The 245,060-nt window shown below is 38.8% G+C and overlaps 1 protein-coding gene across 4 annotated transcripts; it reads left to right on the top strand.

Moving 5' to 3' along the window:
* The first annotated feature begins 6,658 nt into the window (after positions 1 to 6,658).
* Positions 6,659 to 139,014, top strand: CEP128 (centrosomal protein 128). Of its 4 annotated transcripts, none has more exons than XM_075426673.1 (24): positions 6,659 to 6,746; positions 11,721 to 11,881; positions 13,290 to 13,376; positions 16,627 to 16,753; positions 17,713 to 17,834; positions 20,228 to 20,319; positions 21,057 to 21,129; positions 30,311 to 30,427; positions 40,391 to 40,477; positions 41,935 to 42,009; positions 43,231 to 43,360; positions 45,051 to 45,208; positions 51,990 to 52,340; positions 57,637 to 58,287; positions 62,395 to 62,559; positions 65,042 to 65,218; positions 68,394 to 68,453; positions 70,018 to 70,210; positions 98,467 to 98,516; positions 104,294 to 104,317; positions 127,421 to 127,498; positions 129,492 to 129,605; positions 133,227 to 133,335; positions 138,185 to 139,014. In XM_075426673.1, the coding sequence occupies exons 2-24, from the start codon at positions 11,735 to 11,737 to the stop codon at positions 138,289 to 138,291; spliced, it is 3,294 nt and encodes a 1,097-aa protein (XP_075282788.1). In that variant the 5' UTR covers positions 6,659 to 6,746; positions 11,721 to 11,734; the 3' UTR covers positions 138,292 to 139,014. The 4 variants fall into 4 exon arrangements, with proteins under 4 accessions (XP_075282788.1, XP_075282787.1, XP_075282789.1 ...); XM_075426672.1 differs by lacking the exon at positions 6,659 to 6,746 and adding an exon at positions 7,012 to 7,063; XM_075426674.1 differs by lacking the exons at positions 6,659 to 6,746; positions 104,294 to 104,317 and adding an exon at positions 7,012 to 7,063.
* Positions 139,015 to 245,060: the final 106,046 nt, after the last annotated feature.

Raw genomic sequence — 245,060 nt, 5'->3', positions numbered from 1 at the left:
TGGCCCAGCAGGTCGGAACAGGCTGCCAGGGCCTGCCAGCTGTCCTGGTTGGGATCCCAGGGGGCTCCTGGGGCCTGGCCCCGAGGGAGCCGCCAGCCTTGTGGTGCTACGCTCCGGTTTCTCCCAGACACCTTCTGCGCATTCTGCTCGGCATTTTCCTGAGCAGGCAGATGGTGGAATGAAAAGTATGCTTGCAAAACTACAGATAACCGCAGGCTAGGGAGGTCTGTGAACTCTAGATCAGAATTTAAATTCAGAAGAGAAAACCACAAGTAGCCACATGCAATAAGATACACCCTGAACGGCAGAAAAATGGGAATATTGTGCAATTATTCCGCTTTGCATTTATAGAGTTGTCTGGAATACTTCATATGTCAAGAAAGAAGTAGACAAACTGAGGATTATTCACAGGATAGTAAGGAAAACAGGAGGTTTAGAAAGATGACCCGTACCAAAGGAACAATGGAACACAGTTGCTTAGCTTAGTCAAGACTGCAAGTATTTTAGGCTGTAAAAAGAACAATAATCACTAGTTCTGACCACATCAGTTCTGAAAAGTGATGGCATCTATCAGTTTAGAGTGAGTGGCAACGTGCCATCCCACGTAGAATATTAATCAATGTTCCTTTTTTATATACTAAAAAATATTAATGTATTAAAAGTATCACCCACATGTGTACATCCACAATTATAAGCATAATCCTAAGAACACACATTCAAACTCCTGTATTCCCTGAGGACAGAGAAATGAAGAAGTTTTAATCAATGAATATGGCTTATGCTCTGATCCCAATAAGCAAATAGGAAAGAAAAATAACTTGTAAATCTGCAGTATATTGCAGATATTTTTTTTCCTGGTGCTTTTTCAAGGACCTCTGCAGGTTCCTATTATTTTAAACATGCCAAAAATTGACAAGTGTATTTTTCCACTGTTACAGACACTCCCTCTAGTGACAGCCATGGTCACTCATTTAGTACCTATCATCTCAAACACTGCAAGTCTTAGAATTCCATTGGTTTTGGGGTGATTTTAAAAAAAGTAACATTATTCTCATCTGCCAGATTTTATACCGTATCTTGGGTACCTTTGAACTGCTTATATGGTTTACACACAGATCAGATAAACCACAACAGGTTCTAACAAAGAAGCAATTAGCTCTAATTGGTGTTCCACATAAACTCTTCAAGGGATTACTAGATAACAACAGTTAAATCTTGTAATATCTGTATGAGGAAGTATTCAAACAGGGAAAATAATTCAGTAAAGAGCAGAATGAAGACTTGGGCTTTTTACCTGATTAATCAACATATTTAGCCATTCTAGGTGCTTGGTAAGATATGCCAGTTACTACCTGTTTCTATTTCAGTATCTGAAATAATTTCTTGTCTGTCAGAAAAAATGACATTAGACACGCCACTTTGACACAGTACCACTCATCAGACCAAGTGTTTGAACAGCTACATGAAAGAGTGTTATTCTAGGTTCTTGAAGATTCACATCTATATAAGCAATTTGTCTTCAACCTCAAGAACAGGTGCTTATGGAGTTTCATGGTTATGGGATCTTAAGCAACTCTTGTGCTTCTCTTTTTGGTCCCCGCTATGCAAAAAAGATGTGGACAGGCTGAAGAGAGTCCAGAGAAGGGCCACAAGGATGATCAAAGGACTGGGAAGCCTGCCACATGAGGAAAAGCTGAGAGAACTGTTTGTTCAGCCTTGAGCAAGAAGGCTTAGGGGAGACCTTATCACCATGTTGCAGTATTTAAAGGGTGGTTAGAGAAAAGATGGAGACTCCCTTTGTACAAGGAGTCCCATGGAGAAGGTGAGGGGTAATGGGTACAACTTACTCCTGTGGAGATTCCAATTGGACACAAAAGGAAAATTTTTCACAATGAGAATAATCAGCCATTGGAATAATCTCCCCAGGGAAGTGGTGGGTTCCCCAACATTGGACACTTTTAAGATTCAGCTGGACAGGGTGCTGAGCCATCTTGTCAGACTGTGCTTTTGCCAAGAAAGGTTGGCCCAGATGATCCCTGAGGTCCCTTCCAACCTGGTATTCTATGATTCTTTTGCTTTATTTCATGAAAAAGCCATGAAAAAGCTGTGAAAATTGAAATGCTCTGTTGGCTGCAGACTAAATAGGAGGTACTGCTATGCTAAGTCTTGTAAAAGCCAAGGTTGTAAATTCTAAGAGTGCTCAGAGAGAACAGTAAGATGAAACTATCCCTTGGACTTCAGCAATTAGTTACAAACTATGAAAGCTGTTTTCAGGCAGGTATATTTGTATCCAGAAAGGATTACAGAATCACAGAATCACTGAGATTGGAAGGGACTCCTGGAGGTCATCTGGCCCAACCTGCTGATCAAGCAGGGTCACCTACAGCCAGTTGCCCAGGACTGTGTCCAGATGGCTTTTGACCGTTTCCAAGGCTGGAGACTCCACAACCTCTTTGTGCAACCTGTGCCAGTGCTTGGTCACCCTCACAATTAAGAAGTGTTTCCTTATGTTCAGACAGAAGTTCCTATTCAGTTTGTGCCCACTGCCTATTGTCCTGTCACTGGACACCATCTTCTTTACACCCACCCTTTAGGTATTTATACACTTTGATGAGACCCCGCAAGCATTCTCTTCTCCAGGCTAGACAGCCCCAGCTGTCTCAGCTTTTCCTCATGGGAGACATGCACCGGTCCCTTAAGCATCTTAGTGGCCCTCAGCATGTTAGCAGCAACCTCAGCATGCATGGGTGCGTTGTACTTGGGCCTGTGGACTTAGGTACTTTCAGTTTATTTAAGTATTCTCTAAACTGTTCCTCTTCCACCAAGGATAAGTCTTCCTTTCTTCAGACTTTCACCTGAGGTTTTCTTGCTCCAGACTCTCCCCCTCGTCTCTGAGGCCTTGAATTGCTAAAGGCCACTCTTGCAAGCAAAGACTGAGGCAAAGGTGGCATTCAGTACTTCAACCTTTTGCATGTCCTCTGTCACCAGAGCCCCTGCTCCCATTTAGCAGTGGGCCCACATTTCCCCCAGTCTTCCTTTTGCTACTTATTTACTTACAGAAGCCCTTCTTACTGCCATTGATGCCCCTTGCCAGATTGCAGTACAGGATACAAAATAGCGTCTTTATTTACAATTACAAGACCTTTTGTTCCTGTCTGCCTTTATCCTAAAAAAGTTCTGTTTATTTGGGTTTTTTTTTTCCTCAGGCTTATATTGCATGTTGCTTCTTCATCTAAAGTCAGCTTTCTAGTCATCTTTGTCTGATTTGATTCTGCTCTGCCTGCATCTTGTAGATGCACAAGCATCTACACTCAGACATAACATCCAGCAAAAACTTTTCTTCCCTCATAATTCAGACTTCAGACAGATCTTGTACTTTTCTTTGATTTGGGGCATGGTGAATACCTGCTTTGATATGGAGACCAGCACGTTTAATAGAGGAGCTTCACTGTTTATTACAACAACCATAAATCAAAACAGGCTTTTCAGCTCACTGACTTAGGTGACAATTCACCTAGCCCATAGCGCTTCTTTGATCTAACCTACAGCGCTTCTCCCTCCTATGTGTCTACCTGTTCATAAAATAACTAGCTTTCTGAGCCCAGTAAAGGATGAATCTTTAAGCCAGTTACTTAGGGTTGTCTTATCTTTTCTTTTTCATAGCCTTCTGAAAGAAATATCTAAACAATCTCCTGAAAGCCACAAGAATAATGACTTGTCATGGATGACAAGTAGTGTCACATGAAAAGATACCACTTTTTTAAATTATTAAAAAAATACTGTAGTCCATCTGGATTTTCCACCCTTAAGGTCTGTGTCCTCAGGCTTCCTATACATATATTTTTATATATAGTAATGTAGCGGCTGGAGGAAACAACAGAGAGGGTTAGATCACAGAAAGCAGCCAGGTTTGTGTGCTCTCTGAATAGCATCTCCTGCTGTCACTGTTGAATACAGTATACTGGGCCAAATGGACCAGCAGGGCATTTTTTATGTTCCTATCTGGACACAGTGATAAACACATGCAAATCTTAGCCCTCTCCCTAAAGAAAGGTGCAGCAAAAAACCCCTAATGCATCCATCTAGTGTGGAACAGACACTACTGAGCTGACAGTGCATCACGCTGATAAATTAGCAGCCCCTATCAACAACCATATGGCACTTACCTGCTCCCTTTTTCATTCCTTGAATTCTGCAGGGAACAGAGGACACCAGAAGTTTGCACTAAATATGTTGTGCAAAAACCAAAGTGAGCTTCAAGCAGTTTGTGACCTTACACTGGTGCTCACTGCATCAATGGAGTCTAAAAACAGCATTGGCCTGCTGCTTTCTCCTCTGTTAGGAGTGGTGGAATCTTGATGGTTTGGATCTTTTTCAGCAAAGATATACACAGTCCAGGAGTGTTTGGCATACAGGCCTGCTTACATGTTTTCTGCAACAGTCTTTAGTATTTCACTTTTTGCACCAAGGAAGCCTCAGCTTGATGAGAATGGGAAGACTATGTCAGTGACAAAAGCCTTATTTCATAGGCATATGTGAAAGAGTTACAATGTTTCTGGTAATGCTGCAGCTGACAATGTAGCTGTGCGCAAAAGAATAGCTGCCTGAAGCACATGGAACATCTACTTCCTTCTGTTACAATATTAGACTAATACATACATAGACGGCAAGTGCTGTTTGCCGACTAGCTACTTTCACAATTTATACGTGCCTGGTTAGCATGGTCTTTAGGACCAGTGGTTGTGCCCGGTTTGGCTGTCTCAGGTATTGGCATCAGCTTCCACTGGAACATTGTGTTGACAGCAAGCCAGATGTGCCCACAATCAGCATATATGCAAATAGACTTCTCATACATGCACCAGCCACATCCAGGACACAATCCTTACCCCATAATCTTCTCTTATCATAGAATCATAGGTTGGAAAAGACCTCTAAGATCATCAGTTCCAACCATCCACCCAACACCACCATGCCTACTAAACCATATGCCAAAGGGCCACATCTACATGGTTTTTGAACACCTCCAGGGACGGGGACTCAACCACCTCCCTGGGCAGCCTGTTCCAATGCCTGACCACTGTTGCAGTAAAGAAATTTTTCCTAATATCTAAACTAACCCTCCCCTGATGCAACTTGAGGCCATTGCCTCTCGTCCTATTGCTAGTTACCTGGGAGTAGAGACCAACACCTGCCTCATTACAACCTCCTTTCAGGTAGTTGTAGAGAGCAATAAGGTCCCCCCTCAGCCTTCTCTTCTCTGTGATGGCCTGAGAGAAGCTACTAGAGCAGGAAAAGGAATCTGCTCATTGATGAGTTCTGGGAGTCTACAGAGGAGCAAGCACACTGCCAGCTGCAAAACTGGGAGAAGAGGAAACCCCTCAGAGGCTTAGGAAGATTCAGGACCTGTCTCTCAGAGACCACGATAAGCAGTCTCATAAGATGAGACTGAGCAGAAGCTCTGGCTCTCACCTTGCATTTAGATGTGCTGGCACAACCTGACCATGCTGCAGTTTGCAGAGGAAAGGCCAGGGCAATGGTCATGCATTGGAAGCCAGGGAAGACTTCTTTCTTCACTAATTATTCACTAATGCTCCAGCTCACAGGGAGGTAAATTACATCATTATATTCCTGTTCTGTGTCTCACCTGTGTTCAGCTCAGATGAGGATAATGCCTCCTAAGCACGACCACAAATCAAAGACCCAGCAGCAGGGGCCAGCAGCCGTTGCCTGGGCTTGCTGCCAGTGTGGGCAGCCTGGCTGGCTCCTGAAGTGTGTTGTAATCACAGGGCACGCGGGCGTGCCTGCTGCACTAAAGAGTTGTGGGTGAGTAAATAAAACAGTTATGGGGAACAGGAACGAAGGTAGGCAGTATGGATTGTCAGCCACACTTTATTACTGTGCTCAAAGGCCAATGGTCGCTCCCTGGAGCGGATCCCAGAGGCAATACAGACATGTCTGTAGTAAAAAAAAAACAACCCACTGCATTTACTTTGGGCTTGAGTGCTCACCTGCCAGTGATCTGCAGCCAAATATTGCAGCAATTTCAAGACTACTACGAGCTCTGCCCAAGCTTCAGAGGCCCCAGCGATGTCTCCTGTGATCACTCACGGCTCGCTTTACCCTTTCTCCCTCCTCCAGGCCAGCCAGCGCGGCAGTCTGCAGCGTTTGGTCGCTTTCACTGCACACACGGGTAACAGGCAACGCATTTGTGAACAAGGGAGATGCCTGGCTTCAGGAAACAACAAAAGGCCGAGCGACGGGGGCGGAGAGCTCCCCTTCCTCAGCAGCCGACGCGCTCCTGCTCCCGCCGGGTCAGCCCGGAGGCGCCCGCTCCCTTCGCGAGCGTTGCCAGGGCAGCAGCTTTTGTTTCTGCTCTCCGCGTTTATTGAGCTGCAGCGTTTGTAGGCGCAGGTGTGTATTTGGAAAGGTTCACCTTCGAAAAACTCTGACAAACGCCAGCGCTCGTCACCGACTTCCCGCCGCCGCCCACGACCGCGTTCCCCGCGCGACCAACGGCTTCCCCGAGGGGCGGGGCCCGGCCTTCCGTTACCGCTGCCGCCGGCTCGCCCGGCCTCGCCGCCGCAAAGTCTCCTGGGAGTTGAAGTCCCCCGCCCTCTCTTGCCCACGGCGGGCCGGCGGCTCGTGGACTACCCGTCCCGCAGGGCCGTGCGGGGGGGCCCGGCGCCCGGAAGGCGGCTCTGCCCGCTGGTGGCAGGGCGGCTAGTTCAAGTTGCCATAGCGGCGAGGTGGGGAGTTGTGTGGGGCTCCGGGGCGTGCCCGGGGCGGGGGTCGCCGTCGCCTTTGCCCCGGGGAGGTGGAGCGTCGCGTCCTCCCGCAGCCGCTGCGCCATGAGGGCGGGGGGCGCGGGGCGTGCGGCGTGCGGGAAGGGGCGGCGCTGAGGGGAGCGGCGGCGGGAGGTGGCGGCCGCGGGTTTATGCAGGAGCCGCGGCGGAGGCCTGGCCGTCGGCGTGCCCGGCGCTGCTGGGGGGTTGTTCCGCTGCCCACGGGGCTCTCGGGGGCCTGGCCTGGGCAGGAGGTAGGCCCGGAGGCCCTCAGAGATGAGGTAAGGCGTCGGTGAAGCTGGATGCGTGCCCGGCGGGAGGAGGCGTTGGCAGAGGGTGTTAACTGAGCCGACTTCTTGCGAGCGGTGTGAAGGAACCGTTTTCTGTGTCGTGGTGCTGAAAGGTGCTGGGAGTGTGGTGTCACAGGTGGACGGTAAAATGTAGTACGGGTACCTGAAAGCGTGGCGGTGAAGTGTCACCGCCTTGGATCACCTTCCCGGCTTTTTGAAAACTTCTCCTGGCTCCGTTAGAAGCACCGAAGGAAAGGGCCTTTCAGGTGTCATGTTGTCCTCTTTTGCAATGGCTATCAAATTTTTTTTGTCGTGCTCAGCCTTCACTATAAGGCTTCAAACATGACTTCAGCATTGTCCATTACCTAGTGATAGGTTAGTCTGCATGGAGCTAAACAAACAAAAACACTTGAGAAGCAATCAGGTTGCATATACTGAGTTCATCTCTTGCTCTCTTGAGCTGGAGAACTTGCTGTTGAGACATCAGCTGTCCTTCATGTTTGCTTTACCCTGCAGATCTCTTAACAAGAGAGTCCTTGATGGAACTGAAATGCCCTGTTTCCTGCAGGGGAGGAAAATATTGAGTACTGATGTTCTTCCTCAGTGCAAGAAAGGTTATCATCTGTTTGAGTAGACTAAAAGTACAAGAAAAATGATCCTTGTTGTCAAGTGTAGGTTGTATTATCATGTGCCGAAATCACCTTAGGTGTTTGGAAAAAGGGATAACAGGCTTTTTTTGGTTTAAATTTATAGGCAAATGTGCCTACAGAATATTTGTATAAATTTCTACTTCTTTGTGATCTTTTTAATCTAAAATGAAGCTTCTGTAATTCTTTAAAAATGAGGATGTTGCTTTGTGTGAAACAAAACTTCAGCTTAAAAATACTTACAGTTCCTCTTAGGTTGCTCATGAGGACAAAGAGGAATGCTACTGAACCATAAATAGAAAGTTTTATTCAGAAAAAACATCCTCCTGTACCTAGCATTTTCTTTTATGTTTACCTTGTTTTCTACCCTTTCTTCAGTGCTCTGGCCAGTAAGTATCTTAATGATTCTATTTTTGGACAGCTGAAAACAAACCCATTAGTCTTTTCTGCTGTAAATCTTCACTTCCCTTTTGTTTTCTTCAGTGTCATAGCTTTTTAGTAGTTGGGGCTCTTACGGTTGATACACTTCAGAATGATATTTTCAGCAGATAAGTCAACTGCTGTTTTTCGTTAATTTTTGTCAGTGCCTATCTCTTCTCTGACAAGTTGCCATACTTGTCTAACTGGAGGTACATATGTGGCCATGTTGTGAGGCCCGCTCTCAAAAGACTTTGAGAAATTTTTACGAATTTAGTTCCTATCAGCTGGGAACAGTAGTAATAGCTAACAACATCAGCAACAACTAACCTTTGGTATTCTGCTGGCTTATGCCGTTTCACGTGGAAATGAATTAAAATGCATTGTATCATTTGAATGTTCTTACATGTCTCATTGTTCGTGATTTCTCTGTTTACTCAGATATCCTTAAAAAGCCCTATTTCACTGATGTGAAACTGATAACGTCTTAAGTGATGTTATTTTTGGGTGCTCAGCGCCTAGAAAGAAATGTGACATGGTGGAATTAAGAGATAAGCCTAATCTTTCACTTAGCTTGTCTGTGAGTCAAAAGGCTCTATGTGAATTGCATAATGTGAGGTTAGTTTTCTGGCTCTCAGAGAATACTTCTCTGCAGTATTCTATATGCAGAGTAAATCCAACGTGTGCTTTCCTGCCCAGTTCGGGAGGAAAAGGTAATTTCCTTCCTGTGAAACTGTGAATGGAGTTCTGAAGAACCTAAGTTGCCGAAACAACATTTGCTATGACTTCTTAGTTGATGGTCTGTATCTGCCATATATTGACCACTTGCTATGATGATTAAAATTAAATGTGTTGTGATTGTAAGAATGGTGACAGTCTGGCAAAATATGCTGGTACATAGGTCCGTGACTAGATGAATATGAGGTTCCTGTGGATTAATGTCTTGGGGTTGAGTTTCTGATTCCTAATAAGGCTGATCTTGTGCTTAATTCTTCATGTGGCCATTAATAGGGTCTCCCCTTTACTTGGTGACTTAAAGATATTTTCAAAAAATGATTTGAAACTGAAAATCTTTGTTAAGCTTGGAGGAAATCGATCACTGAATCAGTTGCTTGTTGGGGTTTGAGTGATTGTACTGCTTGTTGTGCTTGGTAAGATCAGAAGGAGAGGTTTTAGCCCAGAGATCTGACACTGTGGAATTCAAATTACGGAAGGAATTCAAAAGTACTCTAGAACAGGTGATGCCAAACTTGTCTGAGAGCAGTCTCATGTCATTCTTATTGGTGATACCTGTGGTCTGTGTGCTGCAGTACAGATCTTGCTGATGTCCATATAAGGTTCTAGTAAATATCAAGGGAGAAATACAGCTTGGTGTAGTAAAGTGCAGGACAGTACATTGTTTGGGGTTTTTTGTACTGAATTACAGTAAAAATTCATATCATTCCATGTTGTTGTTTCTACCAGTGTTTTATTTCCCTTATTTTTATCTGTCTTTGAAAATATCCTGTATTTCCTGTTTCCCAGTGCTCAGCGTTTTGCTTTCTCAGCCTCATTTGGACTTTGTTTCAGCTGACTAGAGTGAGAGGCACTGGAGTAGTGAATTCTGATACTGGCAGTGAAAATGTGCTTTCATAGGTAGGCGGAGGGAAGATGAGATGCATTCATCACTTCAGAAAATGTAAGGAATAATGATGCACTTGGGCACAGACAGAGTGTGTTGATTTACTCTCCGTTCATGTTCGAAAAGTTTCTACCCAAGTCTGGGAGATACAAATTTACAACCTTTTAAAAATTACATATAAGGGTCTGGAAAAACATCAGGTCACCTCTATATAAAACATAGTATAAGAATTGAATCTCATTCATGGTTTCTTTGAGAAACTTCAGCTCTAATGGCTAGAAGAACGACACCTGTACTGTGGCTTTTTTTGTGTTGACTACAGGACCAAAGGAAGTTCAAGAGTTTGCCAGTCTATTTCCTCTTTTCCAAAGTAGGCTCAGACTCTCTCCCAACAGATGCTGTTAACACAGATCTTATGATGGTGAATCGGTGACCTTTAGGGAAACTGCTGCAGTGTGTAAGAGTTTAAGAAAAAAATTCTTCTCTAACCTACCTTTTGGGGGTTGTAATTTTAATCAGTTACTATGTGACTTTACTATACGAGTCATTGCTGTCTGTGGCAGCATGATTGTCCATGTCTGATGATTGATTGATGATCCTATTTTCCTTCCTCTATCTTGCTATTTGTAAGACTCAGCAATCCCCATTCTTTCTTTACAAGCTGTATTTCTGCTGCCTTAAGTAATTTTTGATTTCTAGTCATGTGAATTGCCCCAGCATCAGCGTAGTAATCTGGGTTATATCAAATTAACATTGGGTAAAAGAAATAATATTTTACAATTTACAAAATTTCCCTTGTTTTTACATCTTGTATGGTGTTAGCTTTTTCCTTCTAGAACGTGACATAGTTGATGCGTATTCGACTTGAGATACTAAAGCTCTTGAATAGCCTTTTTTTCCTGTTTCTTTTACCAACTTCTGTTTTCCTTGCTGTATTTTTTCAGTTAGACAAATAGCGTCAGCTGTAAACTTAATAAACGTATTGTATTACATTATCAGGTCATTTAATGAGAATGTGTAGTGGATTCACTCTAGGTTCTCACTTGATACCTCTCTCCAGTCTGACACAATTTCTGTTAACTGCTCTATGAGTTCTGATACTCACCCAGTTTTGCTTCCATTTTAGGAAAGCTTACTTTAGTTCCTGTTTCTTTAGTATACTTTTGTGAACGTTGTATCTGTCCAAGGTTTAAAAAAAACAAGTGACCTCTACTGCTTCTTCCTTGTTTAACAAATTTAGTGTCTCGTTACAAGATTAATTGACTTAATATCAATGGATACATTGCCTTTTTTTTGAGAACAGAACTTTTGCTGGAAACTTAATTTAAATATGTGGAAAAAAATTAAAATAGACTATTTAAAGGTGATTAGTCTGTAACTTCTTGGCCAGAGTTTTCTTTCCATTCCCTTCTTTTTAGGACACTGCATTTGCCTTGTTTTGTAATATCTCCACTCCCACTTGAGTCGCGAAGATACTGGTTCTTACACTTGCTTTGGACAGTTATTTACTTGGGGATATTTGTCTTAGTTGGCCCCAACCAATCTGAATATAGCTTAGCAAATAGTGTTAGGCAAAGGGGAAGGGTTCTGCAGAGCATAACAACAGTTGATAAAGCCCCTGTATCCCCATTGTGTGTTTTGGGGGCACAATTTGCTTTGAGCTATGGTGTTATCCTGGATACTGAACACTTAGAAGTAGTGAGAGTGCACCTTTTGATTTAGTTCTCTCCTAATGGGCTTTGCCTCTTGCATCCTGGCATTGCTTAATGTGTGAACAAATATAATAACTGTGGAGCAGTTGGAAGATCTGCTTCAGAGGTACATCCTGCTGACCTGAACCAGAAAGGGTGATGTAAATGTAGTCTGAGTCTATGAAGTTGCTTTGGGAATTTTGTGCAAGTCAGAGACTGTTCAGTTACCATCAGGATTTAACATTAATTCCTTTTTCTGGTCTTCTGCCTAGGTTTCAAGATACTGATGGCAGATTCCTCCAGTGATTCAGACAACTTTCTTAAGGGTCGAGTAGGAAGGCGGCCACCTTTGAGAGCATCCCACAACAGAGCTCAGAATTATGGCGCTGAAGAAGTTACAGAGAAGATCCATACTTTAGCAAGCACTTTACAGGTTGTTTGCAAAATATGCTTTTAAAGTCTTTATAGAGTCTGCATTTCTGTAACATAGGGTCAAGTTTTCATTTCTGAAGTTGCGGGAAATACTGTATGGAGAGGAAACATTGCTTTCTGTGAAAACCAAAAAGATTTTGGGAAATTGATCATATTGCCTTTGAGCTGAAAGTGTGTGGCTTGTTACACTGTTATACAGTCCTTGTCTCAGACTGTAACAGACTGTTGTTAGAAACAGTGATGTGTTTGGGAATACTGAAGTGAGCAAACTGAATAATGCCAAGTAAACTTTGTCTGATTCTCACAAGAGGCATTAAATTTTGTAGCAAAAGGTTCCAGCCCCATCTTTGTTGTCTTGTACTGTGCAAAATTTCCCAATTCTTAATAAAGTAAATATGTAGGCAATCAATTCCCTCATGATAGAGCTTACAATTCAAACATTTTCTAGATGTCAAACAGCACAGTAAGAAGCAATATTTATAAACTTACAAGAGATCCATACCTGAGCAGGAAAAAGTGTTCATCTAATTCCTACTTCTTCGGTGGAGGCAGTGGAGGAGATCTCTGAATCCATTTCGCAAGTGGGAGGAGACATTTAGCTACCTTGACACCATTTATTGCTTGAGAAGTCATTCCCGTTCTTCTCTAGCTGACAGCTCTGAATACCTAGAGTGGGTGGGCTTATGTATTATCACTTGCGTTAGAGTATTGTTTGGCTGGCAATTTTTTTTTTTTTAAATATGCAAGAAGAGAAAAATCCATATAGACTGCTGAATTTAAGCTTCAAAACTTCTTAGCTGGAAAATAAGGATCAAGCTAGAAAAGAGATGAGTTAATAAGAATGTAATCTGACTATTTTTTAAAAGGGACTCTTTGATATTGCACTGTTCCTGTCTAACTACTTTCTAGCTGCTCTTCTGGAATTCTGATTTTAAGCTAATTGCTTTTTTTGGACTGCTTTTCAGCAGATTTGCCATCTGATCCAGCTTTTCATCTGGTGAGAGAATGCTCATGCAGAGACCTTGCCTAATGTGTTGATCTTCAAAAATTTGTTATTTCTCAGTTAACTTAATTCTGTTTTACAGACAGGTGACATTAAGATCTTTGGATTAAAAAGATTTTTCTGTAGAGTGGCTGAAACTTACAAAACTTACTGTTTGAAGCTGAGGCCTTACTGTTGTACTGTAAATGATGACTTGTTTTTTGTGTGTTTTTTTTTTTTTCCCCTTCCCTTTAGCCGTGCTGTACATCTTCAGATTCTTGTTATGTGAATAGGATTTTGAATGCTTAGACCCTTTAAAAAACACTTGTGTTGTCAATTTACTCTTATAAAGCAACAATAATAGAGACAACAGTAATGTTTGATTAGAGGAGGTTTCTGTTTTGACTTCCCCAAATTTTTTTTTAAGGATACCAACAGAAATCTAAGACATGTTGACCGTTTGCTAGGACAATACAGAGAATACAACAAGGAACAAACCGAAGCAATAGCAACTGTAAGCACCTTTCAGTTTATCTTAACTTCTTAAATCTTTTCTGCTAATAGCATTCATAGCTGAAAACTTGGTAGTAATGGACAGAATATGTCAAGAGTAAAGTGGGTGTAAACAGAAACTTTTAGTGTTTATTTGAGCAATCTAAATCAAACTACAATAATATGTTATATAATGAAACTCTGACAGGTTTTGTAGTTTTATAACTTATTTGATGCTTATAAACCAGAAAAGTAGTTATGTTAAGATGCTGTACCAAGTACAAGGTGCGTAGCTGCAAGACATTATTAGGGAACATGTTTCTTTTGCATGAGTAAGTGATAAGATAAAAGCTGAATTACAGCAGGGAATGAGATTGTGATCATACTGATACAGTTTTTTTCCTGTCATTCTACAACAACTGCGGAATCTGTTGACCAGCTTTCTCTAAATTGCAGAAGGGGTGAAATTCTTGTAAATATCAAGCTTCTACAAATTTGAAAACAAGTGTCTAGACAGAGAAAGTAAAACAAATTAATGCTGGTAGGGCAAGAGAGGTTTATGACTTGGTTACAAACAAACTGCAGCAGGTCCTGCCTTGAAACAGGTGAGATGTAGGAATATTTTACATGTGCAGTTAGAGAGAAAGAGAGAAAAAGCAAATATGTAGAAAAGAAGGCTTGTTCTCTTCAGACAGCTTCCTTTCTAAATCAGTATGCACAAGCTCCTCATGGAAGTATTTGGGAGTATTATATGCCTCTCAGTTTTTCTTCTGTTTGAATGCTGTGCGTGTCTTTGTAAGCTCCACTAAAGTATTGAATTGGTGGAATTTCTGGTGGACATTGGAACCATTTAAAGTTGTCTGTTTTTAACAAATGCTGATACTACATGTAGTTCAACATTGTTATTCTGGAAAGATTTTCTGTTAGAAACATCAAGGTGAGACATCACTCAGATTTAGTTTTACTTAACGGCCGTTCTTCTTAGTCATGTTAGGTGGCTTTTGATTATGGCTGAAGTTGAGGAGACATCTAGAGACTCTAACCATCTCCTGCTTAAGTTTTAAATAATGGAGTAAAATCAGTCTTATTGGTAAAGACAGCATGTTTCTCTGAGTTCCTGTTCCCTTTCTGAAGCAGAACTTTCTACTTGCCTAGAACAGGTGTTCTGTGTGTGGTATGTGGGAGGAAGCACCTGGGATCAGGGAGTAGTGAATCTGTTTTCCTTCTACAATAAATATTTAAGAAAAACTTCAGTAAGTTTCTCATTTGGATGGTGATGTGTTGGGGTTTTTAATGCAGTGATAGTTTGTCAAGTGTTTCTACCATGTTAGACGAGATTGTTTATCTAGGAATATGTCGCTCCAAATGGAATATGCGTTGAAGTGCTGTCAGTTATGCTGAAGATTGTAATATCCGACTCTTGAATTCTTTGTGATCTTTTCCTTAAAGACCTTGTTCAGACTATTCTATAGCATATTTGCATTTATGAATTAGTGACTGTTGGGGAGATATTTTCCATTCTAATTTATAAATTGGTCTCACTACACCACTTTGAGTTCCCCGGTGTCTGTGGTGAATCAATACAAAACTTGCTACATAACTTACCGAGTCAGGAAGTTTTGCTGCTCAGAGCTTTATTTCAGTGTTGCAATTGTTGATTCTGTAGTAGTGGGAACATTGTACTCTCCATATGTGCTCTGTTCCAGAGCAGTGATATTCTGCTGCTTACTTCACTGTTGGTCTGTGATTTTGTTATGTCCCTGGAGGACAAGAGTAGGGGAGAAAAGGTTCTGGTCTGCTCTTTGGGGTGGGGAGGAAAGAATGTTTTGGGGTGTGGTGTTTTTTTTTTTTTTTTATGTGAGCTTTGGAGAGGTTTAAAAGTAATTAGGCTTTAAGAGAGATCTGTTGGTTGTTTTTTTTAAATTTTTTTTTTTTTCTGATGGCACTGGTGTTTATCTCTTAAAACAAATGAGAGAAAAAAAACCCCAAATTGTAGGATAAGGTTGTTAATTCTGGACACTGTCATGGTTCTTTGTTTAGAAAAGTAAAAATAATTAAAAATTCAGCTGTCTAGTTTCATGTAGAGAGGATGAAAATGAGTCCTGTAAAGCTAAAGCATGCAAACTGAGCACCTGTAGCTTAATTTAGAGTTTTTATTGAACTATTAAAGATGCAAGGTAAGTCTTTGACAGAGTCAAGTTAGATTTGAAAACTGAGTTATTGCCGTTCTTTCTTGTATCCTCTGGCATTTTCATGATTTTATTTTTAAAGTTTTATCCTTTTGAATACAAAGTGATCTTTTGTTACATTACATGCATTGTTGTATCTTTTTCCCTCAAGTAGCCCCTGTCTTTTTGAGAAAGCATTAGAAAATCCTTAAGGTTTTTTCAGAGTTTCTTAGTGATAATGAAGTTGTTTTAATAATACCGTCTAAAGAAAATGTAATGCTTTAAAAAGAATTTGAACAACCATTGAAAGATTTAGAGAAGATTTAAAGTAGTGTTTTATGCTTTGGGAAAAAAATGCCACCCAGATAGAGATCCAACACAATGTGTATAATTCTGCAAGAATAAAGCAACGATGTAACCATTGTGTACAAGCTTGTGTTAGGGAGAGGAAAGGTGAGCCTTTAGAAATTGGTGTTTTGTGGCTTGTCAAATAAAGGTTTGAGAAAAGCAAGTGGCTAAGAACCAAAGTTAGCAAATGTGGTCTTAGAAAATAACATGCAAGTTTGAAAAATGAGGAACTTATTTAGGAATGTAGTTAGTTCTGAATTCTTAAGTTGGGAATGGCTGCCTTTTTCCTGGAAGTGTAACTGCTAAAAGAAGGTCTTGATGTAAAGCTGCTTAGTGAAATTTGATAGCTGTATGTCAAACTGATTCCAGGTAGGGCTGGTAGAAAAATTTCAACTAACGGAAGTTTCTTTGAAGTTGTTTTTGAGATTTTGTAGGGCTGTTATTGAGCATTGCTGGCAAATAGGTCTTGTTTGGATTGTAGGAGTCATACTGCTCTTTGGAGTTTTCCTGATGTGATGCACCATTTTTTTGTAGAAACTTAGTATATGAAGCTGCCAATGTTGGAATCATGTTTTGCTATAGTTATGGGAATGCGGCATACGAGATATGGAAGAAAAGCTGTTATTAATTCATAGCTATATTTGGCTTAAAATAGTTTTGATCTTCTTAATGACTTTTTAGAAAAATAGTGTTCTACATGCATTTTTTTTTAATCAGTGTGTGTTTATATTTCAGTAAATTGTAATTTCTCTGCAGTTAAAAGAAACATTGGAACAGTCTATAGGTCAATTAAGGAGCCAACGATTAACCCCAAACTCTGGAATGAGAAGTGCTTCTCTTTCAAGCTTATACCCTAGTGACCTGAATGGAGAAGGAATGTCAGGTAAAATACTTAAGGTGCTTGAGCGTACTTAAATTATGTCATATTGCAGTTGTATGGAAAGACGAAATCAAGAAGAAAAATGTGTAAAAATAGTGTCATGAGTAGTCATCATTGATTACTTCAAAGAAATTCAGTTTAGAAATTTGGACGACCTGCATTAAGGTATGCAGTTGCTTATCTGGTAAATTCCTATAACTTTCTGTTACATAATCTTTTCTGCTGATATCCCGAGAGATCTAAATGAAACATTGATTCTTTCAGTACAGAAAATTCCTTGTCCACTGCCTGAGTTATAGGTACATACAAGTTAAAGCTAAATCCAAAAGATATTGCAGATTCTGAAGCTTGCTTCACAGCAAAAAGGGAAGTTAAATTTTAAATGCATCGGATTATGGATATGTGGATGAAATTATGTAAGGCTGAGTGGAAAAGCAAAAATAGAATCAATGTATAACCTACAGAAAAATAGTTTTTCCTTGTATGTCTCTCTGAAAACTCATTATATTGTAGGAAAAGGTGTGTTTGGGAGGAGTATTCCTTCCAGAGGTAGCATTTAATGTATTTTAGTAGAAAGCTCTAAAACTTTCATTTTTCTAATGTAAAAACTGGGAAGTACTGTAGTTTGAAGCTATAATAGATCCGTGTGGAGGAAAAGCTGTTGCTTGGGCAAATAAAATTTGAGGAAAAAAATATCTGTTCCTTGGAGGAACAAAGGAAGTCTCTTTCTTACCCACCACATACAGGTATTTCAGAAATATATAAAATGAAGAAGAATCCTGGGAAGAGCTAAACAAGAAGTATGCCTGTGCGTTTTATATAACTTTAGCAGTTGTTTTGTCTGTACTGTGATCTATAAGGATACTGACAAGATGAAACACGTGGGTTTCGTGAAGCAAAAGGAAAAATTTCCCATACAAAATTTTATCTTCCTTCTTATTTTTTTATCTCTTATCTCAAAGGGAACCGCCACTTCCTGCCTACTTCTCCTCTCAGGGATTATGGAGACTCGCAGGGCAATAAACATCGAAGGTCTAGATCTGCAAGTGTTCGATTTGTCAATGACGCAGATAATTTGGACCAGGTACAGAGCACTAATGGGAATTGCTTCCCCAAATAGGCAATGTGTGATCACCAGGCTCTTTGCTTTTACATCAAATGAAGTTATGCTGATGATTCAGCTAAGAATGTTTAGACTGTGAAGTGTGCTTTTAATGTTATGTGCCATTCTTCACTAGGCGGTCAGCTCTTGTATCTGTGAGTGTCATGAAGTTTTATGCAAATCTATCATTATAGAAAAAAAGATGCAGATGTTAGTGATATGAAAAGGAGTATATGAAAACTATCTCCGTACTATTTAGGCCACGTGTGAGAGAAAAATAATCTCTGAATATGTAATTAACATTCACCTACGTGCTGAAATCCAGTGTGGCTATAAAGGGGATTGTTCTGCTTTAGTTAATGGCACAGGATCGTAGTGCTTTTGCCGTTTACTTCAGTGTAGCCTGGGCTGATTTTTGAGCCAACTAGTTCTCCATTTTAGTTCTAAGTCTAACCTGTGAGTAGGATAATTTGACCCTGTACTTCAGGCAGATGATGTGAGAAGGATAGGAAGTGGATGACACTGGTGATTTTCATACCCTACAACTTGTGTCTACTTGCAGACTCTTCAGAAAAAATGAATTAATTCCTTTAATGGATAAGATTATAGGTTTTCTATATCTGGATAAGATTATAGGTTTTCTGTATCTGATGCGCAGAGAGGAGATTTCAGTACCTCTTTTTGCTCTGTCAGACAGAGTGGCTAGACCTGCTTGAGTCAATCCCTCTGTGTGGACTGATTTGTCCAGGAGAAATGTGTTACGACTAATATTAAAACAGCTGGTTGTAAGGTGTTCAAGTTGAGTTTATTAAATAACTCTCAACTTACAAATAATTAATTTTAAACTTAACTACAATGCATTGTCTGAGTTGACTTTTTAGGAAGTCTCAGTGCTACAGAAATTCCTAGACCCCTATTCCTTCCTCCCCAAGTGTCAGCATGGAACATAATCCTTGGAAGGAAATAATGTTATATGGAAATCTTTCCTCCTAAGCTTCCAGAAAGCTTAGAATATTCAGAAGTAGTCTAAAATATTTCTATAAATATCTTTAAAATTTTATGTGAGAGTTCCTGCAATGCATAAAAAATTCCTAGTTTATATTATGTAACAATGTAAGCAAATAGATTATTTTCTGTTTTGATGCTAACTGCTGCTTTATTCATTATTCTTGCTTTTCAGTGAGTCATTAACTTTTGTAAGTGCTTTGAGAAATGGTGAGCTAGAAGTAATGATTTATCATGACCATAGGTAGAAATTGGGGCAGAGAGAAAGCAGTACTGCTTAACTAAAGCTTGTGCTTTTTCTTCTTTCTGTAACCACAGTCCCTTTATTCCCCTTGTGACTGCTCTTAGCTGAGATGGTTTTCCAGCTGAATGGGTTTTTAACGCGTTTGAGTCTCTCTCCTTCTTATGCTCATGCATTCTGAAAATATGCTGTGTTTTTCAAAGTCTCTTGGATCAGGTTGAAATTCCTGGTTAGTCGTGCAGGGAATATGGTAGTGCCTGTGTTTGCATGTTGAGGGCAGTCAACTGAGCTGTGGAAGATCTAGATTTAAGTCTTGGGTGTAAACCGGGATTTTTCATAATGACGGTCCTGGCCACTGAGCTGTTGACAGCAGTAGGACGGATTAACCATCACTTTTTATCCCACGAAGGATGGATGACCTATTGCTTTTTATATTTGCTCCCTTGAAAACTTTGACTATAAGTTGGGGGCCTGCTGAGTAGGGGAAATGGGAGGTTTGACAGAGGGAAATAGATGTGGGTTTTTGTTTGGTGGTTTTTGTGTTGTTTTTTTTGTGTTTTAAGTTCTGAAAAAAGTATTCTAGTGGAGTATGTAGTCTTGGGCAAGGTAAAATACCTTTCCTCAGTGCTTTGCTAGTTCCTGAATACATCATAGTGTTCTACTTGTTCAATTCCAATTTCATATGCCATCTTTTTATAGTAATATATGTAGCTGGGCAGAACTTCGTTCCAATTAGGCTAACATTTATTAGCAGCAAATGTGTCTCTCCTGACTTAACAGCTTCAGATCTTTCAACTTGCTTTGCATTAGGTTAAAAAGATGGTGCAGTGTCAGGTAACTGCAATGACCAAGCTCCGAATCATCTTAAAAAAACCCGCATAATTGGGAAATCTGGTTTAGCAAATAATGTACTGAAAATTAAACTTCAGTGAGCAAGTGTTATGAAGGGTTGATTGAAACAGAAACATGCAAGCTTCATCCACTCATCCAGGCTCATCTGCAGTTCATAGAATTTTGTTATTTTTATCTGCTTTATTTTAAAAAGTGTGTGTGTATATATGTATTTTTGGAATATCACAGAAAAAAGTGTTCTGAAGCCATGGCTTAATTTTTGTACTTTAATTTACAGCTGCATTCTTTCCACCAGTCTCTTCGAGATCTCAATAGTGAACATGTTCGCCTAGGAGATGACATCAGTCGGGAGCTTTCAAGAAGAAATCGGTATAAACAGAATATAACTTCATGTGAAGAATAGTGTTGAAAAGAATGGTTATAATTTTAAATAATTCTTGAACTCCTTTGTTCTTTTGTATTTAAAAAAAATAATTTTGGGGAGAGTGGGGAACTGCACAACATGTAAATGAAAGCAGTATTATGAACTGATGCTTGTTCCATGTCATCTTGTGCAGTATTTATAAATGTAAAGAACATCCATCAATTCTGATTTGTATAGTATATGTGGCTTTTCCCCCTTTTTTTAATATATGGACAAAATGACAAGGACTTAGGAATTTCTCCTATTACAACTTTGCTCTTTTTTTTTTTTTTCTTGGTACTGGAGTCTCTTAGGGAAAGCTTTTACGCAGGCCATAATGTTTTTTTAAAGTATATACTGTCTGAACATATGGTGCTTTGTCTAATAGCAATAACAGGAATTAGTAGTAGGAACTAGTACTATTCAAAAGGACTTGTAGATGTGCTCATAATTTTGTACTTGTTGGCCTGATACCTAGACTTTCAAACTAGATGCTCCGTTATCTTCACTTGAGAAATGGAAATACTTTTTATCATTAATTTTCCATTTGAGTCTGGTCTCTAATTGTGTTAGGAATTTAGAGGCTGTAGAATGAGTTGAATTAGCATAAAAATCCAGGAGACTGTTGCTGCTTAAAATTGTCACAGTTGATATTTAGTTTTTGCATGGTCGAATATTGTCTTACCTATATTTTTCTGTGAAGGACTGATGCTGAATTAAGAAAGACTCTAGAAGAATTGTCTGAAAAGCTCACTGAGTCCCAAAGACAAGAAACGGTGAGTGTGACTAATATGAAAAGGTAGTTTATATTTAGTATTCTAAGCAGAATGTGGACTTCTAGTTTAATGTCTGTGTTGGTAATCAGAACCACGTGTTAGTACATATATCTGAACATGATCTTACCTAGGCTACTATAGGTTGTTATAATGTTACCCTTCTATAATGAAATCAGTAAGAGAAGTTTTGTGTTTTAGGTGCTTCTTTAAAGTAAAAGTGAGTGTTTTACAAGTGTATATGTAGTGAATTTTTCTGTTTCAAGATCCACGGTCTTGGTGAAAGCTGCTTTTTAACTTTGAACATTGGTTTGAACATTATAATACTTGTTGAAGATACCTTTTGAAAGATACAAGCTTTCCCATGTTACGATGGTGAATAATGTTGTTTCCTCTTCATCCCTCCCTCCTTGTCTTTTTCAATCCTTATCATCTGTGCAGCGTAATGGGAGGAGTCTCTTTGGGTTGCATTCTTCTCTGAAGGCTTTGTGACAAGTGTAACAAAGGCAGGGCAGCCATGATAGTGTCGTTTTTTGACTCCTGTATCTGCTGGAAGCAGACTAACTGCAGTCTGTATTACTTAAATATGAAAGAGATCTTTTCAGTGATGTCTAGCCAAGGACAAGGGACAACGGGCACAGACTGAAGCATGAGAAGTTCCATCTCCATAGCAGATCTCAGAATTACAGATGGAAGTCAAACAGCATATTGCTGTGGGAACAAGAGAGGTTGAGAATCTCCCCAGTAGTTAGGAGGTGAGAATCCTGTAGGTAGTTCTCAACTCATAAAACTTGAGTGTATGCTTTGTGTGAGTATTAATATGGTATCAGTAACAATGCTGACTTTTCAGAGCATGTGTTGTGTCCTTATGAAAATAAGTGATTCATCTTGCCCTAAAATTGCATGAATTGGTCCTAAATACTCTGTCAAGGGCTTTAGTGATGTGTTTGTCACTGATAACAATACTGTTTGCACAGACCACTTGTTGGCACCGGCAGACTTAATTGCACTTGTGTAAGTTCCTGACGCTGGGTGAAGTTGATCAGAGATTCAAGAGACTATAATCTATCAGTACCAGTTATATTCTTGTTATGATAGAATCCATCAATAGAGGAACACTTGCCTTGTCAACCTTCCTAGAAAAAGATCACAGGCTGTATTTGTTAGAATGTTAGCTCTGCTTTCTCCTAATAGCCTTGCAGGATAAAATAAATTTATCTGATAAAGAATTCTTGATACTTACAAATCTTGAGTTTTTCTTGTTGTGGCCTACTTCTTAGTATACTAATTTTTTTCTTTCATGTACCAGGAAATTAGCAAACTTGGTAAATTTTAATTGAAATTGTTCTCAAGAAAATAGCTGCTGCAGCTGGCTTCAAGTACAATTGTTCAATGCCTTTGAATGAGAGAAATAAACATTCCTCCTCAATCTGCTGGAGTGCTGGCAGCCACTGTCTTTTCATTAATGAAAGAAATAATTAGCTCTTTGTGATCTCCTGTAGCAGAATTTCAAGATTTGAAATTGAATGTTATGACTTTTGACCTGAGAAGCAAAAAATGAGAGATGTGAAGTGTAACAAGGAAGCATTCTGGAGTTTGTTAATGATAAGGGAAATACCAGAAGTCGTCGTCTCTTAGTTGGGAGAGAACATTGTCATCCAATAAAGCTGTAAAGCTGAAGTGTTTAATGACATTCTTCTAGTGAAGACACAAATGCTGCAGTAAGCTTCAGTGACGTGATTTTCATGTGTGGGACTAGTAAGACTTTAGCTTGGATATTCTGCTTGTTGCTGCTTATTACCTTCAGAAAGACCATTGGCCAAATGGAGAGAAGACCAGAAAGAGGACAGAGGAAGAAATAAAAAAGGCCACTGATTCAAACACTTCCTTGAAAGGTTAAAACAATTGCAGGGGTTCAATTCGCAGAAAAAAATATGTGGTTAGGAAAGATCTGGCTATGTATGATGAATGGTCAAAAAGTGGATGTTTAGTGAACAATGTTAGAATAAAAAGGCATCTCATGATAATTCTGCACAATACTAGTGTAATCACTTGTGGCTTGTGAGTTTCTTGGTCTGGAATTGATCTCTGTACTTTCTGTTACTTAGTAATCCCTCTGTGGATTTCTTTTCTGGAACTTGTTCCATCTTTGTTAGAACTTGCATATCTTCATCTTTTTAGTCCTATAGCAAGGAGTTCTCCAGATAGATTGCATATTGTGAGAGGAGCTGCCACTGCTGTGGTGGTTGGGTTTTTTCAGTTGTGTTGTGTGTGTGTGTTTGGTATGTTCCGATTGGTATCTTTGGTTTGTTTTTTTTTGTTGTTGGCTTTTTTGTTGTTGTAGGTTGGGTTTTTCTTTTAGTACAACTGTTTTTTCATCCCTAATTTTCATTGGAGGAGATTGTTCAGTTTCAGAGGCTTTTCAGAGGATTCTCTTTCTCTTCAGGCTGAAGAATTCTGACATGCTTAATCGCTTATTATACCAAGGCAATTCCATACCACTGAAAAAGCCTAGCAGTAGCAACGTTCTGCACTGCTGCTTTTCCTGGGCTCTCTGATACTAGCTCTGGATCCTTTGCCCTTATTCAAAGCCTAATGATCTACTGTATGGACGTTAAGAATAAACCCAACTCTAATGGTGAGTATAGCAAAGCACGAGATTAGGGTGTGTGTAGAAGCTGTGGTCTGTTATTGTAGATTTTTGAGATTTTTTTAGTACCTATGTTTAGGAATTCTTCTAATGATATTATTTAATTCAGAATTGATTTCTCTTTGGTGAAAGTGAGTTGGGTAGGGGAAAATACTTTTTTCCTTACAACTTCCTTATGCAAAGTTGTGCAGGATTTTGGATCCTTAGTGCCTTTATCACTTAGCTTTGGAGTGTTTTTTTATCACCTCCAACATTGCCATCCTTGTATTTGTATTCTGTTGTATGATTCTGGGCGATAAATTCTCAACTTGAAACCTTAATAATTTGACAGTATGAGTTCATGGTAGAAGAAATCTTTTCAGTTCAGTGTCCTTAAGTCTTCATTTCTGTAGGGACATACATCCAAATTCTTACAGCTGTTCTGTTCAGTATACTCAGTGCTCTTTGAAAATTACTTGTATATAGATGTGCAGTGATAAAAGTCTAGTCACCGCAGTTGTTCAGGGTCACTAGTTCAGAGTTTATTTTTGTTAGAGGCTACAATTGTTAGAGCCTTTTTGATGCTGAATCTGAATATTTTGAGCCAGAAGACACAATCAATGCCCATTAATTTTACCTTTATAGGGAGCATTTTCTACCCCAGTATAAAAAGCAGAGGACATCTGAGGTCGTGACACAGGCATGAATAGATGCCTGTTTCAAATCAAGCACTCTCCATGGCCTTGTACTTGAGAATCTATGTGCGGTTTTGGTATAAAGACTGCAGGTTCTACGACTCTCTCTCTGTATCAGAATCTCTTACTTTATCTAGACATTTTGCAAGATGCCTTTTTTCTTGAAAGAGTTTGGATGTTTGCTATAGCAATGTCCATATAGACCTATAAACAATTGAAAGACTGTTTACTTACTTTATGGTTATATAAGATAGGACTCTTGGATATTTTGTTGCAATCTCCTGGTATAGAAGCACGTCACAAATAGCACAAGAAGCTGATCTTTATGCATAAAAAGCAACTGCACTGAAATACAGATTTGTTCAAATGAAGTAGATGCTTAATTGAGATGGTGCTGTTGGAAGGTTAGTGTAGGCTGTGTCTGTGGGGAAAATGACAGCAATGTCAAGTGAAATGCGTTTCGTGGAGTTAATGCAGTTACGGTATCTGAGAGCCAGGATTACTGTCAGATAAGAAACTGTCCTTGAGAAGATCTGATATAGGGATTTTTGACATTGCACAGGTGACTTGTAAAACGCATGTCATACATTATCATTTGCCATGAGGGAAAAGTTTAATAATATTTAAAGTGACATCTGTGAAAGAATTTTGCTATTTTTGTCATTTTAATACTTCTGTTTAAAATCTGCATTGATGATAAAATAGATCATAACAAGAAAGACAACAAAAATCTGTTGAAATAGATTTCAGTCAGCAGGACGTGCACTAGAAATAACAATGGAAAGCTGAAAAGTGGGAGAGAAATTCAGGAAGTAGGATGTTGTCCAGCATCTTCCACAATATTGTATTACTGCATGACTTAAATGTCACCCTGGTTTTAAACAGTACATTCTATTCTTTGTTTAATTGGTGGTGGGGGAAATTTTTGATAGCCTAATGCATTTTCATAGATGTTGCTGCTACCTGAAAACTTTACACAGAGACACGGCTCTTAATGTCATGATTATCATTCAAGTAGTCTGTTGCTAAAAGTACATCCTTGAAATCACATTCTAATGTGTTGTGAATGCGATAATTTAGTGTAGAACCTTCATATTCCTTGTACTGAATCGCTTCTACTAAGGCTTTCGATAAGATCCAGAGGACAAGATGTGTACTTTTATATAGAAGTGCTGTCTCAAGTCAGGGTCATTTGGGATAAAGAAAGAGAAGTGAGTATTAGAGTTTCTTCTGCATGTACTAATTAACTTAACTACTTCTGTTTTTTCTTTTTTTTTATCCTTATTGTTGTGTGTCACAGGCTCAGTGACAAAAAGGAAGGTGAGAGAGGCTACAAAAGCATGGAACAATTCTTGTGGGAGCTGAGGTCTATGCTAGCGTAGACTGGGTAGATGTTATGTTGGGAGAACTACACACATTTTTAAGTGGTGCATTAACTACTTTGTGGAGCAAATAAAGAAATGTTCCAGAAGAAAAAAAAAAAAAACAACAAAAAACCCAACACTTGTTTGTTATAAACAGGAGTCCCATGCACGGCTTTTAATCTGTGAAATATTCACCTTGTAGCAGTGACTAAAACAAATTTACTTTCGGCATCACTACTGGAGCAAAAAAGTTAAACCTTTTATGCTTTCTCACCATGATACACCTCCAAAGTCCCGTGATGATTTCTTTGCATTATTCTGACTTCACTGCTAACTTTATTTTCTTATGATTCCAACCCAATAATTTTTTTTAGAATGCTAAATAGGCTAATACTTAATTTCAGACTAAATGCATGTAGTTTGCTGACAGCCAAAATACAGGAATAAAGGCTGAGTTGTCCTTGTTTCCCTAAATGCGGTATTTATGAGATCACCTCTGTCTAGGGTCTTATTTTCTCGAAACCCCTCACAAAGTCTAAAAATAATTGACATCTCTGTACCACTGAATGTTTGAATCTATTGGCCATTTTCAGCTAAGTTGTGGGGAGGCTAGGGAATGAGGAGCACAGATGAAAGACCATAATCTCCAAAGTACTGTTTTTTATAAAGTAGGCTAAAAGTAGTGTTTATGAGGCTGCCTTTGTTTAATCCTCTTTTTCAGGATTAACGTTAATTTGATGTTTCATAGTAAAGCATTTTGTGTACCAGAAAATACTTTTCCTTTTGAAGAAATGTTAACCAAAGTGGTACCTATTCCTTTATCCTAAAACAACTTTCTTTAACTAATTGTCAGCCATTCTGTATGCCAAGCTCTATCTTACAAAAAATTTGAGGGAAAAAAATGATTGCTTTAAGGGATCAATTTGCTCATAGTCTAAAGTTTCTTCTTTGTTTACTGTGTCTTTTGTTAGTTCATACGTATTTGGAATAGTTTGAGGTGGCAAATTTTTTATTTATGAAATGACTGATTACTTGCAGAAAAAAACTCAGTATTTGGAGGAAATGAGAGTTAAGCAAGTATTCAAACATATTCTATGCAAAGATTCTTAAAGTAACAGTTGATGACAAAGTGTAGGAAGTACAGCAATATATCTGTTTGGCTGAATTAGACGCTCCGAATTTACTTCAGACACAGAGAAAGAACTCAAAGTGGAAACTAAATTATATTAATAAGAACAGTCATAAAAAGTAGTGTGGATATATCAGAGTAGAAAATCCATGGTGTTTGCACCAACAAAGAGACATGAAGAGCAATGATGATTCACCTGTAAATACATCACCACTTCTCAGGGAGACCAAAGCAGTTGGCGTGTTCTTGCAGAACAGGGGAAACTACTGACACACTCTGCCAAGAAAGTCGATTCCTGTTTAACACCCTTTTAACATTGTTACCAACAAGTTAAGCTGCAAGTTAATGACCAGCAATGAGATTGTAAAACCCTAGCTTAAAATACTGGTGGAGGAAGGAAGGCATGTAAAATATATTGAAGTAACTTGGTGCAGATTAGCTAAGAAACTTAAATAACTGACTGAAGTGATCTCAAAACCGCCAGCTGCTGTGTTGGAGTATTCCTGGGCAACTGTGGGGTGAGTTAGGAAAAAAATGTTTTTGGAACATTGAAAAAGGGCAAATCTTGAAAAAGGAGAAAATAGACTGATTAGTTTTCCAGAACTTGATTTGTAAACATCCAAAAGCAAACAAGAAACCTAAGTAGCAGACAGCACAGATTTGTCAAGAAAAATTGCGCTCATATCGTCGAAGGAATTTACAAGGATGAAGCAGTAGTTTTCTATATCTTGATGAAAGCTTTTTTTGGGTTTTTAGACAGAATTTCATGTACTGTTCTAATAAGATTTTCAGTAAAATATGGTAAAATTGAATATAGTATAGAATAAACACACAGCTGTCCAGACACATGTGTAGCTAGTAAAGTGTTTGCTATTAAAATTAGAGGAGTTAGTGAAGTCGATTTTATATGTTGGTGTTATCGATCTGATGATCTCTGAAGTTTTTATTGATAGTCTAGATGATGCTGTATAGAGATGCCTGTTATGTTTCCAGGTGGACTTCACATATTTTGGAAAACAGAACTGAAATCCAGCATCCAGTCTTAGATGTGGCTTAGAGGATATGAGAAGGTTAATAGGTGTAACATTCAATGAGGAAGACTAAAATTGTACTTTAAGAAAACTAGGTAATTTTAGAGGCAATGGAATGAATTGTCTAGAGAGGCTGTGAAAGTTTTCTGTGAATGTTTTTGAGCAGGTTGGATAGACTTGTAGAAAAATGGTATTGATATAAAAGGTCATGTGTTTAGCCAGGCAGTAATTTTGCTAGCCTTTGAAGTCCCTTCCAGTCTCCTCTTTCTGTGCTCTGTGCAGAGAGAATACGAGCTAGCGATATACTATGTATACTAGCTATAGTTTCTGGATGGCAGGTTCATTTCCAGTAAGTTATAAGTAGGATGGAAATGTTTGGTGGCTTGTTTTGGTGGTTGTTTTTTGGTTTTGTTTTTTTAAAAGAGGATCTTTTGAAAAGGTCTGTAACTCTGAAATTTCCGTGCACCTGACAAATATAATGAATGCATCTTTTTCAATACCTTGTTAGAAATAAGGTAACAGTTGTATTCTGGAGGGAGTTGAAAGAAGTCAGAAGTAAGGCAACTCACTTGATGTCTTGCAGTTAGTACAAAGTTACTTTCTTACTCATTCTGCCTTAGTGACAATTTGCAATGAAATCTGAAGTTTGCAGGAAGCTGAAGCCTGCCTAGGTGCTGCCTCATGTCATGTCATCTGCTGTACATTCAGTGAACTAGACCCATGTCAGTGAGGAAGTCACTGACCTTTCCTTTTGAATGTTGTCTCTGGGGGTGATGTTACTTTTGGATCTTTTGTCAAGTCTGAATTATAATTTTCTTTCTTAATAACTTTTGTGTTCTCGTGCTTAATGTCACTTGATAAAGATGCATCAGAGAGCTCAGAAAGCTTGTGCCTTTAGAAACACATAGCCAAGATTTTTTAAAAATGTAAAAACATGACTTTGTTTCATTTGTGCACTTTAGCTGGAGAAAATTATGATGGGTATTTCCCTGTTTTCACCAAAGATATAACAAGTTTAATGACATTCCTGCTACGTAACATTGTTTCTGTTAGCTGGAGTATTTTGTGAATTACTGAAAGTAACGCTGAGTAGTAGCTGTCAAAACGAATACAAATATGTGATGCATGTGATGTGGTCCTTATTTTTTTATTCATTAGTTCTTAGTAAGCAATCATTCTGGATTATGACTGTAGAACTTTCATAATTTTCATGTAAGAGGGTGGCTTGACGCAGTACACTTTTTGAGCATCTCCTGGTGGTTTTAAAGGAAAATACAAAATTCAAAATTGTAAGCTGACTGTTCATCTGGCTGCGCAAACAAGAAGTGTTTTCAAACTGATATATTCTATTATAAAGAAAAAGACTGTTTCATTCTTTAAACCTGATGTACTCTTGAAGCCCAGAATAGAAATGTAACCCTAATTATGTTTCTGTTGCTACACAACTCTGGTGCTCATGTTAAAATTTTCTGTCCACGCCTAGTGCTAGTAGAAGTGTGTTTAGCGGTGACAGTATAAATGAGAACTTGTTCTCTTCCACATACATCAGAAACTAGTAGTTGAATAATGTATCAAGTCTTTCTCTTTTTATCTAAATACCATTTCGTAATAGATGTATTGCTTTCTAGTAACAGTTTAAAATAATTAATTTTAAGGTAGGAAGGAAACAATACATAAATATTTCAACAATATAAATTTAACATGCTGCCCACGAGAGGGTGCTGTCTGCTAGCAGCTTGAAATGCAAAAATAAAATTGTAGTTTAAGGTTGAATTATTGTGTTTATAATCCAAATTCCTTCAACAAGTAACTAGTGTTATTTGTATTAGTTCGTACATGGATTCACAAAATATTGGGAAAAAGTCTTAAAGTGATATAATTATTTTGTGCTACTACAGTCATTCTCATGTACTTAGCTCTTGTTTACTACTTTTCACTCACAGATTTCAGAGTATGAAAGAGGCAAACACTGGTCTGTTTTACAGAGTGGAGATGTGAAAGAAATGACTCTCCGGAAGCTAATCAGGCCTGTGGCAGAGAAGCTAAGATTTTTGTATTGCAGTTTCAGGTTAGGCTGCACCACACTTGATACTGAGATATTTAGCACTTAAGTAGAAACACTACTATAGAGAAAAATATGCATATGCATAAAGGAGGATACTGCTAGCAAGATAGTAAGTCAGTTCCCTGGTCAAGTACTACGGGAGTACTCACCACTATAACTGTAGGTGTTTTCTATACCATTCTATACCGTTACATTTTTTGCCATTGTTATCTCGATATGTGATGAAAGACGCACTAATTTCCTGCGGGGTGGTTTTTTTTTCCTTTTGAAGGTATCGGAACGGGTAGAGAGAAGACTTCAGGAGATAGAACAAGAAATGCGTGCTGAAAGACAGCTTGTAGAAAGGCGCCAGGACCAGCTGGGACGTATGTCTCTTCAATTACAAGAGGTATGCAAATGAAAACTTCCTGTGTATTCATGATGAAGTTAGGAAAGTGCTGCATTTGTGAGCCTGTACCTGTCAAACTGGTAAAAGTGCTCCTGTCTTTGACATATTCTGTTAACTGTATCAGTCCAGCTCTACTTGTTTTGGTGACCAGATGATTACAAACAAAGTCTCTGTTCTTCATGATGCTCTCTTGTCTATGTTTAGGCCTTTTTGGTAACTGGCACAAACATTCTTTAAAAGACCCCACCCCCTATGCCCTCCCTCAAACCCCGAACAAACAAAAGCAAATAATTAGCTGGGTTATCTCAATTGAAACATTTTGTTTTCTAAAATGTAAACTTTCCTTGCAGTGAGCAGTTTATTTTTAATTTATAGAGGCAAGATAACTTTTCATTGCTTTTCAAACAGTTTAATTCAACAGTACCTGATGAAGTATAAAATATTGTTTAGAAGACAAATACAAGAGTTTATAGTATGAATTAAAATTGGAGAGAGCTTTTTTCTGCTTGTTTTAGGAAATCTATGAAAAATACCTCTCTCTGATTTTACTGCCATTTGGAAAATCTGTCTTAATATAGTGTAAATTTTTGTTTCACTCCTCTTCAGATATGATTTGCAATGTTATCTCTAACTATGCAATAGAATACTATAGTTGAGAAGAAATGTGCAGTTCCTTGTTTTTCACTTGTAATATTCGTGACAGTATACATCCTTTTTGGAAGGCAGTTGTTTTATACTGTGAAGTGATATTGAGGAACCTTAATTTAGACTGACACTTTGTATTTCATGTAAGGCTAGAGACTTTAAAGAGGTCATATTTAAGAAGATAAGATGCTCTTTTGATATAGATAAACAGTAATGTTTAACAAAATGCTTGTAGTGCTTCTGCTAGTATTTCAGAAAAGAGTTACTGTTTCATTTTTCCTTCTGTTGATGTCCTAGTGGGTGAAAAGAACTAGAGTGCTTGATTAGTTTTCATTGCTCTTTAATATGACTACGTTCATTTTTAGATTCTTCAGTTGTGCCTTCAGTCAGGTAGAGGGATGCTTAGTGAAATGAGTTGGTGTAATTTGATAGTGTTATATGCAGATTGGAACAATCCTTTTTTAAATTTTTTTAAAGGGATAATGACTTGTATGTGTAAAGATACATTGACGCTGCCATGGTTTCCTTAGAATGAAAACTTAAATGCGAGTGAATGAATTCAAATGTATTTCAAAGACTTTTATATGATTGGCTGTATGATCATGAGCATTCAAGCTGGATACCTTTTTTCCCAGTAGATCATCTTTTGAATTTCATGAAAAAAATGAATGAAATTCTAAGTACATCCCCAACCTTCTATTCCCCGAAGCTACCCAGCTGTAGATGATGTTTTAATCCTTTTTCCTGCAAATTCTATTTTGTTCCGTGCATATTTTTGTAAATTACTTTTCCCGAGGAATCCCTTTCTATTTAAAAGATTAATTTGTTTTGACATCAATGTTCAAAACTTCGATATATAGTCCTCATTCTCAGTTTGCAGGAAAGCACAACACCTATTAGTCTGCTTGGTAAACTTTTACTATTAGGAAATTGCCCAAGCCAAGATTCAGAGCCAATCCTGACTGCAAAACGCTTATTCCACACACCATGCATTCATGGCTGCTGCTACTTGGAGGACAATCGCATTCCTGGTGTTCGTCTCCACTCTCTCAAGCAGGGGCTTATATGACTTGTGTGATCATGCCCCTGTACTTGGCACTGGTGAGGCCGCACTTTGAATACTGTGTTCAGTTTTAGGCCCCTCAGTACAAGAAGGACACTGAGGTGCTTGAGCGTGTCTAGAGAAGAGCAACGAAGCTGGTGAGGGGTCTAGAGAAGAAGTCTTATGAGGAGTGGCTGAGGGAACTGTGGCTGTTTAACCTGGAGAAGAGGAGGCTGAGGGGAGACCTTCTCGCTCTCTACAACTACCTGAAAGGAGGTTGTAGTAAGGCAGGTGTCGGTCCCTTCTCCCAAGTGGCAAGTGATAGGACGAGAGGCAATGGCCTCAAGTTGCATCAGGGCAGGTTCAGATTGGACATCAGAAAATTTCTGTAAAGGTTATCAAGCATTGGAACAGGCTGCCTGGGAAAGTGGTTGAGTCCCCATCCCTGGAGGTGTTCAAAAAACAAGTAGATGTGGCCCTTTGGGATATGGTTTAGTAGGCATGGTGGTGTTGGGTTGATGGTTGGACTTGATGATCTTAGAGGTCTGTTCCAACCTTAATGACTCCATGTTTCTTTGATTTCTACGATTTAAAATAAATAAAATAAAATTCCTAATAAGAATAATTGGATTTTGTGTAAAGTATCTGATGTCATTTGACTTTTGACTTTTTTCTTGCTGATCACCCATCACTTCGTGGTAGCCTTTGCCAGAAAGATTGCTTGATAGATGAGAGAATTTTCAAGAACTGAGATTCGCAGAGATTTCAGTGTGGAAGGTTGCTTATTTCTTGACTGCCTTACAATTGAAGCATGACTACATTGTACAGCAAGAACAGCAACTTAACACATATGACATTACTGGCTTTATTCCTTATTATGAAATATGTTCTTTCATGCTGCTTTGATACTCAGCTATTGCAGATGCTATTCTCAAGTCTGCAAGAGTCTCATCAGTGCATAACTTTGATCTTTCCTGGGATATTGTCACGTTAAAAGGGGTAAAAGAGTCTGATAAGTGTCAAAAGGAAAGCCCTTCTCTTGAGTCAGGAGGTTCAGAGCAGACCCACATTCTAAACTGTCTCTGAGAGGAGTCTAGGTGTGGCTGGGTCTGCTCCTAGTTCTGGACTTGGTCAACAGTTTATGTCTAAAGGGTTAAGTGTATAGCCACTTATCAGATTCAGCTTGCCTGTCAGAGCCCTTCCAAAGACTTTCACTGAAACAGTTTCGCAAAGTTAAACAATAGGTAATTTATTCAAGCGACAGGTATCATACACAGATTCGGGATTGCCATTGATAAATGCACTGTCTACAGAAGTTGAGCTCAAGGTAATGCGCTTTAGTTAACAGTGTGTTCCCGGGGATACGTCTGATAGTCAGAGGTGCGACTCTGACCAAGAAGGCATCCCTTCTTGGGGGGAGGAGGAGAGGTTCAGGCCCGTTGACCCGTCTGTCAGGTAAGGTTCTCACTTGGCTCCTCCTCCCAATAAAAAGCTTTTCAAGTGCCGATTTTAATGTTTGAAAGTCTTTTGGTGAGGTGGGACTAAGTCAATTACTATGTGTTGACTGGCTCTTGGCGTGGAATGTCATGTCATCAGAAGCGGGACTCAGCAGTTTGACACACCAATGGAGCGGGCATCTTGGTGTGTGCTTCTGGGGGCCATCTGTTCTTTATCTGAAGCAACCTCTGGCTATGTGGCCTTCGCAGCACCCCACAGATCACTCGGTTTACAGTGATGGGCTATCCCCTCTTACTTCTGTCTTATGAGATAAGCGCAAGTGAGTTGCTCCATTTGTTAACTCTTTGACTCTTGACACCTGAGTCCAAGCATGTCTTTCGTCTTGCATTGACAAGTCCAGCAACGCCATTGAGCCACAGATATGATGCTGAGGACCAGCTATTAAAAAAGTTGGATCTCTTCATTCAGTACTTCCATACGAATGTGTACTCACTCAAAGATTCTTAGGGGAATGTAGATGAAAATACTCTTAATGAACACAGTCAACACAGGGAGAGACTGGTTGCCTTTTTCTGCAGCTTGGCCTTTTAATCAGCTGTTCTCTGTGGTGGCTTATATTTGGCCTGAAGTATCAGGATTATCAGAAGCAGCAGCCAGGCTGCTTTCCAGTAAAGGAGATGTCCTCCGCTGGTGAAGCATGAATACATTTAGGGGTAATCCCGAGCCAGTGAACTCTAATGAATATCTGTGCTGGTTCTCTGCAAGAAGGCTTGGAGACGATGGTAGCAATTTAGGCTCCATTTTTCTAACTTTTTTTAAAGACACTTGTCTGCAATAATAATACTAATGTGGGTAGTGATGGTCTTGGACTTTTTTGATCCCTACTCTATTTTGAGTGGGGTACTTGGATTCACCACTGTTAAGTATGCGTATGAGCAGTCCCTTAAGAACAGAATGTTGCTGATCACTAACCTGAATTTCTTTGAGGAGTTATAGCCATGTGCCCAGTTGCCCCTTGTCTTCCATTACCCATCATCTTCTGTTGCCCCTTTCTTTTAATAACTCTGGAATCGAGGACTGTGAGGACATGGTCCTCCATTTATACAAATACAACATGTTGGAGGAGGAGCTTTGAGGGGTAGACATGCCTCCTGCAGACACTGATCAGGAGAGAAAGCTTTACATCTGAGAGACTTGAAGTGTGTATGGACAGTATGTACCGAGGAATGTATCAGGAAGTAGTCTTTATAACTAATAAATGTTCCTAGGACATGGTGTGCATCTGTAGCTGAAGTTGCTGTGTGTTAGAATATACTTGAATTGCTTTTTGTACTTTTGCATACTCCAGTGAGAATAAATAATTAAATATTTTGCTGCAATTGCTATTTGGATGAAACATGTTTCTACATAATCTTCAAGAAGAGCTTTTTACTGTGTTATTCTGTTTCTTGTCCTTTGTAATTTAAATTATGAGTTAGATGGACTCTTAGCTCTGTCAGTGGCCTCAGTCTTGTGGTGATCATTGTGTGGATGTAATGTTCTATTAAAGTCTTTTTCTGTCCTCTTTTATTTCTCCCAAGATGCTTCCCAAGTAACATTACTGGAAGGAGGGTAGGGTTTGGACTGAGTTCTGAAATCCTGCCGTTTAATATGGCCTGAATGATCTACAAAGAAATGCTATTTAAAGCATTTATGGCTATTTAATGAGCCAATTTTTTCGTTAGTTTGTCTGCTATACATTTCAAACCAAACAAAATCAAATTTGACTTTTTGATTCGATCAGTAGTTGGTTTAATTAAGAAATCTTGTAAGGTTTAAGTGTTAAAAGAGTTACCATTTTTAAGGAAAAGTGCAGTGCCCATAACTGACCACTACTTGTCAGTATTCTACCGTCTTAACAGAATCATCTTCCTAAATCTCAATTATTAGATTATATTTTTTCAAGGTCTAACTGAACATGACGATACATTTGTTTTGGTCTTTCTCTTGTCTGTCTTGTCTTTCATTCTGTCTTTTGTATGACCTGCAAACTTCTTATTTGTACTGCACTGTTACTGTAATCATAGGCTGATTAATAACCAAGATGATGTTTAGTTGTATACTGACCATAAAGGAGGCTTGACATAAAATTTTGCATATTTAAATTATTTTCTCTACGTTTTTATATATCTTTTAACTTAGTGCCTGTTGGGTTAAACAGCAATACTGCAAATTAGAAAACTGCAATTAGCAAACAAAAATTAATGCAAACTATGTGTCTTCCCTTTCTTCTTTATTCTAGTTACAAACGTGTTTCTGATTAGAAAGGGGAACAAATATGTTAATCTTGCCAGTGTTACTGGCACATATCTATGGGTTGCTTTAATCAAATACATTTGTTGCGTAGACTAAAAGTATTTTGGGATTCTTCAGTGCATTTTTTTGAACATGAAGACACCATCACCTTGTACTGTTCGTTTGCATTTATACACCCATTTTCTAAAACAAGGTCAAGTATCATTCTTTTAAATGGGCTTTAAACAGCTTTTGTTGGATGTCCTGGGTGACTTTACTAATTCCTGTGCTTGGCTTCCTATATTTTGGTGAAATGAGTCTGTGTGTTCATGCTTTACATGCTTCAGGTGAACAGAATCATCTTTACAGAACACTTTGAGCGCACTGATTGTGTTGAGGCAATGACTGTAGTTATGTCTTAAGCTACTAACTTGGATAGTCAAGGAAACGTTTTTTTTCCTTCATGCAACTGGATACTTGGATTCTGTTTGCCTCCCACTGCACATACTGTGCGAGAGGCTGGTGGACTTTCAACAGAGAGTGGGGTAGACTGATAGTCAAAAGCGTTATTGAAAATTCCGGTTTTGCCTGTCTTTATCTCTGATCTTTTTAGAGAAACATAAACTTGATCTGTGCTTTGAGCCATCTCGATGTTTAATGCATCATTGATACTTGCCTCTTGGCTCTGTGCTATGCCACCTGTGGCTAATGGTTTCTGTTTTGATTGTAGCTTGTATCTGATTCTGTCTCACAACATAAGCAAGTCTCATACATATCAGTCACTGAAATATCTAGGCAGTCTGTCTTTAAATGCCTGGCTGGTATGGCTAGGTAGCAGACTCAGACCCATGCTAGCTGTTAATGTAGCAAGATAGGGAAAAAAAATTTCATTCAGATTAGGATGTGGTACTCTTTTTGCCTTGTTTCAAAATTTAGCATGAGGCTGGCCTGCATGTGTATTTCTGCTAGTATGAATATAATTCACTGATCACTCTCACTTTGAAAGAGCAAATTTTAGCTTGTGGTCTGTACTTTACTTTCAAACAACTTGGTTTTATTTAAAAAAATAAACCCAAACTCAAAGAAAAGTTAGTGGGTTTAAATTGCAGTAAAAGTTATGAATTGGAAGATTTTCGTAAGTTGGAAAGATTGACAACTGTTGTTACAGATGCCCCCACATAGTCTTCCCCATATAGAAGAAAAAATATCTGTCTAGCATGGAGTAAATTATTTTATCTATTTGAAATTTTGGGGTTTAATATACTCTGTATGGATGAGGTACGCTGAGCTGGGGTATACCAGGTATGTTAGTATGCTTAACACTGTCTTATGCTAGTGAACTCTTTAAAAAAGATGTGTAAGAGTTGCTCTACTGGGTCAAATCAAAGTTTATCTAGCCTGTCAGGGCTAAGACCCTGTTTCTGACCACCTAGGCAGTCAGTGTCGCATCTAGCTGGTCCATCCAGAAATGATGCTGTGAGGACCTCTTTATATGGAAGTTCTCTGTTTCCTTGTGGCCTCCTCCGTGCCTGCCCTCTCCAAGGTGTCATCAGCCTTCTTGTCGGCCTCCACTTGGCCAGCCTGGATGTTAATGCTTTCAAGAGGAGGATCTTGGTGCGGCAATCCTAACGACTGTAGGCCTGTTGTCATTCCTTGGTGCTTCAGCATTGCCAGGCAGAGCTCTTCTAGGCAGCATCTGCCTGCTGCTTGGGAGCCATCAAGGAGTGTGTGTTGGAACCGCTGTCCTCATCATCCCCTTCCTAGTTCCTGTTTTTGACTGTTTGACTCCCCCAACCCCTTAGTTGGAGACAATAAAAGAATCAGCTGGATCTTTACAGGATATTATTTTTTCTTTTTCTTTACCCTTTCCTTTGCCAAGAGAAACTTTACATAGAGAAACCTCTTGGTGGAGAAAAAACAAGAGTGGCACAAACCAGTGAGAATTATTTAAAAAGTAGTACAAGAAGGAGGGAAAACACAGAATTAACTTTTTCCTGTGTAGTTTCTGAATCGTCAGTAAGGGCTGATGCTTGTCTGTCTGTGAGTGACCAGATGTTTCAATTTCTTAATGACATTTTAGTTGGTTAACTGATTGCCTACCTAGCACCTACTAGAAGAATGCATGTTTCACAGTTAAAGCAGTGCACACGTGGTATGTCTAATTTAATGTAACATCACACTTTTTGTAGTATTTTGACTCTGTTATATATCAATATGAACTGCTTTTTTCTTAAAAATGAAATAGTTGTGGGCTATTTTTATGATATACAGAAAAAGAAACTGAACATCGTATTTGTAGTATTGGCAATAGGAAAGACTGCCTTTTTATTTGAAGTTATTGCTCTTTATAGCCGAAATATCATTCAGTGATCCTGATAAGTTGAAATGGCATATTAATTTCTGTGGTTTCTTCTGGGAATTAGGATGTGCTACTGATGCAGAGACACACTTTTTGCCGTCAGTAGAGAAATCTTTGAAAATTTTCCTAGTATTTCCAATTCCAGCCCAGCTTTGACATTTTCCTTATGACCCTGAGATCTCTAGCAAAATCTGCACATGAAAACATGCATTTTTGGTCCTATATTAATGAAGCATTTAGTGGCAGAAACAAGGTTGGCTGTGTATAACACAGCTTCTAATTTTGCTAGTGAAAATGAAGCTCAACTGCAGTTAGTACACATCATATTTCCCTTGTAGACTGTTCTGAATGGATACTTCTGGCCATTAAAAAAAAAACCACCCTCATGCAGTAATGGCATTAGCTGAAGTCATGATCTTCTTTGATTTTTTTGTTCATGTAGCTTTTCAGAGTTTCTCCCTAGATTCTTTTTGGGTAAAATGGGAGTGTGTCAGGTCTGTGTGCGGTGTTGAGTTTTGTAGTTGAGTGGAATGATAGATTTGAATCTGTACTGAATACTTTGAGAAAAATCTTAAATATGTTAGTCTTACAGTATCTGTTTGTGAATCGGTAAGATTAAAAGCATAATTCTTTATATAGCATAATGTTTTCAGTGGCATAGTTATGATAAATATCTTTCACAATCTCAGTTCTTAGTCTAAGCTGTTCAAGCAGGGGAGTAGTCCAAACTATACTGAAACCCTGATGTTTCCTGAGGTAACGATACAAGACTGAGATAAGTATATAAATCCATTTATTTTCTCCACAAAGCTACTTTTGAAAGCAAAACTTCTCAAGCTGAATGCCTGGCTTCGCTGAGGTTGATTAGTATCTTGCCTTCTGTTTTCATAGAGTGAAATTGTTCCCCAGTATACAGTGAAGACTTTCAAAAACTGAATGAAATTGCACTAATTACAGGGATAAATTTCAGGGATATTTGTTTAAGGAGATATTCCTTTAAAATGTGAAATAAAAATGTTGCTGAGGAAGAACAGAATGGGAAAAACATTTCTTTCTGGACAGGCTATGTGCTTCTGCTGTTGTTCTGTTGTAGTTTTAGAAAGTAATGGTGGAAGGAATAGATGTATTTCATGTTATTGGATGGAAGTAAAAGGTGTATGCTATCGTCTTGTGATAATTAATTTGTGGCTAGTGTGAAAACCACTTGGTCGTGTTGCACAGCAAAGTAACGAGCTATTAACAGAGTTACTCAAATTCACAGCAAATTCTATCAGGATGGCTAGTGATCTCTCTCAGCTGGTGTTTTTAAGTGATATTTAAGATGAGGCAGTGACATTGTTGTGGCTTGAAATATCCAAACTTGGGTTGTGTAAGTTGCAAATTGTATGTGTCATTAATGTCTGTGATGTCTAATGCATTCATTCACCAGTGACTGGCTGTGTTCTGCAACTAGTGTTGTTTTGCAGAGGGAAAAAATTTTGAAATTGATATTCAAGGCAATTTTATTTTTGTAAGATGCTTTAGAAAATGCATGCAAGTATTTTCAGATACTTCAGTTTGAGTGAGGGACAGGAAAAGTCCCCTTGGATTTGTTTATTTCTTTATTTATTTTTCAAAGTAGGGCATGTCAATGTCAGTGACTTTTGGGCAGGAAAGATTCAGTTGATTCTGTCTTAACACTGTGATTCTAAGTGTCTGTCCAGATTCAGATAAAAATAACTTTTTCCTTTTTTTGACTTCCAATACAACCTTATGGTAATGTTTTCCTTACTACGGTGCATTGCATTTCATGTCATGCATATTTTATGTAAAAGAATATTTTCTTTTCATCTGATATGTTCACAGCTTATCTGTAGGGAGTCTCCTGAGCCTCTTCGACCTGCATCTCAAAGTGTTTGGGGTTAGCCTTGAGTGTCTGGAGCTCTAGACTTTGGAAGGATGTTAGTGCTAGTTTTGACTTTGTATTTGGCGCAGTTCTGTGCATGGGTGTGTTTATGTATGCACAGACTTATAGTTATTTTTTCACAACGATATACATTGGCTCCACATGGAAATATTAGATGTAGAAAGCATTTGTCTAGATCTTCTTTCTTAAATCAGCAGATTCTTTCATTTTAACAGACTTACAAAGAAGACTTCTGTAACTTTTATAATGAAGTTCACAATATACTTTTCCCCTTTAAAGGCTTTGAGGAAGCAAGATGCTAAAGTAGATGAAACAGAAGAACTCATGAAAAACAAACTTGTGAAATATGAGAGCGAAAAGAACCAAGTAAGACTTAATTTTCTTCTTTCTTGTTTGGTTTTGAATAAGTGTATAGTGTCGTAAGTTATGGTATATGTTTCCTTTTTCAGAAAAAAACAGCAGGATAAAGCTATCTTTGATTTTTAAGACAACAAGCGTTTGTTTGTTTTGTTTTCTTTTTTCATCACAGACATTGTGAATATAGCTATGCTGAACTTCTGTCTTTCCTTCAAAATTGTTTAGTTCTAGTGTGTTACTTCTAACAGCTCTCCTGTCCTGCCAGGTGGACAAATTTATAACTTTGTGTTTACCCTTGATTTCTTTCTCTGATTTGTCTCTGAATTTACATATAGTCTGCTGTTGCTTGCGGCAGCTCAAAGATGCAGCTTTCTTTCATCTCTGCAATTAATGGATGCTAGTTATTTTGCACCATGGTTATTAATTAATTACTCTTACTGAACTATCTGTTGCCATATTGCTCTCTTTCTGTTCATAGAAAACCAAGATTTCTTATATTTCTGTTCTGGCAGAGTGCTAGGGCCATATTACACTTTTTCTAGCTTTATACCTCTTATATTGAGTTTAGCCTGTTTGTCAATACTTTTAAAGTTATACCCCTTTATGCTAAACTGTCTATGTAGTGTTTTACGTTATGTTACTCTCTCCATTCCATTAGTGCTGGTCCTGTTTACCCATTCGCCAGCCTCTCAACATCCTCTTTGAGATTGCTATCTCTGCAATAACAATTTACGCTGTCAAAAACTATATTTCCATGTGGATCTTGGTGACCTTTGAACTATTTATGGTAGAAGTCAGAAAATATCTTGTAGCTTCTGTTTTCTGTTTTTCTAAATGGTCATCAGTTTGCTGATTATTTCTGATTAAATATTTTTGAATTCCTTTAATATTATTTTTTTAGGAAAAATCTCATTTCCAGAATAATTCAAATACATCTTCTTGCACAATACAGAAAAAGCACAGTATTTACCAATTACCAGTTCTACCAGTGCATGTCATCTTTAACACTTTTGTGACTAAACTATGTAACAAAGGTGACTTCAAATGTTAAGTCATTATAAATTTTAGTTTGAGTTTGAAAGTGTGTCTCAAATTCAGGGACGATGTTTTTGAAACTCTTAAAAAGTTTGTCTTCCTTTCTTTTACTTTGAACCTAGTAAAAATTTGCTTTTGGGTTTTTTTGTGTTTTGTTTTTGTTTTGTATTATAGATACGACTTTGTATCTTTATGTGATATAGAATATTGTACAAAAATTATAGACTGTAAGTTAAATTGTTTATGTAGTTTAAATAAATATTACAAATGAAATTTTGCTTTGAAATTTTTGACAGAGTATTGTATATATTATACCTAATTTTAAATACTTGCTTATATTGATTAATTTGTGCCAGAATGAAATAGTTAAAATACACTTCTGTTCTATGATGCCTACATTGCTTTTCTTTCTTCATATTCTGTAATGAAAGCTTGAGCTGGAATTGGAGCAGTCACGGAAAAAGTTGAATGAATCGGAAGGCAGTAGAGAAGCACTCTTGCATCAGGTAACTGATGTGGTGCGGTGAAGATCCCAAAGTTCTCCTAATAGGCTATGTCTGAGTCTTTCTGCTTAACCTTCCTATCTCATACTCCGATAACATTGTTTTGGGAAAGGAAGAAGGAGATAAAGAAAGACAAGTTTAAAAGTCTAAAGCATGTGGACTGAGCTCTCATTATACTTTTTCTGCTTTCTAAACTACTTACATGTGTTTGTGTATAATAATTGTAATAGTAGTTATGGTACATAAACACATTGTTTGTAACTGCCCTTCATAGTATGCTTTAGAACAATTTCTATATTAGTAATTATTGTTATGCGAAGCGCATGCTATAATTGGTGAATTCAGATAAACCAGTGACCTACAAGTGTTTGCTGTATTGTATATTAGCATGTGATAAAAGCACATAAAAATAAACGCATCTAAAGCGTGCTGTAAACAATACCTGTTGATGCACGTATGATTAAATCTAGAAGTTGCAGGAACTTGGATTATAGCTTTAGAAAAGTTCCTTTCTCCTAAACATTTCTAATAATTCCTTCTTTCAGAGGAGCTAGGGAAAAAGACTGAAATAAATAGAGAGGGGACAGTTAACATATTTACCTGTTAGCATTAGTTGTTTGACTTGTATCTAGCAGAAGTTTGAGTTGGCTTTGTTGCTGTTTTGAATTTAACTCACTATGCATGGATTATAGTGCTATATTACATATGGATAATATGACTTAGAGCTATTTTCCTTAAGTTCAATTTTACTATGTCATATTTCCTTTATTTTCACATGCACAAGGTCATCTTTGTAAGTGCTAGACTATATATGATAGAAATGAAAAATGTGAAAAGTCCCTCTGTTTCTGTAGTAGTACATCATATTTTTAATGAGCAGAATTTACATAAAATACATTGCTTATTAAATTTGTATGATATTTTCACTAGCAATGTGAAAAGACAATTGCAACATATAAAATGGTAGCATTTTGTTTGGTCAAGAGAAATTAATGCTCACCCACGGTCAATGTAAATTAAAATGTTTAATTTTGAATAATCACTTTCTGGCCTATAATTAGGAAGTGATTTATCTTTTTGTTTACCATCTGCAGTACTCTTGACATTTATTTTTATAAATATTACTTGCGTACAGTGGGGTTTTTTATAGTGTTTAGTATAAGTATGCTATTTACTTTCATTCTGTTTTGCACGAAACATTTGATATTTGTACATGCATTTTAGATTGAGGATCTTCGTTCCCAACTTTTGAGAGCAGAAGACCGTCTAGAGTTGCAGCATCAAATTTCACAAGTTGCCATGCACCGCCAGAGCTACCAGGATGTACAAGATGATGACAGGAGAATTAGAACAGGTACAACTCTCAAATTTTGCACTAGAGGCCTGCAGATTAGTTAGTTAGCCAGGACATTAATTATATCTTTGTATTTCAGTCTAATTCTTCTACTGTTCCAACAAAAGCAGCTGTTTAACTCCTCAGCTTTAAGTTAATAAGTACTGCCACCTGAATATTAACAAATAAATAGCAATGAGAGTTAAAATTTAGGACAAAATACCATGATTTGCATGGTTAAAACAAATGAAGATTATTAGAGATAACTTCAGCGAAATGGATTGTGTTCTTACAGAAGAAAAACATTTGAAATATTTTAAATAATAATTTTTCTGAAATTTTACTTTTCAGTCCATTTGCAGTTTAAATTCTGCCATCTTGAAAATCATAGCAAAAATCATTTACATAGCTGGTTAATAAGACTGATAAATTTCTGGTGGAATTTCTAAGTGGTAACAACATTTTCCAGAGAGGTTAAGAAATTTTCCAGTGTGATGCGATCAGGACTTCTGTTTGCAGGATGTTACAATTTTGGAGATGGAATCATGGTGTTTGGAAGAAAAATATTTTAAACAATTTCAAGGTGTAATTGTGTGTTAAATTACTGCTTTAGCAATGTCTTCACTACATTTGGTTATCTATCTGTATTTAAACTTTTCAAACCTAATCAAAAAGGCATTAGATGAGGTCTTTATCTTTCTCCTTATTAACACAGAAATGTATTACTCGTGATAGTAGAGGAATAGTGACTCCAAGTCCAGTATCTCTGTGAATGTTTAATTGGTTTGGTTAATGACTTCTTTTTATATTTCCATTCTTCAGCTACTGAATTATGTTGGTTATTAAAATAGGGCTCTGACTCTGTTTTACAAATCTCATACAGAGCACTGGAAATTAGCTAAATTTTGTACATGTCTTAGCTTCAGAAACATAACGCAAAATAGTAATTTTAATAGTTTTTCTCTAGTCCCATTAACGTATCTGCTTAAAAGTGAATTTAATTGAACTAGTATGCCTTTCATGTTAATGAAAGGGTATTTTAATTTTTCTGTTTGTTTTATAATAAAAAAACTGTTGTAAAAATATAAAGAAAACAAAAAAAAGTGTACTGGAGCTATTAAGATATACACATGTATTTATATGATTTGTGTAGCTGTGTTTCTCCTTACTGTGTTATTTCTGCATGGGAAGAATAGAAACGGAGATTTTTATTTGCCTCTAGTAGTTTATGACTAAAGATCTTTTAGTTTCTGGTTGAGGAAATTTACAGCTTGCTTTCATCAGGAATTTCTGTTGTAGGATTCAGATGTAAAATTCACAAATAGTGTGACTTCCAAATCAGGAGGTATTACTCTGTTGGTATAAAATTTTGGCCTTCAAGATTGTGACCAAGTTTCATTTACACCAGAATTTCCCCATTGTTTCTTCTGCCCTATTTTATTATTTATTGTTGTGGGTTGTTTTTTTTTTTAATAGAGGGGAAACTCCCCCTAAAATGACTAGATAAACAGACAAATACTGTCTCATTCAGTGAAAGGTTATGATATAGGTATAGCCATTTTTCACAGATACTTTGATCAAAATCAATAGCTGTAGAATAGTGTCAAGTAAACAAGAAAATTGCCAAAAGAGAAATGAGAAAAAATAATTATATTCCAGAAGTTGGTGTTTCTGCTGGGCCTAGTGTTCTGTTCTCACCACTTTTTTGTAGCTGAAAGATATGAGAGAGAGAAGCAAGAACTGGAGAAACAGGTTTTGGAGCTTAAAGCGAAGCTGAGTCAGAATACTGTAATGTCAGAAGTAGAAGAACTAAAGAGATGCATAGAGCGTAAGGACAAAGAGAAAGCACAGCTTGTAATGCACATACAGGTAAGTTGTTTTTTGTTGTTGTTTGTTTGTTTTAGTAATTTCCTATATATTTAAGGTAGATGACATGCCAGATTAGGGAGTAACTTTTAAAATTAAGAGTAACTGTCATGCTCTTCTTGGTTTCTTCTATAAATAACTTTGAAAGGTGACCTGAGTTTGCAGAGGTTTTTCTCTCCTATCTTGTTGATAAACCAAAAACAGTACTTGCTATTGCCCATGAACTCATGGTTTGGATTGCTTCTCTTTCCCATATGCAAAGAAGAGATTTTATTAGCAATTACTGTTAATAATGGTTTCTGGAATTAATTTTATAAGTTAGTATTTACTTCCTTATTCCCAATTCCATCAGTCTTCAGAACTAAAGTTTAATTTCAAACAAATTAGGATACTTTTTCTATGAGCTAATGCAGTAGAGTAACAAAAATAGATCATAACTGCTCTTTTTTAAGGTATTAGATGCAATATAATATAATAGCTGTATTAATAAATATAAACATTCTTATTTATGGTAAAGACATACTATTTAAAGTGATTCTCTGTGACAAGAATAACAGCAGTCTCTGACACTGGCATTAGTTAGAAGACTTCTACCTTGAACACAAAATAACACATAAGGAGGCAGTCACCTTTTCATTTATGACAGGAGGTTTCTGTATTTTTGGATCTTGTCTAGAATTGTCATTGGTAGTAAGATGCCTGAACAGTAACGTTTTTCTACTGTGTTTCAGGCCTGTCACAAGTGAGGATATTTTCAAAACTGTATGTGAGATTTCAATAGTCAAGTACTTAATATTTGTTGTACTTGCATTGGGGCATTCAGTAAGCTAGGGGGTTTGTATTTTGTGTTGATTTGTCTAATGAAGTTATTTTATTTGAAATGGTGTTGTATCACTTTGAAAATTCAAAAGTAGGAACATTTTTTTTGTCTCTGCATGGATTTACAGGACTATACTATTCAGTTTACTTCTGTTGCTGTTTTCCCTTGTCAACTTATGTGCTGATTTAAGTCAAACTAATACATCAAGTTACATTTAGAAAAAATTGAAGTCTCAAAAGGAGTTCCTACATGCTTATGAAAAATGGTTGTTGAACAGGTTTAGAAAGACCTACAGTGCTCCTATTAAGGATAAGGCAAGCACAACTCATTTCCTGATGCCCAGCAGCATTTGTGTTCTAGCTGGCCAATACTACTCCACACTAACCCAAAACATGCTGTTTTTTTGTTTTGTGCGGAATTACTTTGGTGGCAGGAGTTAATGGGATAAAAGCCCATAGAAAACCATTTTTTTAAAAGTTCTGCTTGTAGAACATGCATTCTTGAGGGTCAGAATGATGTTCTAATGCTAATTTCCTGCTCTGTGAAAATATTGATGGAAGAGCGCTCAGCCGAGGTCATTTTCATTGCTCTAAGTTAGTAATCTTTGACTTCCCAGATTATCTTGACAGAAAATACTTTGTACTTCTTATCTGCTTCCCGCTGCCAGTAACAGGAAAATAGCTACTGTGCTTTTATTTTGATGAGACATCAAGGAATGCAAGGATGTGAATTTCTAAATTTACGTACTAACAGAACATTGTCAAGCCTGTTCTAGCAGCTGCTCCTGTCAGATAGTCTGATTCTCAGCTGGAAGTGACCAGTCATGTTTGACTTGGGTGTATTTATCTTTGGTTAGTGGGGAAGAGGTAACTGCACTTACCTCTGGTGTACATGTAATAATAGAAATTTCTTTTGATTTATTTAAATGTCATTGTTTTCAAGAACTTGAGTTTTGTGTGTTGTACATTTAGTCTCTGTCAGTTGCCATAAAATCACAGTATGATGTAAAAGGGAGAGGATGAAAAAGATTATAAACATATTCCTAAATTCATGATTGGAAGTCTTCTTAATTTTAAATGGAGTTTTAAATGTAATAGAGAAAATTTTGATTTCAGTTGCTGTAGTTTAACTGAGGATGCTTCTGTAAGATCTTGCAAATGTATGCAACTATCTTAAATATATTTTTCTGTATGGAACTGTATAGATACGGAGGTATTATGGCTATTATGACCTGACTATTATGGCTAAGAAATAAATTATGAAGATGCAGTACCCTAGTTTCTCCTAAGCTTGTTTAGACTTCTATGCTTGTGAAATTGTTTGATTTACTAATTAGTTCTCATTCTAATTAGGTAAAAATAGTCTTACAGTATTGTCCAGTAGATCATAACAGCATAACAGCTTGTTACAATATTTCAAAATTTTTGAGGGAAATTTATTGATTTGTTTATTTATGATTAGAATTGTTCAGTAATGCAATTGTTCCAGTCATATGAATATTGATGAAGATCTTATCTTCATTTAAATTCATTTTATGGCTTTTTCGTTGCCAAATATTTGTATTATATGAGCCAATTAAGATAGCTGAAAATTAGTAAGTAACACTTTTCTAAGTTTGAAGAGATACTCTTATAAAAAAAAAAAGAAATCAATACCTTTGCAGACCATCCTGTTTCACCATGTCAGTGGTGTTCAAATGCTGAAATAATGCCATAGATAGATGTAAAATGTACAGATGATACTCACTTTGATAAAGTTTGTATCTAAAATCGTATCAGCCTGAAAAAAAACAAAGTGGTTTAGCTGTATCATATTTACATAAACCATTACCTGTCAGAACAAGTAGCAGTTCATGCTTTGGGAAAATATGGAGAAGGCATGACATGAAGAAATTGATTTTGTACAATATACCTTTTACTGAACAAATATACTTCTTGACTGATTAAATGTATGCATCTTTGATTATTCAATTCATGGAATTTATGCTTGCATGAAAAATCTAAACCTTCTGAATTAATAGTTCTTGATGGCTGGATACAGTATGAATAGCAAGAGATGCAGGTCAGATTATGATGAATAAATTATTATTTGAGCTCTGAATTCAGGAAAAAATAGTAAGAAATAATTAGGTGCATGATTTGGAGAGCATTGTTGAAAACAGTATCGATGACAAGCAGTATGATTACATAGCATTAGAATTTGGTGACTGCACTGCCGAGATACAGGGCAGAAAAGAGAGAGGAGGGGGAAAAAAGTACATATAGATCTACTTTAGGTGACTAATGTAATTAACGTGGTGGGGTGAAATGTGGCTTTCTGTATTATTATCAGTGTAGAATGTTTGCACATAACTGTGATATAAGGCATTAGTTCTGTAAATTGCAGCAAATGAGTCATCCTCACTTGCATTTTAATGTTCATTAAAGTTTTAAGGGACCTTGTGCTGAATACGTTGCGTGTTGTGTTTTCTATACCTAGAATTAACTTTGTTTTGCAATTTGTGGTGATTTTATTTTTAAATTAGGTGTTGAAAATGCAGGTCAAAAGTAGGATATGTGTGGTCAAGCTAGGCACTAGAAGTCCAAAGTACATGAGTTACCAGAATGGTGGCAGTTGTGTGTTAGTGCCTGTGGAGGTTAGTTTACACTTCAGATAAATAATTGGGCTCTAATTGAAAGATGTTGGCCTTTTTCTCTGTCTCCAGTTTCTTGTGAAAGTTGAAAGCTAGATTACATATTGGGATGTTGGCTATGTAGAAAACTAGATGCATGACACTTTTATTTAAGGCAATGCATTTCTGAGTTTGTTAATCACCTCTGTTCTGCGTCATCTCTAGCCAGAGCCTGTCAATTGAAATGTCTGTGATGGTGTTGCAGTCTGAGGGCTGATGCAAACTTTAATCAGTTTTGAAAATACTACTTGCATTCAGACCTCTAGACTTTTCATATTCTGTACCACAGGATTTAGTAACTAATCTGAATGGCATTTTTTAAATGTTCCACAAACATGATTCTTTTCTATAAAAATCTTCAAATACTCTTCTTCTGTCTATAATATCTGATGTTGTGTCGGTGGCGAATGAATTGACAGGAGTATTCTAATACCTTCCCCTTGGTTCTGTTAACAGTGAAACTATGAAAATGCAGCAACAAAATTAATCAGGTTAGAAAAATTGGGACACAGAATTGTCTTGTGTAAAGGCTGAGAAGAGACAACATGCTACAATCGGGATACTCTATAGTAACTGCAATTTAAAACATGCTAACAATTGCTGTGCATATATGTACAATACATTTTAACAAAAAACTGTTCTGAATATCCTGGGTTGCTTCTGCCAGGAGAACCTCCATACTGTTGAAAGGTATGTCACAGGATATTGTCATGCCTCTGTTGCATCCAGAGCAGCTCATTGGGTTCTCTGGGTGACTGACCTTCAGCCACCAAGGACACTAGATGCTCCTTGGGATCTGGAGCGTTAATCTGTAAAAGCAACATTCCTCATCTGCGCAGAATTTTTTCTGGAGTCACAGGTTTAGTAATTTGTTACTTGAAAGAGAAACTCAGATGTTCAAGGAATGTGTTCTTTTGTTCCTTGTTTTTTCTAGTACATGCAACCTCGTGACATTGCTTGGCCATTCTCTTAGATTATCTCATTCTTGTTTGCTACAGTCACAATTGAGAAGGAGAAAATTGGATTAATATTAAAAAAAACACCTCTATATTTCTGTCTTGTAGAAATCCGTAAAATATTTACATTCTAAATTTCCTAGAAGGGTAAGGTCCAAGACAGAAATGTGAAAATTAGGGTATAGTCTGTGGGAACTGTAGTTGTGTTAATGAAATGTGTTCTCTGGGAGAATTATTATACGTAAACAACTATCTTTTTAATGATGCAGAATTGAATAGTATGTCAATTTAGGCTCACATCCTCTATGGTGTCTCCAGGAAGACATGAAATTGGAAGCAATAATAACATGTTTAATCACATGACTGAAGAAATCTTGACCCATTTTAGAATAACTGTGAAGGGTAAACGTAATGTCTGGCTGTATTTTATCAGCTATTTTTAACTTCTGCTACATTCAGAATTTAAATCCTTACCTTTAAAGAGGTATTGTTATCTCTGTTTTCATTTAAAATTAAGCTCGTTTTGATAAAATTTTGCTAGTTGTAGCTTGTGAGGTTTTTTTGTTGGTGGTTGTGTTGTGTGAATCAAGACTTTTTACAAAGTTAGACCTGGTTGTTTTGCCTGGCAACCTTGAAAGTGCATGTTTAAATAATAGTGTAGCACAATGTATATTTTTTTTTTCTAATGTATAGAACTGTACATCTAGAAATACTTAGTCATGTTTCCATTTTGCCATCTGTGTAAGATTTACTCCCGACTATTCAGTAATGTGTTTACTTATTGTTTTATTATCTATATCTCAGTTGTGTCTAGAACAGAAATATTCATCCTACAGGTGAGCAAATGATTGTCCAGGTGATAATTCTACCTCTGTTTTGCATCATGGGTAAGAGTAGCAAGCTGGAATGATTATTGTTGTTGTCTGTACCATCAGTCCATTCCCATCTGCTGTATTTTCTGGCACTACCACAGTCTGTCACATGCAAAAGTGCACATGCAGTTGTCTTCCCAGGACAGCAAATGCTGTCCTGAAAAGACTGGTACAATTTATTGCTTCCCAGGAGGTAATGGCCTGGTTTGGAGGGGGGAGAAAAAACCTCTGAAAAGCCCAACCACCAAACCTAAGCCATGCCATGTGCAGCCCACAACCCCCACTGTGTGACAGGACCTTTTTCTAAATAGTCATTATATATGTGCAACTGTAAAATTACTTATTCTTTCCTAGACAAAGTATTTTTACCTTGTCCCTTCTGAACTGCACCCTGTATATTTCAGACTACATCTCCAATTGGTTTCAGTTGTTCTGAAAATTAATCCTTTCCTCTAAAGTATTTACATTCCTTGAAGCTTGGTAATATGTTTGACTGACTGCAGAGCAGGCCTATTAAATTCATCTAAGTCATTAAAAGTACTGAATAGTGTGAAAGCAGTCTAAATAGGCCTGAACTACGGAATACTAATGTGAAATTCTACATCATGATCTTAATAAGATTCAGTTTTGGTAGTGAAGCTTCAATAACTGGTTTCTGAATATGCCCTTGCAGAAAGTTTATGGAGAACATTTTTCCTGACTTGCTTATGAGACTGTCCTGAGACATATCATCAGATTTGAGATAGGCAGTGCTTTTTATTTTTGAAATGTGTGGTTTCGCTCTCTCCTTTTTCATTCTATGCCTATCATATTTCATTCAGTATTGAAAGATCAACTAATGTTGGCTCTAATATGCTTGCTACATTTTCAGACTTCTTTGCACTTTGTTCTAGAAACATCTATGAAGCTGCTCTGTTCTCTTTGTATTCATCAGTGCTTTCCAAAATACCCTTATTAAGCATGTTGCTTGCATAAAAGCAACCAGCGTACAACTGCGTAACAACTAGGTTATATACTATCAGTTACTTTTGTTATGATGAATGCTATTCTTTCCTTGCCAATTTCCTTCTTCCTCTCATCTGTATATATTCCTCTCATTACATCTTACTATATGCTTTGTTCTGTGTTTCTTCAGTGTGTAACACCTGAGGCTCCTGGTCAATGATTCCTTCTTAAACTTAAAATATAAATAATAACAAGAGCAACCAGAAGAGGAAGAAATACAGAAAGAAAATTATGGGATAGAATAACCATGTATTTTATATCTTGTGTTGAAATTCTTTACCATTGCAGAGGGGGAGATTCTGTGGGCTAACAGGGCTTCCCTTGTGGTCAAGGAGATCTTTTATGCTGTTGGTATTTTAGATAGAAATGTGACATGACATCACTGTATGTTATTTGATAAAATTTCATATTGTATATCTTTAAGAGTTGGAGTTTTCATGTTTTGCTATGATGATTCTAGGTGTTAACATCTGACCTGGAAAACAGGGAGAAGCAGCAGGAAAAAATGCTGGACCAGCTAAAGGAGATACAGAGTTGCTACAAGGCTTGTGAGAATGTACGTAGACAAACTGAAATCCACTCTGCTGAGTTAGCTCAACAGGTTGAAGAGAGTACCAAAGAAGCAGAACGGTACCTCACTGAATTCAAGCATTCAGAGGCACTCAGGCTGGAAACTGAGAAAAAAAGGGAAGATTTGAAGGTGAGAGCACAGGAAACCATCCGCCAGTGGAAGCTGAAATGTAAGAAACTGGATCGTGAAGTAGAAAAACAAAATGAAACTATCAACCAGCTGATGGACAAGAACAGTCAGGTAAGATGGACTTGGGGTTTTTTGTACTCTTTCCATTTATTTTAGAAATGAAGATGAGGAGTTTGTTTATGCAAACTGTGGCTTAAATCACCTACCGCTGTAAGTACTGGCCCAAATTTGCTCGTGAACTACAAAACAGCTAACAGGTTGCAGTATTTTTTGGCTGTTATGAAGTTCCACATTCTCTTCTTTAGCCAGTATTTATTCCAGTCTCTTCACTTAAAGTAAAAGCAACATTCATAGTGAACCTTTCTTCTTTACAAGAAAAAAGCTTTGATTATCTCTTCAGTTAACAGTTAGCTTATTTTTAGTTAATTTTTAAGGAAATAATATGATGTTTTTTTGTTTTTTTTAATTTTAATCACATTAAGTAATAACCCATGTTCAAGCTGGGCAATGTCTTATGTAGTGGACAGTGGTCACGGCTTTGAAAGTAGGTGTTTACTTTCACCATGTATGTCAAATTGCTTTCAGATTGTAATGCTATTTGGATTTTGGCACAACTGGCCTATTTTTAGTTCCATTCTGTGTTTAAGCTTTTCCCAGAGTCAAGGCTTAGTAATGACATCTTTTATGCAACTTTTTATGTATGATTGTATGTTCTGAAATATTGTAAAGGACTCCAGCTCAGTTTGGATTTGATGTTTGGAAGCAGAAATGTAGATACTTTTTGTTTAAGAATGTGCAGACATTTTAGAAAAATCTGGAGATTTTAGCAAAAAAGGCACTCTTAACTGCATTTAGGATGAACAGGCTGTGAACATCTATGGTACAGTTCCTAGGTTTTTCCATTCATCTGAATAGAGAGTCTGTTCCTTATATTTTTGTAACTTCTCTTTTTAGTACTTTCATGTATGTTTTGTTTCAGCTTCTTCTTCCTCGTATTTTTTTCAGAATTTTTAATTTGAAATAATCAATTTGAAATTTCATCATGCAACACCTCTGGGCTTTTCATTTGACTTTGTTCAGTTTGTCAAACCACTTATTCCTCTCCTCCTCCTGTAAAGTTTCTCAGGGAAAATCATTGGGTGTCTTTTTTTTTTTTCTTTTTTTTTTTCTTTTGATTCCCACTAGTCCTGACACTGCTTTAAAGACAAGTACTCACATCAGTGCTAATGCTGATCATCCTGTCTTGGAACAGTAGCAGAATCCACCTTTCTTCTGTTTGTAACGAGTCTGTGGGTCTTTGTATTTTCCAGTGGCTGGGTCAAAAGGTGCCTGCTCCTGTAGTGGCTGGTATAGTGCTAAGCTTCATGCTGTGATCATTTATCTTGATTTATATGCTCTGTAGGTCCGGTCTATCACGTTGTGTGATCTACTTTTGTTTTTTTTATAGAGCTTTCCTCGCCTCTTTTCACTTACTTACTAGTGATGTGTATCCAGTTTAGGCTACTATATCTGGTGGGCTTGGAATATCTCCGTGCCATCATCTGCTTTGTGCTGCTCAAAGATTGTTGTTTTCGACGGGTGTATGGTGTAGAGTATGGGAAGTCTGTGTTGATCCTGTGTTGTTCCTGATCCAGTAACCTGTTCCGAGACTGGTACATGAATGTATGAGCATGGTCAAATATAGGAGAAGCCACAATGGGGGCTAATACTGGGTTGAAATTAATAAACTCTAGCAGATCTAAGTTGTGTTTCCTGGGGTTTCTCTCCTGAACTACCTAGCATATTCCTTATTTTTTACTAGTACTTGCTCTGCCATGCTCTATCCATGCTCCCACAATTCATTCTGTAGTAATCTTGTTGTATTGGTTAGCCCTGGCAGTTGTCTGAGGAAGTAAAGTTTGCAAATATTTAAGTTGGTCATCTCTTGCCTAGGTGAATGGAGGTGTTAAGGAAAGGAAGAAAACCTGAATCATTTAGAAGTCGTATCTGTCTCTCATAAATAGACAAATGAGAAGCAAGAAGTAGAGGAGAGAGTTATGAATAATAAGCAGGAGGAGGCCCAAAATTCTCTGAAATCACTGTTCATGTAAAAAATGCATGGACAGGTCTTTGTAATGGCAATTGATAGTGCTGTCCACATTGGAATTCTCTTTGTTACATAAGTCTCCTTGACATGGATTTTATCTCTTTTTATATGAAAAATGCATAAAAATTATAAATCACAGAATCACAGAATAGTAGGGGTTGGAAGGGACCTCTGTGGGTCGTCTAGTCCAACCCTCCTGCTGAAGCAGGGTCACCTACAGCAAGCTGCACAGGACCTTGTCCAGGCGGGTCTTGAATATCTCCAGAGAAGGAGACTCCACAACCTCCCTGGGCAGCCTGTTCCAGTGCTCTGTCACCCTCAGAGGGAAGAAGTTCTTCCTCATGTTCAGATGGAACTTCCTGTGCCTCAGTTTGTGCCCGTTGCCCCTTGTCCTGTCACTGGGCACCACTGAAAAGAGCTTGGCCCCATCCTCCTGACCCCCACCCTTCAGATATTTGTAAGCATTTATAAGGTCCCCTCGCAGCCTTCTCTTCTTCAGGCTGAACAAGCCCAGTTCCCTCAACCTCTCCTCATAGGGGAGATGTTCCAGTCCCCTCACCATCCTTGTAGCCCTCCGCTGGACTCTCTCCAGTAGCTCTTCATCTTTCTTGAACTGGGGAGCCCAGAACTGGACAGAGTACTCCAGATGAGGCCTCACTAGGGCAGTGTAGAGGGGAAGGAGAACCTCCCTCGTCCTGCTGGCCACACTCTTCTTGATGCACCCCAGGATCCCATTGGCTTTCTTGGCAGCCAGGGCACACTGCTGGCTCATGGTTAACCTGTCGTCCACTAGCACTCCCAGGTCCCTCTCCACAGAGTTGCTCTCCAGCAGGTCCGTCCCAAGCCTGTACTGGTGCATGAGGTTGTTCCTCCCCAGGTGCAGGACCCTGCATTTGCCTTTGTTGAACCTCATCAGGTTCCTCTCTGCCCAGCTTTCCAGCCTGTCCAGGTCACGCTGAATGGCAGCACAGCCTTCTGGTGTATCCACCACACCTCCCAGTTTGGTGTCATCAGCAAACTTGCTGAGGGTACATTCTAACTCTTCATCCAGGTGGTTGATGAAGAAGTTAAACAAGACTGGGCCCAGTACTGACCCCTGAGGGACACCACTAGTTACCAGCCTCCAACTAGACTCAGCGCCGCTGATGACAACCCTCTGAGTTCTGCCATTCAGCCAGTTCTCTATCCACTGCACCGACCACTCATCCAGCCCACACTTCCTCAGCTTCCCTAGGAGGATATCATGGGAGACTGTGTCAAAAGCCTTGCTGAAGTCCAGGTAGACAACATCCACGGCTCTCCCTTCATCTACCCAGCCAGTCATGTCATCGTAGAAAGCTATCAGATTGGTCAGGCATGATTTCCCCTTGGTGAATCCATGCTGACTACTCCTGATAACCTTCTTTTCTTCCACTTGCTTCATGATGGATAAACGCAGTCACTTTGCTTTAAGCCTCATTTAAGACATGCTGTCAGTATTCATTCTTCTTTTTAAAATCATCAGCATCTTGCCAACAAGTTTGAGGTGTCACTCCTGAAGAAAATCTCTTTGTTAGAGGATATATAATATCAAATAAACTTTGCGTCGTTGTGGAGAAGGAAAAAAATGCAAACAGTATTTCATGTTCTCAGTACAAAGTTGTAGACAGTTCCCATATGAGGATATAATCAATCTAGATGCAACATTTCTGATAAGCTTCAGGGAACTAGATGAACACCAGCTTGGAAATATACAGACAATTAACATCTGAGACAAAACTCTAAAAATAAACAATAAAGAGAAGGGGGAAATGGCAGTCTGTTGTCTTCGTTTTCTGTTGTAGGACTTCAAAGGGTTGATGGCAAATTTTCAAAACTGGATTACAATCATAGCTTGTAGTTTTATGAGAAGTTCCAAGTATTTGCAGACAATAGGTGGACTATAGAAGGATTGTTTAGGTTTCATTCTTTTGGAGTTATTTGTATAATTTGATTAAAGTCTTGCTTTTGGAATGTATTTTCTTCTAAGTATGCAATGTAGAAAACATACTGAAACTCAAAGCAAGTTAGTCAAGGGTTTTTGAAATTTTACTGGGGTTTTTTTTAGCCAAATCATGCAACTAGAATTGCAAGACAGTTTTAGGAAGGTTGAAATACCGATATTTTTTCACAAATTAAGCATGATGGTCATTATTCCATATCCTTGATTTATTATTTTTGTATTTTGTTTTGCACTGCTTATTCTTGATGTAGTCACAAATTCTTTTATTATTTTTAACCTGCACACTGTTAACCTTAATTGCCTTTTGTTCTGGATTATTTCAAGTAATTTTGCTGTATCTATAAGAAATGTGCACTGCTTATGGAATTAGTGGAAATAGTAAATTTCAGTATAAAAGACAGTTTAAAGCATCTAGTAGTTTGTGATATGTCAGGAAAATCTTGTGTTGTCTCTTTATCATTTTTTTTTTCCGTTAGTAGAAGTTGTATGTGGCTTATGATAAGTGTTCTGTAAATTTCTTCTTATATTAAACGGAATGTTAAAAAAATTAAATTATGGCGTGAGATAAGTAAGAATTGGGAATGGTGTGTGTAACATGAGTTTAATGAAATTGGGTATTTAGTAACACGTATGTACTTGCAGTGCAATTTTTACCCATCATTCAGCACATTTTCTAGGTTTTTTTTAACCTGTAATATATTAATGTTGTGGAAAAAAAAACCCCAGCCCTTAAGCTCCTTAAAAAAACAGTGGAATCTTTATTTAAAAGTGGATAACTTTTATTTTGAATATGAACTCTTCATTTCTTGTCTTTGATGAATGAGTGAGCCAGGCTTTTAACTGCTTTTCATTCATCTACTGTGTGTATTTCAAAAAGAATTTAAAGTTGAAATTAATATGTAGTATTTTAGAAAATATGCAAAACAAGTCAGCCTGTGAAATGCACCTGTAGGTAAGGTATGACCAATAGTCCTCACTGTATTCTGCTATGTTACTGTATTGCCTCATTTCCTCCATCTTGCTGCTTGGAGGAACCAGTTACAAAACGCATCTCGGTCTGCAAAGATGTGAGAAAAGCAGGGGATTAACCAAAAAACTATCCCTGCTTAGGAGGCTAGATCATTTAAGGACAGGTATATGTTTGAAATCCCAAATGTTCTGTGTCTAAATTTAAAGAAACACTGAATACATTTGAACTGAGCTCACAACAAGCAAAAATTTTGTTTTTTCACAGAAAGAAATGATCTGATTGTTCCTTAGACATTATGAATGTCTAAGGACATCCTTCCAACAGTTTAATTACTTTAGATCGCACTGGATTTCCTTTTCTTCTTTCCTAGGCCCTCAGAGAAAAGGATGACCTCAGAAATCAACTTCTATCTGCTATACACCAGATAGAAAACCTTCGGAAAGAGCTGAATGATGTGCTTACAAAGAGAGCCCAGCAGGAAGAACTCCTCCATTGCAAGGAGGTAAAACTGAATGAAATGAAGTCTCACCAGGTATCTCTTGAAGAAGAGATCAAAGAAGTTCAAGGTACTGTAAATAAATTGGAGAATGAGTTGAAAAAGCAAGTCTTTGTACAAAATCAAATGCAAGCTGAAAAGGAACACTTGGAGACAGAACTTGCAACTAGTAACTCGATCCATAAAAAAGACCAAGAAAGACTCTTAGAAATGCAAGCAGATGTAAAAAACTTAAGCTCTGTACGTGTGGAGCTAACAAACAGAATAGCAGAAGAGGAGAAGGTCAAAAAGGAATTACATAAGAGCCTGTCAGATCTCCAGAAACAACAGGAATCTAAGCATGAAGAGATGACTTCAGCTCACAGGCAGCTGAAGATGGAAAGAGAAGTTCACCAACAGGAGCTGGCAGATCTTAGATTAGAGTTACAAAATGTTAAAATCAAACATGAACGAAATGTTCAAGAGCTCATGAAACTCCTTAAACAAGAAAAGGATGATGCAGAGGCTCAGATTAAAATGCTAAAGGTACTTATTCTTAAGAATTCTAATGTCAGATTCCTTCCTTCCCCCCTCCTTGAGTGATGAAACTGGTAAAGCATGGGCTTTAAAACATTTAACACACATTTTACTGCAGGTGGTCAGAAAAGTTTAAAGTTCAGGGTAAAAAAAATGTAACAGCTTTAGGTCAAAAGCTTTTCTTGGTTCAAAAGTAGTGAAATAGGTATGTCTGTGATCAGAACAGGAGGAGATATGAGGCTGTACTGCTGTAATATGATTTGATCCTTTCTTCTTCAACTGTTATTTTTACAATTATTGTCATGGCGCTTAAAGCAAATTAAACTTGCAGTATATCAGGGATGATACTTTTTTGTAAGTGCATAAATTGCATGATGCAGAAATACTGTCACTGTATCTTGAAACAGTTTCAGAATGTGAATAGTGCTAAGGTGTAACATTTCTCAAGGTTAATTTTGATAGTTCTTTCTGTTTTGAAGAGTGTTTAGAATTTCTAATTTCTGTACAATTTCTCAGAAAAGTGACTGTGTTCATATAGTATATGATGAAATATAGCATTTTATTTGTGAAGAAACAAGTTAATGTCCTTAGTTTACAGCATTTGCTTCTGATTCAAGGCTTTTGCATTGGAAAGCAAATGAGCATTTTGGTGGCTTCAAGTGGTCTGAATAAAACTGAACAGTTAAGTTGAAGTGGTCAAAACTGCACAATTAGCTCTCAACTGTTGTATAACCCATACATTGCACTTTCATTGAAGCAATTTTGGTTACATGGTTAAATATATATAAGATAGTATTTTGTATGTCCTCATGATAATAAATTGTGTATTTGTATTAATGGAGGCAGTAGTTTTCCAGATAGCTTGTAAATTACCAACATATTTTGAGTGTACTTCTGAAGCACTATAAATACGCTTTCCACCTCAGTCCCATGAAATTAAAAATTTAATCATGTCAAAATTCAACCATAAAAAGCTATAAAATCCTTAATCAAAGCTCAAGTGATTGATGAGCTACTTCGTCGTAAGTAAAATAAGCATGTTTATTTCCTTTTTCTTCTCACCAGTATGCAACTCTAGTTAAAAATGCATATTTTCCACATTTTTGCAGTGATGAATTGACGTTACTTAGAAAAGTATGGTTAGTTATTTAGTATATCATTCATGACATGATAATTCACAATAATTCTTAAGCACTTGGTAACACAGAAAGCATTTAATGAAGATAATAAAAAAAATTCAGATGGTTGTTAGTGGAAACATGATTAAAATCAAAATATTTTGACAGCAGTGCTTAACACTGGGGACTTAATTTATAATGTGTCTAGTGTTATTTAAATATCTGTCCAAATATGGCTTTTTTCTTTGACAATGCCATTGGAATTAAGACTACATTTAATATCAAGGGGAGAGAAGGAAAGTGTACTCTGGATGGTAGTAGTCAAAAAATGAGTTGATCGTGACTACGTGTTCCTCTTCTGTGGAAAGGTCAATCTTATAGTAAGGGCCTTGATACTGGTACCAATTGTTGTACCTAAACAGAATACTTAAATTTACTTCCTTCTTTCATTTACAGTGACATGACTTTTCCCAGAATCCTTAATCTACATACATTACTTTTTTTACAGCTTTGTGTCTCTGAAACAGAGAAGAGCAGAGGGCTTGTGGGAGATTAATTTTGTAAGATATTAGGGTAGGCAGCTTTTTTTAGAAGTACACAAAATGATAATGCACAACATTCTCTTGATTCGAAGACTATAAGTGCAACAAAATAGATAACCATATCCATCTGTAGGAAGATCTGATGACAACATGTCATTGTGCAGGTGATTTTGTTACATTTTATCTGAACTCAGCATTACATTGCAATTGGGTTTCACTTTTATGGACATACTTTTCTTCCAAATTAAGGTAAATTTAGTATGCATTTTACCAATCTATGTTTAAATATTCTGGGTTCAGGGTAGAGTTAAGGGAAATCCAACAGAAAGGGATTTTTTACCTATTGCCCCTTTTTTTTTAGTAAGTTTTTGTGCACAGTAATAAATTGTCTTTTGCTGTTACAGTAATAATCTTGACCTTATTTATGCTTCAGCCTTGTCCAACCTTTGTGACTGCTTTTGGGAAAGAATATACATAACCCTGTCCAAAGGTTGTTAACGTTATTAATAAAAATAAAGGTTGGTTGGGAAAGACTTGGGGAGTAAAGGGAAATTTAACACATTCATTTTATTAAGACCCAAAGCCTTAAACTTAACTAGAAGAGGAATTTTGAGTTACTTTCAGGAAATCAAGAGTGCAGAGCCCTGTGTTTACAGGACCAACTGCTGCATAGATTGTAAAAACAAGTGACTTTTGATCCTTAATTTTCATCCCTCTCTTGCTTCCTCTGTATGATACTTTCTGCTTCACTCTTGTCTGGCTTTTTGTAGTGCTACACTGGATTGAAAAATTACAAGGTAGTTAAGGATTTTTTTTGAGTAGTAGGGGAGGTACCATAGGAATATTGTATGTTGCAGTAGAACTGGAGAACATAGAATTTTGTATGAGATGTCAATGTTGAGAAGAATCTTACTGTCTCATACTGAGATTCTGATGCTTAAGCTTTTAATTCTGTTTCTATTAGAAGCTCCTAAAGGAGTCCCAGCCAATGCCTCTATAATGTCTTTTTTTTATTATTTAAAATGATAGATAAACTAGGCATGGGAAATTAAGTGGTTTGCTTAGTGGTCCCCAGTCAGCTATGTGTTCAGAAGCTCTGAATCTGTCCCCTAATTTTATTACATGCCCTGATTTGCTTTAAAAACATCCTTGTTCTCTTAGAATAATGAAATACAAAATGTGCTCATCCCTGACAGCACTTTGAAGTATTGGTCTGTAGTGGTAGATTATATAGAGATGTGTATCTGTACGTATGAAATGGTGTATATATGTATATTTCTTCTTGAATTGTTTTCTATACATATACCAACTGGGTGTAGTTCTTTATTTTCTGAAGCTTATCAGATGTGGAAATCCAGATCAATTAAATTATGGTCACATCTGCCTTGTCCATACTGGAAATGAATAAAAATTAGCTTTCTCCATTGTGTCTTGAAGGGAATATGAGTGAGGATTTTGGTTCTTGGATTGTCTCGATCTGCATAGACTTTGTCATACAATTACATTTAGTAGGAACTGAAAAGTTATTTTTATAAGCAAATTCACAGAAAGTGTTTTAGGCATTGCAGGCTTGTCTTTGTGGACTTAGGACAGCAAAGTTCTTTCTCAGAATTGTTCTTTGGAGGAGCTTTTGTACTTTGTTAGCTCTGGTGTCTAAATTAACCCGTAAAACTTCTGTCCTTACCCTTCTTCCCCATAAAAGTTGTATTTGTCGTATAATTGGGGGAATAGAATTTTTGCTTATCCTCAGGAAGGAATTTACTCTGCAGGTTTATTTTTTGTGTGTAACTGCATCCCACAGTTCATGTAATATGAAGCTGGTTTTGAGTAAGAAGTGTAAAATTTCCTGCTTTGTTTTGTGTATTTTTTTACATTTTCTAGTTATGCTAGAGAATTTCTCGTATCTGTCAGTTTCAGTCAGTTATCTTTTCTAGTGGAAACCAATATGCTTTTATTCACTCACCTATTTAGGGCTTTCAAGGCCCTTAAAAGTTTTCTTCATTTTTCTCTGCAATGTTTCTACAAATAGCATTAAAACTACGCAACTGTAGAAATTAAAATACCATATCTTTGCAGTTATTTCCCTGCAGATATAAATTTAGTATTAGGTCCTGAAATGAAATTATAGTTTTAGACTTTGATTCCAAATCATTTCAGTAATGGAAAAGTTGTATAAATACTGGGCTTGTTAAGCTGATGTAAGCTGATGAGTGTAGCAGAGCTTAAATGCAGAATCTGAGACTTCTATGTACTGCTTTTAAAACACTGTATGGTTCTACAACTCTGTGATAAGTGTTTTCCATGTTCAGATAAGTGATTGCACTTAATATAACTTAAATGTAAAAAATTATGTAGATTTATCTTTCCGTAATAGTGTTACATGGATGTGAAACTCTACAGTCTGGGAATGTTTTAAAATATAGTGACTTTGTAATCTGTTTGCCCATTACCATCAGATGGAACTTGTAGAAGAGAAAAACATAGTTAAGAATCAATATCGACAACTGGAGAAGATAAAAATTGAATGTGATAAATTGACAGAAGAATTAACCCAAAATGAAGAAGAAAATATAACACTCAGGCGTAAATGTGAGTTTGTGAAACAAGAACTGGAGAAAAAGGTAAACTTACACAGTTTTAACTATGCTTTGTCAGTCTCTCTGCTGATAAACACCTAAAATAAATATTGAATTATAGAAATAGATGGTAAACTTAAAATATAAAAAACCACATGTATATCACAGAATCACAGAATAGTAGGGGTTGGAAGGGACCTCTGTGGGTCATCTAGTCCAACCCTCCTGCCGAAGCAGGGTCACCTACAGTAAGCTGCACAGGACCTTGTCCAGGCGGGTCTTGAAGATCTCCAGAGAAGGAGACTCCACAACTTCCCTGGGCAGCCTGTTCCAGTGCTCCGTCACCCTCAGAGGGAAGAAGTTCTTCCTCATGTTCAGACGGAACTTCCTGTGCCTCAGTTTGTGCCCATTGCCCCTTGTCCTGTCACTGGGCACTACTGAAAAGAGCTTGGCCCCATCCTCCTGACCCCCACCCTTCAGATATTTGTAAGCATTTATAAGGTCCCCTCACAGCCTTCTCTTCTTCAGGCTGAACAAGCCCAGCTCCCTCAGCCTCTCCTCGTAGGGGAGATGCTCCAATCCCCTCACCATCCTCGTAGCCCTCTGCTGGACTCTCTCCAGTAGCTCTTCATCTTTCTTGAACTGGGGAGCCCAGAACTGGACAGAGTACTCCAGATGAGGCCTCACCAGGGCAGTGTAGAGGGGAAGGAGAACCTCCCTCGTCCTGCTGGCCACACTCTTCTTGATGCACCCCAGGAAAGAACATACACAGTCATACTGTAGTACACAGTTTCTGTATAAATTAAAGAAGTCACAAGTACTTTGAGTCATGAATTTTATCCCTCCAAAGATTTGCTGCTACTATTTAGGAGTAGAAATATAAGTCCTATTGCCTGCCATATTTCTGATAGAGGTAACTAACAAATGTTTAACCAAACACCTCTACTTTTCTTCACATTTACTTAAAGTTGCAGTGGAGTTATGAGTTATTTAGAGCTAATTTGAAGTAGATAAGCAATGTAAGCATGATAAAAGAAATTCTAAATGATTTGATAAAAAGTATTTTTTGCTTGAATATTTAAAACACAGCAAATTTTAAATGAAATTCACACATCTTTCTTGTACTGGCATTGTATTTCCAGAGATGGACGCTGTCTACCAGCTATTCTTGTTGCTTAGTGTTCTGGTTATTAATATCTACTATCAAATATTGATTTTCAGTCTTACAATCTGGAGTTGTCAGCCTTTCTTTTAAAAAATCGAGTGATAAATACAGAGTTGCTGAAGAATTTTATTTTGTAACTCCTCTTTCTGTTTTCTTGAGTTCTGCTTTTTTTCCATGATTGGTTCCACAGCATTGCCTTTTAATGTTTTTTTGAACATGAACAAGTTCTACACTGTGCTTGTTTTATATCTTAAGTGTCTCTTTCTGCAACATTGTGATTTCAGGTAAGTATTTCCATACATGGATGAAGTTATACTTTCGCTGGTGTAAAGCACATACCTGTCAGTATTTGATTAATTCGTATTGAGCGAACATTGAAAATGATTGTTTCTAACATTTACCAAACTTGATTTCCTGAATTAAAGTCCATGAAAACAAACAAAAAATGTGTGCATCTTGCAGGAAATCACCTATAAATTTTTCATGATATCCTTATTTTAAAAAAATTGATATTTTAGCCTCTAGCTGGAATGTTCTTGTTCTATGTCATTTTAGTATTTTCTCATCCTTGTGAAAAGAAATTTTTTGGTATAGGCATTTATATTAACATGGTACAAGAGATTTGTTCATTCATTTCAGGTGGACTGCTGAATACTCATCAGATAATTCTTTATTAGCTCAATATTTTCGAACTATTTAAATCCAATAAGAGACCCACAGGTATTGTAGATCCTTCATGGCTTTTCAGGTTTTTCAATTTACTTTTCAACTCCTATTTTGTTGTTATGAATGAGGTACACAATATCACTTAGGTGTTGAGCTTAAAATCGAATGGCTTTCTTTTGAATTGAACTTATTTAATGATCTTTCTGACACTGAATGCTTTCCTCAGTGCCAGTCACTGTCATGTGAGGTATTCTTTGAATACTTTTCTTTTGAGACCAAACTGTCATTAGAGGTTTTCTTTAGGGATCTGTTTTTGTGATGACAGAGTTTAGATGTCTGTAACTGGTTCAGGGCAAAAGATACTAAAGGGAATATTTGTTGTGGGCTCTCTTTCTGCTTGTGGAAAACAGATTTAGAATAGCATGTCTGGTTTTGACTCTGAAAATAGGCTCTGTGATTATTGGGTTTGGATTTGGTAGCAGTTTCTTCAGAACTGATTTACAGGAGAATAAGGAGAATCAAGAGGGGAACTTGCGAGTACTATTAAAAGATATTATTTTCCATGGCAAGGAACTGAATTCAGTGCACGAGTGAGTATGGAGTGATTATAAGATTGGAAGATATATTGCTAATGATGTATGTTATGTTATTAATGCAATAATTTCTCTTTGTTTTGTTTTTCCTCTTTCACTCCAGGATAAACAGATCAACAATGAAGAAGATCATTTGAGAAGGATGGATGAGGCCAGACTGCAGTTTAAGGATCAGCTGCGTCACTTAGAAATGGAACAGGAATCCATTCTCACCTTGATAGGAAGTGAAATTGATGCTGCTTGTGAAATTTTTTCTCGGGACTCTATGGAGAAATTCAAAGTAATTCTAAGTTTTAAGTATGCTGCAGATTTTGTTATTTTCTTAATAAATATTTGTAGCAGAATTTGTATGCATTGTTGTTACCCATCACTTAATTGGTATAGATAATTTATGGACAATAGGATTATGGATATTTAGCTGGTACAGATGCACATTGCTAGGTACTAGAATGGGATACTATAAAGATCTGCCCATGCGTTAGTCATTACTGCTTTCTTTTGTTATTTTTTTTTTGTGAGAAATTGTTCTTTTGTTTGCTTGTGTGAAAGTACCTTACATCAGTCACAATTTTGAGGCAGGTTTTCCTAGGCCAGCTCCTTAGAGATGGAAAATCCACAAGAAAGAACTAAAAGGCTTTTAAAATTGCAGGGGGGGGAAGAAAGGTTTTATTAAAAATTCATTTAGATCCTTTGTATTTTAAGTAGAGAAATAAGGGCTGAAAGTGAAGAGAGTTTACAACCTCCCCTTCCGTGGAGCAGATCCTTGTATCCAGAAAACTCGGACTCAAAGTTTTGGGAAACTTGTAGCTTACTGTAACTTTTTCACTCTTTTACTACTTCTGCAACCTTTAACTCCCATTAGCTTTTTTCCTGAGCATTCTTATTTGCTCGCCAGGGACAGAACCCTCTTTTCCTTCCTCCAGATGATTCTCCATGACTAATCCTCTTAACTGACATTGTACACAGCTGAGAAACAAAAACACCCAGTCCAGCTCAGCTTGTCGCCATACTCACTGGCATTATGGGTGCTTACATCACAAGTGCTTGACCTTTTCAGCCTTAGCTGTAACCACGGCTGCCTTTTGTCTTGCTGTTTAAACAGAGCATGCGTTCTGCTCTGCAGTCTGTGGTCACTCAACTGGGCTGGGCTGCTTTTGAAATAGAAATTTTTCAGAATTGACACAAAAAATTAATTATATTTTTAATACTTTGTTTTGTTTTCTATTTTAAGTTTTTCTCCTCACCTGTTTTGTTTGAAGGCGTGGAGAGAAGTCACTTAATTTCAGCCTTATGTATGGTTGTGCCTTTTTCTCCACTTACCTATGGAGTTGGGATGTTGTAGCACACAAACAGATGAGAATTTTTAGAAAATGTATTTGACAAACAAGCTTTCTCCTCTGTATCCTTGCAGATAAGTCTTTTTTAATTAAGTATCTTTGACTGCTGTAGTTGCCAGATTCTTGATAATCTAACCATGCCTTCTTGGACTTGCTTCCCACCTTCTGCGGAGTTTCTGTCTTCTGGATGAAGTTTTACTGATTCCTGTTTTGACAATTGTCCTTATTTATCCCCTTAAACTGTTTACCACGGGCAAACTTAAACCAGATTTGAATCTGAAATTTGAAAGGACAGTTAATTTGAAAACAAATGTTACATAGTTTTGTGGTGCCTGCTCTGAATGTTTTTTTTTTTTTTTAAAAGATAAGAAGTTTCCTTTGTTATATCATTCCTCTACCTAGTACTTTAGGTATTGCCAAGGTTTCTAAAAGGTTTCAGACAAGTTCTTTACTTCAAGCAGAAGTTGCCACTGCAACTGAGGTGAGCAATGAGGAATTTAATGGATAAATACTGTATTCAGAAAACTTAAATACCAAGCTTAATCTTCCCTGATGAAAAATCTACTGGATTTTTTATAATCACTGGATATTGGTGTTCTAAGCAAAGAATTCCACATGCATTGTTCAGATTTATTTTTCCCATCAGTATTTTGTTACAAGAAATCTTATGCTTGCAATGGCTACACCAGTCGTGCTTAAACTATAAATTGAATACTGCTGCCTTTGAATGTGGTTGCACAGAATGAGGTTTGCTGCCATGGAAGTCACAACTTTGTTATGCATTGCTTTATGAAGTCATGGTCAACGTGTCTACTAAAGCATTTCTTTTCAGCTGTGTTATGTGGTGATAATTGTCATGTAAAACATATGTAAGTATGTAATTAGATGGTGCTGTTTAAGCAACTTTGGTCTTAGTGTAGTTAATAAAGCCTGTATAAATATGTCTTAAAGAAATACACTAGTTATAAAAATCATTGGACCAGGACTAGAAGTACATAAAGACTCACTGAATTGCAAAATGTGATAAATTAAAAACAAACACCACCCCCCCCCCCTTTTACATTGCAGAAAGGCACAATGTAGTAGTCATGGGATAGGACCACATGAGATAAAGGGTGAGCTGGACATAAGGGTAATAGTTTACTTGATTTTAAATGGATTTCAGTTGAGAGTGCTGTGTATGAGACTTTTTTTTTCTCCTTTTGTATCAACTCATAAAGTGGGAAAAATAAAAATCCATTATTACTACCTTTTTAATAAGTAATCTAAAAAACATGTATAGAAGTACCAATTAAAAAAGTTTAACATAGTTCAGTTTGAATGCAGACAAAAAGGCATATCACGTTTTCTCTTTGTGCGAAGTGTTAATGGAGAATTCCAGCACAAGTTTATCTTGTTTTTATCCACTTAGTGAAGTTTACAATTTTCTTTTTATGCTTATCAAATATTCAAAGCAGGTGATTTGTCTTTTTCATGAAAACACGAGGACCATCATCATGAAGCATAGTTTAAAGATTTTGGAGCTTTGTCCTCTTTTACTATTTGATAGGACATTTATGTTGCACATAGCATTTCTGTAAATACAATGATAACAGATCAACGACTAGCAACCATTGGTTATGGTACTTCTGGTTTATGTGCAGCCACTATTGTTCTGCAAAATGGAGGAAACTACAGTTGAATGACTTTGAAGTTGGCCTTTTCTTAAGAAATAGTCATTTTAAAGTAGAGGCTGATTGTATTATTTGAAAATATTATGATATTTTCAAAAAAGAACTTACAGTTTCAGACTGACAATATAAACCTTGATGCAGAGCTGTGTTCTGGGAATGTTTGAAACACATCATTGTAGTGATTCTTAGGAGAAAACTATACAGATTCAGAATACGACAACTTTCTTTACAACTTAAATTGCACCATCAGCGAGTTTGCATAATTTACTTTTAAATGTGACTAATTTATGGTTAAATAGATCCGTTAAGCCATTTACAGATATGATTTCCGAGCTGGATTTTTAGCAAACAATATTTATTTGATCATTTTTCAGTAAGCAGGAAAGACTTTCTGTGTCTGATTCCCATTTTTATGCCTGTTTCTTTCTCCCCTACTATTGTGTAGGCAATATCACTTACACCAACGGTGCTGAATGATCCTCATCGCTGGTTAGCAGAAACAAAGGTAATAAATTTTACTGAAATTTTACTGAATAAGCTAATATCCAACACTTATCATTCAATTGAAAGTGTGCTTGAAAAGGCACTTAAAGGGGAATAGGAAAAATACAAAAGCATTCCTTTGGCAACAATTCTTATATTCCAAGACTGTTGTTTCAACTGATGGAATAATTTTACAAATTTTGCTATCAACAACAAATAGGTGTCTCTATAGCAAAATAAATAGCAATGCTGTTTTTACAAAAAAATTAATTCAAGTAATTGCAGTGATAGCCTTTAGATCTGGTTCAATTATTTTCAGACAAGAAAAACATAAGAATGTAGTCAGCAGGTAAAGTTTCTCTCACAGGTTTCTAACACAGCAATAAATTATTTTAAATAAGACTGTTATTTATTAAATCTAAAGGATATTAGATTGGATCCTTGGAAAATGAGCTGTTTACCTTCCCCCTTTGTCTGAAGCTTTTGAATCCTGTAATGTGGGTGCACACATGCTTGAAAACTTCAGTGTGATGCCTGATATCTTACAACCCTTGCCTTTCATTTTGCAGCTTTCCTCCTGCTCCCCCAGCTCGCACACACAAACACATTTCTTATCCAATATCTTCTAGGATTAAGTTTCTTATGATCAAAGTGGATTATGAGAAACTGTAGAATACATGCTTTTTTTTTTTTGTTTTGTGTAAAAAGGTCAAAGCGACAGCAGAACTGACTTTAGTAAAATTTGCAACTGTTTTCATGTAAGATAGTTGAAGGTTATTCGATGATGTATGGTCTATGTAAGACTTGTAGACCAAGAGAGACTGCCACTACAGATGGCAGAGATAAGATCGGAATCAAAGGACAGATGCTATGCAGGATTTTCTTTATTTTAAAAAAGTAACGCTGACATATTATTAAAAAGACCTTTCAAAGAGCAGCTAATAATTATTTGCATACACTTCTCACCTAAGCTTCTTTAGCTACTAGGGGGAAATCTAGAATGAATGACTACTTAAAATGCCTTTTTTTCTTGCATTTTAAATAGGCAGTGAAAATATTCTCTTTTGCCATGTCTACATTTACTGTTCTAACCATGACCTATTTTATCTTTGAGCTCTCTTTTCTTTTTCTTCTTCATGAGCTTTAAATATTAGCTTTTGCTAACCAGAAGGGATTGAGGCCACTTTTTTTAGAATAGATAAATGCTTTAAATTCCGTCAACACAAAATAGAGAGAAAGGTATTCTGAAAGGAAGGAGTATCACTTAGTGTCCATGTATGCACCAATTCAATGTGAATTTCCATACCTACCCTAGGAAATTCATACTCCTGATTGAAAAAAAAAAAAAACAAAACAAAACTATGTATTGCTTCTTCACATAGAATTATCAGCCAAAATATATCTGTCTTTTGTGACTCTCTGAAAGTCAACATGTCCTCTTAATATATCTGAACGTCAGTATTCAGTAATAGGTACAAATGAGTAATCTGTGACTCCAAAGATAATTTGATCAGTTAACATTTATATCCTCTTATTTTCATTAGAATTCTTTACTTTTTATTGTCCCATTTTTTTTTTTAATGTAGACTAAGCTTCAGTGGCTGTGCGAGGAGGTGAAGGAGAGAGAAAGTAAGGAAAAAAGGCTGCGATGCTACTTAATGCAGAGCCGAGAACAGCTCAAGCAGTTTACACAGATGAAGGAAGCTGAACATCAGTCTCTCTTGAAACAGATAAAAAAGCAGGAAAAACTTCTGGAAGAAGTTCACAGAGAAAAAAGAGGTATGTTGCTGAATCCATTTTTGTTAATAAAAGGGAGAAAGACTTTTAAAATTCTACTAACTATAATTACTATGGCACATTCAGATGTATTTCATCAACTTTCTGTCCCTAGGTATCATTGTCCAATAAAGGTAGGATAAAAAACGCAATATAGCTGGTGTTGAGGATTCTGTAACCAAAGGAACTGGAGCCAGAAGTTTTTGTATGAGAAGAGAGAAGGGAGGAAATGTTCTATGAGGTTAATTCTTCGTGTCAAGGTTTAACATTATCTCAAGACCCACACTGAATGTTTTGAGAATATTACTTCTCCTGTGCATGCAAGTTTCTGAACGCATCAGGAGAATGTGGATAGCTGGGAATCTGAACAGGCAGAGCTAGAAGGAATGTGATGAAAGAAAAAAGATATGAAGCCAGTGCATGAAAGTGATCACTGAGAAAACAGGCTAATTGTCACAGGGTCCAGAGATCAGAATTTCCATACTGAAATAGATTCTTTGGTGCCACTTCTTCATATAATATTTTGTTGGAAGATCTGACTAAGATTGAAAAAAATGGAAGGCTACAATGTGAGGTGACTGTATTTTGACATCTATGTAAATGGCTGGTGCTAACCTGACCTCTGGAGGAGAATAAATTGCTTCTACTGAAAACTTGCACATAAGTAAACTTTGAGAGCTAATAATGTGCCTTATGGGTTGATATAGTCTATAAATAGGGCTGACTTGTTATCTGGTTTGCCTCTTTTTATATAATATGTTAGACTACTATTTGCATACCTGACTGTCATGGTATGATCTTTCATTGTGTTCTATTGCCTGAGTTTCAGAAAGAAGGCGTCACCTCTCAGGTCTTCTTTTCTTGTGTTTTCTGTAAAAACTTTGTTCTGTCTTTCGTTCAGGACTCAATACTGATAATGATGGACTAATTTTTTTGTCAGACAGGATAAGTAGTTTTTAATCATTTTGTTAGTACTCATTTTGTATTTAGACTGACGTAGACTCAGATTAGATGAGAGTAAACTTTGAAGTAAGTGTAGTTATAGCTTCTGGTAGCTGACTTAATTATTATTGAAAATGTTTTGTGAAATATTGTAACAAAAATAAAACAATAGCAAAGCAACAATAGCAATGACAAATAAAAGCATTCTTGTAAATATTTTATATAACAATGCAGGTTATTTGCTTTACAAGAATAGTAAGATCCTGTCAAGATTTTCTTCCTCCACTTGTGAAGAACTTTGAAAGAGAACATGCTTTGATCTTTCAAGCTTGAATGTTTCTATTGTTATCCTTCATTTGTTTAAAGTGATAGCACCAAGACCCTGATATAATATTAATAGTGTTTTAGTCGTCTTTAATTGAATAATTATCTGCTAAGATGATCTCCCTGAGGCCTTATTTGCTTTTTTAAATTTAAGTGCATAGGAAATAAAGCAAACCTTATTTAGTTTTTAATTCTACTGTATCTAATTTGATTTAGGCTTTGTGGAAAAATTCACAGCCTGCATTTAAATTTGAAGCTATAGGCAAAGTTATCATGTGAAATTATTAAACGGAAGAGAGTGGTAAAAAGTAATTCTATTCACTGAGCATTAGTATTTAAGCTCATACCTTGTATTTATAAGGACTGCTTCTTTGTTCCATACAAATATGCTTAGTTCTATATGTTACTTGACATATTACAATTTCTGTAATTCTAAGTAAATGATGTTCTCTTCTGCCTGCTTCTAGATGCAGATGCTGGTTAAAAGTAGGTAAAAAAGGAAATAAAAACATTTTAACAACAGTGTAACTGTTGTGTGACACCAAATAGTAATATGCTTTAAAATTCCACCAAATATAGGATGGGAAACAGGACTTACGAAAATTTAACAGGATGCCAACAATGCAGGCCAGTGTTAGGTTTAAGGCCTGGGGCTAGGATACATGCACACGGTGAGGATCCAGAGCCACATAGCTATGAATATAGCAGGAGTTGAATCAGAATGGTTTGGGTTGGAAGGGACTGTATAGATCATCTATTTCCAACCCCTCTGCCATGGGCAGGGACACCTTCCACCAGATCAGGTTGCTCAAAGCCCCGTCCAACCTGACCTCGAACACTTCTAGGAATGCGTCGTCCACAGCTTCTCTGGGCAGCCCTCACATACTGCTGGTGGATTTTCCCAAAACGTTCTCCTTGCTGTCTTCACTTAAAAGTATCCATAAAAGATTAATTTTTTTTTGTATTTCTGATTGAAATAATTAATGGTAAAGGAGTTTATGGTTTTATAGTGAAATACGGTGTTCATAGGTAACTACAGAGCACCTTATTGGCTCTTCACACTCTACCTTTTTTAATGAGATATAATTTGAAAGCTAGTCATGTAAGGTGGTGGGAGGTTTTCTTGGTTTAGTGGGTTTTTTTGCTTCTTGTTTTGTTGTGTGTTATTTTTTTTTAATTTTTGGAGGTAGAAAGCAGGTATTGCATTTACATATATACCAAGCAGGTACTTGCATTTACAAAGCCTATTAATTGTGTGCACCATTAAGCATAGTTTTTATGTGTGCAAATTTATGATTCACTTAAACATATTCAATTTATTAGATCTGATAGTCAACAGGTTTTGTGGATACAGATAAAGTTATTGTGATTTGACCCAATAGCAGTGTATTTATTTAGCTTTAGCTGCTGTGATGTCACAGGCCCTCCAGCAGCAGGTCCTCTACTCTTAACAGCATTCAAGACTTTAGAATGAACACTTGCTGAATGAATAATTAGAGACAGGGAAATAAAATACAACTGAGATCTACCACAGGTAATCTGAGCCAAACTTCCTAGTATTTCATTCATTTGATAAGATAGCTGGTAGTTACCAAACCTGACAGATGTAACTGAAGACGTAGTATGGCTGTTGTCTGTATAGCATTTAATGTGGGACTATGTAGGAAGTGACTAATATAAACATGATGGTTAAACATAATAAGTGTAAACTGGAGTAAGGAATGTGCTACTCTGAGTAACAAAGGGGTAGCTATTGAAAGGGGTAGTTAGTACTGTTTCATGGATGTTCGTCTGTGGACTCAGTTTTCTTCATGAGCGAGCTTAGTAAGAAGAGCAGGAATATGATAATAGAACTTGGAGCCTTAGACAATTTGGTGGCTTTGTTGGTACACAGAGAAAGTGGAATAGCGTTGGGATCATTTAATTTCATTTACCTGATGCCAAGGAAGGAAATTTTATGTATTATTTATTTTTACCAGTTTTTATATCAATTTTGATTTTGAAGCCGGAATCAGAAATTCATAATGTTCACAAACATCAGATAAAGTTTTGAGATCTTTTTATTAATTCACTAAGAAATAGGCAGGTTGACTTGGTATTCAATACTATTTTCCTGTGCCACTGAATTAAGTGACAGTTCATGTGACAATGTACGCAAGAATAATGGACTTACAATCTACATGTGAATTTAATTGGCTTGTTTCACAGTCCTGTCAACATAGATTGTTCTTTTAAATTTGAAAACTATGGCCTTCATTACACCAAGTCAGTTATTTTTTGTAAGTTGGTAGACTGTAGAGGAATAATAGAATGCATGTCTGTTAGCGTGAGTTCCGAGTACTATTATTCATGAAGTGATACATGTAAATGTTTATAAAGGGCTTTTTATTAAAAAAAAAAAAAAATGTTGCAAGACAAAATATGGCTATTTACATTTCTTGGACAAATACTCTTACATGCTGAATGAAAAGCCGAGGTTTAATTATGATGCAACTAGTAGAATGTAAACATGTGAATAATTTAATGTATAAATGACTTGGACATGAAAACTGGAAAAGCTACTTTCCCAAAGGAAAAAAGGAAACACAGCTAATAGCATAAAAAAGGTGTTAAACCAAAAGGAGAAAGCAATGTATCAAAATGACAGAAAATTTAAAATAAGGACACAGAATGGTGGTTGGCTTTTGTAACTTAAAGATGAAAAATGGGAGAAGTACTTACAGAATACTAAGATGCTCAGTAATGAAATTACGGGCAAAACCCAGGTGCAGGAATAATGCAAATGAATCACAGAATGGATTTACTCTAATTGATAAAAAGACTCTTCACTCTTATTTTTTTTAACATCAAAATATACTAGACAGTGTTGCTTAATAAAATGGATTTTCAGTCAGATTTGATGCAAATGAGTGAAAATATTTTCTGCTGCATTTGGAATGATGGAGATTTTGGATGGAACATTTTATCAGAAAGACTGATTCTGTGAAAATCCATGGATGTGGTTGACTGTCCCCACCAACACAAACCAGTTGTCTGAGTACTTAATGTAGTCTAAAAATACTCCATTAATTTAAGTTTTCATAAATCAGAGATTATAAAAACAAGACAGAGAAATTGTATTCTCGAGAAATTAATTCTTTAATTTCTTTCAATGGATGTGATATTATAGTTCATTCATGTTTTTTAGGGGGGAAAGAATAGAGATTTATTGTGGACACATCAGAAGTAGGTAGGATTAATATTGTAACTGCTTTATTGGCAAACATGTTTCAGGATGTTATATAAGCTTAAATACATCTACTGATACTCTTAACTATGTAATTTTTTGCCTCTTCCCTTCTTGACTGAAACATTTGTAAATATCTACGGTATTGTAGGCTTTTGGATCCTCCTTATGAATTTCTTGAGAAGTGTTACCTTTATCACAGTCCTCCCTGTGGTGGTAAACTGGCTGTCTGTGTGGTACAATTTCAACAAACAGAAGTAAGCTAACATAAAGCTTACCAATGACATTGATCACTGAGGTCCCTTCCAACCTGGGATTCTAGGATTCTAAAGATTCATGAATGAGAGAATAGTGAATGAAGGAAAATACAGTAATGTAGTATAGAGTTTCAGGATTGTTTACAGGGTAGCAGAAGCTTCATAGCTCTCCAATGATGCATCAGGATTGGCTGGGGTTTTCTTCCCATCTTGATAAGCATACCATCCTGGAGAATCAAGAAATTCAGAAGGCTAGCAATATGTTTAAATACCTAAGAACTGAAGAGGATGTGGCTTCTGATTCCACGTTTACAGATTTGTACTTTGCATACAGTTCACTACTTGACAAGTTATTTATTTAGTATGCCACACAAAGGAATATTTTGGTAAGTAACAACTTAGATAAAAATAAAAATTTCCTAGATTTCTCCTCTTGAAATGATTTTGATCTCATAATCAAATTTATTTTAATAGCATTGCACTAAGTATTCGATATTTTAGTGGACAAGGTCTGAGGAAAGAAAAGGTATAAATTAATTTCTCAGCTGAGTTTCGTTTGCACTTTGGAATCACTGAGCATGCAGAGGTGTTCTTACAGATACGTTTCAAATTTAATTCAAATGACAAGGATCTTATTACAGAGATATGTTTAAATGTAGGAAAAATACCATCTTCCTGAATTGCACCCAAGGCTTGGCCCGAATTTCTTTCTTTTATTTATCCAATTTTATATGGTCTAGCCAGATTGGATAGTCTGAAAGCTTATCATAGAAATCAGTCTATATTTGGTCCTGGGAGCACCCATTGGTCTTACAGACCAATTTGCTTTAGTTGCTTATTGGTTTAGTAAAAAGAAAGTATCAGCTCTGTCTGTTCATCAAAAGTAGAATATCATCATTTTTGGAAAATATTGTTAAGATGCTTGCTACAATTTAATTTTTATTTTCCGCAGGGAAAACATTTCCATTCATAGCAAACCCGTTAAATCTTTTACCATGTCCACTCCCTCTAAATTTTGTAATCAAACTCTATCTCATGCATAAATATTAGTGTGTTTTTTTCTCTTTGGTGTATGTCTGCATTCTTAATATCTAATCATGAATATTTTTAGCATTTTATTTTGCCAGCCTTAGCTCAGAAGGATAGCTTCAGCTGCTTGGGAGCTATTAGCTTGGAACATACGATGTTTTTTTCAAAAATGTGTATTAACTAGGTGAATAACATTGACTGCTGAGCTCAGGCCTTGGCCTTATTTACCTATGTATGTTCCTTTCTGGATCTTTCCATCTTTGTGTTTGTGAGATTTCACTAGCTTTGGCCATATTTGTCAGTGTGCCAGAGTATTAATAATCTTGAATTTAGTTCTGAAGACAGCTAATCCTGTGTATATATAGTACAGTTACAGTAGCTGATTAAAAGAACAAGCAACTTTAAGCTTTAGCAGTCTTTGGTATTTATTAAACCCCCTTAAAATATTATGGTTATTGTAATTTTGTCATAATTGTTTAATCGAAGTGGTTAAGAATATGTGGGTTTAGGTAACAGATTTTAAATGCTTTAATAAATAATTACCTTGTATGCAAAAGTATGTATTTTTCTGTTACATTAGTACTCACTCGTACTCTGGGAATGGGTACAGAGAGGAATCTTAGTATAAGTACATTGTGGAACTCAACTCTTCCAAGAAAATCTTTCTTGGAATATATTGAAATGTATAGAAGATAGACATGGTGTGGTATAGCAGGGAGACATGGAGTATGCACAGTCCTGTTGTTGCAGGATCATATACTGCTACTTCAGAGAAGACATGGATAGTCAACAAAGAAACATTGTTTAGCAAACCAATACCTGATGTATTTGGCAAGGTCACATATGTTCTTCTTATAAAGCAATGATGCTGGTAAGGCTGTGGTGATGTAAGAAGAGCGGGTGCCTTGCTCTGATTTCCATAAAGTCCCAGGTTGTGCAAGCCATATTCTGTACCACTTCTCAGTGTCTGCACTCTATGGTCACAATTAAATTATTACATTTTTAGAATTGCTCTGGTGTAGATTATACTGCTAAGTAAGACTTAAGAAGTTAATGGTTCTAGTCCTGAGCTAGGATAGACTTATGTTGGATGCATTTGTCACAAGCACAAACCTATGCTGGGCAAGTCTGTGGAGCTATACTTTGTGTTAAGTTTATAATTCATTCTGTTCTTATTCCACTCATTATAATCAAAAGTAAGAACAAAAAATATTTTTTGTGCATTGTCTTAGATTTGAGGATACAAAATCGAATTTTTGAAGATCTAATTTTTAGCTGTTTTAGTGATGGTATCGTTTCTGTTAATCATACCGTTAGCTACTAGTTTCATCACTTGTGAAGAATAAATCAAGTATATTTTACAAAGATTTTTGGTAAGTGATCTCTGAAGCAAGACATCCATTTATTTTTAATTTTGGGGGATTTTTTTTTTAGTTAGGTTCAGTCAGGATTATTTTTTGTTTAACTGCTGTGGAAAATGTAGATTCAAAGAGGCTGTTAAAATAAAGTAGATTTCAAATGTAGCTAAAATTTTGCTTTGACAAAATCTTACCTTCCAAAATATATTACTCTCTTATTTTTTTAAAGCCAGTAAGTCCAATTTTTGTTTGAGCCAAGAACTCTAAAGCAGAAAGTGTAAAAGTTCAAAATATGGAGATAGTGCAGTATATTGAGTGCAAATACACTGACACCGAGCAATCTCTGTTGCTCAAACTGAGAAAAAGTAGAAAACTGGGAACCAGTGAAAATCAAAATAGTGCAATATCGTTCTGTTATGGACTATTATGTTTAATAGTGAAGTACATACTCTGTTTTGAATATAAGTTTAAGCCTTGTTCTGTCCTTTCAGCTTTGTCTCTTTCTTTCCCATTTGTTTTCTTTTTTTTTGTATATTACTTCATATTGTCCTTGTATGGCAACACAGTCCTTTTTGTGGCAGCAAGAAACATCACAAGGTATTTTGAGGTCATCTCTTATTGAACAGTGAATGGGAACATCAAGTAGAGAAAATTCTTTTTAAGCATACATAAAGGAAGGAATCTGAAGGGTTTCACAGAAACTCTCCATAATACATGTTTTTGATCATAAGCTTCAAAAATGCATGAAGTTGAAATATAACTACTATTCGAATAATTAATTTCTTCTTAATAGTGTTCTTGCCCTTTAAATAATGTTTGTTTTTTTTAATGTGATGGGGGAAGGAGGAGGGAGGACTCCTAAGTTATTTTAAACTTTGCCAAAATGAACCTGCATTCAGAGTCTTAGAGGGATGGAAATAAGCCCAAATAATTTGGAAATCTTAACCTGTGGTTTTTTTGTATTGGAAAACTGGAAATATCAATCTGGACATACATTGCTCTAATTATCTAGTATTTTATGCAACCGTTTTCGTTTGCTGTTATCTTTTTGTACGCTCATAAAAATATGGCTGTCACTGTGAAAAAGTGAAGGTAAGAGACGAGATGAGGCTGTAGCTAAGATGTTTTTAAGACTTTGATTTTTTTTTCCTTTCTTTCTAAATTGCATACTTAGAATGCTTTTCTGAGACTTCTGTACAGATTTATAGTTTAGAAAGCGTAATGTGTCCTTTAAACATTAAATTGCTGAGTTTGTAGTGCACACTAACAGTAAGAGACTAAATTTATTAGATTTATCTCTTGGTTTACCTACACATACTGGAAACTAAATCAAAGTCAACAAAAGTAACCTGGGGGAATGGAGATTTAAGTATATTCAATAGTTAGAATCTCTTATTTAATATTTTCTTCCTGTTGTGAGTAGTAACTTTTTTCTTTAAGCTAAAGAGCTAGTATTCTAAGAACTACTGGGTTTTTTGGTTTTTACAAATGTTGAAGTGATAGCATAGGAGTGTATATAATCACAGTTATACCGTAACAGTGCTTTACTGCTACATAATAAAGAGAATCTTGTAAGCATATGTATAACTTTATCAGAACTCCTTGATTTAGCATGGAAGGCATTGTTGTGCTGTCATGTTATATAGTGTTTCCATACCAAATCAGTATCACCGATTTACAACTATTTAAAAAAAAACCCCAAACCAACACAGTCACTTAAAAGCTTGTCTCTTGAATTTAAAATTTTCCTGAGAAGTACATAACAGAAACATGCTATCTGTCACTCAGTCTCCATTAAGTAGAAATAACATTCCCAGGAAACACTTTAATATCTGATAAGATGCCTGTTTAATGTTCTGTCTTACAGGAAATGAATCTGAACCGAAGGCTTTATGGTCCTCCCACCTATTGCCATAGTCAGTCATTTTAGTCTAAAATACAGATGAATCATGTGGGATATTTGAGCAGAAATGAAAAGAAACTTACTAAGATTTTTAATATAATAAAGGTCTTGAAATTAAAAAAGTATTTGCATATTGCTGTATTATATATTAAATATCTTTTGAAATTACAGCTAATGTTATGTTTTTGCCTAGGATTTGTCAGGCTGTATTAGAAATATGTATTTCAGTGTAGTTCATTGATATGTTAACAGCTTTTATATCCTCTCAGCTGACATACTATTTAAACCCCCTCTTTTTTTTTTCCCTAAAATGAGTGTTAATGATATTGTGTATTTGGAGAAAGCTCTGTTTCACTACCAACGAATTTCTCACTTTGAGAAGAGCTTCGGTCACCAGTAAAACCAACTCTTAATGTTGACTGTATACAACAAAATAGTTTTAATTACAGAATAGACATTACAAGTGAATCCTTGAAAAAAGGAAAACAAGCTGGGTTTTTTCTATATAAAGATTTAATTAACTAAGTGCTTAATTAATCTGTTTGCATTGTTTTCATGCTAGTGGTTTAAAGATCACAAATAGCTAGGTTCTAATCAATTTAATGAATATATTACTCTGATTAGTATCTTCATGGTAACAACTGGCTGTATCTGCAATTCACCCTTTGTTTCCTGTACTGTTTTGACTGAGTCTTCTTGGTTTTGGTTTTACAAAATGGGAACTGTGATTGGTACTGTTAGATGCTTTAGAGATTTTTGTAATTAAAAATATTGTTAAGGTTTTTTGACTTTTGAGTCAAGCAAGGCAAGCAAATTAACTATATAGTTTATATAATATCAGTGATTAGAACAATAAGCTATAAAGTGTTTTTACGAAATAAAAAGCCTTTCTGTGTAATTCATTAAAAACCCACTAGTAATAATGGGCGCTTATATTTGAATCTTCTTTATTGCGGGCAAAGAGAGTCACAGTATTTTTCTTGTCTGGCTCTATTATGCCTTTAGGATAACATCATAACATAGGCAAAAGTATGCAAATCATGCCCAAGACTATTTTATAAAGGACTCTAGTTGCAGTTTGTTAAGCACTGTTATTAAACATTGTTGCTGTAAAATATTGTTTTCTTACTGGACAGACACAATATCTAAGTCATAGAGATAAGGTGCTTGCTCCTGGTTATGTGGAAAAAAAAACCAAACCAAAAATAAGGATAAAGCTTAGTCTCCTATTTCTTAGTCTATTTTCTTCATTCTAGATGAGCTTTCCACTCTGAGAATTTTTTTTTAAATACAAACATTTATATTGCAGTATTTATTTTCCAGTGTTTGACCAGCACCTTTGTGCAACATTATATACGTGTATATATTATATATTGATACATAATACATATATTTAAATGTAAAGTTTTTTCATCATGTCAATTATTATTTCACAAATCTAATACTTTTAAGTATAATTTTGTTGTCGATTTTTTTTTTGTTTGTTTTTAGTATATCTGGTAAATTGAGATACCTACCATTAGAGAAAGAAACAAAGTACAAAACCAAGAAAATCAGTTCACTGCAATATAGATGAAATTCATGCATACGTACATACTGCATCAATGTATGTTGTACATACTTCAGCTACCTGGACAAAAAATTTGTCTTTTTCACTTTAATTATTGTTGATGACTCAGCCATAAATCATTACTTTCTTGATTAGTTTGAAGCTCTAGGAACAGCATTTTCTGCAAAGAAAGTTTTAATGTTGTATATATGAAGAAACATTTCCATTTGCAAAATTAAGTGAGTGGACAGTACGCCATTTCTTGCAAGATACTATATCACATGGAAAATCCTAATGAAAGCATTTTATTCTCATGCAAAGTGCTTAGGATCCACGAAGCGCATTTTTAATAGTGAAGAGTGCAAAGGTCAGAATTAACTTAGCACAGTCTTGAGTATAATGCAGACTAAAAATTACCGGAATAATTGTTTTATAATTTCAGAATCAGAAACTGAAGAAGTTACTGTTTTACAAAATGCAATAGAAACTTTTTGTCCCTCAGTAGTGATGTATGCTATGAAGACTAGTAGCACTTCTTGCACAGTTGTAGCTGTGCCTTTGAAACATATTCTTCAGCATAGTATTTTGACCCCCTTTACCTCATCAAGAAATGCTGTGACACTGAAGGAGGTTGAGTTTAGAATGTTTCTCTTATCTCCATCTTGAGGTGGGACAATGCCAAGGAGGCAGTATCATGGACAGGCAGCCATATAGTTTGCAAATAAGAGAAAAGCTGAATGTTGGTTCACTTCTTGGGGAAGGCACTGTGGTGGCTTATGACGCAATGATAGTTTCCAGAGACTAGTGGAAGCACCCTGCTGCAAAGTACTCCACTCCTAGGATTCTGTTTATAAAAGTATGCTTTATAATTTTTAGCTAATGCTTAGTGGTGAAATGTCTGAAACACTATCAAATAAAGATCCAAAGACTGTACTGCTTAGTCTGGATAGAATTCAATAGAATAGAATCATTATTTTGAATTTTGCCCATCTTTCTTCTTCTTATAGATTGATTTTTCTTTTGAAGCTTTCGTAAAGATTTAATCCATGCTTAAAAGTGAGATTATAAATTTAGATTTTGTGCCTGGCTTTATTACCCCTTTACAATCTCATTCCATATTAATTTACTCTGTTAAGAGATTGTTAAGAACTGGAAATAATCTAAAAGAATAATGTTAAAATTCAAACAATTTTGAAGGCAAAAATCTAACTTACTGTTGATGCTTACAGAGCATACTTTTCTTCAGAACATACAGAATCCATTATTGACTTTGTAGATCAGTCTGATGCTGTCAATCAACACAAGCATTTAATTGCCTGAAGAACTGTTAAACTGAGTAGTTTAATTTCGGTCTCTCTCTTTCTATTTTGAGTCATTGAACACAACTAAGGGTGCATTAAAAAAATGCATATGTAGAATCTAAGAAGTATAGCAGTAATAACAGTAGTATTAGTTAATTAAGAGAAGAGATGGGGGTATTTTGAGGTAATCATCACTATTTTACAATTTATCAAGAGGAGAAATGGTAAAAAGTCTGTATAACTCAAAGAGTCTTTTGCCTTTCAAGTCCTTGAATACATGCCTGGATGAGGCTAAGGAAGCAAGTGGGTTCTGTCATGATCTTGCAGCCCTTTGGTGATCCACAGTTTCCCTATCAAGTTATTAATTGGTATTACAAATTGCTGTTTTTACCAGGAGCATATTTAAATTGACGGAAAACTTGGTGTTTTAGATACATTGCTTCTGTCAAAGCACGAGATATGTGATGGAACTTGGAGGAAGTTTGCATTGCGTAGCTTCATGGCATCCTTGTTTTTGAGGAAGAAGGGACTTCTTTTTTCCAAGGCTGTTGAGCTTCTGCTTTTCAAGTATATTAAAGGGATTATAAATATGTTAGGCTATGTTTATTATTAAAATGGCTTCTTAAGTAAGAATGGAACGGAAGTATTCTACTATATGCTTGCTCATTCTTCTTAAAAGTGGTGAAATGTTAACACTTCGTTCTTGGACAATAAGACTTACCTACACAGACTGGTTTAATGACATTGTACCGTGGACTTTTCATGTATTACAGTGAAACGCATGCTGCTGGGAAACAAGCAATAGAGTAGGATTAAGATCTGACCTTTAAGGTTGGAATGTTTCTAACTTATTGCAAAGATATTTCATATTTGAAAAGATCAAAATATTCTATCCTTCCTCATATGTGTATTTGATATACAATATGTATAGTGTAACATCTCCAGGCTGACTTCTGACATTGTGGAAGGTTTCATTGTGAGTCGAATAAAAACTGGAAGCCTCCTAAGGTTTCTCTTTTGGCTGTTTTAAAAATGACTGTATTTTAAAATCTAACGTGTTTACCATGCAGTGCACTCTTATTTTTAATCTGGTCTTAAAACACTTCAGATTCTGATTTGTAAAATAGTTTGATTAAATAAAAATAATTCTTTTGCAGTCTTGCTGTAATCAGCAGATTAAGCTTGTTATAGGGAAGGAAATTTTTGATTTGATAAGAATTATTTACAATAAAACCAGTATTATTACTACTAAATGATGAAAATTTTGATCCTTACAGTGACTGAGAATCAGTGGTATGACTATTCAGGTCCTTCAGCTATATGATTATGCATTTTCTATGTCCTAACCTGTTGTTATCATAATAATGGGAGTTAATGTAAAATATTTTTAGTACACGAAGCTAGAATTTCTTATTTCCTTAAATGGTACGCTATAGAATAAATATGATTTAATTGGAGCATTTTATCTATTGCTACTAATCTTGTGTAGTTTTTGAAATTAATTTCTGTTTCTTAACTAGGAATTAAATACTTGCAAGTTGATGATGATTTCCTAGCTGGAAATAATCTAACTTTCATGAGTAATACCATTATAGTATTGGACAGATCCAGGAACCACTCATGCTGCATCTGCGTTTGGAAGAAATGTTGGTAATCATAGTATCAGTTCACTGATCCAGGTGTAATCAGGGCGTTTTTACAGAGCTGTGTAAGAAGCTGTGTAGCTTCTTCCTCCATGTGAATCACCAAGATGGCTGCACCATTTTATGTCAGTTCTCTTGTACCTTAAACTTTGTTGGTATGTTCTGTTCTCTTCTGATGTAGCGCATGTGTAGACTGGCTGTAAATTGCACATCTGACATTATTCTCTCGCTCTTAATCTGGGGCGTGTAAGAGACAGCTCTGGTTTTTTAATTAATTAAATTGTTTTAAAGACTTTGTTTGCACTGTCTCAGCAGAGCAAACAAGATCCAAGAGAAACAGAGTTTATTCCAGAACAAGTTCTAATTTTGTTGTCCTTCAGCCGAAGTACAGCTTGCTAGTATATAAAATACGTATCAAGCCAGCAGCAGGACAGACACTTACAAGGGACAATACAAGTTCTTATTCAATGAGAAAAAATTTCAATAATTGATAAAGTTAGTCCTTTGGGAGAAATGAGCTTTGAGGGTCAAAAGTGTATAGGAGAAGCACAGTTGTGTAAAGAATAGGGCTGGAAGAAAAGAGGCTGTAAGAAAGCTTGATATAGTCAGAGAAACATAGCATGATTAATTTCAAAGATTATTTTGAAGCTGAAAGTTTTCTGTGATTTGCATTTTATTTTTATTGTTAATTCTGTGGATTGTCATACAGAAAAAAAACATTGGTCCTTATGTTGACTAAATCACTTTTGAAGTAAATATACTGGCAGAAAAATGTAATGTTTGCTGCAAAGTGAAATTAGACTAGACAAAGGGGAAAAAAATTACAGAATTTACAGAAACTGATACAAATTTTTGAGTAAGAGGCATAAAACAGTCTCTGAAAAGCAAAATCAGCTTTTCATTTTGGTTATTTTCTTGCCATTTGAAAAAAGTTTAGAAATATATTTTCATAGTGCAAAACAGTATTGTAGAGCTAGGGCTTCAATCTTTATTTTTAGGCTCAGGAGCTTTAACTTGCTGTCATTGCATTTGTCTCTTGCAATACAAAAAACAAAAGGGAAGATAAATTTAGCCATTTATTAAGATTGTTAAAGGATATAAAAAGTCCTACGTAAATAGTATGAATTTTCAACACTGAACACATGTTCTGAGAAACTAGTTTTCTGTAGAGAGATCTCAAGAGGCATGAGCAGATCAATGAATATTTTAACTTCTGTCTCATAACAACTATGCCCTTGAAGGGCATATTCAGTGAAGCACATTTACTATTTGCTTGGTACCTCCGCTCCTGACACTATTAAGAATTAATTCCTAACCTAGGAGGTGATGCCCCAGCTATTAAAAGCACTTTCTAGGTTTCTGTTTGTCAATATATTTTAGAAAGTGTGCTATAAGAGGCATTTATCATAAAAATCATACCAAACATTTTATCTTTGCAAACTTCAGTCCATTCCTAGTATTTTGTTGAGACTAAACAGATATACAACTGTGATGTAAATAGGCACAAGAATTAGGTGTGTAGGATATACCGTGTGTTCTCCCATTTACTGTGGCATTTTTCTAGGAATCTGACAGAGTTATTTTGCCACTTCTTTGCCAAATGTTAATTGAATGTCTCTACCCATAGAAATTATGTAGTGTTGGGAGAATGGGATAAGCAAGTCTGTAAAAAAAACATAAATCAAGTCTGTAAAAAAACCATAAATCATTTGCAGCTGTTGTCAACTTTGTAATAAGATTTACAATGTCTGTGTGTAAGAAATAGAATTCTATAATACGTTCATTATACTGCTTGTACTGGATATTCATTTCTCCATGTATTCTCCATTCTGAGACTAATACCCTCTTACCTTTTTACTCAGTGAAAACAGCAATGTAAATTTGGTTTTGTTGTGATCAGTCTCTAGGAATTAGATTGGTCAGAAATAAAAAGTCCAGTGTCAGTTGAAAATGGCATATACTCCACTGCACAAGAGGAAAACCAACTCTGGTGTTGCTATTGAGTTTTGGGGAAAAGAATTCAATTTCTGTTTATATCTGTCATACACGGTAAGCAATAGCTAACTTGAATGTTTAATATTCTATTCCTAAAATTCTATTGTCTTAAGATAAAGGAGATTTCTTCCTCAAATTTATATAGTAAATGTTTTTTTCTGAAAAATTTGCTAGAATTGCTATCCTGTAGATTTTGACATGTGGCTACATGGAGGGAATAATAAGTTATTGCATTTAGATATTAGAATTTTCAAAATAGAGCTTTAGATATCACTGAAAGGTAAAGTGTTTAGTCGGTGAGTTGGCAAGTCTCATTTGTATATTGTCAGTTACTGTGGGACAGTACAACAACAAGATTGTCCCACCAAGGAAGAAACTCAAAGCCTAACTACAGCTGATAAAATTAGGAATAAGAGTTACTATAATGGCTTTCTTCATAATTGCCAGCTTTGTTTCTTACATCTTCCTCTACAGCACGTATGGGGAGTTGGGGTGTTGTATAACTGCTAGTTGCATTATCTTGTGGTTTGTAATGCCTGTCTAGTTAGAGAGGAGGAATTTCTGCAAATATGGGGAAGTTCTGTTTTGCAACAAGACACAGAGATAGATCTCTGTGTCTGTGTATGCTTGGTTGAAGTGAATGTTTTCTTAGAAGCTGTTTGGGCCTTAGTGATACATAGGGCCACCTAGTAGAAGTATAAGCTTCTTACAGTGTTTATCAAAGACTAAATCCCCCAGAGCTATAATTTTTTGTGTGCTTTACCCTTCTGACAGTTTATTAAAATGCCCAAGCTGCTAAAAGTTCCCTTTTTTCTGATATTGGTAGGGAAACTTATTTTCAGGACCAGTATCTGTCAGCTTCTTATGTTGTCTGCTGTCCTTTGCTGTGAACATTGCAAATGGATCATTTAGCTCTGATTTTCAAACAGCCCGATTAGGAAATACACTTCAAAGCTCCAGAGAATTACTCATCTCAAGTAACAAGTGTCCCTGGCTAGAAAGGCTTTCTGATTTGCAGCTGATGGCCTCCCTCACTTTGCCCAGTTACTTCAATTCAAATGAGTTGTACTAGCTACTTCAGAAAAACTTGATACCCTTAATCTTTGACCCTTCCTTAGCTGTTAGGTCCAAGATCAGTTCTGTGTATTTTTGCATTAAGATATGCAGCTGCCTTTCAGATGTAGCCAAAAGGAAATTTGCTGATATGCATAAATATAGTTTGGATGATAAACATCAAAAAAAAAGCCTAGGATATTAAGACAGAGAACGCGCTGAAGAAAGTGGCATTCAATTTCCTGTTTTATCATTTATATATGCCATACCATAATTTTTGTGTATCCACTATACCCATAAACATATCAACATAGTTTTCTAAAACAAGAAATGACAAATTATGTTTTCAAGCTTGCACTTCGCAAATGAAAACAAATTAAGTTTCAATTTCGTTCTGTGTACTCCTGGAAGATTTTATTCATCATCAGAAAGGAAATGTTTCTCTGTTCAGGAGAGAATTGTAACAGTTATATATTGCATGCAATGACCAAACTGAACATTCAACTGTATTTTCTGTTTAAAATGTCAACTATTCTGAAGACCTCACTTTGAGAACATTTCTTACTATATTATTTTATATAATGCTGATATTTTGGTTTTTTTCCTTTTTTTTCCAGGTTATTTAATAGGATTTCTAATCAAAACTATGGAAGAAAAAGCCATTGGTCAGTTAGCTTGGGTAGATCTGTGCTACAGACAGAGGTGTGATTGCAGTTCACACACACAAATTGAAAATAATCAGGAGTTAGTGGGTCAGACTGCAGTTTCCCATTCAGCTGAGCCACTTAATGTCTCACTGCAGACAAAAGGCTAAACTCACTTCACTTTCTCTCGGTCCCATTTGTGCTACTTGCTCCTTCCCTTATTTCATGACTGCTCCTCATTGGACCCATCTGTAACCGTACTTTACTCGCTAATAGCCACATGGGACTATCTGTGCTTTTTGCTAGTATAGACTGTTCTCATTGTAATGAACTAAACTGACCCTTGTGGAAGTCCAATTCCAATGTTTTTGCCAGAATGAAGTAAGCAAGAGCAGTGCAAAACCAGAGGCATGGGAGAATGCCATGCCTTTTAGCAAATCAATCTGCAAATACAATCTACACCGTCAGCTGACCAGATCTGGTGGAACTGGAGCACTTAGTGCTAGTACCATTTCGGCTGGGGTTGTGTGGGCTGCGATGCGACGTGAAGTAGGAGTAATTACACATTCGTTAGGACCCGAGCTAGTTTATTTAAAGCTAACTCCTTTAAATAAAGCACTTCGCTGCAGTATAAATGTTCTATTAGACTGTTAGGGTAAAAGTTTGCTGGCTTCTCTTCTCAGCCTCTTGTAAAATTTGTTTATTCACTAGCATTGTTGGTTAGATTTTTTTTAAAGAAAAAATCTGGTTTCATGATAGGAACATTTTTGCCTGCATTCCGGTACTATTATCAATGTTACTGCTGCATGAGTAATCAACACCTATACACACGATAACATTTGCATTTCATAGTAGAATCAAGTCATTATTGACACACTGTGTTAAGGCCTTAGAAGCATTCATAAACTTCACAAAATGCTCAGTGGCAATAATTCGGCAAGGAAATTATATCTGCACCTACTTACAACTGAGTGATTCACAGGTCAACAGCATGTTGCTGACTGGAAAGGCAAAAGCCTAACATACGTTTATTCACATACACTGTTCTGGACTTTTGTGTGTTGTATGGCAGATCATATTTACCCTGTTGCATATGATAGAATTCTGTACAAACTGTGATTCAATCTGTTTTAAAGAGTGGCTACACCTACCCAAATAGAATCTTGAAATCATTGTGATTGATGCTTTTCAAGGTAGTACCAAACCCAGGTGTAAGATATGGACTTTCTTTGAAGTGCTGTTATTTATCTTGACTGATATTTTTCATCTAGAGGAGATTCTGCTTCTCACATGCTGTCAAACTGACATTCATGCAAACCTGTAGAAGAAAAAGCAGTTACTTAGACTGTTTTAGATATGATGTTGTTGGTGTGGTTTCTAACAACTATTTACTAACTTGATTTGCAGCGTTTTCAGCTAGCGCGCTTTTGAAACAACGAAAATATCCATTTTACACCTTTTCGGGGGCTTTGGCTTTTTCAAACAAATAAAAAAATATTATCTTTAAAAAGAAAAATTTAAAAAGCCACAGAACCTAAAATGACCAGTAATAGCTGGTTACTGTAACAACAGTTACTGTTGCAAGTCAGTTTTCTTCTATGTAGTAAACCTGGTAGTATCAAAGGGCTCTCTTGGCACAATGTGTTCTATTTGGCCTTTTGTTCAATTACTCCAGCCAATGACTTATTTGTGTATTTCTGTCACTAACTGCAACTAACTGAGTAGAAGGCTGCAAAAAGCCAACAAAGCAGGTTTTTTCCCCACTCACATCAACATTTGCATTGACATTTGTATTTTCTTTGACTTTCTTGAGAGTCAAAATAACTTCTAAATTTAGTGAATTTCAATGATTTCCTCAATTATCTTTATTTTTAGGTTTTTTAATCTTATTTTTTTCCTCACAAGAAACTCTGCTTTGTGACATACTCCAAATCAGGTTTTTCTTTTCAAATACCAAGTGTAAGTGTATTTTTGATAATAAGCAAGATGAAGTTTGAGACTCCTTTCTCTGGTACTGAAACTCAAATAATAATTTGATTGTACTAAGAATTTTGTTTGCCATGAAGAAGGTTCATCTTGCACTTAAAAAAAGTTCTCTGTTTTTACCTGCAAGTGGAAGACATTGCTCAGAAGCTACAATGACTAGGATAATTTCACAGTTGTTCTTGTTTGAGGTGTGGAATTTGTGTTTGGAAGTGTTGAAGTACAGTTACAGGACAATGTTCCTGAGCTCACATAAGAGGAGGGCATAGGCAGTAACAACGCTGATTTTTCCCGCTATATTCTATCAGTTTTTTTCATCCTTAATTTGAGCATGTTAAATACAAAAAAATGTGATATTGACACTTTAGCCTTCTGGTTTGTTTAATCACTGGCGTCTTAATAAAGATTACTGTGATGACTGTTGACAGATATAATTTTACACAGGACATGAAGAATGTTACAAGAAGGGACTGGCTCACGGTTATTACTGGGGTTTTTTTGCATTATTTAAATCATCGATTTGATGATAGATTCAACCAATGGCTGTATGACTTGTTTTTAATCTTCACAGCAACCTTGTTACTGCTGTATAGGTATATATTTAATTTGTAATCAGGAAATGACAGCATCCTGAAACTCCAAACTGTTTTTAAAAGAGCTAGCTCAGACACTTATTAGAAAGAAATGAAAAAAATTAGATTTTGACAACTGCATACTATGTATTTTGTGTATCCCATTTTAATTTTCATGGCAGAAGCCATGCATTTCAGATAAACTTTTGCTTTACTGGACAGATTTTCCATGTTCAGGATTTTTTTCATTGTACCATTCTTCACATATGTAGTCCTTGTTTTCAGACAAGAAATTTCTTCTTTCTGTTCAAATTATTCATTTATTGAGAAATATATATATTAAAATTTTAAGAAATGATTAAATAGAGACATAAAGAGAACTTCAGTGCATTGCGGTATTCTCTGTCAGTAGAAACGTGGCTTAGTAAAGGCTTCAAAGAAGAAAAGCTATGGTGGTGTCATCCTGCAGCAAATGAAACAGATTAAAGTCCGTGGTGCAAGGACGCTCTCTCACATAGGAAATTTAATACTTCCTCCCAAGGAAAAGTGACTGCTTGGGATCAAGAGAAGTGGGCTGATTCATGAGGCTGCCAAAAACTGCAATACAGGTGGTCTGACTTTATATCCTTTACATATCTCTAGGGAAAAGTTGAGCAAATAACATTTTGCAAACAGAAGGCTTTCTATAACTGTTCAGTTGTGGCTCAACAATTTCTCAGTGCTCCTGTGAGTTAATAGCTATGTGCTGCTGTCCCATCTGTGTTGATTTTGATGTACCATCTTGCTAGAGGAGATCATTGATTCTATTCTGGCTGAACTTCAGCTTACTTGGATGCTACTACAGAGAACAAACAATACCTGGGACACCACCTCTGAATTTATAATAGTGGTAGCTGTTTAGAGAAGACATTCATAGCTCTGGATGACAGTTCTCCATAAAGCCTTGCATTGCCATGTGGACAGTATCTCTCAATTGAGAATCAATATGGTCCAAAGTAAGTATGGTAGGCATAGTTTAACATCACTTAGTTCATAAGTTAGGCAGTTGCTAAGACATGATGAGATTTTGCTCGGGTATCTCCTTTTGCATTCATAAGAATATCTTTTGCATGGATTTCAGAGCATTTGAAACCTCATATCAGCTCTGTGAAGACAGGATAATATTTTCTTTAGCCAGTTTTAAGTGAAACACAGAAAATTTCCCAGGAAAATACTAATGTGAGTTGCAGAGCCAGGAATAGAACTAAGAAGTCTTATGTAAGCATTAGAAAAAATTATTCTCATTCTTTTGATAAAGCCTTCTTTTTAAAATGTGTGAGTACCACACTTGAACCTGTAAATTTTTGTTTGGTAGCCTCGTTTTCTGAAATTATTTATCTCATATTCCAGACTAACTATTCCAACTCAAACATATTTGGACTGTAGAATGGGTTATAGCCTGTGTAATATCTTGTATACTGAGAACATGTATGCGAAACATCTGTATTCTAACTCTTGTACTTTTGAATTCAGAGTAAGACAGCCACTGTAACAGTTCAGATAAGAGGGGCTGTAGAACTGATGAGGAGAATTTAGGACAGCTTCTTGGGACAGATGAAATGTTGGAAGAAGTTTTCTCTATGAAGTGTGGGAGATAGTTCTCTTCTAAGTATCTGCATCAAATATGAATCAAAGTAAGAAAAAAAAAAGGAAGGAAATAATAAGGTGACATAATGGTGTGAAACATAAGGAAGAATTGTTGAAGAAAAAAAGTTAGAAGAAATTAGAAGCAAGATTTATACATGTAAAGAAGTCTCTTTGACAGTCCAGGCATCATGTTTAAAATGAAGGGAAAATTTTTTTATTTTTTTTTTTTAGATAGTACATGTTTCAGTTGCAGAAACTAATTGTTGCAAAATATTCTGGCATCCAAAACAACAAATAGGCTCAATGAAGAAATAGGCAAGTTCATGGAGTTCAGACAGATTGTGGATGGTCCAGATGCAGTCCTTTTGCTTAGGAATTCTTTCAGCTGCTCATTGCTGGAAGCTGCTGTTAAATAATGTGACCTTTTTTTAATCCACCTGTATTAATATTCACTAGTGTTTACTGTCTGAAGTGGGATGTATGTAGGCTTGGTGATTTTAGCCCTGACCTAGTAAGATACCTCTAATTCCTTAAATTCTCATAAAAATCATGAGCATGGATATGACTTGAGTAGAAAAGTATCTGAGAATCTTAAGTTACACTTCATTGTTGTCCCTGCCACCCCCCCAAATGAGTATGTTTCCCTGCTCTATGTTATCCCTTTCTTTTCCCAAAAGGGATTAGCTTCTTTGCAAATGAGGACATACAGAGCAGGCCAGCACTGGACATGCAAAGATTTTAAAGTTGTGCTAAAAAATATCAAACCTGCCTAAGTCTCGGGGAGCAGAAAGAAAACACGGTATGTTCTGTTTCCTGCATAGCAGTAGTCTCTTAGGGAATCTCAACAGTGAACTGTTTCTTTCGCTCTTAGCTTCAGATGCCTTTTCTCTCCTCTCTGTTAAGATATTGGGTGCTGCTTCAGGTTAATGCAAATTACTGCACCACTATAGGTTTAAGAACCTGCTTTCAAGTTCCATAGTAAAAATAAGAGCGTATATCTAAAAGATATCAAAAGAACGGATTCATTAAAAAAAAAACTTCAAAGTTTTGTGTAAAGTATATTCTTTTTGAAACAGTAACTGTGTTACATACTGAAGACAACAGTAGCTAATAAATTGCTAGAATTCATAAAAGGCAAAGAATATGGCAGAAGGGAATCACTTTGTTAAAATGGATTTCCCTTGAGTTTGGAGGTCTTTTTACATGTGGATGAGAAAACTATTGATTTAGATACAGATAAACTGCAGTTTCATTATTGGTGGTGATAAGCACTGCATTGACTGCAGCGGTGGTAACTGAATTAGAATCTTCAAAGATAGCGGAATGTGCTCAATAAAACAGTTTGCTAATGGACTAGAACGCTCTAATCAGTATTAAAAATCACTTGAGACTTTTTAGGTTTAGCAGAAGCTACAAATAAAAGAATGCAGTGACCATTGAGTTTGGACATGAAAACTATTAAATGAAACTATTAACCATCTGAATACAGTTCCAAAGAAGTTAATAACTTTTGAGATTTCTCCCTGCTCTGTCTTCATTCACTAAACCTGTGAATGTGGTGGGGATGAAACTAGCAGGATAGAGATACTCTGTATCTTAGAGATACTGTTTGTTGTATTGCAGTCAAACAGTATCACCTTTGACTTCAGACATATAGGTTTTAGATCTTGCTTGGGATTACGTAAACATATTCTGAAATGCTCATAATTTATGGGCCTTGTTCTGCACTAGCAAAAATTAAGGTTCTAGGAATTATTTCTTTCTCTAGAGCTCTTTTAAGATAATAATAATGTTTTTTATGTAGAAATTCTCATAATGGCTTACATGCATGGTAACTACTGTTTCAATTAGTTTGAAGTGAGTCCCAGTACTGTTTTATGTTGCAGTTTTTAGTGCCAGGGTGATTTGTGGTGTCTGGCCTGACTGTACAAAGGTCCAGCCTAGTTGAAACATCTTTTGGTATTGACTGTTTTTGGACCTTTGTCATGGTACTGTGAGGCCATTCACCAGAGTCGTACTAACACAGGTACAAGGCAAAATTGCAGTCATTCTGTCTCTACTAGCCATGAACATATCTGTTCTGAAACATCTTGATTAAACTGATTCAGTTAGAAACAGCTTAATTCATCCCCCAAAACAGGGCCTTCATGTCAGACTCATTGTGTGAAGGGAAAAGCTTGTAAGTGGTATAATATGTGATTAAACTTAGCTGTGTAGGCATGTGCAAGATAAGTAATTTCTAGCTGCAAGAAGCTGGTTTATTCAGCTGCTTTAAAATTCTTTCTGACTTGACAGAAACCTGCTTGGCTGTTCTGTGCATCTACAGGAATGCTGCAGTATCTGTTCAGCAGCTTTGTGGGAAACATATCCAAACAATGATTAAAAGCCACGGGATGTGTATTTGAAGTAAGAACGATAGTAAAGACTTGAAATAAATATACTGCAATTTTTGATCCAAGCAAATATAAAGATGACATGATCAGGGCATCTAAGTGATTTCTCAAGAGGTTGCCATACACTTGTGCAACATAAAACCTAAATTTCTAGGGTTGCAAACTTTGGAAAATCAAAAATAGTTTTACTAATGTATGGCTGAAAGCCCTCACTTGTGCTTTGGAGAAGAACTCTTCTTATCTCGATGATGCAAAAAATATGTTGATACTTTTCTCCAAGCTGCCATTCTTTTCTGGCAACAACCCGGATTTCTTATTTTAATGCCACATAGTAGCAGTATTTTGCGTGCTATATGAGTTGTTGTATAGTTTCCTGTGTGGTGTGCAGATGCCTCTGAGACGTGAAGAGTCTTTAGTCAGATCAGCTGGTACTGTAGATATTAGCTACATGTGCAGAAATGAAGTGCAAATGTCAACTAAAAAGTAATCTGAGTCATATTTTAGGGTTTTTGACTTTATGACTAGATATCTGTGACTATAAGAACTGATTTTGTGTACAGTATTTGTGAGTTCCCCTTTGCTAGAATAAGTTGTGAATTAGCAGGTACCAAATTTAAATTCTTAGTGATGAACATGCAAATCTGGTTGACTTTTCTCTGGCACTTCAGTCTTCATAGAGAATGTGAAGCAGAATGTGGTCGATCACTATCTTCAGTTTCTTAAAATGGGAGGTCATGCAGTGTTTAAAATCCAGTTCCTAATTAATAATGAATGAAGGCTGTTCAGTGTTCTTTTTGAGATAAATCTATGGTTTTTAATTCAAATTCTTGGGAAGTTGCTTGCTCCAGGTAATAATACAAAGTCAATGTCCTATTTCCCAGCTTTGTTACTCTCAGCATAGAGGTAAAGGAGTTGAACTGCTTTTTAACATTCTGGAGTTAGTTATTGGCATGTTATTGGCATGTTAATGGGTCAGCTAGGACAAAGAAGATAATACAGTTCTATATGACTTATTCCAACTAATAAATATCTGCTCCTAAATCTGTTTTCTGATACTTTTCACCAGCAGTGAAAATTACAGCTGGGAAGTGTGTGTGAGAGAAAATTCAGTCTGAATGATTGCATACCTTTTTTCCTCACTTATCTGAGAGTCATGATGGAATATAGAATCTTCATCTCCAGGTTAATATTTGCAATATATTGCAACATGTTATGTTGTTTCAGTGTCAGACAAACTGTAAAAGATAATGATCCTTATGAAATGTTTTAAATCAGAACATATATGTTTCCTGGAAATTTGATCAGATACATCTAAGCTACCGTGGTATAACTGCAAAGACACTCAGCTGGTGTTCACTGATACATAGCTAAACGAGATATAAACTTTAGATGTTTTGGAGTTTAATCTCTGTAAATAAATTATTTTTTTGTAAATCTACACAAAAGTATGATCCCTAATTTTACAGTCAATATCCTGATCTTGCTGTTGATTTTGAGCGGTGTCAAACAACTGAAACGTATTTGAATTTTTGAATAGTTTGAACTTACAGCTTATTATAGGATTGTGAGCTTCATATTCAGATAAAAATAAAAGAAATATGTTGATTAATATATTTGTAACAGTAATTTATCTTGTTGTCTTTTTCCATGTATTATTCATCTTTTGGGAAGAATCATCAATGCCTGAAGGTGCCTTTGTAATGCTTTGTTTTTAATGCTGATTCTTCTAGACAATCTATAAATTGATGTGTTCTATACCCCATGAGAATAATGACATATTGCTTTGAAAAAAAGCAAGAACCCTGTGGTTACATTAGGCCTTGAAAGATTATCTTAGCAGGATTGTTCACAAATGTTGAAACTCATGGCACTCTGTGACTTCCTTTAGGAAAGAAAGTTATAATTAGAGAAACTCAGAGGCTGTGCACAGGATGAACAAAAAGAGCCTCCACTAGGGCTAGTGACTATCTTTGCTATATTACAGACACAATGCATTGTCTATCTTAAATTTATTGTAACGTTGTTTTCTGGCACTGAATATATGAAACATGTTTGTACAAGAACTTAAGTATGGGAATTGTTTTACAAAGTATAAAACAAATCAACAGAACTTTTCAGATCAAGTGAGCAAAGATACTCTGTCATTACAAATAGCAATGCTGAAAAGAATGATACAGTGTGTGGTATTTTTATGGGACTTTTTCTAAAGCTGTTTAATATGTATTGCTTTAATTTTTATTTTTTTTTTTGCTTTAGCTTTGGAGGAAAAAATGCTATTAGTTTGTATGGAGTACTAAATGAAATCATCAGTTTAAATGCACAACTTTGTTCTTAAATATATGGTCATAAAGGGTGACTCTGTAAAGTAGGTCTATATTATCAGTGAAAAAAACACCACTTCAATATCCACCTGCCTTTCTGAGAACAGAATTTTATGAAGCATCCTGCAGGGCAGCCAATTTAGGCAGTGGTATAGTAACGTAAGTGGATTCTAGATGTCCCTAATTTCAGATGCAGAATTTGTAAATCTAGACAGTTAGCTGAAATTACCTCAATTTACCCTACATTTATAAAAGGCCTTTGAAAATAACGTTATAACAACAACATCATTTTCACTTAGAACAATTGTGTCTGTACAACAGAATCTCAAATATTGCATTAGGATTAAAATAAAGCAAAGTGAGTATAAGAATCTTTTTTTGGTCAGACAGAACATAGCGAAGAATCTTTCATTTCCCACCGCTTTCTCATAGACTTATTCCTCCCTCCTCATTTGTGTTTTTTACTTTTAAAGCTAGTATTACAATACTAATTTTTACCAACTTGCTTACAATACTGGAATATACCCAAGGAAAACATACAGGGCAGCCACTTTCCAAACCCAGATTCTCACACTAACTAATGCTGATGGCAGCACATTTAGCTACAGTAATTTATATGGCAGTTGAGTCACTGTAGTGGAAAATATACCAAAGAATAATTGAGAAAAACATGAATGTGCCAAAAGAAAAAGAAGAAACAAACATTTTATTAATTTCAATAAAGGATTTGGAAAAAAAAATACGTCGAAGCTAAGAATAAAGAACAACAATCTTTCTACTTGTGAAAGAAATACCTGAAATTTTGTGCATGGTATCTGCATCTCTTTTAAAGGACTTATTCCTGAAAATAACTCTCAAATAATCTGTGTGCAGTCAGAAATAAATAATGAAGTATGAGAAAAGGGGTAGCAGGTTAGGGTCCTTACAAGAAGGCTTCGAAATGAGAGAAAGGAGAAAGAAAAGTATGAGGTCAGAGAAATAAAGGAAAGAAGGCAAATTCATGTTGGTTGAATATTTTAGGTAATTTTTACTGTAAATCATTTGAGCTACTCTTTGATAACTGAACTATGCATTTATCTGTAGTCTTTATTTCCTAAGGAATTATACACAGGTACTTTCAGTTAGCTGTTCTGTACTTGGATGCTGAGGGAATTCAGTCAGAATTCAGTCCTGTGAGGTTGTCAAGGCAACTTCATAATCTCATAACTCTCCTAATTGCTGTCAAACTGGGGCATATCTTGATTCAAAGTCAGTGTCTGACTTAAAGCAGTTCTCATGCAAAACTCAGGAGTGAACTTCTGATAGTTAAAATAGCAATAAGCCTGCAGCATTTTTTTTTCCTGCTCTCCATGAGGTTAGAAGTTTAAGGTTTCCCAGAATTCGAAATATGATGCACTTCACAAAAACCATAATTTTAATCACAAAAATATGAAAAGGAAATAAAATAGAAAAGCCACTCACAACATATCCCACAGAATTCAAAGAAATTAATTTCTAGCATGGTATGTTACATATGTGTATGCATGTGCCAGTGTATATACCTGTCACACAAGTGAATACAAGATATTAGGATTTTCTGGTGTAAAGACTATACAAAAATTTTTCTAATATTTTGTTACAGTGATCTGGCAATTTCCATTATCAAAAGTGTTCCATTTCAGTGAGAGAAAGTAATTATTGTGATAATAGTCAAAATTGTCTGGACTTTTTTCCTCAGGGGATGTTACTTGGTGGTTAAAATAACCTAGAGTAACTTTTCACATATAATTGGATAGCTTTGATGATCTACTTCTGTTTTGATCAATTTTCAGAGTGAATCTCTGATCTTTTTTTTTTCATTGAAGTCTAAAAATACACTCAAAGATGGATTTAAGCATAGGCAAGTCTTTCTGTGAATTTGAGTGCCTTTTTTTCCCCCCAGTCAAACTGTTTTCTTGTGGCTGGTTTTTAGTCAGCTCAACAGCCCATGCTTGGAAACAGTCATATTGCTGACACATTTTGTCCATGAGTTTCATCAGCTGAAAAGGAATGTTGTGAAAGCTGTAAAACAAACAACTCAGTGACTGTTTTAGTTGGTACTTTTTCTGTCAGGCCACAAGACAGGAAGTTGAATTTACAAGTTCCATTTTTAATTTTACAGAGCTACTAGAGAAGACCCTCAGAAGAGAGGAAGAAATGGGAACTCTCCAGGTATACTTTCTATTTAATTAGCTAGCTACACTTTTTGTCACCCTTAAAATTACTAAATTGTATTACAATATTACAATTTTCTGAACTCCCTTGTATCTTAAATTCAGTTTTGGAAATATATGCAGCCAAATGTAGACCTGATAGCTAGTTTCTGCCCACCAATTAAGTTGCACGTTAGAGAAGATTAAAGTAGCCAGCATTCTCCTGTGAGTCAATAAATCTAGTCCATCAGTGAAAAGAATGCTGCTTTTAAGCTACACTGTATACTGAAGTTGTTTTGTTCTACTGCTGGCTTCACTGCAACTGTATGTGAATGGGGCAGTGCAGATCTGCATTCAGAACAGCAAAAATGTGTTACAGTCTTTTACTGTGATTTTCCTGGGCTGTGTTGCTTTCTTCTGTATCTTGGAACAAAACAGGAAGTAAAAGATTTCAAGTAAGTATTTTAAATCTCTGAAACGGTAAAAGTCCATAATCACTTTCCTGAGGAAGAGGGGACCAGTCGATATATGCTGGGACTTGATACAATATAGTAAATCTTGATTTTATGGCATCTAGCAGTAAAGCTACTTGTGCTAAGCCCTTTCAATTTGTGCTTAGAAAGTAAGATTTACCCTAAGCTCAGCTTTGGAATAGTATTTAAGCATTACAGTCAAAGAAAACATACTTCTTTTGAAATGAAAATGGTTAAGAAAGCAAAACCAAGGTGGAGTGTCGAAATTGTGAGGCTCAGGCAGGTGTTAGGGAGGGTAGTGTATGTATTCTTCAGCATACAGAAAGGAAAAAAAAAGGAATTTTTTAACAACAAATTACAGCAAACGATACCCAACATGAATATAGAAAAGTTTAGATAGAATTTGAAGAGTGTGTCAATGAAGCACCATTCTGTAAGTGCACTGGAAGCAGCACATTTATGAGGGAATTAATGAAGATAAGGCTGTTAAGGAAAATGAAATTGTGTATTGATCTGAGTTTTGCCCATAGGAGTGAGTTTGAAGATAAGCCTTCGCTTCTCGTATAATAAATAGCAGACATTTTGAGGGCTAGAGGTATCAAAGAGTGTTAGTGTAGAAACAGTTTGATGCAGTAAGAAGAGACAAGTTGCAAGACCCAGAAGTTACACAACACACCAATCCAGCTGTTTCCTGTTCAAACAAAAATCTTGGCCTAGCTTTCTGGCAGCTCAAGTTCAACAAGGCTGAGAGCTTGTCTGCGCAAGCAGTTTACACAGGTGCATATCTGGTTACATCAGTGTAAAAAGATCTCCTTTATGTGAAGCAATTCTGCATCTGCTTTGCTGTGAAGCTCTATAGTTGACAAATTGTCTAATGATGTTACTGCTGATTAAATGAAGAGTAATTTTATACTGCAGAAAGTTGCATCATAATAGTCTCTTGTGTGCTTATATGTGCTTGCGTGTATTTCTGATGGTCTGTCAAGTTCCGGATCAAAATTGCTTTCTGCCCTTCCCTAACTGATGGCTCTGGTTAAGTGGGCGATTTGTACTGCTCGGACTGCTATTTTTGTATTCAAATGCTTGATAGCAGTTTTTTACTCCTTCAGATGCCCATGCTTTCGCAGTCAAAGCCCTCAGCAAAAAAAAAAAATCTATTATTTTTCTGGATAGTGTTATGTCCAGCTTAGTCAATATGTTTTGAACTGGTCCCAGTCTGAGATTCTCTGTTCTTGTAATGTTCTATTCTAAACTTGCAGTGGCTGAATATGTACAACTTTGCTAGCGAATAGTTGTAAAAACCAACTCGTGTCATCATGACTGAATCTCCCCAAGCTGTTGCATCTCAACATACAAAGCATAGAAAGTGAGAGGAAAGTGAGAGTTTCTTTAAATATGGCATTTCGTGGCACTGAAACTGGCACTCTTACCCTTTTGTGAGACAGGTAACATGCAATACTTGTTTCTTCTGAGTAACTGTGTGCTCATTGAAGTAGATAGCTAGAAGGTAATTGTCAGATTAAGGCAAATGAAATGGTACACTTTGCCCCCAAGGTTTACGGTCTTTGGGTAGGATTCCCCTGGTATGAGGTACTGCTCAGTTAGTCATTGGTTCAGTAGACAATAGGTCATGTTGATTGTTGTTATTTTTTTGTCTGAAATTCCTGGGGTCCTGTTTTGGTAAGTATGTTACATATACAGAGAATTATATGTAGTAAGTCAATCCTTAATGCGTTTTGTTTGCAGTCTAGACAGAGCATATGTGTAAAGCACATTCAGGAAGCAGGTGGACAGAAAGATTGTATGCTTTAGACTACGGACAATTTCAAGCAGTCAGATTATCATGGCTGAAGGAATTATTTCATGTTACTTGAGCTGTGAACGCTGACCATAGTCTTAGAAAAGCTAGAGATGTGAGGAAATCTGGTGTCAGAAACCAGCGTATTGCTGTGGGCAAATGATGACTGAGGATACCATGAGGTTCTTTGTCATTTTACTGCATCAAGTATCAAAAAGATTCCCCAGAGCTAAGGAGGTATGTTTTATTATACTTTTGGTTTGCTCATTTTTTTGAGCACCTTTTGTTAAAAATAATTTGAACAAAATACAGTTAGCACTTCTACAATGCTATCGGCTGAAAACCACAAAGGCCAGAAAGAAAAAAGCAGTTTTATGAGGATTGTTCCTGGAAATATTGGGCTAGTAGTTTTCATGTGGTCCTCTAGTCAGGGAATATGTTGGACTGCAACTAGCATGACAAAGACAAAAAAATACTTTAAGTAGACAGTGGGAATCTTTATAGCTACATCTTTCTATGTGAACCTGACTCTTGTCTTACATTATGTGTCAAGGTGGAAACTATATGTATTATATGTGGTTCTTTGATAACAGTGTTTTGGGAAGAAAAAAGGCTCTGATTATAAGGTTTTCACCTTCCTTTTTGTGAAAACTGTTCCATGGTACAAAAGATTGCATTCATGAAAATAATATGCTATGCATGCTATGCATGGTATTTGCAATGTTGTATGGATGTTCGCTGGGAAAACATTTGCAAGCCATTTTCATTTGCTTTGGAATTAGTGACATGCTAATATAAATTCAAAAAATTAAATATAAAATACAGGATCTTAGTTTTAATTTATACATTATCAACATATTTATATTTTATCCATGCTAAATTTCCTAATACATTACATGCCAGTCTTCAGAAAATTATCTGCTGAGATTGTAAGAGTTTGTTCAGTTTTTAGAATTTGACAGCTACATCATGTACCTTGTTTAATAAAAGTCACTTCGAAAACACTATTAATTCTACCATTGGAATCATCCTATTAATACACTCACTCCAAGACTTTTTTTTTCAAAGTAGTCCTTTTTCACTGAAGAAATTTACATCTGAATTGCTATTCACTATCACCACAAATTTATAAGATCTGTAAATACCATCTTTTTTATAATGAGTCTGGCATTTGTTGCAGAATGTTTAGATAAATAAATATATGAGTGTTTGTAACAGCTACTGCAATTTTGTGGAGGAACAAGCATCTCAAAATAAATATTTTTTTAGTTTTTCACATAATATTTTTTGTTATAATTTTGTTCTGATGTACTGGAATACTCAGTCTGTATCTCAGACCTGCTTCCAAGACAGAAGAAAGACTTTAGTATTTGATACGCTACCTTTTCTGAGAAAAAATTTTAGTGAAATTCAGTGAACTTTTGCTTATGCAACATTGTCGATGGAATCCCCAACTACCATGCATTGTGATGGGCGCCAAGCAAACATTTCTTAACAGACAAGTCGAAGTTAAGTATCATAGAATCTCATATTATTCTAGTTTTACTAATAAGAAACTAAAACATAAGTGAAATAAATCTGTAGGAAATCTGAACGTGTATCTGAGTTTTTCAACTCCCAGCTCTTAGGGAGAAGATCATCCTCCATTTTTTTTAAAAAAATATAAAAAAATTTTACATTTTATCTATTTTTTTTTTTAAACTCTTTACTTTGAAAGAGTTCTGTAACTGACAGTGGTGAGGCGTGTGTTGTTTTTTTTTTTTTCTCTCTGTACATTTGTCTTATTATTTATCATCGGTTTATGCATGGGGAGTTGCAAACCACTGTGTATGCACTTCTAAAATCAGCCAGTTTAGTGGCATCCACTACTGGCAAAATGTTAGCATTTTTTAAAAACAGTTGTATTTTGATAGTGTACTAGATTTCCATCAGATTTGTTTATGTGTGCATTCCTGTTTTCCCTTTAGATATTTCCTTGCACATATTTTCCTAACCTGTCTTGCTTGGTCTTCCATACAGCTTTAAACCCAATTAGTGTTTTCCAGAAACTGTCTTTTTTTTTTTTTTTTTCAGCCTCACTTGATGCAGTTGTTTTTTCTACAGTGTATTTTCTCACTTTCTGCCTATGGTTTAGAACGGTAATCAAAAGCGCAACTAGTGTAAGCAGCTGATGAAAACTGACGTCATTTGCACCCCAAACATCATTCACTGAATAAGCTTTAAACATTTCACTAGGGTGAAATGTGCCTTTTCTTCAAAAGTTTATATGATTAAAAGTTAGCCCTTTAGTAGTCTGTGACACTGTTTTTACACAAATATGTAAATACTGGTTTTGCACAAATACATACACCTGTTCAGTTAGTAAACACAACCATTATTTCAACATTTTTGAAGACAGTGATAACTCTAGACGAGTCTTTAACTCATTTCCACCTAGTCTTCAAAAAGAGAAAAATACTTTTGCATTATTGCAAATACCAAGTACTGTTTCTGGCTCCCAAGTTCTTCCATTGTTCTAAGATTGTTGTTGCTTCCAAAATAGCGAAGTCGGCTCAGACTTGTCTAACTGTCTTTGGATGCTGCAGGAATAAATCCAGATTATTACAATCATTTTTACCTGTTACAGAGGGATAGAACAAGAAAAAGTATAAGGATTCATAGCCTAAACCACCTGGGGAGGGGAGGGATTTCTGTGTATACTTTCGAAGAGGTAGTATTTGAGGAAGTTAAAAGTTCTCTTAATGGTCAGGTACTCTACATGTGGGCTCACCTAAACACTTGAATATGTGTTTTCTCAGATGACTTAAATATCATACCTTGTCAGGACATAGCGCCAGAGCGCATGATCTTGATTTTACTAGCTTCATAGTTTTCTTAAAGATACTTTTAAATGGAAGAAGAATGTTAAAATATGTACAGTAAATTTATAAACTTTGGGTTCTCTATATTTTGTGCTGGATTAAACCTGACACAAATTTATTTTACTTGCATTTTCTTTTTTTGTCTGACATTAGACTTTGACTAGCGTCATCTTGTTATTAATAAAACATTCTTCAGAGCTATTTCTGGATAACAGAATAATTATATGGAATTTACTTTTTCATTTCTAAGGAAATGCCTAAAAGAAAACTAAACCAGATGCTAACGTGACATGAACTCCAAAACATGCTATTCTTACAGTCACAGATGATCAAAAAAAGAAATCAAACTTTGGGATACATAAGAGTAAGATCAACAATACTCAAGATCTAATGGTACTATTTGAAAAAAATAAATCACAGTGTAAATTTTTTCTAATTCTTTCTTACCTTGTTTCTGGAGAGTTTCTTTTCTTTGGAACAAATTTCTAAGTGAGATAGTATGAGAAATGGGTCAGAGGTTCAATTAGCACAGCAGTTCTTAATCAGTGAGATTTTTACAAAATGCCATTCATATGACCAGCAAAAAACCAAAATTGTTCATTGTTCAACTTACTTTGCGTTTATATTCTTTACTTTCTAATGGCATCTTGTACTTTATTTTTAGGAACGTATTATGGCTTTAGAAGTGGTAAGTTTCTTAAATTAGTTTCCAAACCAATCACAATATTGCTGATAATTTTTCTAAATTATGAAAAATATTATTTTTATGGATTTAAAAAAAGAGGTTGCTGTTCTGAGTTTAACTTTCGTTTTACTTTTAAGAGAGGATGTGATAATTTTACACTGCACCTTTCTGTGTGGGTTTTTACTACAGTATTTGAGCACTGGTTATATGAAACACAGTGTAATGTTGTAGTTTTTCTGTACAGTTCAATCCTCATTCCATCCCTGGGAAGAAACATGTCATAGGTCTGAGCCATGCAAAGGATATTGTTTTTCTACTGCTGATACTTCTAATAGTCCAGGTCCATGTGATAGATCTAATAATTTCAGTGACTGTTACGTGTGCTTTTTACATGTTTAAGCTGGGAGGTGCAGAGGTAATTGGTTCATCTGCCCACATCAACACTGCAACTAAAAGCATGAAGGAATACCATTTTAATGATTAATTAATATCATATAAGGAGATATTAAGTTGGAAGGACAAAAACCTTCCTGCAGGTACATGCCATGAATCCAGCTGGATTATCCAGATGTCCCAAGCTAGTAAGTCTGTATCAGGTAGAATAGCTGGGATAGGTCTTGGCTTGCCCTAGCATTCCTGAACCATGCTTCTTTCCTCTTATGTAGGTATGTCCAGTAAGACATCACACAATAGTATGTATCAGGCCTGTAGTCTCTTTTCATTGGAAATCTGGAAAATTTCTTCTAAAGAAATACTGAGACAATATCAAGGCTGCAAATATAAACTTTTCAAATTTACTTGTGCAAATCATAATTTTATCCTTCCTGATTGTCTGTGTATCTCTGAAAACAGCTTCTGATTTCAAAAATATAGTTAAAATATATTTGATATGTTAAAAAAAGCTTGCATTCACACATAAAAGCCCTTTGTAAATCAGAGTGCAGTACTGGAACTCCTGCCTTGTGGGAGTAGGGAGCTAATGCTCGAATTTGGTGTCCTGGCACTTCCCATAGTGCTGTGTGAGTGTAAAGTGTTGTCAGGACACAAGTTCTGTTCAGGAGCATCTCTCATTCATGGTTTGCTTATGTGACAACCAGTCAGGCATGTATCCACTGTCATCTGTTTCTTACAAACCGCAAGTTAAACTGCCTGCAAATGCCTTGTTGTTTCTGCTCCCAGAGCCCTTTTGACCTAGGCAGAGGGTAGTTGCTTGCAAATAGCACAGCATCATGCAAATTCAACCCATATTTTTTGACAATGTTTGTTTCTAATTTTTTTTCTGGAGCTTTTCTACTTTTCGTACTTTTAATCTCCCCTACTTTAAGAGGGAAGACTTGTAAGTTATTGTTCTGATAGAAGAGGAGGAGGATTATTATCATCAGTACAATACAATTTTCTTTCTTAATGCAAGTTGAGAGGTAATAACTGAATGCAAATTTGTGATGCTAAATCCTAGAGCTTGAAGCCAATCACTGTTTTCGTTACTGCTGACATTGGAAGATGTGTAATGTTAAGCCATGAGACTACAGGCGAGACAAGTATGGTCATTACTAAGGCTGTCGAATGCTCCCAAGGCACTCATTGTACTTCTGCCATAAAGTTCCTTTATGATGTCAGGCAAATCAACGACATTTTTCATAGACTGTTAATTACTTTGTGTTCCTCATTTTCTGGGTGTCTGACTTTGTGACTTTTAAGGCCTGATTTTCAGAAATGCAAAGTTTTAGTGATAGCTAAAGTAGTGGGAGCTCCGGCTATGTATTACTATGTATACTCAAAAGTCAGATGTTAGATAGCTGATAGTGAATATTTTAAAATAGTAAGTGATTTTGACCTTTATATCTCTGTTTTGGTTCTAAAGATGATAGCATTCTCTCTCTCTCTCCTCCCCCCCCTTCACTGGTCTTAAAAAGTACATACACACAGAGTAATACTCACGTGGTCTCGATGTGTCAGGATGAGCTACGAAAGAAAAGCCCTTGAGCAAAAGAATGAATAAGGCTTGCCGTTTAAGGGATCCTTAAAAATCCTTACATTTAGAGTGTATATGTCTACATAGCTGTATAGCTATGCAGCATTTATAACAGAGTACATAATAGTTATGATACTCATATATTTGTATAATTTTCTTATCTGTTATTTGAGTGCTCAGAGTGCAACATCAAAAAAAGTGCAACCAGTCATGTATTTTGTGATTTCTTTCAGGTTACAGAGCATGCAAATGGAATAGAGACATAAGGTATTAAATTCAAATTTGAACAGAATCCTTAGAGGAAAAAAAAAATCACAGAATCACAGAATGTTAGGGGTTGGAAGGGACCTCTGTGGGTCATCTAGTCCAACGCTTCTACCAAAGCAGGGTCACCTACAGTAGGCTGTAGAGGACCTTGTTCAGACGAGTCTTGAATATCTCCAGAGAAGGAGACTCCACAACCTCCCTGGGCAGCCTGTTCCAGTGCTCCGTCACCCTCAGAGGGAAGAAGTTCTTCCTCATGTTCAGATGGAACTTCCTGTGCCTCAGTTTGTGCCCGTTGCCCCTTGTCCTGTCACTGGGCACCACTGAAAAGAGCTTGGCCCCATCCTCCTGACCCCCACCCTTCAGATGTTTGTAAGCATTTATAAGGTCCCCTCGCAGCCTTCTCTTCTTCAGGCTGAACAAGCCCAGCTCCCTCAGCCTCTCCTCATAGGAGAGATGTTCCAGTCCCCTCACCATCCTTGTAGCCCTCCGCTGGACTCTCTCCAGTAGCTCTTCATCTTTCTTGAACTGGGGTGCCCAGAACTGGACACAGTACTCCAGATGAGGCCTCGCTAGGGCAGTGTAGAGGGGAAGGAGAACCTCCCTCGACCTGCTGGCCACACTCTTCTTGATGCACCCCAGGATCCCATTGGCTTTCTTGGCAGCCAGGGCACACTGCTGGCTCATGGTTAACCTGTCGTCCAACAGGACACCCAGGTCCCTCTCTGCAGAGCTGCTATCCAGCAGGTCCGTCCCAAGCCTGTACTGATGCATGGGGCTGTTCCTCCCCAGGTGCAGGACCCTGCATTTGCCTTTGTTGAACCTCATCAGGTTCCTCTCTGCCCAGCTTTCCAGCCTGTCCAGGTCACGCTGAATGGCAGCACAGCCTTCTGGTGTATCTACCACACCTCCCAGTTTGGTGTCATCAGGAAACTTGCTGAGGGTACATTCTAACTCTTCATCCAGGTTCTTGATGAAGAAGTTAAACAAGGCTGTGCCCAGTACTGACCCCTGAGGGACACCACTAGTTACCAGCCTCCAACTAGACTCAGCGCCACTGACGACAACCCTCTGAGTTCTGCCATTCAGCCAGTTCTCTATCCACTTCACCGACCACTCATCCAGCCCATACTTCCTGAGCTTCCCTAGGAGGATGTTATGGGAGACTCTGTCAAAAGCCTTGCTGAAGTCTAGGTAGACAACATCCACTGCTCTCCCTTCATCTACCCAGCCAGTCATGTCATCGTAGAAAGCTATCAGATTGGTCAGGCATGATTTCCCCTTGGTGAATCCATGCTGACTACTCCTGATAACCTTCTTTTCTTCCACTTGCTTGATGATGGCCTCCAGGATAAGCTGCTCCATCACCTTTCCCAGGATGGAGGTGAGGCTGACCGGCCTGTAGTCCCCTGGGTCCTCCTTCTTGCCCTTTTTGAAGATTGGAGTGACATTTGCCTTTCTCCAGTCCTCGGGCACCTCTCCTGTCCTCCAGGACCTCTCAAAGATGATGGAGAGTGGATCAGCAATGACACCCGCCAGCTCCCTCAGCACTCGTGGGTGCATTCCATTGGGGCCCATGGATTTGTGGACGTCCAGATCGCTTAAGCAATCCCTCACGCAGTCCTCCTTGACCAAGGGAAAGTCATCCTCTCTGTAGGCTTCCTCTCTTACCTCCAGGGCCTGGGATTCCTGAGGGCCTGCCTTGGCACTGGAGACTGAAGCAAAGAAGGCATTCAGTAGCTCTGCCTTCTCCGCATCTTCCGTCACCAGGACACCCGCTCTGACCACATTCCTGTACTCTTCCCAAGTGGCCTGCCCCTCTTTCCACATTCCATGGACCTTTCTCTTCCACCTGATCTCCGCTAGAAGCTCCTTGTTCAACCATGCAGGTCTCCTGCCTCCTTTGCTTGATTTCTCTCTCAGGGGGATGCACCGCTCCTGAGCATGGAGGAAGTGATGTTTAAAGAGCGACCAGCACTCTTGGACCCCCCTGCCTTCGAGAGCTCTGGCCCACGGGGTTCCTCCCAGTAGCTCCTTGAAGAGGCCAAAGTTAGCCCTCCTGAGGTCCAAGGTTTTGATCCTGCTTATCGCCCTGCTTCCTCCACGCAGGATCCTGAACTCGACCATTTCATGGTCACTGCAGCCGAGTCTACCTCCGACCTTCACATCCTCCACCAGTCCCTCCTTGTTTGTTAATACAAGGTCCAGCCGAGCGCCTTTCCTTGTTGGTTCCTCCACCACTTGCATCAGAAAGTTATCATCGATGCTCTGTAGGAACCTCCTGGATTGCGCCTGCCTAGCTGTATGGTCTTCCCAGCTGATGTCAGGGTGGTTGAAGTCCCCCATGAGAACCAGGGCCTATGACTGTGAGACTGCTTGCAGCTGCCTGTAGAAGGTGTCATGAATTTCCTCCTCCTGGTCAGGTGGCCTGTAGTACACACCCATCGTAATGTCACCCTTAGGAGCCTGTCCCTAAATTCTAACCCACAAGCTCTCAACGCCTTCCTCGTTTGCCCCCAGGCCAAGCTCAATGCATTCCAGTTGCTTCCTCACATATAGAGCAACTCCCCCACCTCTCCTTGTTGGCCTGTCTTTCCTAAAGAGTGTGTAGCCATCCATGACAGCATGCCAGTCATGCGAGTTCTCCCACTATGTTTCTGTGATGGCGACCAAGTCGTAGCCGTGCTGCTGTATATTGGCTTCCAGCTCCTCCTGTTTATTGCCCATGCTACGTGTGTTGGTATAGACACACTTGAGCTGGGCTGTCAATCTCACAACATAAAAATGTTTGTTTATGTTTTGTAGAAAAAGCATTTTCTTAGGAGAATTACAACAGAATACACAAACTGTATAAAACGCATAGGAAAGCATCAACTCTCCAGAGCCGTTTTTAAACTGAGACCATGGGATGGCTGGGTTAGGAACCTCATCTGCATTTTCTTCCACAGCATTCTTATTCTGCCTAATACTCGGAAGAAGTTGCTCTGCACAGGAATAGATGAAATTCAGTGCAGAACTGTCTGAGATTTACCATAAGTATGAAGCCTCTTGCAGCCACTTCTTAAATTGTTTATACCCTGCACATACCTTTTTAAGCAACAGAAAAGACAGATATACCTAACGGTAAATGCATTTTTTAAAATCTTTAGATGAAGATTTTAACCTAAACAAACTGATTTACACAATGACCTGAAAACTGTGTACGTGTACATATTTTGAGAGGTATATTTGGCAGCCCACTCTCCTCCCTTTCTCTACAATCTACTCATTTCTTCCTCCTGCACTTGCCAGTAAAATTTTTGTAGTAGCCATGTGATGAACTCAGCAACTTAGGCAAAAAATAAAATGAGGAAAGAATGTGACAGGAACCTAGCAGATTCTTTTCAGATCGCTGGGTGAATAAACCTTCCAGGCCCAGCGTAATCATCTAACTCTGTTTTTTGTGAGCTGCAGCAAACTAGGGGGGTCCCTTGCATCATCTCTGAGCCCTGGCAGCTCCTACTCCTCTCAACAGTCTGTCTGAGCTGGAAGCTCCATCTCCTACCCGTGACTCATCCTGTCTGCTATACCCGACACTTTCTTGGATCCTTTTTCCTTAGCCAACTCTCTTGGTTCCCAGGGAAGGTGCTGTATTACCATCCACCTTCAGGACATGATACCTGGTCACTCCCTAAGGAACCTGAGAACAAACAAGTACCTGTCACACGAAGCTTTTGGATTTTTTTGCTTTTTTTCTTCAATCACATCAGTTCTACAGTGTGATTCAGTAGATAGGTACACTGCTTCTTGCTCCAGCAGGGTACACAGGACAGGAGAGAAGCTGAAAAGTGAGAAGGAGGAACAGGGGTACTTAGGCTCACTAGTGGATATAAAAGGAGCTGAAGAACCAAGATGTATTCTGGAATAATCCTTCAGCTCGTGAGAAGTGCCAGGGGAGTAACAAGTACAGGCAAAACTGAAATTTTGAGTACCCAGAGACTATGTGTATTGTTTGACTCTTTTTTTTTTTTCCTGTTGTTGTTTAATACTGTTTAATAAAGTGAATTTAATTGTTACATAGCTATTAACAAGTAATTTTCGTGATTACTTTAGTAATCAATTAGGCAGTCTGATGTTTTGCCAGAATGAATACGATGCACCTTTAAATAAGATGATTTAGTTTATTAGATTAAGTGGAAGAAAAGAAGGTTATCAGGAGTAGTCAGCATGGATTCACCAAGGGGAAATCATGCCTACACCAATCTAATAGCTTTCTACGATGACATGACTGGCTGGGTAGATGAAGGGAGAGCCGTGGATGTTGTCTACCTGGACTTCAGCAAGGCTTTTGACACAGTCTCCCATGATATCCTCCTAGGGAAGCTGAGGAAGTGTGGGCTGGATGAGTGGTCGGTGCAGTGGATAGAGAACTGGCTGAATGGCAGAACTCAGAGGGTTGTCATCAGCGGCGCTGAGTCTAGTTGGAGGCTGGTAACTAGTGGTGTCCCTCAGGGGTCAGTACTGGGCCCAGCCTTGTTTAACTTCTTCATCAACAACCTGGATGAAGAGTTAGAATGTACCCTCAGCAAGTTTGCTGATGACACCAAACTGGGAGGTGTGGTAGATACACCAGAAGGCTGTGCTGCCATTCAGCGTGACCTGGACAGGCTGGAAAGCTGGGCAGAGAGGAACCTGATGAGGTTCAACAAAGGCAAATGCAGGGTCCTGCACCTGGGGAGGAACAACCCCATGCATCAGTACAGGCTTGGGGTGGACCTGCTGGATAGCAGCTCTGTGGAGAGGGACCTGGGTGTCCTGTTGGACGACAGGTTAACCATGAGCCAGCAGTGTGCCCTGGCTGCCAAGAAAGCCAATGGAATCCTGGGGTGCATCAGGAAGAGTGTGGCCAGCAGGATGAGGGAGATTCTCCTTCCCCTCTACACTGCCCTGGTGAGGCCCCATCTGGAGTACTGTGTCCAGTTCTAGGCTCCCCAGTTCAAGAAAGATGAAGAGCTACTGGAGAGAGTCCAGTGGAGGGCTACAAGGGTGGTGAGGGGACTGGAACATCTCCACTACGAGGAGAGGCTGAGGGAGCTGGGCTTGTTCAGCCTGAAGAAGAGAAGGCTGCGAGTGGACCTAATAAATGCTTATAAATATCTGAAGGGTGGGTGTCAGGAGGATGGGGCCAGACTCTTTTCAGTGGTGCCCAGCGACAGGACAAGGGGCAATGGGCACAAACTGAGGCACAGGAAGTTCCGTCTGAACATGAGGAAGAACTTCTTCCCTCTGAGGGTGACGGCGCACTGGAACAGGCTGCCCAGGGAGGTTGTGGAGTCTCCTTCTCTGGAGATATTCAAGACCCGCCTGGACCAGGTCCTGTGCAGCCTGCTGTAGGTGACCCTGCTTCGGCAGGAGGGTTGGACTAGATGACCCACAGAGGTCCCTTCCAACCCCTACTATTCTGTGATTCTGTGATTCTTGCATGTAGCTTAGTTCTTATGCACAGGATTTGGCTCTATATTATTTATAGACAAAGGTGTATGATTTTCTTGGGAAAAAGGCTGTATCAGAAGTAACTGCAATGGGCAGCGTATGTAATTCTCGTAAAGAGGTCAGGGAGCATTTTGTAGGTGCACGCTGCTACTGTGCCGTACTTGTGACTTATGATGCAGTTTACAGAAACCCACAGGTTATTTATGAGCATAAGCTGTAAGTCAGATTCCTCTGCCTTAGTAGTACTAGTCTGACTTAAAAGACCAGGAAATTTTATTTGAAATCAACCATGTCCTGAAGTGATTCCATATGCATTATATGGAATATATGCATATAACATGAACATATGCATTATATATCCTTTGATCAACACGACAGCTTGGTGCTTTCAGCAGAGAACTCATAAGTGAGGTTACCCCGTGCTTAAAATATTTGGATCAGACTTTTCTGGACATGATTCAGCTTGTTGTTAAAATGTCAAGTAACATCTAGGTAAACTCCAGTAATGCTGTAAGTATTCTGCAAAATTGTTATTTAATAGGAATTTCCTTTTCAGTATGAACATTTATGTGTTTTGTTGTAACTCATATTTTAAGTTCATGAAAGTGAGATTTTAAATACCATTAAAACAAATTTCTGTCTGCACACACTCAGCAATGTAAAAGCTATCGGATTCTTCTACTGAAGTAGCAGGCTCAAATTTGCATCAGTTTTCTGATTTATCGCCCGTTTTAAAAGAAGACTTGGAAGGGAATGCCCAATGATTTCACAGAGAGATTATGCGACTGCCTAATACTGTGCATTTTAGGGCTCACTCTCTCTCTCACTCCCTGTCTCTGTGTGCCTTCCGTCCATAAGCAAATCTTGCTATTAGCCCTTGTGACTATTTCATGATTGTCATACTTCGTATGTATGAATGTTTAGGAAATCTTGAATCTAAGGGTTATGAGTTTTTCTTCTCCCCTTAGATTGCTTCTGTAGTGTCTTGCCAAAACTACCATTACATCAAAGGCCTGCTGGTCCTCCCAGAACACAGCCATTCTTTGATCTTATAAAAATGACCGGGAGAGGAGCAGCAGTCTGAGATCCTCTGTCCCGCCTGCCTTACCCTTTCCTTTCCTTTCCTTTCCTTTCATCGGCGAGCCAGTGTGTCACTTCCCTTCACTGGGGGTGGAGAACATTCCCAAGGTTCCCCAGGTCCTGCCTCCGCTCACTCACACCAAGTGGCTTCTGCTGCCCAATGGTGCTTGCAGCCAGCTGTTTCTTTTCTCCTGATGCTCACCTTCCTCTTCCATTCTTCCTTGATGTTGTCTACTCCCCCTACATATCTGTTGCTCTTGTTGAATACCTTACTACTTATCCATCCTCTGCCCCCTACTATTTGGTGCTTTACTTGTTCTTTTAGGTTTTTGCTAATACATCCACCTCTAGTTTTCTTTTGCCAACATTTTGATATTTTTTTTCTATAAAAGAATTTATTTTGCTGGTAGGAGTATGTTTTGGGTTTTTTTTAACAATTGCCTTTCCTTCCCATTCATAGTCATTTCTCACTTTCTGGCTAATTCTGGGATTTAGAGTGAGAACGAAAAATGCTGAAATGAATAGATTTATAAGATTCTGCACAACTTTTCTTATTTATGGATTTAATTTAAGGCTGTGTACTTGTACGAATTCCACAAACTAAACATGTACATGTATATTTCTAACATGACCTCTCTAATCCTCTTTCCTTCAAAAGCTGATATGTAGCATTTTTTATATTAGTTAAAAAGTTCTTCACTATCTTGGAAAAATGAATTATTAAATTAAGAAATAAAATAATGTATTGTTACAAATATATATACACTTGTGTTGAGACTTTGAATACTGAATTTGCAGATAAGTATATTCAAGAATATCTTATTATGTATTTGTTAAAGAATATGTAAAATATTGGCGTAAGAATTCATTGTTAAATTGCATGTAAGAGGCAGGTTACAAAATTTAGGTAATTGTAAACTTTATTAAACTGCTCTTTGTTTGGAGGTCAGGATGACACTTTTATGTCTATTTATTGACAAATAATCATGGTGCATGTCTAACAACTTAGTCTAACAACTTTATAGTTTCTCCAGTGGTGATGTCAGTAATATAATATGTTACAGAATCACAGGATGGTTGTGGTTGGAAGGGACCTGGAGGTCATCTGGTCCAACCCCCTGCTCAAGCAGGGTCACCCAGAGCCAGTTGCCCAGGGCTGCATCCAGGTGGCTTTTGAGTATTTCCATGGACTGAGCCTCCACAGCGTCCGTGGGCAACCTATGCCAGCCACCCTCACAGTGAAAAAATGTTTCCCATAGAATCACAGAATCACAGAATGGTAGGGTTTGGAAGGGACGTCTGTGGGTCATCTAGTTCAACCCTCCTGCCGAAGCAGGGTCACCTACAGCAGGCTGCACAGGACCGTGTCCAGGTGGGTCTTGAATATCTCCAGAGAAGGAGACTCCACAACCTCCCTGGGCAGCCTGTTCCAGTGCTCCGTCACCCTCAGAGGGAAGAAGTTCTTCCTTATGTTCAGACGGAACTTCCTGTGCTTCATTTTGTGCCCATTGCCCCTTGTCCTGTCGCTGGGCACCATGGAAAAGAGTCTGGCCCCATCCTCCTGACACCCACCCTTGAGATATTTATAAGCATATATTTGGTCCCCTCTCAGCCTTCTCTTCTTCAGGCTGAACAAGCCCAGCTCCCTCAGCCTCTCCTCGTAGGACAGATGCTCCAATCCCCTCACCATCCTCGTAGCTCTCCGCTAGACTCTCTCCAGCAGCTCCTCATCTTTCTTGAAGTGGGGAGCCCAGAACTGGACAGAGTACTCCAGATGAGGCCTCACCAGGGCAGTGTAGAGGGGAAGGAGAACCTCCCTCGACCTGCTGGCCCCACTCCTCCTAATACATCCCAGAATCCCGTTAGCTTTCTTGGCAGCCAGGGCACACTGCTGACTCATAGTCAACCTGTTGTCCAGGTAGTGTGGTGTGTACTACAGGGCACCTGACCAGGAGGAGGAAATTGATGACGCCTTCTACAGGCAGCTGCAAGCAACCTCACAATCACAGGCCCTGGTTCTCATGGGGGACTTCAGCCACCCTGACATCAGCTGGGAAGACCATACAGCTAGGCAGGCGCAATCCAGGAGGTTCCTACAGAGCATCGATGATAACTTTCGGGTGCAAGTGGTGGAGGAACCAACAAGGAAAGGCGCTCGGCTGGACCTTGTATTAACAAACAAGGAGGGACTGGTGGAGGATGTGAAGGTCGGAGGTAGACTCGGCTGCAGTGACCATGAAATGGTCGAGTTCAGGATCCTGCGTGGAGGAAGCAGGGCGATAAGCAGGATCAAAACCTTGGACCTCAGGAGGGCTAACTTTGGCCTCTTCAAGGAGCTACTGGGAGGAACCCCGTGGGCCAGAGCTCTCGAAGGCAGGGGGGTCCAAGAGTGCTGGTCGCTCTTTAAACATCACTTCCTCCATGCTCAGGAGCGGTGCATCCCCCTGAGAGAGAAATCGAGCAAAGGAGGCAGGAGACCTGCATGGTTGAACAAGGAGCTTCTAGCGGAGATCAGGTGGAAGAGAAAGGTCCATGGAATGTGGAAAGAGGGGCTGGCCACTTGGGAAGAGTACAGGAATGTGGTCAGAGCGTGCAGGGATGCGACGAGGAAGGCCAAGGCCCCCCTGGAATTGAAGCTGGCAAGGGATGTCAAAAACAACAAGATGGGCTTCTTCAGCTACATCAGCAGCAAAAGGAAGGCTAGGGACAATGTGGGGCCACTGCTGAATGAGGCGGGTGTCCTGGTGACGGAAGATGCGGAGAAGGCAGAGCTACTGAATGCCTTCTTTGCTTCAGTCTTCAGTGCCAAGGCAGGCCCTCAGGAATCCCAGGCCCTGGAGGTAAGAGAGGAAGCCTACAGAGAGGATGACTTTCCCTTGGTCAAGGAGGACTGCGTGAGGGATTGCTTAAGCGATCTGGACGTCCACAAATCCATGGGCCAAGATGGAATGCACCCACGAGTGCTGAGGGAGCTGGCGGATGTCATTGCTGATCCACTCTCCATCATCTTTGAGAGGTTCTGGAGGACAGGAGAGGTGCCCGAGGACTGGAGAAAGGCCAATGTCACTCCAGTCTTCAAAAAGGGCAAGAAGGAGGACCCAGGGAACTACAGGCCGGTCAGCCTCACCTCCATCCTGGGAAAGGTGATGGAGCAGCTTATCCTGGAGGCCATCATCAAGCAAGTGGAGGAAAAGAAGGTTATCAGGAGTAGTCAGCATGGATTCACCAAGGGGAAATCATGCCTGACCAATCTGATAGCTTTCTACGATGACATGACTGGCTGGGTAGATGAAGGGAGAGCAGTGGATGTTGTCTACCTAGACTTCAGCAAGGCTTTTGACAGAGTCTCCCATAACATCCTCCTAGGGAAGCTCAGGAAGTATGGGCTGGATGAGTGGTCGGTGAAGTGGATAGAGAACTGGCTGAATGGCAGAACTCAGAGGGTTGTCGTCAGTGGCGCTGAGTCTAGTTGGAGGCTGGTAACTAGTGGTGTCCCTCAGGGGTCAGTACTGGGCCCAGCCTTGTTTAACTTCTTCATCAACGACCTGGATGAAGAGTTAGAATGTACCCTCAGCAAGTTTGCTGATGACACCAAACTGGGAGGTGTGGTAGATACACCAGAAGGCTGTGCTGCCATTCAGCGTGACCTGGACAGGCTGGAAAGCTGGGCAGAGAGGAACCTGATGAGGTTCAACAAAGGCAAATGCAGGGTCCTGCACCTGGGGAGGAATAGCCCCATGCACCAGTACAGGCTTGGGACGGACCTGCTGGATAGCAGCTCTGTGGAGAGGGACCTGGGTGTCCTGTTGGACGACAGGTTAACCATGAGCCAGCAGTGTGCCCTGGCTGCCAAGAAAGCCAATGGAATCCTGGGGTGCATCAGGAAGAGTGTGGCCAGCAGGATGAGGGAGATTCTCCTTCCCCTCTACACTGCCCTGGTGAGGCCCCATCTGGAGTACTGTGTCCAGTTCTAGGCTCCCCAGTTCAAGAAAGATGAAGAGCTACTGGAGAGAGTCCAGTGGAGGGCTACAAGGATGGTGAGGGGACTGGAACATCTCCCCTACGAGGAGAGGCTGAGGGAGCTGGGCTTGTTCAGCCTGAAGAAGAGAAGGCTGCGAGTGGACCTAATAAATGCTTATAAATATCTGAAGGGTGGGTGTCAGGAGGATGGGGCCAGACTCTTTTCAGTGGTGCCCAGGGACAGGACAAGGGGCAATGGGCACAAACTGAGGCACAGGAAGTTCCGTCTGAACATGAGGAAGAACTTCTTCCCTCTGAGGGTGACGGCGCACTGGAACAGGCTGCCCAGGGAGATTGTGGAGTCTCCTTCTCTGGAGATATTCAAGACCCGCCTGGACCAGGTCCTGTGCAGCCTGCTGTAGGTGACCCTGCTTCGGCAGGAAGGTTGGACTAGATGACCCACAGAGGTCCCTTCCAAACCCTACCATTCTGTGGTTCTGTGATTCCACCAGGACACCCAGGTCCCTCTCCACAGAGCTGCTCTCCAGCATGTCTGCCCCAAGCCTGTACTGATGCACGGGGTTGTTCCTCCCCAGGTGCAGGACCCTGCATTTGCCTTTGTTGAACCTCATCAGGTTCCTCTCTGCCCAACTTTCCAGCCTGTCCAGGTCACACTGAATGACAGCACAGCCTTCTGGTGTATCTACCCCTCCTCCCAGTTTGGTGTCATCAGGAAACTTGTTGAGGGTACATTCTAACTCTTCATTCAGGTCGTTGATGAAGTTAAACAAGACTGGGCCCAATACTTACCCCTGAGGGACACCACTAGTTACCAGCCTCCAACTAGACTCAGCGCCGCTGATGACAACCCTCTGAGTTCTGCCATTCAGCCAGTTCTCAATCCACCTCACGGAGCACTCATCCAGCCCACACTTCCTGAGCTTCCCTAGGAGGATGTTATGGGAGACTGTGTCAAAAGCCTTGCTGACGTCTAGGTAGACAACATCCACTGCTCTCCCTTCATCTACCCAGCCAGTCATGCCATCGTAGAAAGCTATCAGATTGGTCAGGCATGATTTCCCCTTGGTGAATCCCTGCTGACTACTCCTGATAACCTTGTTTTCCTCCACTTGCTTGCTGATGACCTCAAGTTTAGATGGAACCTCCTGTGTTTCAGTTTGTGCCCATTGCCTCTTCTCCTGTCCCTGGGCATCACAGAAAAGAGCCTGGCTCCCTCTTCTTTACATCGTCCCTTCAGATGTTTGTATGCATTGATGAGATCTCCCTGAGCCTGTTTTTCTCCAGGCTAAACAATCCCTGCTCTCTCAGTTTTTCCTCACAGGAGAGAATTTTCACTTGCCCTTTGCTGGACTGTCTCCAGTATGTGTCTCTTTTACTGGGGAACCCAGAACTGGACCCAGCACTCCAGATGTGTCCCGACAGAGCTGACAAGAGGAGAGGCATCACCTCCCTTGACTGTCTGGCAACACTGCTCCTGATGCAACCCTTACGTTCTCTCAGTAGAAAGCTCCTTTTGATATTGTGAAGATGTTTCACATGTTGCAAATATTGAACATTTTTGCCAGATTTTAATAAACCCAAATCCTTTCAGTTTTCCATTAGAGAAGGTAATAAAGAGAGAGGATAAATCTTTATTACAAAAGACTGTAATTCTTTAGATATCTGAAGGTATTTCTCTTAGTTTAACTAGTAGTAGTAATATACAATGGTCTTCACTTTCATTTTTTTGAATATACTATGTATACATGTGTAAATACAGTTTTAAAGAGAGATCCTATGTGTTTCATCCACAGGATTCTCTTCAGAAATGTTGACCTTTTCTCTGTGCAATGTGTAACTGTAAGTTCTTCCACAGAATATAGGGTGTTTATAGCTGGCTTCATAAGACAGGTATATGTGATATAGCATGCTTTTTTGTTTTTTTTAATATATCACAAAAGTGAAAATTCTGTTTGATGGTGAACTATTGACTAAAATGTTTTGAATGTGCTGCTAGGACCTTCATTTGACATTTTAAATATTTTATATTTGATCAGTTCATAACCTTAGGAACAGAGACATTAGTTACACCTGTAGATGCTACCATAGATTTTTTTGCTTTCATTGCTTTGCATCTTTTGATTAAAATGGGGATATCTGTAAGCCAAATTGGTGGGATTTTTTCTTACTCTGACACTAATTTGCTGTCAATCCTTGGTTAAGTCACTTCTCTTTAAAATTAAGTTTTTCTCAGCTGTAAAACTAAACATTGTTTCTTCTTTTCCATGTTCATTAAATTTTGGTAATGCATTCTGGAAGGCTTGATAAAATACTGCTAGCATACAAAATGTTGATGTAACTTACACATAAAGATTTTTAGCCTGAAAAGCTCCAGAAAGTTGAAGATAGCATTCATGAATGTATGACAAGGAAGTCTTTTTACCTTATAAGAATGTGTCCCCACTAACACTGTGTTACTCTACACACACTCCCTCTTGTGTTATATTTCTTTTAATTTCCGATAATTATGTCTGGATGTCTTTGATCAAAATCTTAGTAAATGATAAAGGTTAGATTCTCAAAAACTAGTCCTGTTGACACCCAGTAGTACTCGGAGCACTAGCTGATGATTCACAGAGAGCTATCTGGCTTGCCAAAAAACCGCACTTTCCCCTCCCCATATCCAGCTGCTAGTATGCATGAAACAACTAGAAGTTAATGAAATACTTTCCTAATATTTTTCCATGTAAACAATTCCCATAGCTTCCACAGGGATGTTATGTACTCATGAATGAGAGAAGAGGTGGTCTATGTCATTGCAAACAGGAAAGGAAGCATCCATGAAGCTCTCTTAATTAAAATGTGTTCCACTCCGTGCAAAAACATCTGGAGTCTAAATTAAAAGCTTGATTAGTTTGACATTTGCAATGCTTTGTTAACAAAGGTCTTCTGTTTTTTATTAGTACAAGTGTAGATTTTGCTTAAAAAAAAAAATCTTAGTAGTTAAAACTTAGATGAAACAGTGTAGTATAAAAAAAGCCAGCTGAACTTGTATGTTGTGTAACTTGATAAATTTACATGTGTTGCCTATCTTTGTAAAGGTAAATTGATTTCCTGATGTGCTGAAATCATCAAAACAATGGTATAATTGGAGTGATGGTATACATGGAATATAAAGATGCAAAATACTTTTTTTTTTTCCCCTCTGAAAGTTCCCTCTATACGTTTGATGTACTAGGTCACAGAATGTCCCAGCTGTCATGGAGTTTGTCTGGTATATGAAAGGCAGCGGAGAACCTCAGGCCTCTTAGGTAGAACCGCAGTCTGTATAAAAGAAGAGTGTATGATGTATCAGTTGAGTGCTGGAGACAGAATCTGACAAGGCATGGTTTTACAGTTGTTAACAGGGAAAGCAAAGGATACCTTTATAAGTGCTGGCTGCATTCTATTCTTGCTATTTATGTATTCAACATGCTATGGCCATTTAAAAATAAGTCATCATAGGTCACCTTTAACATTACATCTTTCATCTGAGTTGTGATGTAGTCAGTAAAAATTGCAGTCACATTTACTCTTTTTATGGATATTCTTTGGGGATTAGCTAACTGGTACTTAAGTCAACTCTAGTTTTCAAAAATATCCGTGCTATATAGATAGCCATTTGTTTTTACCTACTTCAGAAAAGAAAGCAGCACTGTACTTGAAAGTCAATGAAATTGGCTTCCTGGTTTATGTTTATGTGTTTTCAATATATTGACTATAAAGGCAAACTTCAGGAGGAGTATATACAAACCTGCTTTGATTTATTTGCATTTAGCATTGCAGCTTTGAGACTAAAAATATGTATTTGATTTTGATTTAGATCTGTCCCTTGAGACAGTGTGAAACTGTCTATCACCAAGAATACATCGATATAGGAGGATTAACTGTTCACACGCAGTTTAAACATCAAAGCGTTTGTATGAAGTCATGGAAAATGAGTAATTTGTTTTATCATTCTCTGTGAAAACATAGGACACCCCTTTTCAAAGTAAATAGTCTTTATTTTAAAAACAGAATGATTAATAGCACTCAATGGAAGAGGCTGCTGTTAAGGGAAATACCACGAATACAGCTTCAGTCAGTACAATTGGTGTTTCTTCCTCTTATCGGTACGATCAGTGCACTATATCAGTACCTTCTGTTCCCTGTTGAACAATGAGCAGACAGATGTGATTGTTCTCTTTCGGATTACTTGTATGCATTATGGCATACAGCTTTCCGATTTCTGGGAAAAAAGTTAATAGTACTTAATTGCCCTCTATGTCAGGTGCCTCTAACATCCTTTTTTGCATTTTATTTGTGTGCCTAAATCCATCTCTCTTAATAGAATAGAGTGTAGTCATTAATGATACAAATATGGCATTTGATACACATAGAGGAGGTTGCTGTGCATTTCATTAAATTACCAGACCAGTTCTGTGGGCCAGCTAAAAACTCTTCATCACCTTTCCCTCCCATTCTTCACCATATTCTTTTGTTGCCGCCTTCTTTATTGAATTTTCCCTAACAAGCTTGGCTCTTTTCTGTTTTTATTTGCACATCACTACCATTCTTTTCATTTGATTTATGAAAAAGGCACATATTTCTGTCCCTGAAAATGTTAGCATGTGAGTTATTCTATTCAAATCACTTCACGAACTGTTCAGAAGACTGTGAGAATTTTAGAATATAAAAGGAACTGTACTGGTTAAGACCAAAGGTCAATCTAGCCCAGCTATAGACATCACAACAGTGGGCTATGCTAGGGGAGAGTGTGTGAACAGGAGTGACGTACATTTTGTTTCCCACTCATTCATTCTGATTCCAGCCATTCAGAGACTTCCGGACTTCAATGTAGTTTCTATGAATTTGGAATCCTTCCATGGTCTTTCTCATTCATGAAGTTGCTCAGTTGTCTGCTTAAACCCATATAAACTTTTTAATCTTTATGTGACTTGGGATTTTATGCAAACTGGTCGTTTCTTCCCCCAGGCATCTTTCTTCCTGTCTGGAGAGTCCTGGTTTTTCGAGTCATTGTATTTCATCATTCCTCACATGAAAATAGCACTCTGTGGATTTGAACATTCTTGTCATTCTTCTCTGCCCTTTCCCTAGTTCTATTCTGAAGTAGAGGTCTACAGCTGGACTCAGTGGTCAAGATGCAAGCATGCTGTGGATTCATACTTGGGAATACTTCTGTTATCTGGCTTTTTTTTTGCTTTCCTGATTATGTCCAGTGTTGATTTTGCTTTTCTGAATGATACTGAGCACTACGTTAGCAAGTTCTTGGAAATGTGTATCATTACCACATGGTCTACTTCCTGAGCAGTAATGGTTGGCTTAGAGCCCATAATTTTGTGTGTGAAGTTAGGTTTAAATTTTAGGAATCTAAAAAACCTTTAAAAAGTCCAGGTAGCTTATATCATCCTTTATCCATATGACTCTTGATGAAGCCAGAAAACCAAATATATGAGTACGCATATAACTCAAAGGCTGGTCTTCTGCTTTCAAGATTGCATTTAATAATGCAACTAATGAGGACTAGCTGAGGCACAGCTAATTCTTTCCCCCCCAAAGTAGATGAAATAGAGGGAATATATTTAGGAGGCACTTGGGAGGACAGATGATGAGCATCTTCCTTAACTTCATGTACAGACAGTGTTGATGTGAGGTCTTGGCATTGGAATTTAGAGAAAGAATTGAAAAATGGGATGGCTTAAGGCACGGGCTTACACTTAGGACCTGAGTTACTTTTATGTTGAGAACAGATCACAGGTCTTCTTATTAAAACGGGGAAAAAAAGACAAAAATCTTTGTAGGTGGGGAAGAAAAAAAGCTATAAAGGGAATACACTTTATATCACACTGAGGAGCCACTACATTAAATGTGTCCTGTGTCTCAGGCAACTTTATTTCAACTCTGTGTTACATCTCAAATGTATATTTTTCTGCAGTTCATAAGTGAAATAATTTAGCAAAATGTGTTAGTTAATATATACTATAAGCATAAAATATTTATGTTTTAATTTAGTGCTGGACCTAGAAGAGAGTTTGGGGCATGTTACAATTTTGGATGTTATTGCCTGTGGGGAAGGATTTTATTTCTGAAGGGGTATGGGATTTTTTGGTGTTCAAAGTAAAAAGCTGCGTGGACAGGTGTCCATCAGACCTGTCTGATACTAGGATGGCTGCTGAACATTAGGATTCAGTAACTTGTTTCACATATAGTTAAGTTTGGATTGCTTAAGGTCTGTTATCTTTCATATATTTCCGAGCTTTAGAAACACATGTGCAGATTGGTACCAGGGGATACTCTAGGAAGAAGCAGCAGACATTGCACCTCATCATAAATTAACAGAGTGGAAAATCAATGCTTTGGTGAACATAAGGTCATTGTAAATGAAACATGAAATGCTTTACTGTGATATAAGTGAAATGGTTGATTCTTATAAGAGGGAAACATTAGAGATTGATAGATAGCGCTAGGCAATTTTACTTTGAAGTGGAGATGTATAGTAGCATTTGGAAAAAAAAAGTATTTTATAGTTATAAAAACATTTATACACTGTAATCTGTGAAAAACACTTTAAATGCAATATGTAGGCCTCCTGCCTGATTGCATCCTGAGAATATGAAGAAGAAACCATATCATAAATTCATTATTAATATATAACTGCAGGTTCTCTAATTCTTTTGTGCTAAAGAACCAGATATGTTTCAGGAAAAGCAATTTTTTTTCTCCTTATAAAATCTTCTTAGGTGAATTTTTTAAGTAAAAAAAGAAACTGATTGCAAATTAAATTACACATTAAAATACAAGATTTCTTATGAAGATAGTACAATAAATTTTAGTTTTGGTTCAAACATGGCCTAGCTAAGTGTGAAATCTACTTAACTTCCTTTCTCAAGCAGCAGGTGACAAAAAAGAAAGTACTGTTTTCTTGTTAGAAGGAATAACCTTTATTCATTCTGACTTTGAGTTTTGCATAACTGATTTGCCCTGACTTCACTGGGAGTCAGCACAAGTATGCACCTTTCTTCCTTCCAGGCTTTTTCCAGCATTTGCCATGGTCAGCTGTCAACATTGCAATTAAGGGCTTCTTCGTACTGGATGTCCTCAGTGCTGCACATTTCAGGAGGCAGTTTACCTATCTTTCAGGCATAACTTCATAGAATCCTAGAGTGGTTTGGGTTGGAAGGGACCTTAGAGATCATCTAGTTCTAACCTCCATATATTTAGTCCTGTGTAGTTCCAGTACATTTTTAAAAATTAACCTTTTAACATCTAACAAAAGTAATGTGTTAGTATAGAAGAAAAGCAAAAGTACTCGTTTTGGGTTCATACCTACTTTATCTCCACCTTATTCTTCCTGTCTCATTTCTATTTTCTTGTTCTTGCAAAATGACTAAAGAACCTGTGTTTTACTCTGTTTCACTTTTGACAGTTCTTCTTGGGCTGCTTCAGATCTAAATATCCTTCCTTGCTAGTCAGTCCTTTTAGCCCATTTTGTAGGTTTCTTGTTGCTTCCAGAACAATAGGAAGAGTAAGTCATCCAGCCCTCTCATCAAATTCTGTCCCCTACCTGTGATAATAGAGCTGTTATTGTTCTAGCATTTTTACTGCAATGTATTCTTGTTCTCTTCTATGCTGTGTGAAGAGAAGAAATTATCCTAGAAAAAAGGGCCAGATTGAGAATTCCCGAGTATTTTTCTCCGACTGCATCTTGCATTCCTACTGCAGAATGTAACAGTGGGATAAGACAGCCCTTTTTTAGCTAAGTATACAGTCTAAGGGGAAAAGTTTGTTCCTAGAAGGTGGGAGATATTGTTTGAACCTCATTAGTCCCAGAAGGAAAAAGAACCCAAATATCAGAAAAACGGATTTAAACCAGGTAGCTGTTTTACCAAAATAGGTCCTAATATCATCAGCATATTAACTGCTGGTACAAATTTTTCATAATTACAGAAAATCAGAAAAATATGTCATACCTAATATTATACCTACTATAATATTATACTTAATATTTTTGCATACATAGAATTACAGAAGCAGAAAACCCACTCTCAACGTCCACTACCTAATTTAGTTTATTGACTGAATATTGGTTGCAAGTTCAGTCCTGTGAGATGCAAATGAATCCCATTATTTATGAAACTTGACCTTCATCTGTTATGGAAAGTGTATTTCTTGCAGTCTTAAAAACTGAGTTTTGGAACTGCAAGGAAAGATGTGGACAGAAAGACAGACATCAGTGCTTTTAAATTGGTATTGTGTCTGCACTTAGGTTACTCTGTTCAGTTCTGGTTCTCCACTCCTCGCTCCCCCTCTCCATCTTAAAAGAGACAGAACTAGAGAGGCTACACAAGACATAACGATCAAAGACATGAAACTTCTTCCCTGTGAGGAACACTAAGTTCACTAGGACTCTTCAGCCTGCAAACATGAATGGGGAAGATTGCAAGAGGTCCGTAAAATGAGAAGTTGCAGAGAGAAGATCAATAGAGATTGGCTGTACTCTTTCTCTTATAGTATAAGAATGAGAGAGCATGTAATTAAGCTAGCAGGGGATTGGTTCAAAGTAAAACGTGGTGGCTTTTCATATATTATGTTATTGTAATCTTTTCATATATTACGTTATTGTAATTTGCAATATTGGTTATGAATAACAGGAGCAATGGCTTGTTTAGATCATTGTGCAGGTAACTGCTTATCTATATAACTTATCTATATAACTAATAGCAGTATGTAGGAAAAAAGATCTGGTCATTAGACAGGCAGGGCAGCACGATAAATATTTAATACTGATATTAATGCATGGTAACATATATGTGTCCATTCTATTTGTAATGTGATTGAGATTATTAATAAAATATTAATAGAACAATACCGATATTGCTATGTAAGATGCCTGCTCACATGTTCATTTCATTGCTATTTTTCATATTTCAATTTTTTTTAAATTTGTATGTGACTGAGTTTTAACTAAAGAAATACACTTATGAGCTGTGCTTTTAACAAATCACATTCTTCTCTAAAGAATTACTTTACATGGATATACACGTTTTTTACAATTAATCACTGGTAAAGTTTTTTTGTTGTTTGCTAATACTTGTGATGTTTCATGGTTTGTCATACCCAGCATAGTACACTATTACAGTCTTGACTCATTAGGTTGTTTTGGAATACTGTCAGGGAGCTTTGTGACACATAACACAGCTTTTTGGAGTAGACTACACTTGTGCTGCGAGGTTCCCACTGATTTTTCTTATCCTGGTGTGATTGAACATTTTAGTCTCTTCGGGTCTTAAGTCTGGGATCTAAATGGTGGTCAGATCAAGACTTTCCAAGACTACTAACAGAGCTTTTGTAGTTACAGGCAAGTTAACTCCATTTGCACAGACTTTACAGCATAACGATATTTGACTTCAGGTTTGATGAATTTTGTTTGTTATGTAGATTTTTGCTTTAAAGTGCCAGAGCAGTAATATGGTTCATGAAGCCCATTACTGGTAGATTGCATACCAGGTTAACAGAACCTTATCCAAAGAAGTGTGATTTATAGAATTGTGGAGGTAATACCAACTATTGTTCAGAAAGTACAAACAGTATTTCTTCTTCTTGCGCTTCAGCAAATAATAGATGGGCAGCCTTTGAGAAGCTCCAGAGGCATCTGGCTTCTGGCCTGTGACTGCTCTTTATGCATGACCAACCAAATTCACCTGTGCCCATACCCCAAAACATGATACTCATTATCTTCAGTTCTTTGTATCTTGCTATGAACTAGATTTTTTGTGTCATTGGTGTGGAGGTAAAAATTTTGTTGTTGAATCCAACCCTAATTCTCCCTAGAGTGGTAATTCATCTTTCTGCAGTACATACCATATGTCTAGGCCAAAAAGATGAAATTTTTTTGTTCTGTATTTAGCTAAGTGCAAACTGCACATATTTGTATTTGCCGAAAAAAGATAATACGTTTCTACTCTATGGGTTTTAAGATATAAACATTGTGAGTATAGATTTATATTTTTGTTAAATGTACTTCACTCCCTGAAGTGCAATACAAGTAAAATTCATTCTGAAGGCTACATAAACTCCAAAATGGTAAATAAGTATTGTTCTGCTCAATAAACTGGTAACTATTCATGGAGAATCAAATTAAGGAAACTGTGCTTTGTGTTTTACTTTGTCCTTTTTTCTTAACACCCTATTTACTGTTGACCTGTGTAATTTACAGACACATACATACCTACAAACCTGTTTCCATAGATGTAATAGGTTTTTAATGGCTGAGAGAATTGATTAATTTTTTATGTTTTATCTTGTGTTCTGTTCTTTAGAGTACTCGAGTAGCTTTAGACCATCTGGAGTCTGTTCCTGAGAAACTGAGCCTGTTAGAAGAATTCAAAGATGTTGGAGTGAGGAAGATTTCATTTGACTCTTTCAGTAGTTCTAAAATAATTTAGTTAATTTGTTCTTTCCATATGTATAGATAAATTGGTTAAAATATATTTTAAATTATGTATGTACATAGTATATAGACAAAAACATACAGATATTTATTTTCATGTTTATACAGCTCTTTTTCAGGTTATTAATTTAGTCCTGATTAGTGACACTGCTGAGGTGCTGCATAATGTAAGCAAACATTTATAACTGGGCATAACAGGTCAAGTCCTAATTACTGGTTCAGAATATTAGTATTGAGTGGTGAATTATGATATTGCTTGTGAAAAAAAATATTAAATGAAATAAATGATACCAGTTATTTCAATATTTAAAGGAATGAGTGAATATAGGTGAGGTTTACAGTGTTTGTTTTGTTTTGACATAATGACAATAATGGTCTCTTATTTTCCCAGTATCACTATCAAATCCAAGTGTGTGTTTTGGACACAGTGGGACATATTGACAGTAGTGGTGGAGTACTGTTAAGAGTGATAAGCTTCAAATCAGATCTTCAGTGACTAGATGGCTAAACCGCTGTATTATTACTACTTTCTATACGTGAAGTTGGTGGTTTACTAAAAAAGAATTTGAAGCCTAGTTGCACAATATAAATTTTAAATCAGTATTAAATCATGGATCAACAAATGCATAATGATTTGCATTTTACTTGCTATGTAGAATTTCTCATCTGGAGGTAGTCATAAGCATTTCAAAACATACTTTTTTGGAACACTTTATTCTAAGTGTTCTTACACAAGGTCATGTGTTAGTAATCATACACTATTTTATTGCTGTCATCATCACAGAGTTAGGAACACAAATGCTGATTGGAATGTTTCAGGGTTTTTTTAAGAAAAAATATTGCTGAGATGTATAGTTTTAATTTCACGTTCCAGGTATCCCCAGAAGAGCTTTTTGCTCTGACAGAGATTGACATTTGCCTTCTGTTTCTGATGTTTCCACAGCGCTAAAGGAAAACTACTTCTCTCAGTTAGGCAGAGCAGAAGGGTGAATGCTTTTTCACACTTGTACTCTCTTGCTTTACGTTACTATGAAATGACATTGTCGTTTTCTGGGTTGCTGTAGTTATCACTTATTAGCCAACATTTTTGAGATTGGAACCCAAATTCTTTGGTTTAATTTGGGCTCTGTCCTCCTCCTTGATGCTCTAGTTTTTTAAAGACAGTTTTCTTAAGATGGGTCCGTACCAACAACTGTATATTGTTTAATAAATAATTTATCATTTGTGCATTTATTATTCAAGAGAGCTAAGCTTTATACCTTATCTGTGAGAATGATGTCAGTTTGGAGGTTCATTAATTCTTCTATTTGAAAGTAATATATTGGATTTTTTTTGTGCAATAGCATATTTTACTTTCAAGTGGTATGCATGAATAAGGTATTTCAAAGCCATTCCTTTCTTTCCACTGCTAGTAAGTTTTTCTCTCAATGTTTTCGTAGGAAGGGAGAAGGAAAGAGAAAGTAAATCTTTGATAATGCATCACAAATTGTCTGATAGTTGTATTCATGCAAGCGAATCATTAGTTTTTTCTGTAAGAAGCATTATGTTTCCTTATTTGAAAATACTGTTTAGTCCATATCCTTAGAACACTTGTTTTTTCAAGTGCTTATTTCTACACTATTGTAATTAATTTTTCACCATTACAGAATTCCTTTGCTAGAAAGTATGATATTACTGAGTTTTGGGAAGAGTTGCAAGAAATCATTCACCAGATAAGGAAGAGGCTGTTCACATTTTAACCTATTTTCATTTTAACATTACTTTTCTGTACAGAACATTATGCTTTCATGTGTCCTCTGTATTTTAACCTCTGAAAGTTAGTAATTTATTGTTGCTGTATTGAAAATCCTTGGTGATACCTGTGTTTACAATAGTCAGCCAACGTTTATTAACTGCTTTTCACATTACGAAATCATTTAGAACTTTCAATGCATTTCTAGGAGTCCCATTGCCGAAGGGAGATGATTGAGGAAAGGTATATGAAGTACAAAGAAATAGTGAGTTCTCTACAGCAACAGCTGGAATATTCAAAACAGAGAGTCCAACAATTCAAGGTGTGTGTGTGTACTCCACTTTTGTTTTCTGATTACTTTCAATCAACAACGTAAGCTTATTTGATGTGTATAAACTCCTAGTACAAACACAGAGTAAAATCACACATGAATGTTTGTTCTATGTAGCTGCTATGGCTGATGTAAAATTTGATGACAGAATGGATAGTTTCCAAAAATCTGTAAAATTTCACAGAAAAGTGTCTTACTACTTTCAGGTGTTTACCTGCCTTGTCAAACTTCTATCTACAGCGATTTTTTGATTGATTTGTTCAATTTTCCCTTGTCCTTTCATGTAAAAGATAAATATAGAAGTCTGTTTCCTCCATTAAAAGGATTATTAATTTGTAGATCATGTACGGGGATTTTTCAGTAGTGGATCTTTGCATTCTTTACAAAAGATACTGTATGATGTCCATTTCATGCATAAACGAAATCCAGGCAGAGGGGAAGTGATTTGCTAAAGGTCACTCAGTGGACTGGTAGCAGGGCTAAGCATAATTTCCTAAATCCCTGCAATACAAATCCAGAGCTTTCATTTAGAAACATTGCCTGTAATTAATTCACCTTTCCAATTGTTAACACCCTTTCCTTCTCCTCGTATGAGCTTGTTCATTGTTGTATCAGTTCTCACCATGTGTCCCTGTGATAGCAGCTTACTTCAGCAGAACTAAAATTTGTTATGGACGTGGTTGAAAGAAGTGATCAGAACTGAAGAACATGCTAGTGTATTTCTCCTGCTTATCACAATCAAATCAAGATTCATTGGCAATGAATCTTACCAGTGTCTCTAAGCAGTTCTGCTCAAAATCTAGGATCACACACCACGTATCAAAAAACTTTAAGGTGTTTGTGTTCCCCACCTCCTCCATAACGGTCTTCTTGCTGTAAAATGAGGACATACTTACCAGTAGGTCTTTTAAAAAGCAGAAAAGGTAAAATAAATACAGAATATTTTAGCTTAGTAAGTTGCTGTTGTAAGAAGAAGGTATCAAGCTACTTGAAGAAGCCATCTTGCTCTTCTGTAAGAAAGAATTGGCAGAAAGAAACAGGGTAGATTCACTTTCAATCTGTTGCTAATGATAATGTTCAGTTTCTTGAATTTCTCCTGCCTTCACACGAGTAACTAATTCAGTAGCCATTGAAATTTGGAAAACATTGAAAAGCTATGTGGAATGCAATCAGCTGACAGTAGAATATAATATTGCACTAAGCGGACTGAGCTTACCGCATTCGCATGATTTGAGCTCTGTATTCAGAATCCAGTATAAAGCTAATTCCAAAACAATATTTCCTCTTTCTTTAAACAACAGGGAGCATTTAATGGCTTCCATTTATTCGGGCCTAATTGGGTTTTTGCATGACATACAGTACTTTTTGCTGTCATGGCTGTTACAAATAGAACAGAATGTTCAAAAATAAGTAACAGAGGGGTGCTAATCTGATTTCAGTGATCAGGCTAGCTTAGTCTATAAAAACCCTTTTTAATGCTTGCATTTCTTACCTTCCCTTGGAACTAACTCAAATACATTTATGTTTATTTTTTTTTCTTTTACTATTTGTCAGTTGAGAGTCTCTAGAATTGATTTGTGGAAGAGTGTAGGCTTGAGGACATCGAAGTTCATTCTTTCTGATAGTTTTGATTCATACTTTGTACACAACGTAGTGCTTCTGCTATACAAAGTAGACAGATATTTGGTAGGTGATAAAAAAATACATATTTTAAAAAAAGGGAGTTCTTGTAAAATTTTTACGTTGACCATTTTGGATAAAATTACTTGTGGAATTAATCTTTCTCCTCTGTTATGATCTTTTATCTAGCCTTACTTGTTATACACCTCTTTCAGCTTGCTTGCCAACATTAATCTCCAACAGGCATTATCTAATCCTGTGTCCTAGCCTCTTTCCATTTTAAGGAGCAAAAATGAAACTGAAGTTGTATGTTCCTCTAAAAGCTGTTATTTTTCTTCCTTTCTTATGATTTCGTTTGTCCCCACTCAGTCCTCCTATTCCTCTGTAGTCTTGTCAGATGGCTGTAAAAGACCTGTTGCTTAGAAGCCCAGGAAAATCATAAATGCTAGTTGTGTGTGTTAAAATGTACGATGTCCAGTAATAAAGGAGGCCAGAGGCTGGCAGAATGACATCAAGTACAACAACTGTGATTTTTCAACTGAGAAAGGGTTGAGTGATAGTAGATAAAAAACAAATTGGGGAAAAAGAAGGTAAATATAATGTCTAAAAATAAACAATAGAGAATACCAACTAAAGCAAAATCAAAAGAGAAAGCGAAAGGAAAACAAAAGACTGATGATGGATAGATGCAAATATTTTGGGACAGTTTCCCTGCCATGAATAACTGACCATCTAGTCAAACACAGCATACAGATGTAATTGTCAATGAAGCACATGAGAAATGGCACATTCTATAAGTTAAAATCTCTGTGAAGAGAAATCCACTGATGGTAGAAGCACCTTGCTTGTTTAAAAGCTGTGTTCTAACATAGCATTTCTGGAAGCAGAATGAGAAGACAAAAAAATTTGTTATTCTTTAAAAACGTTGTCATTGTGTTATGCGCACTTTAGGTATTAAGTCTCTCATCAGCACACAAGGGGATTAATATGTATAATTCCCCTTAGTCTTAATAGGAGTAAATCCCTCTTCAGTGATGGGACAAAAGCTCATTGTATCTCTAAGTCATTGCTGAATTTTATTTTGTTTTCTGTTTAGTTTTGAAATCTTCGTATCAGCATGAAGGATAAATTGCAAGATGTTTTAATGAAATTCCCTGAGGCTGTTTATGATAAGAATTCAGCAGCAAAATTGAGTGTTTTATGAACGGATGCATTTGTGCATTATTATCTCTTCTCATTTCAAGAAACTGAGTAATTTGGATACCAAGCCAAGCTTTTAATCTTATTTTGGAAGGTACTGCAACTGGGGACTACTTCCTGCAGTGCTGATAAAGATTTACGGAGATTTTTGTTTAAATGGCCATTTTAAAATTATCTTCTTTTTAGCTTGTAGAGCAAATGACTTTACTCACCAAAAAGCTGTGCTGTGTGGGTCTAGCCATCAGTAGTAACATTGTACTTCAGGCTTTATTCAATGGTTTAACAAAGAAATGGAAAAGCAACTTCAGGTATTTTAATATGAGAAATCAATGAAGTTTGAGTTTCCTCAGTGGCAGGGAAAATGGATTTAATTTTTATTGCTACTTACTTGTGGAACTTCAGTGAATTAATGTGGACCATTCATTCATGAGGAATTCATCGTTCAGTGATGTCTGCCCTGCTGCTATGCTTTGTCATGAACTGTGAATATGATGTAAGCAGGAAAGAGAGCATTTTTACAACTTATTGTAGTGACAGAAACTTTCAATGCTTATCTCAAGGCAAAGCATATTTTTTCAGAGATTTTGTAGTGATGAAATGGGAATGAAATTCATAAGCAAATTATTTTGAACCTAACGGCAATACTGAGAATTGTGAGAATTCGAATCAGTGTTTTCCAGCATGTGTGAAATCACAGCATAGACCTGTATGTGTGCTACTGTGTGGTTTTTCTTAAAGTTTACAGCTGCTTGATATTAACAGATAAAAATTATTTTTATTTGGCTGCCTTAGGATGTGAAAATGGACACTGAAATGTCTAATATAGAAATGGATGCTCCCTCTTCTAGCTGGCGAACTCAGAACAGCCTTTTGTCCAGCTCACTGGTCTCAGATTCAGGTTGTAAGTATTGTTTCACAGAAAAAAATCTACAAGTAATGTATTTGCGTCTTTTAAAGCTGTCTTACTTGAGAGAGTAACAGACTCTACTTTTTGACAAAAACAAAAATCTAGAACCATCTTAAGAGTCCTCCTGTGTTTTAGCTTTAGATACCGGATGGATGCCTGCCTGCATCTAGGAAGTGCTTCATTACATCCCATTGATAGTTTGGGGTTTTTTTTAACTGGGACATACACTATATTCTGTTTGTTTGTCCAAACCTATGGCAAAAAAAAGGGCTACACTTGGATTCTGAATCTCTGCATCATGAATCGTACCTGTGTAAGCTGTGTATCTTTTCAGTGACCAGAGAGAAATCCTCAGCCTTGGACTCCCTCCCGGATCTTTCATACCAGTTAATCTCGTGCTTGTGTTTGACAGTGACAGCTGAATTCACTTATTCTGCTTCTAGTTTTAACCATTTTTCCTGTCTCCTAGTGCGTATAAAACTTGTGGTCAAGAAGGGTTGTGGGATCTCTGATACAGCTAGGAACTGCTCAATAAAAGACAGGACTTAGTAGATCTTTATCTGGTACAGGCACACCTTTGCATGAGTGTCAAAACTAACTTTAAAAAAGTTTTTTAAGGGTTTTTTTTTTCAACATATCAGCACATGAATATCAGAATACTTTTCTTCCGAAGGATATCACCTTCCATTTCTTTTCGATATAGCCAGTTAGTGTACTGGTAACCTATTCAGTAAGTTCCATTCTATGTAATGGAAAGTTCCATTTCAGGCTTCGCTGCACTTTCAAAGCTTTGCGTCTTAGAATGAGTGCTGCAGTACATTACTGCTCACCAGTAAGTCCTGAGTTGGTCTGATGAGGTTAAAGATAATTGGTTTCTTTTCCTTTCAGAATCTGCGGGTTGTGCTTAATATCTTTTTTGCAGAGCATGCTAAATAACAACAGTGGGAACAAAGCAGAAGAGCAAATGCCTCCATCTCATCTGTACTCCCCTGACTGAGAGTTGTTTTGCCATGTTCCCTAACCTCATCCCTGTCAAAATCTTGCAAGTTAAAGTACAGCTCAGCCTGGTTGGGGCAGAGAAAGAAATAAACCATACCTTGCAGACATGTTGGACTAGATGACCTCCAACCTCGATGACTTTGTGATTTCACTGCAAAAACTTGCTGAAATTTAAAGATGTAGCATAAATGTTCCTAAAATGTTATGATATCTTTGTATTACTTAACCTGAATGGAACTTGCTAGGACTTTTTTACTTCAGTACTTTTTAATCAGTTTTAGGCAGTTGTCAAATAAGGGTCCATGTGATCTGAATATCAATCTGATGAACCAGTTCTGGATATTTACTCTCCGATTCAACTGTTTTTTACCAGCACTAAGCTTTCTGGAGGCAAAATAAGTGCTAAATGAAAGACAGTGGTGATTCAGTGTCAATCATTATGAAATATTTGCAAAGCCTTCAGCATTTAAGGAAGGCTCCTTCTGAAACCATGTTCAGGCATGGCTGAGGGACTTTTTTTTTTTCCCCCTTGCTTAAAACTTTTAGGAAGGTATTTTCCACATCATAAATTAAGCTGATCTTCATATTTCATCTTTTCCAAATTCCAGAATGGTGCTGACAGCGTTTTTAGTTTTTTTCTTTTGCCAAGATGGTGAAGAGCTATTTTTAAAAATAATAATTTTTTAAAAAAAAGAAAAAAAGTAAGAAAACTTAATGCATTTCACTTTTTCCTATTTGTTTTTCAGGGAAAGGAACTGGGTACAAAAATGTTTAGAGTTTTAGTTTCTTACTTGTATTCTATAAAAAAGCATTAGTCAAATTTTCTGAGGCTAAAACAGAAGTAGGCATAGAATATTTTTCCTATCCCTGATTTTATTTGACTCTGATAGAATGAAGATGGTGTTCTTAGTTTCCCACTTTGCTGATTGTTTTCTCCTAATAATTAGTGCTATTACATGTTCTTTATGCTTAGTAAGTAAGTATGAGAGCAAGTAAGGTGCCCACTGAAGATGCCTGATGTCATTTTAGATATCCTAGAGTATATTTCTAGCTGCCATTCCAGGAAGGGACAGGTTTCCCATAGGTCCCATCATGTCTTTCACAGCCCTTTGCAGAGGTCTGTGGTAGCTTGTGGCTCCAAGATATGTGAATTACTGCATAGACTTTGGTTAGTGACTGAATGTTTTACCTTTATGCTGAACCTGACCTCCACCAATCAACTGTGTATTCTGAAGTCGTTGCTATAGCTCTTGAGAACAGTGAAAATTCTGCACTGGTACTAATATTAAGGAGCTTTAATCGCCAGTGAGTGGCAAATGATAAAATCAGCTACTTCAGTCACATTAGTCACATAAACACCGTGAGCTTTTAATTTCAGTAGTGATATTAATTAGTTATAATTTGAGACTTTGACAGCAAAGTATAATTTGAGGTCTTTTTCTCCCAAACCTCCTGTAGCTTATAATAAATCTACCTATAAATGTCATCACCTATTTTCTGTGATTAATTTATCTCCTTGCTTCTTCAGAAACAGAATGGACTTTTTCATTTACCTCTTGGAGCAGTTTGAAAGCCTTTGTGATTTAATGTTTCCCCACTCCATCTCACTTAAATTCATGAAACTTTACGTATTATAAAATCAACAAGTAGTACTACAAGCTCCCTTCCCAATGTCTGTCTGTTATGACTTATAGAGAGCACCAAGCAGGAGAGCAGACACGTTTGATATAATTTATCTGTGAGGGGGATCCTGGGATTTAAGTTTAAAATTGGTTGAAGAAACAGGAACAAAAAGTATGAAAAAAAAATAAATAAGGGAAAAACAATCTACTTCCATATATATTTAGTAAAAAGTTGCCAATGCAGCAGGCAGTTAAAAGGAAAAGTAATTAACATTAACATTCTGGTTTATGTCTGGTCTTCATCTTTCTGGTATAATTCCTACAATTATAACAGCTTTTCCATGACAAACTATTTTAAAGATGCTGTGGGAATGAGCTTTTATTTCTATATCCATTTTCTTAGAAAGGAAGAAGTTTAACTGAGAAAATAATCTATACATGGAAGCATTCCTTAGATATGGTTTGCAGTCTGTATTATTATCAGAGCAAAGCAGTTGGTCTAAAAAGTCACTACTAGTTGTCACCTAAAGAATAATCCTCAGAAATTGTTTTTCATGGCCACTGTATTTTTCTTAAATTTTGTGTTACAAAGGTCCCTGTAGTTAGATGTGCTTTGCATTAGCTTTGTGAATTGGGTTCTGCCTTTCTCTTTGTACAGTTCATCACTTCAAGGTTTTAACCTGGATGGTTTTCCAAAAGCCATATGGCTTTCAGGCTTGCTGCTGTTGCTGGGAATTGAAGTTCCAGGGTTTAATAAGCTGTGACATTACAGAGAAGAAAATAGCCACTGGTTTTCCCAGCTTCTATAGCTGGGATCACAGTCTTCTCTGACCCTTTGGCTCTGGTGATACACAACGCTCTTGTGTCAACTTGGTATATAGTAGGAAGGATATCATGGCTGAATAAAAACAAGTTGTCCTGAATGTTGATTTTATTGTCATAACAATTAACTCCTGCTAAGTATGCTGATGTCTGTCATTATCCCTCTATGTATACTTTTTCATAAGTTCTTAAGACAGTTTTGACACTTTTAAGTAAGTAACTTAACTAAAAGTAAAAAGACATTGTCACATGCTGTGGGACACCAGTCTAGAACAAAACCTTCTAAGGCTGCTCAAGGATAAGAAGCTGGAATGACTGGAAACTTGACATCATAATTTCAAAAAATGGAAATTGATTTAGTTTAGCAATGAATTTTCTTTATGATTTTTCACTTTACTTTGAATGCTGACCACAGGAGGTACCATTGAAAGAGCATACAGTAGTCCAAAACTACTTTACGTAGTAGTGTTTAGTAAAGCACTTTACGTACTTTATGAGTTTTGGGCCAATACTGAAACCTTTATGTTGAAAAATGATAACTCAGTGTTTTACTGATGTCCCACACTCAGTGATTTCATTCTCCTTCTGAAAGTGAAAACATCTCATTCCTCCTAAATCAAACTGTGAAGACTTGCTCCCTATTAAATAACTTTTGGTTATATACTGCTACAATTTCACTGGACTATTAAAAAATTGCAGTCTGGGTATTTGTTACAAACAGTCAGGAAGGACCACTGTTCTTACACACGTATGATGTAAATAAGGCCATAAGAAGAAGGGTATGTTGTATAAGCTGATATCCACTTTCTTCCCCTTAATTTCTGCTTTTTGTTAAATAATTGCAAGATGTTTATAGATATTTATATCTGTCAATTCATATTGTATAGATTTTGATGCAATATAATGTATTTACAAATAAGCATTATATATGAACCCTGCTGTGAAGGTGCATGTGGCATCCTATGAATACCTATTTAGTGTCACTTGTTGACTTTAGTCCATGCTATTGGTAAAGATACTCCTTCAGGAATTTTCTGAGTGTTTGGGGTTTTTTTGTCTTATCTAAACAAAAATGCTGGGAAATGTAATGGCAAATAAATATTAGTGATAATTCCACTAACATTTTAAGCAAGTTTAAGGAAATACAGTTTACATTTCTGTATAACAAAGCTCTTGGCCATGGCTGTATTATGTGGTATTAAAATCTGTTTCTCTAGAAAAGTAAGTCAGTTTCTCAATTCATAGCATTATGAATATTCAATATTTATTAATACCATATTACTTGTGTAAATTATAATATTGTATAACAAAATATATGTTTCATATAAACAATGATGGTCAGTTAGCAAAATGTTTCTTTGAAAATGTTTAATTACTTTTTTTGTCTGACTTATTTCTAGCACTTATGAAAAGAATGGTTCCTTTTGAAACAAGTGCCACCAGGGAAGATTCCATTAATGTTGCTCTCAGTGAGACGCAGCTGCAAGCAGAAAGAGGGAAACAGTAGAACATTTAACAAAAGCACACCAGCTTTCTCTGTGGTAAACTTCATTCCACTCTGGTTTTGAACAGTAGCAACTCCATCTGCTATAGTAGTGATACACCCTCAGTGATTCAGCTATTACCAAACGCTTAAAAGAAAGAGCACCAAGAGTGAGTCTGATGAACTGTTGTGATAATTTGTGTAACTTGTACACCAGACGTTTTCTGGGATTATGCTATTCTCTTGTATTTGCTTCTGCAGTCCTCCTAAATGTAATTTATTGTATTCCTGAGAAACTATGAAATGAAAGACCTGTGACATTAATCTTTGCTATGAGCTTATTTACCCGTGTACAGGAATTTTTCTAACAAATTTTTTATAACGCTTAATAACATGATTAATAATGAAAACATATTCAAAAATTACCTTTGTCCTAATATTTGTTATGAGAGTCATTATACAGTGTTGTGCAGACATGTTTGTGATTTTAGGTTCTTCAATTTGCAACAGTCATTTGAGAAAGAAGTGATAAATATTAAACAAAACCAAATTTCTTCAAAATTAGTGGAAATTTGTATCATGATTTCAGGTTCAGCATAAATCTGTTATAAGCTGTTTAGAATTATTCTTCTGACCAGACCAGTTTTATCAGATGACATCTGGTAAGGCACTTAACACAACCTGGACCTCACCCATCTGTATTAAGCATGTTGAAGGGCACTGCTATGTGGCTGTGAAAATTTTAATAGCAAGGTTTAATGATCATTTATTTATTGTTTTGTTCTCTGTTAGAAGAGACATGTCATATTCATTTTAAGATGTTATGGAAAAACAATATTTCACAGTTGTATTTGTTTGGATATATCTATTCTAAACAAATTGGATACAATTCTGCATTCCTGTGATCTCAAACCGCACATCACAAAAAAATTTTCTGTTGTCAAAAGAAGTGCAAGTGTTTCTGATGGTCCTTGTTTTATTCTCCTCTCTAGTGCTTCTGGTTGAATCACTACTAATATGCCTTAAAAAATCTGCCAAATCTATCAGAGTTCTGTAGCAACGTGACCACCATTGAAACCATTTTGTTTTGTAGGCTCCTTTCATATTTAGGAAGCCTACTTCTTCTCTGAAACACTGTCTTTTTTTAGCACTGTAGGTGTCTCAGACATAATTTGCAGGTCACTACGTGCCACCTGAAAACAGGATCTTTTCTTTTTCCTTTTTTTTTTTTTTTTAATTTTCTGAAGAAGTGTTCTGCAGTCCCAGTGGGTTTTCTGAACAGTGACTTACTTGACAATCCCTTTGTAGTCAGCCGGTTTCAAACAGAACTTCTCGCTGAGAACATCAAAATCAGACAAGGAAATGAGAAAAAAAATGGAATTAATATTCTTTTAATTTTCTACACACTTAAATTACTTAATATTTAAAAAAAATCTAATTCAGTTAAAAACACTTTCTTTACTTTTTGAACGTGTATAATGCTATCCATTGTAGTGCTGGTACTGGGTTTCTGCAGAGTTCTGGCACATCTGCTCATTCAGAAGGTCAAGAAAGCAAAGCAGGCACATCCATCTCTTCTGATCTCAACAGCAATGACAGGGCCAAGACAAAAACATAAACAAATAAACTTTACTCTGCAGAAGGCAGGACCAATAAAAAACCTGTTTGTGTCATGGTCTACAAAGAGTGTGGATGTCATGAAGCAGTGTTTAGCTCGAGCCAAAGTTAGCATAAACTAAACTTACTTTAAGTGTATCCAACATTTATAATTTATTTTTTTAATTAGATCAGAGCACAGCTGGAAATATGGTGTTTAAAATATTTTAGCGGATTTGTGAGGTGAAATGTTAAAAAATTGCAAAATAAAATGTTACCAGCTTGCAGACGTTATAGTACCTACAAATTGTGGCTAAAAATATAGAAAGGTCATTTTCAAATATATTATAAAACAGTAAATCACATTCTCAAAACACCTCCTGTTGTTATGAGGTCTGATGCATGGCTGCTGATGCACAAATGTATGCCCAACCCACGTTACTGAAGCTAAAACTGCTTTTGAGGTAAAGCGCCTGTCAGTAAATGAATGGGGCTTTAAGAGTCTCAGCTTGAGAAGTAATACACAGAAAAACAATGTCCCCTCTTTTTCCAAAGGAATTTGTAAAGATCTGGATATTAATAGTTCTTACCACTTTATGCATTTTTTCTTCACTTATAACTCAGAAATCTGAAGTATGTTTTCTTAAAACAGTGTCACTACTGCTTTATAGTGTAAGAAAATGAAGGATAAGCGTCTGAACTCCCTTATTATTACATCAGGTATTGAACTGAGTTTTGTACAATGCAGGACAGAAATGTCTACTGGGTGAATAACTTGGGCTTTAAGACTTTATATATGCTTAGTGCTTATATTGCTTTTGGCCGTGTGACTGGGTTTTCAGCAGAGTTTTCTATCTTTTTTTAAAATTTTCTAAAAGGACTGGGGGAAAAGAAAGAGAAGTCAAACCACAAAAAAAAAGAAGAATTCTTAATGAGTAGGCTTATGAACTCCAAATCCAGGAAATTCTTTCTTAAATTTACCCTCTTGGCATGGCAGTCCAGATAGCATGTAATATTTGTCTCTCCTCCACCTTTGATAGAGGTTCATCTTACAAAGTGAATTTTGTTTCCTTTTTACTGAAGGCTAAAGTTCCATTCATGACATTATTTGAAACTGTCCCTTCGTGGTTTAAGGAATAATATTTTTTCAATACTGGCCTGAAATAATATTCCTCTGACCAGTTTCAGTTTTTAAAGTAGAAAACCAGGTAATTTTTTAATAAAACATTTTGTGTATTTCAGATGTTAAAAATTGCTGTCCCTTCTGGTAATCAGACTTTTTAATAGTTTAGCTCTTTAATGACCTGTTCCTTGATTCTTGCCCAAAGCAGTAGTTTTCAATAATCAAAAAATGTGACATCACATCTAAAAATGGTGGTTTGTTTCTTTGTTCTGTTCAGTGTTGGGTAAATCAGGCAACTTTGTATGTATATACTTAGTATATACAGATTTAACAAGCTAATATGAGGCGTTTATATTTTTTTAACACTGTCCTGAAAAGGTTGTTGTTCGATATTGTGCTTTCAGAAATGCACTGGCCCTTTATTTCAGCATCAAATAATTGTCACTTGAATAACCTTTAAATTTTATGCCCTTCAAATCTTTAATGTTTTACAGCAGACTTAAGAGTACTTATTTTCAATTACTTTTGAGATGGTATTTCCTAAGTATTGAAAATAATTTATTTTTATATGTAATGATGTCATCCTAAGAAGAAACGTCAAAATAAAAATAAAACTTAGTCCAGGATAAAAAATAAAGTTTTACAGTATAAAACAAAGCAATTTTCTTACATTTATTTCTCAGATTTGTGATGGAAGCCAGTCTTCAGTGATGGTGAAAGTACTCTCTGGATATTCAAACTTCAGCCACATTTTTACTGGCTATCCCACCAAAGTAAATAAAGAAGATATGTTAAAATTCCTTAGAACAAAGAAAATCCTATTCTAAAATCCACTTTTGAGCCAAGGAATCTGCATATCAGTTCATCTCTGGCTTAGAAGGCATAGTCTCTGCACTGTGTAGCACTGAATAGATTTTTCATGAATGAAAATGCCAGTATTAACCTGACAGTAAACAAGTAGGTATTTTTGTAACACTGATACCATTTTTATGTCTAAATATTAGTAGTATGAAACCTGAATACATTCTCATATCTACAACATGCAGAAGAATGTATTAATAAATTTATGTGAAACTACTTGTTACGGTTGAATTTTACCGTGGCTCTGTTAAACTCTTCATGTTCCAAGTGTGTTAGTAATATATTTATCTTTTTCTAAGCCCTATCTTCACCTCACAGAAGTAATTGATACTGAAGTTCATGTGAGCTGCAGGGCAATACCTGAGGATACAGCCTTGTCAGAAATGGATGTGCAGGAGGACATCACACAAATTCCAATGTTTTTGATGTAACTGTAGAATTTATAAGCAGATGTAGAGGAAAACTAGTAGTAGAAGGAATGGAAAGCATCTCATTATTAAATTAAAATTTCAGAACACTTTTATTCTTGGTGTCTCAATCTAAAAACTGCTTTAGGTCTAGTGTTTATATCTAAATAGAAGTGATCCCTAAATAAGATTCCATCTTGGATAAAGTATTTTTTTTTTACATACTAAAATGCTTTCTACTCTAGCACAACTCATCTCAGCTCTTTACTGTAAGCATGTCTAGACTGTTGTGAGTATGAACTCTTTTGCTTTTCTATGTAAAGAACTAAATTAGATCTTAAATCCAAAGAACATTAGTGCTGTATACAGAAGTACAGCAGAGCAGAATCTGATAACCTTGGTCTTTTGAAAATCTGTAAACTAATGCCTCTGGGAATGTTGACAACAAAAATGAAAGAGATTGCTGTGTTTAAAATGCAGCAACATCCAGCATTTGTCATTTCTGCTGACAACGATAGCTCTCATGTTTCTAAGACTAAAGTTGCAGATCTGCCATTTCTCAGGCTACAAGAATGAGATTTTGTTTTCTCTTGCCTTAATCGTGGCAAAATCTGTAATATCATGAGCCTTGAGAAAATATGCAGTGATGATATTTTTAAAATTTCTAGTCATTTTGTTTTTTACTTGGTGCTATTTGGAACGAAATATTTTTGGAACCCGATTGTTAACATGTTTTCATTAAAGTATTACATTTAAATACAAGAACTGGAGAAAGATATTTCCTTTAGGATAATTCTGCAAGCTATATTTAGGGACATGGCTTCTTAATAGGTGTTTTGCTTGAATAAGTAGAGCAATTTTTCCTGAGTTGTCTGTTATTTTCCTGTGTCTTCAGACCAGAGTTGTTTTGATCTTAGACTGCTTTTCTCATCTCCCATCTACACTGCACTAGTATGTCAGGAGACATACCATCATTCTTTCACTTACCCCACGTTAATCATTTTGGTTGTTGATATGCCCAGGGAATGACATTAATTTTGAAGGCCATTGTTTCTTATAACATCTCTTTTCATATGAATTCTACCAATCTTATTTGTTTGCTAAAATAAAAACTACTTGATAAACTGACTAACATCAGATCACATGCTGCCTAATCAGAAAGATTCTCTCACAGGCAAAAGTAAATGCGTCTAACTACATTTGTCTAGATTTTCTAAATGCTGCCATTCATTCTACTATCAATTTGTAGAGGATAGACTTTGCTGCAAAAGCCCTGAAATATTATTGATTTCAGTCAGAAAAAGAGGCTAATACTAATTTAGAAGATCTGCCTAAGTGCTTATTGTAGAACCTAAAAAACCTCAGATTACAAAGTACATTTCTTCAGTGTGTCAATATCAAATTGCCCTTGGTAGAAACAGTTGCTGACATCTAATTTATTTCTGAGAGGTGATACTGAAATTTGCTAAAGATGATCATGCATTCTGTATCATTCTGCAAATGTGGATTTCTGTGTCACTCACATTGTTAAACAAGCAGTGAACTAGGAAGCCAGCCCACTTTATGTTCTGGCATTAGGCTCTTCACAGAAACCACCAGTGACCCAGTTTGTACTTAGTGTGGAAAACGATGAAGATGAGCTGTGTTTTACTGCTGGCCAAGAGAACGGTTTACATCTGTGGCATAAACTATTTTGTGTATGGAGCTCAATGAGTGCACCATTTTTAATGAGGCTTTCGCTGCTGTGTGCATCACTGACAACACAATCTCATCCAAACAGCTGCAACCATGAAGACGCCACTTAGCTGGCAGAATTTTTGTTATATGTTTTGACTAACAGAATATCAATAAGTCCATCAGAAACCATGGAGTTGTTTGTTTTGTCTTCATTGGAGAGGTCTCCAGTGCAGCTGTAAAGCTAGAAAATGCTGAAACCTTCGTCAGTGTGAGCTACATCAGTGGTGAGGCTTACTAGCCACGCAATGTGAATCTGTTAGCTTGCTGTCCATTGATTGATTAGAGGCCTATAAATTAACAAAAGACTAGTTTAAAAAAGTGAGACAAATTATTCTTATTTGGTAGATAAAAAAATCTCTGTGAAAATGGAAAAATCAAATATCAAAGTCATGAAACACTTCATTTTTCCAGAATGTGAGTAATTTCTTAAACTTCACTGGAGCGACAGTCTTTTGTAGACTGTCTTTGAAGCCCCTGAATGCATTAATCAACAGACATCAATCCCACTTCGTGTCATCTCTTATTGTGAGAGACTTGCTCGCTTTGATTTAGACTTAATTATGTTCCATGCTTTGGGAAATTCTGTTATGTGCATGTGCACTGAATATCAGACTTAAAATAATTCCGTGGCGACAGCTGATGTGCTACGTATGCAGCGCTGGCTGGTACGGTGCATTTTCACAAACAGATTAGATTCAAATTGTATTACATTAGCAGAAGAAGGTGACAAATAGATAAACATTTAGACTGTAGGTAAGAGTGTCCATTTAGTGTGTTACTCTGGTTTTGAAGGTGAATCACTTTTGAAGCTGAATTTTCTATTTGTGCTTATTAGCAAATGCTGATTTTTAAAAAATTTTTTCTTTCCTTGGCATGTGTGACTAAAAAAAATATGTTAGTCACTTTTGAGTTCTGGAATATGTTTTGATGTTTTATGCTGCCAGTTTCTACTTAATTTGGGGATGACTAAAAAAGCAGCTAATTCTGATACGTCATTACAAGCACTCCTAATTAAGTTAGTTGATGCATGAGTCATTTGCCTCTAGATCTTTTGTTTTCATTTAATTTGAAGAAAATACAGTGTTTTTTACATTTAGTATCCTAAAACTGGAACAAAATTAGTCTTGTGATCTAGCATTTAGGTTGGGAAATTCTAAAACTAAGGTTGCCCAGGCGTCTTATACATGAGACACTGAACATACTACATCACGTTTCCCAGTCAACTGTTGCCACTGCAGTACTTTAAAGAATCTGCAGAATTTCAACAAATTCACAGATGCAGGGTGTCTGTACTGGTGTGAAGTCCGAAAGGTCAGTTTAATACCTCTAAACCTTGTTAGTACAATGGAGATAGGCACAGTGGAATTAAATTCCTCACCATACAATTATTTCCTGACATAAAGTCCTTGAAAGACCTTTGCCAGTAGGTAAGCAAGGAGTCCAGCTCCTGATTTAATAGAAAAGGCTCCCTGACCACATTCCCATCTACTCTCAGCAGGGTATTAGGGACATCTTTGTGAAAAAGAAACCTGTCTGTCTTTTCTTCGTTAAATTTTCACCTTATTTATTTTTTCTTATGAGTTTGATTCTGTGTGTACATATAAACATGCTGCTACTTTTCACTCCTGTCAAATGCACCAGAGAAGGCAGCTGACATTGCTGTAGTAACCAGAACTACTCCAGTTTCCTTCCAACTTAATTTCTGAAATGTAAAGATGCGTTCAGACTTTTAATAGCTATGTAAATGTCATGTGTAGTCCTGTTCACATAATTACATATCTTATAGACATAGACAAGCACAAACATGTTCATACACAGTAAAACTTTACTGGTCAAAAAGAAAATTAATCCTTTGCGCTTGGAAATCCAGACCTCGCTGAAGCTGGCAGAGGCCTTGTCTCCAATATCAGTGGAGTTATGATTGCATGCTGAAATTGAGAAAAGGGGGGGGGAAATATTTTCTCAACCTGCTTTTTCATGGCATTTTAGAGGTCTGCAATTCTACAATATGTGTTGGTCTGGTGAGCAGCAAATACTTACTGAAAAATCCATGATCTTATAAAAACAATTTCATAGCAAACTGTAGACATTTGGAATAATTAGGCAGTATCTAATTTTTCTATTTTGGAATTTTTTTCAAAATCTGAGAAATGGGATTTTGAGTTCATTTGGGCTCTTGTACAAGTAGTTTTATTTTTCAAGAACAATAAGAGAAATTTATTTATATAATGAATGCAGTATTTCTGAATGACATCAATACAAGCTTATGAAATTTGCAAAATTTGGAAATATTATGGCTCTTTGTTCCACTCTCATGTGGGCTACTATAGCTTTTTCAAAATAAGGAAATCTTCTCAAGGAGAGAGAGTTCATCTCTTAAGGTGTATCAATTGTATTTCACACTCACCACTGAATGCTTTGTTTCACATCAGTTTTTCAATAAAATCTAGTAACTCACTAAGTACCTAAAATAGGAATTTTCATATGTGTAGGCAGAAGCTAATTATACCTTACATCTAAATGCCAACACTATTGATATTTTCTTTTTTAACAAGACTCACAAAATAAAACCAGTTTTGACTATTTGTTAGATGTTGGCTAACATCTTTTTTTATTGTTCCTGTGATATTTTTGTTCCAAGATAGCTACCCAAGGTGTTTGTATTCCAGTTTTTCCTGTTATCTGCTATCTTCGGGGAGGAAAAAAACAAGTTAGCTGTCTTGAGAGTTATGTAATGAATTAAAAAAATATAGAATCATTTAGATTGGAAAAGACCCTTAAGATCATCAAGTCCAACCAAATTACTTCTTGACTATTACTTTCTATGAACTGCATGGATGCACATAAAACTAAGTCTACAATTTGCATTTGTAGAAGCATAAAAGGAGAAGCTTGTTACCGTGTTATTCCGAAGCACAGGTCCTCATCAGCCTGTGGAGTTTAGCACTCGGTTACAGGCTTGAGATCTGACTCGTGTCACACCAGCACACCAGTTTTATTCTTGTGTGGCTGCATTGACTTCAGAATGCCTACACCTGATTTATGCCAATACGAAGCCAGAGTCAAATCTCACGTGTAAAGCATAAGTGCCAATCAGAATACGAAGCGCTGAGATGATGTCAAGTGATTACAGGACGAAGTTTATTAAAGCTGTCTGTTGTGCCATGAGTGTGTTGCTGCAAACTGATAGCTTGACACAGAGGCTGCAGGTATGTTCAAGTTTGGTTAAGGCTCTACCTGGAAAGTTCATAAGTTAATTTAATGTCAACATTTGTGCGTACTTTTTGCAATCAGAATATAAAATGTTAGCCAACGAGGCAGTAAGAAAAATATCAAACTTCATTACTTTTTGCTGATTTGGGACTTACTCCAAGCTATTCCTGAAAGCAAGGTGTGTTTGTTGCATCTCAGGAAATAGTTAGTACCTTTGCAGGATCAAAGTTGCTAGCTGTATTTGTAATTTAAAGTGTAACATGAAACATTGTCATTTTTGTAAGCTAACAAAATAAATTATTTTTCCAAGCAGTGCATAGCATCTGTATTCATTTGCCTAATGCTGCCAAATTTCTGTAAAGACCTGTTTTATGTAATTGATCATTTTTGTTTTGTGTGAAATCTAGATGTGTGATGTGGATTTATGCTGTCCAGTGATGCTTTTTAACTTGCCTTTTAGAACAACAATATGCTCTTGGATTTTTTTCTTTGTTTTCTTTCTTCTGCTATAAAATTTGTTTAAGAACTGAGATGGCAGTATGATGGTGAGAATCAGTGATTTCCTTCAGAAGTGTGTGTTTAAAACACTTGTTTAGGTGAAAGATTTGTTTGCCATTATGGACAAAAAAAAAAAAATCTGGCATATTATAGTGTTGCAATAGGGGCGGGTCTTTACATTCGCCATGAATGAGGTGTGCTTGAACGGGACAAGGCTGTTGTGCCCATGGCCGCTTACAGAGTGTGCATGAGATTCCTTTGGCTGAATTTGGGTTTGGACGGAACACATGCCTCCATCTAAACGATCCTGCCTTTGTAGCCAGCAGAGTACCTGGGATCTAGGGCACCATGCATCTCAACCCAGAGTAAACATGCGGGGTTTGGTCAAATGAATTGCAGTGAACTGCTCTAACTGTGTTGACTAGATCTCCATCGAGCAGAAAGGGAAAGCTGACAGCTACCTTAGATGCCTATGCCTGCATTATAGGCACAAGTCAGGTGGGGTTCACCATGCCCACCCTCAGGGTGGGGTCTAGCCATGTGTGTTTCATCTGGATTCCAGGGTAAGTTCTTCATTACCTCAAATAAAAGATACCGCTGGAGTCAGTGGAATGGGATGCAGTTAAACATGCAAACAGATTGAGCCGTCGCAGTATTTAATGGAACAAAAAATCATTGTTGCTGGGAAGTTCCACAGAGCTAAATTTCCATGGAAGCATTTCATGGAAAAGCAAAGCCTTGCATTATATTTTTAAATACAAAGTAAAACCAAAAATAGAACAGTATGTGTTGCATCATTCCATATAAACAAGTTTTCTTATTCTAGTTTCTCACGACAAGATGGCCACGCTACAGTTTCTTTATATCCTGAGAAATCACTCATTGAAAGCTTATAATTATTTTACTAATTCAGTTCTCCTCAATGACATATTCCCTTGCCTTTTGGAGTTAAGAGGTTTTGCATTTAGTGATCTGCAGTTGTTTTATGGCAAACATCTTTTTTCCATTTCAGACCATTTTTTCACTGACCTTGGTGTCTGCAGAGTTGTTTCTTTCACGTATTCTCACTCCTCTCTTCTGCAGGTTTTTTTTTTCCCCCTTCTTAGATATGTTATTCCAGAGGTGCTACCACCATCGCTGATGGGCTCGGCCTTGGCCAACAGTGGGTCCCTCATGGAGCCGGCTGGTATTAGCTTTATCCGACATAGGGGAAGCTTCCAGCAACTTCTCGCAGAATCCACCCCTGTAAACTCCCCACTACCAAAACCTTGCCATGCAACCCTGATAGACATCAGTATGTTGTTCTAATTTTGCCTGTAAAAGTAAGGTCAGTAGGGTTGAAAAAGCAGCTGATACTTGACAGTGCCCTGTAGCTATGGCAACAGAAATCATGAACTTACAAGTTTTTGTACACACAAGCAGTACGTGGACAGGAATAGTCACTGATGCCAAAGAAATAGCATCAAGGACAAATTTCACTGTGAAGTGTGTGTTTTATATTTTATTAAGGCAGATATTTTACAGAAATATGAATACATTCTTGCATTAAAAAAAGAACGTTTGAAAGGAACAGTTAGTAAATGACATTAACTAATTATATCTTTTTGTTGGATGTAAAACAGTGATCTTTGGCTCCAGCTAATGCCAGCCCACTGCTAATCCAGTTTTCTGGGGTTTTAGGGTGGGTTGGCCTAAAACACACTAAGTTGTAATAGCTCTCGGCTGAGATTATAAAAAAAAATAAAGCATAAGGAACTTGGCCACCACTTTTCTTGATAGACTTCTCAACAGTTTTTGCCAGCTTCCATAATTTAACCTAGAAGATCTGGCCAAATTGCAATTTAATTTGTTGCATATACTTATTCTACCCTCTAGCAGTTCACTAGGATACGGAATTCTTTCTTCGAATCAAAGTTTGCATTTTTTGCACCGCTGTTTTCTGTGGGAGGAAGGATAGATTAGTCCAAAAGCGATCAGGGCAGGGAAATACAATGGAGAAACTGAGTGATATGAACTTAGAGTTCTCCTATGCTCTATATACCTGACATAGTTATGTAACTTTCCTCTGTCTCATAGAACTGATTTCTGAAGCATAAGGCCATTGATGTGGTTATAAATCTATAATTGTAGTATAACTATATAATATATACAATCTGTACTAAGATCTATAATCGTATTTGTTGGTCCATATTTTTTAATCACATTGCTTATAGATCAATTATATGGTCTTAACAGTAGTAATGATATGGAGAAGGAGCTTGAGGGTATTCATAGAATCATAGAATGGTTTGGGTTGGTGTCCTGGGTTCGGCCAGGACAGGGTTAATTTTCACTGGACTCCAGGAAGGGGCACAGCCGGGCGGGCTGACCCCACCTGGCCAAACAGAGCCAGGTATTCCGTACCATGTGCCATCATGCTGGGTTGCAGTGGGGGGGAGCTGGGCGATTGGGAACTCACTTGCGGCTCGGGAGGGCACAGCGGCGGCTGTTCGGGAGAGCAGCTCTGTTGTGTGGTCTGTTTTGTTTTGTGTATTCCCCTTATCTGTATCGTTGTTGTTACTGTTCCCTCTGTTTGCTGTTCTGTTAAACTGCCCTTATCCCGACCCACCAGTTTCTGCCTGTTTCTTTCCATTCTCCTCCGCACCCCGGCAGGGGGAGGGGCAGCTGCGTGATGCTTTTGTTGCTGGCCACAGCCAAATCATAACAGTTGGAATGCATCTTTAAAGGTCATCTAGTCCAACCCTCCTGCAATGAGCAGGGATATCTTCAACTAGATCAGGCTGTTCAGAGCCCCATCCAACCTGGCCTTGAATGTTTCCAGGGATGGGGCATCTACCACCTCTCTGGACAACCCGTTGCAGTGTTTCACCACCCTTGTTGTATAAAAAATTTATTCCTTGTATCTAGTCTGACTCTGCCCTCCTTTAGCTGAACACCATTACCTCTTGTCCTATCACTACAGGCCCTACTAAAAAGTTTTTCCCCATCTTTCTCATAAGCCCCCTTTCAGTAGTGAAAGGCTGCAATAAGGTCTCCACGGAGCCTTCTCTACTCCAGGCTGAATGACCCCAACTCTCAGCCTTGCCTCACAGGAGAGGTGTTTCAGCCCTCGGGTCATTTTCGTGGCCTCCTCTGGCCCCGCTCCAACAGGTCCATGTCTTTCCTGGGCTGAGGGATCCAGAGCTGGATGCAGGACTCCAGGTGAGATCTCACGAGAGTGGAGTGGCAGAATCACCTCTCTCAACCTGCTGGCCACGGTTCTCTTGATGCAGCCCAGGGTACGGCTGGCTTTCTGGACTGCAAGCTCACATTATCAGCTCATGTCCAGCTTTTCATCCACCAGTACCCCCAAGTCCTTCTCCTCAGGGCTGCTTTCAATCCCTTCATCCCCCAGCCTGTATTCATATGAGGGATTGCCCTGACCCAGGTGGAGGACTTTGCACTTCGCCTTGTTGAACCTCATGAGGTACACACAGGCCCACATCTCAACCTTGTCCAGTTCCCTCTGAGTTTCATCCCATCCCTCAGGCATGTCAACTGCACCACACAGCTTGGTGTCATCTGCAAACTTGCGGACGGTGCACTTGATCCCACTGCCCATGTTGCTGATGAAGATATTAACTAGTACTGGTCCCAATATTGATCTCTGAGGGACACCACTTGTCGCTGATCTCCATTGGGACATCGAGCCATTGAGCACTACCCTTTGGATGTGACCATCCAACTGATTCCTTGCCCATCAAACAGTCCACCCATGAAATCTGTATCTCCCCAATATAGAGAATGGTGTTGTGGGGGACTGTGTCAAAGGCCTTACAGAAGTCCAGCTAAATGACGTCTGTAGCTCTTCCCTTGTTCACTGATGTAGTCACTCCATCACAGAAAGCCACTAGGTTAGTCAGGCAGGACTTGCCCTTAGTGAAGCCATGCTGGCCATCTCAAATCACCTCCCTGTCCTCCACGTGCCTTGGCATAGCTTCTAGGAGGTTCTGTTCCATGATCTGCCCAGGCACAGAGGTGAGGCTGAGAGGCTGGTAGTTCCCAGCATCCTGCTTTCTACCCTTTTTAAAAATAGTGGCTATGTTTCCCCTTTTCCAGTTATGAGGGACTTCACCCCACTGCCATGACTTTTCAAATATCACGGAGAGTGTCTCAGCAACTAACTGGCCTGGGGGTTGACGAAGAAGGAGTTGAGAGCTTATGGGTTAGAATTAAGGGACAGGCTCATGCGGGTTGACATTACGGTGGGTGTGTACTACAGGCCACCTGACCAGGAGGAGGAAATTGATGACGCCTTCTACAGGCAGCTGCAAGCAGCCTCACAGTCACAGGCCCTGGTTCTCATGGGGGACTTCAACCACCCTGACATCAGCTGGGAAGACCATACAGCTAGGCAGGTGCAATCCAGGAGATTCCTACAGAGCATCGATAATAACTTTCGGGTGCAAGTGGTGGAGGAACCAATAAGGAAAGGCGCTCGGCTGGACCTTGTATTAACAAACAAGGAGGGACTAGTGGAGGATGTGAAGGTTGCAGGTAGACTCGGCTGCAGTGACCATGAAATGGTCGAGTTCAGGATCCTGTGTGGAGGAAGAAGGGCGGTAAGCAGGATCAAATCCTTGGACCTCAGGAGGGCTAACTTTGGCCTCTTCAAGGAGCTACTGGGAGGAACCCCGTGGGCCAGGGCTCTCGAAGGCAGGGGGGTCCAAGAGTGCTGGTCGCTCTTTAAACATCACTTCCTCCATGCTCAGGAGCGGTGCATCCCCCTGAGAAAGAAATCGAGCAAAGGAGGTAGGAGACCTGCATGGTTGAACAAGGAGCTTCTAGCAGAGATCAGGTGGAAGAGAAAGGTCCATGGAATGTGGAAAGAGGGGCTGGCCACTTGGGAAGAGTACAGGAATGTGGTCAGAGCGTGCAGGGATGCGACGAGGAAGGCCAAGGCCCCCCTGGAATTGAAGCTGGCAAGGGATGTCAAAAACAACAAGAAGGGCTTCTTCAGCTACATCAGCAGCAAAAGGAAGGCTAGGGACAATGTGGGGCCACTGCTGAATGAGGCGCGTGTCCTGGTGACGGAGGATGCGGAGAAGGCAGAGCTACTGAATGCCTTCTTTGCTTCAGTCTTCAGTGCCAAGGCAGGCCCTCAGGAATCCCAGGCCCTGGAGGTAAGAGAGGAAGCCTACAGAGAGGATGACTTTCCCTTGGTCAAGGAGGACTGTGTGAGGGATTGCTTAAGCGATCTGGACGTCCACAAATCCATGGGCCAAGATGGAATGCACCCACGAGTGCTGAGGGAGCTGGCGGATGTCAGTGCTGAGCCACTCTCCATCATCTTTGAGAGGTCCTGGAGGACAGAAGAGGTGCCCGAGGACTGGAGAAAGGCCAATGTCACTCCAATCTTCAAAAAAGGCAAGAAAGAGGACCCAGGGAACTACAGGCCGGTCAGCCTCACCTCCGTCCCAGGAAAGGTGATGGAGCAGCTTATCCTGGAGGCCATCATCAAGCAAGTGGAAAAAAGAAGGTTATCAGGAGTAGTCAGCATGGATTCATGAAGGGGAAATCATGCCTGACCAATCTGATAGCTTTCTACGATGGCATGACTGGCTGGGTAGATGAAGGGAGAGCCGTGGATGTTGTCTACCTAGACTTCAGCAAGGCTTTCGACACGGTCTCCCATAGCATCCTCCTAGGGAAGCTCAGGAAGTACGGGCTGGATGAGTGGTCGGTGAGGTGGATTGAGAAGTGGCTGAATGGCAGAACTCAGAGGGTTGTCATCAGCGGCGCTGAGTCTAGTTGGAGGCCCGTAACTAGTGGTGTCCCACAGGGGTCAGTACTGGGCCCAGCCTTGTTTAACTTCTTCATCAACAACCTGGATGAAGAGTTAGAATGTACCCTCAGCAAGTTTGCTGATGACACCAAACTGGGAGGTGTGGTAGATACACCAGAAGGCTGTGCTGCCATTCAGCGTGACCTGGACAGGCTGGAAAGTTGGGCAGAGAGGAACCTGATGAGGTTCAACAAGGGCAAATGCAGGGTCCTGCACCCGGGGGGGAACAACCTCATGCATCAGTACAGGCTTGGGGTGGACCTGCTGGATAGCAGCTCTGCGGAGAGTGACCTGGGTGTCCTGGTGGACGACAGGTTGACCATGAGCCAGCAGTGTGCCCTGGCTGCCAAGAAAGCCAATGGGATCCTGGGGTGCATCAAGAGGAGTGTGGCCAGTAGGTCGAGGGAGGTTCTCCTTCCCCTCTACACTGCCCTAGTGAGGCCTCATCTGGAGTACTCTGTCCAGTTCTGGGCTCCCCACTTCAAGAAAGATGAGGAGCTGCTGGAGAGTGTCCAGCGGAGGGCTACAAGGATGGTGAGGGGACTGGAGCATCTGTCCTACGAGGAGAGGCTGAGGGAGCTGGGCTTGTTCAGCCTGAAGAAGAGAAGGCTGCGAGGGGACCTAATATATACTTACAAATATCTGAAGGGTGGGTGTCAGGAGGATGGGGCCAAACTCTTTTCAGTGGTGCCCAGTGACAGGACAAGGGGCAATGGGCACAAACTGAGACACAGGAAGTTCCGTCTGAACATGAGGAAGAACTTCTTCCCTCTGAGGGTGACGGAGCCCTGGAACAGGCTTCCCAGGGAGGTTGTGGAGTCTCCTTCTTGCCTGGACAAGGTCCTGTGCAGCCTGCTGTAGGCAACCCTGCTTTGGCAGGGGGTTTGCACTAGATGATCCACAGAGGTCCCTTCCAACCCCTACCATTCTGTGATTCTGTGATTCTGTGAGCCATAGGAAACCTGGCTTCATTAATTGCAGAACTGCTTGGATTTCTTACACCATTTTCGCTAAGGCGAATCTGTAGTTCGTAGTGTGTCAATATGAACACGTTTTCAAGTGGCTCTAAAGAGAGGAAAATAACCCCACTACCCAAACATACTATTATTTTGAAAATTTTCCCACTGCTTCTAAAAGTCAAATTTCAAGTACATATCCATTTTGTTTTGTTTTGGTTGGTTTTTTTGTTTGTTTTATGTAACGTATATTGGCTGGTATTTCAACCTTGCAGTGTAACAAAGAGCAGCTTCAACTTTAAGATACTGAGTTTTGCCAGATTTTTTGAGAGAAGTAAAAACATAAAAAGAATTTTTTAGAGGTGTCTTCTATATACAGTGTAATTTCTAAAATATTGTACATTTACCTTGCTTTTGTCAATTTCTTAGTCATGTTTGTTTCCAGTGTTTCTTATTTCCATCTGCAGCTTCCAATGAACATGTTGAAAGCAAAGCAGTAACATTCAATTTTAAAATGTTTTTTAATGTCAGTGCTTAGTTGAAGTTACAGGTACTCCAGAGAGAACATGATGGACTTTCAATGGCACTTCAGCAGAAGAAAGAGTTACAAAAAGAATAATAAGTAGTCTTAGGAATCTACAATGAAACAAATAATGCCAGGAGCATCCTATTATGTGGAGTTTGTATTACTTAACCACTTAGTTAGAAATCGGAATCCCATTGTATTAAATACCACAAAAAGAAGAACTTAGTGCTGGGGCCTTTAAAAAGCATTTAAATGTAGAAATGTATATGGAAATTTTGTATTAGTTTGTTCCAACTCATCATTCCTAAAGAATGGGTTGCAGAAATCTTCCAGGAGTCAATAGGGATGGAAGAAAGTTATTATTTCAGAACTACTGAAAATTTTGTGTATGCACACAACTGGGCACTTAAATCAGCTCTCAAGTCAGCCTATCTGGAAGTGTTTTCATCCTTGTCTGATCCTGAAGAGTCAAGTTTTTTCAAACTTAGCAGTTCTGGGAGAAGTCCATTGTTTTGTGGAATACAGAAGTGGTTTTCCTCAACAATTGCTATGACCACTGGAGTCTTGGCCTACTGCTAGCAGTGTCTACAGGCAGCAGAGAGGGTATTGCAGGGAGGGGCTGTTCTTCACTAAAGTCCGTGCTGACAGCAGTATCCTCCATGGTGCCAGAAGGACTGATGAGGGTGACTCAAGAGGGGTTGTTCTTTCATGTGTTTTAATACCAAAACAATGCCCCAGCAGGATGCTGGAAGCTATGTGGGGGACGAGATGTAAAAGCCCACTTTTCAATGCTCCATTACTCTGTTTAGTGTTTGCTTGTCTTCTCTATTGTGTGTTTGATGAAGTTTTAGTTATTATTTATTGTATTTTTAATGCTGCATGCCAAATACTGTGGATGTAATGATGAGGGTTGATTAAAAAAATAATCAGTATTATGCACGACAATAATTTTGTAAAAATTGGCCCCTCACGTAGTGAATAACCGCAGTGAGCTGGTACTTCTGCAAAGCATTTTAGTATTCACAGTGTTTCTGTAGCTTTTCTTCCTACATGCCAAACCTGCAATTAAATCTGCCCTCTTATTTCTCATGCTAGGTAAGGACTGATATCTACCTTTAACTTTCATCTCAGTTTCCAGGTGTGTAAAGTGCCTTGGCCAAAGTAAAGCTGCAAGCTTGTGGCTAAAAACCATACAAAGGTAAAGTTCTTTATCTGCACTAAAAATGACATTAAACAGTCTAAGAAGTTGCCTTTGTTAGTAGACTAACCAGAAGGAAAGAGTACAGTGGCATTTCTTTCACCAGAAAAATGTAAGATACCTTTCTGTTGTACAATTTTGAATTTTTTAAAGAGAACTGGCAAGAGGCTTGAATTACCTCTGTAGATTGTGTATTGCTAATTTTAAGTCTGTGTAAGTGAGCAATTGGGTGGCACAGCCATGCCAAGCACAGAGGAGAATGAGGTATCTCTTAGGGGAACTGGGAGTAAGTCAACACAGGAAGACCTTGAAAGAAAATGCACAAGTCACGGAAGGAAAAAAAATACATCAAAAGGCAGGAGTCTGTGACTAGTTACAGCTGTCAGGAAACATCAGTCCTGCTCCCAATCTTCTTCGCTATTTAATGAAAGAGAAGAAATCTGAGGAATTTAATTTTAATTATATAAAATAACACACTGGGGAAGTTGAGCATGCCAGTGCCTACCCTGTATCTAATGTTTCACAGAATTTGCCCGCTGCCCTGGCTGGGACCTCCTATACATGCCTATCACATGAACTGCCGTTCCCCAAGGCTTTGGGATTATTCTGGTTTTGTGCCATAACACTCTGTTCCTGTTGCTTTAAATGCGTTAAAATGAATAGGAAGTTGGGTTGATTTAGTACTTCAGGTACCAGCACAAAATTAAAGGTTATAATAACTGTCTCAGATCGTATTGCCTTATTCTCCCTGTTACCTTCAAAGAAAGGTGGAGAAGAACAGTAGGTTACATTTCAATATAACTTTCTTTCATCAAGCTCTGGAAACTCAGATGTGGATGAGGGGGACAGAAATCAAGTGTAAGTTATCCCTCCCAACAAAGTCTCCAGGTACATTAGCTGCAAAGATGTGCAAAATTGTTTCTAAATTTTGTTCACCTTCCTGCTAGGAAAATGTTCTCTCCCCTCTTAACAATAGCAATAACAAAAAAAAAAAACAAACAAAAAATCAAGGGAACAACCGTGGTCTGCCCAGGTAAGAGCAAATACCTTTCTCAACCTCCTTGGATCTGCCTGGCATGACAGCAGTTGGGTGTCTCGCTGCCCTGGAGGGAGTTCAGAGCCTGTCCCAGGGCACAGCCTGGGAACAGGAAGGGGAGCTGGGAAGGTGGCACATCCCCGCTGCTATGCCAAAGCACCATAGAGCCCCACTGTGTTGGCCGGGCCCCCAGCTCAAAGAGAAAGTTTTGTTTCATCTGTTCTGGCAACCTCACAAGTCCCTTTCTAAGCCTCTGGAACTGAGCCGTGGTTGTGTCAGATGGGATGCACAATGCAAGAAAAAACTGGTTGGAATCAATAGCACAAAAATCCTAAACCACGAGTGAAGCTAACGCACTACCAAGCGGTTGAATGCTGCCCTTTGCATAGGAGCAGCAGATAAAATCAGCGATCAGGGAAGAAAAGCTGCTCCTCAAGCACCAAAAGTGTGCCATGGGGATAGATTATCAAGAAGCTCATCTGCCTCCTCTTGGAAGAGCTGTCCATGCCTAAATTTACCCTACAACAACAGATGCAAGGACAAGAAAGCTACCAAGCTACTTCCTCTGGAAATCAAACACACTTTTCTAGCCCTTTCCACTCTTGACACTCCCTGCTGATAAAAGGAAAAGGCAACAGAGTGTAAAGTTCATTGCGGTGCAAACTGATAAACTGGCTATATGTACACATTAATGGGTCAGGTTCTATTCTGAATTTTCAAGAACAGTACTAAGGATTTTAGAGTCTCAGGTTACTAACAGCACAGTAGTAATATGTTCTAAATCCTGGGTTTGTCATACAGATTTGGTAATATACTGAACGGAAGTCACACTAACTAAACAAACCCAAATAATGTCAGGGGTTTATATAGGACGCTGTCTCAGCTTCAGATGTTTCGAACTTTGGGTGTTCATTTCCTTTAATGGTAGTCTCCAAAGGTCTGCAGTTCAAAGGGGAAAAAAGCCAAGCATTTGTGCTTAAATAACACTGTGTACTGTTTATTCTATTAGTGACGGTGATCCAGGCGCTTGTATCATTCTTTGTATCAGACTTTGACACTTGGACGTCTATCATTGGATTGGCTGTTAGTTACAAAAGGCTGTTGCTTCAGTCATTGCTTGAAACACTGGAATGAATCCTGGGCCTCTTGGACATTTTAAGTAGCTGGTTTATTTGTCTTTCCAAAGCAATTTATCTAAATAGGCCAACACAATCAAATTACATGGGATTCTAAATACATTCCAGTGCCCAGTCTGACATCTTAATTAGAACTTTTAAAAAATAATTATTACCTTTTGACTCCCAAAATTTCACAAACCTTTCTTAAAAATTGTCCAGTGAATATCACTAGCAGCCACATAAAGCTATTTGTTTTTTAAAGTTGATCAGACTTTCCATTGGCACATAACCTGGCAATAAAAAAAAAAAGCTGTGAGGAGGAATACAATTTATGCTAGTTGAAAAACACAAAAGAAGAGAATCACTGATCATTCCAGTTATGATCTTTATCTTGCGTAAAACCTTTCTGATCCACCCTTGTCTAAAACAGTGCCTTATAAAAACATTTCTTTTCCAATATGGTGTAACCTAATTGGATTACACAATATTGTGAGTAATTTAAAATACCATGATGATTTCATTGCCTTTTCTACACTGCTTCCAACTGAACTTTGTTTCCACAGGGACTGTGTAAGTGGAGCTATTGCTGTTAAGTGTTACTTTGACTTTTTCTAGATTCATACATAAATTGCCTCATGTGCCTCAAAGTAGACTATCATCTGTGAATGAATGAGTGTAATTATTCCACACTACTCAGAATCAGAAGACTTTGGAGTGTGTGAAAGATAAACAGCATTAGAGATAAGGGATGAGGATTTAATAAGATGCTGACTAGCATTACTACCTCCCTTGGTTTTCTGTTGGTCATTGAAGTGAAATAAGTTTTAGAAACCTTAAAAACCTCACAGATGCACAGCCAGATAATTTGCACCAATGTTTAAAAATAAACCCACCAGAATTTCAGTATAGCTGTCAGTATTGCAAATGGTTGTTTTAGTGTTTTTTCCATATATGCTTGTTTGAGGGTCTGGGTACTGAGCTTGAAAGATGGACATTTGTTTTAAGACAGTTGTATCTGACCACATCTTATATCAATACTTCATTGTTCAAGGTACAGTGAGTACAATATGCTAGAGATTAAAATTTGTTAAATATTAGTTCAATTAGCACTTTTGGTGAATAAGAATAAGGTTCCATTCGGTAGAGATTAAATTAGAAGTTTCACTCCAGCATGTCAAATGCACAGCAGACCCTAAGAGGCATGAGCATCAAGAACTGGGCCTTCAGACAGCTTCAAACCATGTTCATGACTCTTTTCATTCTAGGTGACCAAAGTGAACCTAGTCTGGGATAAAATCCCCTGAAAAGAAGGCGGCTGAGATGTAGGAGTCTCAGAACCAAATGCTTTAATCTACACATCTTTTTGTATTGCTTGCTAATGTAGACATAGCCTTTGTGATTCTAGGAAGTTTCAGCTGCTCTGCCTGTGAGCAGTTCTTCATTTGAAGTAGCTGGTGATACTTAACTTTTTCTTAACACCACCTTCACAGGTATGTGGTCCTGTTCAATTACAAGCTATCTGAGTGAAAATTATAGAATCACACAATCATAGAATGCTTTGGGTTGGAAGGAACCTTTAGAGGCCATCTAGCCCAACCCCCCTGCGGTGAGCAGGGACATCTTCAACTAGATCAGGTTGCTCAGAGCCCCGTCCAACCTGGCCTTGAATGTTTCCAGGGAGGGGACCTCCACTACCTCTCTGGGCAACCTGTTCCAGTGTTTCACCACCTGCATGGTAAAAAATTTCTTCCTTATATCTTGTCTAAATCTACCCTCCCTTAGTTTAAAGCCATTGTTCCTTGTCCTATAGCAACAAGTCCTGCTGAAAAGATTTTCCCCATCCTTCCTATAGGCCCCCTTCAGGTACTGGAAGGCTGCTATAAGGGCTACCCGCAGCCTTCTCCTCTCCAGGCTGAACAGCCCCAACTGTCATTGAATAATGAGTGTCAGAAGTTTCATTCTGTGTGTGTAGAGACCATAGTACAAATCAGTTCCTATATTCCTTATCTCTTGTTGCAGTTCTGTGGTCCTATTTCTTTTATTGCACTAAAGATTCAGATTCATGTTCAGTTTCTATTATCGCAGTTAGAGTCATGCCCAATATTCTCTGTTAAAGTTTCAGATTATTTTACAGCATAAAACAGTATCATTTGGATCTTATGGCAAATTAAACAATATACAGAAGAAAAAAACCAATACCATGTATTTCTGGGATTTCTGCCTTGTAGTTTAGTTGACCCTAAAAAAAAGGTTAAAAGACAGCTTCTTAAACATAGCTGTCACTGTTTTTCACTGGAACGTATTCTTATCCTGCCTTATTCCATACAGTCAGTCTCATGTGCTTTTCTGTCTCTGGAGAGAGTAGGAGGCTGCTGCCAAAACAAGGGAATCTGCCATCCTTGAGCCATTGCTGGTAAAGCATCAGCAAAAATTGACCACGGAAGGATGGATGGATGGATGGATGGATGGATGGATGGATGGATGGATGGATGGATGGATGATGGATGGATGGATTGATTGAAGTCCAGCAAATAGGATAAAGCTATCAAACACTGAAGAATGCATATAGGAACCTTTATGTAACAGAACAGAAAGAATGAGCAGAGTCAGAGACTTGTGAGCAGCAGAACTGTTGGAGAGATGGCAGCAGAAGACTGGTTGAGGAGACTATGAAATCAGAATTCATCAAATACAGAGTGAGAAAATGATGCTAAATGGGACGAGATAGAGAAAGTGGGAGGACAGAATTGCCACTGCAGAAGTTCAGCTTGGGCACTTAAGAACCATGTCTGCTCTGCATATGTACATCATCTTGTTTTTGTGCGGTAGATCTAGTAGCTGCTGCTTGCTATGGAAATAATAGCCAGTTAGCAGCTCTACGAGAGAAATTTGGAGATAGAAACAATTATATCAAAGTGAGCAGTCCTTGCTAATGCCAAGAACAAATATGTGAGACAACAAGTAAGAAAAATTTCATGTTATTGATGATGGAACAAGGGAGTAAGAGTATCAGAGATAAGAAAAATACCAGTGATAATTGAAGTTGAATAAGATGCAGAGAAAAGTCAAGGAAGTGGTTTAAAATACAATATATGATCCAAAATAACATTATCTCAGCCAAAGGCCAAACAGTGCATGCTGAAAACACTAAGATGACTTAAGGAAGAAATAGTGATTTTATCAGGAAGATGAAAAAGAACAATTAGATTCTTATTTGCCTTTCTAAAAGGGTGAAAGGACATATAGATTGAGATATATATAAAAAGACACACTGCAAATATAATTTTGTTTACTGACAAAGAGCAAAGTGATAATGCAAGTTTATGACTAATAGGTCAAAATACTATGCAGGCTGTTCATGGAAAGCTTTGTGAGAAACAACCAAAACTATCCCTGGAAATGAAAACTTCACTCCTGTGCATATTAAAATACCTTCTCTCATGCTCCTGAAACAAGCCAGCCTTCTTCAGATATACTCTAAACAAAAGAAAAAGACAATACTTTGCTAGGCTACATGACATGACTTTCAATTTATCCAGGATATGTAGCCTGTCAAGATCTGTACTTCCACAGCAGGACTGCCTCCCAAGCAGGCTAACCTGAAGCTTGTCTGAGTTTCCTTTGTGACTAGGATAGCCTTGCCCACAGCTATTGAGTTGCCGGTAAAAGAAGTGCAACCTTTATTAATTGAATTGTTCATCGTAAGTGGCACACATTAAAGAACAAATGAGCCTTGGTCAAAACCTCACTGGCAATAGAAGGATTTCCAGAATGGATTTCCACAGCTGAGAATCAAGAAGAAAACAGGATCCATCCAAACATTAAAGATTTTTTTTTTTTTCAACATTTTCTTTGGGAATGCCAAATACTTTTGGAAGTTTGTCAGCTTAATCTAACCAAACAGTGGATGCTTGCACAGGTACTAAAAAAACACTGTGCTGAAGAAATCTGTACATTATGTTCAGACACCAGTAAACACGGAGTTGCCAAGCTGAGCAAATGTTAGTTTTCCAGTTGAGTGAACAAAAGCTGATGTGCTTAATTCAAACTGGTGAGGCAGTGCTTGAGCTTGTACTTTTATGTAATTTCTTTATTAAGGTGTTTCTGTTGGCAAACATTTTAAATACCCACTAGTTTGTTTCTGAGATGCTGGAAGATAACTGACATTTGAAAAGAAGGGAAAGAAGTCTAAAAAATCTAGGTAAGAAACAGAACTTCTACTCTTCAGCAAATCTAGTTAAAAATGAGGCATGACCTAACTTAACCCTCTGCAGTCAGAAGGAAGGCAAGACATCAGGCCATCAAAGTTCAGTTAGTGGATGCCGTATATAGATCATGGGTGAAATCTTGTTCCAGTCAAGCACATTGCAAAATTACCATCAATTTCAGGAAAGACAATCAGCCAGCATTCTCTTTCTCTGTCTTGACTATATCCCCTTTCCTTGTGCCTTTGAGGAGCCTTTCAATCTCCAGTCTTTTAATTCTTGTAAGTCAAGAAGTGTGGAACCCTGACACTGTTCATGTGCAGGTTCTAGTGCACAGGGTTCTGTCTTTAATCATGCAGGCAGGATTTTGGAAGTCCCGCAACAGTAACATGAAATTCAGTATTTCATGCTACAACCTAGAAGGTACAGTCAAATTACAAGACTTTCAGTTCTTTGGCCATCTTAAAATCTTCACAGTGCTTGAACTTGAAATCTTCTTCAATTCCGACATATCACAGTTGCAATTCTTGTAAGTTGCTCTAGTAGATAATTTGTTAGGATGAGTGACTCGGTTGGCAGAATTGGTATAGTTGACTTTAGACACTGTCACATAAATGTGGCAAAACTTTAGTTTGTTATTTATAGCTTGAAGTATTCTGAATATTGTTGTCAACTCTGTTTTACACATGTGCTATAATACAAATGGCAGGTTTTGTTTGCATTATGGCGTGGTTAGTTTTGCCAAGGAACCTGAAGTTTGTTGAAAAAATGGCTACATATGGTTTAAATCAGAAACAGCCATCTGAAGGGAGAAGTAATAAGTGAATCAGCCAGCCAGCTAAACAACAGAATAAAATTCCTGCTAAGTCTTTGGCACAGAAGTGCCCTTGCAGTGCCCCAAAGCATCTGGGAAATGACTATGACATTCAAAGCCTGACAGATGGTGAGACCATCCTGCCTGTACTCTGACCATGCCAACAGAGCATACCTGGTTTTTAATGGTCAGAATTGCACTTGAATGCAAAAAACTTTTCAATCATCTTAAAATTGAGACAAACTAGATTAAGACTATGTCTGGTAAATCTAGTTTTTCTGGTTTTGATGAGAAGCAGAACAATGATTTTGATATTAGAGCAGAACACCAGAGCCTTCAGAGTGAAAATCGAAAGCATCTCTCTGTGAAGCTGGATTGTTTTTTGATCCATACTGCTCCTTAAATGATCTTGGGTTAGAAACTGTGTATTAGTGAGATATTAACTCTTTCCCAGACAGATTTTTAATGGAGGATTCCGCCACTCCTATTCCTTGTGAAAAGCAAACCAGAGCTCCCTTAGGGCAGGCAACATTTAAGCGGCTTCCAAGAAGTCTGGCTCCACAAAACACAGTTGAGTACGGTAAACAATACATGCCTGCACTGAGCAGCCAAGGAGCCTTTCAGACAGCTGGCTTTTGCACAAGGTGGGTAGTTTAAGGGGCATGTATTAGCCCCAGGGCTTGTTCTGTAACAGGCAGGATACCCAAACAGTGTCAGGTCAGTTTAGCTCCACACTTTGTTAGAAGAAAAATTCAGATGTTTCTAAAATATGTCTGTCAAAGAGAGTTTTTATTTTGTAGGAATGTTTCCTGAAATATGCAGAGAACTCATATGGCTTTCCACTTACTCCTACAAAGAAAATACATTGCATCTACAAATGCTTGCTAAGAGGGGATAGGATTAGAAAGTTGAGGAATCAAGCTTCACGGGGTTATGACTAACATCTGGAGGATGTGCAAAGTAAAAATATTTGGGGATAATGGAACATGCCCATCTGACGGTCCCTCTTTCATAAGTAGCAGGAGCTGGGCAGTCCTGCCTCTTGGAGGTGTGCATTTGATATGTTCTTTTGTCATTCCATGTGTCATCTGAGAGTTAGGAATCCTGGGACTTCTGAATGTACCTGCCCCTTAGCATGTGATTCAGCAATAGCAGTTTTGCATTTATTGCCATGGAAATATCTGAGATACTCTGTTTGTCTTTGTGAGTCAAGATTCGGTGAAAGGAATGGAACCTAACCCCAAACTTAATGTCTACAAATTATAAAATACATGGTTAAAGTATGGCAACTGGGAAACTGTCTCAAGGAATGTCCACCGACAGAGGCTGGAGAACTGTATAGACAGCCCAGTAAAAGCAGCAATAGCAGCAGGACATGACCAGATAGTCCAGGCTGAATCTGTCAAACAAAGCTCACCTACTCCTTACTGATGATTCAGGGCTTGGCCCAGTGTAGAGCTTCAATGGAGAAATTCCACATGTGTTCTCTCTGTCCCTGTTTGCGTGTATGTGCACCTAGAATTTCAGTGAAAAATCAGTGTTTCTCCAACCTGTCTTTAACACCAGTGATTTGACAAACCACTCATATCCTTCTTCCTCCACCATCCCAGCTGTCATTTTCCAAACTGAAGAATTAAGAAGACCCTACTTGTATGGATGCTCTGTGGATCAGTACTGTTGTCCTTCTCAGAAAACATTGCTAGTATATCCTTTTTGAGGTGAGGAAACCAGAACCACATCATCAATTTGTATAATAGTGTAAAGGTACTTTCTGTTTTGTTCTTTATTCCTTTTCTAATAATTCTTTGTATATGAACTGCTCTTTAGCCACTACAGAATTTTAAAAAGACATACTCTCAGAAGTATTGGCAGATTCCAAGATTTTTCCTGGATGGCAATAGGTATTCAGGTCACATAATTTTGTATGTGAAGTTGGAATTAATCTTTTTTTCCACTTATGGCACTTTACATTTACATACATGAGATTACTTACCATGTTCTGTTTCTCTAATACATGAAAATGATGAAGTCCTTCTGCAAGTCCTCTTCAGTACTTGACTAATTTAATCAACAAACTTTGTAAATTATTTATTTTACTTTTCTGGGTAATTTATTAATGTATTGACCAGCATAGATCTCTTTATAGCTTGGCAAGTGATCTTCATTTGTAATGAAGACTTCATATTTACTCATACCTCTGTTTCCTATCCTCCAAACCTTTTATTTCTCAAAAAAGCATCTTCTTGTGTGATGGCTACTTATTTTCCTTAAGAGTCTTTGGTGCAGGAACTTGCTGAAAGTCTTTTGGAAATCCAAACAGACTTCAGTCAGATTTCTTATACCCACATGCTTATTGATTTCTTCAGAGAACTCCAGCATGGTTGTGAGCCGTGACTTCCTTTACCAAAGCCATCCTGTTTCCCCAGGATGTTAGATTTATCCATGTGTTTATCAGTTCTATTCTCCATTATAGAACCCATCAACTTGTCCTTTACTGATCTCAAGTTCTCCAATTCTCCACTGGAATACTAGTTAAGAATTACCATCAAACATGTCACCTTCCCATTCTTAGGTACCAAGATCATATTAAGCAAGAGGCTACGCAACAGCGTGTAGCTATTTTACTCCAAGTTTTTTCAGTTTTTTGAAAGTTGTTTCCAAAGTTTATGTCTGCAGCGTGCTTGTTTTACATGGTATTTTTAAAGTTAACTGATACAAGTTAATGAATATTTTTTTGTTTGTTTTGTTTTGGATAACATTTTAGTTTTCTGAATTTACTAACTATGGGTGTCATCTTGCTCCTTAGCCATGTTGGAATAAGTTTGCTTCTTCTTAAGACTTCATAACAGGTACTATGCTTTCACCATATGCCTCTAGTAGGGCACCTTTAAGTAGACAGCACAGTGCTTGAAAGGATTTAACTCTCTTACATGTTCCTTTTTGCTGCTTTTAAAAGAAACATTCTTGGTCTTATCTACTTCTCATTTCTGAAGGTGAATGCAGCTGTGTAGTTTTTCTGAGTTTTTTTTGTTTTGGGTTTTTTCTGTTTTATGGATACTGAATCTAAGCATGTTAAAGCTGATGCTACTATTCTTTAGTTGTAAAGATTTTTAACTTGGTTCTGAGCACTACTGAGCAAGAGCTCAAGGGCTAGTTCTGTCATGGGAACGCTAATCACCCACCCCATTAACCATTTGTTGATTGTATGTCAAACTATAGGACCAGTGTCAAAACCCAGTGTGATATCCGTTCTCTATACATGGAGAATGTTGAAGTCTACAGTTGGCTCTTGCAAACACAATCAGTTGTTACTGCTGAGGCAGCACCTGACACTTTTACTTCTTTCAAAGAGCTGAACTGTCATTTACAGTTCATAAGAATGATGCCACTTCATGTTTATAGAAAACATAAAAAGCTTCACTTTGTAGCTATAGACACAGAAAAGAAAGACTTCGAATATTTCTTTAACCTTGAAAAATGTCTTCATTCAACATGAATTCAAAATCCACTCTAACTTCACTGCTGATGTCTAATATCAAACATAATTTAGTTTGTAACATATGTGAATACTTTGCCCAATATGTAGTTAATGAAAAATGGTAAAAGGATACTTTTTTTTTTAGAACTTTAGTGAGTTAGCTTTTTTCCCAGGGAAAGAGAGAACTTGACAGAGCTGTCGTGAGTTGGAGATTATTAACTGGATTTCAAGAATTCAAGAAAACTGTTCAACAACTTGCAGCTGAAAAATAAAATGAGGAAAACACTGTAGTTTTTGGTGAGGACTTATATTTTCTATTCCCAACCCATCTTTGGAAACTCAATTACCAGCTTTGCTATTAAAATCATTGCTATGGCTTGCTGTTGAAATCAGGCTGCCTTCTGCTGATTACCAAGACAATGCTGAATGTGAAAAGGTTATAAGTTAAGAATTAAGCATTCTTTTCCCATGATCATAATTCTTTATGGATTAAAATATGCAAATTAGGTACATTTCACTTCTTGTATGTGTACCTTTTTCCTTAATTGCATTTTCTCTCTTTACCAGAAGTCCACGAAAAGTTTATGGAACTGTTACAGCTTCTAAATAGCTCTGATTAAAGGCATGTTTCCTCTGTTCATTTGTACTTTTAATCACAGATTTGGGAACTGGAGTTGTCGTTGTGGCCAATGGCCGTGCCTGAGCAAGTTATACTCAGAAACCCAAAACTGTATCAATGGAACTACTAACAAACCTGAGATTTTGCTGACTCTCCCACAACCAAGACTGTAGGCTGAATAGGACAAAGAAATAAAACTTTTTTTCATAGAATGAAAAATCGTAGCTGATACCTCTAAATTAACATGAAGAGTTATTAGTAGGGTGCAAAGATACTTGTACTATATCCGATGCAGGACTTGTCCTAAGTACTTTAGGTAGTATTACAACAATACAATCTCTTTTAAGATAGAAAAAAAAAATTACTTTGGTAACTTTGTAACAGCGAAACTGAAAACTCAAGACATTTAAAGAGACTAACATCAGTGTGGCAGAATCTGGACACTCTGGTTTGTATTCTAGAGAAGAAACTGGTATTACAGCTTTTGGTCTCCAGCTATATTAATTTTAAGCTACAAGAGTCTGGAGAACAGTCTTTCATTTTCTTTGTCCGGAGAAGCTTTAAATGAAATTGCAGTTTGGTTTCTGTAACTTGTAGGCCACCATCCATTACCTTATATACTACCTAAGCTCGCAGCTGAAACAATAGTTGAAATTAAACTCTGAAGCTGAAAATAGCTTTTACGGTGTAGCTGCTAGAACACATCCTGCTTATGAGCATTGTGTTTAATTTGCATTGTTTTACACCCTGTAATGGAAAGGGGTCCATAAGATCCTGGAATCTGGGCCACAGTGTTTGCTTCCATTGTTGCAGAATTCAGTCCTGCAGAGGCAAATGCAGTTGTCATCTCTGCTTTAGTATTAGCCAGTGCTCCATAACGACATTTTAGAGCTGCAGGCAGTTTTGAGCTGTGACTGCAAATTGTTACTTGGCTGGTAAAAATCACTAGGGAGGTGTTAGAGCCATTGTCTGAAGTTTATTTCTGAATGCCTTCCATCTACAAGGCAAGAAGCCGATTTCCTTTGGGTTCTTTTTTCTGGTTTTCCTTTGGCTTCCCTAACAGAGAACCATCTTCTAATGCTGACAAAAATCTTCAACATGTCCCTGTTTTGAAGTTTTCACCCTCATTTAAGACACAGTGTAGGGTCTCCAGTGATACACAGGTTTCACATATACAATTACGTGTTCTGTGGGGAGGGATCTGACTGTGCTTACTGATGAACTCCCATTGAGGGAAGAAGAACCTGTGCTGAATATCTCAGGTTTAGCACATGCCTTTAATATTACTTACCTAAGATGCTATTGATGTTTGTCCAGACCTTGACAGGACTGATCAGCGTCCATTCTTGGATATCACTATTCATTTCTTCATGAATATTCACAGGGAGCAACAGTGCACAGCTGCCCCAGTGGGAGTAATGGAATGTTTAAATATGAAGTTCACAAAAATATTTTGTCTGGCTGCTTCTCTGTCTTCTCATCTTCTGTACACTATGTGCCTTCTAGGCTTTAACCTTTGTTGTACAGTACTGTCCTTGAAAAGATCTGTGTCATGTTGTTTATACAGTGAGTCCTGGTACTGGCAGAGATCTCAGGAGGGTATTGTGGTCCACATGCTAAACACTAATATATTAATATATATTAATTATTTTTCTGAGTATTTAGCCAAAGGAGAAAACAAGTTAGTGTGTTTTTTAACATTAGGATAAAAAGTATATATAATGTGTCCATGTTTGGAACTTTTAGGTCTTATAACTAGGAAACAGCTTTACTTACTAGTACAGTGAGATTGGTTGCTAAACTAACCTTAGCTTCCTTGCTTTCACCTTGCAGATATTATTAGGTTCAGTGTGAATCTGTCAGCTTAACTGCTCTGTGTGCTAGGAGTGCCCAGACTAATATAACATTAATGACTGACATTTGTAATGGCATCCAAGAATTTCAAACTGTGTTCCACCAAAGGTTACTTTACTAGCCAATCCATCCCTCATCTTCTTTCCCCACTGACAAGGAGCTAAAGACATCAATCAATTACAGAAATGCTAGTGTAAGAACACGTGAACAGCCATTCCTTGTCTGACCAGTGATCCGTGTACTTTACCAGCCTGTCTGTGATACTGTCCAGCAGAAGATTATTAGAGAGAAATGTATTGAGTGAACTCTGTATTCAGTTTCCCTCAAGTGGCGGTTTAGAAACTGCATCCAGAGCACTATTAGCCATGATAATAGACCTACTTTCCATTAGTCTATTTCCTGAACCCTTTTTGTTTATTTAGTGCTCACATCATATAGCAATGAATTCTCCCTTTTAATAATGTGTTGAGTGAAAAATTCTTCCTTGATTTTGCCTTAAACCTGCTGCCAGATCACTCATTTTACTTCCCCAGCTGGGAGTGCTACGAAGAACAACAGAACAGGATTTGAAGGATGCTACCCAGTTCTGATTAGTAGAAGGACAGAAGGTCAAGACTTAGAATGGCCATGACTACCAGACTTCATTTTTATTGCAACAACACTTGCAAATGTCAAGGCCCCTTTGTGCTTGCAGCGGTACAGACTTCTCAGAGAGAGTATGCTGCAAAGAATTGATAGTCTGAACAGAAGAAGCCATCAAAGTGGAATAATGAAAACCCAGGAGTCCGATCCTTTCTCTCTCTTTGGAAGGAGACAGAAGGTCCCAATTACTGCTGCTGCTGCCCGGACGTTAAGCTGGGAAGTGTCCTTGTGCACTGTGTCCTCCCACGTCTGCTCACAACTTTCTTCACCTGCTTTTAGCCATTCCTGCTTGCAGAGACATTGGCAATTAGAGTGTGGCAAGGACAGCAGCAACTATAGGAGGCAGTGAGAAGTAGCGCATAGCGGAAGAAGGTGAGCAGCAGAGTGCATTTAGAGAAGCAGATAGTGATGAGTGTAAGAAAAGTCATGCCAAGTTAGACCAAAGATGCATCTAACCCAGTGTCCTAACTCCAGTAGGACTCACATCAGGAAAAGAAGTAGAACTTACGTACTGGAGTCATAAGGTGAATGGTCAGTGGAGTGGTAGTTCACTCACATGGTCTGAGCCTTATTGCAGAAGGATCTGTGAGGCAGGGATGTTCATGAAACCAGCTGCTGCTCCCTGCATAGGGCCATAATAGTGAAGAACAGAGACACCAAGGTGACAAGTATTGATTGCTACCCATGGAAGCAAGCAGCTGCAATGGGCAGAAGGTAGAAAATATGTTCCAGATGAAGTATTCTATTAAGATTTATAACTAAAACTACCTGATGCCCACAGCTATTCTGTTGATGCTCATTTGTACAAAACTGCTGTCAAGCAGGGTGCATTCAGGCATTGAGTACTAATATGCAAAGCCAAGTATGAAGCTGAGGTAAAATTTGAGGAAACATTCAGGACTATAAGAATAAGCAGTTCATCCAGAATCTGCAGGTCTGAATTTGTGTCATGGCTGCATCAATGAATGTCTCAAAACCAAGCCAGAAATAGTGACCTGTAGAAAGGTATCAAGAGAAGGTGATAAGCACAGGTAAGTGCATGCTGATACTTCCCAGAATACTCTCCCAGCATCCAGGAATCTACACATCCCTTCAAGGCTTTGATGGATTTTCCTGCTGTAGGTTTGTTCATTCCATTTCTGAATCTGCATGGCCTTTAGCATCCACAACTTTCTACGGCTAGTAGTTCCATAGCACAAACAGCAGAGGGGTTAAGAAGTACTTCCTTCTGCTAGTTTTAAATCTAGCCCTGATAGTCTTGCTTGCTGTTCTGTAGTTATCATATTGAAAGAGACACTGAACAATCTTTTACACTCCACTCTGTATCTTTTAAGCCACTAGTATGTTTCAGATTTAATGATCTGTTTCAGATTGAAGAATCTTACTAGTTTTCCTGGTTTGCGCTCCCTACCTCTGGTGATATTACTTGTCTTTTTTGAATATATTTTCCAATTCTACCTTATTTTTTGGGGGAAAGAAGGATCAGACCCACTCACAATTTTCATGATACCAGCGTGTCAGGGAGTTATACAGTGGAATAATCCTGTCCTCATGATTCCTAATATTCTATAGGGTTTTTTTTGACTGTTACAAAGTATTGAGATTATGTTGTCACCAAACCATTTACTAAAACCTCAAGATTTTCATCCTGCCTTGTAACAGTTAGCCCAGAGCAACAGTTCATATGTAAAGTTCAGGTTGGTTTTCCCCATGTGCATTTGTCTAGGCTGAATTTCATCTATTATTTCTTTGCCAAGTCACTCATTATCATGAGGCTTTTCTGAGACTGTCTCTCTTCTTTATTGCCTTAAATAGTTTAGTGTCATCACCATTCTTTGTCACCTCAGTATTCTCCCCCCTTTAATTCATTTATGAACACACTGAGGAGCTCAGGTCCCAGCACAGAACCCTGTGGGACTCCATTGGTTGTTTTTTTTTCTTAGTCTCTGTTTCTGATCTTCTACGCAATTCTTTATCCATCCAAGGACGTTCCCATGTTGTCTAGTTTATTTAGGAGTCTTTGAGTGAGGAACATTACTGAATGCCTTTGGGAAATACAAGTAGACCATATCAAAGGGGCATCTCTTGTCCACATTCTTAATTGCTCCTTCAGAGAAATCAAATAAATTTGTGAGGCACAATTTTTCTTTAAAAAAAACTAAAGAAACAAATCCTGTTGACTCTTTCCTATGAATATTTATCCATATGTCCATTAACTTTATTATGTAGAATAACTTCCACTGACTTGCCCAGAGGGTTGTGTGGCTCATTGGTTGGGTCTTCCTTAGGTCTCTCTGGAACTTCTGAAACAAATTTGGCATCATGTTGGCCATCCTAGTACCAAAGCAATTTTATGCAAGAAGCAGTGTACTACAGTTAGTGCTTCCCTATTTCACCTTGAGTTCCCTTAGAACTTTGGGCTGAACAGAAGTTGCTGATGGCTTATTATTAGTTTCTTATGTGTTTTGCAAGTTTCTTCCCATGCTTCTTTTTCTTTTTTCTTTTTCTTTTTCTCTTTTTCTTTTTCTTTTTCTTTTTCTTTTTCTTTTTCTTTTTCTTTTTCTTTTTCTTTTTCTTTTTCTTTTTCTTTTTCTTTTTCTTTTTCTTTTTTTTTCTTTTTTCTTTTTTTCTTTTTCCTTTTCTTTTTCTTTTTCTTTTTCTTTTTCTTTTTCTTTTTGGCTTACCTTGCTGTGCTTTTTTCACTTAACACGACAGCACTTGAGTTTTTGGAAGAATGCTTTCTCACTTTAGAAGCTGAGTTTATCCTGCTTTTTAGTCATGCTGGATTTCTTCTGGTCCTTCTTAAGTCTTTCTTTATGTGTGGTACTAGTTTGTCCTGATAATCCAATAAATGGTGGCCATTCCAAGCTCTGGGAGGAAGCTGCTGATAGGGAGGGTGGCTGTAGAACAGGACAAAGAAAGAAGGGGTGCAGAGGAAGGGATTTTACTTCCAGTGACCAAGCAATTTAATGTGGCTCTATAGGAGAGAAAGAAAATGTTGCCTATATACTTCACCAATGCATTTTGGATGGACTAAGGGTCTGATATTTTGCTAAAAGGCATACAGGATGTTTACTGTAGAGCAGAAAATTGAACTCAGATCTTTAGAGTTCAGGACTGTCACACAGCCAAAGCACCAGATGGATCTCTCTTACTGGTGTAATAAGTGCCATTGCTAGGATGATCTTAGTCCCATTAGCAAGTCAGCATTTTCACTAGCACAGTGGCTTAAATAATATTACAAATGAACTATAGAGAAAGGAAAATGAAAACAGAGAGGTCAGTGCCAATGGCTTTCAAGGAGCGTGCTTCCTTCTCAAAGAGATGACTGGTTGCTGCAAGAGGCAGTTGTGGGAAAAGAGGATTAAATATGGGAAATACAAGAGAGGCAACTGGGAGATGTATGGCTTCTTTTGAGAAAGAAAACAGCAAAATGTGTGGAAGCATATGGGGAAGAAACAGGACTTAATATTTTAAAGAAGAAAGACCCGAGTCAAAACTTTCCTTCAATCTGAAGATTTAATTTTGCTAAATTCAAATAGAAGACAGACAGACATAGAATGATGGGAAGAAAATATCAACATGCTCATCTGATGAATGGCGTTTTTTCAAATGGAACTGAAGTTTTATATGTTAAATTATGGCGCATTATAAGAAGTCAGCCAATGAAAAATGTTTATCAGGAGATGTATTTGTACAGACGTGATTCCTAAATATGGTTATGCTAGGTACTGATTAAAAAGAGAGGCGCAAAACTGCATACTTTGTTTCTGCTCTGTCTTGGTTTAATCCAGCAGACAGCAACTATGACCAGACAGCCGCTCGCTCACTCCTCCCTCCCTGCAGTGAGATGGGGAGGAGAATGGACAAAAAGTAAAACCCATGGGTTGAGATAAAAACAGTTTAATAAGACAACAAAGGAAGGAATAATGAATAATAATAATAACAATAAAGAATATTAAAACCAAGTGATACAAAATACAGTTTTTCTCACTGCCCAATGACCGATTGCACAACCTGTCCTCGAGGAGCAGTTGTAGAACTTGTGGAACTCGCAGAGCCTGAGAAACTCACAGAAAAGTTCTTGCCCCCTGGCCAACCCCCATTTATGTACTGAGCATGACATCTATGGCATGGAATATTTCCATTGGCCAGCTTGGGTTAGCTGCCTGGCTGTGCTCCCCCCAGCTCCTGCACACCTGCTCATTAGCTGAACATGGGAAACTGAAAAAAGTCCTTGATTTCTTAGCAACAACTAAAAACATCATTGTATTATCAACAGTCTTCTCATACTAAATCCAAAACACAACAGCTACTGGGAAGAACATTAACTCTATCCCAGCTGAAACCAGGACATGGTCCTAGCTCAGGCACTGATTTGTTTGTAACCTATGGCATGTTACTTTGCATGTCCCAGTTATAGAAATAATTTGAAATAATACAACATGAAATGTTTTTACAGTAAATGCGTATAACAAGCTGACCTTTAGATTACTGGTGTCATAAGTCCTCAGCATATTCAGCTTTCAGTGTATGTTCTTTTTAGTTTCCTGCTTTTCAGTAGTAATTCTTTATATGAGAAAAAGCTATTTGTACCCACTTTGACTTTCATGGTCTATTTGTCTAGGAAGTGGAAACCATCAACTTTTTTTTGGATTCACAGTGGTTTTTTATGTACATTTCTGTTCATTCTGGCATAAATACTATGGGATGTACATCTACTTTTTGAAATATTTCATGGATCTACAGGTCTTTGCCTTGAGCCCCACTGAAGATTAGGGAGCACAGAGTACAGTGTGGGAACGCATAGGAGTATTTTATAATGTAATATAATAATATAATGTAATGTAATGTAATGTAATATAATATAATGTAATATAATATAATATAATAATTATATAATAACTATATTAATATTACATCATTTTATGTGCTACCAACTTTAGTGTCATGAATTTATAGTTGTAATACCCTTTAGAAGTTGCCTATATTCAAACCATCAGAAGCACAGAAAATAATTTTGCAGTACCCAGCAATTACATATTCAGTACAAGCATTACATATTCAGTTTAGTTTCCATAGTTTCCTTGCCCTGAACTTTGCAAGTATCTCCTCTACTGCTTGCTCTATGATGATTTCGTAGCAGGCCCCACGTTTGTTAAATACGGCCCTGGCCGCATGAAAGTGATAGCAGACTACTGTGAAATGTTGGGACGTTCCAGCTTTTCCCAGATAAAATGTAAGACCTTCACCTCTTTCAGTGTTCAGAATATAAGTCTCTTGAATCTATTCCAGTAATGTAAAAATAAATAAAAAATCAATACTTCCTGGAATCTAGTACAAAGTTTGGAAGAGCAGTGGAGATAAGCTTCCTGTGTGTGAAATGCTTTCACCTTTGTGAAGGCTTTCCTGTGTCATGAATTTCCAGTGAAAAGATTAGCAGGAACTTGTATAATGTTCTGAATGAAATGGAGTAGATCCCTTTCCCTTTCCTCATTTCACATGCCACACTAATGGACTGTGCTGTTTTGCATAATGAAGACAATTGATAATATGGGGGTTGGAGGCAGGGAAAGGACAGTTGTGTGGCCTTAAAGCTCTGGGAGAGTACCTACTGCTTCTGACAGGCAGAACACATGAGGGCGTTATTTTTTCTCCAAAGCTTCTGACACAAGTGTCTTGGATTAGATAGACAGTGAAGCTATTGTAGTATAGAAACTTTTAAATGGAAGAAAAGGGATGCTGTTGAAACACATGAATGCACAGAATACAACAGGTAACATAATGACCATGAATTGAAAAGGATTTTGCTGCTTGCTTTTTGGATAAGCTCCCAACAGAAAAAACTAATATTTAGTCTTGTCTATGGCTATCTATCAGGAAATTGTGTTGCGTCATTTGTCTGCTGCTTCCAGGTGCTTAAAAAAGCTCAGTGGTTGCTTCCACTGAAACTTGAGTGCTGTCCAAATGTTAAAATCAGTTTCTAAAAAGCTCGGTTCATTCTAGAAGGCCATGCCCTATGGGACAAGAACCAAAGCACCCACTGCCCTACTTTGTCGCTATCGTTGGCACTTCCCTCTCAGTTTTGCTGGCACAAATCTTTGTGGAACCATGTAGTAAACTGGATGAAGGGCTGAAAAACAGCCTTCTTTTCTGCTGGGTTATTCTGAAGCAGGATCATTTCCCTATTTCATTTTAAAATGTGATACCACAGATAGTTGTGCCAACAGCAGTGAAGGCATACTACACCACTGTCTAGAAGTGAGTGGTGGAGATGGGAATATCTCAGGCTGCCTTACTTCTAAATGGAAAACTTTATCTGATCTAGCCCACCTAATCCACCGGTTAGATAAAGCTGTTTTACTACTGAAAGACTTCAGAGAGCATATAGGCACCAATATCCCATGTGCATTGAAGGTCATAGCCTAGAAAATTTCCACAAGAAAGGACATGTGATGACGTCTTTAGAAAAGCTGTGCAAGTTTGTGAATGGCTTGTGTTTGATTTTATTCCATTCCTTTCAGGTTTTATTCTTGTCCCACGCAAAAAGAGCCTTGTTGTTTCCTTCCTAATTTCACTTAATCAGTATTTTTTTTCTTTTATTATACAAATAAGACAATTTGATTAAATGATGGAAAAATGAAATTATAAAAATATGTGTTCTAAATATGACACACTGCAAATACTCTACAGACATTTAAGTAGTGGTTCCTCTAAAGACTTTACAACACAATTTGAAAGAAGGCAAAATGAATGCAACAATTATAAAGAAGAGAACAAAGAAAAGACAGTTTTGTGATCAGATTCTGGTAAACTGTATCAGGTTGCTGTATGCATAATCTATCAAAGAAATAATTCCAAATGAAAGAGTAGCTTGGAGCTACATACTGTGTAAGTGACTGTGAACTTGCTAACAAGTCATTCTCTTCTATGTGTTGGTTGCGAGTGGCCACAAATTCAAGCCTCATCTGACACTGTTAGGAAATGAACTGGTGACTACAGTGGATTCCTAGTCAGCAGCAGTCCACCTTTCAAGATTACACTGCAGTTGCCACTGGGTCAGCAGACTCAAAATGCAGAAGGACAAGACGCCTGTTCCAGCTAATACAGTATCTTGCCTTAAAGAGAGGAAAAAACACTATCAGTGCCCTGAAAAGATGCAAACACCAATCCATGCCAAATGACGATGATTCTTGCTCAGCTTTGAGAATCGGTGGTGAAGATACATGCCGAAAGTCTATATATCCCCTTACATTTCTGACTGTGGTTGTTCTTATTTCTAAAAATATCCAGAATTCTTCTAGGGCAGGGAGCAGGCCCACCTGCAAGAGGCTGTGAGGGAAGCTCTCAGTTCAGCTTCCCATGCTGTATGTGTTCTGTGAATAAAGAAGACTTTACTCCTTTAGGCTGACAATGTCCGCTGAGCGAATTTATTTGAGACTGCTCCTAGTATTTGTTTGCTTTTTTTAAGATCTGTAAAGAAGATGATGTTGGAGGGAAGCATTATGAAACAGAACCTGGACTCATCTTGTGAGAGTTGGTCTTCCCACCTCAGCCTCACTTCAATTAGCACAGCTGGGGTGTGGCACTAATCAGATAATCCCCCCTCTGGCAGTACAGCTGAATGCTGTTAATCATTCAAATTGTCTTTATCACCCTCAGTCGTTAGCTTTGCCTGTGCTTTGTTAGAAAATGGAGTACGTCACCAGTAGAAGAAAAGAGTGGTTTTCTTTTCTCAGCTAAGACAATTGATCCTGGAGAAAAACATGAAGTTGTGATGATACAGATTCATGTACCAGCTGAGGTATGAAATGCAAGAAACTTGTTAGAATATTTTTTTCTTCATTAGTAAGCCTTTAAAATATATTAGGAGCTAACTCAAATTACTGGTGGTTTAAGAATATTGAATGTGGTAATGTTTTAATCTGTCTAGGTCTCATTTATGGTCTGGTGGTTGCTACATGTGTAGCAGCAGGAGAAACCAGTCTGGTGTACCCATCTGTACCAGAGAAGTCCCTCCTGTATGCAGGCACACATGCATCTGTAGCAGGGAAATGGCTCTGAAATGCAGGCATAGAGTAGGTGTAGTGAAGTACAAACTGCTTCACAGTACTTTTTCCTTCTCATTCAGGTTTGTCCTTTTCTTCTTTCCCCTTTTCGTATGTTGTATAGTATTTGAGCCAAATCTAAAGTTTGGCAAGTACTCTGATATATCTCAGTGTTGATAATATGTTAAGAACTATGTCTGTAAACTGTAAATGTGTTCTGCTCATGCAATTGTAACCCAGTGGAGCTCAGTTCTGACAGGTTTCTGGATGTACTATAAGGAATAGTTATTTTTGCAGAACAGTTCATTAGGTTCTGATTTTCCTCAGGGCTTCTCTCCTCTCCTCCTCTCCTCCTCTCCTCCTCTCCTCCTCTCCTCCTCTCCTCCTCTCCTCCTCTCCTCCTCTCCTCCTCTCCTCCTCTCCTCCTCTCCTCCTCTCCTCCTCTCCTCCTCTCCTCCTCTCCTCCTCTCCTCCTCTCCTCCTCTCCTCCTCTCTTCTCTCTTCTCTTCGTGCTCAAGTTCATCTATGCTGAGCTTGGCTCAGAGAGGCAGACTTGTCCAATGTTAAAAATGGACTTTTAAGATGAAAGGCTATTAGTCAGAAAATTCCCAGATCTGAGGTCTTTACCGCAGCCATTCTGTAAAACTTGGGTCCGATTTCCTTGTACAATCAAACATTTTTGTATCCCTTTAGCTTTTTTAAAAGAACCTAAATGTGAACCAGCAAAATTCCTCTCTATGGTCTCTTTCTTGCTTCAGTGGCATAATTAGCCTTAGACTCAATGAAAGTTTAAACCCTTTATTTACTTTATACTATAGACTAAGAGACTAGGATTATATTAAATTTTTCACCAAAAATGGAAGCAAGAGCAGCAAATAATACAGATGCAAATGTAACTAACCTTTCCATTGGAATTTCCTGATTTTGAAAGTGGTTTACCAGACTTGGATCAGATTTTGAAACATTTATGCCTCTGTGTAACTTTGTATATACATGGATAACATTACTCATTAGATAAACGTCTGCAGGAACATAACAGTGCATTCACTTTTATTTTTTTCATTTCATTTTCTGGATTCTTTTTTTTTCTCTTAAGAAAGCAGTGCTTGAAACTTCTTGTAAAAATACTGAAAGTAGTATTGCCAAGGGTGAGGGAAGCCAGTAGACGGGAGTTTCCCTGAGAGACATTGATCATTAGGAGCCCAAAATATACCATGGACTGATGGCTCCTCCCTGTCCTGTTCTTCCCTTGCCCCTCACTCAGGATTTCTTGCCAAGCACTGAGCAGTGGGATATGGGAGACTAAGAGCCCACACAAAGAATTCTGTGAGGGGAGAGGAGGACTTGGGGCATTGAGAGTGTTAAGTGAATGTATGTTTGTCCACAGCTTGGTGATTGTATAGCATGGGAAGATGAAAAGCTTGTTCTAGTGTAACTGGGAGACGTGGATTGCTTGGGACAAGGATACTCTTTGCTCCTGAGGACAACAAAATTAAAAAGTACCTTTTCTCAAACAGGCTTATCAATTTCATTTAAATTAAAAAATAAAGTAAACCCTTTCATCTTTTTTGCTAAGCATAAGCTTTGGGAAAAAGTTAGTCTCTTTCCTGTCTCCACAAAGGAATACTGCTGGCAAAGAAGGGATCATTTGAAGAAGATGACAAAAATGGAAAGGTTTTACAATTATTTTCATTATGTGAAGCAAAATGTATCATAGGCCTGATGTTTCCAGTACTGCAAAATGTATTTTGTGAAATTCCTTTGTCTCAAAACTTCCTTTAACCAGGCTTTTCCACATAATGGGAGATCTCTCCCCGCCTCACAGCCAGAATGGCATAGGAAAATCCAGTCACCCTTCCTTCACAACTGCTGAAGCAAGAAAAAAACGCCTTGTTCTTTGCTCGGGGATTCTCAGATGTCAGAATGACCCTTTGGAACCCTTAGCAGAAGGTGTTAATTAGAACAGTCTCTTGGCTGTTCTGATGCACTCTAGGAGCAAGTCAGGGTTTTAAAGCCGTACGTACATATTCACTCCAGTCCCCGTTCTGAGCTGTACAAAATGCTGCTTGGCCACAGCCCGAGATCCAGATCTGAATAATTAAAGCAGAAAGTTTGATGTTTTGTGTCAGGCTTTATCGTGCTTTCCCCTTGCACTGATTTTAAATGTATGAATGGAGTTTGAGTTAACATTTAGACATCTTGGCCAGGAGTTATGGTGTTCATTTGCTTCAGGGTATTGCTGATAAAGAACAAGGAATGGTTTATTTTTGTCCTTTAACAAAGTTTCTTTAAGCTATCTTCATACACTTCTAATTAATCTGTATTTATGTCTTTTCAGCACAGTTTTGATAAGACGGGATTCACTTGGGCACTTTTTCAAATGTGTGACTTATTCTTCATTCATTGTGGTTGCCTTGGTGGTTAGTATACAGCTATTTAAAGAAAAATTAATCCAAATTTCAGTATATTTCATCATACTCTCAGTACTTCCCTACTTGATTGCACTCTCTGACCTTGGGTAATCAGAACCTAGTACCTGTATTTGGCTGTCCAGCTCTTTTTTGTTTCTCATGGAGATTCACAGAAACGCAAAAGGATGTGTCTTGTATGACAGGACAAGGGGCAATGGGCACAAATTGAAGCAGAGGAAGAACTTCTTCACCCTGAGGGTGACGGAGCCCTGGAACAGGCTGCCCAGAGGGGTTGTGGATTCTCCTTCTCTGGAGATATTCAAGACTCGCCTGGACAAGGTCCTGTGCAGCCTGCTGTAGGCGACCCTGCTTTGGCAGGAGGGTTGGACTAGATGACCCACAGAGGTCCCTTCCAACCCCTAACGTTCTCTGATTCTGTATGCATCCTATAAAGATTGGTGTTTGACTTATTTTTGGACTCTGGCGGTAGGTCTTCTGACAGAATGAACAAAATTTAAATATGAAAGACTGGGCTTGCCTCTTCTACATCTAAGCTGAAGCTTTTAGAAGAAATGTTGCTGTGGATCCTAAACTTTTAGGTGGGCCACAAGATGACCAGTGCCTGAGACTCTTGCCCCCATAGGATTTCTAAATAAAAGCCTAGGAATCTGACAAGAATCTGTTGCTGCTCTAAGGAATAATTGCACACACAGAGTAGTAGCGGATGCATTCCCTTTGTGACCTAACCCAGAAAACGCCCTAAAATAGTTGCTCAGTGGCAGTGCATTACATTTCTAATCTTAAAAACCAAAGCCATGTATTAAACCCAAGTCAGAGAGTTTTCAAGTTCTGTGCAAGTTTTTTCAGGGTGTTTAAAGAAAGCCAAGTAGTAGTTTTTCAGCTACTGCCTCACGTTTTATCCTATGTGTAATGGAACTTACAGTGCTTCTGTGTGATTCAAAACCATCTGGCGGACAGTCTGCAGATGTAATTCCAGGAATGCTGCTGCACCTGGTAGGCAAGGCACTGGGAATAAAATACCACTGACAAGCATTTAGGTGAGGTTACATTGGTGATGCTCTAATAACAAAGCAAAATACATCCTAATGCTGTATATTAAACGTGCCAGAAATGTGGTAATGCAAATGCCGTGGGATGCTGGGCAGCCAAGTGGCTGCTGTGTGCTTCTGGTGCAGGGTTCTGACCTGCAAACGGGCGTGGGGATGTTCTCGCGCTGTTCCCCAGTGTTTGCCAGCACGTTTTCTGACATCGTCACTGAACACACAAAACCTACTGACACACTGTTCGGCTAGGAAAACAGTGGAACAGCTTGTGAATATATTTTAAACCAGAAATTTTGCTTAAATGACACTCCTATTGTAGAGTAAGGATCACAGAAAAAAAATCGAGCTAAAGAGGCTGGACTGTAAGATATCCACAAATCCATGTAGTTAAGGTGCAGAACTGGTATTTAAGTACCAAAGAGTTCCTTCTCCATGCATCATCCCATGTGAGAAGTGATACTGAGCATAGGGGTTCCCATTCTAACTCTGTGTCCTGGGTTTGGCCAGAACAGGGTTAATTTTCACCGGAATCCAGGAAGGGGCACAGCCGGGGGGTGGGGGCTGACCCCACCTGGCCATACAGAGCCGGGTATTCCATACCATGTGACGTCACGCTGGGTTCCGGTGGGGGGGGCGGCGCGGCGGGAACGCACTCGCGGCTTGGGGGGGCGCAGCGCCGGTCCGGTTTCGGGAGAGCGGCTGTTGTACGGTTCGTGGTTGTGTTTTCTCCTTATTTGTATCGTTCTTGTTCCTGTTTTCCCTCTGTTTGCTGTTCTGTTAAACTGCCCTTATCCCGACCCACCAGTTTCTGCCTCTTTCTTTCCATTCTCCTCCGCACGCCGGCGGGGGGAGGGGCGGCCGCGTGGCGCTTTTGTTGCCGGCGGCAGCCGAAACCAAAACATTAAATTGGCGCCCAAACGTGGGGCGGGGATAACGGCAGGGCTGAGCAGCGGGTGTTAAAACTGCTTTCTTAGATTTTGTTAAATTTTGTTGTAGGTATTTTTTTTCTGTGTTACTTAAATAGTCGCCGGTAAAAATGTTTCTGTCTTTCATCAGATGGTTGTGGTTTTTGAATCCGTACTTGCTGTACTTGTTCCCTGTGGTGCTATTCATCGTCACGGGGAAAAAGATCAGGATGATAATTTTGCTCTACCTTACGATATCGACTTATGATATGATAACATCACTGTGCATGAAATTAGGCTTGTATTTGCATGCGGCACTGCGGTCATTTCCGTACCTCGGATCCTATGTCTTAGATTTTGTTAATAATCAAACCCAGTCTGAGGAGAAAGCCGAAGGGGATACCTTCCCCCACTCTTTCGCCCCCCCCCCCCCCTCCCCCTCAGGCTGGTCCTAACTGCTTTTGAGAATTTCGAGTACCCGTGGGATGCTCAGGGCGGCACTCTCCTTTTGTTCTGCCTCCTGAATGGGTTGCAGGTTTTGTTTAGGGTTAAGCAAGTCGTTAAGAACATCGTGCAGAGACCTGCCCCGGGGCTGGATAGCTGTGAGTGGCTGGGTGCGTGGGACAGCATGGGCAGATGTCTAGAGCAGTGGGCACCTGCGGTGTGTTTTAAACTCACCCCTGAACAAATACAGAATCCGGACAATCTGGTAAAATATCTGAAAAAAGTGTGCTGCCACCCTGGGAACTCCAGAGAGACACAGATCACCACAATGTGCTGGGGTCTGGCCCATGCCTACCGAGCCCTGTTCAACACTGTTCAGTGCCTTAAAGGGGAAAGGGGGGGAAGCGAAGCGGCAGGCACTGCGGCTGGCGCTGCCCCCCCCAGCCGGCCCTGCAGCCCCTCCAGCCCAGCAGGCAGTCCCAGCCCCCCTGACCGGCACCACCGCTGCTGCAGCCACAGCTGCAGGGTCTGCCTCGGTTTCCCCAGCGGACACAGCAGCTGCTCCAGCCCCAGCTCCAGCCACAGGCACAGTGACTGAGCCCAATGACCAACCTGTGCAGGTAGCAGTCGCCCCCGTAAAACTAAAGAAAGATGCAAAGAGAGCAGATCGCTCCGGGAGGGATGATGATGAGCCAGGGTCATCACGGGAGATAGAGACAGAGATCATCACCCGGTCCCTGTCCCTGGGCGAGCTGCGAGACATGCGGAAAGATTTCAGCCGCCACCCAGGCGAGCACATTGCCACCTGGCTGCTGCGGTGCTGGGATAACGGGGCCAGCAGCTTGGAGTTAGAGGGCAAGGAAGCCAAGCAGCTGGGATCCCTGGCCAGGGATGGGGGCATTGACAAGGCCATTGGGAAGAAGGAACAAATCCTCAGCCTCTGGAGGAGAATTCTGTCAGAGGTGAGGGAGAGGTACCCCTTCAGTGACGATTTTGTATGCTATCCTGGCAAGTGGACCAATATGGAAAGGGGTATTCAGTACTTGAGGGAATTGGCTGTGCGGGAGCTGGTTTACTGTGACACAGACGATGAGCAGGTACCTACAGACCCAGATGAACTCCAGTGCTCACAATCCATGTGGAGGAAGTTTGTGCGGAGCGCACCCTCCTCATATGCCAACTCACTGGCAGTTGTAAACTGGAAAGGTAAAGACGTACCAACAGTGGACGAGGTGGCTGTCAGACTCCGGCAATATGAGGAAAGTCTCTCTTCCTCCCTTGTCTCAGCTGTGGAGAAACTGGCCCGGGAGGTGTGGCAAATCAAAGAGAACATGTCCTACTCGCCACCTGTACGGGCCAGTGTCTCAGCTATTAGGGGCAAGCGTTTCTCTGCTCAGGAGAGGGAATACAGAGGCTATACACCCCGGGGCACCCTGTGGTTTTACCTGCGTGACCACGGAGAGGACATGAGGAAGTGGGATGGAAAACCCACCTCAAGTCTAGAGGCCCGAGTACGTGAGTTGCGAGGTAAAACAATCACAAAAGGGGACTCTGTTAGGAAAAATGCCGCTCCAGTTTCCAAAAGCCAGCTCTCCAGACCAGGTAGACAGTTTGACCTTGATTCCGATCCTCTGGAGGGGACCTCCAAGTCATTTTTACAGCAGGTGAGCAGCAATTTCTCTGACAAGGATTAGAGGGGCCCTGCCTCCAGCCAGGTGGAGGAAAGGGACAACCGTGTCTATTGGACGGTGTGGATTCGGTGGCCTGGCACGTCAGATCCACAAGAGTATAAAGCTCTAGTGGACACTGGTGCACAGTGTACTTTAATGCCATCAGAGTTCAAAGGGTCAGAGTCCATTTGCATTTCGGGAGTGACAGGGGGGTCCCAAGAGCTGAGTGTACTGGAGGCTGAAGTGAGCCTCACTGGGCAGGACTGGCAGAAGCACCCCATTGTAACTGGCCCCGAGGCTCCGTGCATCCTTGGGATAGACTATCTTAGGAGAGGCTATTTCAAGGACCCAAAGGGGTATCGGTGGGCTTTTGGCATAGCTGCTGTGGAGACGGAAGAAATTAAACAGCTGTCCATTTTGCCTGGTCTCTCAGAGGATCCTTCCGTTGTGGGGTTGCTGAGGGTTGAAGAACAACAGGTGCCAATCGCGACCACAACGGTGCACCGGCGACAGTATCGTACCAACCGAGACTCCCTTCTCCCCATTCATCAGCTGATCCGCCAGCTGGAGAGTCAAGGAGTCATCACCAAAACTCGCTCACCCTTTAATAGTCCCATATGGCCAGTAAGAAAATCTACTGGAGAGTGGAGACTGACAATAGACTACCGTGGCCTGAATGAAGTCACACCACCGCTGAGTGCTGCCGTGCCAGACATGCTAGAACTTCAGTATCAGCTGGAGTCAAAGGCAGCCAAGTGGTATGCTACAATTGACATTGCTAATGCATTCTTCTCCATCCCTTTGGCAGCAGAGTGCAGGCCACAGTTTGCTTTCACCTGGAGGGGCATCCAGTACACCTGGAATCGACTGCCCCAGGGGTGGAAACACAGTCCCACCATTTGCCATGGACTAATCCAGACTGCACTGGAAAAGGGTGAAGCCCCGAACATCTGCAGTACATCGACGACATCATTATATGGGGCGACACAGCGGAGGAGGTTTTCGAGAAAGGGGAGAAAATAGTTCAGATCCTTCTGAAAGCCGGTTTCGCCATTAAGCGAAGTAAAGAGACCTGCGCAAGAGATCCAGTTTTTGGGAATAAAATGGCAGGATGGGCGCCGTCAAATCCCAATGGATGTCATCAACAAAATAGCAGCTATGTCTCCACCAACCAGCAAAAAGGAAGCACAGGCCTTCCTGGGTGTTGTGGGTTTTTGGAGGATGCACATCCCAAATTACAGCCAAATTGTGAGTCCTCTGTACCACGTGACCCGGAAGAAGAATGATTTTGAATGGGGCCCTGAGCAACGACAGGCATTTGAACAGATTAAACGGGAGATAGTTCATGCCGTAGCCCTTGGTCCAGTACGGTCAGGGCAAGATGTTAAAAACGTGCTCTACACCGCAGCCGGGGAGAATGGCCCAACCTGGAGTCTCTGGCAGAAAGCACCAGGGGAGACTCGAGGTCGACCCCTGGGGTTCTGGAGCCGGGGATACAAAGGATCCGAGGCCCGCTATACTCCCACTGAAAAAGAGATTCTGGCAGCATATGAAGGCGTTCGAGCTGCTTCAGAACTGGTCGGCACTGAAGCACAGCTCCTCCTAGCTCCACGATTGCCGGTCCTGGGCTGGATGTTCGAAGAGAGGGTCCCCTCTACGCATCATGCCACCGATGCTACGTGGAGTAAGTGGGTCGCGCTGATCACCCAGCGCGCCCGAATGGGAAACCCCAGTCGCCCAGGAATTCTGGAGGTCATCATGGACTGGCCAGAAGGCAAAGATTTTGGAGCATCGCCAGAGGAGGAGGTGACACGTGCTGAAGAGGCCCCACTGTATAACCAGCTGCCAGAAGATAAGAAACAGTATGCCCTGTTCACGGATGGGTCCTGTCGCATTGTGGGGAAGCAGCGGAGGTGGAAGGCTGCTGTATGGAGCCCTACACGACAAGTCGCGGAAACTGCCGAGGGAGAAGGTGAGTCCAGCCAGTTTGCAGAGGTGAAAGCCATCCAGCTGGCTTTAGACATTGCCAGTTGAGAGAAGTGGCCAGTGCTCTATCTTTACACCGACTCTTGGATGGTGGCCAATGCCTTGTGGGGGTGGCTGAAGCAATGGAAGAAGAACAACTGGCAGCGCAGAGGCAAACCTATCTGGGCTGCCCCATTGTGGCAAGATATTGCTGCCCGGCTAGAGCAGTTGGCTGTAAAAGTCCGTCACGTGGACGCCCACGTCCCTAAGAGTCGGGCCACTGAAGAACATCAAAACAACCACCAGGTAGATCAGGCTGCTAAGATTGAAGTGGCTCAGGTGGATCTGGACTGGCAACATAAGGGTGAACTGTTTATAGCTCGGTGGGCCCATGACACCTCGGGCCACCAAGGAAGAGACGCGACATACAGATGGGCTCGTGACCGAGGGGTGGACTTGACCATGGACACTATCGCACAGGTTATCCATGAATGTGAAACATGCGCTGCAATCAAGCAAGCTAAGCGGGTAAAGCCTCAGTGGTATGGAGGACGATGGCTAAAATATAAATACGGGGAGGCTTGGCAGATTGACTACATCACACTGCCACAAACCCGCCAAGGCAAGCGCTATGTGCTCACAATGGTGGAGGCCACCACCGGATGGCTGGAAACCTACCCTGTGCCCCATGCCACCGCCCGGAATACCATCCTGGGCCTGGAAAAACAAGTCCTGTGGCGACATGGCACTCCCGAAGGAATCGAGTCGGACAACGGGACTCACTTTCGCAACAGCCTCATAGACACCTGGGCCAAAGAACATGGTATCGAGTGGGTGTATCACATCCCCTACCATGCACCAGCCTCTGGAAAGATTGAACGTTACAATGGGCTGCTAAAAACCACTTTGAGGGCAATGGGGGGTGGGACTTTCAAAAATTGGGATACCCATTTAGCAAAGGCCACCTGGTTGGTTAACACCAGAGGGTCCACCAACCGGGCTGGTCCTGCCCAGTCAAAACCTCAGCGCCCCGTAGAAGGGGATAAAGTCCCTGTAGTGCACATGCGGAACATGTTACGGAAGACGGTTTGGGTTAGTCCTGCCTCGGGCAAAGGCAAGCCCGTCCGCGGGATTGCCTTTGCTCAAGGACCTGGGTGTACCTGGTGGGTAATGCGGAAGGATGGGGAAGTCCAATGTGTACCTCATGGGGATTTAATTTTGGGTGAGAATAGTCCATAAATAAATTGTATAAAGTTAGTTGTTAAATAACCCTGTCACTGTCTGTTATCACTGTTATAATTGTTATATTTTGTACCAGTAGTAGCATAGTAAGAATTCTCCAGATTAAAGAAGGATGGACTTTTTCGATGAAAACCTAGCAGAGCACAGCAATGATGGAACTGGACCTGGTTTTCAACAACTGGCATCCAGCAACTTCATCAAGATCAACATCTCCTGCAGACTGTGGGCACGGGCCGCACCAGATACATCAGCCGTGAGCTCCGGATGCAGCAAGTGACCGCCCATCACCACACATCACCTCTCCTGCCACGGAAGACCATTACGACAGATGGAGCCTGAAGTCATGGATTAAATGAACTCAATGGACACTTTAGAGTGATGATCCATAGACAAAGGGAATGATATCTGGAGACAGGAGAAGTGGCGGTGATCAGCTGGACAATGGGGGACCTGGGCATGACGTAGATGGTATGGAATAAGGGGTGGATAATGTCCTGGGTTTGGCCAGAACAGGGTTAATTTTCACCGGACTCCAGGAAGGGGCACAGCCGGGGGCTGGGGGCTGACCCCACCTGGCCATACAGAGCCCGGTATTCCATACCATGTGACGTCATGCTGGGTTCCGGTGGGGGGGGCGGTGCGGCGGGAACGCACTCGCGGCTTGGGCGGGCGCAGCGCCGGTCCGGTTTCGGGAGAGCGGCTGTTGTACGGTTCGTGGTTGTGTTTTCTCCTTATTTGTATCGTTCTTGTTCCTGTTTTCCCTCTGTTTGCTGTTCTGTTAAACTGCCCTTATCCCGACCCACCAGTTTCTGCCTCTTTCTTTCCATTCTCCTCCGCACGCCGGCGGGGGGAGGGGCGGCCGCGTGGCGCTTTTGTTGCCGGCGGCAGCCGAAACCAAAACACTCTGCTACAAATTTAACACATGGCAATGCTGTAAGTTGTTAAATTTCCACGTTTACATTTTGCATTCTGTACATGAAGGGGTGGGGGAGGGGGGGAGGACAAAGACTATTTGCACTTCAGGAAGATTATAAACAGAGCAATTCCACAATAATCATGTTCAAAGATGTTATTTATTCATTGTCTATGAAAACGCTTTTTAAAAACAGAACTAAAGAAGTTGAATAAGTAAAGCTTGAATTTTAAAAGTATTTTGCCAAGCTTTCAAAGGTTTGATAATGAACAATACTTCACCAGAAAGCTTTGTGGAAATTTAGGTTTATGTGTTTTGGGGTTTTTAAATTTTTTTTTTTTTTTGAGTGAAACACAGAAATGCTGACACAAAAGACTATGTCTTGTGAAGATTTAGTTTTGGTGGCAAAAATATTTTTTTCATTAAGAATGTTGCCGTTTGTCTTTTAATTGGGGTTTACTATAAACATAAATGCACTACTTTGGATGGGCTTTTTTCCACAGATATAAACTATTAAATAAGAGCAAGAACTGTTTTTTTCTAGCATATAGTGCTTGGGACTTTCCTGCCTTTTAAAAAAGCCCCAGCATTCTTCTATTGCATACTTTACTAAAAGGATATCAGGCTGTACTGGAGACCAACAGCAGATCCAGTACAGCAGGAGACAGCAAAAAAGCAGTAAATCTCCACAGTTGTCAAATGATCTTAACCCTCCCTCACTTCCCCCCACCCCCCCCTTCCCTTCCTTTTCCCATCTACCATGAATGCAAGATTTTCTGCTGGAGTTTATATGGTTGAATTCTCTAAAGAAGAAGATCTCACACTGAACCACAAGCCTTTTTCTAAGCCCTTGTAACGGCCACAACTTTTGATCACTTCTTGGAAGAAACAGTTGTGACCATTTGGTGATAAATCAGTTACTGGCATGCAAAGGGTCCCCTGTGTTTTGCTCCCACTCGTGGTGTCTTTCGTCTTCAGAAACTTCTGCACAGAAATATTTCTTTCGGACTAAATGTTCAGTGCCCTTGGTGGTGGGTTTTTTTTTTTTCTTGTTAACAGTATGCTGTGGAGTTGATATTGTAGATTGCAGGGAGAGTGAGATATGCGAGATACAAATCTTGAATGCTGTGTGGATTTGCAGGCTCTGATCTGTAAGCAGGCAACAATGACTTCACTGTCACTAGGCTTACAAAATCTTGGCACCTGGCTAGTGTCGGGGCTGTGGCTCTGATGGCACGTTACAGCATTGTGTCTGTGATGAACCTTGCTGTGGTCCTGCTCCTGAGCTGCTCTGCACTGGAGAGCTGCGACCTGCTCAGAAGATGCTGGTGCGGTTAATGGCTTGGTTTTATCGCGCTCTTCTCATTGAATCCTTGGTCAGAGATGTCCGCGCGTGTGTAATGGACGCTGGCATAGAGGAGCCCAGCTCAAAGCGACTGTGGAAACTCGTGTGCAGCAAATCCAGGTCCTTGCAGTGGTGGAACCTGACCCAAAGGGAGCTGGAGCTAAAATCAGGAAAACAAGTTAGAGAAACGACCCTGGCTCTGGGTGTATGTGGGGCCTGTGCGTTGTGGGGCTGCAGTACAGGAACTCTGTCTTGTTGCCCATCCCTCCCTTTCCCCCACTTCTAAGGTGATCTTTGGTTTGCAGAGTTGGAGCACCTCATAGCTGCTGTCCAAAACTAGCTTTAAAATACATTCAACCATTTATATTTGTTAAGTAGTGCTAAGCTAGTACATGGATTTTTAAAATTTTAAGTCATAGTGTGAACTCATGACTCTCATAAATCCCGAGATCCTCGGCAACTGAAATCCCTAGAGGACAATGGTGTCGTAAGATTTATGATAACTGTTCATGGGACATATTCTCATTAACCCTGAGGGGACCATTTCTGCAGACTTCTGAAGAAGAGCACCGTGAGCTGGAGCCATGGTTAACAATAAACACATCTGATATGCACAGAGATTCGGGACTGGTCTCCCTTTTGTTCCCTTCTCACTGCTGCTGTGTTAAGAGGAGGGTGGGAAACGGGCAGGTTTCCCTGGCAGAGTGATCCTTTCTGTGCACAGCTCCCCATTACATGTCCTCTTCCTACATCATCTGCTCTCACAGCCTTATGCATGGAGATTATGGCAGGGGAGAGACACAAGGGAACCTGGCTGGGTTGTGCTTGCAGCAATTCCTGACCAACACTGGGCTTTGGTGAAGCAGCTGGTATAAATTAGAGCAGCTCTTGGATTGCTTTCATCTATGGAAGGGCTGGGTTGGCAAAGAACTGGCCCCAGGATAAGAGAAATGCCTTGGCTTTTTATGGACCTCATCCTCAGCCTTCTCCTTAGTTACATCTAATGAACAATGGCACAGCTGAGAATGAGGCCACACACAGTCTGGAGAGTTTCTTTTCGTAACTAGATCTTGGGAAAGATTTCCCTCCAATACAGAATTTCATGGATTTCCTTTGTGAGTTGTGAAAATAAACAAATAAACCTAGTCCTGCAGCTGGAATGTTTCTGACACCGTGAAATGAATTTGATTTCCCTGTGTGGTGGTATCCCAGAGGCACTGCTCCTTTTAGAGGGCCTTGTAACAGATACCCTTATGGTGCCTGAGCACATTTAGGTGTGGTTCTTCCAGTCAAGTGTCAACGATGTGGAACGAAAGTATACACTGAAGATGAGATTTTTTTTAATTTTTTTTCTTTTATTTTCATTGGATTAGTAGGAATCTGGCCACAAGAGCAAAGTTAGTGCTTCGAGGAGTCTGTTTTTAGGAGATTACCAGCTGTATACCAAGTACTGTCCACAATAACTGCAATTGCTCAGACCTCAGCATATTTCTCACAGCTTTCCTGAGCTGGCTGAGCCAGTTGTGCAATATTGAAGTGACACTGACAAATGTTATTACTTGATTATTACACCTTGTTCAGGCACAGCAGGTTTTCATGCTTGTATTTTTTTTTCAGTATTAGCAAGAATGTATTTATGATAATTTCATTTGGTGTTCATCCCTTAATTTTCTCTATTGGGAATTACTTTGTCAATTGGTAGTATTTTCTTCAGTATGTATATCATAGAATTGCATACCCCACTCTTAGGAGTAACAAAATACTGATGTCCAGAGAAGATGCACATAACAACAAATACAGTGTTTTGAATATTTACTAGACTAGAATATTGACAAACATAACTCCATCTTTTGTAGTCATTCAGGTTATTTTAGTCCAATAAAATGTCATTAGTAAAAAAGAGGGCGAAAAAGAGGAAGACAGATTTGGATGTAAAAATGTGTAGGGAGGTTAAGCATAAGAATCTATGGGATTTACTCTCAGCTTTGCCCCAAGTCTTTTGAACTTTATATGTTACAATTTTCCCTCTGTCAAACTGGCACGCGGGGGTTTCATGTAACCTGTCTATAACCAGCAGCAAGGTTCTGGAGCCGAGAGAGTTAAAGAAAATCACAGGATGGATGTATTTGAAAGGAGGAAAGACACAAAAAGGGTGAGGTTTCATGAGAAGGACCTCAAGCGAAAGAGACGGGGCGGGGGGGGGGGAGCGAACACACAGACATTCATTTTTGAAGTCCACCGAATGGAACATCTCTGCAAAACATCAGACAAGCTCCAGAGAAAAGACAAGGGAGTGGGGCGGCACCATGCAGGTGGCAGTAGGGAGTAAACTGTAGGATTGCTTCTTTCAGCATCACTGCTCCATTAGATCCACTTAAATATCTAGTGAAATCTCAAATAAGGGCATGAGAACACATCACAGATGACTGAATGCCGGTGCAGAGCTATATGCCTTTTCCTGTCCATGTATACCCATGTCTGGTCACATCTCTTTCCAGAGTGAAAAAACAGCCAGAAACCACAACATTTAATCATGTAATGCCTTTTCAGGATGTCTGAAAGAATTTCCAGCTACGATAGCTGTGATTTGACCTTCATCTGTTTTCCATGGCGTGGTGAAAAGCATGATTTTCCAATACTTTCTCATTTTTATTTGTGGTCAGGCCAGCAAAAAGATTGCACCTTCAACTTCCTGTTTTAAAATTATTATTTTTAAATGTTTGGAAGGTGATGTAATGTGGAGAACTGAAGCAGAGAACTTTTCTCAAGAACTTGAAAACCATACTGGATACCAAGAATACAATGTGTAAATGAAATACTGGTTTCAGGAGTCACCAGGGAGTACCAGACGATAAAAAAAGGATTAGGTTGTTCATTTGCAAACATGTGCATATCCATTAGCACAAAGCATGAACTTCAGTGAAGCAACTCATTTTAGACTCTAATTTACTTCTACTGCAGTTTGCTGTTATCTAGTCTTAAAGCTGTTGCTCGGAAAACTCAATCACCGCTGTGTTTAAAATTCTTGTACACATGGTAAAAATTAATCCCATGCCAATACTTTGCCACAAATAAATCATATATGCTGTAATTCATTCTGTTGCTGACATACTAGTTGCCTGACTGGCTTTGGATAGCTGAGGGGTCGCTCTCTAATGTTTTTAGATGACATGATAGGGATGGCAGCCTCTCCCTGACAGTTTCACCATTGCTTATGACTGTGTTAGAGATGTCTTAGAGTTGCTGGTCACCAAAAAGATGTTCTCGTGCCTATACTGAGGCCTTTAACAAAGACTAAGTGTGACTGCATCGCTGTTTTAGCAGTTAATGTCACACCTGAGTGAAAAGCTGAAAGGGGAATACCCTCATGAAGCCTTATTCTTCTCCTGCTGTTCTTATTACTTGTCAGTGCCATCCCTTAGAGCCCCACAAAAAAGGCATCAGTATAAATGAATAAAGCCATTCAACAGCTCTATGAAGTACCTGGTACTGCTGCCTCCACATTTCTGATGGAGACTGAAACACTGAGAAGCAGACAGCTTCCTAAACGATGTCCGAGATACAAACACTCTACTGTTTTCTCCTCCTGTGATGTAACCTTGTGGCCTGCATCTACTCTCCAGTGTGACAGTTGTTGAAGGTTTGAGGCAAATCGCATTTAAACCAGCGTGAGTCGTTCTGCTGGCTCTTATCAGGCTCCCTGTTCTTTGGTGTTATGGTAACGGTATGACCCATGGTTGACTTGTAATTATACACTTGAGGAGCAAAGACAGTGATAGAATGAAGCTGATGTTTTATTCCAGTAATAAGCTGACTGAATAGGGCAGGATTTACTGCAGCTGGCCAGGACTAATGGCTGTGAGCATTGTGGTGGCTGTGAGCTCGTTCTCTCCTGTCTGAGTGGAAATTCTGAGGAAAAACTGACTCCACCAAGACCGAAACATACTTACTAGTGGGAATAAAATGGACCACGTGATATGGGGTTGTCTGTCTCTGGGCTGGGAATGCTTCCAGGCAAGAGATGAGGAGCCAGCTTAGTGGAAGTTTGGGTCAGGACACACAAGCTGCTGCTGAAAGGGCCTGTCTACGGTCTCCCTCTGCACATCCAAATGGGAAATCTCCTCAAAGGGAGAGAGGGTTTTTTTTTCCCCCACTCTGTTTTCCCATTGCTTGATTAAGTGAGCAAAATGATGGACCTACTTCCATGCAATGGTGGCTTTAATCCTTTTTAGGTGGTGGGGATCCCCCCTGAAAGCTCCCTACAGTGCAGGTGCTGTGTCTTCCCTCTCCCAGTGTGGTGTGACACAGGGCTAGCTGCTAGCACGTGTACCATCTGCACCTAGCACAGGGAGGAAACTAAATACAAAGATTTTTACCAAGAGCTATGAAGTCCTGATGTGGATGGATCCTGCTTACCCCAATGTAAAAGCTGCCCTTGCCTAAATGCTGGGTGAAGTTCCTTTGTATAGAACACTAGTGTAACTTAAAAGCTGCCATGAAACTTAATGAAACATCATTAAATGCATGAGCTTCTAGTCTTCACCTTTGTCTACTGTACGTCCTCTGTAACTAACAGTGATTATTGTACAGTAATGTCTGGATTTTTACCACTGTTTTTTCCCTACCGGTGAAAATATTAACTATGCTAAGGCTGTAAACTTTCCTTCTAGACTTTCAGAGAAATTAATGTTTGATGTATCTATCCACTTACATTTATATTACTATATCACCTAGTTGTCCCAGGTCTTGTTGTCTGAGGTACTGTACCAACACAAAAGAGAAAGTCTGAGTGCTTACATGTTTACAAGCCCTGTAACTATTTATATGTTTATAGTAGTTTTGTTTGTACTCTGACTCAGACCAAAAAGTAGCTTCATATTAAAATAGAAGCATCATCCTACTAGTCTCTTGCATGAGGGGTGGAGGAGTACATGTATGCACACACATACGCGTATGGGGATAAACATCCTTGTACCTTGATAGACCAAAACTTTGAAAGTATAACAGTGTAACAGCACCAAATAATCTAGAAAACATTTCTGTTCTCCATGCAGTTCTGTATCTAGGAGGCACATGAATACCAGGAGTATAGAAGTCTCCTTTAGGTGACTTGTTGCTCCTGTGGTACTTTTACGTAAACAGATAGCCCAGTAGTCGTGTTCGTGTGCATGTGCACCACTATGAAAAGATCCTTCTACTGCCTGAATTCAACAAAAATGAACTTTTGGATGAGAACAGCTCATTTTAAACTTGCACTTTGATTTTTGCATGATACTAGCTTTCATTGAAAAAGGTACTGCATTACAGTTCTTTCTATTATCTGAACTCCCCATAAATAAGAACCCTGTTTAAAGCCAAATTCAACACCTCATAAAACTCCAGAGGTTAATTTGGCTCATCATACTATAGGCAATTATTGTCGTATAGATTTTTAATCTGGTTTATTCCTCTACATTTTTTATTTCTGGCTGGGCTTTGTTCTTGGACACACTCTGCTTTATTATTCTATTGTTATTATTCACCTCCAGTTACCCTCTTAGAACTGCTTTTGTTTCTGCTTCTCATGGATTTAATTCAGAAAAAGATGCATTTTGTATATTATGATGACTTTTGTCACTAGACCTATTAGTTATTAACTCATACATGCCAGTAATGTCGCAAAATAATTTTAAAAATTTGTTACACGCAATATCAAAATTGACTTCGGAACCAAGTAAAAACCAATCTCTGTCATATAACCCCAAATACTTTTTCAGTCAGAAAGCTTAGTAAGAAATCTGGCTTTAATTTTGACTTGTGGCTCTTGTAGGACTTGTTAACTATATTTATCTTTCTTCTTACCCATGCAGTGCTTCCTCGTTTTTATATTTAATTTTAATACTTTAATTGCCAATAGCTGAACAACAAATAGCTACTGCAGTATGACTATTCCAGCTAGGATTTCTCTTTTGTGTAGTAATCTATTCATTTTTAACCTGAAAGAAAGAAAACAAAAATATTGTAGGGGAGTAGCACGCTTGCCTTTCAGATTCCAGAAAGGTAATTCCTTTCCTTTTTAAAGAAAATCTTCTGACTGATAGAGCTACCAAAGAAGAAACAAATGCCTCTTTCAAAGTCATCCTTAGGATGCTTTGCTTTCCTCAGTTGCTGCCATCTGTTGTGAGGAAAAGTCATTTAGCTAGATATGAATGACACTCATTTTATCAGGGTAGAATTTGCTTTTCAATTTGGGACAAGGACCCTCTGTTGGCAAAACGGTTATAGTAAACATTTTGTCATCCCAGTGGGCTGTCTTTCACATTGTCTAATCTAGTGGTGTTACTTCATTTTTTTAACGGAATACACTTGGAAATTCCAAGGAATTATGTAATTTTATTTCCCATTTTGCTGCTAATGGCTGAGAATTGACACACACTGTACTTTCTCACAGAAGCTATTACCTTCTTTTGTCAGTGACCTGATCTAAAAAAAAAATTTTTACACTGAGAGTGAATAGGAAATTGAACAGCTTAGAAAAAACAGCATTTTGGTTCCTGTTTCATACTTCTTGCTTAATCCATTTCTGTGTAATTTCCATTGTCCACGTCCTCAGCAAATACACAGTCCATCCTTCAGCACTAGAGGTTTTCCTTGGGACTTGTTTTGCACATATTTTTCACATCCTTTTTATGTTTTGTAATACATACTCCCCACTGAGCAGGGGCAGCTGAGGCACGAAGGTAACTTGTACAGGAGAGAAAGGTCTTCCTGCTGACTTATCAGTAATCTCTGGAATAGCATTGTCTAAATATATTCTTATGGCTTCAACCTTTCTCCAAAGGTAGAACACTTTCTCCAGTCAGCTGGGAGAGACTGGTTAGCTGCATGCGCCCCTAATCATGCAGGTGGTAATGGCCCTGTAGTTGCACAGTACTTTCTCCTTCTCTTTCCTTTAATTTTGCAGTGGTGCTTGCCACTGTTTGAAACAAAAGGTCTTTAAAGGTGTGATGTAACTTGAGGTAGGAAAGGGACACCTGTGTGTAGTTTGATGTCCCTGAAGTACTTCATAACAGAAGTTATGAACAGTGCATAACAGAATCTAAATTAACAGTTTATCTGGAATTGTGCTAGGAGGATGTATAAAGCTGAACAAGGAACTGATAATATTTAAGTAATACCCTCTAAAGTGTTCTGACCTCTTCTTTGGATTCTGTTACTGCTACATGAGTGCCATCAATTGCAGATCAGTAAGTGGCTTGCACTTGGTATATGGATACAGGCTCACGAGGGTAGATACGAGGTCAGTCTGTTGATATTGCCAGGCATGCAGGTGCTATGTTACTGTGTTGCTGAACTCCAACTCCACTCAGGGCTTTGTTTGGTTTGGAAGTGTTAGGTTAGAAATGTGCACCTATTTAGGGGATATATGTCTTTGTACTAGATACACTGAGAGGAAGAAAGAGAAAAGTGTACCCCAAATTGCATCTCCCTAGAATAGCTTGTAAATGCTTCCAGACTGAGCTGTGGCACTAGATATGTGAAGGCAGATTCAGTTTTCAAGCACACATTCCATGTAACTACACTGAAGCCAATTGTACTAGACTTGCAAGATTTGACTTAAGGAGAAAACTGGTTTGTTATCAATGTTCTGAGAGTGGGTCTATAATGTCACTTATCTACCACGCTCCTCAAACAGTAGCGGTAAAGGGTAAGTTATTTTAACAGCAAAATATCATCATTCTTTAAATTGTATTTGCTGGGCCTGGCTCATTGTGTTTGTACCTAGAACGTTTTTGCAGTGTGATAGAGAAAGTAAAACTTGGCCTAAAGTGTTCACAGAAAACCAAAAGGTGAAAATAAACAACAAATACAGTATTTTTGTAGTTCTTTACAGTCAGCCTTTTTTCAGACTAGCATAAGCACTGGAGTTCAGAATCACTGGATGTTCAATGCAGTCTAATGCTTTTAAATTCAGTATTTGTCTAAGATCACACTACAGACAAGTTGCATAGTTTCACTTTTTCATAATTCAAACAAGTTGATTCTGAAACTTTTTACTATCAAGTAAAATTCTACTGTTTATCCTCCTTTTCAAAACACATGCAATATTATCCTCCTTCCCTCACTTATGTGCTAGGGAAGATGCAAGTACCAGTGCTAAAAGGCATCCTATAGCAAATAGAGTTGCCGTTATCTTTTCAGGGTACACCTTAAGGAGGCGGTTAAGTTTGCAGCAGTGAGGATTATGTGGCAGGAAGGTATGCCTGAAACAATCGGCAAAAATCTCTGGAGTCTGTGAAAGCTGGGAAACTTCTCACTTGTTAAGGAAATGCCTCACTTGTTCAGGCACCTGGTCTACCCTGAATTTCCATTTACCTCCAGAGAGCCCTGTCCCCTGGGTACCTCTCCCACTACTCCTGGATGAGGTTGTGTTACTCGCCTTTTTGATCTTCCTGCATGCAGAGGGTCCACTCAGTTTCCTCGGTATTGCTATATGCCTGAAAAACTCTAGCAAACACGGGGAAAAGCTTAGCATGAAAACAAAAAGTTCCAAACAGCCATTTGCTTCTCGTAAGTCTCCACAAAAAAGAAGACAAGAGTTTCAGGTCCCACCCTTACACAAGATCCAGGCCTCACTAGGAGAGCCAGGCCTCATTTTAAAGATGATTAGGCAAAAGAAACACAGACAGGAAAGTTTCCTCCAGCTAGTTAGAGTGGTGACCTTTATCTTTCTCCAAATGAAAATGAAAACTCTTCCTACGCTGCGTGACCTCTGGTGAGGTTTAGTCAGTTGCATCATGATGAGACCATGTTATATATCAACATCTGTTTCTGCTGTGTCCCTTTCCCATATGTATTTTTCCATGTTCTGAACTTTTCCTCTCTTTATCTTTCTGTCTCCCATTTTTGCTCCTTCTTAATTCTTTTTTTTCTTTTTAATTACACCTCATCTGTCCTTCTTTCACTCAGTAGTGTGACAGTGAGAAGGAAGCTGTATGCATGAGAGAGGAATGAAGACACTTGCTTTTGCTTTTTGCCCAGTTTCACAGTCTCTTGCAGTTTAACTAGTTACCTCTGCTGGAAGGGACCTCTGTGATGACTTTGCCAGACTGCAAGTGTTATAATGGACTCCAAATGAAATGAATTTCCATGCTGGCACAGAAAGCATAGCTTTACATGTGTTGCTGATATGAATGGGTCAGGAAAGGTCTTTTTAGATGTAGTTGGTAAGAATGTTGGCTAGGAAAACATTAACTCTCCATTGAGAATGAATAAACTTTTAGTACAAAGTAGCATGCCAAATTCAAGCCAGAAATTTGATCTTTTTCCTGCATTCTCTCTCTCAATCTAGTTCTTTAGTTAATTCTTCTTTCCAGTAGCTATTTCCCTTGGAAAACATTATGCTTGCAAAAGCTCTCTTTGTGTAAAGAGCTCTGATTTCATCTATTATTTCTCTGATAGCTGACTAGGGTATAAAATCCTCAAAGTTAAACATACCATGCAGAATACAAGCACAGCATGTATAATTTGAAACCAAGTCTTGAAGATACAACTCATGGAAAATAATGAAACTGATGCTTAATGGTGATATTATTGTCACTTACCCTTTCTGATGTTCTAAAAGCTATACCTTTAAGATGGATCTTAAGAGTATAAGGAACTTTACTGCACTATGGCTCTTCTTTATCTACAAAACTTTCCTGTGCAGATTATTTTTTTTTCTTAATTGTCATTGTGATACCTTTTTCTTGCAGATGAGGTCCTTTTTTGCTTGTCTCGTAGAGACGTGTATAGCCTCTGCTTTTGCAGCAACAGCTGTTTTGTAGAATCTGCCCTCCAATCGTGAGAAATTTCTGAATTTGATTCTGGGAAGGCAGGGGAGAGAGATTCCTTATCTGAACCAGCAGTGCTTTTCACTATTATTGACAGAAGAAAGACAAGGACAGTAATTGAGCACATGGATTGTTGCTTTGTTATCCTTCCTGGACAAAGGTTGTCCATCTGTTTGCAGAGTGCACAGCACAGTAAAGCCCCAATTCTGAGAGAGACTTTTTGGCACTAATAAAAGATGAGTGGTTAATAGTAAGTCGTCCTCGGAGCATGACTCAGCCTTGGTAGTAAGATAAATGGAACAAAATAGGTCTCTTCATTCTCAGGTTTATATATACCACAGATTCTAAGCTGAACTGATCTCTGAAGCATGACATCCAAACAAGAACACTTCATCAGATTGTAAGATTTGTGAATCAGAAGCAAGCCATGTGAAATTGAACTTAGTATCCAGAAAAATGACTTCCTAAGGGTCAGAAAGAATCCTGTGAAGCACTGAGGTATATCGACAGATGCAACTTAGCAGGTATCAGTAAAAAAAGATGCTTTTATGATTCCTTGAGTTAGGAAATTTGGGTCTGGTAAGGGTCCCTTGATATGTCTGATGACAGCCAAGAGCACAGGCAATATTACATGTGATGATGAGATTTATAGGCAACGAGCGTGCGGGAAATGGGATCCCACTGCAGGTGCCAGCTGGAAAAATCTAGAGAGCTCTGCAGAACTGCCACTACAAGTACACATAAAATGCAAGACGAACCCATTAACTAGTGGCTTCCAGTAGCCTTTAGATTGGCTCTTTCCAGTGCTGTAAGTATTGGTTATAACCATTTTAGAAATGAAGGTGTATAAAAACAGCTTTGCCTGTGGAAATGTTTGCTCACTTCCTAGGCTATGCACCAGACATCACAAATGGGTGTAAGGGGTAAGCCCCCCTCTCTGCCACAGCTTTTGACAGAAGCAGAGAAATGGGACACAGACTGATTTCATCCCCTTACATCTTGTACCTCAGGAATATGTTCATGTGCAGTGAGAAGACCTGAGCACAAAGCTCTAATAGGACGCACATTTGTTTCAAGATCTATAATGATCAGGAAGCCCAAGTAAGGGGATCCATTTTGCCCCTTTTCACATCCATTTCCAAGACTGAATCTATCCAGCTGAGCACTGATATTAGTTTCTTAAGCTATTTTCTTTTTTTTCCCCAGGAGATGCTCTTACCCAGAGTGTGAGTACCTGTGGTTGAGCTGCAACTGCAAAGAGGTAGCAGTCTCAGCATGCTGCGGCTTTATTCTCACAAAGGCAGAAGTGCCAATTCTTGCTATTCAAAAGCCTGTAAAAGGAAAACTGCTTAACGTAGAAGTAGCAGCGCTAGCAACGTTAGCTATGCTTTATTAATATATGTGCACCTACTTTTGGCAGAGACTACACTGCATTTAAAAACTGCTGGCAGATGCTTTCTTGGGGATCTAAACCTGTCCGTGTGAGTGGTGGGTGGTGTTTTTTTTTCAACAGCAGAAGGAGATTTTAATCATGTTGCAGATTTCACAGTTGAAAGAATTCACAAAATGTCCCATCCTCAGTCTACTGAAGAGCTAGAAAAAGTTATACTTAACTGGTCTAGTGTTGGCAAATGGAATTCCATCTAGCAAGCAAACAAAGGTACATCAGAAAGAAAAGAAAATTCACATCTAAGGAAGAATTGGAAAAAAATCGTAGTTTTCATCTCACCTTTTTAAATTAGGCCTTGGGTGAGAACCTGAAAATTGAGTTTCTAGAAGGACTAGGAAGTAAGCATCTTCACTTTTCAGTCTCCCTATTACAAGATTGTATCAGGGTTCATGATGAGTTGTTAGGGTGATGAAATACCCAAAGTTCAAGGCACTGAACTTCTGCTGATTGCTATATTTGGTAGTTGTTAATCTAGCTTCTTGTAGTGAACTTAGAAAAATGAACTGTTCTGACTTAATCCTTTCTCCTTGGAATGACCAGCAATTCAGAGAATTCTATGGTACATGTTTACCTCTCTCATTAGGTCAGTGTCATCTTTCCATCTTTTCTTCCCTTGTGTCGCTGTGAAAAAGGCATGAATAAAGAATTAATGCTGTCTCTCTTCTCCCACCCCACTCAGTACAGTTTTGCATCTTACTCAATACCAATGATTGTGAAATTTCAAACAATGATCAATCAAGTTCATTCTGAGAGCCTGAGGCTTCAGAGCAAGGCAGCACCCATGTCACATCTCTGTGCATCTGGTCCACAGTTCGGCATTGTGGCTTGTTTGGAACATAGAACTGGATTTCATCCCTGATCTTTGATGATCTCCTGCAAAACAATGCATGAGATGTTATTAACCCTCTCTTAATGTGCAGAATTATGGAAGTTGGTGGAGTGAGTGTTTTCTTCACAGTCCTCACAGTAATCCATCTCAGGTACTTTCCAAAATGTTCCTAAAGCAACGTACTGAACAGTTGGCTGTGTTATCTATTGGAAAAAGATTCTCCTTTGCCCCTTCTCCATATCTCAGATATGCTTTTCAGCAGGGAAGTTTATAAATGAATAGTTTCACAGAGAAAGGAGCAAGAAATGCTGTGAGGTGAAAGCCGTTCTTATTTAGACTTCTCAATAGACAACTTCCAAACTCATGTTCCTAGCGCAATACTGCTGCTCCTGTCCAATTCATCCCCATGTGCCTCAGATTTTGGGTAGTAGGAGGCAAAGATGGTCATAACAAGGCTTTGCAAACATCAGTGGTTGCAGTTTATGAGCAGACGTGTGGGTGGGAGACAGAGCATGACAAAACAACCTTCAATTCTCTCTATCTGAACACTTGCTTTGGAGACTTGTTCCATCAAGGATCCAATCTGAAGGCCAACCTTGTGACCTGTTTAGACTGCCTAAGGAGGTCCAGTAGATCTCTTAACCCTCTTTCACATGAGGGCTGTTCCAGTTTTATGCCTGTTCTCCATTGTTTTTGTATCTATTTCATGTCAATCAGGATGTCCTCTTTAGTCACATGTGTATTTCACCTGGTTGTAAAACCTAGAAATCTCATGATATTATGTATAGCCCTGAGCTCCACAGATGTTATTTAAGTTGAGACAACTCATCACAAAATTCTTCTCCTACTCTTTGCAAGACATGAAACTGCCCTCTCCAAGCACATGTTGACGAGAGAAGTACCTTCTTTGTGTTAAATTTCTTGAATTCTGTTCCATTAATGCAACTATTTTTGATGCAAAGGAATGAGAATCAATACACTTTACCTTTATACTTAGTGATCTTAAGGGTACTAGAGTTGCATGTTTGGAAGGTTTCCTGGAAATTTCTGGCCCTCGGATATTTTCTCTCTCTGCCAGTTTTCCAAACCTGGCCACAACATAAGAGTGATTGGAGACAATACAGTTTTCCTCTTGGCTTTTTATTTGGCCATATGACTCAGCAAGAGTCGTTAACTTGAACTCCAGATAAATGTTGTTAATACACACTTAGAAATGTACAGGGATATCCCAAACAGAATCATCATTCTGAGCACTTTCTGTGATTCTCCTGATTTTGTGTTGATTGCAGGAAAGCACTATAGGAGAAAGCAAAGCCAGCGAGGTGGTGGTAATAAGAGCTGTGATACCTATTTCATAGTAGAAGCAATGGTAACAGCAGGTTTTATGGACCTGCTTCATCTTCCTCATCTTTTTCCTTTGTCACTGTTGTACTTTTCTTCACATCGTCCTATCCCAGAAGAACGCACTTTTTGCTTTGTTTCTTCCAATCTTTTCATTAAATGTATTTAGGGGAGCTGTTCATATCAGACATCCTCTGTTGGCATCTTCTTTATGTGTCCGGCCAGACGTGAGATAGGATTAGCCTTCATGGGTTGTAAAGCACTTTTAGAACTGAAGCTGGGGCTGGGAAGAAATGTGGTATTTATGCAATGTAAACAAGCAACGGAAGTCAGCAAGGCAGGAAGAATGATAGGGAAGTTGGTCACAGAAGTCTAAACTGGAAGTCTAGGAGAGCATTTATCAGCCCCTAAATCCAGTCACATTTAGAGCAAGAGTGAAGTATGCAACAGCTGCTGGTTGTGGCAAAGGAAAATTAGATACATATAGTTTATAGCTGCTGTGAGGGGTACACTTGAAAACCAGCTTAGATCTAGCCAGAGACAACACCCTAGTACAACAAAAGTATACTTGCATTGTCATTACAATTTTATTGTGAAGACTTCAGACATGAGGTTGATTTCTGTTAGATCAACCCACCTGATCTACCTATGCCTCAGGCTGCTTTTCTGTGAAGGAGGTGGTGGTTTATGGTTTTTTCACTTTAAAAAATGCTTTGAAATTTACAGTGGTGAGGCAAAAATTACTAGTGATAATTTCAGTAGAGATTTATTGAACTGTGACGAAGAGCAAAGTATCTGAAGAAATGGAGCACCATGTTCTCACATGATGTGAACTGGAAAGGCTCCAGTTGATGTCGGTGGATCTGTGCTGATCTATGCATCATCTGAGGGTCTGGTTCATTTTTTATGAAGACTATTTCATAAATGGGTGGAAAAGTAACATACAAGACCTCTGCCTCTCGCTGTCCTCTTATTGCTGGCCATTGGCTCAGTCTTTTCAGCACAAGCTCTGCCTGCTAGAAGCACCCGGTGCTCCAAGTGACAAATTGGATGCTGAAATCTCAAAAAAATGATGCACTCAGAAGTCTGGCATCTGAGAAGCTGTACTTTTGCAGAATTTTCAGCCAGTTTGTAACAGTGTTTCAGGACTGGCACACTAACAGGTTTAAATGTGCTTTAATCCGCTTATGTAATTTAAGCACTTCTGGGAGTGGTGGGCATTCATTAAATTATTTCTTATGGTGGGAGTTCTATCATATTGAGCCAGATGCTGCTTTCCATGAGATATGCTATTGTGCCTGGCCCAAACTAAGCTGAATAACAACATCAAATTCGATTAGGCTATAAAATAGGTCTCTGCTATGTATTAAAATGCATCAGAGCACATCCTTGGCTGTTCTAAGCACCTGAAAAGGTTTCCTGAATGTAACTTTATCAGCCATGCTACAGCTGACAGTTTTTCCCCTTCCTTCAATATTACTTTTGACTCTTTCTACATCATTACCCATCCTACAGAAAAATGTTCATAATGGCTGACTTAGTTGAGGAGAAGTACGCTGGTGTGAAATGGCTCAGAGGTCTCCTTTATTGCTATATATTGCGGAAAGGTATCCAAATTAGAGCAAACTTGATTTTGAAGGGAACAAAGTAAAATGATTCAAGTCCATGTTCTGCATTTACTCTCTCACCATTTGGTGAATTAATACACTTGATAGCAACATAGCCCTGCATATTTTGCAAACATAGATCCAGTCCTGTGTTTGTCCCATGCCCAGATTGCCCTTGATCTGAACAGGAGTTTGGAATTTGCTAGGAATGTAAGGGCAGTCACATAAGGCATGTGCTCGCTTGACTCGGGTTACAACTGAGATAAGAGCAGACCAGAAACCTCATACATGTAAATAACATACACAACTGCAGTGTCATATTTTTAAGTTCCTTTCTGAAACATTTTCCCTAAGAGCTCTACTTCATTTATTTATAGTTGAGATTGTCTACTTCTACTGGATAAGCCTGAACTATGTTTTCAGTCTTAATTTCTCTGCTCCCAAGGAAAGATAGTTGTGTCTATTTTCAGAGCACCAAGCACTCTGTGGCTTTGTGCTCTGTAATCTGTGCTTGAGTCAGTTCAGTTTGATTCTCTTGAACTGATTGTTTAGGTTGCAGCGAGTTCCCAAAGCCTCTATTATAACCCAGCCTCCAGTGTAGCCTTTTCTTTACCTTTTGCTACTCTCTTTTCCAGGACCAGCTTGGCATTCTGCTTCCTGCCACGTTGCCCAAGAGCTGTATCACCTCTTACAGTCTCTGGGCAGGTGGGACCTCATCCAACACATTCTGCCCACCCAGGCTGGGACACTGAGATCTCTGTCCCCTAGGAGGTTTTGGGTCCTATTCACATCCCTAGTGCTGCTTCCTATACTCCCTACACTTTCATTTATTTAAAAAGTAAAATATACAAAAGACAGCATGCCAAGTCAGAAATCATAAAACACAATCACTGTTAAATAATGTGCCCTACAAGAGCTATGTGTAGGTTTCTTTAGGTGTCAGCAGTTGCAAACAGTGTTGAGTTCAAATCCTATAAATCCTTTCGCAGAGAAACATTTATGGTTTGAGCACAAGCCAGAGCTATGTTTTTTTTTCTGAGTCAAAGAAATAAAAGTATAAGTTCTTATGTCATGTTTCAAAGATTACTCTTCTCAACTTGCAAAATTCAGACATCTTTTGGAACATGAAATGATAAAATATTTTTATGGAGTGAGGAGGAAAACAAAAACCCACAAGAAACATGATAACCATGTATATCATCTGTGCAGTAAACTGAAAACAAATGGTTTCACTGGAAATTTGGCTGGCTTTAGAGCTCCCAGCTGCAACTATCTGAAATAAAGCTGAAAACTGTCACAGAGGAACCCTGAGCCTCTTAAAATCCACCTGTAAGTCCAGACAGGTTTAGCAAAAGTGAAGGCCACTGGGAACACTCTTCCCAAGCCCTGCAGCCAGGCCTTGTTTGATGAGGAGCTCCAGGATCCAACCCTGGCACAGGCACTGGCGGGTCCCACTGACCACGAGGTTTAGCCCAGTGCTGTCATCCTCTGGTTTGGTATGGTGAAATCATCTCTGGCTACTGCAGTTCTGTTAGGTTCAATTTTAAATTCATTAGGTGCTGATTGCTCAGCAGCACTTTGCTAGTCTAGTTTGGACCACTTCTGAGCAATCTCCAAGCTGAGAACATGGGAGGGAGACCCACCCCTGAAAGGAACCCAAGCTCCCTGGCACAGTGTCCTAGACCCTGAGAGAAAGAGGAAAGGAGCTCTGCTTTCCCTCTTGGACCTGTTTCTTAACCGCAGACTGCTGCCTGTCAGGACAGGAATATGGACTTAGCTCAGTTTCTATCTTGTGCAGTCCCTGTACCTTTTCCTTGACTGTAGGTGCGGCAGGACTCTCTTGTGTGTTATATTGCCATAATAAGACAAATGCAAAAAGAGCAGCAAATACCGTGCATAGAACATATGTATAAGGAACAAATGGCTGACCTGGCATTGGGCTTCAATGGGTCCCCAAATGTAACGGCTTCATCCATTTGACCATTCTTCCCCTAAAACTACAAAATGTCACACTGCTGCTGAAGCGAGAGGGTCTGATGCTACTCCACGGCCTGTGAATGACAGTTTAAGCAGCACTCATCTAAGGTGACTGCTGTCTGGAGTACATTCTCTTGGAGCCAAACTTCTAAAGCTCACAGAAATTAAATAAAAATGTTTATATACACATGGAGTTTTGTCATATGCATCTGGAGCCAATCAAACGCTTCCCTAATGAAATGTATAATGGCAACCCAAGGACACATTTTAAAAATACGCAGACATTTTAGGAAACGTCTTTGATGGAAAGCCAATTTTCCAACCACTGGATAATGACAAACATTACCTTGTTATCCTCAAAGGTGGCACATGATTCAGCAAGCAATTTTAAACAGGGTTCATCAACTCTGCAGGAAATATTATCCACAGTGCTACCAGATTTAATGAGGGTGGAAGGGAGGGATGTTCCTAAAATGCCTAACTCATTTAGGACTAAGAACAGTTAATGAGCTCCTGACATGGGAGGTCTTGTTCCAAGTTATTTCTCAGAATTCCTGGAGTATATTAGCCCTGGTCTATTCCCACTGGAATCGAGGGAAATGCCACCACTACCCTGTGTGGGAGCAAGTCTGACCTGTTATTTACTACTTTGTGGTAGCCAAAGATGACATAATATTTTGGGTTTCTTATGTTTATTTTGATAGAAAGTTATGGGTTTGTTTCTATTTTGCTGTTGTTTCTTATGCTTGTACCAAAATACAAATATCGGCAAAATATAACATCCAAGATTTCATTTCTTAAATCTAAGGCAGATAATTCATCACAGATGCTTTTGGCCCACCTAAAAGGTGAAGAAATGTTGTTTTGGTTTTCCTTAACTGCTTTGATGCTGAAAACTGTGGTGATTTCTAATCAATGCTTTACTATTAACAGATTAATCAAATGGAACATATTCCATTGCAATGTCAGAAACAGTAGTTACATATTCCCAGCTGGAGTCTGTTTCTTGTCCCACATATCAGGTTCCTTGGGTAACCTTGAAGAAATGTGATTATGTCAATATAAAGGGAAGAAACAACAGGACTATGGAGAGAATATAATAGACCTCAGGGTAAATCGTGTTTCCTTGGAAGGTGTTTTCTTCTCTTAGTGCTTCTCACAGTGAATTTCATGGTAGTTACTAGCTCAAATTTGATTTCTCCTGAACAGAAATTCTCTGCAGCTAAAGAGCTATGGCATGGTAACAGCAGAAGTAGATTTGTCTTTCTTTGTCAGAGCTTCCCTGTTATCCTCCATGTGTTCGGGTGTTGAGTGAAGCACCAGCTTCCACAATGCTGTCACTATTTGTCACGTCTGTGGAGTTCCTATCTTGACACATTGTCAAGGACGCATTGTTTAGGAAAAGTTGAGTCACCGCCCCCTGATAACCTAAGCCAATGCAAATGTGTTTTTTGAAGAACAGCCAAATACTGTCACTCACGTCTGCAGATCTGTTCATCCCCAGAGAGTTAGGTAGACTCTCACTGATAAAACAGGTAACAGACAGAAAAATCAGTAGAAACAAATTATAAGGACTCCTCTGCTGCTCATTAGAGAACAGTCTTTCCCACCATAGTTTTGGGGTTTAATTTGTGTTATTAAACCAATGCATATCTTAAAAAAATCAAGTGATTACATAAAGCAATACAGAACAGATCTATAGCATAAGAGCCCTAACGCAAATTCTGGTGTGTGGCTGAGTAGCAGAACAGGCGAGCAGATGCGGAGAAAGTGATGCATGCAATTACAGAGCCTGAAGGGAAAAATACTAATTCCTTGGTAAGGCACATACGTGGTAGGAAAGTATTTTATGAAGAAAATATCAAAACTATTTACAGAGTTTATAACTCAAGAAAGGCACAGTTGTAATGACAGAATGGAAGAGTACAAATTACCTGAGACAACACAGTGCTAGTGTAGAACACAAATGGTGCCATTTAGGAGTGGTCAAACTTCAAAACTACTCCCGGTATAGGAAGAACAGCTCAAATGGACCAAAATAGTCATGGATGATGAGGTCTGAATGGCAGACACGCCTGCTGACATTTTTCTATCTGTCAATTTTTTATAACCTTATAAACAATCAGCAGGTGGGGCAAACACCACAATTTCTACTTTCACCACCCACAGAAAAAGTTGCTCTGTAGGAAGCTCTGACACCTAAGAAGCTCTGCAAGTCTGGTGAGCTTGGAATGAAATACAAAACTAGAACCCTTGCTGCTGGTGGTTACCGACACTTTTATGGCACTTCTTGTGTGAGTGTTGGCCCCAGCGGGCTGGCTGGTGCCAATGGGGGGTCAGCACGTTCTGCTGACCGGAAAAGAATCAGCACTGTTTCAGTTCTGTGCAATATGCTCATGGATCAGAAACACTTAGCTCGTGCTGTGTGCAGCTAAACAGCTGCAAAGTTCCACCTTCCTGGTGAGTAAAGCAGGGACTGATGTGATTTAAATTTGTTAGGTGCTTAGCAAGGAGACACACATCGATGAGACATATAGAAAAAGCACAACGTGGATGTGAAGAACCTCAGAACTATATTGTGCCCACAACTTACACAGTCTACATAGCTCTCTGCATCTCTTTCAACATGAAAAAGTCCAGCACACCTCTAGGATATTCTGAGGTGGATGCTTGCTTTGAGAGGATGGAAGAGGAAAAATGCAATGGAAAGTTGGACTGGCATCCCAGCCTCATTCACGTTAGTGGCAAAGAGCCCTATGATTTAAATAATTTAGGATACTGCTTTTAATTGGTTCTGGTTACACAATCCTCTGTTAATGTCTTTCCTCCCACAGTTTCTTTGAAGGAATGTGATCTAATGAGAAAATGTTCTGTCCATTTTGTTAAGGACAGAGTGCTAGCCATGAAGACAGTTCCCATAAAAATCACCATGCAGAAGTGGATTAAATCACAAACACTAGGGCCAAGGGCCCCAGCTGCTGGAGTCATGATTATCACAGAATTCAAGCTTCTGTCTTTTGTTTGGGGAGGAAAAAAGAAAAAAGACTTTAAAAACACAACTACTGTGTAACTGAGGAAGTGGTTTTTGAAAACATAAACAGTCCTGAGAGGTATGAACTATATCTTAACAGAAAACCAATTCCAGATTAATTGGCTAAGTCAACGCAACAACCTTCTTCCTCTCAAAAAGTGCCTTAAAGTGTTTTACACACACACATTTGCCCCCCCCCCAAAAAAAAAAAAAAAAGAAAGAAAAAAATCTCAGAACTTAACTGAGGTGCTTTAGCTCAGGCCTCCTATGCATATTGGCCCAAAGGTCAGGACCAAAGTCCTCAAACTCCATTCTGTTGTGTGGACACAAGAAGTAGCCAAAATTTTTCTCCTCACCAAGTGTGCCTCCTGATCATGCTTTGTACACCTGAAAGTCAGGCAGGAACGTGGCAGCTGTCACTGCTTGTCCCAGACAATTCGGCTGACTGCAGCAATCCCTTGCAGTGAGCTCTCCTCCTTCCACACCCCAATTTTAGAGCCTTGGCTCAGCATGGGCTGTGAGTGAAAGGAATTGCAGCCAGCAGTTTTGCAGCAGCTGAATCCAATAGGCTTTTTTTTTTTACGGACTTATTACTTTAGGATATTTTGTCCTTATTTAATCTCTTCTACTTACAAAAGGAAGTCTTGTCAGCAATTCACTTTAAAGAGAGATACCAGAGTCAAATAGACGGTTACACTAGGTTGTCACTCGTGGCCCATATGGGCTTAAGACACAATAAAATAGAAGGATTAACCAAAAGTATGTGTTGCTTTGTGTCAGAACCTTGTTACATCACTTAAGTGCTTGTCTATGGGGAAGAGCCTGACCTGAGCTCTGGCAGGAAAGGGCAAATGACAGTAAGTCATTTTGGGATGAGGGAAAAGATAGGACCAGCCCCATTGTCACTCTAGGGAGGGCAGGGGACTGGAAAAGTGGCGTTTGCCATTGCACCTTACTAGGAAAAGAAGACCATGGCTGGCCTGGGAGAGACAGTGATCCTTTGCCAATATAATTGCAGAAGAGGAGAACAGAGCCTTCTTCTGTGGCTGTTGTGGGACACCAGGCTGCCCCTTCCAGCCCTGCTGGGCACATTTGATGACCAGTTCTCTTTTCCTCCCCACAGCCAAAGGTTAAAGCACGAGCATGCTCGTTTCTCCAGCAGAAGGGTGAATCAGTGTCCCGGGTTCTTGGATTTGAAGTTGTTTGTGTGCTCTTATCTGTGTGCATGTGTGTTTTTGTGTTTATATAGCATGGCTGACATATTGCTGCGGAGATTAAAAAGTTAAATACCTGCAGAAAACTCTAGGGTACCTATTTTTATCCAGGCACCTCTGCATTTTCTGCAAACACTGTGCATAGTAGATTATTGTTAGGTGAACTTTCAGAATGAATAACAATTCCAGCAGCTTTCTTCAGTAAGCTGTACCCACTGCATCTTCTTAATGGCTTATTTAATATAAGGGTCCGCAAGATCTCTCTGCAGCCTTTTCCTGGTGCATTTTGGGATACATCTTCCACGGTCCTTAATGTCAGCCTGTTATCATATATACCCTTGGCACGTTATATATGTAAACAAGCACGCTTCTAAGTCACTCATCTGCATTTCCTCGTGTATAGGGTAGGGCTCGTATAGCCCTACCAAAAGCTATAAAGGCACAGATGGCTTTGTGTTTTTTCATCTTCAGAACAGCAGGTTTATTCTTTTGAACATTTCATCAAATGAACATTGTTCTCTAATAGTGTTTCTTGAAAATTGGATGTCAGATCAAACATTTGTATGTGAAATTCAGCAATCTTATCTGACACCTGAGTTCCTGAAAACATGCATTGCAATTTTGCTTTGCACGGCTTTTAAAAATTTGAAACCACTTAGTTTCCAGTGAAGTGTGATTCTGATTGAAGTTTTCTGTTTTCCTGATGTATAGGTCAGGAGGACTCTTACTTTTGAACATAGCCTTGTGAGAAGACAGAATGAGTTCTGTTCCCTGGCATTGCCTATGGTTAGAGATCAGTGTGTCAGGTCCTGCAGTACTGCAGGGAGTTTCTTTTGGCTTACCTTTGTTTGAGGTGACCATGTGAAATGAGCTATGGTACTGCACCAAAGAGGTGCCATGTAGGATCTTCTGCCAGGTATACACAAATGATTTCCTCCTGCTCAGGCTTTCTGTGGTAGAATTTTTTTGTGTATATGTAGTGAAAGAATGAATGGTCAGTGGCACAGAACATGACTTCGATATTGATTGGTGTCACTGTTGCATAACATTTAGGGACCCTGTAAGAACCAGGGTCAAATCAATCTATATGTGTTTAAATACTCAGAAATAAGGCAGTGGAAACATTTTGGGGAAAAACAATCAGATCTTACCAGAACATGATGTTTGTTAAGCACTGAGCCAGACTGAGCCAGACCAAACTCCCCTTGTCTTCAACAAAGCCATGATTTTACCAGCTGTTTTCATTCTGAAGCAGTGACAACAGATAGACAATGAATACTGAGATCAGTGGAAATTCAACGCAGTCTACATATCAAAATATACTTTGCAGATTTAGATCTTCATTTACCAAAATGAATAATGGGGGCCAGTAAAAAAACACATGCTCATGGCTTTTAAGTGTATAAATATGTGGAATCCCAGCATTTATATCAATGTCGAAGGTCTCAGATCCTTAAAAACAGATAAATTTATATCGCGTTGAATATACACAGGGGAATATGAGGCACAGAGACCATAAATGCTTTGCTTACATCACCTAGAAGATTAATGAGCAAAGTGAGCTAGAATCAACCTGTCTTTATTCTCCACCCTGGGGAAGTAAGAAAAGCCACTGTGGGCAGTAGGCAGAGAGCAGGACATAAGGCCTTCCTGCTTTGACATTGTAGAAGACTTTGGTTGCTACGTAAATGTCCCTTCCACTTTGAAGGCTGTGGCCCCTTTATTTTCACCTAAAAATGCTGTGTCTCACCCTGGGAGATAATTTCCTTGATGTCTACTTTGGTGTTGAAGCTGGTTTTACATATGAAAGTATAGACTGCCCCTGAGACTATTCTGGAATGACAGCAACTAAAGCTTATAGGTGTACTGGCATTAGATATATTATAGACAGCTATATCAATAAATTAACTGTGAGGAGAGAGTTTTAAAGACTGTTTAGTTCAGATTCACAGTGGAAATAAATCCACAACATAGGTTCTATTTCTGTATCTAAATGTCCTCAATTTTGAACTAGATTCAGATGTAACATTGTGGCCTCAGAGCTGTCTCCCTATATTTTTTCATGATTCTTATATCTGTTCTTCATGGCTTTTTTAATGAGAATACTTTTTAATCACGACTATTGGCACATGAAACATGAAGTTTTCTGAGAAAAAGAATGTGTTTCTTAAATAGCTGAAGCTATGCTGTTTAAAAATCAGCTTTGAATCTGGAAAAAGCTGTTTTGTGAGGTTTCCAGAGATTCCTGCCAAAATGCCATGAGACCATTATTTCCCATTTGCTTCCAGATTTATCTGGAACCCAGAAGTGCAGACACAACACAGCAGAGCTGGAAGAAACAAGAGTTCACCAACCATTTCTGAACTTTCAAAATTAATTATTTCTGGTTCAGTCTGAGAAAAACAGAGAACTTTGGGGAGGGAGGAAGTTGACTTTCTTTCCCAACACTTCTCCATTCTAAAGCAAATCCTCTTCAGATTAAAGATTAGTTTGGTTAATTAGAAGATAATTATCCATTTGCTGACTAAACAATAGTTTAGTTGAAACTAAACAATAGTTTCTTCTGTTGAAGTCTATGCTTAAAACATGGTCCTGTTCAGAGAAATGACAGAATAATTGCCATTGCCTGTATTTATTTCTCACCAATAGCAGAAAAATATGCTCCATTTCAGAGAAAACAAGAATAGGACACAATACTCCTAAAATAACTAGTATCTCAGAGAGCAGGACAAACAAGTCGGTATGGCAGGGTGAGGTTCAAGTGTTTGACTGGAGTCAGACAAAAAAGCAACTGAATCTGAATCTTCCTTATGCTGTCTAAAAGCACCGCCCATCAGCCAGGCACCTATTTTGGGCTTATCCTCTCTCTGGTTTTCATCGAAATTTCCATCCTGGAGGGAAGCTTTTCTTGAAGCTGTTCTGCTTTTAAGACGAGTTTCAGTTTCAACAAGTAGACATTTTTAAGACAAAACACTGCTTAACCACGAATTTTATAACAAGCTTTACTTGCTTAAAGATTTGCTTTTAGGGAGCAGGATTTTTTTTCCTCCATTTGCATCATCCTTCATTAAAAATAAAAATAAAAGCAAAAATTGACAAGTGGTGTTCCTTGGGCCAAAGCCTGCACAGAATTGAACCTATTCATACTTCAACTGGTCTAATATCCTGGGGTATGCAAGCCACATTATCCAATGGAGGCACACTTATTTAAGTGAAACACAGCACAGCACAAATTACAGGTCTGACTGAATTGCAAGGGATCATTTCGAAGACAAGTACAAAGTGTTTGTACTGACTACCAAAATTGTTTGGGATCTGGTAAAGGGATCTTGACAAAATGTTGCAATTCATCTGCTTAAATTCTTCTTCAGTATGTACATGCATATGTGTCTGTATATATGAGTACGTGATCTATAAATAGGATTTTCTGCCAGTAACTCACTCATCGTCTCTCACATATTTGCAACAGATCTTATGTACATACTGAGAAAAATGTTTGGTCCCCATGGGAATGTGTGCATGTTGAGCAAAAAACACACACTCGAGTCTTCTTGGAGAAGGATGATTATAATGCTGTGCACATTACTTCAGGTATGTACAAGTCAAATACCTACTGACCTGAAGCAGTCACGGTTCAGACAGCCCAGCATGGCTTCCTGCCTGCTGTGACCTGGCGTAGCCTAGGACAGCGCGAGGTTCCTCGATGCGTGGCTGGCAGCCACTGCTTCCCTAGGAGTGGAAACCCGAAGGCTGGTGATAAAAAGAAAGAAAATTCTGCATTCAGAGTTACCTTTCTGAAATAATGAAATAGGTTTGTGTCTTCAAATTAATGCTGTCAGGTAGTGGTCATTCTTCCCTCCCTTCCACAAATGAGTGGGGAGCCCTTTCCTAAGTTGAGGTCCAGATCTCAGTGCTTCTCTAAATGCTGGGCAAAGACCACCCCTACTTTGACGCCAATGCAATGGAGATACCAGGACACCACAGAAGAGATGTCTGCTTCCGCCTGCCTCCATTGGATCTCTCTGAACTTTGTTCAGGGAGATTTATTATAAGAAAATTGAGTTGTGTAAGATAAAATACATTTTAATTTCTGGAACAGAAGCCAGTTTAGACATACTTTCATTTTTTTTCCCATGTAAATTTACTTTTTGTTAGTAGCACAGCAGTAAATAAACCTCAAGGAAATTCAAGCTCATTTTTGATAAAGTAGAACACATTATCTTGCCAGCTTTTCCAAACAGCTTGATGCTCCTGAAATAAAGTTTTTGGTGTATGCTCAAATATACTGCAAAGAAAGAATTTCCTGCAGTATTTTGGTGCTCCTGTTTGGCTCCAGCTAGAACCGAGAAATGTAGAAGCTGTTACAGACATGAACAATAGTTGTAATAGTTTGCATTTGTAAAGTGGTCCAGACAGACTGCGACTCCACTTGTAGTCCTGCGTCCAGCTCTGGAGCCCTCAGTCCAGGAAAGACATGGATCTGTTGGAGCGGGTCCAGAGGAGGGCCACAAAAATGATCTGAGGGATGGAACACCTCTCCTGCGAGGTAAGGCTGAGAGAGTTGGGGCTATTCAGCTTGGAGAAGCGAAGGCTCTGGGAACACCCTATTGTGGCCTTTCAGTAGCTGAAGGGGGCCTAAAAGAAAGCTGGAGAGGCACTTTTACAAAGGCTTGTAGGGATAGGACAAGGGGTGATGGCTTCAAACTAAAAGAGGATAGATTCAGACTAGATATAAGCAAGAAATTCTTTAGTATGAGGGTGGTGAGGCACTGGAACAGGTTGCCCAGAGAAAGTGCGGATGCCCCCTCCCTGGAATTGTTCAAGGCCAGGTTGGATGGGACTTTGAGCAACCTGGTCTGGTGGAAGGTGTCCCTGCCTATGGCAGGGGGGTTGGAACTAGATGATCTTTAAGGTCCCTTCCAACACAAATCATTCTATGATTCTACAGTAGCAATAATGGGTCGTGGTTGGAGTGATTCCATGGTTTAATCCCAGCTGGCAACTAAGCAACACACAGCCACTCGCTCACTTCCCCCTGGTGGGATGGGGGAGAGAATCAAAAGGGTAAAAGTGAGAAAACTTATGGTTTGAGATAAAGACAGTTTAATAAGTAAAGCAAAAGCCTTGGGTACAAGCAAAGCAAAACAAGGAATTCATTCACTGCTTCCCCTTGGCAGGCAGGTGTTCACCCATCTCCAGGAAAGCAGGGCTCCATCACACATAACAGTTACTCGGGAAGACAAATGCCATCACTCTGAATGTTACACCCTTCCTTCTTCTTCTTTCCCCAGTTTTACATGCTGAGTATGATATCATACGGCTTGGCATATCTCTTTGGTCAGTTGGAGTCAGCTGTCCCACCTGTGTCCCCTCCTAACTTCTTGTGCACCCCCAGGCTACTCGCTGATGGGGTGCTGTGAGGAGCAGAAAAGTCTTTGACTCTGTGTAAGCACTGGTCAGGAATAACTAAAACATCCCTGTGTTATCAACACTGTTTTCAGCACAAATCCAAAATGTAGGACCATGCTAACTACTATGAAGAAAATTAACTCTATCCCAGCCAAAATCAGCACACGTGAGCATGCTCAAATGGCTCTGTTACAAGCACAGTGCTTCAAATGAAGTGGTGAAAATCAGATAAAGACATTAATTATATTAGGGCTGATATATACACAGAGGTGTAGCTGCCTATGAAACTGAAAAGGCTGTTAATTCAATCACTGATATCATTTAGCACGAAATAATGGAAGTGTGGCAATTTTTAAATAAAGTAAAGACACTTTAATTACTTAGAACTCAGACTTGCTTGGGAGTGCAGAAAGTGCTACATCATGTCTTAGCCTGTCTCATTGTATTTTACACACAGAGATAGGGACAGTCAAAGACAAATAAAGAATTTAGACAGGTTTCTTTAACTCATGTAGTGGCTTCCTCTTGACAGTTTAACAGCTCTTACTGAACTTAGACATATTTCACCCTCAACTACAAAATGAATTAAATTTTCTTTAGTCAGTGAACATGACCACTTTTGTCTCTTACGAATAGAAAGGGAGGAGGAGAGGCCTGGAGATGCCTGGCATGATTTACTCTGACTGGAAAATGAACGTAGGCCTAAATGTTCACGAGAAGGAACAGATGCTTTCACTTTCACTGAGGATCCTTGACAGCACTTACTGAATGTGACAGTATCTTGGTCCATACATATTCTTGGACTATACATTCAGTTGGATACAATGCATGTCAGTTTGTTGTGCCAAACTCACAAACAGTGATCACCACCCATTCAAAACACATGGTAATCAGACAATTACTGGGGTCACTCGATTGATAGTATCAAAAATTAATACAAGTTTCCAATAAAAGCAAGTGGGAACTCTCTTTCTAGTAACTTCTATTGCATAAACACCTAATTAAGACAACAATTGGGTCCTATTGTATTAGATGCTAAAGAATACCCAGAGATACAGTTTGTGCCTTAAAAACTCTTGCAGGCTCAAAAAGGTAAGTATAAGTTAGTGTTGACTTGTTTAACGGTAATATTATCCGTGCATCCCAGGAAAATCAAACAAGAAATCATATTCATGCAGTACTCATAAATCAGTAAAACACAAAGCCGAGCTGAACAACATTTACATGACATGAATCACAAATTGTAAAATGCCCAATAAAATTTCACAACATACCTGTGGAACAAGTTTTGCAATGTGCAAATAACACAGATTCCCCATTACCAAGAAGAAAAAAAAAAAGGTCTTTCAACATACACAATATGAATTCTGCAGTGTACATGAAAAACAAGTTCCACCATATGTATGAGGGTTTGAAGAATAAACAGAATATCTTAATCTTAATATCCACTTAAACCTGAAGTGACCCATTGTCTTATATTGGATCGGTATTTGTTTTTGTGGTCTTTCGTTGCCTCCGAGTTTCATTTATGAAGGTGAATTAATATGAGAACTGGTCTTTTAAATGAATTCTCATATCTGTGACCTGAAATTCCATGAAAAGTCTAGAGCTTGCCTTTTATTGCCCCATAAATTGGCCTTTGACAGATTCATGAAAGCTTCTGAAAAGTAGAAATGCAAACGGAAAGGAATATAACCACCTGAAGCATAGATACAAATATTTGTGTTATCTATTTGTACATCGTACACAGTGCAAACTCATGGCTGAACTCCACGGCAGCCAGAGGAAGGAGCTTCCAGCAAAAGGAAAGTCAAAATGCACCATATATGTTTACAAAACAAATCATGCAATAAATACCACATATGGGCTTACCGCACATAATTTTAGGCACCTAAAAGAGTATGTCAGGGTCTTTTTAGCCTGATAGCTATGATGCACACAGGCTAACATTTCCTCCAGGTAGCCTTTAACTTGTGTCATCCTTCTCTCTATCTGTTGGGTTTTCACAAAGTGCATGGAGCTCTCCTGTTTAAGGGAGCTGTAATCTGTGGTTAGTTTTGGCTATAAAAAGTAAATGGATTACAGAAGCTACAGGCAGAGGGAGGGCAGACAGTCAGGCAGTAGCAAGCACAGTATTGGAAGGTGTTTTTTTTTAGGAGACTGGATAAAATAGCACTAAAACAATGAATAGGAGATTAAAAACAGAGGTAAACATCCCTAAATGTAATGACCTAGCCAAACTAAAAAAGTAATAATAAAAAATACCTTTAAACACAGCTATAGATGACAGAAATATCAATAATTTCATTATATTGTCCAAAAAATAGAAGGTGTATAAAGGAATTCACACAGCTAGTATCAGTTTATAAGCTAACTACCATTGCTCTTGAGTTACAAAGATGCATCTCCTCTTTGTTAGTGATTCCCTGTCCAATTTCTTTCAAGTACTTGGCCTTGCAGGTGTGGAGGCACATGAATGTTGCTTTAGCCATAGGAGCCTCTGGTTAGAGAGAAGTGTAATGACACAGCCCTAATGACAGCAGAAGTGTGCAAGAGCTCATCTTGAAGGAAGGAGATGTCTATTTCTTTGCTTTTAGCTGAAGCAAAAAGGAGTGATGGAAGAGTAGAAAGCAAAGGAAAGGCTGGACATGGAGAGAGAAACAGAGAAGAAAATAATAGGAATAAAGATGTGGAGAAAGCAGAAACAAGTAAGGCTTACAACTCCCAGGCAGTGCCTCAGGGCAGTGTTACAACATAAAGAACTTTATTTTTGTCTAGGAAGAAGCGTACAGTGGAGAAATATCTAGTTTCTCTACAGCTGTGAGAAGGGGCATCTATATTTTTCCATCTCAAGCAATTTCCATGTGACAAATTATTTGGCCACTGATGTGTTGCTGTGACTGTTGGTGATGACAACAATACTCTTCTGCCTAATGGAAATCCTCGAGATTAGGCCAGTGAAAATTAAATTCCTATTCTCTTTACAAACTACAGCTTCTCTTTGGAAAATGATGAGAATTCAGTAAAGAATGACAGGCTTTGTTCTTCTCAAATTTCTGTGAGGTCTAGTCTATCTACATCCAAGAGTCAATAGAAAATAATCATGTATACATTATCTTTTCAGTGCTGCTTATTAGTGAAGTAATTTGAGAAACTGGTAGTGAATTAATATTCCTAACATGCAATTAGAAATCAGAATCTTGTGCCTTATTCCTGCCTTATCTTTCAGTTTTCCTGTGTGGCCTTGAAGTATACTCTCAGACATATTTCTTTGTTCCACTCAACAAAGGACACTCGTATTTAAAGTAGGGCATCTACTTAAGTGTTTAGTTGGATTAGGGTCCTTCAGAGGATTCCTAATCTCTGGAAAAAAAAAATGATTAGTTGTTTAAGCATTAGACCTTCAAGGCCCAGTCTTCCAAGAAATTTAGCTCTGAATCCTGGGCTGGGCTGACTGAATCCTTTTATGATGGCCAGACCTAGGACTGTGCAGGGTATTGGCTTCAGAGTACTAGAGAGAGGGTGAAAACATGAGGTGAGTGCTGAGTGAGTAAAATGGGATTTAGAACCAAACACTTCTGTAACCTGACTAGAAGACTTGAAAACTATCAAACGTTCCCATAGTTGCCTTATGTCCTTGAAGGCCTTATTACTTTTCTTATACATTGCATAAAAGCTAAAATTACTTTCCTGCTGGCTTGCACATACTTTGGATAATTTTAGCCAGTGATTGGATTTCTCATAACTCAGTCCCTCAAAGTGTCGTCCTTTCAGTTTGCCAAAGAATTTACTAGAAATGCTGTTTCTTACAACTCTCGCCTCACTTTGTTCTGACTAAGCCCTCCTGAAATGCTATCTGTTCCGCAGAGCATTCCTTCTGCAGCCATCACATGCCGCTGTGTTTGCTCTGTACTTACCGAACTGCACTGCACCCGCATATACCTTTCAACTGTTTTTTCAGGACAGAGTTTCTATTCTGTCCTGTATTTTTTCCCTTGGTTGTTAATAACTTACGATACTCTGTAAATGACAGAAAAACTCATTAACAATCTTGAGCAGAAGAGGGTATCAGCCAAGAAAAAAAGTGAATAATACAGCACTTCTCTGAGTGTTGATACAAACTGAAATGATGGTACACAATAAGTCAATAAATCATCTTGCAGTGCATTTCAAACGCTTTTGTTTGCCACCATGAGTAAGTGCACTTGCTGAGACAGGTCAGACCTGCGATAACACGGGATTTTTCTAAGAACTGAAGGTCTCCCTGGTATGTACAAGTACTTTGTAAGTTTAACCTGCTACATCCTCCTTCACCCTTACCACCCGTTTCCCCCACCTCACCACCTTTTAATTGCCTCTCCTAGCACTGTGTTCATGGAAATACTAGCACAAAGATTACAGAGCTCTGAAATTTCAGCCAAGAGAAAACCCTGCCAACAAATTTTACCTGGAAAAAAATGCTTTTCAAAAAGAAAAGATAAGGAATAGTCTTTGTTTTAATCTAGAATTACACAAATTAATTGGCTGCTCTGAGGCATAGTTATTCGGCACATTATGTTGTTTTGGGAGCTGTTTCCAGGTACAGTGTGGAGCAAATCAAGCCCTTTCTTGTTTCTGGGAGTTCCCCGTCCTTGCCATGGAATTGCATTAAGCAGTCAGAATGCTGTGGTCAGTGGCATAATTGGGTCCGGTCCCGGAAATGATGGGAATTCAGCCAAAGTCTCTGAGGGAGAGAGAAAGGGCTCTGTAAACCATTGTAACTGGGTCTGACTCTGAAAAAAAATGATTTTAAACCCACATTTAAAGAGTGGGTTGAGGTGTAAGACTGCTAAAGGTACTCTTACACCCCAACCCACTCTTTAAATGTCTGCATTGTGTGCCTATTGTTACCCCTACGTCTATATGGAAGACACAGGTCCCTTCAATTCCACATTGAAGAGACAGGTTGGATCCTTACTTTCTTCCCATACTTTTTTATCTCCTCTCTCTAGTATGAAAGACAGAAATACTGCCAGAAGGCAGAAGTATTAAAGATTTCTGTCACCCAGTGGGGCAGCCCCCATATGTAGCAGGAGAACCATTGCAACTTTCCACTCTTACCACCACGGTTTCTGTTGTATGTAACTCTGCAGATCACCAGGTTCCCCGTCTGCTCCCTGAACATTCTGCAAATACCTGAATTGTTCTCAGCAGAACCTAAAAGACAGAGATAGCTGCAGAGAGAGGCAAGATACCAAAAGGAAATCAGTCATGTCAGATAACTCTGCTGTGAAAGAAATAAGTGGGAGACAGGAAGAACAGCTGGGTGGGTGGGAAAACAGCTAACTGTTGGGAAAAGAACTGCAGCTTTGGCATCTCTTTCGGTAAGAGGAGAAAAACATGTTTTGTGTATATCCATATGCCTTAAAGAAATTCTTGGTGTATGAGAAAACAGAATGAGCAACGCTTATAGTTCTTCACGTGAGGAATTTCTTGCCTAAGACAGTGAAAAACAGTGCTTAGAGTAAGGATGCTGCTACCCCATTCTGCTTGAAATGTCTTTTTTGTCTGTAAGGAATGACTGGGTCAGACGAAGCCTATAATGCGAGAGAGTGAAAAAGGAGGCTTGAAAAAATGTCTTGTGTGCCTGAAAGCTTGCCTGCTAGTTAGTCTGATAAAATATATTGACTTTGTCTGCAGACTTTGTTCTAGATACAAATAAACAAGAGTCATGATGTAAAATCTAATGTCAAGACAGAGTTTTCTTCCTAGCAAAACTGAAGTGCGAGAACCAGAGTCTAGCCCTACCCTGTCAGTGCTGGCTTACACCCAGCAACAAAGGCAATCCAGAAAGGTGCTATACTGATGCGATTTAACTAAAAAACTTGTGTTAGACTTGATGCGTAATATATCTAATGATCTGGAAAGAGTAAGTTGGACATTCTCCCTGTGGACATGGACCTGGATGCAGAAAGGCAGCTGTATTTTTCAACACTCAAGATTATTGGTTAGCTTTCACACAATCTTTAGTCATTAAAACTGACAGTTTTCTAACTATTGAAGAATGGCAAAAGACAGTGGAGCTGAGAAATTACTGACATAATGTAATACTTTTAAAGCCAGACCCATCCATATTGAGGAGAAGAAATGTAGTAGAGGCAATGCAATCTGAGAATTATTTGCTGTACAACCTCAACTTGAGTTCTCATCCCAAAGTTCAGGGATGGACTTGTCTATGTTTCTGCACATCTTTTTGGCCTCATCTCAGCAGCATCTGAATGTTTAACAGTGCTTGGGAATCACCACGATACCTGTGAGGCAGGAAAACTATTCTTGTTTTCGTTTTGTTTTAACGAGGAAAATAAAGATATGTGAAGTCAGTTGCCAAAGGGCATGCAACTATTTGTGCCAGAGCCAGGAATCAGGTGCAAGTTTTCAGTGTACCAGCCCAATGCCTGAACCAGCAGATATTTTTTTCAGTTGTATCTATTTATGCACCACATAAATAGGTACACTTGTCATGTAAAGATTTCATACTATGTGTTTGCTCAAAGCATGAGTAATTGCTGTGACATTATTGGAGCATTCCTTGGTCCAACACACAACAAACTCACTTCCTTGAAGACCATTTTGGTGCTGTAATATGCAAAGCAAAGTGGCTCTAGTATCTTCCACCTTCTTGGCCCTGATTCAGGGTCAAGGGGATATTTCCAACGGCTGCTTTTTTTAACAAAGAATGTTCTGAAACCCCAGGCTGTGTGAACTGAGTAAGGGCTCAGAGCACACACTTCTATAAGAAGCTTGCTTGCCTACTAAGCAATTCCCAGCAATGTCTTTGGCTGCTAGCTATTGTTATTTGTTTGTAGTGTGGCAATGCCTAGAGGCTCCAGTCATGGATCAGGGTCCCATTGTGCTAGGTATTGTAGAGACACAACAAAAAGGTCTTTGTCATACTCTTAAGGAAAATCTGAGGTGGGTCCAGGAAAAGAACTTTCCCGAATCCAAAGTCCCAGGGCCAACTTCTAAGCTGTTTACTGCTCTCCAGACTTTGGGTTTATCCTTGGTTGTCTCATCTGTGTTGTTTATTCAACACAGGTAATCAGTGAACTCTGAAAACACAGTGAAAAATGCAGAAAATGGATGTAGTTACTTATATTTCTCACTGTCCTTTTAAATAAATAGCCAGCCAGTGATTGACAGAGGTGCCTTGGGGACTCTGTTGCCATCTTTGGCTTGCTCCATCCCTCGGAGTGTTTTGTTGTGGTGACTAAAGTGTATCCTTAGGCAGAAATTACACTTGCCAGAAAACAACCTTATTCTGTGCGTTTGGGATGTGTGTACTTCGTTTGCCTCACACCTAACGCCATTGCTGGGGGTATCTGCATGACAAAAGGATTTTTGCTCCTCAGTCATTAATCAGCTGCTGGCACTTGAAGTCACATTCCTTTCTGTATCACATCACATTTAGTTGCTGTGGATACTGTTGTGATGCCACAAACAGAGGATTAGGGCTTGCTGTAGCCCTTCCTCTCCTAGAACAAAAGGTTCTGCTTCTGAATGCCCTATCTGCAGTACAGGGAAGCAGAGCAGTCAGGGTCACTGAGGAGGGGTGGTACTAAAACTCCGTAAAATCCTCCACCCTACACATATGGCACTGATGTGCTTATCTCCCCAGAGCACTCTGGGTGAATAGAAAAAGGAATTAAACTTGTATTGAAACTACTAAAGTGCAAGTACTTACAAAGTCATGTTAGGCTCCCCATCTCTGTGTCTTACTAGGAAATATTCTACCATTGGTTCAGCACTTTGGCTTTTTTCTTTAGTGGAAGTCCTCTTTACCTCTACTCTCAAACTAACAATGACAATAGGTTTTTCCAGGTTTTGGAGATACTGCTTATCTGATGCATGGGATAATCGAATCCACACTCACAGAAAACGGGTAGGGAAAGTCCTTCGAGGGGACTCTTCATCCGCTGGGAAAACATTGTGTAATGCAAGGAAAAAGGTCGTCTGCGCACGTAGTGTGTAATTTCTTGACTCTCAAAAGCAGCTTTGTAGAAACTGATCCTTTTTCAAAATCCACATTCAGCTAACAGAACTGAAAAACCTGTTGTATTTCTGGCTAGATAGTATTAAGGATCATGTCAATTCTCAGAATAATTCAGCATTTAACACTCATAAATCTTTGCTATTTTCGTTTATATGCTGGTTAATTAAACACCTTTGTACCTCATTTTTTGAATAATTTTTTTGAATATTCTTAAGCCTAAAATGTGACTACATCAGCGGACAAGGGGAAAGCAATGGATGTCATCTCTCTGGACTTCTGTAAAAGCCTTTGACATGGTCCCCCACAGCACCATTCTCTCTAAATTGGGGAGATACAGATTTCATGGGTGGACTGTTTGGTGGATGAGGAATCAGTTGGATGGTCTCATCCAAAGGGTAGCAGTCAATGGCTCGATGTCCCAATGGAGATCAATGGCAAGTGGTGTCCCTTAGGGGTCCATACTGGGACCAGTGCTGTTTAATATTTTCATCAGGGACATAGACAGTGAGATTGAGTGCACCCTCAGCCAGTTTGCAGATGACACCAAGCTGAGTGGTGCAGTTGACACGCCAGAAGGACGGGATGCCATCCAAAGAGACTTGGACAAGCTGGAGAGGTGGGCCTGTGTGAATCTCATGAGGTTCACTAAGGCCATGTGCAAGGTCCTGCCCCAGTATCAGTACAGGCTGGGGGACGAAGGGATTGAGAGCAGCCCTGATGAGGACTTGAGGGTACTAGTGGATGAAAAGCTGGACAGGAGCCATCAATGTGTGCTCTCAGCCCAGAAGGCCAACTGTATCCTGGGCTGCATCAAAAGCAGCATGGACAGTGGGTCGAGGGAGGGGATTCTGCCCCTCTGCCCCTCTCTGGTGAGACCTCACCTGGAGTCCTGCATCCAGCTATGGAGCCCTCAGCACAGGGAAAACATGCAGGTGTTGGAGCAGGGCCAGAGAAGGCCACAAAAACGATCGGAGGGCTGGAGCACCGCTCCTGTGAGGAAAGGCTGAGAGAGGTGGGGTTGTTCAGCCTGGAGAAGAGGAGGCTGCGGGGAGACCTTATTGCCGCCTTTCAGTAATTAAAGGGGGCCTATAGCAAATATGGGGACAATCTTTTTAGCAAGGCCTACAAGCAATAGTGGTTTTAAACTAAAGGAGGGTAGATTTAGACTAGTTATAAGGAAAAAAATTCTTTACAATAAGAGTGGTGAAACACTGGAACATGTTGCCCAGAGAAGTAGTGGAGGCCCCATCCCTGGAAACATTCAAGGTCAGGTTGGACGGGGCTCTGAGCAACGTGGTCTAGTTAAAGATGTCCCTGCTTACTGCAGGGGGGTTGGGCTAGATGACCTGTAAAGGTCCCTTCTAACCCAAAGCATTCTATGATTCTATGAAAATAAAAATGGAGCTAATAGATTTAGCCACCGGTGATGGGCTTGTTTCATCATCCTTCTCTGACTTGGATTAAAAACTTGAGAGAACAAACATTTATCAGCCGGAAAAAAGACTTTTTTTAGTTTCCTTTTTGTCTTCTGAGATGCATTCCAGACTTTCAAAGAAGCCACAATAAAGCTTTTATTTTCTATTTATATGCTCATACATTATTTTCATTCGTGTATCTATAACCAGATAAACATTCTGCAAATTCACATAGAAGTATAATCACTTTGTTCTTCTATTGGGATAGTGACTCATAATTAAAGACATGCAGCTGAAAGACAAAAACGTGGTATTGAGACTGTATTGCTGCAGTAAGGGGAAAAAGATGGGAACAGAGATTCTATGGTCGGCATAGGTGATAGGAATGGGGACAGCAGAAATCAGGTTAATGTTCCGGTGCATCCACAGATATCCTGCACCAACCATATAAGTAACAGCTAGTGTTTTATACTTTGGCTTCAAAATACGGATAATTATTTTCCTGTGTAAGAGGCTTTTGTGGGGAATAATATGTATTAATGACAGTAAAAAAAAATTCAGGTTATTTTTTGTGTGTGTGATAGCACTCACATAAGTATCAAGAGAAGACCTTAATTAGCACCACACTAGAGACTGACATTCTGGTTAGAAAGTGCAATAGACTAGAGGTACTGAAAGCAGCCAAAATCCAGCCCTTTGCTGTTTACATAATGAGCTAACTCACAGTTAGTATCTGTTGTGAATTGCACAGTAAAAGAATTTAATTTTAAAATGCCTTTTTGTTGTGCCTTGAATGTCTTGTCCAAAATGTCTCAGATTTAACAGACTTTCAGAGAATTTGAACCTGACCTGGATTCTGAACCTGGCCAGATGTAACGCTGCCAGGCAGCGCCTGCAGCTCTGGGTTAGGTAGCCACAGGAGCCTTTCCAGGGTAGGGCCGCGCACTCCAAGTCTGCAGCCTGACTGGACTTCGTCACCCTGCTGGAAGGGGCCTCAGGCTCCTACTGCGCAGCCAAGACTTACAGCACTGGAATTTTGGAAAAGGCTTTTTGGATCTGCAGCACTGGCCCGTGCCACCACTCAAGCACAAGCTGTAGGCATGGACTCCCCTGTCCCATGGCACAGTCCCTTCATGGCTTGTTGTGGAGCCAGGAGTGGGGACAGAAAAAAAGGTGTTAGATTTACTATTTTATAAGTCCCTGCCGTAATGCAAAAAATTTCCTTCTTGGGGAAAAATTGTCGCTTAAATAAAAAAATTGTATTTCTTACCAATTCTGTCAATGCCTCTGGAATGTCAGAGATAATGACTGTAATCAGTGCTTTTAAGGTGTCAGCAACGTGCATGGTCATATTAAAATGAAGTATAGTCTACTTCAGACTGACCACACGTAGTAAGCGTCTAAAATATTTTAAGTTCCTAAAGTTTTTAGAGATGTCTTTGTTCACCCATGCATTTTTAAGCCATTTAAAATCATTACAAATTGGGTCATAAGAAAACATATTGGTATTGTTTTGGTTTTAGTCACTTCTCTTCAGGAACAGGATAGACAATTTCCCTGATTTCTTTGATTTCTATTACACTCTAACCTCTCATTTGTTCATGTGATAATTTTCCACATCAAGCTTCAGTTTTATTAGAAAGAAAAATTTCTATAACTTGACTCACCCGGTCCCTGATGCACGATGCACTGCAGAGGAAATGCAGCTGTCTTTACAAGATATACCTCAAGGAAAGTGATCTGCCTTTCCATGCAACTCTTGCAAATGCTGTGCAGCCACTTTTATAAAAAATGGTATGTTGAAGTGGATACATCCTTGAGATATATTGTGAAGTGTTAGGAAATTAAAGTCTTAGCCAAACTGAAGGTGGATTCTTAAAATAACTTGTAACTTTTACGGCTTCTGTAACATTTTTGATGTGGAAGATCTGCAACGAATATAGTAAATGACCTATCAAGGACAAAATATATTTGGTCGGAGATTGAAATTCACATAGTTTTTCAGTCATTTCCCTCTCATTAGTCTTAAAATTTGCCTGTATTAAAGGGAATTTTCATTAAAACTGACCACTATAGGTCTGAAGGTCATTGAATTCAGATAGCCCGAGTACCTTGGGACTACTGTCTCTAGTAGGATTCCCATGATTTCCGGATTCCCTCTCATGGGGCATCCCTGAAAGGTTTCTGGACTACCAGACTTCAGAGCAACCCATCTATCTGGATTAGCTTACACCAGCTGATGGTACTGCTTGGAAAATCAAGTTCATTCAGCAGCTGCAAGGTCAAGGAAGATGGTTTTAGAGGCAGCACAGAAAACGTGTTTTCCAAACACGTTTGTTTGGACTCTTGAGCTTGTGAGAAACCTAAGAAGACATTGGTTTCAGTGTGGCTCAGGCAAAAAATATATTTGAAAAATATAAGATTTTCACTAATCCAAAGTCCTTAATTCCTGGAAGATCTTTGTGAGTTTGCACATACCGTTGCACATGCCATTGTTATAGTGTAATGTATTCTCTTTAGGTAGAACAGTAATGCTAAAAAACCCCATAAAACGAGTTTCTATTTGGGTAGAGAGGATGGAGATCTTCACCTAGTACATCTACCAGTGATTGCTCTCCAGCCATTGTTGCTGCACTTTCAGCAGGTAAACGGCCATTTTTGTGTTCCATTTCAGCTGCTGCTCTGTGTATTTTCAATGAGTGAGGACAAGACCCACACCTTTTGCCCTTGGGTCACCTTGCAGGCTGTCCGTGCAGGAGAGCTGGTGCACAGGGTGCTGCAGGCAGCCACTGGGTTCCCAGGCTGTGTGCACAGAGGGGACCATGCATGTCCCACTGCTCACCCTAAGGAGACTGTGGTCTGCACTGGAGAGGACAAGGGCTGCAATAAACAAATATAAGTAAAATGTTTATCTTCTTATTTCCTGGACTTCTGTAAAAATAAGAGGCCATCTCTGAGCAACTTACACTGGTAAACACTTCTCTGTTGTGAGCAGAGTCTTCCAGGCTTCACTCAAGGAGGAGTTTCATATTCTGGCCCAAGTTTGCACAGTTAAGGAAGTCTGGACATTTCCTAGAAGTCTGAAGATTTTTGGCTACTAGAAACACTAGAGATTTCCCCATCCAAAGAAAAACCACAGGCTTCTCCAATTGCAAATATCATTGAAATTCACAACTAGAAGTTACAGGAAAATAACATTTCCTGCAGATCACTGTTCTCGAAGACCAGTCTAAGCTTGCAGTCATTATTTGCAGGGGAGGGAGGATGGGACTGAATTGTGACGTGTACCATTTCTTTGGATTATACATTGCCATAAGTGAAAGAAACATTGAAGTACTTGGAATAAGAAAGGCATTTCTCAAATGGCTTTTTCATCTTCTCCATCATTCAGTCCTGAACTGTTCAAGACACATTGACATCTATCAGACTAAATAGAGAAAGCAAAGGATTATTCAATTCTTGAAATATTTCAGTGCCCACACATCTTCAGTTCTCATGACTTTTTTTGTTCAGCCATTTGTGTCAATGATATTATCTATTCAGAGAAGTATGAGGCAATAGTAAAGTTCTATAATGTCTTTCATTCCATGTACTGCCCCAAACACTTTACCAAGTTAAATAACATAGATACAGAATTAAAATATTCCAGAGGGAGAGAGAGGCAAGGAAAATGCTAGTGTTTTCGGTCGAAAGTGGAAAAGCTTCTGAGAGCTGTTCTAGTATGTAAAACAGGATGTTCTTGTAGCCTCAGTTTCTGTATTTCAGGGACTTTGTTAAGGGCCGGATACTCAAGCAGAATTCGGAAGAGGGCATTTCCAAGGCAGGAAAATGGTGCAGAATGGCATTTCAGTTCTATTTAATCACTTCAAATCCAACGTGCTTTCATGTTTGTTTCCAACTGAATCCAAACCTTAAAGGGATACAGTTTTCCATCCTAGTGCACATTGATGTAACTCAATAATTTTAGAGTGTGATGCTGGTTTATATGAATTAGAGGTGTGTTAGACCAAGAAAGTGAAAATATTAGGCATTTGTGAGGGTTTTGTAGTTACGAGCTGAAACTTTACTAAGTCAGCCTATGAGATTTTTGGTACTCTTGGGTAAGATATTACACTCAGAGCTTAGCTTCCAGCACAAGTCTGAACTTCAGTTTTGATCTGAAGCATAATGTTAATCCAAGTCTGAATTCCACTTCTTTAGTGCATCTCCCTCTTTTGTCCCGCCCCTACTGTATGGATACAATATACAAATATTGTCTCCCTAATCTGTTACTGACGAATCACTGACTTGATGGAAATGTATATGAAAGTAAATACAAAACCAGAATACAGCTTAATTACATCAAAGTGAAATATTTGGCAGCTGGCTAGTGAAAACAGTCATGAAGATAATTTCTAAGTCTGCACTGTGCTACCTTAAATATCATTAGTATGTGCCATAGTTTTGTGCTTTCCACAGAAAATTGTACATAATCAAAGCGGTAGACTCCTCACAAATACCAGATCAGTCACATTCAATGATTTATGGAAGTAGATTTGTCATCCTTATGACAGCCATCAGCTATACCTTTTGTCTTTGACATTTGATAGTCATTAAAAATGAACTTATTTCATATGCAAAATATGTATGCCTGACTTTGGTACTAACATGAAGTTATACTGGGAAATGCCCTTTCTTCCTTGTATCTAGTCTGAATCCACCCTCTTTTAGTTTAAAAACATTATGCCTTGTCCTATCACAACAGGCCCTGCTAAAAAGTTTGTTCCCATCTTTATTATAAGCCCCCTGTAAGTACTGAAAGGCCGCAATAAGGTCTCTGTGCAGCTGTCTCTTCTCCAGGCTGAACAGCCCCAACTCTCTCAGCCTTACCTCACAGGAGAGGTGTTCCATCCCTCAGATCATTTTTGTGGCCCTCCTCTGGACCCGTTCCAACAGCTCCATGTCCTTCTTGTGCTGAGGGCTCCAGAGCTGGACGCAGGACTGCAGGTGGGGTCTTACCAGAGTGGAGTAGAGGGGCAGAATCACATCCCTCACCCTGCTGGCCATGATTCTCTTGACGCAGCCCAGGATATGGTTGGCTTTCTTATAAAAGTTGTATTATAAATAACTTATAAAAGTTATATGTAAAATAGAAGAGTTCCATTTGCAAGAGGCTGGCCATTCTTTAACAGAATTTTTAAAACTGAAAAGACAGTATAGATTAATATATTTGTTTACACTTAGACATGAAATAAATCTTCACATAATTCCAGTAGCAGACTTTATGCTCATTAACTCTGTCTTCCAGTAATTTAACAAGAATGGAATAACAGTGTTGGTAACGGTGTTTAAAAGTACTTAGCTACTGTTTGGTGTTTGAAGTTTTGCAATTCTACCTCTGAATTAATGAATATATTTGTCAAACAATTCTATAATCAAAATAAAGTATTTTTTAATTAACAGTCTTGCTTTGGAAGCAGAATTGCAATGACTGTAAAAAAGTAATGACAGCAGCAGCTGGCACGAGTATCTAAATGATACTTTTTAAAAGAAACTTGATGTGGGAATGCCAGCTGGTCAGCAGATTGCATGACCTCACTTGAGCTGGGTGCTCGAGGGATATGCAACAGGGATATGAAACAAAAGTATTTCCTGCTGCTTTACCCTGTAGTATTCGCCACAAGTACCATTATCGCAAACCTTTTTTGTGCTATTTATTCATTCCTGCAAATGTTCTTCAAAGAAAGGTCAGGGAGCTATAGAGCTAAGCTTAATACTGTTATTGAAATAGACTATGAACTGCCAGGAGACCAGAATCCAACACGTGAGATGGTCCAATAATCTCCACTTACACAAAGAGAAACAACCACAATAACTAGTGACTCAAATTAGGTCCAGCTGGACAGATGGAATGCTTAAGTGAATTAACAATTTTCTAAGGTACAAGGCAGAAAGCTGTTTCTCTGTCTTCTGAAATAAGTTGTGAATCCCCCAAGGAACTGGAAATAACTGATAGTCCTCCTCATGTATAACCTCATTTATTTTCCTTCTAACATTCTCAGAAAATCAAAATCTGACATACCTGTAACCATTCTCAAAATGTGAGCTAAATACTCTGTGCTGTACCACTCAAGTGGAGAAGTGAAAAGGAAGCCATTCACCGTCCTACATATTATGGTGTATCGACATACAATGACAGCATTCTTTAACTAAAAAAGAATGTGAATACTGTAGATCCAAGTCCTTCTTGTATTTTGCTCTACTGGCGTATCCACATACAACCAGTGATACTTTTGCACTGAGCATCCTAACAGCACCTCCTATAAGGGCTGGATTAGTTTCAATGCTCACTGTAAGCCTTAAGTTTTCCAACTTGATTCATTCCAGAGAACTTTTCTTCTACAGAAAGTGTAATTTTATTTAAGGACATAACAATGAAAATATTTGATAAAATCAAAGGTCCAACTAGCTTAGTGTCATGTCTCTAACAATGGCCAATTATGACTGCAAAAAGAATTTCAGAAGCCAACATACTGATGTTTCTACGTCGTACTTTCCCAACTTTCTGGGATTTCCTAATGCAACAATAATATTTCCTCATTAGAAATAGAAATGAAGTGCCCACTTAGTATGTGGACATCTGTCTTAGAGAAAATAAATACTTCCAGAAAGCATGTGCACACATATATAGTTGGTTGTTGTCTGAGTTTTAATACGTGTGTAGATACTTACCTTTTTAATGCCAAATTGAATTCTTAGTCTACTTGGGCCATGGCAGTACGGAGGCCTACTAGACATCAGTGCATGTGTAAAAGTTTTACTTATTGTCTATTAAGTATACCTTTGACAGCTCAAAATATCCAGCCTTCGTGCATCAGTCCTCAAAAACTGTGTTCAGTTGAAAAAACACATGACTTCATTACAAAAAGTAAGAAAAATATTGGAAGGCAGATTTTCATTGCCTTCTGAGTCTTAGACGTTCACTTGGGGAACGTTTTTTGACCTTTTTTCCTAGAAGATTTAAAATAAAAATCAGTTTCCAGTTCTTGAGGTGTCAAGTAGCCACATCTTCAAATAACCTGGTCCATAAGCAAAGTACCAAATATAGCTGACATTGACACACCAAGTAATTTTTAAGTAAAAATCTTCACTCAGCTTTCACAGCCACTACTACATTCCTTCTTTATGATGCTTTAGAAGTTCCAGACAAAAGAAGAAGTGCTGAAATACTCAGAGAAAGGCACTTCTTTGCCCCAGGATGGAGTCCTGGCTGGAACTCGATGTGAACCACTTTATCACGGAAGGGACACCATCCCTGGGTGAGACTGATTCTGGTTTCTGCAAATCTATGGCAGCTAAAGACTTGAGCTAAGATGCAGGGCAATAGACTCTGACCTTTTGTCTGCATTCTTCCCTTAATAATACAATAAAAATGCAGACTGTTCTTCTATTTTGGTAAATATCAACTATGCTTTTGAAATTGTCCGAGATCCAAACCAATGCACTTTCTCTAACCTAAAAGCAAAAAGTTTAAAAAGTAGGCAAAACCCACAAGTTGGAGATCAGGAATAGCAGTATGTGCTACAAAGAGAGACATGGTATGACAATACTGGTGGGAATTTGTATTTATGAGTTGGGTAGGAAATGGAAATTTTTCAAGACCTTCTAGGAAAAGGCAGTATGGAGTGTTTTGGAGATGTCAGAAAACTTTGACAGCCCTCAGGTGGGGGGAAGGTCCTTTAAGAAGGTCAGAGAAAGGGTTGAGGGAAGAACCCGAAGAAGTTATCATTACTGATGTTGCAAAAAGTGTGAGGTAAGAGAGGTTAAGAAATAACGGCAGAGGAACAAAAGTCTTTTTAATTATTGAAATTATATTTCTTAAATGAAGCATTGCTGTTCAATGAGAACAGGAGACAATTCCCGAGGAGACATCATGGATGTCTTGAACATTTAATCCTTTCTCACATGTGTGCTTACAAAATCAGAGTGGGAGGAGAGCTCCAGGGGCAGCTCAGCTATTCTCTTTTCAGCACGAACCTGAGCTTGTCTTCCAGATTCTCAGAGACACTTATTGAGCAGTGTCTTGTATTCAGTGACTGTGCAGAAGATATCATAGTACTTCCTGATGTTTGGCTGGCTCTGTGCCTGCACCAAGCCACAGCTGCTGCTACTGAGTTAGATATGCAAAGCTCTTTGTCATGCTGACTGATCTTTTCCTATCCAATGAGAAACACTTGCACAAAGCTAACCCAGAGCAAACTATCTACCTTGCAGACATCTGGAGCTTCAGAAGGGCCTGCAGCACTTCAGTACCTTGTTGGTTTGTGGTCACCACTGTCCTTGTAAGCCAGAACTGTAGTTTCTTCCCCTCCATCTGGAGAATCCTCTGAAACGCTTGTGCTGACATCTACCTTTCATGTCACTTCATTCATTTCCTCTGTTTGCCTCTCAAAATATTTTGTACTTTTAAAAGGTTGTTTCTAAACAGGCTGAACGGTGAACTTTGTCTCTTGGTCAATAGTAACCCAGATAAGAATTAATAGGCGCAGCAGACTTAAAAGAGTTGGATTAAAGTCAAGTCTGCTAACACAGCCCATTGGCGTACCAAAAAGATGAAGATGTGAGTTATGATATATCTTGTGTGTGTTATAATTTTTTGAACCTGGAATACTCGAGGAAAAACATTAATGGTGGCTTCACTGTCTTTTATTCTGATGCATTATCTAGAAATCATATACATTTTTGAAAGGTTAACAAATTGAGATGTTTTGCTCTCTGACGAGGAAATAACTTGAGAAATTAATTTGTTATAATCAAAGCCTTTTGCAGACATCTGCTACTTTCAGTTATAATTTTGTTTGGAAGGTGTTGTAGATCCAAAATGGAGTTTCTAGTGAAGATTGGCCAGGTTGGATGGGGCTTTGAGCAACCTGCTCTAGTGGAAGGTGTCACTGCATGGCAGGGGGGATGGAACTAGCTGATCTTTAAGGACCCTTCCACCCAAACCATGCTATGACTCTATGAAATGCAGTTGCAGAGCAGATGATAGCCCAGTGTGCAGAGCTGTTTGCTTAATTCCAATGAGAAACCTAAACTTAAATCTCCAACATCCCAGAAACTGTTAGCGCTGTCTCTTTTCGTCTCTCTCTCTTTTATGACCAAGCATCAGAGATTCCTTTGAGGATTTATTTTTCTATAGCATCTGTTAATATTTCAATGTATTATGGCCTAAAATAAAAGTGCACAAAACTGAGAGATGATTTTTCAAGTATTTTTCAAGACAATAGAACTTAACCCATAAATCTGGGTTGTCACAGCTGTGCATTGTTCCAAGCATTGCAAAATTAATGGAAAGAAATTTTATATTTTTCTTCTTGGTCATCCATCTTAAATGCAAATGCTCCTATTTGTGCTAACGTTGACACTGCAGAGAGTCTGAAGTGACTACAGACAGACTTGGAGAGAGCCACCAGAACTATAAGCAAAATCTGTGTCTATGCATAACGTTGATTTTGGCACAAAGGGAAATGACTGAGCAAGTGCTAGAAGAGGAAATAGTTGAAATTTGTCAGCTCTTTTTTAGTGTCTGAAGAGGCCTGTGAATCAGATAGAGAGGGAAAACTCCCTGGTTTGTCCACAAAATTGCCTCTCATTAGATGAAGGACAGTGAATAGTGGCTCTACAGGAGAGTGAAGGCTACAGCTGAAGCAAGCCACGCTGTAGGTAGGACCAGAGTGCATTTTGGAAGTCGATCTGAGCGTGGAAAATAGGGAGCTGGTAGGAAGTGGGGGTAGTAACAGCAAAACGGGGAACAGCATCATTGATGTATTGACTACGTTACTCTCTCCTGTGATAAATGAACGTGTGAGGCACAAGGACACATGCTCTAGGACTTGGACTTGTTTACTTTTCAGGCTAGAAATAGATTTCCTGAGTTTATTTCATGTTGTCCTTGGATTTGGCAATATTGTATCTTGCCAAGCAACGGGCATCTTTTCATTACTCCTGCCACCTTTTCCACATCCACCTGTGGTGACAGACTGAAAGGGCTGATGTCGTCAAGCAGAAATATTTATGTTCTTATTTTGGTTTCTAACATTAAGGTTTCTCCTCCTTTGTACCCTAAAGGAAAGACACGAACAGAGAAGTAAGTAAACAGCCTCCAGATTGCCAGCTAATAGAATTCCCTTATTAGCTAGTGAGAGGATGGGCACTCAGGTGAGATCAGCTGTTGCTCTGTAAACATTTTGTTTCCATGTATGTACAGTTTTTGCCGGTGTACTAAGACATCTCACAATGCTCAGATTTTTGCTTTGTTTCTTGCATTCACTATTCTAGCATTCTTATTTTCTTATAAGCAAGGACCCATTATAATTTAAAAATTTTAATGCGGGGGCAAATATTTCAACACTTGTTTATTTTTTTTATTTTTTGTATATTTTTATTCAGGCCCGAAAAAGCATGTGTTTAGAAAGTAGTTTGGGGGTGGGGTGGAGAGTTTTGGCAACAAAAAAATCTAGACTTTTTTAGAGAAAAGAAAAGACACTAGTACCTTCTGTGAAAATCATGTCTTTGAGAAAAAAAAGCTCAAATATTTTCCAGTTTCCTACAGGTATAATGTGAAATAAGAGCTTCCTTCCACAAAATAGCTGTGCTTCCTTTCATGATAAAATGTATAGAAGAGCTTTGATTATGGCTAAATAAAAAGGGACGCTAGTACTTGTCATGAAGTTTATATCCTATAATAGCAAAATAGTACAGCTGCAAACAGAGCCTTTTTCTCCACACACAGATACTCACTTGGGCTCAGGTCTTGCAGACATGATTCTGCATGTGTTTAACTTCTGATGCATGAATAATTCAGCTGAAGTCAAGCTCACATGTGATTCCACAAACCCTTCTTGGGAAAGTGGTCATTACTGCTGGGAATATTCCATGGAGCTAGCTACCTGTAAAAGGGCTACCTATATCAAGAACAAATGTAGACAGTGTTGCCAGGGAACTCCAGGAGTTTTGAGAGTGCACAACAGCAAGAACAGACTGAAAGGGTCTGTCCTATACTGCTTACACTGCAAAACTACACACTGTGGATTATAATCAGCCCGTTGAGGGCTGCCAGTTTATCCTGCCTGCATTTCACTGCAAATTATTCTTCTCTGCTGGGTGCATATCTACCATAGCACCGCTGAGGTCATTTTACCTGAGCAAAGATGGCAATCATTACAGCTAACGACTTCTTTGGCAAAACATTGACAGCTTTATGGTGAAAGTAATTTCTGAGCACCCGGAATCCAGCACTTCCTTATTTGTTTGTCTCAGATTTTTTTTAAAGGTTTGGCTGCACCATTAAAACTTATCAGTTGGGTCTATCACATTAACCAGCTGTCTTTCTTGTCTCTGCCACTGTACTCACAAAACCATCCTCGCATAAAGGTCATAATATTGCTATTTATGTCTTTTCCTCCTGTTGCTTTTGGACCATGTCACCATTTGTTTTCTTCTTTTCTCACAGCTTCTTAAAAATCAAGATTCTTGTCTTCACCCTCAGGGCATTTCTTGGTTTAGCTCTCCTACAGAGGAGGACAGCTGTAGCTGCTATTTAGGTAGATGGCCAAAGAGCTCAAAGACTAGCATTGCAAACTATCTACTCTTTGCACCTTATCTTATTGTCACGGTGTCACCTCTGCCTGACCTGTCTGTGCATTTCTCTCATCACTTTTTCACCCGCTTCTACACTAAAATGTGGGATGTGCTTTCTGAAGGAGCCAAAACACCACACTGCTGACTCTTCTGTATTTTGCTTTTTTCTATGTACAAGGCTTTAGTCAATGGATACATTAACAGGTAGTTGTATATATAAGGATTTGTGAACAGAGTGTAAGTGTATGCTTGCAACTGCATTGCTTAGCTTTTGACTGTCATGTGGTTCGCTCTCTGGGCAGACTTGTGCTTTCTTTTGTACGTGGATGCTTTAGATAATACAATGCAAATTTAAAAAAAAGGAGACAGGAGTATGAATTCACATAGCTTTGTTCTCTTGCCTCTGAAAATCATGGGTACAGCTTTCTTTATAACAAAGACAAAACCAAATAATTGATGTGGGTTAGGAAAACAGAACATCTCCTGTTTTGGTCACTAATTTAAGGGCAGGAGGTGGAAGTGAGGGGGAACTAGGAGTGCCTTAACAGATTTTTGCCCTGCCATCAAGGCTTTGAGCTTCAATTCCTCTGTGCCAGTCTTCACCTTTTGTAACAAAACAGTACTGCTTCACAGCAGTAGTAGAGAAATTAATTAATTGGCCATTGTTTGTGGAATTAGTTTCTAACTGCTCATGAAGAACAATGCAATTTTCTCATATTTAGTTGAGATGAGTTTTACACCACGTTTTGATTCCATTTCAGTAAATGTAATAATTTTCTATTTCAGTCTGGCTGCTTGGTGAAAGGGAAGTAGGTGTGCAAAGAAATTTATTGAAAATGCTTGGTGGGGCGAATTCATGGAAGAGACTGGTACGAAAACTAGCCAGGTGTTTTAAATTCTAGAATAAAAACTGGTCTGGTCAGTGAAAGCAGAGACCACAATCACCTTTAATAGAGATGACCTGCCTTTAGGCAGCAGATAAACTCTATTTGACCTGTGCTGTTTAGAAGGAAGGAGAAAAGACAGACATATTTTCATTTCTTTCTTCCTTCAAGTTTGCTATTTAAGCCTTTTCTCAAAAAGAAGAAGGAGTTTTATTTTATTTAAGTGTATATCTTAACTAAATGAATAGCAGGACTGCCTTGCAAACATTTTTTTGCCTTGTTTTTTTTTCCTTCTCCTGAGATGAGATACCAAAGTAAAGTTATACATAAAGAAAAGCATGAATGTTCAGCAAATAGGGGGTGTATCTCACCTTTATTTCAGAATCTTCAGCAGTGGACTCCATCAATAGACAGTAATTTGCAATACCAGATATGCCTAATATCCTGAAGAGTTCAGGTAAGTGTAAATTAAATGTTACTGGATGTAGGGGATCAGTTCCTGCTGTTTTTCTCAGAGGTCCTTTCTTTCACATAATGGTACAGAAATGAGTTTTGAATGAGTTCTTATGAGCCTTGAAACTTAACTCAACCATATGGTATTGTTCCAACTTTAAATGCCACAGGAGGCTTCCAATGTATGAAAGACTGACAACTGAAGAGTGTGTTTGCAAAGTATGTTACGAAGATCTTGGGGAGTGTGAGGAGGACAAGGAAGGTGCATGTGTGTGCTGGCTGTTTTACATTCCCAAGTTTATTTGTTTTTTGTGCTTTGGTGTCTGAATTTCCGTTTCATTTTCTGCGCTTAGAACTTTAAATCTGTAAAAGTGCTACCACTGGAGAGTTTCTGCAGGTGCTAGTATTGCCCCTATTTTCTTAGCAGCTGTGTGTCTCAAACATGCATAGATTTCCAGTACCTCAGTGACACAGAGAAGTATTATCATCCCCATTTTAAGGACCGAACTTGTACAACTTTCCAACATGACATAATCTCTCTCTGTCAGGATCAAAACTAAGTCCACAGGTGGTGCACTCAAGTTCAGCTCTGGCATGATCTTCCACTGCATTGGAAAGTGAGAAATTGTACTTTTCTTACTCCAGGATTAAGTTTCTTCTCTAGCTTAGAAGTGCTGGTTAGCTTTTAACATATGAGCAACAAATGCATGAGCATAGTGGAGGACAGATCCTCGGCTGATGTGTGTTGGCCTGACTCCACAAAAGTAATATGAAACTATGACAATTGACAGCAGCTGTGGATCTGCCACATTGCATCTTGTGATATTCATTGCAAGAAATCATTCTCCTTAGCGCTATGAATGATGAACCAGCTCTTAGAAAATTATTAATTCTAAAGGCTGAATCCTTGGTCTCTTAAATTTGTTCAAGTATTGAGCGCTGTGGCCTTCATTTAAGTTCTTTGAGTTCACACAGCATCGTACCTTCACCATTCTCTCCTCTTTAATTTTCTCCTTTGTTTTGAATAGTGTCACCTTCAGAGCATTTGAGTGTTCCTCCAGAATTCTGGGCTTAGTTTCTGGTCTTGCCACAGGCCTCCTTCAGCCAATACTTTAGATTTCCTGATTTCAGTGGGTTATGGATTTAGGACTGTTGGTCTGGTGAACGTGAGCGAAGAGACTCTCATTTACCAGTAGCTCCACTACTACTATGATGCAACTATGAATAAACCTATTAATAATGTGTATGTGTAAATACATACACACTGAGTTTCTCTCACTCATGCTTGTGTCGTGATTTGGGCACATGGAAAGAAAAATAAATAATGATAAAGTATAATAATTTAGGATTTGGCAGGCTGTGGGGCGCTATCTCTTTGCGCAATCTCACAAAATCATAATGAAGTGCCTAGGCAGGGAAGGGACAATGCCCTGGAGCTTGTTTCCCACATGTGTTAGGGTGTTTTGTTATCTCTCCACCCCCCCCCCCCCTTCTGTTCTTCTTTCTACCACTGCAAAAATTCTCTTAATCTTCCTGCCATTAATCAATGCATATGCAAGTGATTTAATTAAAATAACTTCAATTATGCTGAAAACAAGAAATTAATAATATCCATCAAAACAATCATTGTTGTTCACATCAAAAAGATTTTAGCAGTAGACAGGATACAGATGAACACAAATCAACCACACAGGCAGCAGAACATAGAGTATATACCCTGACAATAAAAAAAATTCAAAATGCCTTTAATCTCACAATGTAACAATCCTGACTGTCAGTCAAATCATTGTTTAAGCACTTTTTGTATTGAATCTGAAGAAAGAAATTCAGTGAAAATTACAAATATCCAAACTATACATGTGATTGCTAAGTCACACAGGGATACACTCTTGTTGCTGTGGTGGTGGTAGCTGCTGTGATAGTGGTGACTTGTAATAGACAAGGGCTCCTTTTGTGTTAAGTACTGCACAAACACTGGATTCTGTAGTGAAGAGAAACTAGGCTTTAAGATCTCCACTGTGAAACAAAGACAGAAGAATATCCACGTAAGTAATCAAAAGCAACGGGAATTCCTCCCTGCAGCACCAGAAGTGAGGGAAGGATAGGGGGCAGACTTACGGCAAAAGTCTTAGCAATGTTTTAAAAAAAAAACCCCAAAACAACCCCCAACACCCCTCCCAGGAGTTCATGAAAATTACTCTTCCATTTTTACATATGGGAAAACATATAAATGGATAGAGAGGACACAAAAAAGAAACCAATAAGGCACAAACTAAAGCCTGTCAAGGCTAGGATTAGACCTTATCTCTTGACTCCGAACTCCTTGCAGTAACTAGATCACACTGCATCCATTACCATTAGTCATTGTGTGTTCTAGTCGTTTGTTCTCTGACAGATAATTTTGGGGAAATGAAGGATCAACATAGATTATTTTGAGTCAGTAGAAACAATATACTGAGTCTACAGGCTTCCCTCTCCCCTAGAAGTCTGCTGTTCCTAATTCTCAGATAAACTAGAAGACCTCCTTTAAATATGATTGTTACATACTTTTCCATATTTAAGTGGTAGAAGGAAATCCTTTAGGCTGTATGACCAATGTCTGGCTTGGCTTTCCTTTGTAGGAGCCTGAGCATTCAAAGAAAAGCCAGTGCTTCTGCACAATACAAGAAAACAGACATTGTCTACGATGACAGTTACCCCAAATATTTTTTATAGATTTCAGTGGCCCTGCTCTTTTAGAGCAGATGGTGTCAGCTGCAGGTTGTTTCACCATGGCTTTTCTTTTTTTTTTTTTTCCCTCTAAAAACCATTAATTTTATCCTTAATGTCTTAGCCACTTTTGCCAAAAAGGCTTTTTAGATTTTATTCCTTACAATGGGACATAGAAGGGTGTTGAAAGGTATTGTAGCTGGCATAGCCTGCAGGCACTGTGAAGCTGGGTAGAATACTTCGGCTTTTTCTCACTGTTTAATCTTGGCTTGAAGTCATACTGACTTATTAATAACAAAATGGAAAAAACCCAACCCACCCAAATATTCCAGCTTGATTTTTATCATGAAAGGGCTTCCGTGCCAAGAAGACACCTGGCTGGTTTTGAAGAGCTGTTTTCCAACATAGCCAGGTTTATTTTTCTTCTTTTTAAGGACCATGGCAGAATTTTGAGCTCTGAACATCATGTACCTCTCCACAAACAAAGCAAATATACAGAAAGGCTTTTACTAATTGCCCTATCCTGAGACTGAAAGATGCTGACAAGAGGGCACAGTTGTATTAACCTGCTGAAGATTTGGAATCTTCCTGAGCTCTTATGTCTTTACCTTTTCATCAGCATATTCCAGGATCTTTACTTTCCTCATATTCCCATTGTGGTTTCGGACTTCTGCCCAGTGTTTATCAGATCTCTCTTAGTTTATGACCTTGAACACTTGGAGACGAACTTCTGAACTTGCCAGTTCCAAAGGCTACGATTACGGCAATGATGCAAGAAGTCAGGAGCTAACTGGAAATTCAGTTGCAAAAGTGAAATTCAGAACTACAAGCATATCATCAGCCCAAAGAGGCGTTTCCAGCATGAAAACTTGGAAGCTGCGATCCTAGTCTGTTAAGAAATGAAGCTGTGGCTGTTGGTTGCTGTTATTATTGGCTAAATAATGACAATGGGCTGAACACTGGAGAGTATGTGGCGGCACACATGCGGTCCTTGTATGATCTTGTAACAGGATGTTTTAGCTGCAACCTGCTGGAGTAAAAGGGGCAGAATGAGACTCTGATGTTGCTTACCATAGATGCATATGGAATTTGTAGTGTGATTTCAAAAAGACTGAGAGCAGGCTTTTGGATATCTGGCTGGGTTATAGGATTATCCTGGAATACAGAAAGTTCCTCAAGCACTCTGTCACATATTGTGGCCATAATGTCTGTTAGCATGGAGTATGTTTTTAAAATATCCATTGTAAAAGAGGACCTCAGAGTATAAGGTACTTTGTAACGTTTTGTTACTTGTTCTTTCCATACCATAACAACCTTTTTCTTAGTTCTCCATGAAATTCATCCTGACTAGGATCTGGTATGTATTGCCTCTGAGCCATTTCATCATATCATTACAATGCATTTTTTTCATTATGCCATCCTGGATAATATGTTGTTTGATCTCAAAAAATAACCCAAGTTGAGTCTGGGTGATATCTGGATTAATGCCTTCCAAGAAAACGTCAATAATTGCACAGGAAATAGTATTAGTGATTCATGACAAAATTATGACTCCTTGATTTTAAGTACGTCAGAAATAAGAAGTCTAATCTTTTGTATTTTGAAGAGGTGAAAATGAGGAGTCCTTCTCTTCAGCATGAACCTTAAGGGTTTCGGTTTTATGGTTGGTTTTGGTTTTTGTGTGTGGGGAGACTTTCTGTCTTGTATGAATTGTACTGTGCTGCTATACTGTTGCCCCTTAGTAGCCCTAAGACTAGTCCATAGTGGCTCTACCTGAGCCATTTCTTGGCTGTTTGTCATGTAGGATGTATTTGGTCATAAATCCCTTGGCCTACCACTACTACGCTTGCTGCCAATATGCGAACACGTTGCACTTCCTCCAGGACACAGTGGGTGCAGAAGACTATTACGTGTATAGCTGACTTGCTGCTTCAGTGAGCTCAGTAGTAAAGGCAGATGGCCTGTGTTGAAGAAAATGTTGCTGCTGAAAAAAGTAAAGCACTCACTATTGAGAAAATTACTTGACCACTCATAGGAGAAGTGAAGGATATGGATCAGGATGGGTGGGATGCTCAGGGAATGAGATTTTAAATCTAAATTAGAATCAACTCTGCACTGTCTGTTTTCCATTAAGACTACTTTTCTCATCAGCTTTCATATTTATGTCAAATGGGAGACGTGAAGATGAGAGACTTATACCCACAGTCACAAAGTGAGCCAATGATCAGCGCACACTACTTTCTTAGTTTCATGCTTTTGCTGTACTTCTGAAAAAATTCTTTTTTTCCCATTTCTGTGCAATTTTAGGAGAGGTTTGTTATTCTGAATTAAAAAATCAATGAAAGAATACTTATCCCATTGTAAGTGTAAGATGCATCTACACAAGCAGGGCCCCTCTCTTCATCACAGACTTTGCAAGGCCTAGCACAGTTGTCAAAAACCTTACCACGATCTTTTTGTGCCAGTGGAGCAACACAAATTGGGCCAAGGCAAGACTGATCTCAGATGTAATTCAGCTGAATTTGGATTACAGACACACATGGTCCAATGCACACTGTTTGCCCAAAGGGAGATTCTGAGGGGATGATGCACCAGATAGTTGTGCTACGGTTCAGAGGGACATCAACAAGCTGGAGAAAAGAGCCTGCAGGAATCTCATGAAGTTTGACAATGGGAAGTGCCAAGTCCTGCACCTGGGGAAGAACAGCCCTATGTGCAGTACGTGCGGAGGCTGACTGTCTGCAAAGCAGCTTGACAGAAAGGGACCTGAGGGTCCTGGTGGACTCCAAGGTGAACATGAGCCAATAATGTACTCTTGCAGCACAGAAGGCGCATCACAGCCTCCTGGCCTGCATAAGGGAGAGTTGCCAGCAGGCCAAGGGAGGGGATCTTTCCCTGTGCAGCACTGGTGAGGCGCTATCTGGAGTGCTGCATCCAGCACTGGACTCAGCAGTACAAGAGGGGCATGGACATGCTGGAGCAAGTCCAGCGAGGAGCATGAAGCTCATTAAGAGACTAGAGCATGTCTCACCCAAGGAGAGTCTGAAAGAGCTGGAACTGTTCAGCCTTGAGAAGAGAAGGCTCAGAAGGGGAGCGTGTGTCGTATTGTTACCCATGTCCTTGTGTTAAGTATCTGATGGGGGGGGGGGAAGTATAGAAGATGAAAAAAGACTTCTCTCAGTGTTGCCCACTGACAAGACAAGAGACAATGGACACAAACTGAAACACAGGAAAGCCCACTTTAACAGAGGGAAAAAAACTTTCATTGTGAAGGTAGTCCAATGCTGGAACAGATTGCCAGG

Source organism: Opisthocomus hoazin, chromosome 7, assembly GCF_030867145.1.
Source record: "Opisthocomus hoazin isolate bOpiHoa1 chromosome 7, bOpiHoa1.hap1, whole genome shotgun sequence".
Taxonomy (NCBI): Eukaryota; Metazoa; Chordata; class Aves; order Opisthocomiformes; family Opisthocomidae; genus Opisthocomus; species Opisthocomus hoazin.
Note: the sequence above shows the minus strand (reverse complement) of the source record. Positions and strands in the feature narration are given on the sequence as shown.

What these genes read in the sequence shown, in the direction of transcription:
- CEP128 (XM_075426673.1), top strand. Translation starts at nt 11,735, where the DNA reads ATGGCAGATTCCTCCAGTGATTCAGACAACTTTCTTAAGGGTCGAGTA. An exon ending in ACTCTATGGAGAAATTCAAA is followed by an intron (nt 65,219 to 68,393) that starts GTAATTCTAAGT and finishes ACTATTGTGTAG; the next exon opens with GCAATATCACTTACACCAAC. An exon ending in GTATTATGGCTTTAGAAGTG is followed by an intron (nt 104,318 to 127,420) that starts GTAAGTTTCTTA and finishes TCTGTTCTTTAG; the next exon opens with AGTACTCGAGTAGCTTTAGA.